Raw genomic sequence first — 278368 nt, forward strand, 5'->3', positions numbered from 1 at the left:
GTTGCAATCCTATACTTCAAGCATGAGAAGCCTTTGAGCCAAATTAGGGCCTCCAGATATGTGAAGTCATTTCCCCCAAAACACACCCATCTACCCTACACCTGACATCATATATGACATCAGGTGGAGGGCGAGTAAAGATACAGGTGCAAAATAACAATTGGGAGCTTAGTGTGCTGCCAATCATTCCTTGGAAAATGGGGCTTGCTTACTTATTCCGGCATAAGCTCTGTTAACTTAGTGGGATTTACTTCCAACTAAACGTGCTTAGAGTTGCACTACATGGCATTAATAGAAGCTGTCACACAATTACCTTGTGAGTAATAATTCTTCCTTACACAGGGATAATACTAGGAGGAACTGGAAGGTCCCTAAATCTAGTTCCTGGTCACATGGGAGGATCTACGTGCCTAATCATTCCTGGCAGATTAGCCCATACAGGGGATGCTTCATATGCAACATTCTTCTTTCCCCTCTGTGCAGGGGGAAATGTACACCATTCTGTATCGAGTTTGGCACAAGAATGTATTTTGCTGTAATGATACAAATCAGGCAGCCAATGCACATATAATTTGGTACCATCATTTTGTGTACTTAAGGACCACCACCTCCCACATCAGCTTGCCTGCTTTCTAAGATCTTATGGAGAGGCCCTTCTCTGTGTTGTGCCTATGGTGAAGGCATGACTGGATGGGAGTCTGCAACAAGAGAAAGGAATTTTTCAGTGAACACACCCAAATTATGAAGCACTTTCCTCTGTGACGCTTGGTCAGGCCCCTCCCTTGCTGTCTTCAACCAGTTGGTGAAGACTTATATTCCAAGAAGGCTTTTACCTTGCTGGGTAGACAATATTTTTTATGTAGTGAATGTTGATTTTATCTGCTACACAGATCCATTCATTGAACCTTTCCTTGCTTAAGGAACAAAGGTTCTTACCATTTTAGGATCACTCTGCCTTATCTAACATTTCACCTTCAGTTCTCTTCAATAACTCTTCTAAATGAAGCCTTCTCTTCATCTTCAAACCAACTTTTTTTTTACCAGCCAAGACTGACAAATTGAAAATTGGTTTCTTTGGGAACGCATGCTTTCCTTTGGACTTAATACCTGGCCTCCCCAGATACTGCCTTCCCGTCCTTCCCCATCCACCCACCCCTCCCTTTATTAAGAGCTATCAATTTCAAGATGTAGTTTTGCTGGACTGAATAGACACAATCCTCTAAATTCACCCTGCTCGGAATAGGTTTCCTTCCTGGAACAACTTCTGTTTCTCTCTGCATTGTTCCAGCCTGAATTTGGCTTGTTTGAACATGGGATATGAAAACTGGACACAACAGTCTACAAAAGGCCTCAGCAGCAGTGCCTTGCACAGTAGTATGAGCTTTTCCCTAACCAGACTAGAAATGCCTCCATTAACACATGCAAGGATTACGTTTGTTTCCTCTGTGTATCACAGTAGTGACATATAACCATCTTTTGATCATCCGAGACCTCTAGGTCTCTTTCCTGCTTTGATGCCAGCTGTGAGTTAACAGCAGAAATGTTTATTATTTCCTCCTAAAAGCATGACGTTACTCTTTGTATTATTTCACAGTAATGTTAATTCTGTTAGTCCACTCCATGAGATTGTCTCATTCAGTCAACTTGGTTTAAAATAGTTATTGTACTTAAGAAGGCCTCCTAAAATGGAGGCTAATATGGAGGGTGAGAAAACCTCCTGACCTCTTCCTTCATTCAATCTCCCCCTTGAGTCAAGACCCACCTTTTCTGGGAGGCCTTTGGCTCAACCCCCTTGTTCCTATGCCCTACTGTAACTAAACCTGTAGCAACGCTTAAGCACATGCAAGTCAAACAATTGCATATCCTTTCCCTGTTTACCTGTCTCCATTTCTCTCATTCCTTTGTTTTCTGGGTGTCAAATTTTGATGTGTGTGTTGTTGATGCATATGCTTGTGTGTGTATATATATATGCATATATGCAGTGGCGTACCTAGCGTATTTGACACCTGGAGCGGATCATTTTTTACCACCACCCTACACAAAAAAATTATTTACAGTACAGTAATAATCATGAAATGAAACAAATAATAATAATGGCCCCAGCCCCTCCCCCCTGGCCAGATGTGACACAGAAGTAGACTGCCACTGGCTGTGGGGGCTCCACAGAAGCCGAGCAGGAGGCCCTCACGGTATCTGCTGGTAGAGGCAGGCTGCAGGAGGAGCCCTCTGAGGAGCGGCTGCGAGCAGGCAAGGCTAGGGGTGTGCCAAGGAAAAGGTGATCAGGGCAGAGCGGCAAGTGGTGGCCGCGCCGTGGAGGTCGCCCTGCTTGCTTGCGGGGAGCGTGAAAGAGCCCTGCAGCCAGATCAGGCCAGCGGCACCACCTAGCCTGCCCTGCTGTTGTCTCATGGCCAACGAGACACCCGCAGGGACACTCACGCGAGTTGCACACAACGGCCCTCTGAGGGCTGCCTCTCTTGGGGCGGGAAGGGAAGGGGCGAAGGAGGCAGAGGAGGAGGGTGTCAGCAAGCACTGCTGCCGTGTGGCCGACAGAGGGATCGCAGAGCTGCACTTGGTGAGTGGTGCCATGGAGGAGCCTCTGGCGCAGCCCTGCAGGTGCGGAATGTGAGCTGTGCCGCCGGCCCCCTTCCTCGTAGCCAGCCAGCCAGCCAGCCATGGGGCTGCCGCAGAGGCGTTCCCTGCCACTGAAAAGAGCTGCCGGAGCCCTGAGGGAGCAGCTCCGTTGTTTACTGGCACCCCCTTATTGTGTGCACCTGGGGCGGACCTCCTTCCCCGCCCTCCCCTTGGTACGCCACTGCATATATGTCTGTGTATATATTCCTATTTATTATATTTTCCTTTTTAATATTGAATAAAGGGATAATTGAAGAATATTTAGTAATTGCATTTCTGAATCTACTGCTGGGCATTGGATTGATTTTTTATATATATATAAGTTCTTTTTTTTTTTTTTAAGTGGATTTGTTGCACCAGAGTGACAAAGTGCTTTAATTCACTTTAATTGCACAAATTAAAGGTATGTGATTGAATCTCTTCTACAAAATATTGACAGTCAGGAGATGATCTTACTGTTCCTTTGATGGCTGCAGATGTTTTCCTCAATGGACAATTTATCTTCAGGGATGAGGACTCACACCAGAGTTTTTCAGCAAGGAAGAGAAAGAAGGGCAATTGATAGTTTAGAATGGACAGAGGCAGAAAACTGAGTTTTTAGTAGGAGCCAGTGGAAAACTGGAATGCAACACATGCTACTGTCTGGGGACCTGCTACCTCCTGTAGGAGTGCCTATTTATTTCCAATATGCTCTGCTCGTATATTAGAAAATAAAGTAAATGCTGCAAATACAAGAAAGGTTTGAGCTGTCATTCAAAGGGAACTAAATTTACTAGCATTGCCATCCTGGGACTTCTCACTGCTCAGAAGTGAGAGAGGGCATAACTGTTGTATGCCATTCAGCACAAACCTTTAGCCTCATCTTTGAGCAAATTTGGTTTGGCATGGTTAATCCCCTCCCTAATTTTTCAAGTAAAGAGAAATAAATGTTCACCTTCCTTATGTCTTTGGTAGGCACACTTCTGTGGTACTAATTCCAGAAAAAGAGCCATGTTGGTCCACTTCATGCATCTATTGAAGGAAACTGTTGTCCCAAAAAGCTTGTGTCAAAATAGGTGACATGATCCTCTAGGCAACGCCAGCCCAAGATATTTTGTCATCTAACAGACCACTCAAATGGTACTGCCTGCTATTAACACTGGCACTATCCACTGGGAAGTTTTCCTGTACAAGCTCCATTGAAATGAACGTGAGCTGAAGGAGATCACCCACAGGGGAATGTAGATTTGTGCCCTGTATGTGTCACACCCCTCTGTCTCATCCTCTGCCACTCTTAATGCCCCCCCCCAAATCTGCCATCTGAAACAGCTTCCCTCTAAAACAGCCATGGGACATCTGGTCACTTGTTAGTTATATCAGCCACTTCGCTGAAATCCAGATAGATTAAATCAACAGATTAAATCTGATTCAGGAAGCCAGCTCTCAGAACAAAAAGAAAGGTTATTGGATTAGATTGGTATGACCTGTCTTAGTGAAGCTACATTTCGTTGTTCTCCATGTGCTGCGTTCCCCAGAATCAAAACTCTATTTCCTAATGAAGAGAGTCAAAATATATGCAATCATTAAGAATATATGAATTATCTGGTTCACATTGCAGCTGTTGTTCCAAGACCAGTGTTCATCCATTATGTCTCAGTTTGCTGGGTACTACAGATTGAATGGAGAGGATTTTTTTTAAAAAAATGCATGCTTAGAGTGCCTCAATAATTTATTCCCTTACTATATCTAATGTTAAGAAATAGTGTGCAGTAGTTTATTCTTAATGCAGCACAATGTGTGTACCAAAGATAAATTACAGCAAAAGAAGCAATGGGGTGGGAGGAGGAGTGTGCTGTGATAGAGTTAGGTCCTTGAGCAAAGTAGTTGCAAACACTGTGAAGTGGAGGGAGGGAGCTTTCCTTATCATGTGTTCTAGAACCTCTCAAGTGGCAGACGATATAAATACACAATCCCTTAGTTTAAAAAAAGAAGGAACATCCTAGTCTAACAGACACAATTAGCTCTACGTGTGTTGGCACAATAGCTTGAGTGTCCACCCTGCTGTGTGGCCTTTTAATTGCTACCTCATTGAAACCATTAATTATTGCTGGCAACAAGTAGGATTGGCCCAGATGCTATAGGCCTTTAGGAGAATGTACACTGCCCCCGGCTTTCCCCTTTCTCTGTCCATCTCTGTGCTCCACCTAACCGCTCACTCTGCCCCCACTTGTTCCATCTGAGGTGAATAACCAGTACAGTTATCTCTCAATTCATAGAGCTGGCCCAATAGTCCAGAGCAACTACGTGGAACAGCTTGCATCACTCACTCCAGGAGCTCATGTGTGGCAGTGGAAGAGTCAATGCACCCAATTCTACATTCGTATCTGAAGGCACAACAGTTCATAAGATTGGATTGCATGACGATGTAATTTAAGGTTTAAAAATATTACAAACAATTTAAATGGATTTTTTTTAAAAAAAACTTAATAAACAGATATCAGAAAGGAAGAAAAGTATTCTAGTAAGAGTATCCTAGCAAGTAGCTCCATTTTCAAAGTACAATGAGACAGCAAACTTAAACAAAATAAAAAACAGTTTTGCAAAGTGAGGTCATTGTTTTTATGACCAATGATTTGTCTGATTTATGTGAGATACTCTTGACAAGAAATCATGGATGTCATATTTCAGTTTTTGGTGAAGACAGCCAGCAATGGAAGCAGCTGTATGAATGGGGGTGGGGACTCTGGCCGAATTTAAACCAGCAGTTGAAAACAATCTGTCTCTATCAAACTCAAAACACTGAGATTTGCATTTGTAAAAGATGTAAAAAGGAAATAAAAAAGAAACATATTAAAAGGGTATGCCCCTATGGGGGAAAAGATTTAAATCTGCTTTAAAATTAGCTAATCACATAGCTGACTTTGGGTCAAAGCAACCTAATTCAGCTTATAAACTTTAATATCAATAGCTAGCCTTAAGCTGTTTGAAAATTGCCAGACTCATTTCTACTGTTTTTATACATTTGAATGCTGCATCATAGGGCAGATTCAGATGTTTATTGTGCAATATGTGATGTCTAGCCTTTTTAAAACAAACAACTGATTTACACTGCTTGACAGAGTGTGACTACACACACACACATACACACACACACACACAATTTCTGGCAGTATGAATAAGGCTGCAATCTTACTCTTTTTTATCCGGGAGGAAGCAAAGTTCAGCTCAATGGAACTTACTTTGGATAGACATGTAAGGATTGCACTGTAAAAACCTAACTGGAGTGGAGAGGTATATGTTCCTTGTTATTGCCTCTCTAGATAATATGGAGCACCACAGAAAGAAAGCACATTCAGTTAGACAATTTCCATATCAGCTTTATCAAACACATAGTCACATGCAGAATGGTTTTGGGAGCCAAAAATTGCTATTACACTGTGGGGCATATGAATGTATGTTTAACATTGGGTTATGGCACCTTGGTCAACAATTACTTTCCCCAGAAGTCACTTTGATGTGTATCTGTCTGGGGGTGGGTGGGGAGTAGGACAATGCCACTGCCATGCTCCACCTCTCTAAATGCCTGCTTACTAAGTCCCATCATCAAAGGTCCTTTTTATTTCATTCCTATCCCTCTTTAGGCTCTCGGACTGGCACTTGGAAGGGGCAGAAGATACCACTGTATTTGACACAGAGGTTGCCAGTTCTTGATCTCTGTTCTGATAAAATTATATAAAATTTCACTCAGTGCGGTGTTTATTAGTTTATAAAACCAATAATAACCAAAATAACCAACCTTGCAGCCCCAACAAGAGCCTCCTAATAAATAAGAATTTGAGAATTTAGAAAAAATGCTAAAATGAGAATAAATGTAAAAACCGGCATATTTAGCAATGATACTGCCATGTTCCACCCGAACAGGGCCTGTCAGAACAAAAAGCAATGATTACAGAAATATTGTAAATGCATTCATTTTTAAAATTAAAGAATCATCTCCTTCATGGGTATCAGGGGCAAGGGGGCACTTGTCTCCCCTGGATGAATCATATTTCCCAGATTCCAGCTTTCTTTTTCTTTTTTTAAAAAAGGAGTGATTTACTTTGCCCCCACACACACAGAAAACTTCCTGTGGACACCCATGGTCTCCTCTCGTAACAGTGAGAAGCTCTCCCTCCAGTCCTCCAAATCCACCTGTTCTCCTGAGGTCATGAGGTTGGTGATCAAAGATAGGGGCTTCTTAGTAGTAGCATTCACCATCCATATTGAACTCCCTCCCCAGTGATGCCAGTCTGCCACCAAACCTGATGTCTTTCCAGCACTAGATGAAGACCCTTTTATTTGCCAGGCATATCATCTGCTGGTTTTAACCAACGTTTTTTGGATCTTACTGTATCTAGTGATGTTTTATTGTTGGCTTGGATCTAAAGGCGTCTTGCACAAAGACAGACATTTCTGCTTGTGCAACCTGATCCTGCAGAATGTTTCTGAGTTCTCCATCTCACTGAAACCCTCCCCTATGCCTTCACATACCATTCCAGAGGATCCCTTGATTCTCAGGAGCAGTTGGGGGGGGATTAGGGAAACTCTGCTGCACAAGCACTTCTCTGGATCCAACCCAGTGGTTTTTTATACATTATTTATATTTTATTGTTAGCCACTGTGTGGCTTTTGCAAACTGAAGCATATTACAATTGATAAATGTCAACACACATTTTTTCACAAACTAATTGGAAAAAAATTCTGAAGCAATATCTTTGAATGTAACTGATTTATCTAGGCCTTGGGTTTCTGAGGGCAGCTGCCTATTTCATCATACATTATCAGTAGCACGTGAAAATAATGGCATAGTAATGAATATGGAAGAGGGTCAGCATGGCCTAGTGGTTAGAGTGCTGGACTATGACCTGGGAGACCAGGGTTCGAATCCCCACACAGCCATGAAGCTCCCTGGGTGACCTTGGGCCAGTCACTGCCTCTCAGCCTCAGAGGGAGGCAATGGTAAACCCCCTCTGAATACCGCTTACCATGAAAACCCTATTCATAGAGTTGCCATGAGTCAGGATCGACTTGAAGGCAGTCCATTTCCATCTTCTATGAGTATGGAGACTTGAGAATGAAATCTCATGCTTAAATCTAATTTCAAATATTCTACAGCCTGGAGTATCTTCTTTGCTCTTAATTCAGTTTACCACCCCAAAATATGGCCACTGTCACATAAGGATGGTCAAATCTGTCAATTTAATTTTCTCTCCATTTCTCATTTTTCCACTCTTAAGTTCATTTCTCCACATTTCCACATGAGTTTGCATTTTTTTAATTCCTCACGAAAATTCATCAGCATTTCAGTGCACATTTCTCCTAGCATGCGTGCTTGTGTATGTAATTTTGCCTAATATACACATTTTTGCAAGCAATTTTCCCTAACATAATTCATTTTTGTATGTTATTTTATGTTAAAGATTAGAGAAATTAAAAGAAAATTTAAACCAAGAGTAGGGATGCTGAATAATCAACAAGGGAACACACTGACTGACTGAGATTAAATAAAAGGAAGATGGAAGCAATACACTGAAGACCTCTATAAAAGAGATGCCAGGATGACAGATTCATTCACGGAGGAACCATATGATGAAGAACCAGAAATTTTAGAATGTGAGGTGAAGCTGCTCTTTAAATACGTGGAAGAAACAATTCCCCAGGAACAGATGGCATACCAATAGACTTGCTACAAGTTATTGAGACTGAATCTGTCCAAATTTTGACAAACATTTGTCAACAAATATGGAAAACTAAACAATGGATCACAGACTGGAAGCGTTCAATATATATCCCAATTCCAAAGAAAGGGGATCCCAAAGAATGCAGTAATTATCAAACAATTGCCTTAATATCCCGTGCAAGTAAAGTAATGCTCAAGATTCTACAACAATGGCTCTTACCATATATGGAGCGAGAAATGCCAGATGTCCATGCTGGATTTAGAAAAGGAAGAGGTACCAGAGATCATATCGCAAACATACGTTGGATAATGGAACGGACCAAGGAATTTCAGAAGAAAATCGCCCTGTGCTTTATAGACTACAGCAAAGCCTTTGACTGTGTAGATCATAAAAAAATATGGAATGCTTTAAAAGAAATGGAGGTGCCACAGCATCTGATTGTCCTGATGCTCAACCTATACTCTGGACAAGAGGCTACTGTAAGGACAGAACATGGAGAAACCAATTGGTTCCCAATAGAAAAGGGTGTGAGACAGGGGTGTATTTTATCACCCTATTTGTTTAATCTGTACGCAGAACATATCATACGGAAAGTGGGATTGGACCAAGATGAAGGAGGTGTGAAAATTGGAGGGAGAAATATCAATAATTTAAGATATGCAGACAATACCATACTACTAGCAGAAACCAGTAATGATTTGAAATGAATAAAAGGAATGAACAAAAGCAGGACTGCAGCTGAACGTCAAGAAGACTAAAGTAATAACAACAGAAGATTTATGTAAATTTAAAGTGGACAATGACATTGAACTTGTCAAGGATTATCAATACCTTGGCACAGTCATTAACCAAAATGCGGACAATACTCAAGAAATTAGAAGGCTAGGACTGGGGAGGGCAGCTACGAGAGAACTAGAAAAGATCCTCAAATGCAAAGATGTATCACTGAACACTAAAGTCAGGATCATTCAGACCATGGTATTCCTGATCTCTATGTATGGATGTGAAAGTTGGACAGTGAAAAAAGCGGATAGGAGAAAAATCAGCTCATTTGAAATGTGGTGTTGGAGGAGAGCTTTGCACATACCATGGACTGTGAAAGAGACAAATAATTGGGTGTTAGAACAAATTCAACCAGAACCGTCACTAGAAGCTAAAATGATGAAACTGAGGTTATCATACTTTGGACACATAATGATAAGACCTGATTCACTAGAAAAGACAATAGTGCTGGGGAAAACAGAAGGGAGTAAAAAAAGAGGAAGACCAAAGAAGAGATGGATTCATAAAGGAAGTCACAGACCTGAACTTACAAGTTCTGAACAGGGTGGTTTACAACAGATGCTATTGGAGGTCACTAATTCATAGGGTCGCCATAAGTTATAATCAATTTGAAGGCACATAACATCAACAACATATTATTTTCACTAATACATGCAATTATACGCACATTTTACCCTAATGCATGCACATTTGTTCACATTACTTGGCAGAAAACTACACTGCAAAATGTGGAGAAGAGTGAATTTCAAAGGATGGCAATGTTTTGGTTCACATAGAATCATACAATCATACAATAGTAGAGTTGGAAAGGGCCTGTAAGGCCATCAAGTCCAACCCCCTGCACAATGCAGGAATCCAAATCAAAGCATACCCGACAGGTGGCTGTCCAGCTGCCTCTTGAATGCCTTCAGTGTCAGAGAGCCCACTACCTCTCTAGGTAATTGATTCCATTGTCATATGGCTCTAACAGTTAGGAAGTTTTTCCTGATGTCCAGTCGAAATCTGGCTTCCTGCAACTTGAGCAGGAAATGCAAATTGAGTAGGTTCTCCTTAAAATGCAAACTGAATTGAATTTCTTCCCCATCCCTACTGCCAGGGCTGAACTGGCCATTCTGATGTATAAGGAGAAAGCCAGGATTGTGGGGAGATGTCGTATATATCCACCCTACCTCTGAATGTTATTCTGTTTTATCCAAACAACAAACCAGCGGAGAGAGAATGAGAGGCAGGGGCCAAAACTGGCCAGTGGAGATTTTTTTGAACCCAGTTCCAGAGCTTGGAAGGTTACTTTTAAAAACGAATAAATTACAATTACTGTTAATGGCCCCAAAAAGGAATAAATTATCATTACAATTACAATTGTTCTGAAAGAAATTGATTACTTTACCGTTACTCAGTAGCTGGTATAGCACAGTGGGGAGGAGAGCGTGGCTGGGAGTCCAGAGTCTGTGAGTTCAAATCCCCGCTTGTGTCTCCTGGGCGTAAAGGGCCAGCTAAAGATCACTCCCACAGTGGGTGGCTCAGGGGTTACATGCCCTGCCACCTGTGCAGCCGTGGGCAAGCTGCATAGTCCCAAGCAGCCCAGTTGCCTCCCAGCTGGCAGTTGCGGACAAGGAAGGGGCTGGCTTGTGCAGCTGTGGCAAGCTGAGCAGGCCCTAGCCACCTGGGGGGGACTAGTCTCAGAGGGAGGCAATGGAAACCCCCTCTGAATACTGCTTACCATGAAAACGCTATTCATAGGGTAGCCATAAGTCGGGATCGACTTGAAGGCAGTCCATTTCCATTTCCACTGTTACTCAAAAGTGAACACTACAATTACACCTAAGTTACTTAAAAAAAAAACACTAGAGTGCCTACCAGGTGCTAGCCTTGGCTGCTTCACACCTACATCGCCTAAAACCACATTCAAAATAAACACACACACACAAGGGGTAGTAGAATAATTCTTTTTATCCATAAGAAAGCAGGGATAGTCTCTCTACTGGTAAGGGAGGCAGGAAAGGAGGCAGAGGCCACCGCTTAGATCATTGCACATCACACCAAGTGCAACCCACGCATACACACACTCTCAGCCAGCAAGCATGATCTCTCTCACTTAACCATCTCAAGGACCGTGCCCTGCCACCGAGGGACACCCACCCAAGCAAAAGTTTTCCCCTGAGACGCAAAAAAGTTAAAACACTGCAAATGCAGCAAAGTAGCCAGGGAGGGCGGCAGAGGCTGCTTTGTGTGCAAAGTGCAAACACAGTATTCTCACCCCCCCACACACACACACACGTTGTCATCTTTCACCTCCACAGTTCTTTATCTCTACTCTGCTGCTGCCTCTTTCTCGTCCTTTATCTATGTTCTTGCCCTCCAGCTCCTTTCTCCCTCCACTCCATTCTTCTCCACCACCATCTATTTTTTTAAACAACTGTTTTCTCCACTCCACCCCTGTCTCGCTCTCCACCTTCTCCCTCATTGCCTCCTACCCACCCACAGAGCATGAGGGAAGAGCAACGCTGCACAGAAGCCTAGTTTGAGGCACATGATTGTCATCCACAAATCAGAGGAGCAGAAAACTTCCCCTGCTTCCCCCCCCCGGTAATGCCCAAAAGAATGCTGGGAACATTCCAATTACTCCACAAAAGTAATAAAATCACTCCTCGTTCTATTTCAATCAAAATGTGAAGGAAGTACCCACTTGTTCCTCAAAAAAGTAATGAATTACAAGTAATTCGTTTTTTGTAACTAATTACTTCAAAGCTCTGCCCAGTTTTCCCAAGTTAGTTGGTAGCAATACTTTTTTGTGCGTGTTGTCTGAAATTTGAATTTGTATTGATCTTTGTGGGCTCCCTCAAGAGACTTTTTGACTGAAAAGTGGCACAGAAACAAACTATAACATAAGTGTAACCGTCTGCCATCTACACTACCTTAGCTCTCCAGTGAAAATAAGCAGGCAACACAGATTTATTTTATTTATTTATTTATTTATTTCATTTATAAACCGCCCATAGCTAATAGCTCTCTGGGCGGTGTACAAGGTTAAAATACAATATTACAATAAAATCAATAACAAATAGCAGCAAGATTTTAAAACTAGAACATTAAACATTAAACATTAAACATTAACATTAAACATTAAAATGCCTGGGAGCATAGCCAGGTCTTAACCTGGCGCCTGAAAGAAAGTACCGTAGGCGCCAGGCATATCTCCTCTGGTAAGCTGTTCCACAATTCGGGGGCCACTACAGAAAAGGCCCTGGATCTAGTAATAATCCTCCGGGCATCTTGATGATTTGGTACCCGGAGGAGGACCTTAGATACTGAACGAAGTGGACGGGTAGGTTCATAGCGGGAGAGGCGTTCCACAAGGTATTGCGGTCCCACTCCGTGTAAGGCTTTATAGGTCAAAACCAACACCTTGAATCTGGCTCGGAAACAAATAGGTAGCCAGTGCAAGCGGGCCAGGACAGGTGTTATACGCGCGGACCGATTGGTCCTCGTCAGCAACCTGGCTGCCGCGTTTTGCACTAGCTGAAGTTTCCGAAATGTCTTCAAGGGCAGCCCTACGTAGAGCGCATTACAGTAATCCAATCTAGAAGTTACCAGAGCGTGAACAACTGAGACGAGATCGTCACTGTCCAGATAGGGGCGTAGTTGGGCTACTAAGCGAAGATAGTAAAACGCATTCCGTGCCACCGAGGCCACTTGAGCCTCTAGCGACAAGGAAGGATCAAAAAGGACACCCAAACTCCGAACCTGTTCCTTCAAGGGGAGTGTAACCCCATCTAGAACAGGATGAGCATCCACCATCTGGGCAGAGAGAGAGCTCACCAACAGTGTCTCAGTCTTGTCAGGATTGAGTTTCAGTTTATTAGCTCTCATCCAGTCCATTATCGCGGTCAGGCAACAGTTCAGCACATCAACAGCCTCACCTGAAGAAGGTGAAAAGGAGAAGTAGAGTTGCGTGTCATCAGTGTACTGATGGCAATGCACTCCAAAACTCCTGATGACCGCACCCAGAGGCTGTATGTAGATGTTAAAAAGCATGGGGGACAGAACCGATCCCTGAGGGACTCCACAATGGAGAGTCCAGGGAATTGAGCAATGTTCCCCAAGCACTACCTTCTGGCGACGATCCGCTAAGTAGGAGCAGAGCCACTGCCAAGCAGTGCCCCCAACTCCTAACTCCGCGAGCCTCCCCAGAAGGATACCATGGTCGATGGTATCAAACGCCGCTGAGAGATCAAGGAGAACCAACAGGGTCACACTCCCCCTGTCCCTCTCCCGACAAAGGTCATCATACAGGGCGACCAAGGCTGTTTCAGTGCCAAAACCGGACCTAAAACAGGATTGAAACGGATCCAGATAATCGGTTTCATCCAAAAGCGCCTGGAGCTGGCCAGCGACCACCCGCTCCAAAACCTTGCCCAAAAAAGGGACATTCGCCACCGGTCTGTAGTTGTTCAAAACATCTGGGTCCAAAGAAGGTTTCTTTAGAAGAGGTCTTATTACTGCCTCCTTGAGACTACCAGGGACTACTCCCTCTCTCTTTTTTTTTTTTTATAATTTTTATTCAAATTTTTCCAAAAACAAACAAAACAAAGTCAAAAAAACATAACAATACAACAACAAAAAATGAAAATAAAATAGTTGACTTCCGATTTGTCACAGATCAGCTATAAGTATATAATATACATCAAACCTGTCCCTTAATATATACATACAGAATCCCTTTTCTCCATAGGCTGTCTTAATTAATCGTCAAATCCCAGTATCATCATTTTATTTTGATCTTTCAACAAAAAGTCCAAGAGAGGCTTCCATTCCTTAAGAAATGTATCCGTCGATTTTCTCTAAGTAAACATGTCAATTTACCCATTTCTTCTAAGTCCATTAATTTCAATAGCCATTCTTCCATTGTTGGTGTTGATTCCATTTTCCACTACTCCCTACTACTCCCTCTCTCAAGGAGGCATTTATCACCTCTTTGGCCCAGCCAGTGGTTACAGCCCTGCCAGCCTTTACCAGCCAAGATGGGCAAGGGTCCAGAGCAGACGTGGTCGCCCGCACCATTCCAAGCACCTTGTCCACTTCCTCGAGCTGCACCAACTGAAATTCATCCAATAATACAGGACAAGGCCGTGTTCTGGACACTTCAATGGATTCATCTGTCATAATGTCAGAGTCTAAGTCCCGACGGATGCATACAATCTTATCCCGGAAGTGCTCTGCAAATTCGTTGCAGCGGGCTTCCGATGTTTCCTTAGTCTCATGAGGGCCAGAATGTAAAAGCCCTCGTACCACCTTAAAAAGCTCCGCTGGGCGGCAAAGAGATGATCTAATGGTGGCAGCAAAATAAGATTTTTTCGCCGCCCTAACTGCTTTTACGTACAACTTAGTGGAAGCACTTACCAAAGAATGATTACATCCGTCAGGAGTTCGCCTCCACCTGCACTCTAGCCTCCTTCTCTCTTGCTTCATCACTCTCAGCTCCAGGGTATACCACAGAGCTGTATGAGTTCTGCACCGAAGGGGGCGCACGGGAGCGATCATGTCAATGGCCCGGGTCATCTCCGTATTCCACAGGTCGACCAGCGCCTCGACAGGTGCGCCAGTGCTATCAGCCGGAAAAACTCCCAGAGCCCTCTGGAAAACTACAGGATCCATGAGCCTCCGGGAGCGGACCAACTTAATAGGTCCCCCACCTCTGCAGAGGGAAAGGGCTGTCGTGAGCCTAAAACTCAGCAAGCGGTGATCTGTCCATGACAATGGAGTAGACGAAAAATACCCCACCCTCAGATCACCATCTCCATGATCAGTGGCGAAGATCAAATCAAGAGTATGTCCTGATACATGCGTCGGGCCAGTAACAATTTGAGACAGCCCCATGGTTGTCATGGAGGCCATGAAGTCCTGAGCCGCCCCGAACAAGACAGTCTCAGCATGAATGTTGAAATCCCCCAGTACCACAAGTCTGGGGGACCTCAACAATACCTCCGAGACTATCTCCGTCAGCTCAGCTAGGGAAGCCGTTGGGCAGCAAAGTGGGCGGTACACCAACAGTATTCCCAGTCTGTCTCCTTGGCCCAGCACAATATGAAGACACTCCAGACCAGTCGCCATCTGGACAGGGTGCTTGGTGAGAGAGAAAGAACTCCTATAGACCACAGCAGCCCCACCTCCCCGGCCCTCAGATCTACCACAGTGCTGCACTGAATACCCAGGTGGGCAAAGCTGGGAAAGCGCAATTCCTCCCTGCTCACCCACCCAGGTCTCGGTAATGCACGCAAGATCGGCGCCCTTCTCCACAATCAAATCGTGGATAAGGGGGGTTTTATTAGCAACCGACCTGGCATTTAAAAGCAGCACCTGGAGATCCGAGAGCTGGCTGACAGTACGACCAACAGTCCTGTGGGTATGAGGAGAACCGGAACAAGGCACAGACACAACTTGTCTGGGACGAGTTCCCCTTACCTGGCACGTTTCACCTAGACATTTAACTCCAGTAGCATGGCCAAAGGAGAAAGTAAGAAGGCATATCTTGAAGTGGTAAATAATTTGCAGCCACACCTAGTTATGAATCCTGAACTTTTCATGAAGCCCAAGACTGCACAGATTGTGAATTCCTAATCTAAACAAATCTGGTCATGCACAGTAGTCCACTAGAGGCACACACAAAAAGAATCTGCCTGCTGTTTGTCTTGGAAGGTCTAAATTATGCCAGACGCTGCAGATCCTGATTAGCACACTTTACCTTGCCCTTAGCCCAGTTTTGCTGCAGAGTTATCGTAGTCAACTTTCATTAGGGAAAAGTACACATTGCAATGGTCTAGAAAAGCCTGTGACAGAACTCCTCATCAGGTTTCTCCCAGTAATCTGAAATCATTTTAGCCCAGACAGTACTTTTATTTGGATTTTTTAAAAACAAACAAACAACCATCTCTCCATCCCAGCAGAAATACAAGGATTTTTGAGGAACTTTAAAATGGATATGAAGCAGCACAGTCCTGTATAGCAGGAATGAGGAATCTGTGGCCCCCCAAAGGTTGTTAGACTACAACTTCCATCTTCCCTGAACACTAACCATACTAGCTGGGGCTAATCAGTTCCGCATAGGTTCCCCATTTCTTGCCTGAGGTTCACTAATTAGGCCTAGAACCAGGTACAGCCAATAAATGGACTATAGGATATTAGTTTAATCAGTGCTTTTTATTATTTATTGTTTACTTTTATTACTACTACAACTGACTCCCAACAGAAGTGCCACTATTATAGGTGCCATTTATTATAGGCAAGGTTGGGGAACCTGTGGCTGTCCAGTTGATCGGATCCGGAGTCCAACAATATATGAAGGACCACAACTCCTCCACCTAACTGTAAAGTGAATGCTTATAAATGTATCCCTGGAATGTAGATGTGAGGACTCTGGCTCCACCATAACATGGCCCAAGTTCCCTAGATCACTGCTGGAGTTTCTCAAATCTCTAGTGTTCAAATATAAAAGAATCAAGATGAAAATATGGCTTAACACAGAGATGGGGAACCTGTAGCACTCCAGATGTTGTTGAACCATTGGGCCATTGGGCCATGCTGGTTGGGGCTGATGGGAGTTGGAGTCCAACACCATCTGGAGGGCCACAGGTTCCCCACCCCTAGCCTAACACATTTCACATAAATGAGATGAAGTAAAGCAACCTTACTACATTATAGTGATGTATATGTGGATCCACTGATATTTTGATTTTTGAGACCCAGTATAGTATAGTGGCTATGAACTAGAAAATCTGGTTCAAATCTCACCTGAAGCCATGAACATACTTCTCTCAATCTCAGCTGCCCCATCTGTGCCCCCCCCACAATTACTGAGAAGGTAAGCTTGCATTGACATGGTGATCACATGGTATGTCTGTATTCAACCCTCTGGCTGAAGATTTCTTTAAATTTTAAAGCATGGTATGATTCCAGGATGTCATTCATGTGTTTGTTTGTTTTATCATTAATTTTTATTCAAATTTTCAAAAACATAACAAAACAAAAATAATTAAACAATAAAATAAAATGTTGACTTCCGATTTGTCGCAGATCAGTTATAGGTCTACAATATATAACAATCCTGTCTCTTAAATTATATTACAAAATCACTTGCCTCCAGTAGTTATCTTAATCATCAAATCTCATAAACATTACTTTATTCTTTCCACAAAAAGTCAAAGAGAGGTTTCACTTCCTTGAGAGATATATCTATCAATTTTTCTCCAAATAAACATATCGATTAATCCATCTCATCAAATTTGTTAGGTCCAATAATTTCAATAGCCATTCTTCCATTATCAATGTTAATTCCATCTTCCATCTTCCATAATCCTGTTAAGTCCAATAATTTCAGTAGCCATTCTTCCATTATCAGTATCCCATAATAATCTTGCTGTCATAGCCATAGTCATATAATAAGAGTCTAATGGGAATTTCCTTTCTCACAAATATTTAATCCATCTCATCAAATCTGTTAAATCCAATAGTTTCAATAGCCATTCTTCCATTATCAATGTTAATTCCATCTTCCATCTTCAATAATCCTGTTAAATCTAGTAATTTCAGTAGCCATTCTTCCATTGTCAGTATCCCATAATAATCTTGCTGTCATAGCCATAGTCATATAATAAGAGTCTAATGGGAATTTCCTTTCTCACAAATATTTCCTTGCCATCAATTCTGAATATGTTGCTGAAATATTGTTGTAAAGTCATATCTCTGTTCTTTTTTTTTACATAATGCACTGGCACATCTCTTGAGAGTTTGTCCATTGTCACATGTCTGTAGTTAATTCCATAGATTTTTTCTATGTCAAGCTCCATCACATCATTCCAGTCCAAAAATTTATCCAAGACATTAATATATCTAATATCTTCATTAATTTCTTCAGAGACAACGTTGAATTCCAAACAGTAAACTTTATCTCTAATATCCATAAAATCCAGGTCTTTTTCCGATTCCACATTTGTTCCAATCTCCAGGGCTTGCATCTTCTCTTTAATTTTTCTTTTCTCATCTCTGATCTCATCAATCTCCTCTCTCACAAGATCCCCTATTTCTTTAAGCTCCTGGTTCATTTTGCCAAATTCAATTTTCATCTCCATTCTACCCTGTCTCAGGGTTTGTTTCGTTATCTCAATCTCATCCATTATTTTCTGAAACATAATTACTTCCAGATTCTCAGCCACTTTCTTGATTGCCATTCTTAAAACCACGAAGAAAAAAGAAAAACCACTTCTTATTTCAGCAACAATTGGGTTAATATTTCAGGCCTGATGACATCACAGTGTAGACAACACAGCCTGCCTTATCTCTTATATGTTCAGGAATGCAAAACAAATTTAGTTCACAGCTTCAGAACAGTTAGTGGCATCGTGAACAAGCAGATTCGTCAAAATGAAATAGACCAAAAAAAAAATAGTCCCAGACATATAATACTCCAAAGTTCATAAATCAAATTTATTTATTTATCTCCTCGGAATAGAAATCCCTCATCCATTAGTATCTTTAAAATTCACAATTCCAGGTCAGCTTTTTGCAATCAAAACAAAGATAAGCTTTTTCAATTTCTTTCCTCCTTAATTTCGTGAATGAAAGAGAAGAGTTATAACTCACCCAGAAAGTCTTTATAGCTGATTCATTGACAAATCTCTATTTGCTGCAACAATTTAAACCAGATGAAAAAAATAGAAAGAAGAGTGCTTGCCTGTTAGAATCCGTTTTTCTTTGAAGAAAAGATAATCGTGTTGCTTAATCAGTTAGAGCTTGTTTGAAAATCCGTCCAGCATTGCTGGCTGAACCTTCTCTCATAAATTAATGAAATCCAGTCCTCCCAACTAACACAGGCTTTTGTGGTTAATCTCTACGTTTCTCCCTGCCCGGGAGAAAATCTTTACCAGTCAAAAAGAACGTTCTGACTGATTTTAAAACTGAAAAAGCTTCTTCTGAGACGAGAGCTCGTCTCAAAAGCAGGCACAGGCGAAGTCACCCTTCCCGGAAGTCAATGTCATTCATGTGTTTGCAACGATGTAGCCATGGCAAAGTATACATTCACACAAGGTGCCTGCACAGTTTTGCAATGTTAAGCAATATGAGTAGAAGTGCCATTTGGACAGTCTTAGATAATGTGCCTGAGTTTTTTGCCTAGGGTTGTTGTTTTTCCCTTCAAGAAGGTCCACCACGATATTAATTAATGGGCATCTTTTCTTTTCTTTTTAAAAAAAGGTATTTAAGTGTACAGAATATGCAAATGTTCAGCGATACATGCACACCCTATGCTCCAATCCAGGAGAAGAGTAGGCTACTAAGTATGGATGCCTTCCCATGTCTATAATATGTAGCATGAATAGATTATCATTATTATTATTTATTTATTAGATTTGATTAGATGCCCATCTGGCAGAGGTTAGTCTGCCACTCTGGGCGACATACAGCAAAACACAAATACAGTTCATATAAAAACATAAACACAGAGCATTAAACATTAAAGGTTAAAACCTTTAGCAGTTTGTTGTTGTTGTTATGCGCCTCCAAGTCAACTGCGACTTATGGCGACCCTATGAAACGTTGGTTATATTGTGAAACGTTTTGGGATGCCTCATGGGGAAGCAACTCATCATGAAATAAATAATAATAAAGTCAAACAGACAAGTGGACAAATGCATCATCCCATTATGTAGAAATGGCATCCTGGTTCTTCATGTCTCCCTCTCAGCTCTGCCTTTCTCATCACCTCCTTTACAAAATGTTGCCACCCGTTGCTAGGAAAGGAGGCCAGAGGCTATCAATGTGATTTTCTTATAAATCAGCTAAACCTTTTGTACTCTGCAGGCTCCCCCATAGAAATGTTCTTAGTCAATGCTAGCACATGCCTAGCTGGAAGGCGCAGTGATACCGCTACAGCACACTTTACAGCAAAGATGAGGAACCCACAACCATCCAGATGCCACCATTGTACAACTCCCATCATTCCTGACCATTACCCATCTGTAACATAAGGGTAATACAGGTGTGCACTACAGAGCTATTATAAAGATTACTGAGATTCTACAATATGTGAAGCACCTTGAACATATAAAAAGTGCTTTATAAGTACTATTTTTATTGTTTTACAATGAATAACTGCATGTTTGTTTTCATTATCTAGCTAGTTTTGCACTGAGCTGGTCATGACAGCAGCTGCTGTTAGGTGTGTCTTGGTCTGCATTGAGATTTTTCTCTCTCTCTTGCCTGGAGGTTGTTTATTCGTGCCTGGGCATTGCTCCATGGGCGTGTCTTCTCATGCCTCACTTGGCCAGCCAGCAAGTGGCTGTCCATGGGTGTGTCCCTTGATTTGGCACTGCATGACATACTGCCCTTTGAGCAGGCTAGAACTGGATGCAGGGCTCTTTCAGGCCACACTAGCAAGGGGGTCACAGCAGCTAGGGTTTTTTTCTTCTCCTCCTCTGCCTCAGGAAGTGTCTCCAGCCTGAACTGGTCAGTGCCACTGCATACGCAAGTTAATTTAAAATGAATGAATTACTTGTTAACATGCAATAGACACTGTAATGCCTGTGTAATGACAGGTGATATAGCACAGTGGCTAAGAGACTGAGCTGCAGATCAGGAAGTCTCCGGCTCAAATTTTGCATCTGCCTGAACTCACTAAAGCTCCAGTTCTCTATACACACTTATCTGGGAGTAAGTTCAATTGAATTTAATGGGACCTACTTCTGAGCAGACAATGCACTGGATTTACTGCAAGTGATGTTAGGCAAGCCACTCTATCTCAGCCTCAGTCCCTTCACAACAGCAATACTGAGGAAAAATAATACTGATTTACTTCACAGGGTTGTAGTAAGGAGCATATCTAGCTAATGCATGTGAAGAGCATGCTTGAAAGCACTATGCAAATGTTAAGTCGTCTATGATCATGGCAGTTAAACATTGGTAGAAGTGTGAATTTCTGTCTCACATACTAAGTGTATTCTAACACTATTTATTGATTCAGACCCCCTTTCCCCCCCGCAAACAAAAAAGAACTAGGAGGTAGCCAGTATCTAGATTAGTTAATTCAGAATAAAGTACAGTATATCCTGTATATTATTAGTGCATGAATACAGAAATGAACAGAATTCAAATATCTCTCCTTGACTGCTGCAGTCTTCTTTTCTCTGGTCTTCTGTTGTCTCACCCTTATCCACTCATGTCTATCCAATACTCTGCTGCCAAAATTATTCGCCATTCTCATCACTCTGACCATGGTGCCACTCCTTGAATCCCTACACTAGTTTCATGTCCCCTCCTAGATCCTGCACAAGCTGTTCCATAGCCCTGTAAAATAAAACTAAAGAAAGGCCTGTCTAGCCTAGAATCCTGTTCTCACAGTGGCAAACCAATGCCCGTGGGGAGCCCACAAGCAGGACCTGAGTACAACAGCACTTACGATTCCTAGCAACTAATATTCAGAGGTATACTGCTTCCAACAGTAGAGGTACAACGTAGCCATCATGGCTAGTAGCCACTGGTAGCCTTAAGCTCCATGAATTTGTCTAATCCTCTTTTAAAGCCATCCAAGTTGGTGGCTGTCACTAAATCATGTGGGAGCAAATGCTATACTTTAATTATGCACTCTGCAGTGATGAAGTACCTTCATGAACCTTTCAACATTCAGCTGCATTGGATGGCCCTAAGTTCTAATATTGTGAAAGAAGGAAGAAAACTTCTGTCTTTTTTCTCCACACCATGCGTAATCTTAGACACCTTCTGTCACGTCCTCCACTTACTTTTTTCTTAACTAAAAAGCCTCAAATGTTGCAGTCTTTCCTCATAGGGGATTTGCTCGCACCACTTGATTGTTTTGGTTGCCTGCTTCTGAACCTTTTCTAGTTCTACAATATACTTGTTGAGATGTGATGACCAGAACTGTACACAGTATTCCAAGTGTGATCACACCATGGATTTGCATAATGCATTATGATATTGGCAATTTTATCTTCAGTTCCTTTCCTGATGATCCCTAACAAGGATTTCACTTTCCCCCCACAACTACCACACACTGGGTCAACATCATATCTAAACAATATTAGTACGAATAGTTTATCAGGCAGAAGCCCAGGGCCACACTTAGCAAAATGAGGACGGTTCCTAAATACAGCAGGGCTGGCTTTTTACATTTTTAAGAGAGTGCCATAATACACATTGCCATCTAAAGATCCCCTCTCCCGGCTCCCTCAAGATCATGAAGTCCAGAGCCTAAAGTTAGCTAACTGCACCACTTAATTGCGTGTGTGTGTTAGATTTGCTAATTGGCTTGCCCTGGTTTATGCTCCATTGCTCAGTTCAAACCTTTCCTCTTAATCCCTGCGGTGCTGATCGTTTTGGCGGAAAAATAACTCTACACATACTCAAAGGAGCTCTCGTCTGGATTGTTACTTTGCTTGTCCCAAGACCCAGAGGGTTGGTTTGGAGGAGAGGAACGAGGAAGGCGCGGCTTTTTTCTTCTTGCGCACAAAACTCCGTTTGAATGGAGATAGGCGGGAGCAGGCTACTGTTGCTTTTGCAGCAGCGGCAGCAGAAGAAGGCGAGGCGGAGGAGGAGTGAGGCGCCGTGAGGCAGGCGAGGCCTGCGCGCCGGAAGTGAGCGCGGTCTGAGCTGACTGAGGGGAGAGACAGGGAAAGCCCAGCCGGCTGGAGCTGCTTGCCGACGTTTGTGGTGGCTGCGGCTGGCTAAGTCGAGTTCAGGGTGTGTGAGGCGGAGAAGAAGGAAGGGGAAAAGAAATCTCCTCAGCCAGCGAGAAAAGCCTCCTCTGGCTTAAGGGCTTCTACGGCACGGCGGGCGGAGGCAGCGGCAGTAGCAGGGAAAGGAAGCCGCTAGCCTAGCCACTCAAGCCCCCGACCACCGGCAGTAGCAAGGGCGTTGAGAGAGCAGGAGGAGGAGACGCCGCCGGGTGTCCAGCAGCAACAGCCGCCGCCGTCATAGTGAGCGCTGCTTTTTCTCTTTCTCTCTCTTTCCTTTTCAATCTCAGGAAAAAGGAAGGGAGGGCAGCCAAAACCACCACACCTTCTCCCACCATTTTCCCTGGACTCCCGCCCCTTGGGCTCCCTAGGGTTACTGGGGTGGGGTGGGGTGGGGTGGGGTCGGTTCTGCCGTCCCTTTCCCTACGAGAGTAAAGGAAGCTTGAGACTCGGGGCGGGATGTGGGGGAGCCGGGCAGAGGGGGCCCCGCCCTTGTCGCCTACTTTCTCCTTCTCGCTGCCTCTTTTCAGCTGCTTTTTCTTACTGGGGAGTCTGCCCGGGAATTCTGTTTAACGCGAAATGGTTGCTGGTTCCCAGGCAAAGTGTCTGATTTGTGTGCTGGGTGGGAAAATCAGAAAGACGAGGGTGGATGTGGGGAATGCTCCCCCCATTTTTATTGGCCCTTATTCTGGGACACGCAGAACCAACACCAGTGGGAATTATAGGCACAAATGCTGGGGGGGGCCCGCCAAGTGGTGGGAGGGAAGAGGAAATGATGTTTTGGGACATACCCCACCCTGCATCGCCTCACCTCACCCCAGGGATGAGCTTCTTAAAATGTATTTATGCATAAATCTGTATCTGTTGGAGGTTGGTGCTAGGTCTTTTCTGTATTTTGGGGTGTGGGGAGGGGGAGAGTTGGATTGTTCATCTACAGTACGTTTCTCTTTGCACTGAGAATCTCCACGGACCCATAGGAGAAATGCTGGGAGCCAGTTATCATTCCTCCAGCCTGCATGAGAGGGAAGGGATGGGCTTGCGACAGAAAGCAGCATTACATCCCTTTTAGTTTGTGGATCCACCCTATCCCTGTCTGTCCTTCATTCTGGAATCAGTTAAGCATAGGCTTGTGAGAGGGGTTGGTCTAGTAGTACTCTGGTTAGCTCCCTGCCCCCATCTGAAATCTCTCCTAGTGGCATTCCCCAGGATTGCTGTCAAATATGCAGAAATTTGAACATAACAATTGGAAAGCAATATCACTTAGCGGAGCTCTCAGAATGGACTTGAAGACTGAGAGAGAGGATTGTACAGTACTGAGCCATTCAGACAGTTCCAGTGGGACTCCACCCTGTGGAGCTAGAACCACTGGTAGTCGGAGTCCCTTTCTTACAAGCATATGCAAATTATTGTGTGGAATTATGAAACCTTCACAGATTAAGAACTTGAATGTTAAGGGCTAGTAAGTGTTGATTGGTGTGAAATAAATGTTTCACTTCAGAATGTGTTCACATAGCTGTTCAGAGAATAGTGGGTTGGCTCATTACTGAAGAATCCTGCAAGCACAGCTGGTGACTTCCATTAAAATGAATAGAGATTTCTAGTGCTTGGTGAAAATTATTGGTGGGATGGGAAGGATAAAGTATGAGAACTATAGGTATCCAATAACCTATATTTTGTTGTAGAAGACTGTCTGCTAATATTTGTTCCTGGCAATTACCGTTTTTCAGTAATTTATTAATATTGGCCCCATGTGCAAAAAGAAACTTAAGAAAATGCAGAAATTGCATTTAAAATTAATCTACACCTGTGCTTTTTGAACCTACCTGTGTAACTTTGAATTAGCATATACTGTTTGCAATAAACAATGACATTTCTATAAAGCCATCTGATGTATCTGAAAGTTCATTCATTCCATTTCTTGACTGTCCATCAAACAAAATCCTCTGAAGTAACGTGAATTCTGGGAAGGACACTGAATGCTGGAAAAGGATAACATATAAGGGAGACAGAGGAATAATAGTGAAAATATGTATGTGTTCCAAGAAAGGAATACAGCAAGAAAAAAATGTGGGCAGTAGAGATGTGAAAATAAATAAATAACAGGAGTCAGTGACACAAGAAGAGGTTGTGTTTAGATTACTGAAGTTCTCCAAAAGCAACTATTTTACGTGGGTTCTGCTTTTTACAAGAAGTGTGAGCTATTGTTATAATGACAGTGCAAAGTAATCCAAAATAAAATACATTTACATCTCAGAGGTTACTGTTTGCTTAATTATCACAATCTCATTTGGTTTAATTTTTATGGTTACAGTTTAAAAAAAATATCTTTCTTCCTCTCTCAATTCACTGAAACCAAATATGTATATAGAAATAGAGAGACATATCCTATTTGAACAGTTTTGTCTTGTGTAGCCTGTTAAATTATAGCCCTCTGCTTGCTGAAGAATCCCATGTAAGTGAAGAGGGAGGAGAAGTATAAGAATCTGGAAAAATGCTGAATCAGAATCCAGTTTCTCAGTGTTTTTTCTCCAGTGACTAAATTTGACAGTTTGGCTGTTAATGTTCCAGTTTCTCTTATGGTTACGTGTGCAGAATATAGAGCTAATTGATTTGCCATGCTTCACTTAGTATGTAGTTCTTCTCTGTATGTTACACTAGTTCCAAATGGATATTCTAAGAACAAGTAATTTTAAGGAGATAGTTGTGGGGAAGTGTTCCACTCTTTGTGGGGGGGTTTGTACATGACTAGGAAGTATTGCTAAGAGTGATTAAGACTGCAGTCTTATGTATACTATAAATCTCACTGAACACATTGAGGACCTGGCTGCAAATACAGTAATCTTATGGAATCTAACATATTCTTACGAGCTTGCAAATACTTATTAATTTCATCTGTTGGAAAATTTATTAGAATACTAATGTACTTTATGACAGTTCTATTTTATATGTTAAAAACACATACAACTACTGGGATCAGCTCCAGCACTAGGTCCCAGGGGTGCTCACACTTATGAAAGGAAAGACTACTACTGCTAGGTATTCTTAAATGAGAGAGTTTAAACTGATATTCCTTCCTGGTGTCTCCTGGGGAGGTGATGCTGGACAAATGAAGGATCTGGGCTGGTATGGTAGACTTGGAGACATGAAAGCCAATCTGCTCTTGACGTTGTTTCATGGCTGGGAATGTCTTTCTCCAGCCATTTTCCAAGTCTCTGCCTTCTACTGCTGGTGTCATCACTCTCCCGCTTGTCCTCCTCTCTACTGTAGAAAATGAAAGGTTTTTTATTTCATGCACAACTAGAACTCACCCCCTCATTGGCCCAAATCTCTAGCCCTTGTCTGGGGGCTGCTATCTTCCATTCAGGTGGGGTTGCCAGCAGGGCTGTGGAGTTGGTATGCCAAACCTTCAACTCCTCTATTTTTCTACTGTCCGACTCCGACTCCGATTCCACCCAAAATTGCTTCCAACTCCACAGCCCTGAAAAGGGCTGTAAATGTCTTTTTAAATTAGAAGCTCTCATAGGAGCATTTTTATCGCTGCCTGAATATGCGCTGATCTTGGCATCACAGCATTTGTCTTCATCTGGGTCCTGTGTCATACACTGACACACAAAATGTTTTCCATCTTGAGTTATGGTGAAATGCTCAACTACAGCTGACTTCATGGAAAGCTTCTTTGACATTTTGAATTTATATTTTTTAAAAAATGTCAATCAAAGCTTATTTTGAAGTCGGAGTCGGTACATTTCTTCCGACTCCACCCAGAATTGCTTCCGACTCCAAGACTCCGACTCCACAGCCCTGGTTGCTAGGCACTGCAGCCTCTGTGAGAAGGTCAGGACCTTGTTCCCATTCAGGATTGGGTCCTGGTGTGAAGTGTATTCTTTTCTTGAGGAAGATAAAGTTCAGAGCAGGAATGTGGGGTGGAGGCAGGACAAGCTGGATTCAGGTATATATAAACAAGATTGAGACAATTCTGCTTCAAAGAACAAGACCAATAACTGGGATCTGTATCAGATAAATATAAAATCTCTTCCCTGCTCCCCTTCCTTGGAACATTTGTACAGTAGGTTTACACTAGACTTGATAAAGTTTGATAAAATTTTATCAATGCTCAGATCAGCAATGTATCTTCCATTCTCTTCCCCTTCTCTTTCCACATTCTTTTCACTGTATGTAAAATACTTTTAAATGAAATACCTGTGCTTGCTTTATTGTTTTTTAACATTCCAGAGTATGCCACCATTGAATTTTAGGGACTCATAGCCCATTGATGTGCTAGACATAGCCTGTGGATAACACATTCAGCTCATACCTCATGTTTATCTTTCCATTTTTCATGCTAAGCCAAAACCTTTTTAATGATCCATTTGTGTTATTTTCAGTAAGCATTTTCATCAGCAGCTCTGCATAACCTCAATTTTAGTTTCCTATTCTGCCTTCAGACCATAATTTGGTTTGCTATTTCATTTTAATATCTTAAGGGTATGACATGATTAATGTATTTAGATTAACCATACTAATATCCTCAGGATGATTATTCTTCATTAGGGAACAAGAATCTGATTGGATCATGGTTTGGGAACAATATTTAGGATGCTTGTCAATTTCTGCACACATCATATTTTCAATTGTTTTAATTCCCTCAAAACTGTCAGTAGGATATCAGCATTAGGGGAAATTGACAAGTTCCTTATCGTTTTCCTGCCCACCAGCATAATTGCTGCTTGTGCCACACTATGTATAGGCCTTACTGCTGTCGCTGTCGATGGGAGGACCTTGAAATAGGAGGTTAATAACTTTTCTTTAGATTGCTGTAATCCAGATGACATCCCCTTCACCCTCGTGACACACAGAGGCATGGTGCATGCTTTTTCACTGCCTCAAAGAATGCTCATTGTGGTGATTTCACAGGGAGATATCGAGTGAAGCAGCCATCTTGGTTCAGCATTGGTACACCCCCCCACATGTCACATTTTCAAAGTGCTATTCTTCATGCTTTTGTTTGTACAGATTAGAGATGTGAAGGCCTGCAAAAAAACCCCAGAAAAATGGGGAGGGGAGAATAGGGGAGTTCTGTTTTTTTCTGGGCCTTCGTATCTCTAATGTAGATACATTTGTTTACATCTGTGGAGACCTAGAAAATGTTGTAGTGGCTTGTTTTTATGACATTCCCTTCTTGTGGGCCTTGGGTGATAAGCCAGTACTTGATGACAAGCAGCCCCCTAACCTAAAACAGTTACCAACAACAACAGGACACATAAAGATATTAATGCAGGGACCAGACACTGCAAAAACTGAGATAATGTTAGATCTTGGATTCATTTACCTGCTCCTCTTCCTATGTTTGATATTGTTTGGTTTTTTATATACCACTTAGGTATATTAAGTGGCTTATAAATGCCTGTAAATAAATGCCATTATCTACCAGCAATGCCCTTTTGCATTCTACATAGGACAAATGGATCAATCTCTAGAATGGAAAATGGAAATAGACTGCCATCAAGTCGATTCCGACTTATGGGCGAGCCTATGAATAGGGTTTTCATGGTAAGTGGTATTCAGAGGTGGTTTTACCATTCCCTTCCTCTGAGGCTCACCCAGGTCACCCAGTGAGCTTCATGGCTGTGTGGAGATTCGAACTCTGGTCTCCCAGGTCGTAGTCCAACACCTTAACCACTATACCACACTGGCTCTCTAAGTAAACAGGCACAAATCTGTCATTAGAAATGGCATATCCAGACACAAGTACAAAAACATTTTAAACTAATGGAACCCTGACTTTAAGGTGGCCATCCTTGAACAAAAAACTTCAAATGGAAGCTCAAGTGGAATCACAATTTATCAGGCAATTCAATTATGTAACCTGTTTGAATTGAAATTACAGATTTTAACCCTCCAAATGTATTAATTTGCCAATGCCAGGATGTCTATTGGTCATTGTTCTTTTGCATTACACTTCCGTATATCTCTACTCCTATTCATGTGCATATGTGCTTGCCAATTTAGGGTTGCACTCCATGCATCTAATGAAGTGGACTGTGGTCCACAAAAGCTTATGGCATAATACACTGGCTAATCTCTAAGGTGCCACAAGATTCTTTATTTGTTTTCAAGTAGCATTTTAAAGCCATTTGTTCTATTTTGTGCAACTAAATTTATTTGTAGAGAAACTTACTCTTTCATTGAAAATCTGTTTCATTGTCTTTATCTTGTGAAGCTAGCTTGATTTCCTCATAAATTGCGCTCTCATTCAGTGTATGTATGAGGGAGACCAAATTTCTGTAGTCTTCATCTTTGTCTTTTTGTACTACATTTTCACTTTACTTATCCCATTTACAGCTCTTCTCCCAGCCTTTCTACATATGGACTTTCCCCCCCAAAGTGCTATTCACAATTTTCATGTAGATGATAGATTTGTCTGTCAATATCAAAATATGTAACTGTTGCTGATAAACAGGTAGTAGCTTCAAGCTGCTCTTGGGCACTGTTTTGTGGTAAACCTGTGCAGGGCAGCTTTGTCCTGTTATCCCAGTTCTGTTCATCTCTTGTTGCAGAGGATCTTCACTTGAAATGGTCCTAAAATGCATTGTCAAATATTTTGCAGTTTTATTATTCTCCAGACGATTCATTATTCTCCAGACGATTCCCTGTCATTTCCATTACACAAACATTCATGTGCAAATGAGCTATGTAGCTAGAGTTCATTTATGGAAAACATGTTAGCAAACAGGGCGTATTTAAACCAGCAACATGTGACCCTGGGGCCATCTTGTGTGTACCACTCCCTTACCAAGCATTGCTTTAATAGCTTTTTTCTTTCCAAGCCACACTTCACCCTTCTCTTGTTCTACAGTTTGTTCACTGCTTATATTGAGGCCACGTGTTTACAGGGCCTCTCGTCTGAAAAGAAAAAAAGGCTAGGCTGTCATTTATGAGTGTGTGCATTTATTTAGTACATGGTTTGCTTTATGGCTATGGGCTTGTATAACTGGTACTACCATTTCTTTTCTTTTTTGATCATGCTTGCTCGTCCAGAGAAACAAATTGGCTTAATTATAATTCCAATAATATCATCCAGCAGGAAAACCATTGCTTGTATCCTGTCAGTGATAAATTGGCTATGCTGGCATGGATATATTTCCATATAGTAACAGTATACAGACATTTGTAACTAAGTCCTGTTGGTCTTCTTTTGGGTACTGTTTTACCAATTGTCATAAGTTGATCTTGGGTGAACGTTCTCAAGCATTATAATAGTTTGCTTCTACAGTTTATAATAAGTTTAGTGATAGTTTGCTGCTATTGGCCTGGTTCACACACAACTCTGTATGAACATAACATAGTAGCATTATCTAGTAATCTCTTGGCATTCTGACATGGTGTAGTTTTCTCTCTCACATTAAAAAAAAAAGTAGGCTGCTGTCTTTGAAAAAATGTATCAAACAGGGACACCATTAGAAACCTAGAACTAACCGTATGTATTTTTAAAATGATGGATGAGAACTACAGAACCATTAAATTATTTGGGTAACATTTTTCAAATTTTCTTTCATTTAAAAATTGTTTTAATATGCTTATTAACATACAAAAATGTTCATACTCCAAGTCTGCCTCTGAATTGTTACATTTTTCAAATTTTAGCTTTCTTTACCTGTTATGATCCTGGGCCTGAGCTACAAAAGGGAGTCATCGGGAGTTGTGAGCCCTCCCCGTCCCTCAAAGCATTAAAGATAGTGTCAACTGATAACTGAGCACACTTGTTAGCCATATTGCGGGGGAGGGACCTCCAGTTTGGGGCCAAAAGTGGCCCTCCAAGCCTCTCTGGTTCTTGAGACTCTCTTCAAGCCAAGCTCCCTCCCTAGCCACTAGCCCTCCTTCAAACCCTCTGAGTGTTTTGCCGGGGTAGAATGTGTCCTTGAACTCGGAAGCATCTCTTGCTTTCCTATATAGTGCCTTGCAAAAGTATTCAGACCCCTGAGCAATGCTCTCATATTACTTAATTACAAATGGTACATTGTAATTTCGTTCTGTATGATTTTATTTTGAAACACAAACTCAAAATCAATTATTGTAAGGTGACATTGGTCTTATGTCGGGAAACATTTGTAAGAAACATAAAAAACTGAAACATTTTGCTTGCATGAGCATTCAACGCCCACACATTAATATTTAGTAGAGCCACCTTTCGCTGCAATAACAGCATTAAGTCTTTGGGGGCAGGTATGTACCAGCTTTGCACACAGCGTCAGAGGGATTTTGGCCCATTCTTGGCAGATTCACTCCAGGTCGTTCAGGTTGGTTGGATGTCGCTTGTGGACCACAATTTTCAAAGAGTGCCATAGATTCTCAATGGGATTGAGATCAGGACTTTAACTGGGCCACTGTAGGACATTCACCTTTTTGTTCTTGAGCCACTCCAATGTTGCTTTGGCCTTGTGCTTGGGATCATTGTTCTGCTGAAAAGTGAATTTCCTTCCTAGCTTCCATTTTTTAGTGAACTGAAACAGGTTCTCTTGCAGTATTTCCCTGTATTTTGCTCCATCCATTCTTCCTTCAATTTTAACAAATGCCCAGTCCCTGCTGAGAAGCGTCCCCACAGCGTGATGTTGCCACCATCATACACCATACTTCACTGTAGGGATGGTATGTTTTGAGGCATGGGCAGTGTTATTTTTGTGCCACACATAGTGCTTTGAGTTTTGGCCAAAAAGCTCTACTTTGGTCTCATCTGACCATGAAACCTCTTCGCGCATCGCAGCTGAGGCACTCTCATGCTTTCTGGCAAACTCCAGATGCGCTTTCAGATGGTACTTTTTGAGTAATGGTTTCTTTCTTGCCACCCTCCTGTACAGGCCAGTCTTATGCAGAACTCTTGATATGGTTGACTGATGCACCATTACTCCACTCCCAGCCACAGAACTCTGTAGCTCCTTCAAAGTGATTGTTGGCCTCTCTGTGGCTTCTCTCACAAGTCTCCTTGTTCGAGCACTGAGTTTTAAGGGACAGCCTTTTCTTGGCAGTGCCTGGGTGATGTGATGCAGCTTCCACTTCCTGATTATTGATCCAACTGTGCTCACTGGGATATCCAAACACTTGGATATTATTTTATACCCTTTTCCTAATCTATGCACTTGTATTACATTATCTCTCACTTCTGTATAATGCTTTTTTGCCTTCATTTTCCTTCAGTTCCACAGCCTGACCAATGATCCTTCAACAGTGGGTTTTTATCCTGATAATATGATAGCAGCTTTAACAGTTCACAGGTAGAGGCCAATGATAAGGTAATTGTGTCCTCAGTAGGGCAGTTTCTTTCCTCTGTGTAAACTGGGAGCTTCCAGAGCACAGGGGCTGAATACTTATGCAAGCAACATGTTTCAGATTTTAATGTTTCTTACAAGCATTTCCCAACATAAAACCAATGTCACTTTACAATAATTGATTTTGGGTTTCAGTGACATTCTATTTAATCATCGTTTTTGGTAGAAGTCCGTTATTGTTTAATATAACCTTAATACATATTCAGAGATGTAGGTTTCATTAGAAGGTAAATCCACACTAAGCAATTATTCCAAATTGTTTTCAGATTAATTTTCATCAAAAATAGGATGATAACTTGGTCGTGTTAGTACTAAAGCAGAATGAACTTGTGAAGTCATTCAGGAGATGGATCGGCTCCAACTGTTCAATTAGCCATGATATTTTTGTTATGATGTGCCAGAATCACCACCAGTCAGGGTTTTAAATTGTACTAATTGTTTATTCTTATAGTTTGTTTTCTTCTTCAACAAACAACAACATTAACAAAACATGCACATGGATTTTTGAATGGGTAACTTTCAGTTTTTAGATAAATGTGAAGTTCTTTATAAAACAAAGTTTAGGCAATTTTAACCAAATCAACATGAGAAACTTAAAATATTGGGTGGTAGAGTTAACTCAGTCTTCTTCTTCACCTTTGTCTTCCTTGTTCGTTGTCTGGAAAAGAAACACAAGCTTTCTGCTTTTTCAGTTCCCAAATGCCCTATGCAGCTTGGGGTCAGGATACCTGAAATCACTGTGCTCTGCAGGTGAGGGCCTCCTTCAAATACCATCTTATCAGGAGGTCCATTCTGCAAACTATAGGAAGCAGACCTTCAGTGTTCTGGCTCCTCCCCTTTGGAATCCCCTCCCCTTAAATATTAGACAGGCACCATCTCTGTTATCTTTTCAGTATCTACTGAAGACCTTCCTCTTTCAACAAGCTTTTTAAATAGAGACCTTATCCCAATCTACATCTGTGTTGGAATTGCTTTTTAAACATGTTTTTAGAGCTGTTTTTTCTTTTTAAAGATCTTTTTAAAGCTGTTTTGTTTTAATATGTTTTTAATATGTTTTAGAGTGTTTTTAGTGTTTTTGTTTGCTGCCCTGGGCTCTTTCTGGAAGGAAGGGTGGGATATAAATTAAAAAATAAACTTATTTCTCAATTTAGAATGAGTTAGTCCAGAGGAAGAAAAAAAATCTCTTTACACCTGCAGAAGAGGCTACTGCTGTAAAAAGCTGGATTACCACTTCAGTTGTCTCCTCCTTGTTCAGATCTGCTCCATCTCCCCACATTCTCTATTCATTCACCTTCTCTGTCTTTGCACTCAGAGGGAGACAAGGTCAAGAGTGAGTGAGAGTGTGTACTTCATGTACATAATCTGATCAGTACTATTCTGCATGTGGTCTCCCATCTCCAAAAATTGTTGTTAACATATTCATAGAATATAGTTGTATAAATAGTATTCCTAATGATATCTTTGACCTAGGCTCTTTTTTAGTAAATGTTTTAAGAAAAATTTGAAATCTGATTTAAATAAAAAAAAATGTTTTACATTAAATCTTCAGTGTATAGACGCCCATCCTCCCTGGGACTTTGTAGAAAATGCCCTCATCCCCATGGGAGTTCGTATGCAGCATAGCATTCAGGCAGGCAAGAGGAGAAGTGCCACTTCGGATCTCTTTCAAGCCTTCTTTCTGGATAACCTGAAGGATCTCCTTATGGCTCATAGGTGTGTTCGGATTTTTCTCTTGGACCGTCCTGGCGGCCTCTGCCCAGGTCCTGCCCTTCTTCTTGCGGCCCTTCTCCCTCATGGCGGCCGGGCAGCGGCGGGAGCGAGCGAGGAAATGAATGAAGGCGCGAGGGGAGGGGGCGTGCCCGAGGACGAATGTCTCTCTCGCGGGAGGGAGAGGAAGGAGAGGAAGGGCGGGCCTCGGCCTCCGCAGTGGCGACTGCTCAAGTCCTGCGGCTCGCGGCTCCCCCAGTCGCCATGTTGGGAAATCCTTTAGCTGTCACGTGACAACGCCTTCCTTTTCCCCCTCCCCTCCACCGCCGCTCCGCCTCCTCAGCCTGCCCGCCAACTGACCCACATTAAATCTGTTTTTTTATGTTTAAAAAAATAAATCATTGATTTTTATCAACCCTGGGAGGGTGAGTATGTGTGAAAACTAGCCTATTGTACAAAGGTAATATTAGTTTTGATTGCTGTACTAATTTCTGTCTCTAGCCCTGGCCACCAGTGACATGTGGCACCTGAAAGGCTCCCAGAGAGGAATTCAGCCCTTGGACTGTACAAGGTTTCCCATCCTAGCTACACCGTGTCTGTGATAAACACAGTGCAGTAGTACATGGTAGATATTCACATGGCTTTGCTGGTTCAGGGACAAGGTTAAATTCCATTTGCTACTCGGATGCTCATCAAGGAAAACTGCAGATGGCAAATTGCCATTATAGGGAAAAATGCAAGTGGTAGGTATAATAGGAGAACTTGACCATTTCTAAAATTGATCCTCTGGCTTTTTTCCCTTTTAAGTGGGTCATTTCTTAAAGAATATTCATGAAATGTAGGAGATCAGCATTAATGGTTATGCAGAGAAAAGTGAAGCAGCACAACAGCTGCATCTCTTTCTTAATCTGATGTTGTCTGACAAAAAAACTCCCTCAAGAAGTTGCTTTGTTGTTGCTGAGTTTTCAAGTTTGAGAGAAGGACCTTACCTGGCTGGCATGGAATTGCTCAAAAGTCCCTATTTTCTGCGACGTTGTTTAGGTTGTTTTTAACTGTTTTTAATTATATGTTTTTAAATTGTTGTAACCCGCCTGGGACCTTTGGGTGAAGAGCAGGCAATAAATTATAATAATAATAATAATCCCAGTGTGCAGGACACAGACTAAGGGGTTCAAGTTACAGGAAGCCAGATTTTGGCTGAATATCAGGAAAGAATTCCTAACTGTTAGAGCAGCAGGATAAAATGGGCCCTGCAGCACTGGAGGCATTCAAGAGCAGCTGGACAGCCACCTATTGGATATGCTTTAACTTGGACTCAGTGGCCTTATAGGCCCCTTCTTACTATTCTATGAAAGAGAACTTCAGCATTATGTCAATAATTGTGAAATTTTCATTTCTCTGATTTTTATTTCACATATTGTACTTGCCAAATTGTTTTATTATTTTGTTGCTCACATTTGAAAATTGCACGTTTTTGTTTTTTTGTTTTTTTACATAACTAATGTTGGGGGGGGGGTTGATGAAAGCCACTCATTACCAATGACCAATGTAGCTGATAGCCTATAACCCTAATAAAATTAAGTTTTTATATTTGACTGTATCCCCTCTTGCTTTGTAGTTTGCAATCTTTCACGCAATACACGTATTGTTGCCAAAGAAACCCTGATTTAGCTATAAAAAAGGTGAAGGTGTCCCTGCACTTATAGTGCGAGTTGTTTCCGACTCTTAGGGTGACGTCTTGTGACGTTTACTAGGCAGATCGTATATATGGGGTGGGATTGCCAGTTCCTTCCCCGGCCTTTCGCTATAACTTCATATAAAAATCCAAGGCATTTGCACAGGGAGGGAGGGATGCATAACCATCAAAGAGATATCTTGTCTGTCTTGTCCTTTTAATAGTGTTCGACCATAATATGTAGCAACTCTTCAAAATAAATATGAAATTCAAACTTTCTTGATGGAATGAAGCAAAGTAGGGGGAAGGGCACTCTGCTGCTCTCAGGATTTATGCTATAGAAAAGTGCTTCTCAATAGTGAGTGGCTTTGCCAGAGTATGGATACTTGTTCTGTCTTGCCATTAAAAATAGTTGAGATACAAGGATCTAATTATTCCTCTTCACCTTCCATGTTTTCTAAAAATATTGCAATATAAGCCATTAATCCTACATCCCAGTTGATTGATCAATGCATAACACAATCCTCCTTTCTTTCCTCTGGCTTATATAATTAAATTTTATATAATATTTTTTATCATACAGATATTTCATTGGTTTAGGGTGTTTTCTTCTCCTTGGCACTTGCATGCAAGATGCATTTTCCATACCTTTTTTCTTTGAGAGTGGATAAAGTACTACTGAGCAGCTGATTGTTTCACAAGGGAAACTGTTTGGCAGGGGTATCCCTCTGTCATCTGGATAGATGCCTATTTTTATCCTTGCTTCATAAAACCGTCCAGCTGTCTTTAATTTAAATAAAATGTGGATATGCTGGCTTTTCCAAAGTGAGAAATTTATGTCAAGATCTACCTTTTGATGGAATACTCGTCTCTAAGCCATTCATTCTAAGGAAAAACTACATTAGTTCTAGTTATGGCAGAGAGTACATACTGTAATTATGTCAGTAGTAGCTGGATTCACACAACACAGTGGTATATTTTATTAGGTTGTCTAAATTGCATACTCTTCACAAATAGAGACTTTTCTTGACTGTCATCCACAGCTCAGTATACTTTAAGGAAGTTTAAAATGTGAGGCAACCACCAAAAGTGGCTCAGTGTAGTTCTTTGTATGCATTTGGCACACAGATGACCTTGTCAGTCAGGAGGGTGTTCTTCTCTGTCAGTCTTAGAGACCACAGAGGCACGTAATGAGGAAGGTAATCTTTTAGTGTGTGGCGTACAAGCCATTTACTTACTTACATTTCTTAATACATTTCTGTACTGCCCAGTAACCATTTTATTCTGTTTTAGATTTCATGTTTATGTCTTACTTTTATGTTTTATAGTTTTAATTCTTACTGTACACCTCCTTGAGAACCTTTGTTACTGGACAGTATATAGATGTTGTAAGTAAATAAATCCTCCCCAGTATAAGGGAAGGCTGTACCACAACTTCTTTTGCTATTCATGTTAGGAAGGAGTGCCACAAGAACATTTTGTATATTTGGTTGTGCAGGCATCAGTAAGTGGCTGGAGCTGTTGTTATTTACTGTCTAGTCTATGTTCAGTTAATGGCATATGTAAATCAGTTGCCAACCATGGATGCAAAATATTTGCCTTGCAACCTTTTAGTAGCAGATCACTGGGTTTTCATTACCAGGTACCATTTCTTCCTGTGGTACAAGATGAATGCATACCTGGATTATTATCTTTTAAAGAGAGTTCTAGCTATACCCAACATTTTCTTATGGCTGAATAAATATCCAGAAAAAGCATCTCCCGCCCCCCCCGACTGGTTGCTGTCATGCGCCTTCTGCATTGGTAGGTGGCACAAACTGAAACTGACCCACAGAAGGCAAGACTGATCCAAGACTTCAAACACTTCATTTATTTTTGTGGCTGCCAAATCAACCAGAAACGACCGGTAATTTGGTCTTGCAAAGTAAATGGCAAACCTCAGTGATCACTGAGTGTATTCAGCTTCTTGGTGGAGAGCTTGTGTTCACCAGGCCATTTACCATGTGAAATGGTAACAGCATTTTATAAGTGAAGAGGTATTTGGGAAAAGATCTGTGCTGCAATTGTTCTGTTTGATGCAGCTTAAGTACTGCCTTTTTCAGATCCTCTGTCAACCAATAGTAGAAAGGAGGGCAGACAGTTATAATGGTTGATGTCAGCTGTTTCCTTTGAAATTGCCTTGTTTTTGAAGATGTACCATGGTGTCTTGTCATCTTTTATGTTGACCATTGCATATAGTCGAGACAATGACATTCTGTTTGGTAAATTATGGAGATAGTACTAATAGAAGAACACTCCTAAAAATAGTAGTATATCAGTGGCCAGAATCAGTTGGAGTTCTCAAATCCTTTTCAGTATGTCTTCATGAGCAAACCTTCCTGTCTTATTAGAGATATAGAAAGGCAGTGCTATATGCCCTCAGAAGATGGTTTTGTATGCCTTGACTGGATTGAAGCTTTAATTCTCCTGTAGATTTATGTACAAAAGAATACTATTCAGGCATTCAAGATCTTATTTCCGTTTCTAATATTGGGGAGAGGGCAATCAATGGAGAAGCCATAGCACAATGATAGACTTTACATGTGCAAGTCCCAGTTTTAGTCCCTAGATAGAAAGTTTGGATAGTTTTTCAAAATTGCATGTTTATTGCAATAGTAGAGACATGCAGTTATCTCTAAAAGTGAAGGAGAAAGGAACACTTCCCACGCTCTCCTTCCATGTAAAGATAAGGCCAGAGATGAAGTAGTGCAACAGCCAACAGTTGCATTCATGCTTCTTAGCTACCAACTTTAATTTTATATTTATGCATGAATACAAATATGAACAAACTAACTAAAAACATTGGCCCTCACCCAGTGTAAATAGAGCATTTGTACTGTTGTGGTTTCAATGATTCTGAAATACTTCCAGGGCATGTCAGGAAAGGTCTCCATATTTCAAAAAAGTTCATATGTATTTATTTATTAGTAAAATTCTGTTCCACCCTTCCTTCCAGAAGGAGCTCGGGGCAGCAAACAAAAACACCAAAAGAACTCTAAAACATCTTAAAAACAAAATACTTTAAAATAGAACACCTTAAAAACATTTTAAAAATTTGAAAAAGCTTTAAAAACATCTTAAAAAGCAATTCCGATGCAAAGGACAACGTCTAAATGGCCCATATCTTCCCTCCCAATGCATGTGGGTTTTTTGTACTCTGTATTAATTAATCCAAAGTAACAAACACACAACTTTCTGAATTCAAAGAACCAAAGCTGGGGCCCTTGCCGTGGCACAAATTTACTTTTTTCATTCTTTTGCTCATGATGTTTCGTATGCAGCCTCCTAGATCTGTACCCTAATGACACAGGCCAGGTAGGAGGACAAAAATGACAACTCTTCCTGTCTTCCTGCAAGGTTTGGATCTTTGGGGTGACTTTCTTGCCCACTTAAGGCAATGTCCTGGGTCTTGAAGAACCATAGTGAGCTTGAAGGAAAAGTCGCTTGGTTCCATTCTGATGCAATGGCCAGTCTTTTGTTTGGGCAGCAGTAGTTGTCTGTATTTAACATATGTTCTCCTCAAACTTTGGAGTTGCACCAGGAGTGTCCCTTAACAATATTGAGTATTGCAGACCAAAAGTTTAACTGACATTAGGCCATTAAGAGTTTCCTAGTTCTGATGGTTTATCATTTAAATGATTGTTCTGAATGCAGTCTATGGGCCTGTTGGCACCCATCATTTACGACTACATGGATGAGCCTCAACAAGCTGCACAGCCAAAGGTGGAGTTTTACTTCGTTCCACTGTTAAAGAATCTCAGGCTTAGCATTAAGTATGAACTAAGAATCCTGGTTTAAAACCAATGCTGGTCAGTTACATAGGAAATCAACTTAACTATGGGTTATGAAACTGGCTAATTAAACTAACCATATTCATTAAAAGTTAAACTTGTCAGAAATTCTCCTCTTGGCACATTTGGGAGGAAAAAGGGATTAGGGAACATGTGCATCTGAACCTTTGTTCTGGGCTTGTTGAGGATTGTCAACATAGTTTAACACTGTGTGAACATGGCTTATGGATGGGATCCAGTTGGTACTCCTTGCACTGTTGCTTCAGCAGAGGCAGATGCTGATCTGGTAATGAGGAGGAGGGGAGGAGATTTTGCCAGTTTCCCTTCCCCCAGGGACCCGTAAATCTGTTCTCAAGAGGAACCCTCAAACAGATTTGTGGGAGGCATTGGGGGCTACAGAGAGAAGGAAGAATTGGCAAAAATAGCTTCCCCTCCTCTTCCATTAGTAGATGCTGTTGCTAGATAGAATGCCCTTCTGCTTATGGAAGGGCACCACTGGGACACAACTTTATGTGTCTCTCACTTAAGATTGACAGACTGGTATAAGTAGTGACTCCGTTACATAAAAGTGTTGTTGATATTGAATAAATATATATATATATATATTTAAAAACTTGACAGACTGATCAACTGACTGATCAGATCTCATCTAGCTTGTAATTCTGATTTTATTCTGAGGCCCTCATCCAGGTCTCCCCCTCTGAGGGACGCTCAGAGGATGGTGACAAGAGAGAGGGCCTTCAGTTGTAGGTCCCCATCTGTGGAATGCGCTCCCCAGTGAGGTTTGCCTGGCACCTTCATTGACATATTTTCGATGCCAGGTAAAGAGCCTTTTCCCCCAGGCTTTTGATAGATTAGGATCATACTGTTTGTTATTAATGTGCTGGCAAAGCTTCCTGTGACTGTGTGGACGTTATTGCTGCTGTTTTATTGTATGATATTTGTATTTTTAACAATGCTGTAAGTTGTTTGGATACCTTAGGGTAGCAAGCGACTAACTGATCTAACAAATAATAATAATAATTTGGAGGGCTTAATCAAACAATACATTGTTGGTTGGGGCACACACATACAAACTATGTTTTAATATATTCCTGCTTTACAACACCATATAAGGGGAGGGGGGAGTGCATGACCACAAAGTTTGTTTCCCAGAAAGATTGTAATTGACAACTAAGCAAGAGAAAATAACTCTTTTCCAAACCAGCATATGCCCAGTCAATGGAGTTAAATAAACCAGTCCAATTAAATTCCCAGCCCCCATACAATAAAGACTAAGTACAGTTGAAATATATATTCCACTCAGTTCTACTCAAGAACACTCTTACATAATCAACACCCTCACCACAGAAACTCATAAATGCTGTGAACCAATATACTCAAACTTCACTCAGTACATTTGCAGTATCTGCAGTCAGCAATCATTCTCATCGTTCAATCTCAGATCCTCAATCAACAACCCACTTGCATGTCTACACCATGAGACCCAGACAAACCTGGGCAAATACTGACCTGCAAAGCAAGCAACAATACACAGAACCCCTCTCCGCCAATAAACATTCATAGCAAGCCTATCATTCGTGGTGCTGGTGGTCGGAATCTATCCCCACCGGGCTGTCATCCCTAGGGAGTATAGAAACCACTTTCTCCAACTTTCGAACATCCAAGTTATAACATTTCACCTATTGTTCCCACCCCCACTACAAGGAGAAGAAAACTATTATAAGATTGAGTGCCTCATATAAATACCACCTACTTATCTCTCGCTTGTGGAACTAAAAACTACCCCAATATTAGGGAGGTGTAGGAATCAATACCTCCAAATTAATATACAGCCTGGCCATAGAATCTCACACTTCTCCCCACAAAAACAAAAAACCTTAATTGGCAAGAGCCAGCAAAAATACAATATTAGGTGACGTCCTTGTGGTGAGCCCAAGGGAGTGCTTGCTGTTGGCCCACCAGCAGGTCTGGCTAAAAAGCTCCAGTCCTAGAAGGAGCAGCAATAGTCAGATTGCTGCCCAGCTGATTGCAATAAGCCAGGTAACAAGGCTCTCAATCACAGCCTGTTGGCTTGCTTACATCTCTCCAGTGCGAGGTGCAACAATGATTTCTCCTGGGAGGGACTGGACAAAATGCTTTTCAGTGCCCCCTCTGCTCCAGGGTGATCTTTCTTCCTTGCTTCACACACACTTGTACAGTTTTGCCCAGAATCTAATAAATTGAATGCTTTAAAAATATTTGACTGGTATTTCACATTATTTGACCAGTCAGCTGAGCAATTCTTTTTGACCAGTCAAATGCTCAACCCTACTTGTGTTTATTTTATGCCTGAGCATGTAGAAGTTTTAGGGTAACTGTGATAGAATGATTATAATAGGCTAGGCCAGTAGATGCCATCCTATCAGATGCCATTCATTTCTGTTCTGTTTTGTCTGCTTCTGATTGTTTATGGGACCAGATAGCACAACTTTTATCTATAGGAAATGAGGCTAGTTGATACAGATTGGTACAACTGTAAGACGTTAATATCCAAATTTTAATTACTTCAACCTTTTTTGGCCACATTTCTATGCTAGATCATTCTTATTAATGCTTTTTAAGGCTTCACTTGATTAATCAGTGCAACTGAATAATTGCTTTAGTTGCACATTAAATCTGATTTTTCCAAATGGTTGGTACTCAACAGCAATGATTATGGGCTTTCTATATATTCTCTAGTTCTGCCCTGCCATATGCAAATTCCACCAGCCCTTCCCTTGCTGGCCTTAACTAATTGGTGTTACATCAGCACATATGTTAACTATAGTTTATAGTGATCATGAACTGTCAACTAGGGTTTGCTAATCAGCTCTAAATACTAGTTTTAGATTCTATTTTTACCTGCACAAACTATTTTTCTCTTTTCTTTATTTCAAGTATGAAAACCACTGTAAAGTATTTCCAGATTGACCCTTTACTCAGTGGCTTCGTTCTGATTATCATATATCAACATAATAATGTGAGCCATGAATTCACCCTTACACATAGTACGGTCTTTTTGTCTGCCTCTCTCTTTGTAGCACAAGCAACAAAGCAACTTAAAACCCTTGTATAATATCCTATATTGTTCTGAAGCTGGTAACCATAGTTTCCTGGTTGGGCAAAATGGGAAACTGTGGTTAATTGGAGGCTTCCTGGTTTAATTGTGGCTTGTGCCAACAGTAGAGTTGTGTGTGCAGTCAAAAGTCTTATTCATATCTTGACTTGCAAAACCAAGATATGACTATCCAAACTGGGATAGTGAAGTGAATTTGATAGGGCAGTTTTTCAAGTTTAAAGGCAATCTGAATTTCTGTGTCTGATGTACTGGAATTGGCTTATGCAATTCTCTGTAGACACATGTCTTTGTGCCAAGGAGGATATTTTTGAGGAAAGGAAAATAATTGTTCTTTTGGGATATTATTCACACACACAAATCTGCCTGAACCACACCAATATATTGTACAGCTGTTAAAATGACATAATATTGTTTTTTATTGTTTAAGGGCATAAATAAGAGCATCTTTCCTCTCCATTCATACTTGCTTTAACTTGATGTAGAATTGTGATTTGGTGAAGAATTATCATGAAGTTACTGTCCCTTGTAAAACAATCCATTAGAATGTTTTAGTCTAAGATCCTTTTTTTACATATAGGTGCTTGATCTACGTGGAAGCTGGAAGCAGCATGGTTCTGCATTTTCACTTTCAGTGAGTTGATTAGAGGCTGGCTGGCTGGCTGGGCTGAGCACCTTGCTGCTCATAATTACCAGAAGACTTTAAAAATACTAATAAAGATCTAAATGGAGCAATTAAGGAGGTCAGCCCTGTTCATGGTAACACATAGTTTAAATTAATAATCCAAATTTGATTGTTGCAGTGGCTCTCTTCCATTCTGAAGAGTTTGCAGAAGCTTTGGTTAGTTTAGAATGCATCAGCAAGGATGTTGGTGGAAGCTCATCCATGGGACTATATTGCACTTATCCTGCATTGGTTGTTGGTGATTAAAGACCCAAATGACGCAGGTACTGGCAGAGGGCAGTCAGGTCAGGCCCTGGCTGAGGGCCCCTGAAGAGCCCCTGCTTAGGGTGGGAGGGTAGTGCTCCCGTCCCACAATCCGCTGTAGCATTGGCTCCCGACTCTGCCGCGGATCGCAAAGGAGGCTCCCAGGCGCCCCCCATACAACCGCACAGGCCTGCAACGCCTGCCTGAATACCCCACCTACCTCTCCATTGTGGTGAATGCTGTGTGCACATATCTACCATCAACCAAGATGGCCGCTGAGGCTTCCTTAAGGGGCTGATGCCCCTACTGCCATCTTGGTTAATTGCAGGCATGTGTGTGTGCATAGTGCGCATGCGTGCCATCAACCAAGACGGCTGCCAAGGCATTGACCCCTTAGGGAAGCCCCTACTGCCATCTTGGTTGATGGTAGGCTTGTGTGCGCAGCGTAGCCAGAATTCACTGCATTGGAAGAGGTAGATGGCACATGCAGGCAGGCTGCAAGCCTGGGGCAAGTTGGTGCTGGCCCTGGGTACAGGATTCTTCATCTCTCATCTATGGTGAAAGCCGTGTTGTTTGGGACAAGACAATAGGCCTTCTCAGTGGCCCTGTGAGGTTTGTTTAAAAAATTGTTAAAAAGTAAAATTTATTACGGATGGACAGATCAGTCTGTCTTCACTTCATTTTTATTTTGCACATATTCATAAGTATTCTGGCTTGTTTGTGCACTAATGTAAATGTACTGCCTTCAAGTCAATTCCGACTTATGGCAACCCTATGAACAGGGTTTTCATGAGGCTGAGAGGCAGTGACTGGCCCAAGGTCACCCAGTGAGCTTCATGGCCATGTGGGGATTCAAACCCTGGTGTCCCAGGTCATAGTCCAACACCTTAACCACTACACCACACTGGCTCTCGTGTTTGTGCACTAATCTATGATTTTAACAGAATCTGTATGGAAATTCATATTTAAATATGCATTTTATTCAATATAGATAGATAGATAGATAGATAGATAGATAGATAGATAGATAGATAGATAGATAGATAGATAGATAATATGTATTCACATTTCTGAATATATTTTATCCTAAAAGAGGCATATTTTATGCATTTTGGTATATTTTTAACAGATCTGTAACACAAAATTTGTAAAACTATAAAATCCAAAGTATAGTTATGTTCCGTTCCATCTGTTGGGTCAGAGGGTGTGAATTCGGTTGGTTTGCTTAAAAATGCAGGCTGAACAAAATTTTCCTTCATCCCCAACATTTATCTGGGTCATATGCTCTTTCTGCCCACCAGTAGCAGCACCAGAAGAAAAATTCAGGGTGGGGGTGAAACAGAAGGGCAAAGTATATTTCTAGGTGGGCAAAATATAGTAGGTGGGGGGGAGTTCCTTGTTTGGGGAGGCCTTGCCTCCCCTTGGTGCTGCCCCTGCTGCCCACTGAAGTTCAGTCCCCTCAGATGGTCATCTATCCTGAATATATGGAACCCATGCTAATGAGGCTGGCTTGCCCAACCCAAGATGACTGATAGGTGGAGTCATTGGTAGGGGTCAGGTGGACTAGGTGAGTTAGGATCTACAGAGGAGAGGGAAGGAGTGAAAAGAATAACACCATTCTCACTAATATAGTAGAAACTGAGGTGCTGGAGACCTGCAGCCTTGGAAAAGGGTGGAAAGGAAATGGGAATAGGGGAGAACAAAAGCAGGAGAACCAGATCTTAGTTCTGTGCCATATTTGTAGTATGACTGCCTATACTGACCAAGTTGTTTGCCATTGGCTTAGGGAATAAGTATCTCCTGATAAAAAGGATACTGCTATAACTCTGCCAGCCAACCTGTATGTATGCATTTTGTTTTTTTGTTTTTAATAATTCAGAGACCAAGCAGAATGACAACTATCCTTAGGGCTATGTTTTATTAAACTGAATAAAAAAGAATTCAATTTGCCTCAAGCTACAAAGTTCAACTATTGTGACACTGTCATTGCTTAATAATTACCTAGGTAATTATGCAGGAAGGATGGTTCACTTAGACTATTGCAGGTAAGAATTCAAAATTACGGGTGTTGTCTTCTGGCATCCTGGTGTTTTTACTTAAACAGTCATATTTTTGAATCTGCAGATAGTGTATGCAATGTGTTTTTTTCAGATCTCTTTGGTGTGTGCTAAATTCTATAACTTCAACAAAAAGAAACAAATGTTTTATGGGCAGTGACAGAAGAGTAAGGTTGGCTGGCTTTGACAGCATGCCACATTATCTTGATACCTAAAAGTTGCTAGTGAATAAGGCTTAGTATGTAGACAGCAACAAATCTGCTACTGGCCTTCCTCTATCTGCTATAGAGTAGGGATTGGGCAGTGTCTGAGGAGAAAAGATGGCAATTATGGCTGCAACTGTCAGTGTAAGAGCTCTCTCTCTCTTCCCCCCTTCCCCCGTATAGTAGCTGCATGCGAACTAATTCTGCACATGCACTAAGAAGAAAATTACATACACGCATGCATAGATGTGAGTTAAAATCTGTTTGCAATATGTTGGTGCAAAAAGGAATGTATCCAGACTATTCAGCCAGTGGTTTATGTTGGACTTTTTGCAGTATAGGCAGTAGGAAAAACTTGCCTTTTTCAGGGGGTTTTCTTGAAAATAATGCTAGTGCTTTACATCTTCAGTAATGATGCAGTTTACATGAGTTTGTGTTGAGTGACATTTGTCATGTGGTTAGTGTTCAGTACTACTTTTCATCTTGCACAAAAGATTTGGGAATGTGGTGAGACCTGAATCCTGACTTTCAATCCTACATATACAGAGTTGGGACTAAATTTCATTGAACTCATTTGGGTTTACTTTCAAATAAACCATATCCCAAGATTGGGCTATTAGTTTCCCAAGAAATGCATGTACAGTTGATACGCATTAGTTGTAAAAATGCTTTTTCCCGTGGATTCCCATGTAGGAAACAGCAAAGAAATTGCTCCCTGTCCATTCTTGGGGAAAGTGCTTCATCTGTCTCCTAAGAAAAGGAAGGGTGCAATTATCATACCTTTTTATAAAGGAATAAAATAAACACTCTTTGGCTATATTAAACTTATGTTGAAGGAATGTGTATATATAATCCAGTTTACATTCAACTCTGATGCAGGGTTCTTTTTATCAAAATGAGAGAACTGTTCCCTGGGACTTTGGGCTTGTTTGACTTTTAAATATGGTTTGGCAATTGTGTCTAAGCCTTGGCTTGTGCAGTTCTTCCCTTCACACTTTAATTTCTTCCTTGGCTTCTTGGTTTTGGCAAACCATAGCTTGCCATTATATCTGAATTGGCAAACTATGGTTTGTACTTGTTTTTCAAACCAGAATTGGTTTGGACTATGGTTTCCCATTCTGGTTTGAAGAACAAGAGCAAACCAGACGTTTGCCACAACCAGGACATTAAAGAGGTAATTGATGTGTCAGAGGATGAAGAAGTACTGAATCTGTAGCTTAGACCCAGTCATCAGACCAGCCCCTGTTCTGTGCTTGCCTGTTCTGATATGAGTATAGTGTTGAGGCATACAAACATCATCTGTTAGTCATTTTAGAATGTAGATGTTTACAATTAAAGGTTTAATATTGCTGGCAAGCAAAACATTGGGTAATTCATCATTACAGTTAAAGGCTTATAAGAATAGGCACTGAATAATATTGAAGATTGCAGAACCCAGCCCAAGCAGCTCTTGTCACCAGTGCCTGAGTTTTTCTTGTTGGGGCTGACTATCTCTACTTTCTGAAGGCCTACGTAAAGATTTTTTTGGCCCTTGGGTGATTACCCTCACATGGCTAACTAACTATGGTATTTTAGGGGGGCATTTGTGGGTAGTTTGGAGGCTGCAGGAATGGGAATAGAGAAGATCCTTGAACAATTCTTACCTTTTGTTAATATTGCCAATTGTGTATTTGGCTTAGGAAAATGATAGAGAAGGGTATAGGCATGCTATGCTATCCTCCTCTGGTGTGAGTTCTGTAGTATGGGGTGGCTTTGATACTCTTCTGACAGTGTAGGGTTGGCCTGCACAACTCATGACCTATCAAGCTAAATTCACCCCACCAGCCATGTACTGTGTTTTATCACACTTTTTTGCAAGTCACATGCTGGCAAGAAAACAAGGTTTATTGACCTCATGGCTCATCAGACACGATTGTCCACTTTGTTGGGTTACAAGTTCTGCAAACCTTTTGCAGGAGTTGGCATGTTAAGAATTGGGGAAAGGGTTAATTGAGGCAGTGGTTACACATGTAAGAGAGGATACATGATTGGGAAATATCGTGTTGTGAAGTTTATACAGTTGAGAATCAGTGGGAAGAGAACTTGGGAATGTAGAATGGGAACAAAAATGGTAGGGCAATCATGGATTGATAAGAGTTAGAAGGGACCTTAGAGGCACCAGGGGGAAGTTTAGTATTGTTCAGATTTGTTGAAATGTGATTGATTAGAGGAGTATCTGGATTGGACAAGGGAAAGTGGTCCCGCACTGAGAAGAATGTGAGCAGGTATCATTGGTGATTAAGTGTTCTTTACTGTAATTGGTTAAAAATTCAGTTGTAGGCTTACACAAATGCAAATGGGGAAGGCATGGACGCACTATTCTGTTTTAATGGTTCTTTGAAGTATTTGTTTTTTCTAGACATGCAAGAGCCATAACTCAGCAAAAACTGTTAAGAGTAACAAGAATTCTTAATTGCAAACTTGAATTGGATTGCAATTGGGTTTAGTGGTAGTGGACTATAATTATATATAGCATATAAACTGTGTGCAGGAAAAGTTGTTCTTATTGTAGCGTTAGAAGACTGTCCATCTTTTATAAAAACAAAAACAAACCACAGTTGAAATGCTGATACTGAGTCCTTGTTGAAAGGAATTTGGCAACTCCTCTGGAGTTTTACTGGATAAGTACCCACATTGTACAAGCCAACAATGTCTCACATGCCAAGGAATCTAAAAAAACGGAACATTCACATAATTGCCACTTAAATCCTTATATAAAGGATCCCTTTAGCAAGAATAAGAGGGTGTTTATTATTGATGGCTTTTTAGAAAGCTAAATCTTTATAAGCTGGCTGTTTATAGGCCAAAAACTTCTAAAACAGATAATTCCCCCTAAAATAGAAATCATCCAAAATTTCATTTTAAACTGACAGTTATTAAATTACAATATATTTTACTTGATTTATTGAAACTAAATGTAAATGATGTCAGAATTTTAACAGGTGGAATCTTGTTTATGAGGTGGTTTAATGCATCAGTTCCACTTTCTGCTGTATCTCACAGAGTTCTGTTAAGGAAAACAGTACAATAAGTTGAGTGCTGTAGTCACAGGCTGACGAAAACGTCCGTACCACATATTGGCTGCTAATTTCATGGCTAAACTTTCTAATTATATAAAGAGGATATCATATACGTGCACGCACACATATATATCTGTTTTATGCTGGGTTACGGATGCTAAATTTATCTGCTTTTAAGTAAGCCCCATTTCAGCTGAACTTTCTTCCAAGTTAACTGTTCTTAAACTGTTGCAGTCATTCCTTTGTTGCAGAGTGTGCAAATATAGCTCCCCTCTTTTTCTTTCAAGATGTGAATCATGTGGGCTTAGCTCAGTAACTTCTGTTTTCTGATTGGGTATTGTCAGCTTAATATCAGCCTGCATTTATAATATGATTGTGCTTACTTAGATTTCAGTTAATGGTAAAATAGAAGAGCTAGCAATAGACAGAACATAAGCAATGGGGTACAGTATTTATATTAACAGAAAGAAGAACGTGCAGTGATATAAGGAGCACTTTCATCTCCTTTTAAGGCCTCCTGTGTTGCTCACAGAGGAGCAATTTGTTAATCAGGGTTGCTAGATGTTTGATCTAAGAAGCCTTTCGGGACATCATCATATATAACAGTACGTTCATCTGTGCTGATACAACCAGTGTCTCTTAAAATGCTGTCATAGCTGAGTGCAATATAATTTTCAAAATAGCTAAACTTGAAATGTACTTGCTTTATATGCTTTTGATATTCTGTGTACTGTATTTTTGCAGGCTATATTCAGAAATATACATTTAAGAAAAATAATCCAGATATGCAGGGCACTTAGATGAATAAAAGTGATCTGTAATGGGTTTACTTCCACATTTTAAAATTTATCTTTACATGTTCAAACAATGGTGATGCTACTAATGTTTGAAAAGAATTTTGGCAAAGCCAACAATATTGCATCACATTATGTTTGGCAAGGTATGCTTAAGCAGTCATACAGTTCGGTTGTTGAGCCCCTGAACATTAAGACTAGATGCAGTGTAAAACTGCATAGACCAGTCTAAAGCCTGAAATGAGAAAGGTAGCGATTCAGAACTCATAGACTGATATGGGTGTAATACTGCATGCCTCTAAGAAATTTAACAGGCTTTTGAACAACAGTCAGTAGTTTGTTTAGAGGAACATTATGAAGTGGTTGATATTTTGTTCAGAAGGTGCTGTCTCTTCTGAGCTAACAATGGGTGTACTTATGGGGCAGTTGCTCTTATCTTATGGAGAGCAGCTATAAAGATAATATTTATGGGGATAAGGGAAACAAGACTGGCAAAGAAAAAGTGGTGGTAGTGATGGAAATTATTGGAAGGAAAGTATATGATGCATGCTCCAGCATTTATCAGAATATGCTGTATGAAAAATGTTTGAGTAGGTGAAAGTTTCTTAACATTTTTTGCCACATTAACGAAAAACAATGGGCACTTGCATCATTGGTATCTGCCTCTTTATGTAGTGGCAAACAGAAAGAGGGCATAGGGATAGAATAACTTAAATAGTAAAAACTAGGGTAATCTGAAATTTCGATCATCCCAGATAAGCTTAGGTGTGGCAACCTGAGGCAATAAAAGGGACTGTAACCTCTGCTAAGCTAGGGGGCCACCCATCCAACAAACATTGGGAGGAGGGAAGATGTGAAAATAAGGTGCATATACTTAATTCAGCTAAAATAATTTGTAGTGGGGTTTACTTCCAAATTATAGCTTCATTTAATTGTGCTACGGGGGAAGAACAAAGGACAAGTACGAGTAACGCAGCTGGGTCAAAGCCGAAAGGAAGCCTAGAGGCTGATGCACACAGATGCGAAAGGAGAGTCCGGAGTTGTACTGAACCAGAAAAAGTTAGAAATTGTCAAGCAAGAAATGGAACGTATCAACATTACAATACTTGGCGTGAGTGAATTAAAATGGACGGGAATGGGACATTTTCAATCAGGCAACTACAAAATATTTTATGCAGGAAATGAGAAATTAAGAAGAAATGGGGTTGCTTTAATAGTGAGAAGTGATGTAGCAAAAGCAATTAGGAGCTACAACGCAAGGTCTGAGCGAGCGATATCAATGAGATTAAACAGGAAACCTATTAGCATAAACATCATCCAAGTCTATAATCCAGTGGCAAACACAGAAGAAGAGGAATTGGAGAGTTTTTACGCAGAAGTATAGGAGGAAATTGATCACACACCAAAACAAGGTGCTCATAAAGGGGACTGGAATGCAAAAGTAGGGAACAGAGAAGAATTAGGAATTGTGGGAAAATGGGGCTTAGGAGACAGAAATGAAGCAGGAGAAAGACTTACTGAATTCTGTGAAGCCAATAATTTGTTACTTGTGAACACAATTTTTGAGCAACCGAAAAGATAACGTTACACGTGGACATCACCAAATGGTCAATATAGGAATCAAATTGATTATATAATTGCTAGCAGAAGATGGAGAAGCTCCATACTTTCTGCAAAAACAAAGACCAGGAGCAGACTGCGGTACAGATAATGAACTGGCCGTATTGAAAATCAGAGTAAAGCTAAGGAAGAACAACAAAGCAATTATAATGCCAAAATACAATTTAAATAACATCTCAGAAGGATATAAAGATCAAATAAGGAACAGGTTGGAGGCTTTAAACTTAGTTGACAGAGAACCAGAAGAACTACAGAGTGAAGTCAGAGACATTATCAGGGAAAAATGCAAGAAGACAATACCTCTAGTTAAAAAGAGAGAAAGACCTCAATGGATGACTGAAGAAAATCTTAAAATGGTTAAAGAGAGAAGGAAAGTGAAAGCAAAAGGAGATAGAAACACAGTCAGAACCCTAAATGCAACAATACAGCGACTAGTACATAGGAACAGAGCTATTACAATAGTTACTGTATAGATATAGAAGAGGACAACAAAAAGGGTAGAACAAGAGCCCTGTTCCAAAAGATTTAAAGAAATGAACAGGAAATTGAGTAGGGATGTTGAATTATCAACAGGGGAACAAACACAATGACTGACCGAGATGAAATAAAAGAAAGATGGAAACAATACACTGAAGAACTCTATAAAAGAGATGCCAGGATGACAGATTCATTCACAGAGGAACCATATGACGAAGAACCAGAAATTTTAGAGTGTGAGGTGAAAGCTGCTCTTAAAATACTTGGAAGAAACAAATCACCAGGAACAGATGGCATACCAATAGAGTTGCTACAAGTTACTGAGACTGAATATGTCCAAATTTTGACAAAAATCTGTCAAGAAATATGGAAAGCTAAATGGCCCACAGACTGGAAGCGTTCAATATACACCCCAATTCCAAAGAAAGGGGATCCCAGAGAATGCAGTAAATATTGAACTATTGCCTTAATATTCCATGCAAGTAAGGTAATGCTCAAGATTCTACAACAAAGGCTCTTGCCATATATGGAGTGAGAAATGCAAGATGTCCAAGCTGGATTTAGAAAGGGAAGAGGCACCAGAGATCATATCACGAACATATGTAGGATAAGAAGAAAATAACCCTGTGCTTTATAGATTACTGCAAAGCCTTTGACTGTTAGATCATGAAAAACTATGGAATGCTTTAAAAGAAATGGGGATGCCACAACATCTGATTGTCCTGATGCTCAACCTATACTCTGGACAAGAGGCTACTGTAAGGACAATATGGAGAAACCAATTGGTTCCACGTCGGAAAGTGTGTGAGACGGGTGTATTTTATCACCCTGTTTGTTTAATCTATACAGTAGGGCCCCACTTGTCGGTGCCCCGCTTGTCGGCATTCCGCTAATATGGCGGTGCCAGTGGGGCGATCCGCTGTAGTGTGGGGAGCTCCAGCTACCGCACTCCAGGTGACAGCTATCAGCTGGAGTATGCCAGCTCCCCGCGCTACAGCTGATCACCTGGAGCGCGGGAAGCTCACACGTTCCAGCTGATTTCATGCTACAGTTGATCAGCTGGAGCACGGGGAGCTCGCATGCTACAGCTGGAGCGTGCTGCATTACAGCTGATCAGCTGGAGTGCAGTTGGCTGGAAGGCGGGGAGCTTGCGTGCTACAGCTGAGTAGGGCCCCACTTTCTGGCGGTTTTTGCTTTTTGGCAGGGGCCTGGAACGGAACCTGCCGTATGAGTGGGGCCCTACTGTATGCAGAATATATCAAATGGAAAGAGGGATTGGACCAAAATGAAGGAGGACTGCGAAAAAGACAAATAATTTGGTGTCAGAACAAATTAAACCAGAACTGTCACTAGAAGCTTAAATGATGAAACTGAGATTATCATACTTTGGACACATCATGAGAAGACATGATTCACTAGAAAAGACAACAATGCTGGGAAGAACAGAAGGGAGTAGAAAAAGAGGAAGGCCAAACGAGATGGATTGATTCCATCAAGGAAGCCACAAACCTGAACTTACAAGATCTGAACAGGGTGGTTCATGACAGATGCTATTGGAGGTCATCTAGCACTCCTGTAAATGACGTGTGTGCTATGTGTGCATGCCTGCCATCAACCAAGGTGGCGGCAGGGGCATCAGCCCCTTAGGGAAGCCTCCACTGCCATCTTGGTTGATGGCAGGCATGTGTGTGCAGCATGCACATCATCCACAGGAGCACTTAGAGGTAGGTGGGGCATGCATGGCCCACGCTAACTATATGGGAGCTCCCTCTCCGCAATCCATGGCAGCATCAGGAGCTGCCACTGCCGTGGATCACAGAATGGAAGCACTACCCTCCCACTCTAGGGAGGGTCCCTCGGGGGCCTCAGCCAGGGGCCGACCTTGTCGCCCCCTTGCCCCAGCCTTGTCTACTCCAATTTCTTCTTTCCCTATGCTGCTTAATGTGTACATGAAATTGTTGGGGAGGCAATCCGGAGATCTGGGTGGAGGCATCAGTAGAATGTGGATGACACCCAACTTCATCTGTCTTTTCATTTAGATGCCAGTTTGCATGCACAAATCGAAATGTAGTTGTGGTTTTTATTATAGTGCTGGTCTATAAACAGTGGATGTGCATCCCTCTGTGTGTGGGAGGGCAGGGAAAAAAGAGGGGGGAAAGCCAGAAAGCCAGGAAACAATACTTAATTCTGTCCTTGGCTAACACAGTTAAGGGGCTATCTCACAAGATCATGTGTAGTGTCATAGAATATTTTACTGCAGATCTGTTTTACTGCTGACAAATCCATCTCTATTATGGACAGTGCTAGAGAAAGCCCTCTCCGTGTGTCTACTGCAGGTTTGGTGGGGGGCCCGTTTTCCCTTTTTTTTCCCCTCGCCTTCACATGTCTAGGAAGAGTACATGGCCTACAATCTAAGCTTGTGTGTTGTGTTTGGCTACAAACACTTCAGCAGTCCATAATATTCTCAGTGGCAGAGCACATACCTTGAACCTGGGACTCTTCTATATGCAATCCTTGGCATCTCCAGGCTGGGCTGAGAAAGATTCCGGTCTGAAGCCCTGGAGAAATGTTGCCACTCAGTGTAAACCAGGGATGGGAAACTGGATCTGATTCTTGGCAGAGGGCTGAATCCAGAAGTACCAGCTATCTGTGGGCTACTTTGACCGGTGGGTGGTACTGCTCACGTGTCAATCACGTGTCAGGCATTGGAAAGTTTGAGCTGCAGCCGTGAAGGAAGAATCTTCGTTTGCTGCCCCAGCTTGAACAGTTTGAATTCATGCCAAATCTGCAAAGGAAGAATCAGGAGTGTACTTCAAGTGCATTCCCAATTCCAGCCAGCATTTTTCAATATGGTGTCTTTTTGTGTTGCCCTATAGGATGACAGAAGAACGTGCTTCAAAAAGTGTCAGATTTTGGCTGCAAGGGATGAATTGGAAATGTACTTAGTGTGCTCCCAATACTTTCTTTCCAGCTACAGTTTGAGCTGTGGTTCACCCAAAACAACTGGGTGGGCCAACCTCCAAAGCCTATTGGGCCTAATTAGACTTGTGGACTGGAGGTTCCCCAACTCTTGTACACATAATACTGGGTTAGATGGACAAAAGCCTGACTAGGTATAAGGCAGTATCTGATGTTCCAATTACTGTTGTTCCCCTCGATGTTGTCAATAATGGGTGATGTGAAGGAGAGACCTGAGGTTGGCAGGGAAAGGAAGACTTCTTGTCTTGCCAGTGCAGCCAGTTATTTGTGTCCTTTTTTGCCCAGTTTTTTCCAGAGGGAAGCTTGGCAGGAAGGGTAAGACTGAAATGTTCAAATCTGTCTTAGCCCTTTCTCCAAAGTGCTTTCCAAGATGTTGACATCTGGGGATAGGGAGCTGGCTGCTAGATTTCTATGACCTTTGAAACGGTTTAGCAAACCTTGAGACTAAGGTTTTGGCCATGTTAAGTGGCGCTGTTAGAAAATCTGTCTTCACTGTTATTTGGTTGTTTGGCTGCCCCAGAATATATGCCTCATCCTGAACTAATTTCTGTCCTTATTTATGTAACAGGAAGTCTTCTACACCACACAAAAATAGCCTTAGTGTTAGGTCAACATTTTGCCTAGACCTGAATCCTGATTACTGTCTTGTTCGGTACATAACTTGGCCTCCCTCTAGAAATCTGTTTCTTGTGTAGATATGTGAGGCAATCAATTTCCTAATTGTTTTTCACAGCTACTGACCGTCATGCCTCCATTAGCCTTCTAGGTTAGCCTATTCTATGATTTCTTTCTCAGTGGTTTTCCAGCTCCACACTTCAGTAATTTTGATTCCCTATTTCCTCCCAGGTGGTGTCTTCAGATAGTAACTCTGGAAGTATTGGTTTTATTTTTGTGTATTGGCTAATCTGCAAGTGTTTAACAAATAGTAATATGGCCGACCTGTGCTGCTTTAACCTCTTGTATATTTTAAAGAGAGATAGTGTGGTGTAGTGGTTACAGTGTTGGACTACAACCTGGGAGATCAGGGTTCGAATCTCCACACAGCCATGAAGCTCACTGGGTGACCTTGGACCAGTCACTGCCTCTCACCCTTGGAGGAAGGCAATGGTAAACCACCTCTGAATACCGCTTACCGTGAAAACCCTATTCATAGAGTCGCCAGAAGTCGAGATTGACTTGAAGGCAATCTATTTCCATTTTGTATATTTTAAATCTCCTGTCTGGTTTTCACTCATGTTTTTCAGCCCCAAAGTTCAGTTTGGCTTAATAGAAAATTTTAGAATTTACAATAATTGAGTAGTTGTCATGCATAACGTCTTTAAAAATCATTAAATAGCAGATAGCAGCATGTGTTACCTGGGAAAATGTATGTGTGTACATCTGTTCCATAGTCCAATTCATGAAACCCTCCTTCCTTTTTTTTTTTTTTTTAAGGGAGAGGGCTGTAGGAATTTGGCCGGTGAGGGTATACACTCATAGGTGTAGAGGGCATGGATGTGCCGTGCTGATCCCTGAACTGATTCAAAGACAGTGAGAAAGTTCTACGCAGGTCATTATAAATGAAAAGTTATAGGGAGTATCTCAACCCAGAGTAAGAAAATTAGATATACATTGAACTCCTAAAATCCTGCTACACATACACCTCAATTGTCTTTGACTAATTTATTCTATCCATTTATATTCTACTATTCAGCTCCAAAGGGGTGACCAGGACAGCTAGTTTGAAGGAAAAGCTGTTTGTTTGGTAATTTTACAAAGTTGCATTTCAAAAAAACTAAAAACGTGACAGTTTGCTTGTACTTTATTCTCACTCAGGTTAGACTACTGCAATGCATAGTACATGTGGCTGCCTTTGAGGACAGCTCAGAAACTAGTGTAGAATGCAGCACATTGATTGTTAACTGGGACAAAAAGGCCATGGCCATATAATACCAGTTCTGTCCTGACTGCACTGGCTGCCAACTTGTTTCTGGTGCCAATTTGAACTACTGGTTTTGACTTTTAAAACCTTATATGGCTCAGGACTCATATACCTAAAGGGGCACCCTTCCCATCTGAACCTGTCCAGACGCTGATATTGTCATCTGAGGCCCTTCTCTGTGTGTCACCTCCAAGGGAAGTCTGGAGGGTGGGGATGAGAGATCAGGCTTTTTCTGTAGTAGCTCACTCTCTATTGAATGCTCTTCCCAGGAGGCCCCACCTGGCATCAACTTTGTCATCATTTCAGTGTGAGGCAAAAATGTTTGTTTTCCAGATATCTGGGCAGCACCAATGATTTATTCTGATTATGTTTTGAATATATTTTTTACCTGAACCACTTAATTTTATTCTTTTATATTCTTGTAAGTTGCTTCAAGGCCTTCTGTTGTGGGAAGCAATTTATAAATTCAGTGAACTAAATCATGCTGAAGCAGCACAAAGCATATCTGAAAATGGAGAGAGAATAAATGCTCTGCTTCTGCACCCACCATTTGCAGAGTCTGTTTCCATAACTTCTTTTTTGCACTTAGGCAGAGGCATAGTAAGAGTTTCTGCATTGTCTTCTGCTCTTAACATCTGAAACTGCTTAGGTTTTCAATAATGTCTCAGTTGAATGTGTTTCCATTCCATATAAGTTTATTATTGGGCAGGGGATGTCTTCTGCACGAAGAGTTTATTTTCCAAATCACATTTGTTTTATATAGAGAATTACTTTGTTGACCAAAATTAACAAGTGTTCTGGAAGTGAGTAAAGTTTGGTGTGAGCATGAATTTTCAACATATTTTTTCAATGAAGGAATTTTCCAAAGTTTGGCAACTTCCTGTTTTTTTGCCATAGGTTGCTGTTTCCTTAATAAATCGCTCTGACAGTTTGAAAAAAAAAATGGCACACAGGTTCAGGGATGGGAAAATTGGTTTTTAATTAGTCCATTCTTGAAAAATGCAATTATTGCCCAAAATGGTAAGTATAATTGTAATTAAATCATGAATGTGGGCCCTAGTGTTGGAGACTTAAGGGAAACATGCCATCATTATGGAAGCCTCCCTTGCCCCCTGTCAATTGTTGTAGTTTAAATACTCAGAATAGATATGTTGTTATGATGGTAACTGGGCTTTTAAGCTGAAAGGCAAATCATACCAAGCCAATGTACTACTATTATAGAATGCAAAGATTCTATAATAGTAATAGTGTATAAAGATATTTCCTTTTTCTTTAGGCAGCTTTTAGAGAAGTGAAGATTTCATGATTATTAGCTGTCTGGCAGCTGCTTTCAGTGAGGACAAGAGGTTACAGAGACAATTTTACTTTGGGTAGAGGTCAACACATTTTGGATGAGTTTGGAGGAGCAGTCATTGGTTCTTTTAACCAGTGAGGCTTGACTTTCTCTTTTTCTGCTCCATAGACATAAAGTAACTGCATCCCTTTTGTACCTGCGGTTAAGTGAAAGGGTTTACAGGAAATGAGTAATGTACTGTGTGTTGGGTGCATGGCAACTAGGGATGTGCTAGAATTCCTCCCAATTCAGATTTGGTACAAAAATTTTCCATTAACTTGCTCATTCACTAGCGTTGCAGATTGGATTTTTATGTAGTGATTTTCTGTAGCTATTTTTGGAAATAGTTTTTTGGAAACAGTTTTTTTAAAAAAATGTGTCAGATACTGACATTAATATTGATACGTTATCAGTATTTCCTTTAATTTATTGATGTTTGCTTTAAAAATATCAAGGTTAATAACAATATTTTTCCGCAGTGGGTGGGAAATGGATTGGTAAAAGCAGCAGCTGGCAAACAAAGAACAAACTCAAATTGATAACAGCCTGTTTGATTGAGAAATTGCTTTTGAAACAGCACTGGCCAGTGGATCCTGTGTCTAATGACAACCTTTCCCCTGTATCTTAGGACAGTGATGGTGTATCATGGTGCAAAATGCAGCATGGCGCCATTTTGAACGAGGTTCTGTCTACTCCTTGTATTGCTATCTCCTTTAAAAAAAATATTCCTCTAGTGGAGTGTACTAGATGCTGTCTCTTGTTGGTTATCAGAATTAAACTTATAAGTACCTCTGGTAAATCTGTGAACCGCTGACCTTAAGGGAAATGGAACATAGATAAATGGTTAGGGATTATTAGCTTCACAATACCTGTCAGTATTACCAGTGTGTTTTCCTGCTCCAGATTTTAAATCTAAGTGCACCAAAAAGCTAGAACAAAGGTTTTGTTTAGTGATGTTTCCTTTGAGGAAACCTGTAGAGCAGTGATATCCTTCCCCAATTATTATAAGCTGGTTTTCCAATATTAACTTGACTATTGCCTACATTTTGGGTGTAGTGAGTTGAGTTTCTCCCTTTCATGAACACGACACTACTGATTAAGAAGAAACTACTTGCTTGGGTTTAAAAATATTTTCCACAAGACAATAATCAGACTCTTCTGACTAGGTAACAGCTGTCTCTCACTTGAAACAGAATGAAGTACTCACTACATACACATCCTGCCTGAACTTCCTCTTTTGTGCACCAGAAATAGCTCTGTGGTAGCAAGAGGCTTGTAAAATACCAATTTATGGAAGAAAGTCACCAGTATTGCTGTAGGAAGAACTGCAATGCAAAATTCCTTGCCAGCATACTAGTAGAGTAATTGTTGCTGATCTAGCCACTACTTGGATTACTACTTGGATTATTCGGTTGATGTCCTTGTCCAGAAAACTAAATGATTAAACTGTTCCTTTTCATCAGTTTGGCATGCAGCTGCATTAAGATTTGGAAGATGCAGGGATGAATAAAGATTTTACTGTGTGCATTTTTTACTATGCATCTTCAGATGTGCTTCTTGCTGGTCTTTCTGCTACCGTTTTAGAAATTTTAAGGTTCTCTGTTCACCTAAAGATAATCTACACAGTAATTGGTCCTCTCAGATTTTTGGAAAATTGTTAATGTTATTCCTAAACTTTCCCACAAGAGCTAAAAGAGAATGTAGTGAATCTTAACGTTAAATCGGGCAGACTTGAATGATGGGCAAATTCAAGTAAACTCCCCACTGGCAGAATTCAGCTCAGGAGATAAGTAGTCCCAGGTCCCCCTGACACACTTCACCAGATGACAACATTGGGTAGCTGGGACTCATCCCAGGCCTCCAGTGACAACCGCACCCCTCACCAGTCACCTCAGGCTGATGCCATATCACCTGCTTGGCGGAAGAGGTACCAGGCATCACAGACGGGAAGGAAGAACCATAATTAATCCCATCCATCCCAGCAGTTATGACAAGTGGAGGAGGGGGGAATTATGGCTTGTGGAGGAGGAGCTTCATGTCTGGTACTTCCCTCAGTGAAGGGGAACAAGCAAACACTAGCGCAACTCCACTGGCTATCTTGGCCTCTGCTTTGGGCACCATGTTGGATTCCAGGGGCAGGGAGGACATAGTTTCCCACCAAAAAAGGAGGAAACCTCATCCCACCTTCCTCCAAGAGGCTTTGCTCAAAGGCAGAGGAACTTCTCTCAACCATGATAGCTTTGCTTAATAAGGAAGTTGTGCACAAGGCTGATGCTTCTCTCACAAGATGCCTGTCCTGTTCCTGCCACTACAAATGGCCACAGCTTGTTGTGGGTCAAGTATTGAGAAGCCCCCACTGTTGTGTGATGTGCATATGTGAATGGGAAGTCTACATTGGTTCATATGGTGTGGCATAACACATATGGAATAAGTTCTTTTTCTTTATTATTCCTACCTGCCTGGAATTGCTTCTTTAGTTTAACAAATCTGTATATGTCAGTGTCAGATCCCCACCTGCGGTCTGGTCTCATAATGGATCTTTCACACTGGCCCCAGCACAGGTCTCTCACAATCCCACTACTAGGTGCCACCACTTGACACTCTGTAATGCAATACTGCCCTGAGACTGTGCCGTAGTCTCCTCCACAGATTGCTACGTAGTGTCTGGGTGCACTTAAAGGCCACAACCCCCCTGTATCTTTCTGCCTTTAAAGATTACTGCTCGGGGTTGCTTTGGATACCTGCTGGTGTTACACTATCCCTTCACCGCTGCCACCATTGATACTGTTCCCAGCTTTGGTATTTGTTCTGTCCACCCTTCTGGTCTGTAATATCCCAGCCAAGGATCAGGAGTGTTGTTAAACCAAAACTATTTATTTATTAACACAAGGAATAAACAAGATTACTTTAAGTTCAGTCAACATGCATATAATAGTTTTCTCTTTATATATCTTAATCCTAAAACCTTCCTCACTACCTGCCTAAACACAAATCCACCTCTCCAAAACCCAGAACCAATAACAACCCTCCAACTGTCATTCTCTCATTTATACCTTCAACCACCCAGACGCTCAGCCAATCACAACTCAGCATTCCTCAACATTCCAACCCATGTACTCCCCCCTCTCACTCACTCTACTTACCACATTTTCCCTACAAAACTGACACTTACCATAATTACTGTACAACATTTACAGGGGCATCACAGTCCATTCCATCCAAGTATAATTTATTTGATTTTTCTTTTACTCCTTTTTCTTATTGTTTCATTTAATCTTTTTGTTATATTATGTATATTGCATGGTGTGTTACTCCCTTGTATACTTTTGTATTGTTAAAATTATAATAAAACTATTCTTTTTTTTTAAAAAAGGACTGAGAAGCCCAGGAAAGAATGCTTGGAAAACATTCAGCATAAGGCCACATTCACACCATACACTTATTCCACTTTATACAGTCATGGCTTCCCCCAAAGAATCCAGGGAAGTATACCGAAGCATGCTGAGAGTGGTTAGGAGACCACCCTATTCCCCTCACAGAGCTACAATTCTCAGAGTTCTCTGGGAAGAGGGACTTGATTGTTAAACCACTCTGGGAATTGTAGCTTTTGTGACGGAATAGGAGTCTGTGAACAACTCTCAGCACCCTTCACAAACTACACTTCCCAAGATTCTCTGGTGAAAGCCATGGCTGTTTCAAGTGGAATAATAGTGGAATAAATGTATGGTTTCAAGCGGAATAATAGTGGAATAAATGTATGTAATAGTGGAATAAATGTAGTGGAACAAATGTATTATTCCACTTGAAACAGTATGGCCTTACTGTTGAATAACAAAGTATTTCCTAGGTTGTAAGGATAGCACCATGTGAACTATATCATAATACTTAGCTGTCCTTCCTGTTGATTAGTCACCATAACTAAGTTAAAATCTTGAATAAAAGCAGATGGTGAAAAGTATCCCCAGCTCTAACTTTCTCTGGTCTCTTCTAGGAGAGGGTTTTTGCTTTTTATATTTCATGTAAATAGCAGGCAGGGTACAGCATTGCTGAAGGAGTCTGGACAATGTCTTCTAACCATTCTCTGTGTCCTATCTAAGCAGCATTTCTAGGAGTAGAAGCAGAGCTTGGAAAAGTTACCTTTTTTGAACTACAATTCCCATCAGCCCAATCCAGTGGCCATGCTGGCTGGGGCTGATGGGAGTTGTAGTTCAAAAAAGTAACTTTTCCAAGCTCTGAGTAGAAGTATATTGTGCTGTTTGACGGCATGTATTTCTTTTTGAGTGATACTGCACAACTTGTGGCCAGCTTGAATTCCCTAGACTTTTCCAGTGCAAAATTTGTTGCTGGCACTCTCAAGAACTGTCAGCCAAATGCATGCTGAGGATTGTGAGGGATTTTTGCTTATTATCAATGGGGAAAGGCAACCTCATTTTAAGTGCACAACTTCTTAAATCATCAAAGAAAGCTATTGCTTCTTTTTCCTGAAAACCAGGCAAACAAATGTGGACCTGTTATTAAGAACTCTCTTGGAAGCTACCATTATGCCATTAGCTTCAAACTCAAATATAGAAATCCTTTTACACTTCCTTTTTTATACCAAACACCTTGTGCTTCAAGGGAAAGCTTCGCTATCAGCTGTCCTCTACCTGGGTCAATTCATTTAGTTGATTCATAATAGAAAGTATGCGTGCCATCAACCAAGATGGCGGCAGAGGTTTCATCCCCTTAGGGAAACCTCAGCCGCCATCTTGATTGATGGCAAACCGCAAAAAAAAGTGGAGAAAAAGGTAAGTGAAGTGGGGGGATGGTGGGCAGTTCGGAAGCTCTTGTCCTGCGATCTGAGGCTCCTGTTCTGCTTCCACGGATTGCGGTCCCCCAAGAGCTCCGTGCCCCTAGGCTTCAGCCTACTAAGCCTAATGGATAATCCGGCCCTGGGCACTGTAAGTTCTTCATTATACATGTGGTAAAACTGTATGTATCTATAAATTTATCTATCTTAAATTTCTAAACCCATGATCAGCACTTAGATTTTTTTTTACCAGTAGCCATATTTTTGACTGAACAAGAGCTGAAGAGCCAGCAATATTGGCTCTGCCTACTGATTCACTCCTGTTCTTCCTGATGCAAAGCAAAGGTAGGTCTCTGGAAGCCCTACTCTCCTGCAACAGACTTTGGTAGAGTTATAGAATCATAGAGTTGGGCCTATAAGACCATCAAATCGAACCCCTGCTCAGCAGGGCTGTGGAGTCGAAGTTGTGGAGTCGGAGTCAGAAGCAATTTTGGGTGGAGTCGGAGTCGGTAGAAATGTACCGACTCCGGCTTCAAAATAAATTTTGATTGACAATTTTTTTTCAATATAAATTCAAAATGTGAAAGAAGCTTCGTAAAGTGTGGTGTCCACAACTGGACACAGTACTCAAGATGAGGCCTAACCAGTACTGAATAGAGGGAAACTAGTACTTCACATGATTCCCTCTGAATAGGGGGAAACTAGTACTTCTGTTAATGCAACCTAAAAAAGCATTTGCTTTTTTGCAGCCACATCGCACTGTTGGCTCATATTCAGTTTGTGATCAACAACAATCCCAACATCTTTCTTGCATGTAGTATTGCTGAGCCAAGTATTCCCCATCTTATAACTGTGCATTTGGTTTCTTTTTCTTAGGTGTAGAACGTTGCACATATCCCTGTTAAATTTCATTTTATTGTTTTCAGCCCAATGCTCTAGCTTATCAAGATTGCTTTGAATTTTGTTTCTGTCTTGCAAAGTATTAGCTATCCCTCCCAATTTTGTATCATCTACAAATTTGATAAGCATTCCCTGCACCTCCTCATCCAAGTCATTAATAAAAATGTTGAAGAGCACTGGGTCCAGGACCGAGCCCTGTGGTACCCTGCTCATTACCTCCCCCCAGTTTGAGAAGGAACCATTGATAAGCACTCTTTGAGTACAATTCTGTAGCCAACTGTAGATCCACCTGATGGTTGTTCCATCTAGCCCACATTTAGCTAGCTTGCTAAATGACGTATTCTTGTAAAACAACGTATTGTAAACGACGAATACATGGAGTAGGCTTTGCTATTAAAAATAATCTTGTGAAGCTCTTGTCAGAAGATCCTATTGGTATTAATGAACAACTCTCAACTCTCCGGTTAAAACTTGCCAACAACCAGCAGGCAACTATTCTAAGTGCTTATGCACCAACATTAGATGCTGATGAAGACATCAAGGAAAATTTTTATAACCAGCTGGACACCATCTTATCATGATAAAATTATCCTCTTGGGCGATTTCAGTGCAAGAGTTGGGTGTGATTTTGATTTATGGCCAGAAACCATTGGGAAAGAAGGAGTTGGCAGTAGCAACCTGAATGGAATTCTACTTCTGACTAAATGTGCAGAGCATAATCTTGTTATTACAAACACACTCTTTCGCTAGAAAAATAAATCTAAAACATCATGGAAGCACCCTTGGTCAAAACACTGGCATCTCCTGGATTACACAATTGTCCAAGCCAGAGATAGTTGTGATGTACTCCTCACTGGGGCCACGACAAGTGCTGATGACTGCTGGATAGATCACCGATTAATTCGATCCATTATAGCCATTAATATTGTTCCAAAGGTATAGGCTCCAAGGAAGAAAACCAAGGCGTAAAATGAACCTTCATGCTCTTCAAGATCCTATTAAGCGAGCCTGCTTTCAAACAAATCTTGAGAAACATCTACTGACGGAAATCCCTGATTATGATTATAAACTGAAGACATCCATTATTGCAGCATGTGAACAAACTACTGGATACCAAACTAAGAAACATCAGGATTGGTTTGATGAGAATGATAGTGAGATTGAACATATAATCGAGAAGAAAAGGAAAGCCTTCCAGATATGTCAGAAAGACATTAACTGTGCTGCTAAGAAAAAAAATCAGTGCAAAAGCTGAGGTCCAAAGAACTAGAGAACTTAAGAATGCCTGGTGGGTAAAGAAAGCTCAAGAAATCCAGCACTTTGCAGATGCTCACAATGCACAGAGCTTTTTTAATGCCACAAAGGCCATCTATGGACCAGTAAATTATGGTACAAATCCCTTACGTTCAATGGATAGTACCAAACTTCTTAAGGATAAAGAGTCTACTGCACTGCACTGGAAAGAGCATTACCATGACCTCCTTAATCGTAACTCTATTGTGGCTGGTGAGGTCTTCTCGCAAATTCCACAACAACAAGCTAGAGATGAGCTCGCAGCATCCCCTAATTTGGATGATCTTTGGCCAAAGGCATTTCCACATGGCATTTTACTGGGGGTTTGTTGCTGCTCATGTGTGCAGGGTTTTTTTCCCCCAGCATCCACCCAACATTATTGTCATCAGAATGTTATTTCAGATTTCCCTCTCAACCCATTTCATCTGGATTTAACATTTCAATTTTTTTAAATTGGATTTTCTGTGGAAACTGTAAATCCTGATTAAAGGGGGAAATAATATGGAAAGGCATTTTGATGAGGATGGTGTCATATGGATGCTGTGCAAAACTTGCATTAATGAGCAGCACTAAGTCCACAACAAACTGTTATGTGGAAATGCCCCAAGTGGTCAAGTTGTATAAAAGTGGGTGGGAGAGAGGAAGTCCATGGGATTAGGGTTGTAATAGAAGTCCCAAGGGAAAGTCTTTGGCTGGATAGGATCCTCAGGGCCCCCAATTTCCTGTTCATGTTTTTAGCCCATTCTTTTGTAAATCATTATTTATTCTTTTTATTAGATTTGAATTTTTTTATGTTCAAAAAGAAGAGAGACAAAATACAAGAGAAAATGTGTACACACACAAAAAATGCAATGAACAATGATTAAGGAAATAAAGAAATTTACAATATACAGTCGTTATGTACCTTAGGAGGAGGGGGATTGATTATCAGCCCAGACTTGTCCAGGGTCCATTGTTTATGCAAACAAGTGTGTGTAAGGTGGGGGTGGTGTATATCTGAGAATTTCCCATTCTTTTTCCATTTATGAAAGGTAACTTTCTCATAAGTAGCTAATTGGATCATGCCTTCCATCTGTTGTATAATTGGGGGAGAGGATCTGTCCTTCCAATATCGAAGTGTTAAGCATTTATAGCCACCACGAGTGTCCCCAATAGATAATCATGTTGCCCCTTGTTCAAGTTGTTGCTATGTCCAGGGCAGCAAACAAGTGATAAAACAATAAAAGTATCTTTAAAACAATTCCAATATGGATGCAGACTGGGATAATGGTCTCTACTTAAAAGATTTATTGACATAGGAAAGTGTTCAGTAGGCATTGAAAGGACAACAGAGATGATACCTGTCTAATATTTAAGGGGAAGGGATTAGGTGCTACAACACTACAGGCCTGATGTGTGGAATGGACCTCCTGATGCGATGGTATCCGCAGGAGACCCTCACCAAGTTCCAAATGATTGGCACATAATTCAACAATGTATTGACATCTTTGGATGTGTGTAAAACCGTATTTATGTGGCTGGTTGCCTCTGACCAATACATTGCAACTTTTGGACTAGACCACATCGTGTGACACAGTGTTGGCGGGGGGGGGGGTACCACAGCGCCATCACATATCTGTGTTTGGTATGCTTTTCCAGATGAGATGCTGTGGGGTCCTATGTACCCTAAATATGGTTTTTGTTGTATTAGACATGGCCAAATACCCATGGAAGCCAATCTGATAGAGTCCAATAATGTTTTCCACTGCCTAACATGCACTGGACACTCACCGCTCCTCTCTATTCTCAGACCGTCACGATCTAGTTTAGTCCTGTCCTTTAAGGATTTGGATTAGAGATATTGTTAGGAAGGTGTTCTACCGTTATTAGATACTCCAGCAAAACTGGGGTTTCTAAGACGCTTAATGCCTCAGGTCCAAAGAAATAAGCTAACGGGTGTTTTAGCTGTATATATACTCAGTTTGTGGATGTTGGGAGGGTATGGGTTTCCATTAATTTAGAAAAGGGAAGGAATTCATTGTTTGTGCCAATCAACTGGTTTAGTTAAGGACATACACACCCCTTTCCATTCATTATTTCCGCAGGAAGATTTGTCCCTCGTATTTTTAGCCTGGGGTTACATCATAGAGTGTTTCTCATGCATGTAAGACTCAAACCCAAATGTTTCTACCATTCTCTGCCATGTTTCATGTGCAGCTGCCATAGTCAGTATATTGACCTTACCCTTCAAGTGCTTAAACCAAAGTATAGTCTATCCACACAATGTGGCGACATAATGGGATTCCAAGATAGACCTCACAGAGGCATTTGATGGTATGGGCTGCTGCCATTTGTGACTACTGGTTAATCAGTGGGCTTTGTGGTACATTTCCAGATCAGGGAAGACCAATCCACCTTCAGCAGTTGACAGTTGTACTCTCTTGAAGGCAAATCTTGGTGGACTAGGGCCCCATAAGAATTTGTAGAAGAAAATATTGATATGTTTAAAGTATTATTTTGGAATATATAAGGGCAGGCTTTGGATGATACAAATGAGGCAGGGTAGGACATTTATTTTAAGTGTGTTGATCCAGTCCCATAAGTCTAGAGGTAGGTGTGACTATCTATCCAAATCTGTGAAGGCTTGCTCAGAATTCCATCTATGTTTAGTTGTATTAGTTTACTTACATCCCAGGGATTTTGAACTCCCAAGTATCTAAATGATTCAGAGCACCTGCAGAATTGTAAGGCGTTGTATCGTATTGGAGAAGGGTAGTCTATGAGAGGATGAATCTTAGACTTGGACCATTTAATGCTATAACCTGATAGACCAAAATAGGTGGCTATCTACTCCATAAGCACTGGAATAGTGTTTACAGGGTTTGTAACAAAGAGTCTTCCATGTTGCATACCCTGGATCTTGGAATTATAGCAAATTCCAGGGTCTCCAAACAGAGGTTAAAATAAAAGTGGGAAGAGGAGACATCACTGCTGGTTCCCCTCTGCATAGGGGACAAAGGTGGCTGTTTGTCATTTGCCCGTATCCTGGGCTAGGGTGTTGGTTATAGGGTGTTGGTTATAGGGTGTTCACCCAGTGTACATATTCCTGGAGTATATCAAATGCAATGAGCATAGCAAAGAGAAAGGGCCAGTGAACTTGATCAAATACCTTCTCTGTATCCAAGGAGAGAAGGGCTGATGGTGATGTGCTATGGCTATTGAGCAGCTCTTAACCCATTCTTAAAGCAGCATATATCTTTCCACACACTTCAAAAGACAGACATACTGGCATTGTTCAGAATCACATTCCTGAGCCTCCAAACCATAATTTGAAGGACCAAAGGCTAACAGTGAGCTTGTGTGACTTGATCCTGGTTTGGAGAGATCACTTAAACCACAGTTTGGTGGTTCAGGTGTCCTGGCAAACTGGTCTGATGAATCCAGGAAGTCTTCTGTTTAGGGACACCACATGAAAAGGAACGAGTGCTTTAGGTTGCTGAGCACTTGAATGTGTCTAAAGCACTGGGCTATGAAGCAAAACCCCTGTTTCTGAAATTAAGTGAACATATGCTGAATTTTCAAACATAACTGCTTACCTTTGTCACACTGGTTACTACTCAGGCTCCCACAAACAGGGTTTATTTTTATACAAAAACAATGTTTTACAATATATGTGATTCCCCTTGGAATGCATGGTGTTCTTCTGGTTCTGAAATATGAAAATGAACATGAAATACCTAGTGGTATCTATACAAGGAACTGAACGCCAGTATATTGGACCTTATATTTATGTAATACATTGTGGATTGGTGGGTTAGTCTGTATTTGTTTATATGAAGAATATATTTATTTCAAAATAAGATCTGTGTTCTTTTACCAGCATAATTAAGCATAATTGATTGTGGTGGCCAGCCACTTATAAAGAAATGTTAGAAAGGTAGGCAAGCATAAGTGTTCTTCTGCAGCAACTTAATATAATCTGCAAAACAAATACAAAGTAGTCACCTTTAAAATGCCTATTTCTTGTCTTTTTTAGATGGAACAGCTATCAGATGAAGAACTTGATCATGGCGCAGAAGAAGATAGTGATAAAGAAGATCAAGATTTGGACAAGATGTTTGGGGCTTGGCTTGGGGAGTTAGACAAACTTACACAGGTTAAAATCACTTTTATAATACTTTCTGCATTCCATAGTGAGGGAGATACTGGTTGTTTACTCTGTGGGCCATTTCAGCAGGGGAGAGGTAGCACTAGAGGAAGGTTGCAATGTGGTGATAGTTCCTCACTGAACTATTAGACAGGTAGCAGACCTGTCAATTGATCCGTCAGATGCAAAGCCAGTTTTTGCTGTATAATGCAGTGATATTGCCATGTGATTAAGGATTTGATTCAGAGGATAGATTATGTGCTTGAAAGTTCAGATTCGCTTGGAAAATTTGTGGTGTTAGAACTTGGTGATTGCATATAAGTTCCTTGATTGCCTCTGAAGAATGGCAGAAACTGAAGGTCATGTAAAAAGACAGCTAAAATACTTTAAAATGCTTAACACTTAGAATCATAGTATCATAGAATAGTAGAGTTGGAAGAGGCCTATAAGGCTATCAAGTCCAACCCCCTGCTCAACGCAGGAATCCAAATCAAAGCATTCCACTTAAATTAAGGCATTTAAAAATGTGATCTACTAAGTTCTACATAGAAAAACCCATCAGCCTGACTTGTGTTGTTGTTCTGCTGAGTTGGTAGTAAAGAGATTTTGTTTTTCTTCATCTTCTATTTCATTAAAAATCTGAGTGTATGATAATGACAACATTGGCAGAACCCAAAATTTGTAAGCATGCAAGCATGCTTATAATTTTTTGAGTGCATAGTTAGTTTTGGGACATTGTCTTACATTGAATGTCTCTCTTCCATGTCCATGCAGATTATTATGATTTATTGCTTGCCCTTCACCCTAAGATCCCAGCTTGCAACATACAACATTAAAAATAGTTTAAAACAAATTGCAATCACAAGAATAGAGTGGGTCCTAAAAATAGACATCTTAGGTGTCAAAGTCCAGCATATGACGAAACCTGTATAGTGAAGATATCAGACACTCCTCTGTGAGGAGGGAGTTCCACAATTTAGAAGCTGTCACAGAGAATGCCCTGTCGTAGGTCACCACTGTCTTGAAATTCTGAGGACAGTAGAGCTACCAAGAGGAACCCCTCTGCTGATCTTAACACCTGAGAGGAACTATAGGGAAAGAAATGGTCTTTCAGATATTTGGAACCTAAGTTGTTAGGACTTTATACACACAAATGTAAACACCTTAAATTGGTCCCAGAAATGCACTGCCAACCAGTGCGGATGTTTTAAAACAGTGGTTATATGAATTGTGAATGGCCAGGTATAAAGTTGCATAAACACCCTATGGGCTAAAGTTTTTATATTGCCATGTGGATGGTACATACACTGTTGAGTACCTGATAATTACTATGTAGTGGATTAGATCTCAGTGGTAGCAAATAACGATGGTCTGTTCTAGGTAGCTCTGAAAATGTTGGTAGCCATTAAACTTTTTTTTTTTACTGTCAAACACATAACAGAAAAAAGAAATCTCTTAAAAATGGCATGGGCACAAAAGCAAAACATTTACCCGTGTTTGAAGATGTTAATTTATGCTTTATAATGTTGTAGCTTATTTTACTCCAAATTGCTCATTTTTTTTAGAGTCTGGATACAGACAAGTCCATGGAGCCAGTAAAAAGATCACCTCTTCGCCAGGAGACTAATATTGCCAACTTCTCCTATCGCTTTTCGATGTACAATTTGAATGGTAAGATGCATTATTAAATCACTTTCACCTAGGGGACAGGGGGAAGACTTGCAACAAGAATTCTTCTAATACAGAGAGCATTTTGTGTGTGTAGAAATGGGATCTGTTTATAAAATACACTTAAAGTGAACTTTAATTAGTACAAATTCCATTGTGGGAGGAGATCCTGCTATTGAATGATGTGCTGGACTTGGAATGAACAGACTTATTTGGAATTCACTCACACATGAGCTAGTGATGGACACCAGTTTGTATAGTTTTTAAAAATACATAGAGGATAAAGGTATCAGTGACAACTAGCCATGATGGCCATGTTCTGCCTCAGCTGTCGGAAGCAGTAAGCCTTTGAATACCAGTTGCTGGTAATCACAGGTGGGAGAGTGCAGTTGCACTTAAGTCCTGCTTTCAGGCTTCCCATAGACATCTGATTACCCATTGTGAGAACAGGATGCCAGACTAGATGGGCAATTGGCCTGATCCAGCAAGTTGTTATATTCTTATGAATAGTGGCTCTGACTCAAGACCTTGTCCCAAAATTTATAAAATGCAAATAGTAATATAACTATAGTAAGAATGAATGGGACAACAAAATGATATATAAGCTAATCTTTAGATAGAAGGTAGGATATAAATTTAAATATAATTTTGAATTACACATGAAGAGCCATGTACAACTTTTTTCTTGTGCTTTAATTATTCAAATGTATTTATTGGTTGCAATTTATCTCACCCTTAGGATGCAAATACTTCCAAGGCAGTTTACAATAAACATTCAATTTCATTTTTTGAAAATCCACAGTAAACTATATCAACCCAATAAGTCATCGGGATCCCTCCCACAGTTGGTGGTAGAATAGCCCTGCCCGGTTGGAGTAGCTGTAAGGTGGCTTTCACCTGTTTCCCTCTCCTGGAATTCTTCCCACGAACATTTAATCACACCTAATTATTTAAATCTTATATTGTATAGAAAGTAAGATGAAAGACATTAAACAAAGCATTAGAGCCCTAGGCTTCTACTGGGAGGAAAGGTGGGATATAAATTTAATTAAATAAATAAATAGTAGTCTTCAAAATCAAACTTTCAGGATGTATTCTGATCAGACAATATCACTGACATTTATATACTTTGTCTACTTGTGTAGCTTTCAAACTGAATTCTGGACACTTGGAGTTTCTCAGACATATATCGGGCTGCTCAGTGACAAGATTAGAAGTGGTGAAAGAGGCAGATTGTCTACCACCACAGCCACTGGGTAGCCACAGAGGAGAACTGGATGCGGTATAAGGCCCACACTGTTTATGTGAGCCATTAATGAGAGACAGCAGACACTGCTATTGCCCCACATGCTTGTGCAGTCTAGAACTGGGGGAGCCACCATGGTGTCCTTCAGGTGCTATGGGCTATAGCACATGGCCAATGGTCAGGGATGATGGAAGTTGTACGCAACATCTGGTGGGAAGCACATTGGCTATCTCTGCCCTCAAGTATTCCCCCTCCCAGTACACAGTGCTCAGCAGCTTCTATGGCAGACTTTTATTTATTTATTTATTTATTTATTTATTAAATTTATATACCGCCCGACTAGCAATAGCTCTCTGGGCGGTGAACATAAAATAGCATAAAAATACAATAAATAACAAAATAATACTAAAATACAATCAACAATCCAATACAATAAACATTTTTAAAATTAAATCAGTGTAACTTAAAATGCTTCAGAGAATAGGAAGGTTTTGACCTGGCGCCGGAAGGAGAGCAGAGTCGGCGCCAGGCGTACTTCCTCAGGGAGACTGTTCCATAGTTCGGGGGCCACCACTGAGAAGGCCCTAGATCTTGTCATCACCCTCCGGGCCTCCCTGTGAGTTGGAACCCGGAGGAGGGCCTTCGTAGCAGAACGTAGTGCACGGGCCGGTTCATATCGGAAGAGGCGTTCCGCAAGGTACTTTCCGTTTCTTAGCAAATAAGTCAATCTGGAAAGAAAATTTGAAAATCATTGCTGTAGACTGGCCAAATAAGATATCAGAACAGTTAACATAGCGGAGCATTGTGACAGATCTGGATTCTCGATCATATTCTTGTTATTCATTGCAGAAGCCCTGAATCAGGGAGAAACTGTGGATCTTGATGCCCTCATGGCAGATCTTTGTTCCATAGAACAGGAATTGAGCAGCATTGGATCACAGTCTGCAAACAGTATGTCAATGAAACGCTTCGCCATGGAAGGGAAAATGGCTCAGAAACCACCTGGTGGTGGCCGACTTCCTGCCAAACACAGTAGTATGAAAGCATTGTCGTCTTCATCATCTAGTAGGGTAACAAAGCCTTCACATGCTGTCTTTTCTTTGGATGACATTACTGCACAGTTAGAGAAGGCATCTCTGAGTATGGATGAAGCAGCTCAGCAACCTATAATGGAAGATAGCAAGCCTATAGTTGCTACCCAGCATAGGAGGACAGCCTCAGCAGGTACTGTGAGTGATGCTGAAGTCCGTTCTATCAGCAATTCCTCCCGTTCCAGTATAACATCTGCAGCCTCCAGTATGGACTCACTGGATATTGATAAGGTGACAAGACCTCAAGAACTAGATTTGATTCAACAAGGGCAGCCAGTTAGTGAGGTACAGTATGATTCATTCTTCAGTTATTAAAGTTTTTAAAATATAACTAATTAGTCTGCTAGTGCCTTTTTAAAATGTGTTTTAATTTACATATGAAGAACTAAGTGAAAATTACTCATTTTAAACATTTCCTAGAGACAATTGCTGTCTTCCTGTGTTTTCTAGCATTTTGCTTTCACACTGCGTATTCTGCACTGAAATACTAAACCACTTGTTCAATTGCTCAGAGGTTTACAGTATAATGACAAGGTGACAGAATTTGCATTGATTCCCTAAGCAAAACTAGTGCTTTTAATGCTAAACAATAATCTTATAACCACGCCACTTACTTACTTACATACGAAGGGACCCAGAGAAAGGACTTAGATAAGAGAGCATATGCATCCAAACCTTTATGCTATAAAACTTCACTGATATAGGAACACATTAGACATACTCATAGCTCTGAAATTGAGAAGTGCTCTTGTGTTGTGTTAGTGTACTCTACATTGCATCATCCTCTGGCGTTCACTGATCTGGTGTGATGGCATGGGATTTTCCAACTTTTGCTGTTGGCAAGAAAGGGTTCACAGTGCATTCTGAAGATTAATAGTGATGAATTTAGCTGGAATTAAAACCTTATTCAAACCCTATGGAAGGAGGAGCCATGTTAGGCAGACAAAGGATGAGAGAGCTGTGAGGAGCTTCTGTAAGGTAGGGAGGCCAGAGGCAGGCTGGTTAAACCTTGATATATTTGGGATATTCATTGGCTGCCCAATCAAAAAGATCCTCTAGGCAATTCACATCATCAAAAGCAAAGGGAAAGGCAAGCAGAGAGTAAGCGCATAGTTAAACTATGGAATTTGCTCCCACAACATGCAGTAATGGCCACCAGCTTGGATGGCTTTAAAAGAAGATTAGACAAATTCATGGAGGACAGGGCTATCAGTGGCTACTAGCCATGATGGCTGTGCTCTGCCACCCTAGTCAGAGGCAGCATGCTTCTGAAAACCAGTTGCCAGAAGCCTCAGGAGGGGAGAGTGTTCTTGCACTTGGGTCCTGCTTGCGGGCTTCCCCCAGGCACCTGTTTGGCCACTGTGAGAACAGGATGCTGGACTAGATGGGCCACTGGCCTGATCCAGCAGGCTCTTCTTATGTTCTTATGTTCTTAATGGGGTCTGAGGGCAAATTGAAAAGATGGAAGCCTGAGGAAAAGGGTGTAGGACACAGGATTGCTACTTCTAGAGTGTGAGAGGGCTTATCTGTCTTTTATGAGATTTCATAGGAGAATTATGCTAGCTGTTGCTTCTAACATTATGGACCTCACAGTCTTAAGGAGGGGACAATGAAGGCTGAAAGGTAGTGAGTTTGTGTGTGCTACATTTTACTCATTAAATTAACCAGCCAGTTTTATGGCTGCAAGCTTCTAGTAGAGAAATGAGTGCTTCTGTGTGTTAGGAGAGGGGGTGGGTTTCCAGGGCTGACTACTGCATTACTACCAAGCTCCTGAAGTCACGCTTCTAATAGTCACTGTAGCACTTCAGGCTAGAGTTTATCTAATATGCCTGATCAGAATCAAAACCTGGCTTATGTCATAGAGAATCCCACCATAGCGTGGCTTTTATAATGCAATTTTGATTGAAGCTCACATTTTAGAGTGTATGTAATATAGGTAGTTTTCATTGTGCTTTTTTTTTAAGGTTGACTTGCAATCTTGAAGTCTAAATTATCTGTGAGGGTACATCTGCAGAAATTCCAATTACTGAGCTACTGCAAAACATGTTTTAACTTGGCCAGAATACATTTCAATAGTTGCCTGACTCGTGCTATATCAAGATTACAATTTGAGATATAGTTAATATAAATTAATAACTCTTGTATTAGAAAAATCTACTGGAGACTGAAATCTGCCCTGTTTTGAGTGTTTCCCCCCTGCCTCATACCACATGAAAGTGAGATGAGAGGGTTGTTACCAGAGATGACAGAATCTGAAATCAGTTTGGAGAATTCATTTAAAATACATTAACGGATGACCAGTCACTGCATTTCAGATGTAAGCGTAATCCATAAAGAATATCAAAGACAAATAATAATAATAAAAAAACCTAAAATTATCTCGAGGATGGGAAAATACAAGAAACAGTGTGTGCATGCAAAAATAAAATATTTTATTTCCCTATGTAATCACTGTATGAAACACGCTGTATTAAAACATTGGGTAAAGTGCCAATTACATGCAAGGATTACAGAATGCAAGATTAAAATTAACTACAATTTAACCATTGTTAAGCCTTCCATTGGCTGTCACCTAAACTCAATCAGCCACCTAGTTAAAGTTTAGTGCATCCCACCTGACCTAACTATAACATTTGAACATAGATACCACTCTAGAGGTGAAATCTAGGAAACAGGTTCCTGTAGTCTTAGATGCAGATGTAGTCTGGTGTTAGCATATAGGATCCAAAAAATCTAGAGAAAATTGGTTCAAGTAAAAATTAATGGAAAATGTTTGAAAACAAAAGTAGAGCCTTACTTTAAAAAATGAACAGGATACAAATAAATAAATAAGTGGTCTTGTCAAGGGAAAGAAACTCAACAAAATGAAGAATAGCTGGAAAAACCTTTTATGAGATTAAGCAGGTAAACTCAGGAAAAATTGCCCAAGTTACCTTTAACCATGAAGTAAGATTGAGTGAAAAATGAGTGATTTTTAGCACAGAGGTTTAGTTCTTAAGATCCTTTGCCTTCTAATTGGTTCTTTCCTCTCCCCATTTCTTTGCATCCTATTTCCCAACTAAAATTCAATTATATATTGGTGAATGGCAGGTCAGGAGGCAGATGCCTACAAAAACAATTTTCCACCCCCCCCCAAAAAAAAAATATGACCTGAGCATATGATCAGGAGCCCTGAACCCAAGGCTGTTTTGGTGGTTGCCATTTTTTGGTGATTGGGGGGGGGGGAGGGAAAAGGAAATTTCCTTCCATGAACTTCCTTAAATTAATCTAGGATCCAAGCCAGTGATTCTAATTTGTGAACTCCTTTCTTCTTTATTTCCCACCCAAAATGATCAAGAGACTGGAGCAACTTCTATGTGTGCAACATTTCCAATAGAAAAATGGCGACTAAGGTGGACATGATAAAGGTGTATGAAATTATGCTTGCTGTGAAGAAAGTGGATAGAGACGTTTTAATCCCTCTTAATAACATATCAGCTATGTTAGCTTAGATGACTTTAAAAGAAGATTAGATACATTCATAGAGGATAAGGCTATCAGGGGCTACTAGTCGTGATGGTTATATTCTACCTCCAGTATCGGCAGGCCTGGCCCCAAACATGCCAGGGCCCTTGGACACAAGCCTGTCCCAGGCCCCGGCGCTCCCCTTCTGCAATTCACAGCAGGATCACTGCCGCAGATCTCTCAGTGAGAGCTTTGGAGCCCCCGCCATTTCCTTGCTTAACCTACCTTTCTCAACTGTTCTGCGGTTGCACGTGCAGTGCTGCCCTTAACCAAGATAGTGGCCAAGGTTTCCCTAAGGGACTGAAGCCTCTGCCGCCACCTTGGCTCATGGCAGGGATGCACGCGTGTAGCATGCATGTGTGCCATCAGCCAAGATGGCAGCAGAGGCTTCAGCCCCTTAGGGAAACCTTGGCTGCCATCTTGGTTAAGGGCAGCGCTGCGTGTGCAACCGCACAACTGCCGAGAAAGGTAGATTAAGCAAGGGAATGGCAGGGCTCTGAAGCTTTCACCGTGCAATCTGCAGCAGCGATCCTGCCACGAATCTCGGAAAGGGAGCAGAGGGGGCCCTGTAGCCCCAGGGGCCCTCGGCCAGGGCCCCACCTGGCCGCCTTTTGGAACCGGATCTGAATATCAGAGACAGTATGCTTCTGAATTCCATTTGCTGAAGAACACGAGTGTGTGTGTGGGGGGGTGCTGTTGTGCTCATGTCCTGCTTCTGGGCTTCCCATAGGCACCTTGGTGGACCACTGTGGGAGGAGAATGTTGGAACCTTTGGTCTGATTCAGCAGGGCTATTCTTATGTTCACAAACCATGACTGGTCTGATGGTGCATGAACTCCACATAATGTAGCATTTTCATTCCATCTCTCTTTGTTCATAGAGATGGAGATACCTAGAGCACAGTTTGAGGAAAAATGTAAGAGCTATCAATATCACCTGTAATTACAAGACTGACTAACTGGTGAACTGTCATACTTGTTTGTTCTTTTATCTGTGTTGTTTTGAAATTAGGCAATAATATAAGGTAGGAGGTGGCTGAATAGAACATCATTCATGCTTGACTAGAACATTCAGCCTCATGCTTGGTAAGATGGCAATCGTAACTGAGTCTCAAATGTTCCCATTTCTCCCTTTGGTTTTGATACCTCAGTGTTACCTGCTATACTTTTCATTGTCTATCCGATGGAAGTCATGGTCTGAGGAAATCTACATTTGAAGATATAAATACAGGCTGCAAAAGGAAATTGCATATTTAAGAGATTTCCAAATTACCATGAAAAGTTACTACTGAGTTCAAGAATTAGCTGAACTAAATACAAAGAGCCACATTAAATTATATTATGCTTAGTCAGAAACTATCATCCTATCTTAGGTTAGTAATAATTGTCCAGCATTTTAGTTGTATCATTGTTTAGATACACTACTTAGAGATAATTGTAGTTAAGTGTAAAATAAATTGCTAAAATAAATAATAGACATCTACAGGTGTCATGTCGAGCAAAGCTGCTTATGTGTTCCCTATTCTTCCTCCAAAGGGCCAGAGTAGCAGAAACCAAAGCCCTGTGCCTTGAAATTAAAAGCTGAATCCTTTTCTTTCCTTTCTCTAGTAACCTGGAGAAATAAAATAATATTAGTGTGTCTGCTTTAGGAATAATTCCCATAGGAATAGCTATAGTGCCTTGCAAAAGTAATCAGACCCCTGACCATATTACGGAATTACAAATGGTATGTTGTAATTTTGTTCTGTATGATACTTTATATTGAAACACTGAAACTCAAAATCAATTATCAATTATTGTAAGGTGACATTGGTTTTATGTTGGAAAATGATTGTAAGAAACATAAAAAATTGAAACATGTTGCTTGCATAAGTATTCAGCCCCTGTGCTGTGGAAGCTCCCAGTTTACACAGAGGAAAGTAATTGCCCTGCTGAGGACACAATTACCTTACCATTGGCCTCCACCTGTGAACCATTAAAGTTGCTGTCACATTGTCTGGATAAAACCCCACTGTTGAAGGATCATTGGTCAGGCTGTGGATCTGAAGGAAAATGAAGACCAAAGACCATTCTACAGAAGTGAAAGAAAATGTAATACAAGTGCATAGATTAGGAAAAGGGTATAAAATATCCAAGTGTTTTGATATCCCAGTGAGCACAGTTGGATCAATAATCAGGAAGTGGAAGCTGCATCACACCACCCAGACACTGCCAAGAAAAGGCTGTCGCTCAAAACTCAGTGCTCGAACAAGGAGGAGACTTGTGAGAGAAGCCACAGAGAGGCCAACAATCACTTTGAAGGAGCTACAGAGTTCAGTGGCTGGGAGTGGAGTTAGTGGTGCACCAGTCAACTATATCAAGAGCTCTGCATAAGACTGGCCTGTACGGGAGGGTGGCAAGAAAGAAACTGTTACTCAAAATGTACCATCTGAAAGCACATCTGGAGTTTGCCAGAAAGCATGAGAGTGCCCCAGCTGTGATGTGGGAAGAGGTTTCATGGTCAGATGAGACCAAGATAGAGCTTTTTGGCCAAAACTCAAAGCACTATGTGTGGTGCAAACCTAACACTGCCCATGCCTCAAAACACACTATCCCTACAGTGAAGTATGGTATATGGTGGTAGCAACAACACTCTGTGGGGATGTTTCTCCTCAGCAGGGACTGGGCATCTTGTTAAAATTGAAGGAAGAATGGATGGAGCAAAATACCGGGAAATACTGCAAGAGAACCTGTTTCCGTTCACTAGCTTGGAAGGAAATTCACTTTTCAGCAGAACAATGATCCCAAGCACAAGGCCAAAGCAACACTGGAGTGGCTCAAGTACAAAAAGATGAATGTCCTACAGTGGCCCAGTCGAAGTCCTGATCTCTATCCCATTGAGAATCTGTGGCACTCTTTGAAAATTGTGGTCCACAAGCGACATCCAATCAACTTGAACAACCTGGAGCAAATCTGCCAAGAAAAATGGGCCAAAATCCCTCCAACACTGTGTGCAAAGCTGGTACATACCTATCCCAAAAGACTTAAAGCTGTTGTTGCAGTGAAAGGTGGCTCTACCAAATATTAATGTGTGGGGGTTGAATACTTATGCAAGCAACATGTTTTGCTTTTGTATGTTTCTTACACAATTTCCCAACATAAAACCAATGTCACCTTACAATAATTGATTTTGAGTTTCAGGGTTTCAAAATAAAATATCATACAGAACAAAATTACAATGTACCATTTGTAATTCAGTAATATGAGAGCATTGGTCAGGGGTCTGATTACTTTTGCAAGGCACTGTATGTTAGTGTATTACAGCAGAAACAACAGGATCTTATGGTAAGAGGCTTTGCAGGCTAGAGACCACTTTCTCAGAAGCATATTGGTGTATCTGACGAAGCGACTCTAGTTCTAGTTCACAAAATATATTTGTTAGTCTTCCCATAAGACTCTGCTGTTTCTGCTGTAGGAGTAACTCTTTCTATCATATATATGCAAAGTCATTTTTAAACTACTCAGAGTCATGACGTTAGGCCAGTCTGGTTCTGAGTTTGTCATGGACATACAGCTTACTAAAAGTCATTGGCAATTTGCTTTGGGAGAACATACTTTGAAAATGATGCTGATTTACATTATATGAAAAGATATGCCAAGCCATCCTCTGCTCAAAGCACTGGGATCTACTTCAGTGTATCATCAACTCAGTACTGCCTTGTTCAGTATTAGTGTTCTCCAGAGTCCAATACAATGAGGAAAAGCATGGGAAGGATACAGCAGAACAGGGCTGGGAAACTCCCAACTCCCATCCTTCCCAGCCAACATATCCAGGGATCAGGGATGATGCGAGTTGTGGCCCTTTATCATTTCCACCATCCCTGCTCCAGAAAGACCAGTCAAGAAATTGGTTGCAGCTGCTCAGGGCAAATGCTTGACATGCAGAAGATCCAGATAAGATTCCTATTATCTCCAGGTAGGGCTAAGCAACACTCCAGTCTGAAATTCTGGAGCCATAGCCAGGGAATGTAGATGATGTGAACAAGATTGATCAGTGGTCTAACACGGTATAAGGTAACTTCTTATGTTCCTACGATAAAAATGGCCTCTGTTGAATTTCTTCATAACTTTAGCTGTAGAGAAATACATTCTTCATCACCAAGAACAAAGCTCCCTTGTTCTGCAGGCCTTTTTTGCTCTCCTTTGCTATTCCTTTTTGTTCTTCTTTTGACTTAAATACCTTTTAGCTGCTGCTACTTCATATCACTTGATGCAAAGTTCTGTTTTTTCCCCACCACCACCAGATCCCATTAACTTTGGCAGAGTTCTCCAAAGCCAAACATACACATATGGCGCTCAAAATTATTCTGTGCAAATCTGCTGACTCTACATATGTTTATGCAATTTGTATGCTGCATTCTGAATCAGATATTTGAGGCTTTGAAGAAATTGTAACTTTTCTGGCATTTTGTAGTGTGACATCTATTTGTGGAATAGGGGTTAGAAGGCAAGGAACTGTTGGCAGAGAGAGAGAGAGACCCCTGTAAGGGGAATATGGGGGCAGAGAACGCCCCATCCTTTTTGCTGATGCATTGGGAAGATGACGGCAGGTCAAGCAACTTTGACGAATTCACATTCCATTTTAGTCAACAGTGTTGGAAAAGACAAGCAGTTTTGTCTATTAGTGGTCTTCCACTTACCTATACAGTGATAAAAAGGCTGATCTGCAAAATATTGTTTCAGCCATAGTCTTCATAGGTGCATAATCATTAGCTAAAGTCCTACTGGCACAGAGTCAAAAAGCAAGAGAATCACATTTGCTTTACAGCATGATGGTAGTTGGCATTTAAGCCAAAATGTGTTCTGGGGGGACTGGGGCATTCCTTTACATTTTAAAATACTACATTTTGAAAATATATGAAGTTTTAAAACTGTATCTTCATTATTGTCCATCATAAGCTGCAATTTATTTATTTATCATTAGTTTAGAAACAATTAATTTGTTAATTTGGAGAGAAATTTTGATCAGCAGTGAGCTTGAAATATTACTTCAGCCTGCAGCTTTATTGGCAGCATAAACATCAGCAGTTTAGTATCTGTTATTTTTGGAACAAAAATAAAAGCAAAGCTTCACTTCTATTGGAACAGCTCCAGTGGAATTATTCAACATAACCTATCAGTTTAGCCTTAATATATGCACTACAGATTTCAGATGAAGGATATGTTCATCATAAATATGTTACACAGAAGACCCAGCCCAACATTCCTTTTACATAATGTACCACAGCTGTAATATTACTAGACAAACTCTTATTTGGAGAGAAATTGATGTGATTTGATTTGATTATTTTTATTCTCAAGAACAAGACAGTTTATTTAAAATGTGTGATTTTGTTAATATATACAAGTCTAAGATTGTGTATTCCAGATTAAAATGGCTTCCCCTACCCTTCAAAAGAATGGCTGATGAAGAGTGTTGAGAACAGATGTGATCTACTTTGATAGTTCATAATTTGCTCCTATTAAAAAAAATTCAAGAACAGTGGTGACGAAAACAAAAAGAAAGAGGTTTTATATAAGGAATAACATTACTCAGTGTGTTGGCCCTTATTTGTAATTGAGTCTAGTCAACAGGGGTTCTCAAACTGCAGTCCGTGGATCACCAGTAGATTGTAAGCTTCGTTCAGGTTGTCCTTAGCATGTCTGTAAACATACAATTAATAATAATAATAATAATAAATTTAATTTTTGTGTCACCTATCTGGCCGAAGCCACTCTAGGCGACGTACAAACTAAAATTCAGTAAATTACAATACAATACAGATAAAATACAATAAAATCAGTACAATCATTAATCACAGCAGCATGAAATCAGTTAGGGCGGTCAATAGATAATAAAATATCCCAAAAAAGTTAGCCCTACCCGGAATTCCTGAAGGCCTGTCCAAAAAGCCAAGTTTTTAATGCCCGGCGAAATATATCCAGGGAAGGGGCATGGCGAAGATCGAATGGGAGGGAGTTCCAGAGAGTGGGGGCCGCCACTGAAAATGCCCTCTCTCTAGTCCCTACCAACCTAGCTGTTTTCGTTGGTGGGACTGAGAGAAGGCCCTGTGTGGCTGATCTGGTTGGGCGGCTTAATTTGTGGTACTGGAGGCGCTCCTTCAGATAAACTGGGCCGAGACCGTATAGGGATTTAAAGGTTAATACCAACACCTTGAATTGGGCCCGGAAAACAACTGGCAGCCAATGTAGGTGAAATAATACTGGCGTGATGTGATCACAGCAGCGGCTGTTTGTAAGCAACCGAGCTGCCGCATTCTGCACCAGTTGTAGTTTCCGGACCGTTTTCAAGGGTAACCCCACGTAGAGCGCATTGCAGTAGTCTAATCGAGAGGTGACCAGGGCGTGTACCACCAGTGGGAGCTGATGAATAGGGAGGTAGGGTTGCAGCCTCCGTATGAGATGTAATTGGTACCAAGCTGCCCGGCTCACTGCTGAAATCTGAGCCTCCATGGACAGCTTGGAATCAAGAACCACCCCGAGGCTGCGGAGCTGATCTTTCAGGGGTAAACTCACCCCATTAAACTGTAGGTCAACAGCACCCAACCTCCCCCTGTCACCCACAAGTAGCACCTTGGTCTTATCAGGATTGAGCTTCAGTCTGTTCCTTCCCATCCATCCACTCACGGATTCCAGGCACTTGGACAAGGTCTCCACAGCCATCTCTGGTGAAGATTTAAAGGAGAGATAGAGCTGCGTGTCATCTGCATATTGATGACATCGCAGCCCAAAACTCCTGATGATAGCTCCCAGCGGCTTTACATAGATGTTAAATAGCATGGGAGAGAGGATAGAACCCTGTGGCACTCCGCATGTGAGGAGCCAAGGGTCTGAAACCTCATCTCCCAATGCTACCTGTTGATGCCTGTCAGAGAGAAAGGAACGGAACCACTGCAAAACAGTGCCTCCTATTCCCAATCCTTCCAGGCGATCCAACAAGATACCGTGGTCGACGGTATCAAAAGCCGCCGAGAGATCCAGGAGGACAAGAAAGGTGGATTCTCCCCCATCTAATGCCCTCCTCATATCATCCACCAGAGCGACCAAGGCTGTTTCAGTACTATGTCCAGTCCTGAAACCCGATTGGTATGGATCCAAATAATCCGTTTCATCCAAGTGTGCTGCCAACTGGCCAGCCACCACTTGCTCAATGATCTTCCCCAAAAATGGCAGATATATAATCAATATAGCGCCTAACATGGTGTGTTACAATTGCTACAAGAGGCAGAAAGTGGTCTACCAAGACCCTTAGCAATTTTCAAGTGTTTGGTGGGGAAAGAAGTTTGGGGACCACTGTTGTGGAAGGTGCACAGTTTTGTTATGGGTTAAACTGTCTTCCACAGCAGGTCACTAGGGAGCAGCTTCAGAAATACTAGGGCCTTGCAAAAATAGCAAATTACTATTGATATTCTTCCTTATTTTCCTCCACCCATATTTATCTGTAATGGCTCATAGACCAAATTCACACAAGTATCACTTCCCTCCCCCCCCCCTTATGTGGCAGCACCTACTCTTTGGAACTCCCTGCCTATTAACATCAGGCAGGCGCCTTTGCAGACACATAAGATGTTGATCTGTTTTAATCTTTTTAGTTAGTAGCTGTTTTAATTGTTTTAAATATCATAGAATAGTACAGTTGGAAGGGGTCTATAAGGCCATCGAGTCCAACCTCCTGCTCAATGCAAGAATCCAACTTAAAGCACATTCCAGACAAGCAAAATCACTCAAGGAATAGGGTTGCCAGATCTCCGGCAAACGGCCAGACTCTCCGGCCCCGCCCTTGCTTTTCTCACCTCCGGCCAGAATTGCCTCCAAGTTGTGTAATCTCCGGTTTTTGGCTGGAGTCTCTAGTTTGGGGGGGGGGCTCTGGCTCTCTGGCTAGCACCCCTTAATCTCCGGACTCTCAGCTTCAATTTTTTTAAAAAAGTAAGTTTCTAGGTGGTCTAGTTCCCGAGATATACACCAAAACGTCAACCCCCCCCGCTCGACTTTTTTTTTTACAGATCCTTGCTCTAGCTACAACTCCCATCAGCCCAATCCAGTGGCCATACTGGCTGGGGCTGATGGGAGTTGTAGTTTAAAAAAGTAACTTTTCAAAGCTCTGGCTGTAACCCCACCCTTTCAGGATTGTAGCCAATGAAGCCAGAGTTGTGATTTGTTGATCCAGGCATGCCTAGGCTGAACGTCAGAAAATGGTGGTTTCAAGATTTTTGCAGTTTGCGTAAGTAATATGGCTTAACGTTTTTTTTCCTCTTCTGTCCAAGAGTCAGACTCTGGGCTATGAAATATGAAAGTATTTAATCCAATATCTGCTTTTCTGGGAGTAAAGCAATTTCTGGGAGTAAAGCATGTACCTGGAGTAAACCCCATTGAACGCCATTAGGACTTACTTTTGAGTAGACATGGTTAGGATTGTGCTGTAAATTAATGGGACTTTTGAGTAAACATAGCGGAGACTTGTGTTTGTGTTGTAAATCTTTCTCCCTCCAACCCTATTTTTAAAGAAATTAGGCAGGGTTTATCACAGTTTTTATTATGTAGGAAACTAATACTGATTTTTTTTAAAAATGAATGAAGTTTATTTATTTATTTATATTTATTTATTATTTGATTTATATCCCGCCCTTCCTCCCAGTAGGAGAGCAGGGTGGCAAACAAAAGCACTAAAAACACTTTAAAAATAATAAAAATGGACTTTAAAATATATTAAAACAAAACATCTTTCAAAACATTTTTTAAAGCTTTAAAAACATTTTTTTAAGAAAAGGTTTAAAAACATATTAAAAAGCAATTCCAACACAGACGCAGACTGGGATAAGGTCTCAACTTAAGACTTGTTAAAAGAACAAGTTCCTTATCACTTCAGGGTACAGTTTTCCCTGGTTGATTAAGCCCCATTGAATACATTGGGACTTGCTTCTCAGTAAACAAACATAGGATTGCACTATAAATATCTTTACAGGTTGTATAAATAATAAACATATTTGATAGTCATGCTTATATAAATATTTTCATAGAATCATAGAATAGTAGAGTTGGAAGGGGCCTATAAGGCCATCAACTCCAACCCCCTGCTCAATGCAGGAATCCAAATCAAAGCATTTCCAACAGATGGCTATCCAGCTGCCTCTTGAATGCCTCCAGTGTTGGAGAGCCCACTGCCTCTCTAGTAATTGGTTCCATTGTCGTATGGCTCTAACAGCTAGGAAGCTTTTCCTGATGTTCAGTCGAAATCTGGCTTCTTGCAACTTGAGCCCATTATTCTGTGTCCTGCACTCTGGGACCATTGAGAAGAGATCCCGGCCCTCCTCTGTGTGGCAACCTTTCAAGTACTTGAAGAGTGCTCTCATATCTCCCCTCAGTCTTCTCTTCTCCAGGCTAAACATGCCCAGTTCCTTCAGTCTCTCCTCATAGGGCTTTGTTTCCAGTCCCCTGATCATCGTTGCCCTCCTCTGAACCTGTTCCAGTTTGTCTGCATCCTTCTTGAAGTGTGTAGACCAGAACTGGATGCAGCACTCAAGATGAGGCCTAACCAGTGCTGAATAGAAGGGAACTAATGCTTGACATGATTTGGAAACTATACTGTTAATGCAGCCTGATATAGCATTTGCCTTTTTTGCAGCCACATCACACTGTTGGCTCATATTCAGCTTGTGATCAACGACAATTCCAAGATCCTTCTCGCATGTCGTACTGCTGAGCCAAGTATCTCCCATCTTATAACTGTGCATTTGGTTTCTTTTTCCTAAGTGTAGAACTTTGCATTTATCCCTGTTGAATTTCATTCTGTTGTTTTCAGCCCAATGCTCCAGCCTATCAAGGTCCCTTTGAATTTTCTTTCTGTCTTCCACGGTATTAGCTATGCCCCCCAATTTTGTATCATCTACAAATTTGATAAGCATGCTCTGTACCTCCTCATCCAAGTAGTTAATAAAAATGTTGAAGAGCACTGGGCCCAGGACTGAGCCCTGTGGTACCCCACTCGTTACTTCCACCCAGTTTTGTCATGCTGTGTCCCTATAAGTATCCGATTTCATACTATGGTTGTACAATACTTCCTTTACATTTTAAGTATGCCTTGGGGTAGTCATGGTTCTCCATTGTTTTCATCCTGAGGGGCAGATAGGCTGAGAGATGGTGAGTAGCCCATGGTCACCCACTACAGTTTATAGCTCATTTCCATTTTGAAAAATTAATTAAAACAATTTACATGCAGGCAAAATTTATTAAGTGGATTCGCACAATATGTGTAAAGCACATCCAACTCGCATTTAAAGCGCATGACTTCCCCTAAAGAATTCTGGGAAGTGTCATTTCCCCCTCACAGTTATAGTTCTCACCACTCTTAACAAACTGCAGTTCCCATGATTCTGTGGTGGGATTCATGTGCTTCAAATGGGTGTTGAATGTGCTTTAAATGAATGGTGTGGATCTGCCCTAGGTATGATGTTCATTCAAGAGTGAATTGAAAAGAACAATTTTAAAAGATACTTCTTACTCTTACTCATTTTTCAGACCTCTTTCTGAAGTAAAGGGTCAAATCTGTAAAAACGTTTGGAGCAGCCACGTTAAAAGATAAGGGCAGGGTATTCCAGGCAGGGGGTTGCCAACCCTGCTTGGATATGGTTGTCTTTGCAGAAGAACGCTAGTCAAGGTTTACCAACAGCACAGTCCAAACTATATCTACTTAGAAGTCAGTCCTGTTGAGTTCTATGGGGCTTAATCCCTTAGTAAGTGTGTTTAGAATTGCAGCCTTCAGGAGCCTCCATCTTTACGCCCCAAAGCTCCCATCTAACATCTCCACAACACTAGGCTCCTTTGTCTCTGCAGTGGCCGTCTGGTGACTGCCCTGGCCTGAAGGCACTTAACCCTTCTTGCTGAAAGCAAGTAGGCTAGATTAAATGTTCCCTACCCAGGCTCCATCTTTTAGCTAAGATTTCTATCTTAATTTCCAATCAGATATTTTTTTTAATTGTATGCTCCAAGCAACTGTGAATGATGCTTAATGTATCATGCTTAATGATATCACTGGGGCCCGCCCCGTGACATCACTAGGGCCCGCCCCTCAAATCTCAGGTTTTGGGATGCTTCTGACCTGGCAACCCTATCAAGGAATGTGCAAAGCAAGTGCGGGATATGATTGGGGGACAGAGGGAATGACTGGGGAGAGTTCCAAGGGCCAGACAGAGAGAGACCTGGGGATGCATTTGGCCTACAGGCCTAAGGTCCCTCCACCCTGTTCTGGATGGTAGTGCAGATTGGGCCCAGAAAGGATGAGCAAGTGGATCAGCAACAACAGTGAGGTGGAGATATGCAGGGAGAGGGGGCCACTCTATTGGCAAGTATCAAAATGGCAATTATATCCCAAAATATGTTTTCCATTTATTTGTTTTTCACTGTTTTATTTAATGTTTTTTGTAAACCGCTTAGAGGCCTGTACATTCAAGCAGTATATACAATTTGTTAAATCAATAAAATAAACAAATTTTCCTTCTGCACAAGTAGGAGGAGGATCTGGAGTGTGTTTAGTTTTGCTTTCGAATAATCTCAGCTTAGTTTTGTGAGTGAAACAGGGATCTTGAATTAAAGCAAACGGACTCGATTTCTAAAGAAGTTAAATTCAAGCTGTGGATAATGTAGCTGGCTTATTTAACTAAACGTTTTTTGTTTTAAACCAGGATCTCTGGTTTGTACAAACGTTAAGCCAAGATTATTTGAAAGCAAAACTAAACTCTGCAAAAGTCCTCCACTTGGCCAGGTGGGGGAAGGAGAGCTTAGTGTGTAAACAGATGCCGTTTTGCATTGCATGTGAACATGGCCATAACCCTGTGGTAGTGAGGATGAAATATAGTGATACTGTGTCAGAAAAACACCATACATGCTGTAATTACACTCTCTTCTCCTTTAGTTACTTGTTCAGAATTGCTAATTGTCAGTCTGTGGCTTGGCTTGGTAAACAATAAACTGTAGTTTGAAGGCGCACACACTAATGTGATAAACATTTATCTGCTGATCCCTGAGGAGTCAGTAGAATAATTTTTAACAATTAGTAATCCGTGTGGTGGAGCAGAGCTGCCCTTCCTACACCAGCATCACTGCAGCCCCCTGGGACAGGACAGGGCGGAAGTGAGGTCAGGGCTGTGAAGGTGCACCAGTGGAAGCATCAGATAGACTCTGCTGATACACCCAGCCCTGTCCAGGTAATCTCCAGTGAAGCCAGTGAAGAGGGTGACTCCATGGCTCCGTCCAACCATACAGCAACTACTGCTTTTAACTGATTAGTTTCCAGAACATAACTAGAAACTGACAGTTCTTTCTCAAAATAAAATTTGCATATGGGGCATTCTGCAGCCATATAAACCCTGTTAGTGCAAATCTATTTATTTTTAAAAAATTTATGTCCCATCTTTCTACACAGTGGCACCTAAGGCAGTAGATTAAGATAAAATATATTTAAAAACTTATTAAAAAAATTAAGTGGTATATAAAACAAGCAGGTAAAAGTGGATCAATAAATCAACCAGTTTTAAAAAAAACCCAGCAGCAACAGGTAAAACAGAACAGCTTGACAGTCGAAAAACCTGACTAAATAAAAAGATGCTTATCTGACATCAGAAGGTCATCAGAGGGAGAGCTAAGAAGAGAGGTTCAAAGCTAATTTATGTGGGTTTGGGATAAGCTCTTTGTTGCTTATCTTGCCTTTTTCTGCAGAACCAGATGTAAGGGAGTTTCCACATACATATAAAAGCAAATATGGCAATAAATTCAGAATCCAATACAGAAGCAGCATAACACAATAAAAACGACAGAAATAAGCTATAGGATAAAATGTTTGCAAATTAACTGAAACATTCCAGCTCATGATACATTTCTGGTGCATCTTAATACTAAACAAATTGCCCAACACAGTGGTGAGACATGTTCTTCACACCTCAAAGCAAAATATTTTAATTGAAATTCCTATGTGCAATCCAATCCTATAAATGTTGACTCAGAAAGAAATCTCACTGAGTGTAATGTGGCTCACTCTCATCTAGGATTTTAGCAATGTAGTAGCAACATTCTGTCTTAATAAAATTGAAAGGTGTCATAAGAAACAGCACCAACTTATCTCAGTCAGATAATGTTCTCCTCTACTATGGCTATTTTGTCGTCTTATAGAATGTAACTACAAGCTTATTAGTAGAAAGGGAGCAAAAAACATATTTTCCCTACAATTGCAATGTTCACAGGGTCTGCAAAGATAGTAAATGTTGCTCAATATATCTGAATTCATATTGCCGCTCCTTGCCCCCATCCTGCATGATAATAAATAGTTCCTTCCACCATCCCTTTTTCCTTTCCCCTTTCCCATCCTTTTCCTCTGACATTTTCACAGCATATTGTTTCTGTTGAACATTCCGGCAAGCCAGCCAGACGCTGCATTGACTTTTCTGAAGAAGAGACTGAATTGGCTCCTGTAAGTTATTAGTGGGGTATTTTGTGTGTGTGTGTGTGTGTGTGTGTGTGTGTGTGTGTGTGTGTGTGTGTGTGAGAGAGAGAGAGAGAGAGAGAGAGAGAGAGAGAGAGAGTCCTCAGTGTACATACAAGAAAAGAAGTCTGAAATGCTACGTCCCACCATTACAAGTTGGATTTACAAAATAGTAATGTAGAAGATGCAACATTCTACGTTAATTCTTAGAGTTGGATCATGCTAATTCTATTCATTTATTTAATGTATTTATGCCCTACCTCGTCAACATTTTAAAAAATTAATTTGCAAATTAAAAAAAGAATAGACATTTAAACAATCAAAATAAAACAATAAATTAAATTTTTACAAATAGCATAAAACCAGCAGGGAACATTAAAACTAAATTAAAATCCTAGACAGCAGTAAAAATAACTCCAGAGATGCAGTCAGTGGAACAGAAAACTGAACTAAAAGATCCGGACGATTTTTTTTTAACTGGCACCTAAAACTTCTAAGTGCAGGTACAAGGCACAGGGACTTAGAGAGAGCATTGCAGACCTGGGGTGCTCTCCTTGAAAAGCTCAATCTTGAATAACTACCTCCCTGACTTCAATAAATGGGGCAGTCTGTGAAGGGGTGTCCTTGATGATCTTAGATCACCGGCAGGTACATAGTGGTACAAGCAGCCCTTGAGAGAATCTATGAAGTGTTATATGGCTCCTGGGTACAATAACACTAGCAGTGCTAGTCTCGGTTAGTCACTGGTTTGAATAAAAACTACTTACCTGGTTAAAAACTTACAGGGCAACATCCAATTAGATCAAACTGTAATTACAGTTCATGCTTCAATTTCTGAGTTTTCACAGTTGTAACTCAAAGTAAAACTGTATTTTAGTGAATTAACACAATAGAAACTTAGTGCAATATCTCTGTCTTAGAATCAAAGAAAGGGCAAATCTGGACAATCATCTTAGCCTAATAAGCTGAGATATGAACAGGCCTTTGGCTGCATATGCAGCCCCTTTACGTAAGTGAACAAACAAGCCTGGAAGTCTTTTAACTATAGTTTGCCTGTTATGAAAAGGGAAACTATGGTTAATGGCTTTGGAACATGTAAAGCCACCTTTGGAACATGTGCACCACCTTGAGCTCCTTGGATATAATATAAAAAATAATAAATTAAAATAAATAATGATGAAGCCATGGTCTGAAGCTGTTGTCATATCTTAGCTTGTTCTGAACCTGGTAAGCAGAGTTTCCTACTTTGGACAAAACAGGAGGCTATCATTCATTGGTTTCTGATTGTTTGCTCATGCTGTAAGGGTGCAAAAGTCCTGTGTGCGCCCCCATAAGGGTTGTTTATATCTCAGTGAGGATATGATAATCCAAACCAAGCCCATAGATGCACCTTCCTTGAATTGCAAGTCACTGCAAACCTATTGCGTGGAACAGAGCGTAAAGAATTACAGTGTTCACTAACTCTCTTCTTGCACAAGATTGGTCTATAAGAGTATTCCATTAGTGCTTTAGGAGTGTGGCATGGTTTCAAGACAAGTTTTCCAATTCAGTAGTGTGTTTTCATTTTCAACCCAAATGTTTTGTGATAATGTAACTGTCTTAAAGAGCAGCTTCTGACATTGACATCCTTCCCATTTCAATCAAAAGTACATCTAGTCTAGGAGCAGGTTGCGTATTCAGGATTTGAATAGAGTTGCAGCTAACTTCTTATTTGTCACAATCTGAATTATAATTTATACTTATTATTGCTTGGCCTTTAATTTTAATTTTTTGTTTCAAGCTCAGTGTTATTTCGTATCTACTCTGTGTGAACATTTTGTAATGCAGGATTAAATAAAGCAACTGTGTGATGCAGTTCATTAATTATCCACTGCACAATATTACCATCTGCTGCACAGAGTAGGCATAAAGTTTATTATCTAAATGTACTGCATTTAAAAATGGCTAGAGTGCCTTAAAATATTTTTACATAAGTTTGTTTTGATATAAAAGCTAGTTGCATACTAAGATATTAAAGAGATGTTATGGTAGGAAATTCTTATTTTCAGCTATTGATATTTCACCAGTGATATTTATTATTTATTATTTATTAAATTTATATCCTGCCCTTCCTCCCTGTAGGAGCCCAGGGCGGCAAATAAAAACACTCTAAAACATCATAAAAACAGACTTTAAAATATATTAAAACAAAACATCTTTAAAAGCAATTCCAACACAGATACAGACTGGGATAAGGTCTCTACTTAAAAGACTTGTTGAAAGAGGAAGATCTTCAGTAGGCCCGTAAAGATAACAGAGATGGTGCCTGTCTAATATTTCAGGGGAAGGAATTCCAAAGGGTAGGTGTCACTACACTTAAATGTCTGCTTCCTATGTTGTGTGGAATAGACCTCCAGATAAGATGGTATCTGCAGGGGGCCCTCACCTGCAGAACGCAGTGATCACCTGGGTATATAAGGAGAAGACGATCTTTCAGGTATCCTGGTCCCAAGCCGTATAGGGCTTTGTATACCAAAACCAGAACCTTGAACATCACTCTTTTGCTGTATTATGTTTTGATGGCTATATGGTAGACTTACGGTTGCATATAGGAGGAGGTTCTTCATGGAAAAGAAAAGCATGTCCTGTCCTAGTGCGATTAGAGGTGGGATGATAGCAGAATCCATCCTCATGCCCTCTTATAGATGGCAAAAGCAGGTTGTTAACTGCTATAGCAATGTTATATACTGTCTTGAGAGTGTTTGGGTTGAAGGCCGGTTTTAAAATGTAATAAATAATTTCAGATTGGTTTTGGTGATTTCTGAAAAAATTTGTAACTGTGAAGACCAGAAACTCACTTTAAGCTTTGAAAAGCTACTCTGTCTTGTTACTCCCTGGCTGAAGATAGTTTTGGTTTTATAGAAGGGCTACCTCTTATTGTTAAATATAAGAGTCTGTGTGTTTTTAATCTGAATTCTGTACTTCCAGCTGTACATACATAAATATCAACCATTTGAGTGGTTGTTAATGTCACTTTAACATAACTATTCCTCTAGGATGCCTTTTCCACCTAGGTATATTTTATTTTCTTCTAGTTAATGATATTTTATATTACTTACTTACTACTTACATGCCAAAATGATTTCTAAGCAGTTTACATAAAGCCTTGTTGTTGACTGTCTCATGGATTTCCAGGTGTCCGTCTATGAATTCCTTTTTGAATGTGATTTCATGCCACATACATAGTCCTACTTCACTCTCTGTCTCATAAATGGTTATCTTTTTGTGTACTACAATATCATTCAGTAATTTCTACAAGAGGAGAATCCATGGAAAACAGATTCATTGGTCAGGTCATCTGTAGTACAAAATACTGCTATGATGGTTGGTCTTTCTTATGTACTGTGAAAATGGGTAAAATCTGTTGTACAGAGACAGTGTCTGAGAACACAGTAGGAACCCACAACACACCAAATAATTTTTCAAAGCTGAATTGTGTAGCATTTGTATAAAGCTGAGTAGCAATTTCTATTTTTAAAAAATTCAGTAGTTGACACTAAGCCACAAACTACTATTAGTTTTTGAAGCTGGCCTGTTTAATTAACATTGTTAACCACAGTTCTTGTTGAAGATAATATGGCAAGCTGTGGTTAAATGAAAATGGAACCTTCTGAATTACTCCTGGTTATGTACACAAGCCTGACACTCAAATCTCACTCCTGCTCGTGCACATTGCACTAAGCCATTGTTTAGTGCAACATGCGAACACAACCATTGCCATTTTTGTTTTTCTTCTGTTTTCTGTCTTTCCTTCCCACTTGCAGTGCTGTAGTTCAGTGTTACCCAACCTTTTTTGACCCAACGCCCCTTTGCAAAATCTTTTTGTGCTCAACGCCCCCCTCAGATTAAGTATATGTCAATGCTTCCTATTATACTTAATATACTTAACAACAAACTCATTCAGTTTACCGGCATTGTTTCGTTAAACAAGTTCATTTAAACATCACAGAAACAACGGGTAGCAAGTGTGTCCCATTCCTGAAGAAAACCAGTGTATAACTGACTGTCTGCGTCACCCATTTGCACACAGCACTCATCCGTGGAAGAATGCGCCCTCCACCAATACACCGAGCTTATCAAACACTCTCTCGTGATTGGTTCCAACATCCCTCAAGACGGCATTGGAACATTACCTAGTGCCGGGGTGTGGCTAATATCCCTATTCCTTGATATGACACTGGCTGCTATTCAAAATTTCTTTACTAAAGAGCACACACTATTTATAGTGTTATTTCCATGAATTGAGACTATTAAATACATTCTAACTGGGGACAAAACAGTTTAAAAATTAATGATTTGTGTATTAAATAAAATTAAACTTAAATGCTTCAACTGTTGCATCAGACCGCTCAATGTCAAGGCCCCCCTAATGAACCCAAATGCCCCCCTAAAGTTTATAGTCACGCTAACGCCCCCCTGAAAGGCTGTAACGCCCCCTAGGGGGGCGCTGTCGCCCACGTTGGGAATCGCTGCTGTAGCTGAATAGGGAATAGCAACATAGTGTTAATTGCACTGGCCTGCTAGTTCTCCAGATATACTCACCCTTTTTCTGGTAAGGAAGGAAACATCTTGTTCTAGCCATTCCAGATTTCCAGTGGAGCACAGAAGACCAAACCTCCCTCTATCCAAAACTTCTTAGTATGCTTCAGAATTCAAATTAAACCAGAGATAGTCATATGGTTAAAAATGGCAACATTTGAGACTACACATAACTGTAAAATCATGCTCAAAGCCCTACAATGAACAAATGGCTATATACTATGATTTTAAATCAGGAGTGGAGAATCTTTAGCTCTCCTGAGTTGTTGAACTCAGACGTTGCTGAACGTCAACTCCCATCAATCCCAGCAAATGTTAGTGTCTAGGAATGATGGAAATCGTAGTTCAGCAACATCTGGAGGGCCAAAGGTTCTTCACACCTATTTTAAATAGTGGTAAGCCACCTTGAATAGTTCATGGTTACTAGAACATTGGGATGAACTTTTTTATATAAATAAAATAAACTTTTGTCTTCGTTCCTTTCTGTGAATTGAAATAGTGTAACTGGTTTTATGAAACAGATTATAAACCTTTGAACTGCCAATGCTGTTTCATGGGTTGCCTTGTGTAGTGCATCAGACACTTGAGAAGTCTGGTGTGTTGACACACCTGGAAATTGTGTAAAAATGTGTTGCTTTTAATTTAAAGCAACTTTGAAAGGGAGATACAGCTATCAGCCTCAGTTCTACACTATTAATATTTTTAGTTGATAGTCCCTAAATAAGAGCACAGGATGCATTGATAGCAAGAAGTTGCCTACTTGCTCAGTAGTTAATTCTGTAATACTCTTGTAGAATTGCTAACAAGTAGTGCACACAATTTCGATATTGGCAAAAAAAGTTGACAGAATAAAAACATCAGTTGCACAAACATACAAAAAGTATACTGTACCCCGATTGCTCACTTGTCTGTTTTCAGTTTAAAATACATCTCTTTGTGGTGCTTCAGCTGTAAAGTAAAGCTGCATCTGTCTGCTGCTAATCATACACTATAAAATTACTGCACTGACTTCTTTTTGACTTAATTTCTTTCTTTTCTTTTCTGCACAAGCATTCCTATTTGGACAGGGAAACCTCCCTTCTTCTGAGAAACATTGCAGGAAAGCCTTCTCACTTGCTGACCAAGGTGATACTACTACTTCCCACCTGCATGTGCCTGTTTCCTGGTAGATAGAATGGCATTCCTAGAATGACATTCCTGGATGGTGCTTGTGTGTGTGTAAATTTGGACTTTGCTTCCAGGAGCTTGTGGTGTTTGAGAGAATGACTTTTCCTCTGGTCAGAGGGGAGACAGGCTTTATTTTAAAATTTTAATTTTGGATGGGTAAGGCTAGAAGTTGTTCATATGCCCTTTCCTAAAATCAGTCTATTACAAACGTAAGATATTTCAAAGGATACCCTCAGAGCGGTAGGACATGTTTGGATGCTCATTGTCCTTGTTGCCCGAAATCAGTAACTTGAAAATTTAAGAAAATATAAAAAATACCAAATTCATTTTCTGCTACAATAAAAAAATCTGTTTGCTACTTTTGATTTCTCTCTGTGTATTAATCTTGAAAAGAGTATTTGTAGAAGCTGGCCTCCACATAGTCTATGGATTCCCACCACCACCAAATTGCAACCTGTACCATTTCCATCCCAAGAAAAAAATTACAGAAATCAGTACATTTCAGGATTGGGTAGTAGTATGTATTTGCTCCATTTATGTGCTGCTTTCTAAACCCAGATAGGGAAGCCACAAGATAGGGAATGAATCCAGTCTCCACTCACTAAAAAAAGTTTTCTAACATTCACTGTATTCTCCTTTTGAAAATTGAATCCACAATTACACCAGAAAATGCTTAGTTGATTAAAGCCAATTCTGATATTATCCAGAATCCATATATAACATCACATGCCAGATTCAATGCAGCAAGTGCATGTGGAATATCATATGGCACATAACTTTGGATTAGGGTCTATGTTCCTAAAACTTTGTTTAAGAAAATGCATTCCTTTTGTAAATATGATACTAACCTGTTTCTCCAGTCTTCATTTCTTTTTGTTTTTATTATTATTAGCCGTAATTCCTAAATTGCTCTTGATAAACAGGTGAAAACTGATTATAGAAGTATGGCACAAATCAGTTAAGTATCAGAACAATAGAAGTTCATCATTAATTAGATGAAAACATTTTATTTTAGTTCTTCTGGAGCAGTCTTTGTCAGCCTTGAGTCCACAGATGTTGGACTACAACCAAACTCATACCTGACCTTTGGCCATGTTGGCCTGGGATGATGGGGATTGTAGTCCAACAGCATCTGGGAACCCAAGACCCAGGTAAAACTGTTCTAGAGAGAAGCTCTTTTCCCTTGGCTTGGTGGCAAAAACAACAGGACGTAAGTGATTATTATTGGTGATTTTAAAAAGTTTTTGATACTTCCTAGAAAGTTGGAAAAATGAAATTATATACAGAGAGAGAGAGTAATGAATTTGCAAAAAGTGGGAGACTCAACTTACAGTAATTTGAAACAACGGGAACCTCAACTTCTGTGTTGCTACCTTAATGCTCTCAAACTGAAAGGCCCAGTTCAGATATAATGGGGAAGCATAGTTTTCTGCCACATGAACAAACCATAGCCTAACATGCTCTCTTGCCTCTTTGGCAGGAGCAGGAAATTGGAAGCTTCTGTTTGCCACAGTTCTCTGTGACATCCAAATTGTAGGAACTGTGGTTTGTAGGAACTAAATGGGATTAAACTCTGGTTTCCTTTCTTGTTCTTAATTACTATAGTTTAAACAAATTGCATTTCCCTTGGTTTGGACATCACAGGGAACTATAGTTGGTTTAAAACAGGAAGTGAAAGCTGTCTCATTCCCCTAGTGGGAAACCATGATTTCCTGTTACTTCTGAATCAGCCCAAAGTGAGCTTGTGATTTTGTAGGTTACATTTATATTCTTTCCTCCAAGGAGCTAAAGGTGGCATACCTTGGTTCTCCCCCTCCCCATTTAGTCCTCACAGCATCCCTGTGAAGTAGGTTACACTGAGAGGGAGGCAGTCAACTTTCCAAGCCCTACCTAGAGATGATCAGAATTGAACCTAGGACCTTCTGCATGCAAAGCAGACACTTTACCATATTGCAAGTTAGCTAAGTAAACAAAGAAGTTGAAGCCTCAAATCTAGAAATGTTGCTTGTGTTTGATACATTCTCTGTGATCTAGATCCCTGTTATTTGATCTGGCTGGCTAGAGTACAGTTCCAGCAGAATGGTTTAATCAGTTCTGGTTAGATATGCTTCATTGCTCCCATCTTGCCATCGTAGACAAGAGGTTGGCTGCGGCTTTCTACAAGAGTTGCAGCTTCCAGATAGCCTTAAAGATAGCACCACATAGAACATGTTGCAAGAATCTGTTCTAGAGGGCACAAAAGCATGAATGATCCATACTTAACAGGAGAGGGCTCAACTATTACATAGTTGTTAAATGACACTCCAGTTCATGGCCACCACCTGTTTTAGGGAGAACCCCGAGGTTGCACAGACCACTTCACATAAGCAGATCCACTCCACCAGAGCACCTGGCTTGCCCACAAATATTGCCCATCTTGTTAAGATTCTGCTTTAGCTTGAAGATACACTATATATATCTTTGCATTCTATTTACTCACACTATTCTTAAAAGTTTAGTCTCTGAATTTGCTATTTTTTGCAATCACAGTCTGAATACATTACTAAAGCTCACTTGAAATATATTAAACTGCACCATGATAAGTATTGAAAAAGTCTTAAAATCTGAAGTGTTCATATTTTGGAGAGGAACTAATTAGTTTTTTCCTCGAGAGGTGAAAATTGCCCCCAGGAAATACAATGCCTGCCCAGGTTTTTCAACCAGTTTAGTAAAATATCACAGGCTATCATAGATGTACAGAGTTGATTGTATAGTCAGTTGGCCAGTAAGTTATTGTTCTTCTTTGCAATGAGGAATTAAATATCATTACAACAGTTAGCAAAGATCATCAGCACTATTGCTTCATAGCAAATCAACCAGCACTCCAGAACAAAAGTCATTTTCTGCTACTTCACAATCTCTGGTTTGAAAATATGTTTATTTTGAGCCAATGCAACATGAACAGTGGCATAGTTTTATCCTCTTTTAATCATTTTAACTCTTTTGGGGGGGAGTTGTGGTATAATGAATTTAGATGCTTGTTCCAATGCATGCTTATGGAGTAAAAAAATTAAATATCAATAATAATGTTTATTTACAAAGCTAATGGTTTGCTTTCAAAGCTTGCTGTATTTTAGAGGGAATTTCTGTTTTAAAAATTTGCTTAGGAGCAATTCTATAGGGTATATATTTTAACAATGTTGTATATTACACAAATCAGAAAATACATTTTGTTTCAGTGATGAAATTTTGTCTCATTTGTTTTCTGAATTGGTAAAAAGGTTCTCTTTGAAAGTTACTTGTAACCATGTACCCCAAAGAGTCACGTGTGCTTCAAGGAAAAATACTCTATAGTGACAAGGAAGAAGCTTTTTGGAGCAGCAGAACGACAGTTCATTGTAAAATTAACTACTTTGAAATAAGCATCAAACCTCTCAGATTATCAGCCATTTATAGTTAACAGCCATCCAGAGAACTACTTAAGTTATACCAAAGGGTTTCTGCAAAACCAGTAAAAGTTTTGAATTTTTTTGCTTTGTTTTAAAGAGCTGATTCTCTAGGCCAGGGCTAGCCAACCTGCTGTTCTCCAGACATTGAGACTACAGATTCCCATCATGCCTGACCAGTGGCCATGTTAGCTGGAGCTGATGAGAGTTGGGGTCCAACAACATCTGAGCGGCACTGCGTTGGCTTCCCTGCCCAAAGCCATATCACAGATTGACTGTGAAAATCCCTTAAATTTCACAAGCAGTTTTGCCATGTCTCATGGCAAATAAAATGAGTCTTAAGCCCATTTGGATTCATGGAACTAGTTTCATAGTTCCTTTGATTTTGGCGCTGTTTAGTAAAGACATTGCTAATTAAAAGAACTTGGAAAAGCAAACCTGCTTAGTATTAATTAGACAGTATTCTTCTTACATTGCTCATTCACTATGTCTAAGATATACCTGGCCAAAGGATAAAAGGGATCTTTGGCCATATTTAATTGGTTTTGGTCCAACCACGTTGCAACCATAATTCTGGAGGTGGATGTTTTTTATTAGCTTAGCTAGGGGAGAATACTGCAAAACAGTGTATTTTTTAGTAGGGGTGGTCCTGGGCCCCAAGATTCTCCTTGTATCTGCACTTTAAATATTATATGTTTTTGAGTTACTCTGTGCTCTCTCCACTTTGATCTGTGATTCAGGTTCTGAGCCCCTCTGTATAAAATGAAGCTCTGTGTTCTCTGTTTAAAACGGCCTGCAGAGTTCTGAAGAGCTTTGGGGTGTGATGGTGGTGGTTTGTTAAAAGCAGAGCAATGTACAGGTTTTTTAAAACATTAAATTAAGGGTTTTTTTATTATATATGTAAAAATCTAGTGTTCTTCTGCCCTCCACAGACAACATTTTGGGCAGACTCACTTCATACAAAACTTACAGACCTAAAAAAACATACAAATAAAGAAAACCAGAGCCATAAAGTACAGAAAAATACAAAAGTAGAGTGACATGAGGCTTGGTCGGGGCCCTGATTCTACTGGATCACATGTGAATCACCCCAATTTGCCATGTTATTTGGCCCACACACAGAGCCAATGAACACCTCTACTTGTTAGGGGCAAATACTTGCACTTTGGTTTAACTTCTATTCTCTTTCAACACACTTGTTTTGACCCTAAACCCTAAAATGCCTCTCTGAGATGCAGAATTTTAAAAAAAACAGTGGATGGTGTTAGGAATGTGACCTGTATGCATGCATCTACCCACCCATCCTGTTAATTGGTGTGGAGACTGATTTTAGCAAAAGGCCGGAAGTTATGCCAGTACGTGGGTCCTAAAAAGGGAGTATATGACTGCATCAATCTTTGTGCCTTCGCTTCTTCAAACAATCACTGAGCCTAACAGCCCTATTAGGCAGAATAGATATACTATCCCAGGGTCAGCTCCAGGCATGCTGGGGCCCTTGGGCATCAGCTTGCCCTGGGCCCCGGCATGTGTGCACATTCGCATTTGCGCATGTGCATCGCCCCCCCACCTACATGTCTCCTGTCTTTTACTATTGCCATTAACCAAGATTGTGGCTGCGGTTTCCCTAAGGGGATGAAGCCTCTGCCGCCATCTTGGTTGATGGCACACGTGTGTGCTACGTGCGTGCATCTCTGCCATCAACTAAGATGGCGGCAGGGGCTTCAGTACTTTGGGGAAACCGCAGCCGCCATCTTCATTAAGGGCAATACTAAAAGGCAGGAGACAGGTAAGCAGGGGGTGTGGGGGGCGCGGATCGCAGAGGGGCCGCTGAGGGCCTCCCTGTAGTTACAAGGGCCCTCGGGCCAGTGCCCCACCTGGCCGCCCTTTAGAACCGGCCCTGTGCTATCCAATCCTTTTAACAATAACCAGAACTCTCCTATTTCAGCTTGCACCATTTTAGGAAGGGCCTTACTTGACTCACCTAGGCCTCTGGCAATCCACTCATGACAGTTTCTTTTTGAATGTGATTGCCTTCCTATGGCCTTCTGTGGGTTCCGTTTAGTGTTGTAAACTAGAATTGGGAGGCAGTTTTCGTGGCATGCTATGCTTATTGCTATATGCCATGTTTGCTTTTCTTGCAGCAATCCATTATGGGATTCAGTAAACTTTCTCAAGATAGAGGGCTTGGTTTTGCATCATTGCAACTGTTTTTAAAGATTAAGCATAGATGAATTTTTTATTTATTTATTAAATTTGTATCCTGTGCTCCCTCCCAGAAGGAGCCCAGAGTGGCAGACAAATGACAAAACACTAAAAACATCTATAAAACATCTTAAAAACAAAGCATCTTAAAATGGGAGATAAGGGCTCTACACTTCAACTGGAGCTCTTTCCTTGCTTGCCACTTTTCCCAACTGCCTGCTGGCCTCCTGAAATCATCAAGCAGAATAGTAACTAACCCTTTAAGTATGCAGTTTAGTCTGCTGTATGTACAGGTCGAGTATGCATACGTTCCTTCATATGCTGCAAATCGTATAAGAGACTATGTTCTTCTTTGCTAAGAAAATTGCAGCCTAGTTTAACTCATTTCAAGTGGTGTGTGCCTGCTGGCAGTCAGCTTAGAATTTGAGCCTGTGTCTCTATTTTACTGTAAGGCCTGAGGGGACAGCTCAGTTTCTTTCCAGACCAAACTGGCTAACGTTCCTTGTCTCACTGAGCTTTGTATTCGCAGCATGTGTGTTTAGTGCATACCTTGAGAAGTGGCTTATGGGGCTATTTTTAATGCAAAGCTGAAAATAAGAATAGTCTTTTTGTAAGTTCTCTCTGTCTTGTCAGAACTGCCAACCTTTTACAATTAACCTTCTGTATTCATTTCCATTTATAGTCTTCACTGTCCTAAGGGTTCTGGTTGACATCAGTTGTATTAATGCCTTATGTGAAATGTTGTGTATTTCTGTTAGCATATGTAAGTAGCAAAGCAACATTGGTGTTTATTAGAGAACATGAGAATGCAAAGCTGTATTGGTATTATGAAATCTTACCTAAGCAGACTTGCATTTTACTTTCCAAATATACATGAGGAGAAAGAGGCTGCACCAGTATGCATTTGAAATTATTTGTGATTCTTCAAAGACTTATTATTGATAAGTTCATTTTAAGAGAGTTCACAATCTGGCAGTAAGTTCCCAGCTCTCCCCATGCACACTGTTTCAATTAGTTACTTCCTGGTTTGATCTAATCATAGTGTGCAGCTATATCTAAAATGGCAAATTAGGGTTTGCTTGATGCCCTGCAACCCATAGTTTTGAAGCTGGTTTGCAATTCTGGTTTGGAGGAGAAATATAACAACTTGAATGTAACAGCAAATATGGTAGGAGCAAACCAGGAAATAGCTAATTACAGGACAGTGTGTGAGCAGACGGAGTGCACAAGCATAAGATTCATTCCTACTGTAGCAAACTATGGTTTGGCATTGCATGTGAACTCTCAATGTCAGAAGCGTAGCTGGAAGAATAATTTAAATGCACTCTTAAATAAAGCTAATTACTATTACAGTAGGGCCCCGCTTTTAGGCGTTCCACGAATACGGCGCCAGCGGGGTGATCAGCTGAAGAGGGGCTGGAGCTGATCTCCTCCTCTTCTGGCACTATCAGACTCCCGCGCTCGATCTGATCGCGCCGGAGCAGGGAATGATCAGCTGTTGTGCGCTACAGCTGATCTTCTCCTCGGAGTGATAAGACTCCCGCACTCCAGCTGATCGCACCGGAGGAGGGGAAGATCAGTGGGTTAGGTTCCAGACCCTCTCGCACTACAGCTGATCTGCTTTTTGGCGGTTTTTGCTTTTCGGCGGGGGTCTGGAACCTAACCTGTCGTATGAGTGGGGCCCTACTGTATCACATTATTCATAAAGTACTTTATACTTTTCTGTGTGTTTCCTAAGTATTAAAAAACTAGGGGCTGCTGCCCCTGCTGACTTTGCTCACCAACCCTGCCTACCATCACCAAAGCCCCCCTCCTCTCATGGGTCACCAAAGCTCCCCACCCCCAGTACACACCCCAGGCACCCACAAACACACATGGGTGCACAAACAGAGACTCTCTGTCTCACACATGCACACTCACACAGAAACATCCTACTCCCTCACTGCCCTTGCCGCTGCCCCCCCCCCGGCACTGACACTCCCCACTTCAACCCACTTTCCTCAGCTGTTGGGCCACTTCTGCTTCTGCCAGCCTACCCGCTCAGGCCACAGCTCTCCCATCTGCCATGCCCAACTGGGAATACCCCAGACAATGGCCACTGCCATGGCCTGCACAGCCACCGCCATCAGAGAGCCTGCCTGCTTGCCCTGCGGTCGTTGTTGCTGTGCTTGGCCCCACCGCGTGATGGCATGAGGGCTTACAGTTTTATATATATAAAAGACAACATGGGTATTTGCCTGTAAACGTACAATCTAATAGAGACAAAACAAAAGGAACAAAGAGAGGGAGGCCTTTTGGGGGGCAGCATGCACATGGAGCAATATAGCCATTGCTAGAGCAAACTCCTCTCCTGGTGCCTAGATGTAATTTATGTCTGAATTAATTGCTTGTGCCAAACGTATCAGATACACATCTGTTATACATGATATGCAGAATAAGAAGGTAGAACAAGTCCTTCAGAAAGACCCATTAGATTCAGTAAATGTGCCCTCTTCAGTTCTAAAAGCCAATATTTAGCAGTAATGGAAATTGTAAGAAAAGAGAGGCAATAGTTAGATTTTTCATTCTCTACAACCCTTGCCACTTAACAGCCCAGGATGACTAAAAAGGAGGACAGTTGGCCAGCTCCTGTTCTGATTGCCTTCCTCTGGTAGTATCTTTCTTCAGTTCAATACTAGAATAATCAAATGAGTTTTTCTTCTGCAGTGGTTGATCAGTGGGCACCCTGATCACGCTTCAAGTTCAAAGTGTATTTTCTTTATAAAGTAACTGGTCTTTCTAATGGCTCTTTTTGGCCATGTAATTAGTAGATATAAGAGAAGGAAGTATGCAGCAGTAGACATTTCTAATCTGACCATAAGTCAGAGTTTCTTGAAATAGTTTCTGGCCCTTTCTGGTGTGAAAGCATACTTTTACCAATAACTTGTGGCATACAAGAGCCTATTTGTATTTCCTAGATAAGACTGGCAATAGCCATACAGTTTGAGACCAAATTAAACTTGACACTACAACCTTCAGAAAGGTACCAGTGTGGGCCATGACAATTAAGGAATTTTAGTTAAATAATTAGGGCTCATTTCTCCCTGACACTAGGTATTTGGCAGGAATCAACTTCCAGAGGCATCCTTCCCTCCTTTGCTAAAATGGCTGTCCAAGGAGGAAGGTACTCCTGGGCAGTTGAACTGACAGCAGCTAGTAACTCTCCAGCTGAGCTGCAGGACGGTTTAACCCATCCACCAGTCTACTTCTTGTGCCTTGTTGTTTTCACTGGACCATCCCCTTAGTAGGTCTGGCCTCTGAGAGATGTCAATCCCTGCCAACCTTTAGTGCTGGCTGTGCAGCTACTCTTCTAGATACAGAAACAGGGGAACCAGTTTGCAGATACATCACAAGTGCTTATAATTTACCCCAAATCCTTTAATGAAGATGTTCATTAAAATAGCTGAAATTAAGTAATTGTTCCTTAGTGTAAGATTTGGACAATCATTGTTCTTGCCGAGTGGGACCAGGTACACTATACTATGGTATAGCGTTTTTGATTAGGGAGAATCTTCTTTAGAACAAACAAAAATCAATGGCAAAAACCTTTATTTGGTTCTGAGGATAGTTGAGAGTCAAGAACAGTTGTTCTGTAATGTTTAAATTCCCTATACTGTTAGAAGAGTTAATTGCGCCCCCCCAAAGCCCAACAACATTTAATTGCTTGTAAGAGTTGTGCTACAAAATTACAACTCCAATTTTACTTCTCAAGCTACATGAAACCATCTTCATGATGAATAAGGAAGAGTCCTTACACCAGCTTAATAACATTCTTTGTTTCTTGCCTAATTGACTATTCGGATTATGTTTCAGGTTCATTTATTATTGCTGTTATCCTTTTACCCATTACTTTCATTGAAGATGGTTATATTTCTCATGAACAAGGCCGTTGTTATCAGCAGCTGTTGCCTTTTTCACTACTCATTTTAGTGAATAGGTTGAGGCAGAAAGTAGCTGCATGGAGAGGAAAATCTATATAGGAAAGAGCTCTTCAGGAGGGAAAAAATGAGCAGCATGAAAGCCGCTGTGTTGAAAAATATATGTACTTGTTTAGGTCAGGTAAAACCCTTAAACTTGAATAGCACATGCCTTTTTATTTCAACAAGTGATATTTTAAAAAAAGAGGGAATAGGGCTTGCTGTAAATGATGAGAAAAGAAATTTTAAAGCAAGAAGACTCTTAATAGGACTCCCTGTTCTTTACACCTGGATTTTCCGAAGGAACCATTTAAGAACTTGTAACTGAGCATTGCTGGGGAGGCGGTTGTTGGGAGGAGAACAAGATACATAAGAAATTAATGGGGAAATGGTCCGTTGAGTAAAGGAAATGACAAATAGTATTTTGCTTTAAGTGCTTCACTCTGTTTTAGTCCAGTGACTGTTGCCTGTAGGTAACTAGTGTTCAAAAGCTTTTCTGTGTTTAAGACATTGCCTGGTGTTGGTTAAACAAAGTTTTCTCTTCCAATAGGAGGAACAGGCTGCTAAACTAAAGGCTGAAAAGATCAGGGTTGCTTTAGAGAAGATTAAAGAAGCACAAGTCAAAAAGGTAAACTATAGGTCTGTTTTTGCATTGTTCAAAGTCAGCCTTGATAGGTGGTCAAGGTCTGTTTTGAAATATTAGTTCCCTATTGAGTAATGCGTACATATGGCACTAATATTCTCCTTACCTATCTTTCTTGGATTATATTCCCAGTTGGCGGTGCAGTTTGCATTTGCGTCATATCCTGGTTCATTAGACTTCTTAAATGCCTCTCATTTAATTTTAGGTGCAGTTAAAGGTTAAATTATAACACATACCCTTGCTTGCAGCCTAGTACCATGGTGGTATGTCCATGGTATTAAAACTAAATAGTTACTTACTCTATTTTTACTGAGAGAGCTTTAATAAATGCATGCAATTTTATTTATAATTGGGGGCCTCTGTTAGTTTGCAGTTACTTAACATGCTCTTAAATTCCACTGGAATTCACAGGAGATTTGGCACGTAAGTCAAAATTGTTGGCTAATTGCAAGGTTAATTTTAAGTGTCATTTTATAGCTTGTTAAAGGTACTTGACAGTTAACATGAACATGACAGCATATACTTCTTTGTTTTCAAGTTTCATTTGGCTGATTTTAACTGTCTCCCTTTTCTCTACATGAAGCTCGTGATAAGAGTCCACATGTCTGATGACAGCTCCAAGACGATGATGGTAGATGAACGGCAGACAGTAAGACAAGTGCTGGACAACTTGATGGACAAGTCTCACTGTGGCTTTAGCTTAGACTGGTCTTTAGTAGAAACCATCTCAGAATTACAAATGGGTTAGTAAAGCATGAAATACAGGCTTTTTCTTGTCTGTTGTTCCAAACTGATGCAGAATTTTACTGATACATGGATTTACTGATATGTGATAGCTTCAAATTCTTTGCTACCTTACTCTGTATTCATACGTAAGTTTACGGAAACTCTGAGGTATTTGAGTTTTCAGTTTCCAAAATAAATTTTGTAACATCTCAGGGATATAAGACTCTTAGTATGGGGCTGGACATAGTACTTTATTATTATTAAAATCCTGAGGAATTACTAGATGTGTTTAATGTGGCTATTCTTCATGGTTGCAGATAGAAAATGCTATGACAAAAGGGAAGCCTAGTAAACAAACCCTGTTCTGTTGTTCTTTCCAATTAATTCTACATCAGTATATCACATCTTCCTTCCCCATCCCTTTTGGGTTGTATTTTTTAGATTATAGGCCTGAGGGCAGGGACTGACTTGCTACTGATTTTTGTAAGCCACACCAGGAGTCTTGTCAGCTAAAGAGAGGGGTAAATATGTTTTAAATAAACAATAAATGTACCACAGTTCTCAAAAGGTGGCTCAGTTTGGCCACCAGTTGTAGAATAAAAATACACATAGAATCATAGAATGATAGAGTTGGAAGGGTCCTTGTAGGCCATCGAGTCCAACCCCCTGCTCACAGCAGGAAATCCACAGCTAGAGCATCTCCCGCAGATAGCTGTCCAGCCTCTGCTTGAAGACATCCAGCGAAGGGGATTCCACCACCTCCCTAGGCAGTCGGTTCCATTGCCAAACCGCCCTTACTGTCCAGAAGTTCCTTCTAATATCCAATCTGAATCTACGCTCCTGCAACTTAAAACCATTAGACCTAGTCCTACCCTCTGGGGCAGCAGAGAACAAATCTGTACCCTCCTCTATGTGACAGCCCTTCAGGTACTTAAAGAGTGCAATCATGTCACCCCTCAGCCTTCTCTTCACCAGACTGAACATGCCAAGTTCCTTCAACCTTTCCTCATAAGACTTGTTCTCCATACTGGCTATCATCCTTGTTGCCCTCTTCTGAACCCGCTCCAACTTGTCTATATCTTTCTTAAAATGAGGCGCCCAGACCTGAACGCAGTATTCCAGATGAGGCCTGACTAATGCAGAATATAGTGGGACTATTACTTCCCTCGACCTGGAAACTATAGCTCTGTTTATGCAGCCCAAAACCGCGTTTGCCTTTTTTGCCGCAGCATCACACTGCTGGGTCATGTTCAACTTGCGATCCACTACAATTCCAAGGTCCTTCTCACACGCACTACTGCTAAGCCGGGTATTTCCCATCCTGTACCCGTGCATTTTGTTTTTGTGACCTAAATGCAGAATCTTGCATTTGTCTTTATTGAATTTCATTTTATTAATTTCAGCCCAATTTTCTAGTCTATCCAGGTCCCTTTGGATTTTATTCCTGTCTTCCATTGTGTTAGCTATCCCTCCCAGTTTCGTATAATCTGCAGACTTCATAAGGCTTCCCTCCACCCTGATAAAAATGTTGAAGAGTATCGGCCCCAGGATAGAACCCTGTGGCACTCCACTGGAAACCTCCTTTCAGTCCAAAGCAGAGCCACCGACGACCACTCTTTGAGTACGGTTTTCCAACCAGTTGTGAATCCACCTGACAGTATTTCCATGTAGTCCACATTTGACCAGTTTGCTAATCAAAAGGTCGTGGGGGACTTTATCAAATGCTTTGCTGAAATCTAGATAGATGACATCTACAGCATTTCCACCATCTACTAAGCTAGTGACCCGATTAAAAAAAAGAGATGAGATTAGTTTGACAGGATTTTTTCTTGACAAACCCATGCTGGCTCCTACTAATCACAGCATTGTCATCTAGATAGTTGCCAATGGACTCTTTTATTATCTGTTCTAATATCTTTCCCGGTATTGAAGTCAAGATAAAAAGTGCGAAGCATTCACTGGAAGCACAAAAAGGAGGTCAAAAACCAGAATGCTGGAAAGATGTGGCTTTATTCTGTGCACAGTGGCACCAATAATTTCTTGTATATAAAAAAGAGAAATTTCTGTATAAAATATGTAAAAGCCCAACGTGTTTCAGCCTGTGTAGTCAAGCCTTCATCAGGGGAAAATTAAACTCTTCAGTAAAGTATTAAGACAACCTTTTTCTGGTATTTTCCTTATTGCTGTTGTCATGTAAAGCAAACTGAAACCCAAATTCAAAGACTATCTCCTTATCAATCTTGAACTGCAATCCCGACCCGTTACTGAGATTGCTACCGATGCAAGGTTGCACACTCTTCCCTTTTGGTGAGAAAACGGAGGCAAGATAGGTGTTGAGCAGTTCTGCCTTTTCCTTGTTATCTGTCAACATTTTGCCATCCTCACTGAGCAGCAGTCCCACCGTTTCCTTGGTCTTTCTCTTGCTTCGAACAAGCAACATGTCTGCCAGCTTCAGCAAAAAGTTACATGAATTATAAATAGTAGACAAACCGGATGAGGCCTGGCTCCCTATGGACTTGCATTCTGGATAAATTTCCCATGGGGATATAGTATATTCAGTAGAGACCAATCTGTTGGGGCTACTGCTGTACAGCCCTCCCAATAAGAATGTCAAGATTTTTTTTAACTCCCTCAAATCTCAATGCTACACACTTTTTCTTCTTCCACACACATTTGATACTTGTTTGAACTCTGAGAAGCTCAGCAAACCTTTATGTCATTCTACTGTTCTCTGGCCAATCAGCTCTCTGCACCATTCAGCAATCCTAACCTAAAAGTGTAGCTATGGCAAAGAGAGCCCTTCCCTTGGTTTGCCGGATTCTCAGCCCTATTAGAAAGCTTCTACTTCATCTCTTGTTAAGACGCCCATCTTACACAGGCACTATAGCAAATTAGGGCGGGGTCAGGGAGGAGTCTAGACTGCTTCAAGAGCAGCCCACTTGGTAGTCTTAGCCTATGTCAGAATCACATATTGGATCTGGGCATGCTCAGACATATCTAGACACATCAGTAAAAGAAATGGTGGAAAACTACTCTAAAAGCAGAGTTTGGTTTCTTCATAGGCCGGGCTGGACCCCATTTATTGTGGGGGTTAGGAAGAGAGGAGATTCATCTTGGTGGCAAACTGCCCCCAAAATGTTTGGCTGGTAACATAAGGTGGTGTGGAGGGAGAATCTGGGTCTTCATGGGCCAGACTGGACCTTTTTATTGTCGGGGTGGGAGAAGGTGGAAATTCTTGGTGGTAATCTGCCCCCCCTCCAGTGTTTGGTTGGCATCATAAGTGTGTGTGTGCGTGGAGAGAATCTATTTTATTTTTCATGGATGGGACCTGAACCAGACCTTTTTATTGTCAGGATGAGAGGGAGAGAAGATTCTTGGTGGCAAATATTATTTATTTATTTAAAGTATCTAAAAATTTGATATGGGTTTATGCAACATAATTAATCGCCATGGGGATGAGAGCAAGAACTTAATATCATTTTAATTAAAACAAAAACCCTAGGAGTACTTTGAAGGAGACCAGATGTTTCTTTTCTTTCTGAACCCAGGACTGTGTCTTTCATGATGGGGGCTGGGGGAGAACAGAGCAGGAGAGTAGTTGACAACACAGATATCCTGGCATTGGTAATCCAATAAGTAGGGCATGTGTGGGGTTGTTGCACACTTCCAGCCCCCGTTTTACTTTAAATGGAGGGGTGGAACCTGCATAAATGATCAAAAGGAGAAGGAATTTTGAGTTAAGCAAATCCCTGCTTTTATAAAAACCAAGAGACTTAAAAATGCTTTGTGTGAATGTCTTGCATCCCCACACCAGTGGAATACTGGAAGAACTTGTAGAATGTCCTGCTGCAGTATTCAGAACTGATCATATGGTGTGAACGACTCCTTTTTCTAACATTTTGGCTTCTTGTTTTTCCCCCACCTGCCATATCTTTTTCTCTGAGTGACAGGAACTTAACAGTTTACAGGATCTTCAGGCAATAACTATTATCTGTGATACTGCTGTGACAACAGCCAGAATCCTTTCTGAGCCAAAGCAAGGCACTTTACAGTTTAGTTTGGTGCTGTATGCAAAACTGGAATGCTTCAGTATCCACAGTATGTTTGCAAGGGAGGAGGATGGAGAGAAAACCAAAACTTGGCCACTCCCCCATGGCCTTGTTGGCCACACTTCCATAGCAGCCCTACCAAGTCTAGTGGGCACCAGCTGCCATTAGCGTATTGGAATATGAGTTCAGGTTAAAGTGGATTTGAAGGTGTTCATAGTGACATACACATACATTTCTGTGTTGCCTTCACTTTTCTGTGGAAATTTGCATTTGTAAGTATTCAGAATTGTATAGTTGGTTTCTGTACTCCAGTGGTGGCTATCTTTGGCCCTCTAGATGTTGCAAGACTACAGCTCCCATCTTTCCTGACTATTGGCCGTGGTGGCTCGGACTGATGGGAGTTGAAATCCAGTGACACCTGGAGAACCACAGGTTAGCTAACCCAGTTGCATCTGTTATGCACAGGTAGTTTTGAATTTTCTGAACATTCATCTTTTTATGGAAAGTCATTTCTATATCTGTGGTAGTAATGAAACAATAGTTTTCATTTTTTTGTGGGGTGGTCTTCACCTCAGCAGGCAATACCTTCCATCATATACTAAGTAATGCTGCCACCAGGACCTTTACTTCAGGTCCAATACTTGTTCTTTTTAGGATATGAGGATGCGAGGATATGTATTAATCTTATTATTTCATAAGTATTACTTTCCCTCTTGATTGTAATCGAGCAGTAGGCATGAGATAATGAAGACAACAGTATATTTATTATTTCACATTTGAAAGGTATTACACAATAAGTCACTTTGTCCTCCTCCAGCACATAGATTTAAGTTACTAGGTTTTATTAATTATATTAACTACTCATTATTGCTTCTTACATTCATACTGTCTCTCCTTAGACCCCCTCAAATCCTAGACCCTATATCCTTTTATCTAAATTTTCAACCACCACAGATCTAACTAAAGATAAATCCTATCCCTTTTTCTTCTGACCCCTCCAATATCACTCACCTCTAAACATATCACACTTCTTCCCATCCCACTCTTTCAGCCGATACTGACTCCCCGTCACTCATTTTACTCACTCTCAAGCAGTATTTACCATGAATAATATACATATTATTGTACCTACGGTGACAAGTGACAGATGACTAAATCCAGGGTGCATAAAGAGAGAGTGCCATGCAATGCAATTTATTTCTGCCTTGAAAAAAAGTCTTCCTTCAGAAAATGGAAGTCTTGTCCGAATGAAGAAAATAAAAAAGAACACAAACTCTGGCAAAAGAAATGCAAGAAGACAGTAAGGGATGCTAAAAAAGAATTTGAGGAGCACATTGCTAAGAACATAAAAACCAACAACAAAAAATTCTATAAATACATTCAAAGCAGGAGACCATCTAGGGAGACAATTGGACCCTTGGATGATAAGGGAGTCAAAGGTGTACTAAAGAACGATAAGGAGATTGCAGAGAAGCTAAATGAATTCTTTGCATCTGTCTTCACAGTGGAAGATATAGGGCAGATCCCTGAACCTGAACTAACATTTGCAGGAAGGGATTCTGAGGAACTGAGACAAATAGTGGTAACGAGAGAGGAAGTTCTAAGCTTAATGGACAATATAAAACCTGACAAATCACCGGGCCCGGATGGCATCCACCCGAGAGTTCTCAAAGAACTCAAAGGTGAAATTGCTGATCTGCTAACTAAAATATGTAACTTGTCCCTCGGGTCCTCCTCCGTGCCTGAGGACTGGAAAGTGGCAAATGTAATGCCAATCTTCAAAAAGGGATCCAGAGGGGATCCCGGAAATTACAGGCCAGTTAGCTTAACTTCTGTCCCTGGAAAACTGGCAGAAAGTATAATTAAAGCTAGATTAACTAAGCACATAGAAGAACAAGCCTTGCTGAAGCAGAGCCAGCATGGCTTCTGCAAGGGAAAGTCCTGTCTCAGTAACCTAGTAGAATTCTTTGAGAGTGTCAACAAGCATATAGATAGAGGTGATCCAGTGGACATAGTGTACTTAGACTTTCAAAAATCGTTTGACAAGGTACCTCACCAAAGGCTTCTGTGGAAGCTTAGCAGTCATGGAATAAGAGGAGAGGTCCTCTTGTGGATAAGGAATTGGTTAAGAAGCAGAAAGCAGAGAGTAGGAATAAATGGACAGTTCTCCCAATGGAGGGCTGTCGAAAGTGGAGTCCCTCAAGGATCGGTATTGGGACCTGTACTTTTCAACTTGTTCATTAATGACCTAGAATTAGGAGTGAGCAGTGAAGTGGCCAAGTTTGCTGACGACACTAAATTGTTCAGGGTTGTTAAAACAAAAAGGGATTGCGAAGAGCTCCAAAAAGACCTCTCCAAACTGAGTGAATGGGCGGAAAAATGGCAAATGCAATTCAATATAAACAAGTGTAAAATTATGCATATTGGAGCAAAAAATCTGAATTTCACATATACGTTCATGGGGTCTGAACTGGCGGTGACCGACCAGGAGAGAGACCTCAGGGTTGTGGTGGACAGCACGATGAAAATGTCGACCCAGTGTGCGGCAGCTGTGAAAAAGGCAAATTCCATGCTAGCAATAATTAGGAAAGGTATTGAAAATAAAACAGCCGATATCATAATGCCGTTGTATAAATCTATGGTGCGGCCGCATTTGGAATACTGTGTACAGTTCTGGTCGCCTCATCTCAAAAAGGATATTATAGAGTTGGAAAAGGTTCAGAAGAGGGCAACCAGAATGATCAAGGGGATGGAGCGACTCCCTTACGAGGAAAGGTTGCAGCATTTGGGGCTTTTTAGTTTAGAGAAAAGGCGGGTCAGAGGAGACATGATAGAAGTGTATAAAATTATGCATGGCCTTGAGAAAGTGGATAGAGAAAAGTTCTTCTCCCTCTCTCATAATACTAGAACTCGTGGACATTCAAAGAAGCTGAATGTTGGAAGATTCAGGACAGACAAAAGGAAGTACTTCTTTACTGAGCGCATAGTTAAACTATGGAATTTGCTCCCACAAGATGCAGTAATGGCCACCAGCTTGGATGGCTTTAAAAGAAGATTAGACAAATTCATGGAGGACAGGGCTATCAATGGCTACTAGCCATGATGGCTGTGCTCTGCCACCCTAGTCAGAGGCAGCATGCTTCTGAAAACCAGTTGCCGGAAGCCTCAGGAGGGGAGAGTGTTCTTGCACTCGGGTCCTGCTTGCGGGCTTCCCCCAGGCACCTGGTTGGCCACTGTGAGAACAGGATGCTGGACTAGATGGGCCACTGGCCTGATCCAGCAGGCTCTTCTTATGTTCTTATGAAATGGTAGCCCTCTCATTCCGCACAGTTAATTAACTGAAAATTGGTTTGGGTGAACACAAGCTCAGGTCTGTGTACAACTAGACCTTTTAGGATTATGACTATCATTTGTTTACCTTGGCCACATTTGCACAACCTAATAAGCAGGATTCATGGTTAAGGGTGTCGTGTGCGCCCCCTTTGCTTCACTTGAGTGGTAAAACTAAACAGGAAGGACTATCTTATTGTGACATGCACATCTGGAATCTGGGTTGTAGCTCCCAGACAAGCCAGGCTGGTAAATCAGGGTATGGCTTTCGAATCCTGGCTTGTTTTAGTGCAACAAACCCTTTCTGATTGGTTTTACTTGCTTGCGAGAAGGGACGAGTGAAGTGAGAGCAAATGAGCTGCATGCATTAGCACACTACACATTCCTGATTTACCTTGGGGTGTGCAAATACAGCAGTTGTGTAGCCCACATGCCAATGGGAATAACAGATATACGTGCTTGTGCATTATACTAACCATGTAGTGGAAAATATACTTTGTCCATTTGTCTTTCTGTCCAATTCAATTCGGGCTCAATTCAAAGTGCTGGTTTTGACTTATAAAGCCTTACACGGCTTGGGACCACAATACCTGATGGAGTGCCTCTCCCGATATGAACCTACCCGTACACTACGTTCAACATCAAAGGCCCTCCTTCGGGGGCCTACCCAGAGAGAAGCCCGGAAGGTGACAACAAGGAAACGGGCTTTCTCTGTGGTGGCCCCCGAATTATGGAACTCTCTCCCTGATGAGGTACGCCTGGCGCCAACATTGTTATCTTTTCGGCACCAGGTAAAAACCTTTTTATGCTCCCAGGCATTTTAAGCACTTTAACATCTACTTTTAACAACTACATTTAACACTACAATCTTAATATTTTAGTAATTTTAACTTTTTAACATCTTTACATCTTAATACTTTAAACTGATTTAATATGTTTTTATATTTAATTTTTAGGATTGTGTTGTAGTTGTTTATCTGTTTAATTATATTTAGCTACTTTTGATACATTGTTTAAGTCGTGATATATGTTTTAATTGTATACTGGATGTTTTTATGTTGTAAACCGCCCAGAGAGCTTCGGCTATTGGGTGGTATAGAAATATAATTAATTAATTAATAAATAAAATATAAGATATATATAAGATATATGTAAGATATATTTTACTGTGCCTTCATGTGTTTTGTCATGAGTCAATAAGGCATTGCTACCGCCCCCCCCAAAAAAAATTAAGTGCTGGGTTTCAAGCTTAGAATATTTAACATCTTCCCTGTTGTTATGCAGAGAGAATCTTTGAAGACCATGAAAACTTGGTTGAAAACCTCCTCAACTGGACAAGAGACAGTCAAAATAAACTTATGTTTGTAGAACGTATAGAAAAATATGCACTTTTCAAAAATCCCCAGGTCAGTATATTGGGTTTTTTCTGCACCTGAGCACCATTTCTGCCACTTGATCTATATTTTTAAAGCAGTAAACACAAAACATATACAATGAGGGAAGTGATATAATTATATAAAACAAATTAACGGCTGAACTAAGGCAGAGACAGCTTTTCATGTGAGCTTTTGCCAGTTGGCAAAAAAATCTCCCTTTTGGCAGTTTTTCGGGATGCTGCAAAAGCGTAGTCAGCATGAAGACAGTCTGGCCTAAGTCTGAATTAGCATCATCATTGCCTCTTGATTATTTTTAATACTGACTCCATGATCCCATTTGGGTGTCACCAGAAAGAGGTATGGAGACCAGTATCTGTGTGTGTTGTAGTTTTGCATATAGACTCAGTTATCTGAATCTATCAGGGGGGGAAATACTTTTTTGGTTGTTAAGATCAAATATTACCTTTCTGACTTTATAGCTTTTTAGGAGGAAGTCTGGATAAGTTTTTGCTCACAAACAGCACTTTATCAGCATGGGAATATCATGATGATTTAATTTCTGAATTATTCAAAATGCTTCAGCCGAAGTCTCAATTCCTCTTTTACAGAATTATCTTCTAGGGAAAAGAGAAACCTCTGAAATGGCAGACAGGAACAAGGAAGTACTACTGGAGGTAACACTTTCCAGAATATTTATGAGGTGGTGCATTTTACTGCTGCTTCTATTCATTTATTGCCATGCAAGAATGGGGAAGGAATCTAAGTCCTGCCCCTCAAGCTCATAATCTAAATCCGTTGGGCAAGTCAGTAATAAGGGATGGGGTAGAACTTGATAAGCTTTAATAAAAACCATTAACACCCAGTGAAAGATTTTTGAAATTCAGTGGCATGATACTACTGGCCGTTGACTCTAACGGACAGAAAATCTGATGATTCAAGGGTAGATAATGTGTATGAGAAGAAATGTTCCTGTGAATACATAATGTTGTCTTCAAATTTGTGTTAACCTTCTATTCTAGGAGTGTTTTTGTGGAAGCTCAGTAACAGTGCCAGAAATTGAGGGAGTGTTGTGGCTGAAGGATGATGGCAAAAAATCCTGGAAGAAGCGTTACTTTCTTCTTCGAGCTTCTGGGATCTACTATGTTCCAAAAGGAAAAGCAAAGGTGAATTTTCTCTTTCTAAAACTGATTTTAGTCTTGTTTTGCTGTCACCTTTTCAAAACGCAAGCACATCCAGTCATTTCATTGTTGACTTTGTTCCATTAAAATTATACAATTACTAGGAAAAAATACAGAGGGTTTTTCCTCTCCCTGCATTCCCTCACCAAATCTGCTCTGGAGGATTGCGGGGAAACCCAGAACAGACTTAGGGGGCACGCAAGGACAAGAGAGGGAGGGGAAGTTCCACTGCTCAGCCATTAACCGAACTACTTTGTTGGTACTAGCCTTGCACATTATCCATAACATAAGAATGGATCACCGTCAAGATTTTATGTCTGGCTTGGATTTCATTATCATCTTATTCCTACATCTAACAGAGTACTTGGTCATCATGTGCTTATCAGCAGGCCCATAAAATGGGGACACCCAGAGGCAAATTAATGGTTCTTCAAAAATATTCAGAAAAAAATGTTGTAATTAGTTTTTAAAAGAGAGGACCTCAAAAGTGGTCTGATGAAGCTTATCTAAATCTCCTTCAGCCAACTTGTTCAGCATTCCACAGTTCCTGTAGGGCTGTAACCATTGTTTCTTTCTCATCTTTGTTGTAATAAACACAAAGCTAGTTACTTTCTTTTGTGATAGTTTCAGTGTAAAATTACATCTCAGTGGGGGCTTTGAAATTATATTAAACATATGGCCACCTATAAAGGGAGTTAACCAAAACATAGTTTTTGATGACTCCTCTTCCCACGTTTTGATTGACCCTTTGAAATACTGGTCTCCATGCTGGACCATTGTGAATGAAAACCCTCCAATAATGATGAAAATCCCTATTTAATATTCACTACCAGCTCATAAAAAACCTTCATGTCCCCTATCTGTCATGCTTTCCTTCATTTCCTGTTGATTTCTATTAGCACATCATAGTCGAAATATATATTTATTTTTTAATAGCTTCTATATTGATTTACTGTGTCCCATGAAGGCATTCCTTTTACATCAGAGGGAGTGTTTTCATAAGAAACACTGGCATTTTAATCTAACTTGAAATTCTTTTCATATTTGAGAAATCCTAGAACATTATTTGACACTGGTCTTGTAATATGTCTGCTGCTTATATAATGCTAATGTTTTTGCCCCCGTCCTGGACCTATGGGTTAATAGTTCACTTTTAGTAGTAGGAGAGCAGCAGATTACCTGTTTTGATTCTAGTTGTCTTCTGATACTAGTTTCTTGAAACGAATGCACTGGTATTTGGCAAGATGTATTTCTTGTATTTACATTAACTTGGAAGCATACACAGGATATAACGTTGAAAGAGTTATGGTAAAATGATTTGTAAATTTCTTTTCATGACCAAGTATGTGTTTCTTTATAGGTCTCTCGGGATCTTGTATGCTTTCTTCAGTTGGACCATGTAAATGTTTACTATGGGCAAGACTACCGGAATAAGTATAAAGCCCCTACAGACTATTGCTTAGTACTGAAGGTAAATGTTGAATAGTAGCTGTCAATATGAAAAATGAAAAGGTGAACGGAAGTTGGCATGCATCTTGTATCTTACATGCTGCAAACACAAAAAATAATCTTTTGTATCATCCAATGTTGATTAGAAAGCTTTATGTCCCCCTGATCAGTCTGCGCCTAAGGCCATACTATCCTGAACACACCGGATCTTGTCTGATTTTGGAAGCTAAACAGGGTCAGGCCTGGTTAGTACTTGGATGGGAAACCACCTAGGAATACCGGGTGCCGTAGGCTTACCGGAAGGCATTGGTAAACTACCTCTGAATACCTCTTACCATGAAAACTCTATGAATATATCCAAAAAAGATTCATAAGGACGCCATAAGTCAGAATCGACTTGAAGGCATATAACAACAAACAGTCTGCATACAGATCCCATTTTTCATTTGCCTATGAGGGAAGAGAACAAGTTCTTAATCATATTTTGCTGCAATTTCTTTCAATAGTTTTAATGAAGTATGAATCATAACATTCAAAGCTGGCGTTCCTTACTTTTGAACCTAGTGCTATCACACATTGCAATAACATTGAGCATGGTTATTCTGCTCCCCTAGGAGTAGTCTTAACTGCTGGTTCTGTAAGGTTGGTTTAAAAAAAAAATCAGTTCAACCTGATCATATAAAATATTCCTCTTGCAGCATCCTCAGATTCAGAAGAAATCTCAATATATTAAATATCTGTGTTGTGATGATATCAGAACCCTACATCAGTGGGTAAATGGCATCCGCATTGCTAAGGTATGTTTTGCTTTTCTGTTCTTTTCACAAGACTTCATGATTTATTTACTGTAGTCTAAGAGTTGGAAAGTATCAATACAGAGTGGTGTTGCTAATGTTTACCTGAAACCAGCCCCACAAATAAGGATTGATGGAGCAAGTCACCAGCCTACCCTCATCCAGGAGAGAGGAAAGGCAACTACAGAACTTTACTATGTCTTGGAGTGCTGTGGTTGCTGTATCTGTACAGGCAGTCATCCTTTCTTCTGTCAGAAAATAGATGGCTCCTGCATTCTGTGTTTGTGTGTGTGGTCTCTTGGAAATTATTATTTCCACCTATGGACAACCAAGCATGTATCCAGTTAAAATAACAATTGAAATACCATTTTTGCGGGTCCCACCCCTGTCAAGATCTTGAGGAGGATAATACTGAATAAAGCAAGCCAGTAGCACTGGTGGAAATTTTTCTAAAAGTTAAACTACTGAGGGAGAAAATGGGCAAGGAGCCAACATACAGATTTTTCCTGAGTGGGGAGACATTTAAAGTTCACTGTCAAGTCAAGACCCCCACTTTAGGCTGTGTTTCTCCACTCCATTGCATGGGCAGTGGATATACATTTGCAATTGCACAGTTAAAACTAGTGCACCAACTGCGCCCATTCCTGAAGATGTCTGATCTGGCCACAGTGACACATGCCTTAGTCACATCCCGTTTGCATTATGGTAACGTGCTCTGCTTGGGGCTACATTTGAAGAAGGTTCAGAAACCTCAGTTGGTCCAAAGTTGTTAACTGGGGCTGGTTACAGGGAGCACACAACCCCACTGTTACAGGAGCTCCACTGGTTACCGGTTTGTTTCTGAGCACAATTCGAAGTGCTGGTTATGATCTATAAAGCCCTATACAACTCGGGTCCCAATTATCTAAAGTTAAGTAAGTAAATAAGTAAAATCTTTATTACGGTCCAAGACGAGCAATAATTATCTAAAGGACCATATCTTTCTATATGAGCCTGTTCACTGAGCACTGATACCATCGGGAGAGGCCCTTCTTTCGGTCTCGTCTCCCTCACAGGCATGTCTGGCGGGAACACGGGCAAGAGCCTTTTCGGTGAGTGCCTTCTGGGTCTCGAACTCCCTTCCTAGGGTGGTTAGACTGGCTCCCTCCCTGCTGTTCTTCTGTCAGCAGGTAAAGACTTCTTGGTTGCGAAAGGCTTTTGGGAACTGACTGCAAGGGCTATTAAATAGGGTGCTGTTTTTACTGATTTGTATTTGGTGGGGGTTTTCTAATCACACTGTTTTAAATGGTTTTTGTAGTTGGTTTGATTGCATTTTAATTATAACTTTGTATGTTTTATTTATGTGTTTTTAACTGTATTGTTTTAATTTTTGTAAGCCTCCTTGAGTCCCAGTTCTGGGGGAAAGGTGGGATATAAATGAATAAAATAATAAATGGTCACACACATAATTCAGAGCATTGGTGATGAATATGAACTGATTCACACAAGCTTAACATTTGTTCTATGTATTTGTAGTAGTTGCTGGCAGTTTTATCTGCAAAAAGGATATGGCAGATTATCCCTGAATCTGAATGAGTGGAGATGGCTGGCAGTCACCTGACTAGGCCTCCTGGTTGAGTTGTGCACATTGGCCCACACCTCTTGTACAGCCTAGTTTGCTTAACCATGGATTTATGGCTTGGCATTAGGTCCAAATGTGGCTACAGTTTTCCATGGCAGGAACACTGGAACTTTAAAATTCAGATTTAAATAAAAGTTTTTTTACTAATATTGAGTAAATAAAAATTGATATTTAAAAATTTTTAAATCATCCATTTTTATTTACTCTTGACTGGTCATCAGAGCATGTATTTCTAGGCTTGTCCAGCACATTAAATCTAAAGTATGTTCAAATTAATAGGTAGTATCCAATTTTAGTCCCCCTTAGAGGACTTCAAATCAATGGACTTGGGCCGCCTGGAGGGAATGGGAATTGGAGGCACTGTTCTATGGTGGTTCCGTTCCTATCTCTCTGACAGGCACCAACGGGTAGCATTGGGAGAGGAGGTTTCGGACCCTTGGCCTCTTAATTGTGGTGTGCCACAGGGCTCTATCCTCTTTCCCATGCTATTTAACATCTATGTAAAGCCGCTGGGAGCTATCATCAGGAGATTTGGGTTGCAGTGCCACCAATATGCGGATGACACTCAGCTCTATCTCTCATTTAAGTCCTCACCGGAGTTGGCTGTGGGTACCATTTCCAAGTGCCTGGAGTCCGTAAGTGAATGGATGGGAGGAAACAGGCTGAAACTGAACCCCGACAAGACCGAGATACTGCTTGTGGGAGACAAGAGAAGATTGGGAGATATCGACCTGGTGTTGAATGGGGTAAGATTGCCCCTAAAGGACCAGGTCCACAGCCTCGGGGTCGTTCTTGACTCCAAGCTGTCCATGGAGGCTCAGGTGTTAGCAGTGAGCCGGGCAGCTTGGTATCAGTTACACCTGATACAGAGGCTGCGACCCTATCTTCCGGTTTATCTGCTCCCGCGAGTAGTGCATGCCCTGGTCTCCTCTCGCTTAGACTACTTTAATGCGCTCTACGTTGGGCTACCCATGAAGATGGTTCAGAAATTACAACTGGTACAAAATGCGGCGGCACGGCTGATTAAGAATGGCCGCCGCTGGAATCACATCACTCCAGTGTTAGAAGACCTACACTGGTTACCAGTTGTCTACCGAGCCCAATTCAAGGTGTTGGTGTTAACCTTTAAAGCCCTACACGGTTTCGGTCCAGTTTATCTAAAGGAGCGCCTCCAGCATCACCAAATGTGCCGCCTTACAAGATCAGCCTCACAAGACCTTCTCTCGGTCCCGCCAGTGAAAACAACCAGGCTGGTGCGGACTAGAGAGAGGGCATTCTCGATTGTGGCCCCCACCTTCTGGAACTCTCTCCCATATGATCTTCGCCATGCCCCCTCCTTGGTAGGCTTTCGCCAAGGATTAAAAACATGGCTATTTCAGCAGGCATACAGGATCCCTAGCAAATTTTAGTATATAACGTACAGATGTGGGTGGGTTGATTAGTTGAAGACTGTATTTATATGTCGTATTTATATTGTATTTATATGCTGTATTTTAATTTATGTGCGCCGTCTAGAGTGGCCGTTACTCGGCCAGATAGGCAGCATAAAAATAAATTTTTATTATTATTTATTATTATTGGTGCGACTTATTTGGGTATCATCCAGTCTGCTTGCTGTGTCCACTTATTTTCACACTGAAGCATTTCCAGATTACAAATACTTCACTCATAGGCAAAAAAACTTGCGGTTTAAGAACATACCTATAGCCCACAGCTATTTCTATCAAACTTTAAAAAGCAGGGAAATTGGGCAGCTATAGTGAATGCACCAGGGGAGCAGCAGACCTGACCTCCTCTCTGAGATATTGTACTGCCCTACAAAGTTGTCAAAATGCAAACACCATTTGGGTTGGTCTTTCACAGTCCAATCCACTTCCTGTGTAGCTTGGAAGAATTTGGTAACGTGCCTCTGAGCATATGGTGAGTGGTGGCAACACCTGCCATCTCCAAAGATGGAGAATTATATTGTTGTATGTTTGTTGGTGTTCTTCTTACTTTGCTTCTTTCCTGTGTTACTAATGTTTCTACAGAGAATCTACACTAGAAAATTTTATTTCCCTCATTATTCATCCCAGAAATCTGTGTCAAATTTATTTTTATTAATTTCAAAGCCTTTTTATTGGTCAGTGTCATATGATGGTGAAGACAGCCTTTTGTGTTTCAAATTGGAGGTTATGTTCTATTTCTATTTTGGGCACATTAACAGTGGAATCTGAAACTGCAGTTTGATGAAAAATCAGACTGATTCCAATATGTTGCTACTTCAGCAATGACTCTAGCTGTTGGAAAAAAGAGGATGCGTATTTTCAGCCTGCTATGTTTAAACCACTTTATTTAAGGCAAGGTGGGCACAGTCAATTAAAAACATAGAGCACACCTAGCATTTTGCTAGAATATATTTCACCTACCACTATTTTATCTTGTGCAAATTGAGACACTCCTGAGGTCGACTGGAGACTATTCTGCAGAAGTCAGTGCCATTATTCCACAATTATGTTTGGAGTTTTTTTAGTCTAAATTTTGGAAAGAGTTGCTGTACTTCACATATTCACAGAAATAGAAAGAAAAGAAAATGATTTCCTGTAGGAAACTTCATTAAAATTGCAAAGGAAATCAGACATATTCAAAGTGACCATCTGAACTATATCAACTGTCTTAATAATGTTGCTTCCTCCCTGCTAAAACAAGATCAGCGCAGCACGTCTTGTTTCTCTTATTTGGGCTGATTGCAGGTGTTGCCACCACTCACCATATGCTCAGAGGCACATGTTACCAAATTCTTCCAAGCTACACAGCAAGTGGATTGGACTGTGAAAGACCAACCCAAATGGTGTTTGCATTTTGACCAATTTGTAGGGCAGTCCAATATCTCAGAGAGGAGTTCAGGTCTCCTGCTCCCCTGGTGCATTCACTATAGCTGCCCAATTTCCCTGCTTTTTAAAGTTTGATAGAAATAGCTGTGGGCTATAGGTACATTCTTAAACCGCAAGGTTTTTTTTACTATGAGTGAATTTCCCTGCTTTTTAATCCAGCAGGTAAGAAATGGGATCCTGTCTAAGTTTGCTGAGAATGGATTGATCATTTGCATGCTTATTGAGTTCAATGGGATTTATTCCCCTGCAATCATGCTTAGGATAGGTGAAACTGACCACAGAGGATGGGGAGGGGAGGAAATGCAATGCAGAGGGGAGGACTGGGAGGGAGCAGGCAGGAGGGGGAGGGGTGCAGAAGGACAGATTTGATCATTTGCATGCTTATTGAATTTACTCCTGTGCAATCATGTTTAGGGTAAAACTGACTAGGGGGAGGAAGGGAGGGCTGGAGTGGGCAGGGGAGGAGGGAGAGGGGAAGGAGGGGGAAAGCAGGTCTGATCATTTGCATGCTTATTGAGTTCAATGGGATTTACTCCTATGTAATCTTGGTTAGGATAGGAAAAACTGACCATGGGGGAGGAGGAGGGGAAGGGGAAGGAACGTATTGGAGGGGGGCAAAGGAAGGGGGAGGGCAGATTGATTGATTGATTGCACTTGTATACCGCCCCATAGCCGAGGCTCTCTGGGAGGTTTACAGCAATCAAAAACATTAAAACAAATATACAATTTAAAACACAATTTTAAAATTTAAAACAATATACAAACAATTTAAAACACATGCTAAAATGCCTGGGAGAAGAGGAGAGTCTTGATCATTTCCATGCTTATTAGAGTTCAGTGGTATTCACTTCCGTGCAATCATGCTTAAGATAGGTAAAACTGACCATGGGGAGGAGGAAGGGGAGGGGAGGAGGGGATTGGAAGGAGATGGGGATGGGGAGGGAGGGGCAAAGGAAGGGGGAGGGGAGGGGCAAGAGGGAGGGATAGGAGGGAGGAGATGGGAGGGTGGGTTTGATCATTTGCATACTTTTTGAGTTCAATGGGATTTATTTCTGTGCAATCATGTTTGAAAATGGAAATGGACTGCCTTCAAGTCAATCCCCACCTATGGCGACCCTTTGAACAGAAGTGGTTTCACCATTGCCTTCCTCTGAGACTGAGAGGCAGTGACCAGCCCAAGGTCACCCAGTCAGCTTCATGGCTGTGTGGGGATTCGAACCCTGCTCTTCCAGGTCATAGTCCAAAACTGACCCAGGGAAGAGGCAGGGAGGAGAGGAGGAGGGCGAGGAGATTGGGTGTGTGGGCACTGAGCAGAAGGGAAGCCCCGTCCCTTTCCAAAAGGAAAACATTGCAAACAGTATCATTCTTATTCAGGCTTTCCCCCACCTTTTTATTCTACCGCAGGCACATGTAGCCTCCCACCAACATTTAAACCAAAGCCACATCCACACCAGGCCTTTATTTCGCTTTGGACAGGCATGGCTTCTCTCAAAGAATCCTGGGAAGTGTAGTTAGTGAAGCGTGCTGAGAGTTGCTAGGAGATGTCCTGTTCACCTCACAGACTTCAATCAGAGTGGCTGACTGTTAAACCAGTCTGGTCTGTGGAGCTCTCTCAGTGGAACAGGAGTCTCATGTCAGCACCCTTCATAAACTACACTTCCCAGGATTCTTTGAGGGAAGCCATGACTGTCTCACATGAAATCAAAGTCTGGTGTGGGTGTGGCCCTCTGATTAGCCAAGCCCAGCAGCTGTGAGGCTTTTAGAACACTGACAGTTGGTCCTTACTGAGCATGCCCCGCATTAGCATAGGGCCCCAGCCAAAATTTCTTAAATTAATTAAAAATCAGCTAGGCATTTTTTCAACTTTTAAACTGCAGTAGATGAAGGTCAGAGTATGGGGCAACATCAGTATTAGGATTACAGGTACTCTGTGAATGTGACTGATTTTTAATGAATTTCAACAGATTATGAGAACAGAGAAAAAAGTCCAAAAGGGCTCTGAGGTTTTTCTCTCTCTTTTTACACTTTGAACTGTCTATTCTCTCTGACTGTTTTGTGTATCGCCATGAAAATTGACAGCGTTGTTAAGCAAGCGTTTCTGAGTTCAGGACTATAAGTTTTGTAAGGTTTTGTTTTGAAATGAGCTTATAGGAAGCCTCAGAATGGCAGGGGGGGTATTTTCCATTTAACATTGCAGAATGTGAAAAATCCCTGCTGGCTATAGTATACAGCCACTCTTGTGGCTGTATAATATTTTTAATTTTATTATTCCTCTTTTGAGATGTCAGCCAATCTGCATGTAACCATCCCTCTTCCTAAGATTCCATGTCATAATGAACTTGGGACTACATCTGTCGGTTCTTTTTTTCAAGATATGTTAACATAGATCTAATAAAGGTAGCTGTCTGGAGAATTGTAATTCAGTGATTAGAAAAACTATTGTTTGGAACTACCAATTTAACCCTTATGGCACTTTCCATATATCTGCCCAGAAACTGTAATATTATTCCATGAGGCAATCCGCTGTTTCTAGCTTTCTGGGTAGATTAGTAGTAAGAATCCAAGAAACAAAGACACCAATACTTCGACATGAAACAAAGTTTCAACTAATATTACAGTGTGGGTTTTGACAGAAATAAGCCTGCTAGTCTAAAATGAAAGGTTGTGCAGTGGGGATAGGTTGGATAAGCTTGGAATGTAAATCATGCAGATTGGAAAGATACGTTCTACAAGTGTTCACAATTCCTCTTTTATTTTGTTCAGTACGGGAAACAATTGTATGTGAACTATCAAGAAGCTCTGAAAAGGACAGAATCCGCATATGACTGGACGTCCCTCTCCAGCTCTAGTATTAAGTCAGGATCCAGCTCCTCTAGTTTGCCAGGTAAGTTCCAATATGCCTTAAAAATACACTTCATTCTCCCTCCATAAAATGTTTTAAAAGTTTTCATTTAGTGTTAAAAAAAATACACTTCTATCTTTACATCTCTGTGGTAACATGTATACCTACGATTTAATTCAGAAACAAGCAGCTTTTAAAACTGAAAGGAAGTGGATTAAAGAATAATTACAGTGAGACCGTGTTTATATGACTTAAAACTAGTCGTCAAACCATCAAGATGAGACAAGTTTCTGCTGACTCAGTCTATTTTTCCAGCTTGCTTAAAATGCTGTCTTGAACATTTTAGGGGAAGCATTTGATTCTATTGCATATCTTTGAGTTCGTACATGGTGTCAAGGTGTAGATTGTACATACAGCACAGTGTAGGACTGATCCATCCAAATCAATATGTTCTATTTATGTGGGAGTTGTTTGTTGTTAACAAAGCAGCCAAATGTGTGTTCTACATTCCTTTCAACAGAATCACAGTCCAATCATTCTAATCAATCTGACAGTGGAGTTTCAGACACCCAAACAAGTCATGTCCGTTCTCAAAGTATCGTCAGCTCTATCTTCTCAGAGGCTTGGAAACGGGGTACTCAAATGGAAGAGTCCAGCAAGATTAGTGTAAGTATTTTACCATTGGAGGTACTAGATTATCATCATAGGACATGAATTTTACCATTGTAGAACCTTGGCCTTGCTTGTAAGTCATGATTCCTATGCCAAAGAAGCAGCCAGAATTCTCCATTAAATGTGAAACAGCAAAACTTCATACATTCTGAGAATATGCCATTACGGTAACAGTTGCTTCATGTCACACCTTGGTCCCTGTGTTTTATGCTGTGTTTTGTTTTGTTTTCCTGTTGCCTCGCAGTCTCATTTGGCAAATGCAAAACCCGGAACAGCTCAGAGCTCCACTGCAGTGATGACTTAAGCAGGGGTAGAGTTAAGGTCAGGGGCCTTGTTTGAACTATTAACCTGGGTGAATGATGCAACCAAAATCGTACAGACTAACTTTTTTCAAGATATCTAATCTTTTAAACACATTGATTAGCTCACAACTGCCTGAGTCTTTAGTGCGCTAATTTGACGATGTCATGCACCCCACCCCACATTTATTATTAAATTGTCATGGTTCTGGTTTAGCACAGATTGCTAAGAAAGTCTTCACAGAATGAAGAATTTTAGAACAGTTGTACAGCTTACTGAATTTCAGATATGTATTCTTTGCAATAGTGTGCATAAATCTAAATCACAGAAATCCATAGATCCACAGTGCTTAGCTCAAATAATCACAAAGAAAAACATTCATAAAATGCAGAATTGTTCATTTTGTGGTAAGTTATCTATTAATATAGGTCACAAAGTAAATCAGCTTAATAATTTGACCAGAACTCTTGGTACCTTCTGTCTGTTCTTCTGTTTGACCTCTTGCTCTGCTCCCCCCCCCGTATAATAATCCCTGCATGCTTTGACAGCCCTTCCTACACTATGAAATGTTAGTCCTGATGGTTTTCACTCCATCCCCTCTCTGTTGATTAGGTTGTTAACATGCATTTCCACACCACCCCAAATTTGGTTCTTATGCACCGGGGGTGGCATTATGCGTTAAAAAAACAAGGGAGATCTCTCTCTGCATAATGGAATTGGGAACCGTGCAAAAGCCCTCTGCACATGGCACACCACCCTTATCTGTCAGTTGTATGACCTTATTCAATCTTTCATAATTCACGGTAGCTAGGTGTGGTTAGCAAGCATTTTCATAATTATAAGTCTCTCTTTTCATAAATATGTTTTTGAATGTTGATATTTTCCTTTTCCTCTTCAATTTCTCTTCTAGGCCAGAATTGACTCAATAAATCGACCCTTTACTTCACTTCCACCACCTTTATCTCCACAAACTAAAACAGCTGCCCCATATACAGCTTCCCAGCCATCACCTCCCCTTCCACCACCCCCTCCTCCACCTCCCCCCCCTCCTCCGCCTCCCCCCCCTCCTCCCCCCCCTCTGCCCAGCCAGTCTGGATCATCTGGAGGTGGCTCAGCAACAGTGTTTGTAAAGTACAGCACTATAACAAGATTGCAGAATGCCTCTCAGCACGGAGGGCTTCTCTTCAAGTCTCCACTTTTGGTGCAGCAACCCTCACCAATCCCACCACCGGCAAAACCGCAGAACCCAGTGCCCCCTAATGGTGTGGTACCCCCACCCCCACCCCCGCCACCTCCCCCTACACCTGGCTCAGCCATGGCACAGCTCATGAAACCAGTGCCCTCCAACCCATCAGTACCACAATTCACACCACCCCCTCCTCCTCTCAAAATCCATCAGGTTCATCAGAACATTCCTCCGGCAGCGGTAACAGCTGCTGTTGCTGGGCCACCACCACCACCTCCTATGCCTGCCCCTCCACCGCCACAAGCTCTTCCGAAACCTGCCATGACTCTGCCTACACAGAACGGTGCAAAAGCTGTCTCACCTGTACTGACACACCCCACAGCACCTGTACCTGCGCCAGTTCCTTCAACAATGAAGAAACAGCCAAGTTTCACTGCTCCACAAGTTCCATTATCTCCTGTCCCACTAGGTCCTATTCCCCCACCCACTTTACCCAAGCAGCAGAGCTACTCTAGTAAACTTCCCCCTTCCCCACAATCCCCTGTGCCATCAGTTGTGAAGCAAATAGCCAGTCACTTTCCTCCTCCACCCATACCAACTTCAGAGTCCCAACCTTTAAAACCTACACCTCTGAATGTACCACCACCCCAGTCTCCTCCAGCAGTGAAAGCCAAGCCAAAATGGCAGCCAACCTCTGTCCCATCTCCTGACTTTCCTCCTCCACCACCCGAAAGTAGCCTAGCATTTCCTCCTCCGCCTTCCCCTGCTCCAGCAGTAGTCTCTCCTACACCAGATAAGACAGGGGGGTCTCCAGTCAAAAAGGCTAATAAGACGTCCAGCCCTGGAGGAAAGAAACCACCCCCAACTCCTCAGCGCAACTCCAGCATAAAGTCTAACAGCTCAGCAGAGTACCATGAATCTAAGAGACCTTCAGTGGACAGCCTGGTCAGCAAATTTGCACATCCGCCAGAGCCTTCGGGGTCTCCTGTAAAGGAGACTCCAATTCCCCCTGCAGCTCCCCCAAAGCCAGGAAAGCTCAATCTGCCTATAGTCCTTCAGCAAGCAGGAATTTCAGCAAAGACATCTGCCATAGTAGCACCTGGGAAAGGTACTATAGACGAGTTTCCTTCTCCTCCATCAGATTCAGACTTTCCCCCTCCACCACCTGAAATAGAACTTCCTCTACCACCAATAGAGATTCCTGCTGTATTTTCTGGCAATACCTCTCCAAAAGTTGCAGTTGTCAATCCTCAGCCGTGGTCTAAGTCATCTGGGAAGAAAGCTCCTCCTCCTACGCGTCCTAAACGCAATGACAGCACCCGTCTCACACAGGCAGAAATGGCAGAATCACAGGTTACTGTCAATCCACAAGTGCCCACCTCGCCCAAGGCTGGCCTTAGTGTCCAGCCTGGATTCCTGGCCGACCTGAACAGGACCCTCCAACGCAAGTCTATTACTCGGCATGGCTCCCTCTCCTCTGCCCGGATATCCAGAGCAGAGCCAACTGCTACAATGGATGATATGGCTTTGCCCCCACCCCCACCAGAACTTCTTTCAGATAAGCAGAAGACCAGCAATTTTGGAGGTAGTCATATATTGGGCTATGCAACGTTACGGAGAGGTCCACCTCCAGCACCTCCAAAGAGGGATCAAAACACCAAACTATCTAGAGACTGGTGATAGTTCGTGTACAGTATTTGCATTGACTGCCAGTGAACTCTACAAATGACATGTCTGATAACACTTGTGATGAGACTCCTTGTCTTAATAGCTGTGGTCAAATTAGATATATATGCGCGCGCTAACAGTAGCTATGGACGGTGATTACATTCACGTTCACAATCAGTCCAAAATAGTTTGCTGTTTGCAGTTGGTTTATTGGGGAGAGGGACGGGCTAGCTGTTTTAAATTTTAAATTCCGTCATATGGATTGGACCAAATTCTTTAACACTTGTTTTTTCCTGCAGTCCAAGAAAACAACTGTTGTCTGTCACGTGAGACATGTTGGTGCATGTATTATAAATGTAGGTATATAATATATTTGTGAAGTATTTTGTTGCAATTATAGAGGCTAACCAGAATGTTTTTGTACATCTGTATTTATTGTTTCAGTCAACCTAAATATATATATTACTAGAAATTGGATTGTGCATCTTAACCAGAAAAGTCATTTTACCTTTTTAAAAATGAAGTTGTTAGGGGGCACTTTAAATTGGAAAAAAAAACTTTTTGCCAGTTGGTGACGGGTCTACAGTGCTGACAAATTCTCTCAGTATTTATACATTGTCAATTGATTGAAAAATACAGACACAATCTACCAAAACATTCTGGTTGTAATACTACTGAGATTAAGTCCATACATAGGAAAATAAAAGTGTTGTACAGTGGGGCTGCAGTTAAATGTATTTGGTCTTCAAAATACAGGCATTCCCTTCTAGAACTGCTAAGCAAGGGATTTATAAAATTAAAATACTCAAGAATTCACTGCCCCTTAGTACACCTATGTGCACTTAGGTGTAAGCCCCATTGAACTCAGTGGGACTTCTGAGTCGTTATGTGTAGCATCTGGCTGTTAAGGCTGCAATCCTATTCACACTTATCAGGGAGTAACTTGTAATGAATTCAGTGGGGTTTTCTTTGGAGGGATCATACTCTAATTAGAATAAATACACAATGTTCTAGTCCATTACTTACTTTTACTTAGAGATCTTCTTTGCATTTAAGCACAAGTGGTGTACGTACAAGCTCCATTCAGAAGCATTCTGGATATGCCACTCGTGTCCAAATTAAGTTTACTAGATACTTGGTGCTGCTTATCAAATTGCCAATTTGCCATCTTACATATGACCCAGTGCACATCTCCTACTTCAGATTAACGCTTTATACAAACCTTCAGCTGTTCAAAATGTGTATCCGTGGAGAGGGCACAGGACCATGCAAGCTAGGCCCACCTCAGACTTCCTGTGTGGGATCACTCAGGCTTCCTGCTCATGGGGAGGACTACAGGAGTGTTCAGCTAAATATGCTCGCAATCCCCCTTCAACCTTTCTGCTCAACATTGGAAGGTTCAGGGTGGAGGGACAAGGACCGTCTCACACTCTCTCCATTGATACAAATTCTGCATGCCTGAAGAGAAATACAACCCTCGTTTCCACAAACACCTAACGGAGGAAGCATTGTTTAAGTACCGTATATTCCGGCGTATAAGACGACTGGGCGTATAAGACGACCCCCAACTTTTCCAGTTAAAATATAGAGTTTGGGATATACTCGCCGCGACGGTCTCTCTGGACGGCGGCTGTGACTGCTTCTACTCCCGCTGCAGCTTTTTTGTTTACTTAATTTTCCCGCTCTTTTCAGCACCCGGCGTATAAGACGACCCCCGACTTTGGAGAAGATTTTCCGGGGTTAAAAAGTCGTCTTATACGCCGGAATATACGGTAGTTGGAATGCTTCACAGGGCAGACAGCATGGCAGATGACCCCTCTGGGGGAGATGGCTTGTTAACAGTGCAAACGTTTGAGCACTTGGGAAATGACTAGAATAATAGTGCAATTCTCACGTGCAGATTTGATGGTGGGTGAGATAGTAAGAGAAGTCTTGACACGTCATCTGTGATGTTTGGTTTAAATGTAAAAAAGCTCTTCGCACTAAAAATCTGTAGTGTAAGTCAAGTGATAAATTTCAGAAACATTTTTACCAGAAATATCACTGGATGAGGAATTCCTAATTCTGAAACGGTGGTCTAGCTCGCATGTCACATTAAACCAGTTTAAACTATGGCTTCATATGACCGACCATCATGCTAGTGCTTGATAGACTGCACTTCACTCCTTCCCTGCACCAGACAGAAAACATACCAGAGGCTGCCTTGCCACTATGTGCAAACCGTGGTGTTTGTTTCTTTTCTAACAAATCAAGATGGCAAGTTAAGGTTTGTACTTGGCTTTATCAACATAGTTTTTCTTAGGAGAGAAGCAAATCATGAATGTTGGTTCTCACGTGACAGCAAAGCAGCTTCTGTTTTGGTTCCTCACTAGTGTGTTGAAGAAAGGAGCAGGTGAGGAATGCTGTGGAGACTTTTGAGCAGCAGCAGCAGCACGTTGCTCATTCAGTTTAAACTATTAAAGCAAAGTGCAAATCACAATATGGTGATGCAGTACAATACATGGATTATAAAACTTTTGTAGTAGCCAATGTTACAATTTACATTTTACCATGGATTACATATCATGAGTGCAGTGTGTGTATCAGAGGGAGGACAACGCTATTTGTTCTGGACTTTTAAGATAGTTTTGGTTTAAAGGGACTTGTCAAAACTGAAGTGATGACTTTTGTTTTAAACCTTGTTTTAAAAGACGGTTGTCCACAGTGAATCCTGTTTGTATTAAGAAAGGTATTCAAATCAGAGTCATTTTGAAGACTTAACATGTTGCCCTAGGAAAAAAATGGTTCAAATCATTTTTGCTTTTGTATAACTTGGCCTGAAAGGATCTTAAATGCAGAAAAGTAGTGGTATTGTGTCATCTGATGCTGAATCTGCTTGTTTTCCCTTCCCCAAATGTGTCCTGGACATAGTTTTCCTATTTTAGAATAGTTTACTTGAGCAATAATATACCATTGTGTGCATTTTTAAAGCACTGCTGTTAGACAGCACTTTTTTGTAACTTTCAAAGTGTTCAGAGTTTCATTTCTTCTATTTTTTGTGCTTATAAAGTGTCCTTAACCATTTACATTACTGCAGTTTAGCTTGTTTGGTATATCTGGCTAAAATCTTACAACAAACTATGATTATTTTTTACTTATTATGCATTGGTGCTCAGCTTGGTTCCTGCTACTGTTTGGACCATTTGCTGGCCTAAACAGAAAAAAAATCATTTGGGTGGTGACAGGAATATGCCAGATTTGTTCCAGCCTCACAGCCAGGGATATAGGCTGGGTGAGAAAGATGTATTCATTCAGTCACGGCCCCTGCCCACTTTGTTTATTGAGAACTGGTACCTTTGAGGCACTGCATTTCTTCTCTAACTTTGGCAAACCAATGTCTTAAGTGCAAAAACTGACCAGCATCTGCTTGGGACAGAAATCCATGTGGATATATTTGGACCATGAATTTCTGTGCTTAAAAGCCACTAAGTAGTGTGTCTCAAAAAATTTGCCCCAACAAGCAAGCAACAGCAAGAGCAAGAAAGTACCATTTTAACTACCCATTGATGTCTTTAGAGAAATGTTACATGTATAACTTCTGGTTTCTCAAATTTTGCAGAGGAGTTTACAACTTTATGCTTATCGAATATGGTATGTATATTTTACGGACATATTTAAGATTGCAATCCAACACCCTTACCTGGGATTAAATCCCATTTAACTCAGTGGGGCTTACTTCTGTGTAGACATTTATAGGATTGCACTATTGGGGCTGTAGTCAACTAAGTCCTACTCAGATTAAACCTACTGAAATTAATGAACCTAAATTAGTCATGTCTAAGCTCAGTAGGACTAACATTGAATACCACTCTACATCTTTCTCAAAATCATGCTCATTTTGAGGTCAGCTAAGCCTGCTTCACCATTCTTGCCATCATTGTTCCTATCTGTTAACCTTATTCCAGGGATTAAAATTGCCGACATTAGATGCGAGGATCACAGAAACAGAAAAGAGCAACATATATTAAGCATGATCTTTTCAAATCTTGAACAGAAAGGGCAATTACCCATTTCTTACTCTTTGTCCCAGATATGTCCTAACCTTAGTTGTGGTAACTGTCATTTATTCTTGAATACCTCACTTCCATGGTTTTATAAAACTATTTCAACATGGGAGTGGGGAAACTGTGACCCTCCAGATGATGTTAGTCTATAAGCCACCTCATCCCTGGCCATTGGCCATGCTGACTAGGAATGATGGAGGTTGGAAGCCCAACCACATGTGGAAGGCCAGAGGTTCCCCACTAGTGCTTTAAGCATTCATACTGATTCCCAACTGAGGTGTCAGCTGTACTGAAATGCTATGTCTCCAGGCTGCAGTTTTCTTCACACATCTCCTTCAAGGGTGTGTGGTACATGGAAAATCCTGCAAGTTTTGAGAGGAGTTCAAAAATAGGAATAGTTAATGCGCACAACAGAGCAATACATACAGATAGAACTCCGAGAGTTTTCTGAGTAACTTCATCTGAATTCATGGCTATTTAAATTACATTGCTGTGAAATGCCAATGTTATTTTTTCATTTCTACTTGCATTTCATTTTCTTGTTCATGTTGATGAAACTAAAAACTTGAGATTTTATAAGCCACATTGCTTTTGAATGCAACCAGTTGGCCTTAAGTATCTTCAGTCTTTAATGGTTTCAATCAGGTTTTATCTTTAAAAACGGTTACAAGCTAGAGTACTAAAGTTAGATCAGTTCATAGTATATTTATACACTAATACCATAAGCCCAGCTTTCTGAAACAAGTGTTAAATAGCTATTTGTTCTTATAGAAGTAACTCACTATGGAATACATTCCATGGCCTGGTTAAGAAAAGTATCCTGTATTTGTAATGGTTTTGAAAAACAATACTTGAAAATGTACTGTTTAATCTCAAAAACTGACAAGGTTTCCAGGGCCAAATTACACCCTAAATTAATCAGAGAATTAGCAACTGTGCTTGTTTCTCTTTGCTAAATAGTGGAGTGCTGGAGAATCAGCGTTATACTCACACCTGCCTAATGCTTCTAGCAGCAGAGGGGGCAGCAAGATCCTGGTTCCCCACTCTGGCTATGTAACAGTTTTGTACTCTTTTTTTTTTTGGCGCTAATGTGACATGCTTAACTTGTAGTTTGGCCTTTAGCTGTACTGGAGCTGATTTAGGCTTCAGTGTTCCATTCTGCCCATGAAATCCAACCACTGAAAAGCGAATATTTAAAGCACTACAGTCACTGTTAATCTTGTTAATCTATGTAATGCCCACATCTCTCTGATGCTTTGCTTCCCCCCCCCAATCTATAGGGTAACAAATATCTCCATATAATTCAAAATTCACCTTTACCAAACAAATATGCGCAACAAGATGGGGAGAGGGGTGTTTATGAGACAGATACTATCAGTCAAATTGTGAATGCCCTCCCAGTGGATCTCCTCACTACAGCACTATCCCTTGGGGAGTATGGGCATTAGCAATTTAGCTATTGCCAGGGAACTCCTGGCTCATGTGTTGTTTTTCCTTACTCTGCTGTAGCAACAAAGCTACTCTGCATGGTGACTTTAAATATATGAACATTGCAGTACTGTACCAGTAAGAAACTAGTACTAGTTGCAGTGGCTATACAAGTTGATCTTGGGCTTGGCGGGGCATCTAGGCAGTCGCTTTATAGACATGCCCTTAATAACCAATATTTGGGATTCTCTGTCTACCAAAGAAATAGATGAGAGGTTGTGGTAGTTTTCTCAAAATGCCTATGTCTAGAATCTTTATTACAGGGCCCAGTACAAAAACTTTGGGAAACGTAACTCTGACCAGAACATGCTTTGCCTTTTGCAGTAGGGGGTATCTTGTAAGTACCTGTGCTACAGCTTATTATATTTCTCACAAGGTATGTATTTGAAAATGGGATAGGATCATTTGCTTTTTCCTGCTTTACATACTGTGTGATTGTAAATTGTTGGGAAACATTAGCTTTGTTTTGCAGCCACTGGTAGCAGTCAATGGTGGTGGTCCTAATTGATTATGCACTTGTAAAACAGCAATGTTGCAGCAATTATTTTGTCTGTGCAGATTTGTGCGAAGTGCTGTAAATACATTCATATGTTTACTGCTTTACATAAAAAATTGCACATTTTATCTTTTGAGAGGGACTGCCTCCCAATCTCCTTTCCCTTTAAGAAAGCAAAGCTCGTTGAAAGTGGTAATTTACAGTTAAGAAGAGCTTTGACCTATATAAATATTCTATAAATATGTATAAATATACTTTTTTTAAGCATGGGAGAAGAAAACAAAATGCATTCATGACAAAGTACTCAGAAATCATTATACAATGGAATATGCACAACTCAATAAAGATATAGTTAAATTTGTCTGGTGTTCTCATGAGATGAATTGTTGCATTACTTTAGAAGACAGCAACCTGCAAAATCTAGGAGTTTTGTTTTTACGGACAAAATCCCTCTAATCAAAGATCCAGATGTTTCCTTTTTGTAGGTGAATTATTGTTTTAGTAGGGGGGGGAATTGCCCCAAGTTATTCCAAATATATCTGGAGGACAGGTAGTCTAGCTTATGTAGCAAGCTAAATAAGAAGTTAAATGGTCAAATGACTTACTACACTGGTACCTGAAAAACATAATTTAGGCCAGAGATTAAGATTTCATCTGAGCTTACTTCTGAGGATAATAATACAGTTTTCTAAGCAATAAATGATACTGGGTAAAAAATAATGTGAAGAAGACTCCAGCTGCAGGCATGTTTATTGAGCCCAATGTGTTTTGAATACAACTCCTTCAGGTGGCACAACCACCTTGAACCTTTGGGGTCGTATTCAGCTAAGGCCTCCACAGAGTCAACCCATTGAAATTAATGAACCTAAATTGGCCATGTTTATTAATTTCAGTGATTCTACTCTTAGGACTAGCCCTGAATACCACCACCCCTGGGCTCTCTTGCAAAGAAATCCTGGAGGCTTCATCCCCTTTCCTACCTGTGGTTCCTTTGTGTTTGAGTGGGGAAAAAAAACCCTGACTTTTCATCTAAGTAATGAAATGTACTTCTTGAAGCACCTGGCGCTAGAAAGCTTGCATGTGGTCATGTACGTAAGAGCATAAGAAGGTGCTTTACTTACAGTCAGACTATTTGCATCCCTAACCCAGTATTGTCTAGCAGTAGCCCTCCACAGTCTCAAGATGGAGATCTTTCACAACACTTTAATTGAATCTAGGACTGTCTGCAAGCAAAACTGAGCTATAGTCCTCCAGTTATGTGGAAAGTAGTGAAATTAATAGGCAGAAAAGGAATCTGCAAGCATACTTTATATATAGCCTGCTCATGAAAGGGCTGCTTTTGGGGATAGCTTTGTATACGAAAATGTTATCTTGTACTTTGTGAGGAAGAGATTATTAGATCACTTATTCAGCCATGTTACTGTTTCTTTATAGACAAACACACAACTCAAATATTTTGAGTGGCTTTTGCTTTAAGTCCATGTATACCCAAATACCAATAGCAAGCATTAATATTTAATGCCATCTTCATTAATAGTGTGTTTCTCAAATAGGAGGATATGAACTTGCCCGTTTCTCAGGTTGCCTCACATCAGACCAGAAATCTGTATGTATTACAGACAATGCCCTTCCCACTCTTGTCTAACCGTATCCAAATGTTTAGACATATCCAGGGGCAAAAGCAGTAAATAAAATAGTGCCTAGAACAAGCCCCTCTTTCAAGAGCTCATGGCCTCACTAGTGCTGAACAATGCTGTCCATCATCATGCCTTGTGCAAGCAGATGAAGAATATGGTTACAAACTAACACAAACCTATCCTAAGCACAGTAGATTGATTTAGCTCCCTAAGGTCGTGTGCAAGCAGTTAACTATCAAAGATGAATACTTACCCACTTTATTTGTAAATATTTAGTTACTGCACATCAGCCAACTAGTTCAAGTAGTAACACAGTAGAACACGCAAGTCTACCCACTAACAACCCTTAAAGGGAATGTGCCTTTATTATATTAGTGCCCAATATTATTGATTTTCTCCCTTCCAACCTCCCTCTAAGGTTACCAGAACCATTCAAAATTAGGAGTTTACTTCACATACTTTTTGTACTCATGGCAGCTTATAGCTTTCATCTTGGTTTTTATCCAGGACTACTACAAAAAGACACAACAGTTATCCCAGAAACCATGTAAGTTTAGTCTCAGCCCACAAAGCATTTCAATTAATGCCACATATTTTGGCAAGCATGGAACAAGCTCAAGACGCTTGAAGGGGGTTGGAGTGTGCTTTTTTTTATTCAGGACTTGTAACAAGAGGGTTTAGTACACAGCAACAGTAAATTTCAAATACAGTTTAAAAACTTTTAAAAATTTATGTTCCACTCGCTGGAAAGTGGTTTAATGGCACACACAGTAAAACAAAATCAGCAACAAGGCTTTCTTTAGAATCCTGCAGTTATCATCGATGAGGTCATCACAAGAGCTCAGAAAAAACACACACTGCCACTGCTAGCAGCTCACGGTTGACCCAATTAGAGTTGGTTGTTTTATTTGATAGGTCATTGAAACCCATCCATATATACAATGATACAGTTGAGAAATAAAAACACCTGATCTCTATAAAAACTCAGCGATGAGCATTCAAAAAAATACTAATGGAAATCAGTCTGTGCTCTTATCCATCTATCAGTACTTGGTGAACATGATAGCATAATCAGTAAGTACTGGATTACTGTACTGCATACATTCCATTCTGCTACAAGACTGGTCAGAAAAATTTCTGTTCAGCACAAGGCATACTGACTTGCTGCCTTTAGCGAACTACACTAGGAAAAAAGGCAGGCAGATGCTACCCTTTGATAATATGCATGTTAACACTACAAATGAAGGTATGGTAATGTATACACATAACAGAAGCAGCTGAAGAAGGTGGTGCATCTAATACTCTTCATCTGTAAAAATGACAGTCCCTCCAAATTCTATATGGAAGTTCATTTGTCTACTTCAAGGCCATCAGCAAAAACCCAAAATCTTTTAAAAAATCAATGCATCATCTTCAGATCTAGGTTTAGGCAACATCAGCTAGCTTCATCTTTTATTTAAATGCTGCAATGCCAATCATTTACAAAAAGTGACAGTGTTTAATACTGCATGTTCAGAAAGCATGTGCATCATTAGTAAGAAATCATTTATCCTAAACAAGGACTTTCCCCATCTTCATTTGATGCATCAGCTGTACACCATTTTTTTGGTCATCTATACCTACCTCCTGGACTCCCAAATACTAAACACCCAATGGCTAATTCAACTTCACAGAGAAGTCACCCATTGCTATCATGTCTTAAGTCATATTCCTCTCGTTAATCTAGTGACACTTTCAAACACTGCTATATAGGCAAAGGCTGCCTCTGCAACTAGAAACTGGAAGATGCCCTATTGCCATTTACCTCCCACATTCCATTCCAGCTCTGAGAAAGCACAAACAGCATCCAAGCCTAGCCATGCCCCTTGTTCTGTTACCCCTAGGAGGATTTGCCCACAAGAACTGTATATCAAGAATTCATTTTGCATTAGCTCCACTTTCCTATTGGACAAAGTGTAATACTTTGCTTTTGGCTCAAAGCAGAGATCAATGGGTTAACACTGAGAAAAATGGAACATTTAGGCTTAAACCCAGCAGAATCCATAAAGACTGGAAAACACTCCAAGAAAGCCCTATTTATTGAAGATGCCACTTCAAAAACAATAGCAGCAGCCCAGGTAATAAGTTGTTCCATTATAAAGAGAATAGATTGGCAATCATTCTTCTCTTAGGGTGGGGAGGGGAGAGAGAGAAGCACCACACACTTCTCCATGTTTTTGTGTAAACTCAACAGCTGCCAAGATTCATTCACCTCCAAAGAATTGTGAAAAGCAACCAGCTTACCCGAGGTCCTCAAGCAACGCTCTGTGATGAGGATCTACCATCAGGTTATGTTACATTAACTGACAGGCCTGTGTTTTCCAAAAGTTTGCATGCAAGATTATAGAAAAGAGTCAGAAAGAGACAAGGGGACTTCTGAACACTCTTTAAGACGTGATCCAAAATGGAGGAAAGGGGCACACAAAGCCACATTAAAAGCAGACCTTCCATTCACATGTGCAACTGACAGCACTGAAACTGAACCTTAGAAACACAAATCATTCACAAACTGGCAATAAACCTTTTGTGAGCCTCTTATTGAACTCTCTTCTCCCCCATCTTATAAATGTTGCTAGTATGATCAAAGGTAACAAGACTAAACTCATTAGCAATACTTCAGATCAAGAGCATCTTCTGTGCCATGCTTGTGTGCCATGTAGGGCTATGGAATATGCTCTTTGTCCGTCTGCCTATTTAAATATGACCCTCACATGAGGAAAAAAGAGAGGGACAGTGGTGATTAATACAAAAGTGGGGCAGAGGTAGCCCTTGGAAATAACAAAAAACCCTCAGGCCTGACATACAGACAGCACCAGAGATACACCATTCCTACTCTAGATTGACAATTCTTTTAGCTCAGAAAGATTTGTTCCTGGTGCTGTTGGAACAAAACTTTTGCCCTTCTGCAGGAAGCCAACATGGGTAGTGGAAAAATACAGTTTGGATCCATGTGCCATTATTGCATGGTTGGAAAAAAGAAAAGCAGAGGAAATGAAAGCCATTTTACATAGAAATAAATACTAAGAAGTTTGACAATGGGTCATAAATGGAATTCTTACACTGTTGGTCTCCCCTCATGAGACTGAAAGCAAGATACTGAATACTCATTAACACCTTCACTTGGTTTTTGAAAGCAGGACTCTGTGGGGAGAAAATAATTTTATTTCTAATTTCCTAGGCCCTTCCTCATCTCCATCCCCTTTTTTTAAAAAAGTAGTAAACATTAAATTAAAAGAGGGAACATAGGAGGGAAAATACAACCTATTGGAATACCCATCCTCACTGACTTGAAATAGCATGCAGTCTATGCAACATTACATACAAAATCAGATGACTTTGGGCCTTGTACATAATCCCTAAACATCCTACAGAATTCAAAACTGTACAAAATAAAAAAGAATAAAATCCAAAGAATTTCTTTATAACATTAGTACTGCAGAATAGAAAGCATAAAACCAGCAAGAGGCAAGCAATCTGGTAACACCCTCTGCAGCAGCTCCATGAGAAGATGATCTTGGCCTGTGAGGTGTGCAGGAAGCAGCCACAGAATCCAGAAGCTACAAGCCTTCCAGGGCAACACTTGGCATTGCCCATCATAGGAGCTGAACAGTCTTCCAAGTCTCTTCCCATACAACCAAGGAAACATATTCATTTTAAAAAAACAGCACAGAGAAGCGCCTTATAAAACATTTCTATAATGAAAGCACTTTTTAAAAAATCAGATACAGTCTCAGAAGCCTTTCCAAACAACTTCTTTGTGTGAGGAATCTATCGGGATTCAATCTACATTGCACCATGGAATCATGACCTGACTTCACTTGATCCAGAAAGCATTTGCTCTTGGAATAAAAAACCAAGCTCTGATATTTGGGACCTTGCAATAGACAAGATTGTGATTTTTCAGCATTAGAACTCCAGGGGTACTGTGGCATTTTCCACAAGGGTAGAGACCAATTCTCTTAAAATGTTAAAATCCAGCACTAAGGCAACCTGTTTTTTTGGAGGATATGAGGTGGGGTTGAGTTGAAAAAGCAGTCTCCTCAAGATATTAAGGACCCAGTACCAGACTTAAAGTGCATCAATAATGAGAACAATAAAGGTAGGTCTCTGTAAAGGATGGTGGGAGATGCTCCCTTCCCAGAGCAAAGATTAGAAGAGGAAAGAAACTCTAATTAAAGCCTCTTCGTTATGCTATGTTTACACTTTGCCTGGTTCCCTTCCCTCAGATCAGAAGCTCTTGCAGCAAAGTTGCTTCCTTGCAGGTACATTGTGTGCTTTGAGTAGAAGTGGACAGAAGGGATAATGGCCACAACAGAACTCCATCTCCTCTCGTGGTAGATAGGGCACATACAAATGTAGATATGTAGGAGTCTCACTATGCACATCCTTTGCAGCGAGTAGGAGTGATCATGCCAGATTTGCTCTAATGTTCCAGTGTTTGTAGAACTACTATGTGAAGACTTTCCCACCTAGCCAAATAAAACCTTGACTCCTCTGAAGAAGCCAATCCTGAAAGTGATCTCATTCTGCACAATTTAATCAACGTAGCACAGCTAGCATGACGCTTTGATACTGTGATCTTCATGGGTATTCTGATCACCCACATCGCCAGGTTTATAATTGTGGGTGCCAAACAATCTCTGCTAAAATAATGACTCTTGATAGCACCTGAATTTTGTTCATGATTCAAGCAAAACATAACGCAGGAAAATCTCCAAAACCCTCAAGTCATGGAGGTTAAGCCAATATAGTCTGCACAGACAGAGGAAGCAGATACTTGCAAATCTTTTTGCATACTTTTGCTATGTTAGTGAACTTTTGGCTAGCTGAGAAAGGCTGGCTAGCACAAACTGCTGTTCCAGGTTCATTACTTTTCAAACGCTATTCAAGTGTCCATTCAACAGGTCAGCGTAGCCTAACTAAGGGCCAAAGTAAAGGGGACGTGTGGTGCATTTTACATACCTGTGGTTCTTTTGGTTGTTATATAGGAGAGGAGGTAAGAATTGGGACTGTGGCATGCAGGCAGGAAGACTTAACCCTTTCCCTCCACAATACAGTTCCAACAAAATTCACAGGAACTGCCTTCAAAGCTATTTACATGGGAGGGAACCTGCTGTTGGCATCAACAGTAACTTCCTTCTGTAGCAAACAGCTTAAAAAGGCCTTTTTGGTAGGACGATGATGCAGGGGGAAATGGTTATTCCCCCCACTCCCTCATGCCAGATTCAAAATGGGACCCTCCTCCATGGCTGCAATTTAACCAAAAGCAAAGCAAAGACATTTCAGGTATTATCAATCTTGGCATTAAAAAGTAAGAAGGCATTATAGCAGGCTTCCATTCACATTTAGAAAAAGCATCCACCTCTTGACTGATAGGGGAAAAAGCATCTCAAGCTCTCATCAGTTTCTAATTTGCCTTTAAAGAAAAGCAAACAGATAGCAGCCCTTTGAATTCCAAACAAGATTAGCCAACTGACTGGAGCAATATTTGTCTGCCTGTCTGCACAAGCCTTTTGTGATATATACTGAAATTTAGGCAAGAGCCAATTTGTACCATTTGATTGATATCATTATGCTTGATATCTGAGATGAACAGTTCAAACTTTTATTTGAAATGTGAATAAATTCAAACTTTCCCCATCTCTAGAGATACCCAGTTCTTCCCTGTTCTAGTTTCCCAAACTATAAAACATGAGGTAATTTCAGAAGATTGCAGCCAGCCTTGGTGAGTAGAACCAGGGCTGAAGCCTGGATATTTTGCAAATAGAGATGCAGCCCAAATCTTACCTTCAAGCTTTATTTTCCTTCAGGACCCTTCCTACCAACTTCTGAACAATAATTTAACATTATGAGAGAGGCTGAACTTGCAGCTTTCAAGGATCTATATGATAGGAGGCCAACTGTGAAGCTACATCTTCCTACGTTACCAAAAGTAAGAGCCATGTGATTCAAAACCAGCTCCATAAGTACCCAGATCAGATCGTGTGCTGAACAGCTGCAGAAGTGTTTGGGTTAGAGATGCAAGGAACCAACCTGAGATCCAGTTGGTATCTGAACCCAAAGTGTTTGCCAGTACAATAACACTCTTCCAATAGAAAGAGTGCATGGAATAGGGAGCTGGGGAAAGGCAAAGAGGGAGGGGTGGATGGCTTATTGAAGCCAATCCTTCAGCACTGGCATCTAGGATGTCCCAATACCAGGGCTTACATTATTCCTGAGAAAAATCCCATGTCACAATTTGAGCAATGGATCAGTTAAATGGCAAGTTCATTACATCTCCTATATCTACACCTGAATCAGTCAGCTTATTAAAATATGTCATTCAGCTCAGTCCAGCTGCTGCTGGCAAATGGAAGAGCCATTTCTTTAAAACAACTCAAATCACTATTTTATAAAATGGGGGAGAAAGCAAAACAAGAGTGGTTTTGTTACAATGATCCTTCTTTCCTTCAGTTCACTTGCCAGGGTCCCCAAATGCTGGAGAAGATCTTGGGGAGCCCAACAATCTCTTGGCAAGCAAGGTGCGATTCTGCCTCTTGTCATGGTGGTCTTCACTCAGAGTAGTGCATGATGGACTCCACGTAGTTCCCTGGGAAGAGTCCTGTTACTCCATTCATGACACCCTCATACCATCCATCATCGTTTTTCTTAATGACATAGATGATGGCACCTTCCTGAAAGGAGAGTTCGTCCTCCTTGTCTTTAGTGTAGTCATAGATCGCCACAACTAGGAACAAACATAAAAATAAAAATAGCAAGATCTCAAAGCAATAGTTGCTTGAACTGAAGGCAACTTCAAAATAACCTAGCTTCCAATTAAGTAGTCCCTTGTTTCCCAAACAATAGACATTTCTCTTTAGCGGTAGTTAAATGTATTTTCTCTCTATTAACATTAAGCAGGGGTGTAGAACCTTTGGCCCTCCATATTTTGCTGAACTTCAACTCTCACGTGCAGCAAGCATGGCTAATGGCCAGCAATGATGGGAGTTGTAGTTCAGCAGCATCTGGAGGGACAAAGGTTCCCCACATCTCGCCAAAAAGCCAAAAACCTTTTATGATTTGAAAATATCTTACATGCAAATACTGCAGTTCTAAAAATAAAATTGGGAAAAATTTTGTTCTACTCTGTTCCTCTCATTGTACCATATGAAAGATGTAATTGCTACTGCTGAAAAACAGGAAGCCTATTTAGGGCTTCTAAGATGAGTGATACAGAAAACTATTTTGTGAGAAGTCACTACAGCACAACTCTCCCTCTCCATTTTCATATTATTAAAAAAAGGGGGAGGGATCATGGTAAAAATGGCCCCAATGTAGTAAGATGATGGTTACTGCATCCTGGGAAAAATATTGACAGCTTTCCTGAGTAGTAGTAGAAGGCAGGCACATCAAAGAATTCTAACTGCCTGTTTCCTTTCTCACATCTTTGCATTGACAGAAGACAGAAACTAATTCCATTTCCAGATACCAGCAGAAAGCTGGACAGGCAAGGGTTGCAGGAGAGAAAGTAAAACAAAACAGGCACTCTGTTCAAAGAGACCTCCAACTTATACAGGATTGTTTCAACCACGATTCCCCAAACTACCTATCATTGATTTTTCCAGTATGCCCAAACTGCTAACACCTTTTAGCAGTCATGCATAATTCTATTTTACTGTGGCCCACAAAAGCAGGTGTCTGGCTACCACATGGAATTACTTTTCATCAGCTACAATTCACAAAGTTATTATACTAAATCATGTGATCACTAGCTGCATTCCTTCACACACAAAAGCATTCATTTTTTTCCTCTCCAAGAATGTGAATCATTGATGGCTTACATGTGGAATAAGAAACATGAATTAAGTTACTATTCAGTATGCTTTTTCATGTTATTATCTGTTATAGTTACCACTGGGTATAAGGTGACTAACAATTATTATTATTATTATTATTAATGTGACATAGCAAAGAATACTAGAGAATATTTTTCTAATAGCTAAATGTAACATGATTCAATAGGCATGGGAGAACCTCCAGCCTGTGGGCCAACTTAAGCCCACCAGGTGTCCTAATTTGACCCTCGAGGCCATTTTCCCATAGCCATACCTACCAGCCCCACATCTGAAGTCAGGTGTGGGGCAGGTAAAGCTGCAGCTCCAAAGGAACAATTGGGAGAGTTAGAGTGCAGCCTGATTATTCCTCTTCAAGTGGGGCCTGCATTCAGTCCCAAAAGCCTGCTGGGATGAGCTCATTCAGGAGCTTCCGATCAGAGCACCCAAAGAGTCTATCCCTCCTGCAAGCAGGGCTTGCAACCGGCGCTAAATTTAAATTAAATGCCAAATGCAAGCCCACTTGTAGGAGGAATTAGCTCCACTTAGGATCTCCAATCAGACAAGAGGAACCGATCTCAGCAAGTTTGCATTTGGCATAGAACAGAAGCCCCACCGGCAGAGGAACAACTAGAGCTCCTGAGCGCAGCCAATCCCTGCCACAAGCAGGGCTTGCATTCTTCCACCGCAGGCACAGCTGGATTCAAGCTGTGACTGGAAAGGAAGAAAAGAGGGAATTAGGAGTGCACTCTAAGCACATGCTCCCAGTTCTTGCCCCTGAAGTTACATCACCTGGTGTCATGGTGATGTCAAGTGATTGACTGCTGGGTAGCCCCACACACCAGTAAAAGTGGCCGGGGGGTGGAGTTCAGGATCCAGCACATGAGCTGGGTCCTATTTCCCATCTCTGTGATGGAAGCTTGAGAGAATGAGAGTCAGCAGTTGTTCATGGGAGGATACAGAAAACAGGTTTTTCTTACTAAACAAGATTTGAGAGAGCTGATTGACTTATTAAAAAAGGAGGAAATACAGATCCAAACCCTCACCTGCTTGTTTTGGAATCCCAGGGAAGGGAGCAAAAGTGCATGCTACCAGGATCCAGCAGCTTCACAGCCTGGCTATTTTTGGTTTTGTCTTGCCTCACGTTGAAGAGGAAGATTAAGTACACAGACCAGGCTTTGAGACACACCATCAATTGGTAAAACATTCCTTTTATATTGTGCCATCACTTGGCAAAATTTGGCAACATCTGAAGGATCTCAAGGATGAGATGTCACCAGTAAAATATACTGAACTGAATTCATGTCAAATGGCTGGAACAGACTTTTGCTTCAGCTTTAACTCTGTATCAAACCTTCCGGCAAACTTACCTTTCTCCAAGTAGCTCCTTGGTGCCCATGGTGGATCCTCTTCAGCATAAGGGTCACTGTATTCTACCACAGCTGCTTCTTCCTCTTCATAATCTTCTGGCGGAGGCGGTGGTGGTGGGGATTCATCAAAGACCGGTTCATCTACAGGGGGTGGAGGTGGAGGAGTGTCTGAAACTAAAGAGGAGCAGAACTCTTTAAAGTTCCAAGAGTTAAAAGATTATACAACATGCCCAATGAATGAACTGCTTAATAATTCTTATTGTTTCCCTACCCCATCTGTCCAGTGACCGGTGGGATGGGTTATTCTTATTTTACAGGTAAGTTCTAAGGCTGAGAAATGGTTCTGGAGTCTATGGTCAAGGTTCAAATGTTTTCCCCCATCTTCCAGCTCTCTCAGGCTCAACTCTAACATTCAGAGAACACCAAATGTTTCAGCTGAGGTGGCTAACCTGTGGCCCTCCAGATGTCGCTGGACTACAGATCCCATCATGCCATATGTTTTCATCTTTTTATTCTGCTGTATTTTAATCGTTTTAAAATGTTTTTAATTACTTGTTTTAACTGTTTTATCAATAATTTTAGTACTCTTTTGTAACCTCCTTAGGAGGTTTTTTTTTTACAATCAACCAGTATATACATTTTTGTTAAATAAAAATAAAATAAATCCCTGACCATTGGCCATGCTGGCTGGGGCTGATGAGAGGTGGAGACCAACAGCATCTGGAGCACTAGCCCTGCGTTAGAGATTTATGCTTCATGTTACCTGCTATCAGTACTTCCATCTGAAATAAGCCAGAATCAGAGGCCGTATGCTTCTGAATATCAACTGCTAGTAAACACGAACAAAAAAGTGCTATTGCACTCATGATTTTCTTGTGGTTTTCCATGAACATCTGGTTGGCCACAAAATGCTGGACTAGATCGGCCTTGGTCTGATCCTGCAGGACTCTTTGTATGTTCTTAATCCCAAATGTTTACAGTGAATGACAATTCATGGTTAACTTGTTTTCTTTTGCCTTTTAGTAGAGTGCACACTCAAGAACTACAAGTATGCCCCTCTAATTGTAAAGCAGGAACTTAGAAAATAATCCCCATGCAGTTGGCAGCACACTGGAGCAAGAAGGTAAAGCATATCATCCAGCTCCCACATGCAAATCAGTGTCCCCCATCCCCCAGAGTAGAAGACCACAACAGCACACATTGCAAAATGCACTGTCTTTGCTGCTAACTAGAACCTGCGCAGATTTTACTAAACAGTTTATGAACAACAGACCTAAGCATGGAACCTCTGCTAGATTAGGAGTGGGCAGAGAGATACAGCAATACAAGGTTGCCTGTGACCAAGAGAAATTATATCACTCACACTTAGCATATAGAGGTGAGTTTAAGCTTAAAGATCCAAAAACTAAAGTATCTCTACCTAAATCATAGGACAATAAAAAGATGTACTTACTATTTTCCTGAACTCTGGCCACAAATCCCATGAGTGGCAACTGAGGAGTCACCTGTAGGATAGAAGGAGGAGGAGGCGCAAGAGACACTACAGCAAAGGAACAATGAAAAGAAAGCCTGTGATTAGAAACATTGAACCAAAACATGAAAGATCATGCAGGCACTGTGGTTTCCTTAAAAATGCCAGAAAAAAAGGAACTATCCAAAGGAGGAAAAATTGTAACTGGTCAACTTAAAACTAGCTGCCAAGGACAACAATGAAACCTGCTTTAGCTAATATTAATCATCCAGCTTGTTTCTTTAACAGAAATAAATCCTGTTTAAGTGACACATCTCCTGTAGTCACCACAGTACCATAGTCTTGAAACAACATCATCAGAAGCAGAGACATCCTTGGCTATTAGGAAGATCAATCTTCATGTAGATAGTGGAAACATTCTCTAGCCCACATGGTCTTTCCAGGGTTTCATTTTTACACTATCTGTATTAATTAGTATTACCAAGGACAAACTTCTACAGCTTCATATTTCTTTGTGAAATCCAGTATTTGGAGGCAAATCAGAATAGAGTTTCTTAGCTTGATCAGAAAACGTTTAGGACTGGGACTCAGAGTGAAGTTATTCTGAGTACATAGAACACTATGAATAGAAATGAACAGTGTAATCTCACTGCTTAAAATGGGATTTTGGAAGAGCACTTATTTAGCCAGTTCTGTATGTGGCTTTGAGAGAGCTATAGCTGAAATAATTCACTTTCTCCTACAGAAGTCAATGGGAGTCTTTTACCTATGGGAGTATAAAGCAGCTGCACTTAATCCCAGCTCCAGAGGTTGGTGACCTGAGAGTCAGGGCAGAATGTAGGTCTTGCCCGCATCTCAGCAATGTCATAGATCCCAGTTCTTCTCCTTTCTGCTGAGGAGTCAATGGCTGCCATTCACTTCCAAACAAGACTATTCAGCAAGTGAAACTTTTTGGAAACTGAGGTACCTATATACAGCCCCTTAGGTCATGGCTACTGCTGATCACATACTGCAGTTAATGAAGTAGATGTGTTCCCGGACATTACTTCTTTCACAGAAACTTTGGTACTAGAGCAGTAGTCTAGTGGCAAATTCAGAAGTGCAGGGTCCCTTCATGATTGTCACAGCCACGCCCCCTCATAGCGATGCCCCTTCTCAGATTACATAATAAACTGGCCAGGTTTGAATGCTGCTTTCTGCTTTCTATCCTTGTTAATGTCTTTCCTCACAACACCAGACTTCCCTAGGAGCTAATCAGCATGAAATGGAGTGTGCTAGCTACTGAAAGGAGTCTTCTCAGTGGCTGACCCACCTCCTTTCACTCTGATTGGCTCCAATCAGCAGGAAAGGACAAGGAAGCATGTTAGACTCCTTTCAGTGGCCAATACACTCCCCTTTCACGCTGATTGGTTCATAGGACGCTGGAGACATAGGGACCCTGCTGGGGACCAATTCCCAAAAAAGGAAGGGGTCTAAGACCCCCGAGACCCTGGCCAACTACGCCCCTGTACCAGAGGTAGGAATAACAAGGAAATAATAGGGATAGGTTCCTTCACCACAAAAAAGAAGACCAGCTCAACGTATTTCAGCAAACCTTTTATTCAAAACTAATAATATGCATGTCTGAAATGCAACAACCAGGCCAGGTATGCCATGCATACAGACCGCTTGAAGGCTCTGTACACTTGAGCAGGCAAGCAAGGGGCAGCCACTACTACCACCCTGTGACTGGCCTCTCTCTCTTTCTCTGCCCTCCTCCTCTATATTCGAGCTGATGCATCTGCAGTAGACAGTGCTTCAATGGCATCCAAAACACTGTTTACTGTGGAAGTGTGTGTGCAAGGAGCACCATTCCAGCCACGTGTGCGACACCTGCCTGCAGCAGCCACAATCCAGCATATGAGCCACATTCTGACTATGTCAGAGTGTGCACCCCCACACACACCCAAAACAGATTTGGAGGATTTGTTAACTGAGGTATTACTGTAATTTAAAAAATCCAGTAGTCATGTGCAGATTCTCATCTCATTACTTATGTGAAGAACTTACTTTCGTTTTTCATGTGTAGAGTGTGCCTATAAAATGGCAAAGACTATGTAGCAAGTACATTTCAATCCACGAGTTCGGAAGCACGCGTTTACATTTTTGCAGCCATTCACACATTATACAGGCTTTCATACATAACGAAAATATTTCTTGCTCCCCTATTATCCTGCCAGTTTTTTCTTCTTACAGTTCTAAAAAAATATGGTTGTCCTCACCAGTCCTCATCCCTCACCACAAGGGGTCTTTGTTAAGAGTCCTGCTGCCTCTACTCTGGAAGAAGCCCATCTATGGACTTGTACCCTGTCTTCTATAGCTAAAATTCTACATTTGCAAACCTCTCATTATTTGCCACACAGGGAAAACACTCTTTGTACATCTACAATCCAAGCAAGCAACTCTTTTAAATCATTACTTTCTGCTTGGCTAAACAGATTGAATAAGGATTATATAACCTTTATTGGCTATTTGGCATCTTCTGTGAAGTCACAACCAGGAAACTGACAACTGCTGAAGGCCCATCCATTTAAAACTCATACCACAACAAGGATTCAATCAAATATGCTGAATATCAAGAAAACCTCTTTGCATAACAACAAATCTTCAAAGGTTTGTCTTTCTATAAAAGTGTTTGAATAAGTATAGGTTCTCTCCTTCAGCAAGCAAGCAGTCATGCTTATTCTTAACACCTTATCACACTCACAAGTACAAGATTTTGCTATACTTAGGACCATTTCCCACAGCACATTTTGAACGTGTACACCCAAAATGCACTTGCATACATGTATCAAGCAACCAGTACATGCAAATACATGCATCTTTGTGCCTGCAGGCATCATATAGGTTACATGCACTGAGTGAGGAGCCATTGTTAACATACTTGTATATGCTTCTGTATAGTATGTCAAGAGGCACTTTGGTCCAGCGCTGGGTTAAGAAGGAACAGCCAGACTTCAGCCCCAGCTTAGTAATGAAACTTAACCAGTAGCCCCTGTCAAGTTGCTGGTTCTCAGATTAACCAATATACCGACCTGTTTGTAGCTGCACACTACTTTAGACAGTCATAGCAGTGGCAATAAGTCTACATCTGCCTAGACTGCAGCACTTTACCCATTTGGGAGTGACCTAGCGCCCACTGGAGAAGCTTGCGCTGAACTAAGAACAGAGAAATAGAACTTCCAGTTTGCTTGATCAAAGCAAACCATCTCGTTCAGCACGATTTGGCTGCTACTTTGGCATGGTTCTGGTGTGTTAGTTTCTTTTTGGCAGCTTTATTAGTACTGGCTTCCTGACTTAAGACCAATTTCTTTCCAAAAATGTACGCCATCTCTACTGTTAGCAATTTGCCCTTCTTATGAATTCATAACTGCTAAGGAAAACAAAATGTCACCAAAGGGGTAGCCATGTTAGTCTGTTGCAGAAGACACAGAGGCTCGTGGCACCTTAAAAGACGAACACATAGTCTGGGGGATTGTAAACAGACTGGCTGGAGAGAAACGAAATGTAGAAAGTACAAGCGCAATGATGTGGGGCTTTATAAGCAGGGGGAAAAACCCTCCCCACAACCAGAGATTCCTATAAACAACATTTAGAACATCCTGACGACGGATAAAATCCTTTCTCAATTGAAAAGGCCATCGAACCTAAATCACCTGACAGTTTCACAGAAATATGGCTCCCGTTCTTAAGCAAAATGGATTCTTTGAAGACTTTGTGAATGGTCTAAAATGAATTGCTTATTTTTGTATTAAGCATTTGAGGTCTATTTACCTAACAGATCATACCTAGCTATATGGTACAGATAATATCTAACATTTTCGCTACCATTGTCAAATGTAAACAAGAATTTGACAACCATGTTAAATCTGTATCTTTCATTTTATAATTGTTTCTTCCCTCTTCTGTAAATGTATTATAAGACCAAAATAAAACAACTTTGAAAAATGGAGCAAGTTAGGCCTCAACTAACAGGAGTTACAGGAGATGGAAGGTTGCCAGCAACACACAATAGCCTCCACCCAATGTCTTGTCCATAATATTTGGATTAAAAAAAGAAGACATTATGTATGGCACTTCTCTGTCCCAATTCTCCAACTGCCATTTGGAGCAACCACAAAAACAGTGGACACAAATGTATTTTCAGGTGTGTTGTTAGCTGGTTTAAGCAAGCATTGCCAGGGAGAAGGGGCCACAGGGCATGTGGGCCAAGATCAGCTAAATATCCCCCATAACCAGTCGTAAGGCCCTTACAGACACCACAGCAGTGGCATTTTTGTTGGTGGGTTAGAGTACTGACTTTCACTGTAGTTCATCTTACCTGGGTTCTGGCTATAAAATGGTCCTCCATTCACCTGGATTTGAAGGCTGTTCTGTGAAGTGATGGAGGGAGGACGCCTGTATGGCAATGAGCCCCCTATTGTTGGAGGGGTGTGCCGAGCTGCAGGCCTGTTCATGCTGTAGAATTGAACAGGATGACCTGTTTGGGAAGAAGGAAAATTGTAAACAAGGGAACAAAAACTAGGGAAGTCTGCATTTTCACATACATATTTCAGATTTACCTCAAAAGAATTTTGAAAGCAAAGCGTGGAACCCAATGTTACGCAGGCAGACTTCAGCTCATAAAGTGGGTCTTCACCTTCCCCTCCTCTTCCCTGCAGCTTCTTGCATGCCTCCCACACTGGTCCAACGAGTCCCCCAATCTTCCAGAGCAAATTTTGGGTGTGTGAGAGAGGTTGCAGTGGAGAAGAGAGGAAGGTGAAGTCCTCTTGTGGGCAGACAGCTTTGGATGCAACCCACTGTTATTTGCAAGTATTTAAACCTACTCAGCTGATTCAGTGGTTCAGCATTAATACAGAACCTACCATTTTATGCATTTAAAAATGAAGTAATTCAACTGACATAGTAGGCAAATGAGGCAGGACATCTTAAATTACATTTCAAAGGAAACTTGTTAAGATGAATATTAGAGTATGTATGTATGTATGTATGTATTAATCGCAAGGCCGAAGGCCATCAGCATTAAAATAAAAAAGAAAAGTAACATGGAAAGTTAAGCATAACCATCCTGTTTACAAATACAATCAAATAATTTTACAACAACTTGAACAGAGTACAACAGTCATTAAGATCATTAAAATCAATGAGGTCCTGATAAAATGATTTAAAATTATAGAGATAGAGAAAGATGAATATTAATATATGTATATCAGGGAGAAAATAGTCATATTTTTACCCAGCATTTTTAAAAGGGGATGGGGTCTCTGAGCTGATTCTGTTAGCTCTGAAAGAAGCTGATAAAAACTTAAAACATGTACACAACCACAATGTGCTATGCCTGATTTTCCAGAAGAACTCATCTCAGGTTAAGTTCACATATGCATGTTCATCACTTGATGATCAATATGTTGGAATTAGCCACCACAAAGAAATCACCACCTCATCCATAATACTTTTGAATGGAAAAGGTTCTCATGTTTAATAGAGAGTTATAAATTGCAAAATGATCAAGTAGCAGACACCCATGTGAGAGTCAACATTCTCCAAGTCTGAATAAGTTTCACCAGTCACAAAACACTCAATTTTTCACACATGACCTTAGCTCAGCTGCCAATTCATTTCTGAAGATGGGTTGTCTCTTGTCTCCTCCCCCCAACTTCATAGTAATATTTTTTTCCAAATATCAGTGAAAAAAACATGAAAAATTAATGTTGCTACTTGTAAATCAGTTTCTCCTTCTAAATATTTAAGTGCCTTAGACACTGTCATCACTTAAGATTCATCACCATGCTTCAGAATCATGAATTTCTGATACAATCTACCAAACAATGTTGCATATAGATTTTTGAAAGTAACCTGTAAATAAGTCAGTAGAATTAATGTACAGCTGTTGAAATAATACCTGAATTTAAAGGACTGAGACAGACTATAGCATATATATAACAGAGCGGTTTTAAAACAGTCCATACACAGAACTACAATTCACTAATAGACAAAAAACCTTGCAGTTGAAGACTATACCTATAGCCAACAGATATTTCTATCCATCTTTAAAAAGCAGGGAAATTGGGCAGCTATAGTGAATGTACCAGGGGAGCAGGAGACCTGGTCTCCTCTCTGAGATATTGGACTGCCCTAAAAATGTGTCAAAATGCAAACACAATTTGGGTTGGTCTTTCACTTTGGACTGTGAAAGACCAATCCAAATTGTGTTTGCATTTTTACACATTTGTAGGGTAGCACAATATCTCAGAGAGGAGGTCAGGTCTCCTGCTCCCTTGGTACATTCACTATAGCTGCCCAATTTCCCTGCTTTTTAAAGATGGATAGAAATATCTGTTGGCTATAGGTATATTCTTCAGCTGCAAGGTTTTTTGCCTATTAGTGAATTTTTTTGGTTTTTAATCCGAGAGGTAAGAAATGGGATCCTGTGCAAGTTTGCTGAGAAAGGATTGATCATTTGCATGCTTATTCAGTTCAGTGGGATTTACTCTCCTGCAATCATGCCTAGGATAGGTGAAACTGACCACAGGGGATGAGGAGGGGGGATGGGAGGAGGGGGAGAACAGGTTGCATCATTCGCATGTTTATTGAGTTCAGTGGGACTTACTCCCATGCAATCATGCTTAGGAAAGGTAAAACAGACCATGGGAAGGGAGGCCTGGAGTGGGCAACGAAGAAGGAAGAAGGAAAAGGGGAGGAGAGGAAGAAGGAAAAGGGGAGGAGAGGAAGAAGGGAGGAGGAAGGAAGAAGAGAGGGGAAGGAGGGAAAAGGCAGGTCTGACCATTTGCATGCTTATTGAGTTCAGTGGGATTTACTCCCATGCAATCATGGCTAGGATAGGTAAAACTGGCCATGCGGGAAGGAGGGGGAGAGCGAGGAAGAGGAAGGGGGGATTGGAAGGGGATGAGGAAGAGGAAGGGGGGATTGGAAGGGGATGAGGGAGGGGAAGGGGGAGGGAAGGGGCAAGAGGGAGGGGATAGGGGGATGAGGAGGGGAGAGCAGGTTTGATCATTTAGATGCTTTTTGAGTTCAGTGTACAATCATGCTTAGGATAGGTGAAACTGACCTGGGGGAGGGGCGGGGAGGGGGGGAAGAGGAGGGTAGGAAGGGGGAAGAGGAGGGCAGGAGGAGATTGGATGGGTGAGCTCTGGGCAGAGAGGAAGCCCCTTTCCTTTCCAAAAGGAAAACATTGTGAACGGTATCATTGTTTTTCAGGATTTTCTCCACATTTTTATTCTACAGCAGGCACATGTAGCCTCCCACCCAAATTAAACTAAAGCTGTTCCTGGCCACATCCACACATACACTAGACCTTTATTTCACTGTATGTATTAATTAATTAATTAATTATAATTAATTATAATATTTCTATCCCATCCTTCTACCTTACAATAGGGCACTCAGGGTGGCTTACAATAAAATCACATACAAACATAATAAAATTATACACAATAAAAACACAGAAAATTACAATGAATTTATACATAAAGTATAATTAAAACACATAAAATACAATATGCATATATATATACACATATACAGGCATACCCCGCTTTAACATACGCAATGGGACCAGAGCATGTATGTAAAGTGAAAATGTACTTAAAGTGAAGCAATTGTCTATGCATGTACTGCACTGCAATCGCCACTAGATGGCAGCGGCGTCATGCCATTAAGTGTCCGTAATTGCGAAGCACGCATACGTTAAGCGGGGTATGGTGGCGTATGGAGCATGTACATTATAGCGAGGCGACGTTAAGCGAAGCGACGTTAAGCGAGGTATGCCTGTATACAGACTTACATACATGTATACACATGCATACATATATGGGAAAGTGACACTAAAAGGTGTCAAAAGATAATTAAAAATAAAGAGCGTAAAAACAGTGTCAGGCTCATCCATCAGTCTCTTCCAAAGGCCCTCCGGAATAAGTTTTCACAAGTTTCTGGAAAACCATCAGGGAGGGAGCAGAGCAGGCTTCTTTAGGCAGGGAATTCCAAAGCCTGGGAGCCACAACTGAAAAGGCTCTCTCCCGCATGCCTGTCAGACATATTTCATTCCAGGCATGCAAAGGAGACCAGAAGCAGATGATTTTAAATTGAGGGTAGGTACACATGGGCATAAGCGGTTCCTCAGGTACACTGGTCCAAGGCCGTTTAGGGCTTTAAAGATCAAAACCAGCACTTTGAATTGGGCCCGGAAACAAATTGGGAGCCAGTGGAGTCGATAAAGCACAGGGGTGATATGCTCCCTGTCTCGTGCTCCAGTTAACATTCTGGCTGCTGCACTTTGGACCAACTGTAGTTTCTGAACTGTTTTCAAAGGCGAGTGTGTTACATTAGTCAAGCCTTGACACCAATGCATGTTCCAAAAACGGACACAGCTGGTAGACCATTTTGAGTTGGCCAAAAGCACTCCTGCCTATCGCAGCCACCTGATATTCAAGCAGCAGGGCAGGATCCAAGAGAACTCCCAAACTGCAAACCTGCTCCTTCAAGGGCAGTGCAACCCCATCCGGAATAGGTTGCAACCCTATCCCTGGCACAGTTTTCCCCTTGGCCAGCAGCACTTCTGCCTTTTCTGGAGTATGTTTTAATTTATTAGCCCACATCCAGCCCTTCACAGCCTCCAGGCACCAGTTTAAGACAAACCCTCCCTGCAATCAGATAATAGGGAGATAGAGTTGAGTGTCATCAGCATATTGATGACATTGTACTCCAAATCTCCGGATGACCTTTCCTAGCAGTTTCATTTAGATGTTGAAGAGCATGGGAGACAGAATGGAACCCTGCGGGACCCCGTCCGCCAGTAGCCAGGAGGCCGAGCAGTAGTCTCCTAGCACCACTTTCTGGGTCCTGGCCATAAGGTAGTATCGAAGCCACCATAAAACAGTGCTTCCCAAACCCATCCCAGCTAGACAGCCCAGAAGGATACCATGGGTCAATGGTATCGAAGGCCACTGAGAGGTCCAGCAGCACCAACAGGGATGCACTCCCCCTGTCTGATGCCCGGCATAGGTCATCAAACAGGGTGACCAGGGCAGTCTCTGTCCCATGACCAGGCATGAAGCCTGATTGAAAAGGGTCTAGATAATCCAATTCATCCAGGAGCCACCACCCTCTCAATCACCTTGTCAAGAAAGGGGAGATTAGAGACTGGGTGGAAGTTGTTAAGATCTGCAGCATCTAACGAAAGCTTTTTTAACAAAGGTCTTATCACAGCCTCCTTCAACAGCGTTGGCACAGAACCTTCCCTTAGGGTCATGGCTTCACATTGTCATGGCTTCTTCCAAAGAATCCTGGGAAATGCAGTTAGTGAAGGGTGCTGAGAGTTGCTAAGAGATGCCCTGTTCCTCTCACAGAGCTTCAATCAGAGCGGTTAAACCACTCTGGCCACTGGAGCTCTCTCAGGGGAATAGGAGTTTCAGCACCCTTCGCAAACTACATTTCCCAGGATTCTTTGGGGGAAGCCATGACTGTCTCAAGTGAAATAAAAGTCTGGCATGGGTGTGGCTCCCTGATTAGGCAAGCCCAGCAGCTGGGAGTCTGACTTTTAGAACACTGACAGTTGGTTCTTACTGAGCATGCCCAGCCTTATCATTGAGTTCAAGGCAAAAGTTCTTAAATTAATTAAAAATCAGCCAGGAATATTTTTTTTTACTTTTAAACTGCAGAAGATGAAGGTCAGAGTATGGGGCAAGGTCACTAATTGGATTACAGGTACTCTGTGAACATGGCTGATTTTTAATGAATTTCAACACATTATGAGAACTCTGGCAGAAAAAAGTCCAAAAGGGGTCTGGTTTTTTTCTCTTTCTTTTTACACTTTGAATTCTCGATTCTCTCTGACTGTTTTGTGTATCGCCATGAAAATTTAGAGGGTTGTTAAGCAAATGTTTCTGAGTTCAGGACTATATGTTTTGTAAGGTTTTGTTTTGAAATGTGCTTATGGGAAGCATCAGAATGGCAGAGGGCATATTTTCAATTTAATATTGAGGAATGCGAAAAATTCATGCTGGCTATAGTATATAACCACTCTTGTGGCTGTATAATAACCCAAACAATTCAGTATCACAAGCTGTACTGTCAGCAGCTGAGAAAGAAAAAAGCAGATCAATATCAGTGTTTACCACGCTAACCTCTAACCTAGAGCAGATACCAGGGTTTGTCTATTTACAGGATTAATCTGACAAAATGCCACTTGACAGTTTGGCTTGCTTTAGCTTCCATTTCACTAGGTGCTGCATCAAAAATGAATACTCTTATTCTTGCAGACGCTACCCACCCAAGACATCATATTGACCCTGATGTGTCAGACACAGAACTACAGAAGTGTACAACTGGATAACCCGTAAAAAAAAAGCTACATACACCTTTTTCTTGCAAATTGCATCATTCAATTTATTTATACACACAGAGTATTTATAAAGCTTAAATTCTGGGAAACAAAATATCACTCTTTCCCAAAGAAAACCACATAAACATAGAACATGTATCTAAAGAGCTCAGCAAAATCAGTCTTAGGCAGCAATTATTTCTTGGCTGAGCTGCCTCAAAAGAAGGCCTGAAACTCACCTGCAGAAGGAGTGGAAGAAGCAGCAGGGGGAGTTGGAGATGTGAAGCCATCAGCAAGGGGCTGAGCCCCTGCAGCAGCGGCAGCAGCATCTGGAGCAGCAGAGGAGGGGGCAGTAGCAGGAGTGAGAGGAGTGGGAGCAGGGGCAGAAGTAGCAGGAAGGGGAGAAGTGCCAGCTGAACTGGCAGGGACTACACAAAAAGAGGAGGAAAAGGAGGAGTTAATCAGGAGTGCAGGTTAGCAAAGATTAGAAACGCTTCCAGTATTTTGTGCTGAATGCTCCATAAATGCTTAAAATTCTAGCCAAGAAAGGGGTGGGGAGGGTTAGAAGAATGATGTTTATGTGAGGAAAGGCATTATTCCTTAGGTATGCAGCAAAAAAGGGAAAACAGGAGCAGGAATACAACTTATTCAATGTAAAATACCACTTTATTATAGTTATTTCATGTCCTACACCAGCAGTTTTCAAACTCCCCTCCTCCCCAGCACATGGACCTCTTGAAAATTGTTAGGGATCCCAGCGGACCACTTTTATTTTGTTCTATAAATCAAAACGCATACATAACCTTTTCTCTTCAGTGAAAAACACGGGCTCTAGGCTAAGCCACTAAGGAAGCCCCCTAACTGGTAATTCTTTTAGGGGAAAATTAGGAGATTGCACCAGGACTGTTTTATTAAAATAATGGACCTAGGAGAGGGTCCTAACCCTGATCAATACGGCCTTAATCTGTTATCAGGAAAAAAAAGAAAATTGAGTGCAGGGCCAAGTACAGATATTCTTGATGGTTGGGCAACTTTTCTACAGACAACCTGAACGGAGCTTGCAGGCGGAGCTTGCAGGCCAGCACTGGTTCACAGATTACAGTCTGAAAAACTACTGTAAGTCAGGGGTAGGCGACCTGTAGTCCTCTAGATGTTGTTGGACTATAATTTCCATCATTTCTGACCATTGGCTATGCACACTGGTGCTGAAACAAGTTGGAGTCCAACAACATCTGGAGGGCCAGAGGTTAGCAACCCTTGCTATAGATGATTTTGATTTTTTTTTAAGCTAACGTCTTCATTTGGCATACCATACATTACATCCATTCAACAATATTTGATTTACAGCAAAAGAAAAATGCTATTTGCCCCTTGCTACTTGTCCCCAAAACAACTGCCTTTCTACCCCAAATTGTCAAGTTTTCTTATTTTGTTCACAGCACACACAAAAAAGCAGGCTACAATACAAAAAATATGCTGAAACAAAAGAGAAACAATATCCTGAAGGACTGTACAATCAAGGTATTGACCTAAGGACCCAAACAAATACATATTTTCAAACAAACAATAAAAGTCCTTTGTTCTGTATGATACTGTTTGTATAGAGCAGGGGTGGGCAATCTTTTTGGCCCCGACAGCCATATGCAGCAATGGGCCAGGGATGATATGATGAAAGTGGGCAGGGCCTGGGCTTTCCCTTCTCATGTACACCCATCTCAGCACACAGGGATGGATGGGGAGGTTTAAGCCTCTCCTCCCAGTACAGTTGAGATCCTGTCACATATACCCCTGCCACCACTGACTGGCGCTGCAATCAGCTAAAGCCCACACAAATCACTGCATTCCTCAGCTGTTTCCAGTACCAATCATCTGAGGACTGAGCAGGGAAAGGTAAGCAATAATGGCTCTAAGGACAACATGCAGCCAGCATGCTCATATGTGATTTAGATAACTTAATTTTTAAAATAACTGAGGGATAATCATAACCCAAAGTAGTAACACTGTTTAGCATCATAGTAACTTTATGTTGATGCAGTGCTCTGGCTATGATTTGAAGGCTTGCAATGCTCATTTTTCCTGCATGCTTTCAGTAGGTTATGAGTTGACACAAGTATGAATCAATCAGAATGTGGATCTTTGAGACCCTTTACCGCAATTATACTCCCTATGCTTACAATCTAGCAGTTACATTATACTAAACTGAAAATGGTTGACTGGGATGCCAAGTTATTACAAAGAGATTCTGGGACACAAAATGGGTATCACGTATATATTACCTGCCTTTTCCTCCCTGCTAATAATTTTCAATTATTAAAGTTGGGGAAGAGGTGCTGCTCCATGGTAAATGCACATGCCTGGTATGCAAAGGGTCCCAGGTTCAATCCCTGGCATGTTCCAGTAGGACTAAAACAAACCCTCCTGTCTAAAGTCCTAGAGAGTCACTGCTAGTCAGGGTACTGTAGACAACACTCAGCTAGACAGTGTGAATCTGTATGAGGCAGAAGCCTGTGATCCTCCAGAGGCACCGCGCTCTCTGCACAGGGAAAGAATAAGACCTCCACTAAGTCACCCAGCACAAGAGCTGCCATCTATTGATGTTAATTATGAAGAATTACATCTGTTCTATTAAAATCATATCGTTGAAGGCCATCATCCAAAAATCAGCATGCAGTCTTCCACATGTGCACAGGGTTTTTGCTTCATCCTGTTCTTACCACAGTGTCCCCACCCATAAGCCCCTGAAGGCTGGTGCTCCGTTAGGCACAAGGGGTTGCCATAGAAGAGGGGGGAATGGCAGCTCACCCGTAGTGCCTATCCAGAGGCACAGCTCTCTTGGGATCCCAACCCAAATATATTTCATACCGTTTTTCTTCCTACCTGAGATCCAACCCCACCTCAACCCATTATCTCATTAGTATGGAGACTTTTTTCCCTCCCAACTACTGCAAGGTTAAAAAAAATAAGCTTCCACATATGTACATACTTTCTATTTTTCTCAAGAGATCACCACCAATGACAGACAGCATGCATTAAAGTGAATAAAAACACACACAGGAAGGACACAGATCATCTTAGCAGAATCCAAAATCTTCTAAGTAGTAGTTGACACAGCAGTGAGTGCGCTGTTGGTAATCCTGGCATGCAGCCCCATGGTTCAGCACAGCAACCTAGGAACTGTAGACCAGGAATCACAGCTTTTGCTCAGAAACCAAACAGATGTTTTATGCAAGCATCTTTCCATCTCCTTAAAAAGTATCTCCCATATGTCACCAAAGGTCACGCATAAAAGTAGTAAAAATAAGACATTTTTAACAAGCTTTAAGAGCATTTCATAGTCATGCAAAGCATCACTTTGTCTTCCAAATTCACACAGTGCTGGAAAAGGATGACAAAATATCCATATTTACATGACAACACCTAATTTCTATTGCGAATGAAGTGAATCACCAAACACAGCGAGGAGTTCCCCCTGAGACTTCTATTTACCTGGATACACACTGGGAGGGGATGGAGTGGGGACAGCAATTGGGACTCCGACACTTCCACTTCCACTGTTCTCTCGACTGCTGCTCCTACTACTGGGGTGGCTCCCTCCACTGCTCCCACTGCTGCTAAAAGAAATCAAAAGCCACAAAGGCATCCATATTCCATTTCATGCGGGATGAACAACATAACGGCAGCTGGTTACACTTGCAAGTTTAGGGACAAAGAAAGACGTGCTGTTGTTTTTCTGCCTATTTCCAAGCTAAAATTGGTGTTCATTATTGAAGGGTAACAGCTGCCTGCCATATTACAGGAAATGGCCACCAGGAAGCTGCTCAAGGCCCCTAGCAATATCAACCCTCGATGGACAAAGGACCAATATCTGTAGAAGGCTGGCTTTATCTGCGTAGCTTAACACTCTTCAAGTAAAAACACTTAGGCCTAAAACAGGTTTTGGCAGAGTACCATTAAAGCTCACCAACATACTATTACTCTTTTTGCTGGCTTGGGCTGATCAGATCAATTTCCACAGTACAGACTATTTTACCAAGGCCTTTTTCCAGCTAATATGTGCCTTCTGGAAATCCACAAAAAGAAATTAAATTAGCAATACTCCCTATATACAATGTATCCGTTTTAATATTACCGAAGTTTTCATAGGCATCTCAGGTTTCAGAACTTATTGGGAAGTAAATACAAAACCTCATAACTGCATTACTCTCGTTTGCAGGCACCAGATCTTAGAAACAGTGTACAGCCTTGAGTGTCTGGTGGTGGACAGGCAAATAATAAAGGTAATAAATAAATAAGATACAGTAGCATTCAAGACCTCATGTGTTCCTATACACAATTTGGCTAGTAAATTGCGTACCTTTTTTTAAAAAAAATTAACTCTTCCTAGATAAGCCACATTGTACAACACGTAGTATAAGCAGCATGGTTTCCCTCTAATTCCCAATGGATTTCCCAAGAAATCACACGAATTTATTAAGTTCTAAGTGAAGGGTTGGGGGGGATTAAAAACAGGACTATAACGCTGTGTTATGTGTCTTAAATTACTGTTAATATTTTGTGCAGGATCAGACTGAATACCTGTAAGTGCGATTCCTCTGATTCACAGAAGCTGTTCTAACAGGGCTCTGTTGCGAGGGAGCCATATTACGGGTAGGGCTAGGTACATAGTCATTTGGTACCACTGGAGGACGCACTGGCTCCAGTGTGCGATAGGGAGAGTGACGCCTACACAAGAAAAACATATGTATGGAAGCAATTTCAGACAACAAAATAACCAAAAACCTTTGGGCAAGGCAGTGTAGAACTCCTGCTTACTGTTCAGACTGAAAATGCACAGGGCAGGATGCAGACCACGGCAGGTGCAGCACCTGTGGAGGATTTCCTTAGGTGCAACAGTGTCCAATTTTCCTATTCCCCTGCATGATGCACAGGCAGGCAGTGCACAAAGAGGTCTTTGCATGCTTCCCATATCCCCATCCAGTCTCCCTCTCACCTCAAAATAAATGACTTGTTCTCTGGAGCATAAGTAACTTGCACTGAGAGGAGAGGGTAGAATGGATCAGGATGTGGGAAGCATGCAGAGAGCTCCCTTTCCACTGGATGGTCTATCATGCTAACTGTGACATGCCTCTGCACTCATACAAGCTGGTCAGAGGACTCTGCTGAACCCATAAGAATACTCCACATACTGGTGCTGTGCCTTTCAGTGGACCTAGCTGGGCCCATGGAATTTTTCTATTCATGTAACTACAGGCTATTCAGGCTGATTATTTATTCTAGCTATGTAAAATAGTGTAGAGCTACTCTATAAACAAAAGCCCAAAAGGCTCCTGCAGAAAGAAACTATTTAACCATTATTTCCAATGGCTTATCACCACCTCCTGGCGATACTAAGAATATATCTGCCTGCAAAGTGGAAAGACAAAACACCTTCAAAACCTCCAAAACCCACAATACAATTTTTCGGTACTAATGAACCATGCGGCAATAGTACAAGCAAGAAAAGATTTTTACTTTCCCTTTGCACCCTAACCCCCGCCCCCTTTTTGATGAGTATAAAGTTGTACTTACCCAACAGTTCCTTTCCCTGACATTGGTGGGCTAGGTGGCTTCTGGGTGGGAGGTGTGGTACGAGGCAGGCCACCCATTTTCATATTCTGTGTACTAACCTGCATGAGAGGTAATGGGAAGAAAAACAAACCTTGCTGAACTCTTCAGGAAAACAAGAATAAATTAAGATTCCTTTGAGAACTGATCTGCAACATTAAAGAAGCAGGGAAATCTGTACTTTAAAAAAGCCTTAGTGGCCACGCACTTGCTGAACTCATGGGACCTGTGGTTGTATGGTGTGTTTAAGAGTTGTTCTGACTCCATTTGCCTTTACACCATCACATCTAACTTCAGTTCACTGGTAATGGGGAAAGCATGTCTATCTCAAGGAAAGCTTTGCGTGCCAGGCTCAACTTAGGACCATTTCCCATGTTACATTCCTAGCTATGCAGTCCTACACAGGTCTACTGAGAACCAAGCCCCACTGTGTTCAATGGGATTTACTCCCAGATAAGTGAGTTTAGAACTGCAGACTATGTGTTCAAGTGACACACTTAACTGAAATGTAGTGTGTGCGTGCAAGACAAATGGCTTTTTCAACCTAATGTATCATATAGATCAGGGTGGCTAGCTTGTGGCCCTCCAGATATTCAACTCCCCTCGTTCCTGGCCATTGGGCCATGCTGGCTGGTGCTCAAGGACGTTGTGGTGCAAACACATCTGCAGGGCAACAAATTAGCCAACATCTGATATAAATACATGCAACCAAGTAGCTGGGTTTTGCTATAACTCATCACTACACATTCTAATGGTAGCAAATGCAAATTTGCGACAGCATAACAGATGAAGTGTCTCTCAATGCAATTATATATCTTTCAAGAAAGCAGATATTTCTTGTTGACTTAGTGGGGAACCTGTGGTCCTCCAGATGTTATTTGACCACTGGCCATGCTAGCTGGGGCCGATGGGAGCTGAAGTCCAGAAACATCTGGAAGGCCATCATTTGCCCATCACTGACTTACGCTTTCCATGGAATTTTACTAGATGTGCCTGTAACAGAGAATGAGTATAATAAAGCCCTTAACACTACATATTACAAAAACACTAGAAAGAGTCACAAAAGCTATTATTTAAGAAATGATCTTGTGTCCTCACTTTCTAAGAAGGACGCAAAGGCCCGGTCAAGTCTGAGTATCTCATTCTGCTGAAAAAAGAGTCTGCTCTAAGGTAACAGAAGCTGGTATTACGGTGGGTACATTGGTGGTGCTGCATCAACAGCTGCCCTTGTCCTTGCCATGCAAGGGTGGTTGCGTTGCTCTGGTAGAGTTCCTTAGAGGGCTTATAGGAACTACAACATCTGGCATAAATTCACATTACCCAGAGAACAGCTAGGGATGGTTGTTTTCTGGTGCAGAGGGTAGAAGAACGTGCCCTACTTGCCAAATACCAGATTTAATGAGAGCTGCAATTATACAGGCCATGGTTTGTATTGTGAGAGTTAAAAATGGAATAAAACTAGGCTGCATCACTTGATCGCATAGAGCCAAAGCTCAGTTAAAAGCTACGGCAAACAGCTCCTAAAGGGGCCCATACAGTCTTTCAACTCTGCAATGTTGCCAATAGAACAACATTCAAAATACTCATTTTGATACTTTCTGCATTAAATATTTTCATAAATCAACTTCATACTTAACATGAAAGTTTTATTTACAACACCCTGGTAAAATACGACCTTTTTTAATGAGGTGATCTCGTGTGTATTTACTGTCATAAAAGAAGGATTAAATCACCAGGAATTATTTATTTCATGCATCATCCCATTTTTAGGATTGGTAGCCATTTTATTATGTCATTTTTATGACAGATTACATTTAAGATGCAGTAACTGCAAGGTATGAATAATTTAATGTCATCTTCATCCCAGTGGATTGATCCAAGAAAAAAACACTGTGATTTGTTTCCATATAAATCACAAACATAAGAAAACTAATGCTTGCATTTGTATATGGAAACAGCATTGTCATCGCTTTTGACCATACTTACTGCACTGGATAGTGAGGTGACTTGGGTTCAAATCACAGATCAGTAGGGTGCCATTGGAAAAGCTATGCATCCATAGAAGCAGCCAAAGTAGTAACTCACAGCATCTATGACTTTTATGGGATTACCCTGGACTATGAATTTAAAGCTTATTTTAAAAACACTTTTACAAGAATGTGTCAGAATCACCCCTTGTGTGATGGGTGATTCTGACACATTCTTATAAAAAGACACACAACTGTGACCAACCTTTGAATCCAGAAAATCTAAGTTCTCAAGTTCAAAGTCTGATTACAGACTTTGCTTTTTCAATAATATCATGCACTTCAGCTGGACTGTCTCAATACTACAAGATCATTGTATAGAAGCAGCTAAAAAACATGGCTTCACTTTTTCTTCTGGTTAAATTTTTGAGAAAACCACTCCATTGTATTTTGTACATACAATATCCAAACATTCACTGCTAGACATGAGAATATTTATCTGGTTTGATATACACCCTAAAAGGCAAGCTAGAAATGTATTTTTTTAAATAACATACTCCGTGTTTTTTCCACTAGGACTGTGCATGATCCCACATCCTACCATCACTGGACCTTTCTTTTCCAACAAAGGTACAATGAGAATTTCTGTGATCTTTGTGGGGTTTCCAAACAAAAATAATAAAACTTTTACATAGGGGAGGTTCTACAATTTGACACGGTGGCCAGGCAGATTTGAGGGTGGCTTTCCTCCTTTGTTTAACCTTAAACAAAAGAAATCAGCTATTCTCAGTATCTAGTTGATGGTCAGTTAAAAACTGCTTCAGAATGACACTGGAAGCATCAATACATTAAGATGTAGCATTGTTCCCAGCAACACTTTAAAATAACCTATTTGAAAGCCAAGTTAATATTAATTTGCTATTTATATAGTACACATAGTAGAGGAGTGACTATATCTGCTTCAAAGATGGTATCTGCCTGAGGTTTCAATGGCTCCATCTTTGATTGCCTATCACCAACTTGTGGTGACTTCTTTTTTATTCTGGCAGGCTTTTAATTTGGTTTTTATACTGAAAATAAATAATAATAAATCACAATAAATAAATAATAAATAAAACAAAATAATCCCAATATAAGTGACAGTTCTTTTCTAACAGCCCAGAAAAGTCTTTTATATCATATAAAGACCTTGAGAATAAAAATTAATCTTAAAATAGCATGATAGCTGCTTCAGGCAGATAAAGTATGTGTGTCATCTTTGAAACAGACAGTCACTCTTCTACCATGTGTACATATGGCAGAAAGCCATGATTGGCCACAGATCCACATCCAGAGGAAAAACTCATGTAACCACTTTAAGCACGACTATGACATGTTAAGCAATCCTAACAAACCTACATTAATTACAAAATGTAAACAATATCACGTGTGACGTTTTAGGATACAAATGTAAAAGAAGAAAATCTACCATATCACTATTTAATTTCAACTGCATGGCCACAATCCAGAGAACCATGCAGCCACTTCTATTTGCCCCATGGGGTTTGAGGCTTGGATTTGGCTGTACAGTAGCCCCAGCCCACAACATTCAAACTGATTTTGACACTCACGAGATTTGCAAAACCAGTTTCTTATATGACATAATGACTGAGACTTTGAAGAAGTTAAATCAAATGTTTCTCTGGGGATGACCAAACCTTTGGTATGCCTGAAACGTTTGCAGGATTATGGTGACTGACACTAAAAGTTAAGCAACTATAATTTTACATGGCTGTTTTAGAACTCAGAAACTACTAAAATGTTTGCTATTTTCTTTACAGAGCTTTGATTTAACAGTCTCCAGATCTGCAAGAAATTGGGGTAAAAGGGGAAAAAATTGTCCAAATGAAAAGATTAAAAAAGGTTTTGCCACCCTCAAGCCAAGATGCAAAAAGATTAATCTTCTGCAAAACATGCATTGCCCCATTTCTTGTACTCAGTGCTACTACTTAGTTCAGAAAATTAAGAGCCTTCAGAGGAGTAACAAGCATTGAAACAAAAAAAGTTACAAAAATGGTTAACTGGGGGGGGGGGAGGAGAGATAGATAGAAAGGTTTTTAATTTATCTTCAGTTTGGACAGTGACACTTCAGCAGTCTTTTTGGCATCAATCATGTGTTCTATAGCTTCCTCAATTAAATTCAGAACATCATCTCTGCTCCTCCTAACTGCTTTAGGAGAGAGCTGTGGAGTAATCTAATATTGCTTGCAAGTCATTCAGAATTATAGAAGAAAGCACTGCCAAAACGACGCAAATAGTATTTCCTCACTAAATGGTTTATGATGGTGGACCACAACATATACCAACTACAGTTGCTTGTGCAATAGCTCTCAAAGTGGTCTTCAAGCATAACCATAAGTTGGTGTTTTATATTATTGCAGCTGGAAGCAGGGATGGGAAGGGACAAGCATTCCCATCCCCAGAACAGTTTATCTTCCTCCTCTTCCATCCAAGTCCATAAACGGACCCAATTATGTGGAATAGGCAGAAAGGTGTGCAAAACTGTTGAGAGAAACATTCCTACTTCACCAAAAGAGGGCCTGGCAAAGGGAACTAAGCATCTACAAATTGGGCTGTTTCCATTGCAAAACCTCCATACAAGGGAATGTGCTCTGCTGAGAACTACACACAAAAAAACACTCAGTGGCTGCATTTAGGAAGCTATTCCCTAGGCCACGGGTAGCCGACATGGTGGATCCGGAAGTAGATTTTGAGGCAGACTTTGATGATGCTGGAAATTCAGAATTTGTATACTTCTGCAGAAAACACTGAATGAAAGACAACGTAATAGTGGGATATTGTACTGATCTATAAACAGATTTAAATAAATACATAAATATATTAACACAAAATACCTTTCCATACTCTATCCATTTTCTCAAAATTTGCACTAGTTAAGGGAATAGTCACATCAATAGATTTACCATTTTCAGCTCAAAAGAAATTTGAAAAAATTAAGGTAAGAGTGACATACTCGCTTTGAGGGCTGAGAACTCCTTACTATGGTCAGCCATATAAGGTATCTTCTACCATAATCAATTATTATCTCACATTTGTGTCTCACCTATTCAGGAGCTCAAGGAAGCATATATAGGGATACAATCCTGTGAAGTAAATTAAGATGAAAAAGTGTGACTGGTCCAAGGACACTCAATAGGTTTTGTGGCTCAGTGAAGACTTGTACTGGGATCCATGTTCAAAATTTTATCCACTATACCACACTTTCTCTAACTATGTTCAGTTAATTACATTGCAGAGACAATGGCATAAACATGCATAGTTTGCACAACATGTTACTTAGTAGTAAGTCCCACTAAATCCAATGGCACTTACTCCCAAGTAAATGTGCATAAGACTATAGCCTTAGAAATTCTCTTTCCTGACTCCTAACTGAGCACAGCAGAGGCAGCTGTCTCAGTTGGTCCACAGGTGAGGAGATATAAGCAAGCCAGCTTTCAGAGAGTGAGCGAGCGAACAGGGAGAGCAAACAGGAGTTTGACAAAGGAGTTCAACAGGGGAGGTCCCTAAAAAAATAAAAATAAAAATTACTAATTCTCTTTGTACAGCACACCACATACCAGTGGGACTCTCAAGTTTACCCTGAAGTAGGATAGGACACAAAGCACAGGCCACTCCAAAACAAGTAATTCAAAAGAAACAAAAGGTAGAAGAGGGTATGAACGGAAAGGATATTCCAGTGGTTGTGACCTGCAAGGTGTGTGCCATGTTTTATGTTCACCGCCCAGAGAGCTATCGCTAGTCGGGCGGTATATAAATTTAATAAATAAATAATAATAATAAATAATGTTTGTTTTCTTGTCTGAGAACAACATAGCGTACACATGCAACAAGTGCAAGCTCGTGGCACTGTTGGAAGAAAAAGTGAGAGGCCTGTAATGGTGAGTGGTCACACTGAGGACTATAAGAGAAGATGAAGAGTTCTTAGACAGAACTCTGGAACAGCAGCAACAAAGAGAAGTGGAGGTGGAAGAGCATCAGCATGTGGTAGCAGAAGAGGAGACTGCTTTGGAGAGGAACAACGAAGTGGAGGAAACTCCGTGGGAAAGAGTGACAGTTAGGAGCAGAAGAGCTAGAAGACACCCTTCACCAGTGGAACTATGGAACTGCTTTCAACCAGTCGAGGATGACACTGGAGGGCAGCCTGTGGTGGAAGAATTACAAGAGACCCTGTGTGACAACGAGCAAGAGGCTGAAGCTCAATCAAGCAGGGCCAATGAAACCTCACCCCCCAAGAACAAGAAGAGTACTAGGTGGGAGACTCCCTACGGCGAGGGATCGAAACCCAAGTATGCCGAGAAGATCCGTGGACTCGCCAGGTATGCTGTCTACCAGGAGGACATATTAGAGATGCGATGGAAGGGTTGCCATCACTCATCAATTTGGTGGGATGACTCCCATGACTGGAATACAGCAATTGAAGGATATAACTTGTTCAAAAAGAACAGAAGGAATAAAAAGGGAGGTGGTGTCGTGCTATATGTTAAAAATACATATCCCTGCACAGAAATACAGGATGATGAGCTTGGTAGTTCCACCAAGAGTATCTGGATTAAAATTAATGGGGCAAGTAATAAAAGGAATGTGGTGCTTGAAGTCTACTACCAACCACCCAATCAAGGAGAAGATGAGAATGTAACTTTTGAAAAGCAAACTGCCAATGTTTCGAGGAGGCATGATGTAGTAGTAACGGGGGACTTCAATTATCCCGATATCTGTTGGGAGACAAATTCTGCCAAACATTGCCCCTCAAAGAAATTTCTGACTTGCGCTGAAGATAACTTTCTCCTACAGAAAGTGGAGGAAGCAACCAGAGGATCAGCTATCCTGGACTTGATTCTCACCAATAGAGATGATTTGGTGGATGAAGTGGCAGTTACAGGAACTCTGGGGGAAAGTGACCACACCATACTTGAATTCTTGATTTTAACATAAGCAAAAGCTGAGAGTAGCCATACGCACACCCTGGACTTCAGGAAAGCTGATTTTAATAAACTCAGAAAATTGTAAGTGCAGTTCCATGGCAAGTGACCCTAAGGAAAAAAGGAGTCCAAGATGGGTGGGAGTTTCTAAAAAAGGAAATTCTAAAAGCGCAATGGCAAGCAATTCCAACAAGGAAAAAAGGGGGGAAACAGCAGAAGAAGCCAATGTGGCTTCACAAAAAGCTTAGAGATGACCTGAAAACGAAAAAGGACACAGGAAGTGGAAAGAAGGCCAGGCCACAAATGAAGAGTACAGGCAGATATCACGGAATTGCAGGGATGGCGTCAGGAAGGCTAAAGCTGAGAATGAGCTGAGGTTAGCGAGGGATGCTAAAAGCAACAAAAAAGCTTTCTTCAGATACTTCCATAGTAAAAGACAGAGAAAAGAAATGGTGGCACAGCTACTCAATGAGGAAGGCAAAATGATAACAGATGATAAAGAAAAAGCAGAAGTGCTCAATTCCTACTTTGGCTCAGTCTTCTCCCAAAATAGAGTACATGAACCTCCCAGGAAACATGAAGTGGAAGGGGCAGGATTGGAGCTTGAGACTGGTAGACAAACGGTCAAGGAATACCTAATCACTTTGAATGAGTTCAAATCGGCAGGGCCTGATAAACTGCATCATAGAGTATTGAAGGAACTGGCTGAAGAACTCTCAGAACCACTGTCTATTTTCTTTGCGAAATCATGGAGGACTGGTGAAGTGCCAGAGGACTGGAGGAGAGCTAATGTTGTCCCTATCTTCAAAAAGGACAAAAAGGAGGAACCAGATAACTACAGACCAGTCAACCTAACATCAATCCCTGGAAAAACTCAGGAGCAGATTATAAAGGAGTCAATCTGTAAGCACCTTGAAAACAATGCAGTGATTACTAGGAGCCAACATGGATTTATGATGAAGAAATCCTGCCAAACTAATCTTATCTCATTTTTTGATCGGGTAACCTCCCTTGTAGACTGTGGGAATGCTGTGGACACAATATATCTTGACTCCTGCAAAGCTTTTGACAAAGTGCCCCATGATATTCTGATTAGCAAGCTAGCTAAATGTGGGCTGGATGGAACAACTATCAGGTGGATCCACAGTTGGCTCCAGAATCGTACTCAAAGAGTGCTTATCAACGGTTCCTTCTCAAACTGGGTGGAAGTAATGAGTGGGGTACCACAGGGCTCGGTCCTGGGCTCAGTGCTCTTCAACATTTTTATTAACAACTTGGATGAGGTACAGAGCATGCTTATTAAATTTGCAGATGATACAAAATTGGGGGGCACAGCTAATATTGTGAAAGACAGAAAGAAAATTCAAATGGACCTTGATAGGCTGGAGCATTGGGCTGAAAACAACAGAATGAGATTCAACAGGGATAAATGCAAAGTTCTACACCTAGGAAAAAGAAACCAAATGCACAGTCATAAGATGGGGGATACTTGGCTCAGTAATACGACATGTGAGAAGGATCTTGGAATTGTCGTTGACCACAAGCTGAATATGAGCCAACAGTGTGATGTGGCTGCAAAAAAGGCAAATGCTATTTTAGGCTGCATTAACAGAAGTATGGTTTCAAAATCGCGTGAAGTATTAGTTCCCCTCTATTCTGCACTGGTTAGGCTTCATTTTGAGTACCGAGTCCAGTTCTGGTCTCCGCACTTCAAGAAGAATGCAGACAAACTGGAACAGGTTCAGAGGAGGACAACAAGGATGATCAGGAGACTGGAAACAAAGCCCTATGAGGAAAGACTGAAAGAACTGGGCATGTTTAGCTTGGAGAAGAGAAGACTGAGGGGAGATATGATAGCGCTCTTCAAGTACATGAAAGGTTGTCACACAGAAGAGGGCCGGGATCTCTTTTCGATCATCCCAGAGTGCAGGACATGGAATAATGGGCTCAAGTTGCAGGAAGCCAGATTTCGACTGATCATCAGGAAAAACGTCCTAACTGTTAGAGTCATACAACAATGGAACCAATTACCTAGAGAGGTAGTGGGCTGTCCGACCCTGGAGGCATTCAAGAGGCAGCTGGACAGCCATCTGTCGGGAATGCTTTGATTTGGATTCCTGCACTGAGCAGGGGGTTGGACTTGATGGCCTTATAGGCCCCTTCCAACTCTACTATGCTATGATTATATGAAATTCTTCAATCTACCCTAAATGAAAACAGAATCTTTACAGTTAGCTATAACACATTTTTAAAAGTATCCTCCACAGACCAATCCATGACTCCTACCTAGCTTCTGGGGACCCTTTCTGAAGCCTGATTTTAGTCATGATTATAAAGTTATTTATTTTAAACTGCCTGCAAACATAAATACCTGCCTATAACTTACAAAAGTAGGCTGATAACCCTAGATTATGGGTTGGTTAATTAATAAACATGGGTGTTAAATACTTCTAACACCAGATTCATATGAGTAATCACACTCCTCAGTCTACCTCAGCTCTTCACAATATAAAAGGGAGATTTATTCTTCATAGCATTCTTAGAACTATTATGAATACCAATGATGAGAGACATCCTTCAGATAAAGGGATAACATATGCAGTTGCATTCATCTTCACAGTAGATCCAAAAGGCCATCTCTACTCATTAGGCTGTAGATCAGCCCCTTCAACTTATGTTTGACAGTGGTAAGCACAAGTACACATACATACACACAAGTATTGAGAATGGAGGAGCTATGGGATGTTGCTCAATTTTTATTAAAAGCTATTATTTCTCATCCTCAAAAGAATCTCTCATCTAAGCTGAGTTATAAAACTTCTGAAAATAATTCAAGTGTGAGAGCCAATTAAGACAAATGTCAGTTCCTAAACCCAAGTTTGATTTAATTCTCTCTCATCACAGTTGTTTCTCATAGCGCTAGGGAAAGACACGGTCCACATTTCCAAGCTTCAAGTAAACTGTCTTGTGTTAAATTACATTTTAATTAATAGTATAAATAAATGTAGTGAATAATAAATAATTGATCTTTACATTTATAATTAGTGTCAACCAGATTTCAAAATCTTCTGCCATTTTTCCAGTGGGAGCTACGTAATTAGATCCATGTGCTCAAGGAAACTCGTATCTCCAGTGTGCATTTCCAAGCCAGACAGACAGACAAACAGATATGTTGCACAACAACTAATCTCTGAGAAATCAGGGGGTGGAAAGGGGTGCGAGGAAAGAATGTGCTGTTCCAAGAAAAAGAAGCCCCACTGGATGCTGCAAGCCCTTGAGCACACTTAAAATAACTCTATTAATTGTTACTGCTTTTGAACGCAATTCCAATAGTCAGGCGTGCCTAAAATTAATACTGTTAAGCATTTAAGTCAGATTGAGTTCCAATGGAATTTAGCCATGCCCATCTTTTCCTGTATTGTACTTTTTGACTGCAAAGACCCTGACATGAATGAATGTATTCAAGCATGATAGCACTGAGAACAATGCAAGCCCTACTTAATATACAGTAGTTGATTATAGCATGTGAAGGAATCTATCTAAATAAGTACAGTTTCACAAAAACAGTTTAATTGCCAAAATTTGAACAACACAGCTATTTGTGCCAGTGCACTGACCTGCAACACCAGCCTAACATAAGGACTGTAAATGTTATTAAGCTGGTGCTGCTGTCCAAGTACTGGACTGTAAACAGCTAAGTGATAAATATCACTTTTTCATAAAAAGAGAATCATCCCCCAAGTTACTTTTGATTTTAAGACAAATATCTTGCAAATTCAAGCACTATTCATAAATGTAATCAAATCACACCATATATAGGATAAAAAGGTTATTACACAGGAGGAGCTCAGAAGTTATAAATATACATCTTATATTTTATCATGAAAACTATTGATTCCAAGGGTCTTGCTACTTATCCAGATCCTTATGGTCACTTCATTATAATTTTTAAAGACATTTTAAGAACTAAGAAAGGTGTATAAGAATGTAATCGCACCTCCCTTACCCTAAGAAATAAGCACTCTCCCCATATGTAATAATCTGAAGAATAAGAATGAAATTCAGCCCTGGCGTTTCTTACCTTAAATCTAAGCAACCACTTAATGCATAAATGAAGCAAATAAAAGAGGTAAGGAAGAAAAGCATTGAAAGGTTAGTTGAAACTTCAGGATATGAAGAGAGAAGGGGGGAAAAGAAAGAAGTTAAGCATTTAGCATCAACAAAACAATGTATCAGTAGATCATAGAAAGGGTGATTAAAGCAGATGTGTCATGAACAAAGGGTTTTCAAGATGAATCTTATAAAGTCACGATTAGAACCATCTTAAGACACGGTTAACTCCAAAGGGTAACACTCAATGTTTCAAACACTATTCCATGAGAGACAGTTAGAGCCACTATAAACCCTCCCATGAAATAACTTCTGGCACCAATAACTTATTTCTAAGTGGACTATGTTTAAAAAATTAATTAGAGCAGAATCAAGCAGATCTTATTGCACATACAAATGCTTGCCAGATTGATCAATGGCTATTTTTAATTCTAGGTTTTAAAAAAATGCATGTATAGCCTATTTCACAACTCTCATGCAATACCAGAGACAGTGAGTGTGACCAAACTGAACCCAATATAGATGATCTCTCAAGTATTCTGCTATTTAACCTATAATTATTAAATGAAGTTTCATGGAATTGCATACTTTGCAATTTTACTTGATCAATTATACACACTACTATTTCTGATTTTGTAAATTAAAACCTACCATTTAAAATTCTGCAAACAACTTTGCTAGATGATGATGATGATGATGATAATAATAATAATAATAATAATAATAATAATAATAATAATAATAATAATAATAATAAAATTTTATTTTTAGGCCGCCTATCTGGCCGAATGAACGGCCACTCTTGATAAGCAAGTCAGTCATGGATCCAGCTTATATTCTATACGTGTAAGATGCAGCTAACAAAAATACCTTTTGCAAAAGATTCTCACACCCATGGTATATATAATTGCTTTAGATTTCAACCTGAAGAACATTTATTTCAAAACAGATATTAAAAATCAGATTGTGAACAAAGCAATTCCAATTTATTTTTATTTCTAATGGATTTTTTTATCCTGCCTTTCTGCTAAAAATACTCGATGCAGCTAATTCAGAGTGGAACTAATCTAAAATCTATATGCACACACATCAGAGTTAGATTTTATTTAGTCATGTAAAGAACTCCACTACTAATTATGACATTTTTAAAAAGCTTTATGATTAAACATGGTATAACACTGTCACTATCAACTATGTATTATTCTTTCTTCTTCAAAACTAAATTCAATATTCAAGCATTCCCTTTCAGATAATACAGTATGCATTATTAATATTATGGACTATTTGTCTCCTCGATATTTACATTGCTGAAAAGAGACTAACTCCATAAATCAAAGAGTCAATGCTGTTGCTACATTCCAGTGGTAAACATGAATGTAACTGGTACAGCAATTTTAGCTGTATCCATTTTATAAAATTCAGAAAACTGATAATTGTACTGTTTCATAGTTACAATAGGGCTCTCATATACATGCATTTTAACAGGTACCAGAATAGGTTTCAAATTCATCAATATTTAAGCCTGGTATTTGTTCGAAAATTATGCATTTTCTGTGTAATTCCCTGATCTAATTAAACTGGCATATAAAGGATACCAGAGTAAATTTGTGTTATACAAGTATACTTAAATTTAATATGTCTTCACTGATTTACCTTTACTTTTCTGAAACGTGAACTGGATGTGAGGCCTTGTAAATCATTCCTATTCACATTACCCTTCCTTTCTCAGTGGTATTTTCACAATTTGTTAGGCATATTTCAATAATATTTTAGAAGACATGCAAAAATGTGAAAAAAATTTAAACATGCTATTAGATGCTATTAGATCTGCACAAACAAGTAGACAAATTGCACATGTAACTCAATTTACAATTAGGAATATGTTAAACTGTACTACAACCTTTGTTAGAGCTACATGCACAATGAACCTAGACATTTTTTCGACTTACTTTAATATTATGTTTTAAAGATTTCTAATACACACACGCACAGGTAGTCCCTTGATTTTGCCTGTCATGCAAGTCTAGAAATCATGAGTTTGATCTTGGAGAAGGCCAATGACACACTAGTAGTGGCTTTATATCTGGGTCACGATAAAATTTGGGACATGCAGACAGAAGGGAGACAGTACATACCCAGGTGTCACAGAAGTATATTGTTTGACAACAAAACCAGAATGAGGGAAATGACACTAAATGCTTTTCCAAGTTGAAAGCCTTCTACCAGTTTCTCAAAATGCAGATAACACAAGCAGCCAAAAAAGCAGGGGTGGGTGAGGTTTGTTTTATTTTTTAAAGACACAGATACAGAAGGAATACTATGGGCTCGGTAAGGATTATCGTAACACAGGAGAATCCATGCTGTTATTAGAGAGAAGAAAGGAGGTCTGCACACAAATCTTTGCATTCTAAAAACATACAGGGAGATTCACAAATCAAAATTATTCCACATTACCACTTACCTTCACTCCATGCCCAGTATCATCTAGAATTGTATAATCAATAGGTTTTCTAATATAGCGAACTGGTCGCTCCAGATTGGCTGGTGCAATTATTTTGTGAGTTCTTGAAGTGTTTTTGTTTGTAGTCAAGATGCCAATTTCTCTTCTAGCCACTTTTTCTTTGTGTATGTCAACTGTCTGCAAGCATAAAGAACTTACAATAGTAGTGATTAACTAAACATTTTAGCAAACATTCAGACACACATTAAGCAAGCTAGTCATTATTACTACTAAATCTATAATTTCAGATATGTTTATAATCCCCTTAGTTCCAATATAATTAATATTTATTGTCATTTAATATCAGAACTGGTTTATACTGATATATGGTATTTTCACATTTATGTAAATGACATGGGGAATATCCAAAATGCCTGAATTAAATGGAAATATTACCTATAAAAGTATAATATTAATGCCATATAACTAAGCAACCAATGTAAGACCTAAAAGTTAGTCTGCATGACAATTGATAGTGGCATACATTTTTATGGCCATTACCATATGTTTTTCCCCAAATATGGGCATTCATATTCTTGTCAGAAAAATTAACTTGAGAAGCTGTCCTGGAGGGCATGTCACTTCCAGATACGTGAGCCACACACACTGATCATGCCTCAATGCTCTCACAGGCAGAAACTGCAAACCATCAGCTATATAGTATACCACTACAGATGCCTTCTGCACATCTATCTCCCTTTATGTTATATAAATGCCTACAATTATGTTGCTCCCATCAAAGATCATTCTAAACATTTAGTATTCATTAAGACTTCAGCAAGTCCACTGCCACAACTTTGTTATGAAACAGGCTGCTGGAGTGGGGGAGAGGAGAGAGGAAGAAAAAGGTGTCACCTGGTCACATTGCCCTGACTTTATTCTGCAACATAGCATCATGCAAACACCTGGATGAAGTTTAATCACCAGAATCTTACTTGAAAAGCTTTTGCTGACTTTGCTTCCTGCAGAAATCAATAACTCAACTTTCACTAGAACTTCAAATTTTACCTGAGATCTTTTAAAAGACAGTATACAGGAAAGCCACTGCCACAATAGATCATTTAGGAAGCTGATAATTCAGATTAAAATATGATGTAAAATAAAGTGCAATTATGACATTGCCATATAACTGGGGAGGGAAGGAAAAACAATCCTGTGTTTGTTCAATTGTTTTCAAACTTCTACTTTGATAACCTTATCAGAAGAGTAAAAAAATCATCAAGGAAAATAAATAATTCTCTATCCAAGGGCTTTGAAAATATTTTTTAATGTTTCAAATGTGAAAAACTGCATTTTAAAATATTTTTGAAGTTATATTTGCTTGCTTTTAACTATTAATTCATACCACTAAATTTTATACACATAACTCTCCTCTGCAAAACCCGGACCACTTCAGTATTTACGACATTTTGCATAAAGGAAATGGCTATAGTTTAGATGGCCAGAATTACTGTTTTAAATTTTTCATAGAGAGTTATCAACAAAAACAAAAACAAATCTCATTCTGAAAATAGGGGTCTACATTGCAAATCAAAAATGATATTCAACTCTTTAACTTCCACTTCATAAAACTGTATATTAATATCATACTGGAAATCTTAATATAGCTCAACTAGGATCCATAATGAGTCATATTCCATCAAGTGTATGCTCCTTTACTACAGAGGCTGCAGAATATCAGGCACAGCAAGGTGGTTCTCTGTATGACCTTTACATCATAACGCCAGTGTGATGTAGTGGTTAGCAGACCTGTAGTTGGGGGGGGGAATGGGGACGCACGCCCCCAGAGCTGTGCTTTGCCCCACCCCTAGGATTTTTGGAGAAATTGTCTTCTTTTTCATTTGTGACATGACAGACAACAACAGCCTGCATTTAAACAATGAGAGCTTGTTTTAAGAACAGGAGCAATTTAAGAATAGGACCCTCTGAAAAATTCAGTGAATACGGGAGGGCGAACGCACAACTAAAGCCTCATCTGAATCGAACGTCTACTCACTAAAGATTTTCCTGAGGGTGGATTTTTCATGATCACAATCACCCTATAATTACTTAAGTCATCCTGAAAAAAAAGCATGTATAGCAACCGAAGAGTTAAATATTAGAACTTTGTATTATGGGCTAGAGTTAGACTTCATCCCTTAGACTTTCCTTTGCTTTGCTTTTCATTTTCATTTGTGTTTTCTACCCAGCCAGCAATAAAGAAGCATGTTTGTTTGCCTGCAGTAAAAAGTAAGAGTTTGTTTATTCAGCAGTTATCATAATGAATAGAGCAGGATTGCATGCTTATTGTTAAATGGTGAAATAAAATAATAACTTAGTTGTCTGAAAAAATGGCTACCCTTTGCTCCTTTACAGGACTCACTGTACTCACAATCATAGTGGCTATTTTTCTTCTTTTTCTTGAGTACTTTATGGCAAAGGATGAAAACAGACATAGAGGAATAGAAATATTGAAGGGTATGCTACAGTTAGCTGGCTGGCTGGCCACCTAGCCTGTAACTCATTCCTAATTTCTGATTTGCCCAGTATGTGCAGCTCAGCATGAGGCCTTTTCAGTGTTTATGGACAGAAATATGAACCCAGCAGCCAGTAAAACAAAATGCCAATTGATTTCCACAGTTAGGTTCCAATTGCTTAGTTAGTTCTTTAAGTAGCATCCAGTTTAAAAGCGTTCCCGAATTGTCCAACAGAAAGGAAAATCTAAAGGTCAGAAACAAGACTACAAGGAGAGAATCTCAAGGAGGAAATCTCAAGGAGGATTCAACAAACACACCCTAAAATATTTATTTCATCTCTGCCCTTCCCTGAATTTGTAGTATGGACAAGTTTGTTTTTCAGGTAGAATCTAAAACTGCATCTAAAACTGCATCAAAGCCAAGCTCAGAAGCTCACTGTCATTACCAAAGTAGTTCAGTCCATGAACACTGGGATAGACCACAGGTGAAAGGGAACTGTAGCTGTTACGTGGAGGCAAGCTTTTGAGTCTGGTATTCCTAAATGAGACAGTTCAACCGATTAAACTTCATTAATGTAAGTTAGCACACTCTCTGGACAGAGGAGGAGTGAGGGGGAAGGTCACTGCCTTTCCCTTCCCCTGGCCCGTCCCTCATGTTCTCTCCACCAGTGGGGGGGGACTGGTACTGCACACCTCTCTCTCCCTGCCCAAATGCCCCACTTAGAAATATGGCTGCCTCCCTAACAAGGAAGGCTGGTGGGTCAAGTGTAAGACTGGGACCTGGGAGACCAAGGTTCAAATCTCTGCTCAACCATGACTCCTGCTGGGCGACCTTGGGTCAGTCACTGTCTCTGAGCCTAACCTACCTCACCAAGTTAAAATTGGGAGGGAGAGAACCATGTTTCTATGCCAGCTTGAGCTCCTTGGAGGAAAGGCTGGATATAAATGTAATAACAACAAAGACATTTTCTGTTCAGTATGAAGCTAATGGACTTGAGACTTCATCTTGAAATTTTAATTAGTTTATCATATTTAAAATGAATGAATAATTAATTTCCTGGCACAAAGACATTCATTCTCCATAATACCTTTGCCTACATTAATACAGGCATACCCCGCTTAACGTCGCTTCACTTAACGTCGCCTCGCTATAACGTACATGCTCCATACGCCACTATACTCCGCTTAACGTACGCGTGCTTCACAATTACGGACACTTAATGGCATGACACTGCTGCCATCTAGTGGCGATTACAGTGCAGTACATGCATAGATAATTGCTTCACTTTAAGTACATTTTCACTTTACATACATGCTCCAGTCCCACTGCGTATGTTAAAGCGGGGTATGCCTGTAGTACATAAAGAAGTTACATATTTTACACAGAACAGCAAGATTTAAAATGAAAAAAATCAAGGTAATAGAAGAAAACAGGGAAAATATATGGAGACCGAGAAGACAAGGCAACCCAAGCTGACCAGATATCACAAACCAATAGAATATTTCAAATCCCTGGGCAACCAGACAGCTGGATTTTTTCCCCAATCTATCAGCCTCAATCATAAAAAGTTCTTAATTATAAATTCCATTTTAAGGCAAAAAAGCCACTAAATCCAGAGTCATCTAATTTTTAGATAAAATGTGCCCTGCTACTGCAGACTATAGCCAAGTAGCTTTTTCTAGATCATACTGATAAGCTAAATTTTCTTCAAGTTCTATTTGACATCTCTATCATTAGTCTCCTAGCCTTCCTCCAAGAAATTTAGACTGGCATACATGAAGGTTATACCCTTTTATCCTCCATCATATAATGAGGTAGGTTAGGCAGGGCCGGATTATCCATTAGGCTTAGTAGGCTGAAGCCTAGGGGCCCGGAGCACTTGGGGGCCCGTGCATAAGCTAAAAAAGATTATCACGGGACAAGAGCTTCCGTACCGCCCGCCATCCCCCGGCTTCACTTACCTTTTTCTCCGCTGTTTTTTGCGGTTTGCCATCAATCAAGATGGTGGCTGAGGTTTCCCTAAGGGACTGAAGCCTCTGCCGCCATCTTGGTTAATGGCATGCATGCGTGCTATATGAGCGCATTGCTGCCATCAACCAAGATGGCGGCAGAGGCTTCAGCCCCTTAGGGAAACCTCAGCCGCCATCTTGATTGATGGCAAACCTGCGCGAAAAAAAGCAGAAAGGTAGGGAGAAGGGCCCCCCAAACACCAATCAGCCTAGGGGCCCTCCTCAGCTTAATCCGGCCCTGAGGTTAGGTGGAGACTGGCCCAAGGTCATCAAATTAGCTGAGTGGACTTTTGAATTCAGATCCCCCAGATGATCCAAGTCCAATACTACCCACTGCACCATACTGGATGTTCATACAAATTAAATAAACATAAAGAACAAGTTCTCTCACTTGTGAAATATGGTTGATTGAAGATTCCATACGCCTAAGCTGGGATGCCTGGATATCCAGCATCTGTAGAACATTGTTAGCCAAGGTATTGATCAAATAGGCTACGCTAGCTAAAGACTGAGTTGTGTACGCTTTGGTTTCTTCTAGGGCCCGCTGTTTATCTGTTGACTAAAAAAGAAAAAGAAAATAATCAGAAGTTATCATTTTCATATAATAATATAATAATAATAATATTTAATTTGTTTGTCGCCTATCTGGCAATTAGCCACTCTAGGCGACGTACATTAAAATGAGATAAAATACAAAAATTTCAAATGCAATCACATAATAACAATAAATAAAATATTGGACAGTCATCGATACATATAAAAACAGTTATATTAGCAGCATACGACAGATGACAAATCATGGAGATTTAACCGTCCCAAGGACCTCATAGGCCTGTTGGAATAGCCACGTCTTCAGGGCCATGCGGAATACGTCTAGGGAAGGGGCATGTCGGAGATCACATGGGAGGGAGATCCAGAGAGTGGGGGCCACCACAGAAAAGGCTCTCTTCCTAGTACCCACCAACCTAACTGTTTTGGTTGGTGGGATTGAGAGAAAGCCTTGTGTGGCTGATCTAGTTGGGCGGCATAGTTGGTGGCGGTGGAGGCGCTCTTTCAGGTAAGCAGGGCCGAAACCGTTTAGGGTTTTAAAGGTTAATACCAACACCTTGAATCGGGCTCGGAAGACAACCGGCAGCCATTGTAGATCAAGTAATACTGGCGTGATGTGGTCCCGGCGGCGGCTGTTGGTAAGTAAGCGTGCCACTGCATTCTGTATAAGTTGTAATTTCCGGGTCGTTTTCAAGGGTAACCCCACATAAAGCGCATTACAGTAGTCTAATCGAGAGGTGACCAGGGCATGTACCACGAGCGAGAGCTGTTGAACAGGGAGGTAGGGTTGCAGCTTACATATAAGATGTAATTGATACCAAGCTGCCCGGCTCACAGCCGAAATCTGAGCCTCCATGGACAGCCTGGAATCAAGAACAACTCCGAGGCTGCGGACCTGGTCCTGTAGGGGCAACTTCACCCCATCAAACACCAGGTCAACATCTCCTAACCCTCCCTTGTCTCCCACAAGTAGTACCTCGGTCTTATCAGGGTTCAGCTTCAACCTGTTCCTGTCCATCCATCCACTCACGGATCCCAGGCACTTGGACATGGTCTCCACAGCCCTCTCCGGTGAAGATTTAAATGAGAGATAGAGCTGAGTGTCATCTGCATATTGGTGACACTGCAGCCCAAATCTCCTGATGATCTCTCCCAATGGCTTTACATAGATGTTAAATAGCATGGGAGAGAGGATAGAGCCCTGTGGCACACCACAATTGAGAGGCCAAGGGTCTGAAACCTCCTCACCCAATGCTACCTGTTGGCGCCTATCAGAGAGAAAGGAATGGAACCACTGTAAGAACTATTTTGAGGCAACAAAAAACATTCCCCCTTTGAACCTTCCCACACCTTGAGGCAAAGCGCACAGTACAGTCACCTCTGGCAGCTCTCTCACTCCACAGCAAGACAGGTTAATGGTACGGAAAAAGTCACCAAGAGACATTGGAGAGAGCCATATTTGCATATGAATGGAATTTAAATAAGGATATAAGCTAGCCAGACTGAACAGCAAGGTGAAAATCAGTACTGCTCAAGTGAGGCAGGAAAAACAATCTAGCACTCCGTGGGAGGGGCTGAGGTGACAGTCCGCTGGAGTGTTAACTCTTCCCTGCCTCAAGCAATAGCAGAGGAAGACAATACCCACTTGGGGGTGTCCTGGTGCCCACTGGAGAAATACAAACTTCTCAACCCATAATGACATGGAACACCAATCTGCAGACCCACTGAAGTTAATAACGGCATAAGAGCATAAAAAGAGCCTACTGGATCAGGCCAATGGCCCATCTAGTTCAGCATCCTGTTCACATAGTGGCCAGCCAGGTGCCTATGGGAAGCCTCCTATCAGGATGAGTGCAAGAGCCCTCCCCTGCAGTTTCCAGCAATTGGTATTTAGAAGCATACTGCCTCCGACTGTGGAGGCGGAGCACAGGCATAATGTCTAGTAGCCACTGATAGCCTTATCCTCCATAAATTCGTCTAATCCTCTTTTAAAGCCATCCAAGTTATTGTTGTTGTTGTTGTCGTTGTTTATTTCTACCCCGCCTTTTGGCCAAAAGGCCCTCAAGGTGGCTTACAAAAAAACACAAATATAAAAATACATCAATATAAAAATCAGAGCTTGGAAAAGTTACTTTTTTGAACTACAACTCCCATCAGCCCAATCCAGTGGCCATGTTGGCTTGGGCTGATGGGAGTTGTAGTTCAAAAAAGTAACTTTTCCAAGCTCTGATAAAAATACATCAATAAGAAGAATAGAATTTACAATAGGCAATACATAAATAAATAAACGTGGGTGAGAAGAAGGATGGGCACAGGAGAAGTCCAAAGGAATGGATCTTGAGGGGAAAGACCTGGAGGAGAGATCCTTTCTCTATGACGACCATGGAAAATATCACAAAGCTGAGGGCATCTAGGGGACAAGCTTTTTGCAGCTTCAGTCCAGATCCCAGAGTGTCTCTGAATGGTTTCACGACTCCCTCCAGAAAGGGGTTTATATCGCAGAAATCCCAGATCCTCCACTTCAGGAAGAAAAGCTGCAGGACTCTGAAACTTCTCCTTTGCCAGAGACCTCTGTAAAAAGCTCCCAATATCCTGCAGGAGCTCACTGGCTGGTTTCTGGTGCTTCTCCTCCATCTTCTGGATGGTGCTTTCGAGAGAGGAGAGTTCTTTGGAGAGTCTGGCCAGATGCTCATCCCTTTTCCTTGCAATCTCCTTCGCCACCTCTTCCATCTGGTCCAGTAGAAGCTTATCTTGTTCTTCCAGAAACTGGTACAGCTGTCTGAACTCAGCCACTGTCTTTCCCCTCTCTGCATCAGTTTGCTCAAGCAGGTTTTGGCTTTCCTTTTCAGTATCTGCTTTGAATGTCAGGATTTTCTCTCTCCCCTACCTCAGATTGTCTAGGCAGCTGCTGATCCGATCCTTGTACTCCTGGGAAGCCTCTTCCAGAGGAATCACCTGGTAATTTTCATGTTCCTTGGATTTGTCACAAACCACGCAGATTGGGATTTTGTGGTCTTTACAGAAGAGTTTCAGAGGCTCCTGGTGCTTCTCACATATTCTTCCTTTTCCTTCCACCCCTTTCTCCTCTTGAAAACTGAGTTTCTTCTTGGCTGTAAGTATTTCTACAACATTTGCCAGCAGCCGATTCCAGATGAGATTCCTGTGCGGAACCCTTTCCCTGCACTGAGGGCAAGAAGCCTCTGCCTCGGATTTCTCCCAGCACCAGCTCAGGCAGGCTCAGCAGAAGTTGTGCCCGCACTCGGGTATGATCACTGGATCCTGGAAATACTCCAGGCAGATGAAACAAGTGGCTTCATCACAGAGATCCTGGATGGGACCCCCAGTAGCAGCCATGCCGGTCTTATCAGGAAGAGTGAGTTACTTTCGTCTTCTCTCTTCTCCATCAGCAACTGGGCGTTTCCTTTGAAGGAATTTCAAAGGAGGCGACTTAGGGTCTCTGCTGTTGTGGAGATCGCTGGACCACGCCTCTTTCATATAGGATTTTTTAAAAAATTAATGGGCATAATTCGTGACTGCTAATGTAAAGAACTATTTTCCTATAAGAACTGGAGGTAAGCAAGTTGGTGGTCATCACTGCCTCTTGTGGGAGCAATTTCCAAAGTTTAACTATACGCTGTGTGAAGTACTTTCTTTGTGTGTCTTGAATCTTCCAACATTAAGCTTCATTGGATTCCACAAATTCTAGTGGTATGAGAAAAACTGTTCTCTATCCACTTTGTCCATGCAATGCATGATTTCATAAGCTTCTGTCATGTCACCTTTGACTTGTCTTTTCTCTAATCTAACAGACATGACTAACAGGTTCAATAATTTCAATGAAACTACTCTCAGTAGGATGTAGTTGAATACAAACCATACTCTCCAATCTTCTAAACTTATTTAGGAAATTGTTGAATACACCATGGCAGCTATCCTGGGTTATCTAAAAATGTGCTGTGGGCAGATGTCTTGGATTTTTCTAGTCTCCTTTGTCGACACATTCTTTTACCCCAAAATTAACCAATATAAATGAAATGCTACACCTTGGCTTTAGTCTAATACAGATTACCATGACCATTCCAAATATACATGCATGTATATGCATGCATATACCCCTCTAGGATGCACACCTTAACGTGGTGAAGGTGTTTGAGTGTGTTGAAGAAGCTAAGAGCAATGCCGTCGGGAGTCTAGACCAAGAGGCTAGACTCCTAGCAGGGGCACCCAAGGAGGAATGGTCAAAGCTGAGACACCAGACTAAGATGCATCCAAACTCAGAGGAAGGCAATGGTAAACCACCTCTGAATATCTCTTACCACAAAAACCCTATGAACAGAGTATCCAAAATGCAACACGAGATAGTGCTGGAAGATGAGACCCCCAGGTCAGAAGGCATTCACCGAGCTACTGGGGAAGAACAAAGGACAAGTACGAGTAGTGCTGTGACTAATGACGCCGCTGGGTCAAAGCCGAAAAGAAACCCAGAGGCTGATGTGCACAGATGCGAAAGGAGAGTCTAGAGTTGTACAACACACACAATAGGAACATGGAATGTGAGAAGCATGAGCCAGGGAAAGTTAGAAATTGTCAAGCAAGAAATGGAACGTATCAACATTACAATACTTGGTGTGAGCGAACTAAAATGGACAGGACTGGGACTGGGACATTTTCAATCAGGCAACTACAAAATATTTTATGCAGGGAATGAGAAATTAAGAAGAAATGGGGTTGCTTTAATAGTGAGAAGTGATGTAGCAAAAGCAACTAGGAGCTACAACGCAAGGTCTGCGCGAGTGATATCAATGAGATTAAATGGGAAACTTATTAACATAACCATCATCCAAGTCTATGCTCCGACGTCAAACACAGAAGAGGAATTGGAGATATTTTACGCAGAAGTACAAGAAGAAATTGATCACACACCAAAACAAGATGTGCTGATAACCATGGGGGATTGGAATGCAAAAGTAGGGAACAGAGAAGAATTAGGAATTGTGGGGAAACGGGGCTTCGGAGACAGAAATGAAGCAGGAGACTTACTGAATTCTGTGAAGCCAATAATTTGTTTCTTGTGAACACATTTTTTGAGCAACCGAAAAGACAACTGTACACGTGGTCATCACCAAATGGTCAATATAGGAATCAAATTGATTATATAATTGGTAGCAGAAGATGGATAAGTTCCATACTTTCTGTGAAAACAAGACCAGGAGCAGACTGTGGTACAGATCATGAACTGGTCATATCGAAAATCAGAGTAAAGCTAAAGAAGAACAACAAAGCAGTCATAATGCCAAAATACAATTTAAATAACATCCCAGAAGCATATAAAGATCAAATAAGGAACGGGTTTGCGGTTTTAAACTTAGCTTACAGACATTATCAGGGAAGAATGCAAAAAGACAATACATCTAGTTAAAAAGAGAGAAAGACCTCAATGGATGACTGAAGAAACTCTTAAAATGGTTAAAGAGAGAAGGAAAGCAAAAGCAAAAGGAGATAGAAACACAGTCAGAACCCTAAATGCAACAATACGGTGACTAGTACATAGGGACAAGGATAGCTATTACAATAGTTACTGTATAGATATAGAAGAGGACAACAAAAAGGGTAGAACAAGAGCCCTGTTCCAAAAGATTAGAGAAATGAAAGGGAAATTTAAACCAAGAGTAGGGATGTTGAATAATCAACAGGGGAACGCACTGACTGACCGAGATGAAATAAAAGGAAGATGGAAGCAATACACTGAAGAACTCTACAAAAGAGATGCCAGGATGACAGATTCATTCAGGAAGGAACCGTATGATGAAGAACCAGAAATTTTAGAAAGTGAGGTGAAAGCTGCTCTCAAAATACTGGGAAGAAACAAATCACCAGGAATAGATGGCATACCAATAGAGTTGCTACGAGCTACTGAGACCGAATCTGTCCAAATTCTGACTAAAATCTGTCAAGAAATATGGAAAACTAAACAATGGCCCACAGACTGGAAGCGTTCCATATACATCCCAATTCCAAAGAAAGGGGATCCCAGGGAATGCAGTAATTATCGAACGATTGCCTTAATACCCCATGCAAGTAAAGTAATGCTCAAGATCCTACAACAACGGCTCTTACCATATATGGAGTGAGAAATACCAGATGTCCAAGCTGGATTTAGAAAGGGAAGAGGTACCAGAGATCACGCCGCAAACATACGTTGGATAATGGAATGGACCAAGGAATTTCAGAAGAAAATCACCCTGTGCTTTATAGATTACAGCAAAGCCTTTGACTGTGTAGATCATGAAAAACTATGGAATGCTTTAAAAGAAATGGGTGTGTCACAGCATCTGATTGTCCTGATGCGCAACCTATACTCTGCACAAGAGGCTACTGTAAGGACGGAATATGGAGAAACTGACTGGTTTCCCAACGGAAAGGGTGTGAGACAGGGATGTATTTTACCACCCTATTTATTTAATCTATACGCAGAACATACCAGACGGAAAGCAGGATTGGACCAAGATGAAGGAGGTGTGAAAATTGGAGGGAGAAATATCAATATAATTTAAGATATGCAGACGATACCATACTACTAGCAGAAACCAGTAATGATTTGAAACAAACGCTGATGAAAGTTAAAGAGGAAAGCACAAAAGCAGGACTACAGCTGAACGTCAAGAAGACTAAAGTAATGACAACAGAAGATTTATGTAACTTTACAGTTGACAATGAGGACACAACTTGTCAAGGATACCTTGGCACAGTCATTAACCAAAATGGAGACAATAGTCAAGAAATCAGAAGAAGGCTAGGACTAGGGAGAGCAGCTGTGAGAGAACTAGAAAAGGTCCTCAAATGCAAAGATGTATCACTGAACACCAAAGTCAGGATCATTCAGACCATGGTATTCCCAATCTCTATGTATGGATGTGAAAGTTGGACAGTGAAAAAAGCAGGTAAGAGCAAAATCAACTCATTTGAAAAGTGGTGTTGGAGGAGAGCTTTGCAGATACCATGGACTGCAAAAAAGAGCAATGATTGGGTGTTAGAACAAATTAAACCAGAACTATCACTAAAATGATGAAACTAAAATGATGAAACTGAGGTTATCATACTTTGGACACATCATGAGAAGACATGATTCACTAGAAAAGACCATAATGCTGGGAAAAACAGGAGGGAGTAGAAAAAGAGGAAGGCCAAACAAGAGATGGATTGATTCCATAAAGGAAGCCACAGACCTGAACTTACAAGATCTGAACAGGGTGGTTCGTGACAGATGCTCTTGGAGGTCGCTGATTCATAGGGTCGCCATAAGTCGCAGTCAACTTGGAGGCACATAACAACAACATACAAGTAGGAGAATCCACCCATTTACCATTCTTACCTTCTTAATTGAGTAAACTCAACAGTGGTTTCTTACTTCACACTTAATCTGCAATTCCAGTATAATATTTACAAAATACTGACTTTGATTACACATAACGGACCTTTAGTGTGGCAGCACCTACCCTGTGGAATTCCCTCCCCATGATTATTAGGCAGACGCCATCTCTGCTATCTTTTCGTCGCGCCTTTTGAAGACTTTCCTCTTTCAACAAGCCTTTTAATTTGAGACATATCCCAGTCTACATCTGTGTTAGAATTGCTTGTTAATATGTTTTTTAAATATGTTTTAACCCTTTTTTTAAAGATGTTTTTAAAAATGTTTTAATGTTGTTTTGTTTTAATGTATTTTAAGGTCTTTTTTATGATGTTTTAAAGTGTTTCTGTTTGCTGCCCTGGGTTCCTGCTAGGAGGAACGGCAGGATATAAATCAAATAAAAAATTAATAAAAAATAAGGCAAACTATGGCTTAATGTGAACAAACGTCCAGATCTCCAGAGGGAAGATCATGTCCACTGAGCTCCTACCCCGATTGTCCTGTTGTCACACTACCCTTACCAACCCATGGTTTGGCTTACATGCAAGCCCAGACTCATAGTTTATCTCCCCCTAGATAAGACAAACCAAAAGCCCAAGTTCAGATGTAATGCTAAGTCAAACCGTGGCTTAGAGTTAGGTAGCACAGCAGTAGGACAACGGGGGAAGGAGGAGAGAATAGCAGCTGCAGTCTTTCCTCTGGGATCCTGGACACTTGCCCATTTGCACAAAGTCATGGATTGGCATTACATATGAACCAGCTTGCTATGTACCAACTGAACTATTGAACAGATGCAATAGCATGTTTGCTGCATCTAGTTAAATCACCCCTGTATCTTGGAATAGCTATTCAAATCAGGTAATACTTCTCCAAGATGGCCTGCAAATGTTCAAATACCAATTAATACATACAAAGTGTTTTGGCCATGCTGGCTGAGGCTGATGGGAGCTGGAGTCCAAAAACATTGAGAGGGCCACAGGTTCCTCATCCTGGTATTGCTGGTAGAACTTCCTCTCTTCGTACCATGTACCTTATGACCAACCATGTACCTGATGACATGGTTTGTTTTGCTTCAAGTAGTAAAAAAAAAAAAAGTATGAAGGAAATGAAGCAGTAAGCTTTTCATGACTTAATTTAAGGAAGCACCAGCTAAGAAAGATGTAATCTTCAAAACTAGCAAAGGTTACATCCTTCCTTCCCATATCCAACCAGTGCCAAGTGAATACAGTCAATAAATCAGCACTCCAACATATTTAGCAAGAGCAGCATTTCTAAAGTCCGTTGCAAGCCAACAGTGTAGTCATCTTTCAACTCAAAGGTAGTAATTTGCTTTTTAAAGTAACCAGTGAAATAAATTTTGGCAAGCAAAAAAAATTGTTTCAGCATAAAAACAGCCAGAGTCCATTTTAATAAAAACTGAAAAGCTGACCATCTGGTCATCTGTTCCTAAAGCACTGAGTTCATCAGATGCAACTAAGAGTGTATTCTACCACCATGTTTATGCAGACATGATTTGAAACTCTAAGGGGCTATGGCCCATCTTCCTTCATGCCCTACTTCAGCCAGAGAACTCTGTCAAAGGGCTCATCCAAACGGAGCGGGATAATCCACATTTTCTATATCCGGTTCATCATCTGACAGTCCTCAATTTGCCTGTTTGTTCGCTCTTTCCCAATTAAAAAACCCGCTTTTTTTGCGCCCACACGCAGCGAGAGGACCCATACTTCTCGCTTTTTCCCAGCTCCATCCATAACATTCCCCCCTATCAGCCAATTGGTCCACAAAAATAAGACGTATGCTCCTCTCCCCCTTTGCAACAAAGCACAAAAAGGCGCATGCGCTTGAAAGTACGAGCGCGAAAGTTTGAATTTCCTGATGGTTTGGTAGTAGTGGTTGTAATGGAGTTCCTTGTCGCTCATCACTCTTGTCGCTCATCACTCTGGAGCAGCGCCGGCCAAGGGGGTGCCCCTGACCATCCAGGGGGATTGTGGACAGTGCAAGGGATCAGCGCTTGTAATTGCTGGGCAAATCCCCCCATAACCCTTGGGCTCATTCACTGCAGGGTTCAGCCCCGGACCATTATGCGGCTCGGCAGCAGGAATGCTGCCTCTGAGGGAAGCAAACAGCCCCCCCACGGGTGGCCACTCTTGGCTCGGGCAGGGAATGTGGGCAAACAGCCCCGCGTGCTGCTGTGTCAATCTGCACTGAAGCGATCAGCACAGGCTTTGCGGTGTTCCCTCTGATAAAAGAAACATGCAAACCACTTATATGCCTATAATTCCTGTATTTTTGTTTGTTTGTATTTGCGATATTTCGCAAAACCGACTGTATGCTTTTCTACCTTTAACGTTTCTGGAGATACACATGATTGCAATTCCACTTATTTCTCCAGAACAGCAAGTAACAATGTGTCAATTCTAGGAAGGTAGACCACCAATCTCTACGGTTGCGGGTGGCTGAGACGCTCTAGCAAACCACTTATATGCCAATAATTCCTGTGGGTTTTTTGCTTGTATTTGCGATATTTTGCAAAAGCGACTGTATGCTTTTCAGCTCAGCTGGGCTGAGGAGAACCTGCAGGCTGTGGTTGAAATTGACAAGACTCAAAGAGTCTTGCAGGCAGGAAAGCGAAATTGACTAAGGCTGCATGAGTGTCTGTAATCCAAGAGGAAAGCCTCTATTTCTCTTCTCCCCCACCCCTCTCCCTCAACTCTGGATGCCTGGAAGCAAAGACCAATACGTTCAAGAAGGGCATTTGATGCGGGGGTGAGGGGTGGGAGGTGGAGGTTAGGCAACGATAAATATTTTCTCCCTTGAAAAAGTTTACAAACAACCACAATTGCAGATCTCACCCTGAGCGGCTGCCCAGTTTGCAGGCTGGCTAAAAATTAACCGCTGTTGCTGCTTCTGCACAAATGCGTTTTTGCATCTGCGCAGTAGAAGTTCCAGGGGGGCCCCCCAACACCACACCATTGTTCTGATAGGTTCCTTTTTCCCGGGCTTTCCCTGGACATTCGCGCACATGCGCAACAGTGAAAATACGTGATTGGCTGAGAATGAGGGAAGGGATATGAGGAACCACCCAAGAACCGCCCATCAAATGCCCACAGCTGTAAAGTCCACGGTATTGCATCCGAGCGCCTGAAGGTACAGCAGATGGTTCCCGGTTTAAAAAAGCAAACTGCATGATTTGCGGTATTGCAGGAGCGGATTTAACCGTGCAAAAATGTGCAAAAGTGCAAGGCATCATATGGACGACCAAAAAATAATGAAAACACAAAGCGATCATGTCACACATTTTACAGTCGTCTGGATGAGCCCAAAGTCAGGCAAATAATTGCAATCCCATCTTTCTACAAATTTGTTATTGACTCTTGAAAGCTCTGTGGGATTTTCTGATTGGCAAGGCTTATGATCCTGTCATGGCCCTGGTGCAATAGTGAGATGTGGAGGGCCATTGACATAATCACTCCTAAGTGCCCTCTCTAGCACTGCAAAGCCTTAGCAGCTCCCTGGTTTTCAGAGGAGCTGCAGGCTATAAGCAGACCAGATAGCTGCTAGAGCACAGTTGTTGTGAGGATGACCAGACATTTACAAACATGTGATCATGCTTGCAACATGGTGGCAAAGGCAACAAAGAGTGTTCACGTTGCTAAACAGCTATATGAAGATGCAACTGAGGTGGAAGAGTTGTTCCAAGTGATAAGGGGCCTAGAGCAATCAAGCCACAATATTGTGGTTTTAGAGTTCTTAGACACTTGCTGCGACAAGTTTGCAAGACATTTAGAGAGTTAAGTCACTTAGATTTATGCCAATCTTCACACTTCGATTGGTACCAATAAAAAGGGAATCAGTATAAGAAATGCACTACAAATTCCACATTCAAAAAATGCTACTACTACAATAAATGATTCCATATTTAAGTAACATAATTAATACTTCTAAACAAGGTACAAAACAAAGTCAAAACTCAAGTACAAATATAAATTATTGGGTCATTTATGCACCATCAATATGCAAGCCTCTTTCCTAAAATGAAGAACAGGCACATCCCCTATCCTGAGAAATAGCATCATTCTATCTAAGAACAAGCTCAGGTGACTGAGTTCCTATTAGTCTAGAATAAAAATGAGGCTACCCAAAACTAAGGAAGTGGTTACTACATACTTCCTAGGTACACAGAAGCATATATATTGGTATACAGTTTTAAAAAATACAATGTAAAGAAAAGAAAAAAATTAAAACCACAAAAGGGTCTGGCAAACACCTGTGATGTCTCAGGACTTACAGAATGTTAATGGCAGTTGATCAGAGAAAGAACTGACACAGAAGTAGGACATCTCTGGCCTGCAAGCCAAATGCACCTATGAATCCAAGCTATTAGACTCTCCCTCTCATCAGTATCACTCCACACCCTTGAATGCCCTGCTGTCATCCTTTAGCGAATGACAGTACTGGCAGCTGTACTTCCTTGTCAGCCTTTAAGAACATCTTCCGGGTCTCACAGTTGCACTCTGAAGAGCCTGGTCACCATTGGCTCAACTTGGTTTCAGGGTTTCATGCTTCCTGTGAAGTGCTTGGTTATTTCCATAAGGCAGATAAAGGATGAGAGCAGCCAAGCAGAGCAGATAGTGACCGAGCGATTGAGCTCCAATGACTCTGCTTGGCTGCTCTTAGAAGTGCTCTTGCAAGCACTCCACCCACCTCTCCTTTCTATGAAAGAGTCCTTTCTGTCGTGTCTAGACATCAAATAGAAAGCGCCCAAAGGTAAAAACAGTCAGAAGCCAGGCAAGGGAAAGGGTGGCTATCTCTGGTGGGGCAGGAGATGCAAACGGTATTTTTCCCCTTGTTGTATTTCCATTCTGTGGTGGTGGTGGTAGTGGTAGGAAACCTGAATGAAGGATTTATTGATAAGGCTGAACATTATATGCTTTGCGGGGTAGGTAGTGCTGAAGAAGTTCAGAAATCAAATTTTCTATCTTTCCCCGATTGAAATGAGCAAAAACCATATTAATTTTGCATTACTGGGATATTTTCTTTACAAGTCACATCGATTGGAGGGGTCAGGGCACTGAATTTATAAGGGAAGTGCCAAAAGAAAGCCACTTGTCTTTCCATGGCTGAAATGTGTCCTTGAGCTGCAATAAAAAGCCTGTGATAAAAACTGAGCAGACAGCCAGTGTGGTGTAGCGGTTAAGGTGTTGGACTACGACCTGGGAGACCAGGGTTTGACTCCTCACACAGCCATGAAGCTCATTAGGTGACCTTGGGCCAGTCACTGCCTCTCGGCCTCAGAGGGTTGCCATAAGTTGGAATCAACTTGAAGGCAGTCCATTTCCATTTCCAAAAGCTGAGCAAATTGGAAAAGGTAAGAATCACATCTGCTCCTCCACCCTCCACCGATATGCAGCCCCCATCAAAGGAATGTGACCTTCAAACTGAAATGTTTTCTCACCTCTTGTCTGAAAGAACCAGAAGTCTACACAAGTCACCTCAAATAGTAGAGGGACCTGGAAAAGAGCACTGACAAATGGCCTTAACTTTCAGGCAGACTGATGTGGAGTTAAACATTTCTTTAGGTACCTGGGCAACGAACTGGGCTTGCTAATGAAGTTATTTTAATACTGGTGAGATATGTTCCCAGCAAGCTGTTTCAGTTAATTGTCGTGCAGTCGCATTCTGTTTGAGCTGAACCTTCTGAATCCTCATCACAAGCAGCCCCACATTCAAAGCATTGCAGTAGTACAACCAAGAGTAATGTCAGTTAAGGAGGAGAAAAAGGGACACAGAGGAGAGAAGGGGGAAATGGCCTGCTCAATCCCATAACAAAGGTGTGGGGAACCTCTGGCCTCCAGACAAATCATGATCCCCCAATGGGTCCAATTTGGCCCCTGAGGCCATTTTCCCAAAACCACACCCATCCACCCACCAGATGATGTGAGGGTGGGCATTTGAAGGTGCACTCCCATCCACCCTTCAATTGATGAGTCGATCGGAGCGCACCTTCAGGTTCACTTTGAAGTCCCCAAAATCAAAGCTTCAAAGGGAAGCATCACATAATGCCCCACCCACCTGTCAATTGTGGCCCACCAGGGGTTGGGGAGATGAAGATCTGGCCCTCTGTGCAGAAAAGGTTCCACACCCCTGTCCTAACAGTTTATGGTGTGCATCCTGAAGGGAGGAATTAGGATGGAGGGGTATCATGAGGTCAAAAACCTGCCACCTCCATTAGAGAGGGATATTTCAGGAGGCAAGAAAAGAAAAAAGAATCATCCCACTTTCCAGAAACCCCACCCCCTACTATATAGCTATAAAACAGGTTTGAGGCTGGAAGCCCTCTCTAGCACCATAGCATACAGACGGGGAAGGCCTTAAGAAGAAGAAATATATTTCCTTTGAACCTTCTCCCCCTCCCCATGAGGCATGAACAGGACTACAACCGCAACAGTAGTGCTTCTCTTAGGGCAGGAGTCACCAACCTTTTGAGGCCTATAGGCACATTTACAAACTATAAACCTATTTGCACATATCAATCTATTCTAGTGGCCACAATAGAATGCTTATTTCAAGTATAATCTTTTTGGGGGGGAGAGCCCAAAATATGCACATTTGTGCCTGCAGGCACCCAGCCTCGGGGAGTGGGGATACTTTGTTTCAGGCCCCATTTGTTTCCTCTACTAGCAATATGGGTAGTCTCATGCAATTGGTTTGGAAGCAAAATGGGGCCACACTCAAAACGAAAACAGAAGTTTCTCTATACCAGGGAAAGCAAGATATGCAGAACTTCACAACTTTTAAACTTTGGCTCCCCAAAGGGGACAATAATAAATGAAATGTCCTCATAGTGCTGTGGAAGCTATAGTTCCTGCCATGCAAGCCCTCTGAGGCAGGGTGGCAGTTCAAACAGAGTTCTTCCCTCCTCCACTGGATCAGAGGAAAGGCAGGGAAATCTCCCACACTAGCACCCAAGATACAACAGCCATGCAATACAAGAACTCTGCCCCTTGCCCTTTAAGTCTGCCAGAGGCTAGACATCAGGTTAGGAACATTTAGCTGATGTTAGTATAAGGTAGTACTTCACCCCAATTCCCTCCCCTACAATAAATGTTATGTGACAGAGACTGCTTACTTAGTCCATGCCTCAGGGCAATAGGTCGTTTTCGCTTTAGGCTGTAGCAATGAGCATAAGGGACTTGAGCAACTATCCTACCAGTGAAGCACAGAGCTGCAACCCTATAGGGAAACTGTGCTATAGCTCTGGTGTTATGGTTAAATAACATCAGTTCATCTCACCTCGTCACTGAGCTTCACTCCCACCATAACACACACAGTCATACAGAGAGAGAGAGGTGGATGATACACTGGGTGAAACAAGCATCAATGAATGGAAAGCCTAAAGGAGCACAGAAATGGGCAATTAGCCATTAGGGACAATTGTAACATGTCAGCATTTCAAAACATCTATTTTTTAAAAGTCTAATTAATTAGAGAAGTGCGAGCAATGTGTATGTCACACAGTAGAACATCCAGCCTCAGTGCATGCAAGACTGACAGAAGTTTAAAGTGTTTTTTTTTAAATTAAAGGTTCTGAATGGTTTTAACTGTTACAGAGAAACCAGTAACATAACAAGCTATAATAACTGAAGAAAAAACCCACACACCCACACTAGTACCCAAGATACAACAGCCACGCAATGCAGGAACTCAGCCCCTTGCCTTGTAAGTCTGTCAGAGCCTAGACTTCAGGTCAGGAACATTCAGCTGATGTTAGGAAAATGTAATAGCTTATCCCCCAATTCCCTCCCCTACTTCATGTAAATTGTGCCTCTGTACTGTCTACTACAGATATAATTTAAAATACTGTGCAACATTTGCTGTGGGTCCTCACTTGTCCATCTTAAGAACTTGAAGATTCATCCATTAGTCAGAGATTATTGATGCCAGGTTAGTAAGTTCCACCTATGGGTTGTTCTCTTCATAGCAAAGCTCAAACAATGGGAGTGGAGGTAAAAACAAGGGCCATAGTCAAAGGACATCTGTTATATTTCAGGATTGGCATTGTTTCCACCCAATAGAAAGTATACCCATACAAATCACTATATCTAGGCTTGAAGCAAGTTTTTCCAAGTGATGATTAGTATTTCTCCCATTTGAAGTTAAAAGGTTTGCCTCGTTTCAACGATAATGTGGCCCAAATCACCCCTTAAGAGAAGGAGCTTCTGCATTCTATTTTCACATCCCTCTCTAGCAAGGCATACCACTTGTCAGCTGCATTTAGTTCATTTATTCATTTTTGCTCACTCCACTCACCCTGCCAGCAGTAAAGCAGAATAGTGCCCTGATTGCTGCATCTAATACAGTACAAGGTCAATAGAGGCCAAAACACTCCTAATTTTTAATTCCCTACTCAAATGAAAAGTGAACATATAAAGAATTAAGAAAATCCTATATGCAAATATTTACTCCCAAAACCAAGTCTTTGATCACCCTGTGTAAGCAAAGTGTTCAACATGTTAAATTCTCATCTTCAATAAATAATAAAAAAGCAAGCATCTTGCCATTAAGTAAAAAAAAGTGAAAAGGAATAACTCAAACAGGTAATCAGCACCCAGAATAGAAGGCAGGTACATTTTGTCACTCAGCTGCTCATACAGGAGCGACTGTAGCTATTTGCAGATAGTGGCAAACTGTATGATTGGCAGGTCAAAATTCTTGTGAGAGTGTAAGCCTCCTATAAAATAACTGGAGGGGTGTGTGAAGAGTTCTTTAAAAAGAGAGAGAGAGAGAAACTAGCACTGGATTTGTGTTAACTAAGTATCTTGTCTGTAATAATCTGCTGTTTGACATGTAAAATTGATACATAAATTATTTTAACACATCAATTTGCAAATAAAAATCCCATCCCAAAAAATCCCAAAGGAAAAAGAAAGAATCCCTAAACATTTGTGTATATTCTACTTTTAATGTAGTACAGAAATAAACAACATATGAAACACACTTTCTGATATCATAGCCGCCATAAAAGCCATTACCTGGGATGCTGTGGGTTGTATTCAACTAAGTCCTACTGAAAGGAGACCCACTGAAATTAATGAACTTAAGTTTGTCATGTCCATTAACTATCCATCTGATAGCTCAACAATAGTTAACATATATATGGCCTTTTTGTTTACAGGCCAGGAAAAGTTAAAGGGTCATACCAAATTTGATTTTATTTTATTATATATATCTTACATGCACAACACCTTTTTATTAATATATAAAAATCACCATATCAATGCTTTTCCCACATAACCTCTGCATATACAGCCCTTTCTGTCACTAAACCCTGTTCAAGATTTTAAATACAGCCTCTTTTGCCTCAACCACTCACCTTGGGAACTTTCTTCTCAATCACTACCTACCATGCACCCTTCCTTGAGCCATCTGCCCTTTGCCCACCCAATCTCTGATCTTAGTTTCTCTACTTTCTACACTCCCATTTAAGTCAAGTTTTCAGTCTTCTGACTACTATGTTTCTGTCTCTTTTTCTGAAAAGTTTCTAAACGCTGTGCGACTTTCCCCAACCAAACTGACCTTTTATGTCCCTTAAAGAAGTTAACCCATTTCCAAACACCAACTTGCACAACAGATATACAAAGAAGCTGTCCTAAATTTTAACTATTGCATATTTAAACATCAATCAAATAGAAACACTTAGCAACTGCATTTTCTGAGAATACCAATATAAACAAAAACAGCCCAGCATAGAATTTAAGAATAAAAGCAGGTAATGGTCAAATTTGGGCAAGAACCATTTTACATGGCAAGACATTCTTCCATGATTAGAAATAATTTCATTGTTCTCAAATTGTCTACCAGGGTATTTTAAATCTGTGTTTACAATCTGTGTCTTATTGTGAATGAACAAGATAGCTTTTTAACACTTCAGTTCAATGAAATATCTACAAAATGAGACCTTTTCTATAGCTGAGGATTTGTTTTACCAGCAGCACCATCACTCCATTTATAATACTAGTCAAAAGACCTCCAGCCTAAAACCTGGGAAATGTCATGGTATGTTAGTGGCAGAGTGTATCTGCAGCATTGCAAATAAGATCTGAGGCAATGCTCACCCAACCCCCACTTCACTTGTCTGAGTCCCAACCCCTCCTCTCTCTCTACTTCCACATGCATCTTTCACAAGCATGAAGTGAGCGCAGCTGGGCTGTCAAGGCACTTCACACTGCCTAATCCTTTCCCCCATCACCACCACCTTTGTCGTTTAGCCTGAAAAGGCATGGAAAGAGACCCAGGCCCTGCAGGAGAAAGAAAGCATCGCCCCAAGGGAAGGAGAGAGCTCTGCCCACCGGGGTACCTGGTCCAGCATCATGGTAGATCTGAGGGTCGGGGAGGTGGGGTTGCTGTCGTCTATAAGAGTTCCATCTCACTCACCAAGCACCATGTTCATTCAGTTACTGGCCTGGAGTGTTTGCACCTTGTGTTGGGCCAGAGGGACAGGCTGGGAATCCTTTTGGTGTACCGCCCACCTTGCTGCCCAATGGCTTCCCTAACTGAGCTGGCGGAAGTGGTCTCGGATATATTGTTGAGGTCCCCCAGACTAATAGTACTGGGGGATTTCAACATTCATGCCGAGACCACTTTGTCTGGCGCGGCTCAGGACTTCATGGCTTCCATGACAGCCATGGGGCTGTCTCAATATGTTAGTGGTCCAACACATGTATCGGGGCACACTCTAGACCTTGTTTTTGCTACTGAGCATGGGGAAAGTGATCTGGATATGGGGAGTTTTACAACACTCCCTTTGTCATGGACAGACCACTGCTTGCTGAAGTTTAGACTTTCAGTAACCTCTTCCCTCTGCAAGGGTGGGGGACTTATTAAAATGGTCCGCCCCCGGAGACTAATGGATCCTGAAGGTTTTCAAAGGGCTCTGGGGGATTTTCCGGCTGATAGGACTGGCGCTCCTGCTGAAGCCCTGGTCGCTCTGTGGAATACGGAGATGACCCGGGCTGTAAACACGATCGCTCCTGCACGCCCTCTCCTGTGTAGAGCTCATACAGCTCCATGGTATACTCCGGAGCTGAGAGCGATGAAGCAAGATAGGAGGAGGCTTGAGCGGAAATGGAGACGAACTCCCGACGGATACAATTATGCGCTGGTTAGTGCTTCGACTAAGCTCTATGTAGGAGCAGTGAAGGCAGCTAAAAAACATCATTTTGCTGCCACTATTAAATCATCTCTTTGCCGCCCAGCGGAGCTCTTTCGAGTTGTCCGGGGGCTTCTCCATTCAAACCCTCCGGACACGGTGGAATCATCGGAGGCCCGCTGTAATCAGTTTGCCGATCACTTCCAGAATAAGATCTCATGTATCTGCCGGGCCCTAGACTCTCAAGTTATAGCAGTAGATCCTAGTGAGGTGTCCGGAGCACAGTCTTGTCCTGTTTTGTTGGATGAGCTTCAGTTGGTTCAACTCGAGGACGTGGACAAGGTGCTTGGACAGGTACGTGCAACCACTTCGGTACTGGATCCTTGCCCCTCCTGGCTGATAAAAACTAGCAGGAATGGAACAGGTAGCTGGGCCAAGGAAGTGATAAATGCCTCTTTACGAGAGGGAGTGGTCCCGGGCTGTCTGAAAGAGGCAGTGGTGAGACCACTCCTGAAAAAGCCTTCCTTGGACCCAGACAATTTTAACAGCTACAGGCCAGTGGCGAATGTTCCATTCCTGGGCAAGGTCTTGGAACGGGTGGTTGCTGGCCAGCTCCAGGCGCTATTGGATGAAACTGATTATCTAGATCCATTTCAATCGGGTTTTAGGCCCGGTTTTGGCACTGAGACAGCCTTGGTCGCCCTGTACGATGACCTATGTCGGGAAAGAGACAGAGGGAGTGTAACTCTGTTGATTCTCCTTGATCTCTCAGCGGCTTTTGATACCATCGACCATGGTATCCTTCTGGAGAGGCTCGCGGAGTTGGAGGTACTGCTTGGCAGTGGTTCCGCTCCTACTTGGCGGGTCGTCTCCAGAAGGTAGTGCTTGGGGAACATTGCTCGACACCGCGGGCTCTCCAATATGGGGTCCCGCAGGGGTCAGTTTTGTCCCCCCTGCTTTTTAATATCTACATGAAGCCGTTGGGAGAGGTCATCAGGAGTTTTGGAGTGCGTTGTCATCAGTATGCTGATGACACGCAGCTCTACTTCTCCTTTTCATCTTCTTCAGGTGAGGCTGTCGATTTGCTGAACCGTTGCCTGGCCTCGACAATGGACTGGATGAGAGTTAACAAACTGAAGCTCAATCCAGACAAGACTGAGATGCTGTTGGTGGACGGGTTCTCTGATCGGATGGTGGATATATACCCTGTCCTGGATGGGGTTACACTCCCCCTAAAGGACCAGGTTCGTAGTCTGGGAGTCTTTTTAGACTCTTCCCTCTCACTTGAGGCTCAAGTAGCCTCGGTGGTTAGGAATGCGTTTTACCAACTTCGGTTGGTAGCCCAGCTACGTCCCTATTTGAGTAAAGAGGACCTTACATCAGTGGTACATGCTCTGGTAACCTCACGTTTGGATTACTGTAATGCGCTTTACGTAGGGCTACCTTTGAAGACAGTTCGGAAGCTACAACTAGTGCAAAATGCGGCGGCCAGATTGCTGACAAGGACCAAGCGGTCCGAGCATATAACACCTGTTCTGGCCAGCTTGCACTGGTTGCCGATATGTTTCCGGGCTAGATTCAAAGTGTTGGTGTTAACCTATAAAGCCTTATACGGTGCGGGACCACGATACCTTGCGGAACGCCTCTTCCGATATGAACCGGCCCATGCACTACGTTCTGCTACGAAGGCCCTCCTCCGGGTTCCAACTCACAGGGAGGCCCGGAGGGTGATGACAAGATCTAGGGCCTTCTCAGTGGTGGCCCCCGAACTATGGAACAGTCTCCCTGAGGAAGTACGCCTGGCGCCGACTCTGCTTTCCTTCCGGCGCCAGGTCAAAACCTTCCTATTCTCTGAAGCATTTTAAGTTACATTGATCTAATTTTAAAAATGTTTATTGTATTGTTGATTGTATTTTAATATTATTTTGTTATTCATTGTATTTTTATACTATTTTATGTTCACCGCCCAGAGAGCTATCGCTAGTCGGGCGGTATATAAATTTAATAAATAAATAAAATAAATAAACTCTCACATGCCTGTTTGTACTTTCAAGTTAAGGCCAGAAGGCTCAGAAAGATCTAGGTAGGGCTGCCTTAACCTTCTCCATCAGCTGCATAGTCATGCCCATCCATCCTGCCGGAATCATCTTGCTTTAATATGAAAGCTATTATTGAACTTGTCAAGGATTATCAATACCTCAGCACAGTTGTTAACCAAAATGGAGACAATAGTCAAGAAATCAGAAGAAGGCTAGGACTGGGGAGGGCAGCTGTGAATGAACTAGAAAAGGTCCTCAAATGCAATGATGTGTCACTGAACACCAAAGGCAGGATCATTCAGACCATGGTATTCCCAATCTCTATGTATGAATGTGAAAGTTGGACAGTGAAAAAAGCGGATAAGAGAAAAATCAGCTCATTTGAAATGTGGAGCTGGAGGAGAGCTTTGTGCATACCATGGACTGCGAAAAAGACCAATAGTTGGGTGTTAGAACAAATTAAACCAGAACTGTCACTAAAAGCTAAAATGATGAAACTGAGGTTATCATACTTTGGACACATCATGAGAAGACAGGATTCACTAGAAAAGACAATAATGCTGGGAAAAACAGAAGAGAGTAGAAAAAGAGGAAGGCCAAACAAGAGATGGATTGATTCCATCAAGGAAGCCACAGACCTGAGCTTACGAGATCTGAACAGGGCAGTTCGTGACAGATGCTCTTGGAGGTCACTGATTCATAGGGTCACCATTAGTCGTAATCGACTTGAAGGCACATAACAACAACAACAAACTGGAAAGCACCCATGAGGGTGAATTTGCCATCTTGACTATGCTAAAAACATATTTTACTTTTTACTTTTTTAAGAAAAATCCATTTACAGTACCATTTTGAGGAGCTGACTTTTTTTCCTCTTGCACTTCTGGAAGGCTATTGTCTCCACTGTTGACTGCCCACATCATGCTCCCTAGGGCTGTGACTACCAAGGTGTCATTTGGAGAAGGGATTTGAGTGGCTCAAACTTGGTGCTGAGGCCTGGAGCCAAGCCAACTTCCTTCCTTGGGTTCTCAAGTAATGTAGTTGGCTACAACTGAAGTACAGGTTTCAACTCAAGAAACTTATTGTTGCCCCAGCCTTCCCACAGCTCTTGTCACCGGTCTTTCAGTTTGAACTTGAAAAAGTGAGGGAGGTGTAAAAAGTCACTTGGTGGTACTTTTGTATGATTTTAAAGTAAGGCAGATTCCCATCCTGGCAGCCTGGTCAGTTAGTTCATTGGCCTGGATGCCTACATGTCCAGGTATGTAACAAAACCTAACACAATAGTTGAACCACTAAAAGGTAAGTGAGTTGAGAGAATCCCCCAACTGCTAAATAACAGAAACTAGGGGCCCTCAATTGACTGCAAGTCTGAACAGGTCATTGATTTTTTCCAAACCAAATTTCTTAACACAGGTAGTATGAATGAGGTCTCTGACTCTGCATCCTCGGGGAAAAGACCATGGACATACTGGACTAGGAGAACCCTCAGAACCAGTCTTTGATGTCCCTGCCTCTTCTAGAGTTGTAGCACTGGAGGAACCCATGATGCGTTGCCTTTCTGGGCTCAGAAGGTCTCACTGTCTTCCTCAGACTGCTGCGAATGCCAGCTCAGACAGCATAGTAGAACCTCTGCCTACATTGCATCACTGGAGTCAATGGGTCCCAAAACAGACTGTGCTCCATTAAGAACAGAGGTTCCACTCATTATGGGTGGGGCCAGCTACTCACAGAAAGCTGCAGCCTCATTAAAAGACTCTGTTACAGTTAGGTTTTGCTGGTTTGTTGGAGCCTGCCTGGTCTGACTTGGAGCTATCCATGGTGCTGTCATATTTGCCTATTTGTCTTTTGGACCTTGACCACTATTTTGCCTGACCTCACTTATCTGGACCTCTCCTCTGCTCTATCTGACCTTGACTTGCTAGAACCTGGCCTTCTAGATCTTTATTTACTGGATCCTGAACTGGGACTAGCAGTACATGACCATGAGTCCCTGGAATCTGTGCCCAGCATACAACCTACTCAGGCTAAAGCTGGGACCACTGCATGGGACAAAACAGCAGGGAAAGCCAATGTGGTCCCCTCCATGTTATTCAAACTATGACTCTGATCATCACTGACAATGCTGGCTGGGGCTGATGAGAGTTACAGTCCAACAACATCTGGAGTGCATCATAAAGACTATCTCTGTCTTACTGTAATTCAGTGCCAGGAAGATTGCAAAAAGCTCTGCAGAGAAAAAAAGATGATTCAGCATTGAGCCAAGTTCATTTTTTTAATGGAAACATCTGCACACTCCCTATGTGAAAGCAGGATGATGGGGACAGTATTACTGAAGGAGCCACAAGGTGCCATTCTGCTGCTTCCCAAAAGCTCATTTCAAAACAAAACCTTACGAAACTTATAGTCCTGAACTCAGAAACGCTTGCTTAACAACACTCTAGTTTTCATGGTGAAACACAAAACACTCAGACAGATTTTAGAGTTCATCGTGTAAAACAAGGGAAAAAATCCAGACCCTTGTTGGACTTTTTCCTGCCAGTGGTCTCAATTTGTTGAAAATAATTAAAAATATTTTCACAGAGTACCTGTAATCCAATTACTGATCTTGCCCCATACTCTGACCTTCATCTTCTGCAGTTTAAGAGTTAAAAAAATGCTTGGCTGATTTTTAATTAGTTTAAGAAATTTAACATTGGACTCTACGATAGCACAACCATACTCTGTAAGAACCAAATGTCAGCGTTCTAAAAGCCAGACTCACAGCTGTTTGGCTTGGCTAATCAGGGGGCCACACTCACACCAGACATTTATTCCACTTAAATAGTTTGTTAGGAGACTCCTAGTCCCCTGACAGAGCTCCAGTGGCCATAATGGTTTAACAGTCAGCCCCTCTTCTGAGAATTATAGCTCTGTGAGGGCAATAGGGTGTCTCCTAACAACTCACAGCACCCTTCACAAACTACATTTCCCAGGATTCTTTGGGGGAAGCCATGACTGTTTAAAGTGGAATAAATGTCTGGTGTGGATGTGGTGAGAGATAACTTTGGTTTAAATTTGGGTGGGAGACTACAGGTGTCTGCTGTAGAATAAAAAGATGGGGAAAACAAAAAAAATTATGATGCTGTTAACAATGGAAAGGAAAGGGCTTTCCCTCTGCCCAGTGCCCACCCAATCTCCTTCCCTCCCTCCCCCCTCCCGCATTTCAGTTTCACCCATTCTAAGCATGATTGCACAGGAGTAAATCCCACTGAACTTAATTACCATGCAAATGGTCAAACCTACTCTCCTCCTCTCTCCTGTCCCTCCACTCCCTCATGGTCAGTTTCACCTATCCTAAGCATGATTGCAGGGGAGTAAATCCTGCTGAACTCAATAAGCCTGCAAATGGTCAGACCTGCCTTTCCCCTCAAGCAAGGGTTTTTTTCCTATTGGTGAATTATTTTATTTATTTTATTAGATTTATATCCCGCCTTTCCTCCCAGTAGGAGCCCTATTAAGTGATATTATGAATTATTGCAGAGTAAGTTTGAATCCAAATGCAGAGTTTGTAATGGAAGAACCTCAGATGGCAAACATTATCCCCCACTGGGACATAAACACACAGTTCCAGGTGGGATGGCTCAGGCAGAACCCACAGCTTAGCTGCTGTGTATCAGAGAGAGGTGTGCACAATGCAAACTCAGCAGCAATTTAAAGGCTTCTGCAGAAAGACTACACACAAGTGTGGTACAATAACACTCCAATACACAGTCCGAGTCCCACTAATGGTGAATAGTGTCTGATTTTCTTCAGACTTGATGGTCTTTGAGGAAGAGAAAGAATATACAGCTCATAACTCTTTATAGATAGAAGAAATTCAAACTTGTCTAGTCATCTAGGGACAAATTTCATTTGCCACAATCAGGCATGCTCTACCAGATTACAAACTTGCTCTAGCAAATTAAGACTCTCCAAATTAATACTCTCTCTTCTCCAAAGCACATTAAATTACATCATCTAAAGTAATACCTTTGTGAAATATGGAAAAGCCACTCTCGGTGTAGCAGCCTAGGGTTATTAACAACCAACCAAGAGGCATCCAAAAATTTGAGGGTTCGGATGATTCCTACCTTTTTAATGTTATTTTAATGTTTAAGTGTTATATAATAAGTATATGAAAATAATGCCTTGTGATGGCACAAATTCTTATTATTTAAATGGTAAATAAATGCATCTTAAATCAAGACTGCAATTCAAAACAACTGCTTGAATTGGTAATGTACATAAGCAGCAATTATGGCCAATGGATTGCCGGGAGTTACGGAGGAAGGGGTGGGAATGTAGGGGCCCCAATCTACATAAGAGTGCACTGGAACCAGGAAATCCCATTGGCACCCCTGCCCGTTGCACGAGGACTAATGGCAAGACAACAAGAATTAATGTTACATGCCCTTATGGTAGCTAAGAGATTTAGACTTTGGGCCTGGAAGGATAAATATCCACCATTTATTAAGCAATGGTCTGAAGACCTTAATGTCCTTGCTGCATTTTAACATACTTTCTATAAACACCAACTTTGCTTGGATAAACCTTCAAATATTTGGATGGCATATACTGATCAATTTGTGTAAACTAAGATGGATACATTGATGTTTAATGTTTTGTTAATGTGAGCTTATAGGGGGGGTTGTTTTGCTTTTTTCTCTTTCCTTCCCCCCCTTTCTTCCTTCTTGAAGTTGCAATTTAAAAAATCAACTGCTTTGTGGGAAGGATCCTGATGATTTCTTATGTGTTATACTGATGTATTTTTAAAACTCAAAACAAGTAATATATTGCTGTTAAATGTATGCCACCATAGAAGGCTTTGTATCCAGAAAGGCAGGACATAAGTAACTGTAATAAATAATAAATGATGTTTTAACATGAAGTCTGAATGCAGTCACAAAAAAATTATTAAGCACAAAGTATTTAGAATAGGAGCAGAGAACCTGCGGCACACAGCCTTCAAATCTGGCCCATAGCTCCCCCCCTCATCACCATCCCCTATGCACAATTAGGTTTAGGGGGAAGATCCCAACTGCGCAAATGGGTCCTTTGTTCCTAAGCCTATTTGCTGGGGATGAGGGAGGAGAAGAAACAACCCCCTCTGAATATCACTTACCATGAAAACCCTATTCATAGGGTCGAAATAAGTCAGAATCGACTTGAAGGCAGTCCATTTCCATTTCCATAAATGACTCTGTGAATGTGGAATTGTGTGGGTAGGAGTCCCCACCCACTTTTGGCTTCATCTATGCTGACCACCAGTTTCCAGCCTCTGGCCACTTTCCATCAAAGGAATACTTTATTTTTATTTAACAAAATTTATATATTGCTTGATTGTAAAATATCTCTAAGCGGTTTACAAAAAAGTTAAAAATTATCAATGATCATCTTTAATCGTTTCCCCACTTAGAGAAACCATGGTAAATATATGAATAGACTGAACTGTCAGCATGGTCTGCACAGCTAGTAAACAGGTCTGCTAAGGTCTGCGCTTTCAGTTGAACTTGCTCTTGAGGAACATTTGAGTCTGTCATCTAACTAGTCTAGGCGCAAGCTGTTACTAAACATTCACCACAGTGGTGAGCCACTTCCTCTTTTAAAACCAAAAGAAATTAGCCACAGAGATTAATGTTCTCAAAAGCACAACCCCTAAAACATAAGCAACTGAACAGAATTCAGAGTAGTGACACTCCAATAATAAGTTCTTATCTACATAATTATTTTGATATTAATAGCAAATCAGAGTATTAAACAGCTGTGCAAAACTATTAATAGAATAGTTTGAGAATGAACACAAGAACATAAGGAGAGCCTGCTGGATCAGACCAATGGCCCATCTAGTCCAGCATCCTGTTCTCACAGAGGCCAACCAGTTGCCCATGGAAAGCTCATAAGCAGGACCTGAGTGCAAGAGCATTCTCCCCTCCTGTGGTTTCCAGCAACTGGTATTCAGAATAAACATGTTATATTTCCAACAGCAACTAGAACAGTCAGAGATCTTTATTTATATAAAATGTAAATACAAGCACCAACTGAGACAGATGCCTACCCTGCTCATTCCATTTCCAAATGCAAAAGGGCAACGTTTTTGTAATTTAATATTCAGAAGCCTGCTAAGTGTTCTGGGTTCATTTGAAAATGCATAGCAAAAGGCAGTACACAAAAGCATAGGTCAAGTTGCAGTTATTCTTATAGAAGTATGTATTTATATCCCTTTGTCTTATATTCATATTATATTTTATCTTAAAAGTTTATCTCCTGTTAAAAGCCAGGGATTTTACTTGTCTTCCTTGATGAAAGGCTTACAGGATGAAGGAAGTTTCTTTCAAGCATGCAGGATCTATTGCTTGTAATCAATGTTTACTATACTGGAGATTACATCTGGTACGCAAGATCTTACTACCCAGTGGAGAAATTATTTTAGCTGTTCTTGCCACAGCTCTTATCCTATTTAGACTACTGGCTAAGAAGGTAGAATGTTCTAGACTTCTGAACTGTTCTTCAATTAGTTAATGCTGTCTTGCTCAAGAGTTTGCTAACCATGAGCATCTGGTATTCTGCAGTGCAATTTTAATATGTAACCTGAAATCTGATTCACATACTTGAAAGCAGGATATCAATTTTAAATTACATTTATTTATATGCCACTTTTCCACAGGGAACTGATGCTTGTGAGACACTTTGGGCACAAGTAATTATCAGCATATTTGAAAAAACTGTTGCAAAACATACCAATAACTTCAAATAAGACAAAAGCAATTCAACATAGATCAATTCAATATAACAAATGAATAGTACGTAAGGACAGAGCAAAAGCAAAGTTAACAGACCAAAAAACTTAAATAAAAATAAAATTAATCCACAATACAAATGCTAGTCTTGCAGTATTCCAAGGGGCCCAGAGGCCTGACTTAAATACAGTTCAGAAACAGTTGGCTTTTCCTGCCAGGCTAGATTGTTCATAGATGGCTTCCTCATCTCTCCTCCAGAGGCGGCTGACAACAGCAAATGGGAAGTGCTGGAGAGGACAATGATGGTAAGCCCACTTTCCTCAGCCTCCCAGATGTTCCAGTGGCTAGTGCTGGTGGGGAAACATGTATATCCTCCTTCACAGTGTTACCTTAAATACAGCCAATCAAGTTTCATTTGTCCCATCTGAATCAAGCCTGTCTCCATCTGTGCCTCTATGAAAAGGAATCATGCTGAGTCAAGCAGCCTTGGGCCTTATGACTGTGAGAGAATGTATATCCCTTGTATATACCTTTTCTGACAAAGCAAATTTAGCCTAACTACTAAAAAAATGAAATCATAGTTCCCTGATCCAGGTTATCTATAAAGCATTGATTCTAGCCTCCAGATGTACAGTATTATCGACTTGATAATAAGGAACTGTAGTATTTAGATTAAAATCTAAGGACTCTAACTCAAAAAATTTGCACATCAGAGATTTTTATACACATACCTTTTACACAGCAATATTATACATCAGAGTACCTTTAATCTGGGCACACACAGATTTTTGCTGTACACAAATATTTGACATTAGCAAGTATTTTTAAAGAAAGAACCAGGAATATTAGTTTAAAAGCATCCCAATTAGACTACTAATGCCTTTTAAATCTGCCCAGTATATACTTAAAGCATTAGATGGTTGAAGTGTTTATATGTCTTAAATCCGTTTCAATCTCATTTCTTCTCTGCATCCTTAAATCTCCTTAATGATAATGCGTCACCTCCCCACTCCCCAGGCTGTTTCTCACAAGACGACATTTCCTAGACGGAAGTCACTTATATAGAATGGTGTAAACACTCTGCATAATTCATCAGTTGTGGGATTTGTAAGCTCACAAGATGTAAATGTGGTAGGCAACTAACAAATGCAACTTCCCATGCAGAGAAATAAAGACATCTGTATTTCTCATACATGGCAAACTATGTGACAAAGTTATACAATTTTCTGCATAGAAGGAAGTTCTACCCATGAGGCTTTTTTCTGCGGCAGCACAGCCCAAGCATTCTGCTCATCACTTAAGTTAGAACACCCTCTCTTTAGACCAGGGATGGGGAACCTGTGGCCTTCCAGATATTGTTGGACTCCCAACTCCCACCAGCCCCAGCCAACATGGTCAATGGCCAGGGATGATGGGAACTGTTGTCCAACAACATCTGAAGGGCCACAGGTTCCCCACCTCTTCCAATGTAGAAAATACAAGTTCATCACAACACAAGTATTGCCAGTGATGAAAAGACAGCCCAAATTCCTGAAAACAGCAATCCCTGGCCTTAACAGTTGCAATGAGTTTGGTTGTCTAAGTGTGGGAAAGATGGTTAATGATATAAGTGTCTATTGGATAGCTTCTGTAACATCATTATGTTATATCCTCTCTTCAATACCATTTTAAGTTATTAAAACAAAGAACAAACAACCTCTGAATTAGAAACTCACCTTCTAAAGTTCTTGGATGCAGTTCTTTTCCCTTCCTTTCTTAAAGGATTTTTCCACCCAGTAAGACTATTCCACAGGCAAGGATAGATCTGTTCCCCTCCATAATGTTGAGTCAAGAGTCTTTATGGTGGACTAGCTCCTAAAGATCAACTTAAGCCCTGTTGCATTCCAAGAATTAGGTATCCCATCAATGGATTCCTTTTTAACTTGGAGAAAGAGTGAAAACGTTGAATCCATTACAAGAGAACAAATAAAGGCATTGTGAAAATCAATGGCAAAGAGCACTGAAGTCACACTGTTTATTTCAGATCAACACTATGTTTTTGCAAGAATACTGACAGCCAAGGTAGTTACATTGTTTTGTAATCAGCTATGGAGGCAATCATAATGAAGAGAAAGTTGTGCTTCTTTTCCAGTTTAGATTTTTTTAAAAATCTCTTTATTTAGGTGAAAAAATAATAAGCCATTCCCACATGTGTGTGAGTGTGAGAGTGTGTGTGTGAGAGAGAATATGTGTGATGATCAGGGGACTGGAGACAAAGCTTATGAGGAGAGATGTAGGCCCCTTCCAATTCTGTGATTCTATGTGCATTAATGCCCTGCCCACTACTAGAAAAAAATATTGCTGACCCCCTTCCTATACCCCCTGACCCCCATCCTATAGAGAGCTTCAGCTATGGGGCAGTATATAAATGTAATAAAATAAATATACAATCTATCCCCCCCTCCCTGTTGCCAACAAAGAACTGGGTATGAGACCACATGGAGTATAAATCAGGCTATACATAAATACCCTCGTCAATGTAAGTTAGACCATATTTAAGCACCATTGGTTGAATAAGGTCACCCACATTCACAATGTTTCTCCATGAAAATCCAAGAATAGTCATGAGTGATTGTACAGAGAAAAAGTTACCACTTGCATACATGAATCAAAACCAAATGCTCTGCACATTCCACATCTTTCACTTTGCCAATGTCCTAACTCTTGTCAGGAAGATTTATTTAATGTGCATCCCTTTGCATTCCTGAGATATTGCCTGCAAAATTACCATGTACATTTCCAAAACACTGCAAATAGATGCTGCATAGAAAAAAACATTTAAAAGTGTATTTTGATCTGCTTCGTTCCACAATATTAGCTTACTCTTTTAAAACAGAACAGCCAATTACCTTTTTGCTTAAGTTTTATCAAGAGATTCTCTCGCTACCTCTGTGCAATCCAACTGTCTTACTGTTTTGAACTGAACAACAGTACAGCTATGACATAGTCAATTTTAGCAAACTGTATTTTTAAATAAATGCTAATTGTAAAACGTATCCGCATGATCAGAATTAAATTTGAAATATAAATTAGCTTCATTGGTTTACTGCAAACAGAAAGGGGTTTTTTTCTTTTTAAATTGAAGCTGTTATATGCTGAACGGCTTTCAGCCACTCACAAATACCATCATATTCATGAATACCACTACAAGAAATAATAAGACTAAATCCTGCATCTTGTTGTGTACATACAATTATAATCGATATGTACACATACAAACATACATTTTCACTTCTATATACCCAAAATGCTATGTAAAGGTCCACCAATGTGGTTGCCAGCAACGAGCATAAATCTTGTCCTGGACACCATGGACAGCTGCAAGCCCAGCATGAAATAAAAGAACCCTCCCTTTTGCTGTATTCTCTACACATCACAGATAACTCAGTAGTAGGAAGGGTCTTGCACTTTTTGCTAGGCATGATGAACTCTGCCCATTTCCAAGTTCTTGAGCACACACAGGGAAATTCGAGAAAACACAGGCTAGCCTTCATTTCACACCAGGCTTTGGAAACAATCAAAAGTAACAAGAGAATTTTCCACTGCATCCAACTGTCTCCAAATCAGGATGGCTATTTTTTTTTTTTAAAAAGATCTTTATTTAAATTAAAGGTTCTTGTACTAGTTTACAAAGCCCTGAACAACTGAGGTCCAGGATATGTTAAAGACTGGCTTACCCTGTACGGCTCAAGTCCATCACTGACATCATCTGGGGAAGCACTATGAATGGTCCTGCATGGGCTAGAAGCATGATCCTTGTCAACGAGGAGTCATGCCTTCAATATTGTGGGCCTAACTCTATGGAACGCCCTCCCACTAGAAGTTAGACAGGCAATATCCCTGCTGTGTTTCAGATGCATGGTTAAAACAATTTTATTTCATGTGTCTTACATTTTTTTTGAGATTTTAAATTTCTGAGGTTGTAAATCTGTATATTGTATATTTTTGTAAGCTGCTTTGAGACTTTGATGGTGAAAATTGTGGTATTTTTATCAATAAATCAATCAATAAGTAAATAAACAAACACATTTAAATGGAAAATCCTTTTTTGAAGGACTCGCCAGGTATGCTTTCTCCCTGGAGGATGGATTAGAGATGTGACTGAAGGGTTGCCATCATTCATAAAATCCTCTGACATGTATCCCTTTCTTCTCATCCATATGGGAACAAATGATACTGCCAAGCGAAGCTACAATGAAATCATGTCAGATTTTCTGGGAAGGAAACCCAAAGACTTTGAGGCCCAGATAGTCTTCTCATCCATCCTTCCGGTATTTAGGAGTAGAAAGGGAGAGAAAAATAGGTGGTCACAAGGTGAAATATTTGAATTCTGGGACCACAAGCTAGAGGGGCAGGATTACAGCTTGAGGTTGATAGACAAATGGTCAAGGAATATCTAATCACTTTGACTGAGTTCAAATCTCCAGGGCCGGATGAACTGCATCCTAGAGTATTGTAGGAACTGGCTGAAGAACTTTCAGAACCACTATTATCTTTGCAAAATTGCAAAATTGGGTAAAGTGCCAGATTTGGAGGAGGGCTAATGTTGTCCTTATCTTCAAAAAAAGCAAAAAAGAGGAACCTGGGAACTGCACATCAGTCAGCCTGACATCAATCCTTGGGAAAATTCTAGAGCAGAATATAAAGCAATCAATCTGTAAGCACCCTAAAACAACGCAATGATTACCAGAAGCCAATATTAATTTGTCAAAAACAAATCCTGCCAGACTAATCTCAGTTTTGATTGGGTACCCTCCCTTGTAGACTGTGGGAATGCCATGGACATTATATATCTTGACTTCTGCAAAGCTTTTGACAAAGTGCCCCATGATATTCTGATTAGCAAGCTTGCTTAATGTGGGCTGGATGGAACAGCTATCAGGTGGATCCACAATTAGCTACAGAATCATACTCAGAGTGCTTATCAATAGTTCCTTCTCAAACCATGGGGAGGCTCAGTCCTGGGCCCAATGCTCAACATTTTTATTAATGACTTGGATGAGGAGGTGCAGAGAATGCTTCCAGAGATCTGTGTACAATGAAAAAAGAGGGTCAGCGGCTGGAGTGCAGGTGGCGCAAATCTCTCTGACGGAACATGGGTAAGGCTGCACTATCGTGCCTACCATGTGGCAGTGGCGGCGGCGAAGAAAGCTTACTTCTCTGCCACCATTGTGTCTGCAATAGAGATGTGAAGGCCCAGAAAAAAAACGGAAAACATTTTCCGAAGCCTTTTTTGTTTTTTTTCTGGAAAATTGGAAAAAATGAAAAAAATGAAGAAAAATGGATTATGAAATGTTTTATTTTAGCATGATGAATAAAATGTTTCACTGAATCTTGGTTCCCCCCTTTTCCTCAGTTCTTTTTATGGGAATGGATGCTTTATGTCTGCTTGACACTGTGGAGGGCTAGCGGAGACATAAATAATTTTCTTTGTTATTAATGTTGATGGTTTCTTCTGTTTTTTTGTTTTTTGCCTGCTCCTCATAAACTGGCAAAACAAAAGAGGTTCCTTACAGCTCAGGTGTTCCTTACAGTTCAGGATTTTGATCTTGTAGATCCATTTGTTACAAAAAAAAGTAAAAATTTAAAAAAGTAAATTAATTTATAATAATTGTTTGAATAAAATGTACTTTTAATATATCAAATGTGATAACTTTATGCCAATCCAAGTTGTACATAATGCATTTTTTCAATTTTTCCAAAAATATTTTTTTTTCTGGAAAAAAACAGAAAAATTGTTTTTTCCATGGCTTCAAAATTTCTGGAAATTTTACATCTCTAGTCTGCAAGTAGCTAGCCGGCAGAGCTTTTCCGAGTGGTAAATGAATTTTTGTCATCTGGCCTAGAGTGCTGCTCTGACACCCTTGCAGGCACTTTAGGGACAAAGTCGATCAGATTTGGACAGAGTTGGATGGCAATGTTGGATGCCACAGATAGAGCAAGTCCAATAGAGCTGTCCAGAGTACTGTCTGTTCCAACTGCATTGGATCCGTTTCAATTATTGCGACCTGAGGATGTGGACAAGCTCCTTGATGTGCAGCCCACCATCTGCCCCCTTGACCCTTGCCCATCCTGGCTGCTGAGAACTAGCTGTAGGGGGCTGATTGGGTGGGTCCAGGGAGGGATTAATGCTTCACTGGAAGAGAAGATACCATTTGCTCTGAAACAGGCAGTGGTGCATCTCTTCCTTAAGAAGATCTCCATGGACCCAGAAGTGTTAAAACTATCGCCCAGTGGCAAATATCTCTTTTTGGGGCAAGGTACTTGAGAAGGTGGTGACAGTCCAGCTTCAAGCAGGCTTGGAGGAAACTGATTACTTGGATCCATTCCAGTCTGGCTTCAGGCCTAACCGTGGCATTGAAACTGCCTTGGTCGCCCTGGTTGATGACATCTGTCGGGAGACAGATAGGGGGAATGCGACCCTGCTCATTCCCCTTGATCTCTCAGCAGCTTTTGATATTGCTGACCACAGTGTTCATCGAGAACGTCTCAAGGGGTGAGGGATGGGGGCACTGTGCTTCAGTAGTTCCACTCATTTATTTATTTATTTATTTATTTATTTTATTATACTTGTATACCGCCCCGCAGCCGAAGCTCTCTGGGAGGTTTACATTAAAAACATTAAAACAAATACAATTTAAAACAGATCTTATAAAAACAATTTAAAACACAATTTAAAAATTTAAACAGTATAAAACACATGCTAAAATGCCTGGGAGAAAAGGAAAGTCTTGACCTGGCGCCGAAAAGATAACAGTGTTAGCGCCAGGCGCACCTTGTCAACAGGATCATTACATAATTTGGGGGCCACCACTGAGAAGGCCCTCTCCCTTGTTGCCACCCTCCGAGCTTCCCTTGGAGTAGGCACCCGGAGGAGGGCCTTTGATCTTGAATGTAGTGTACAGGTGGGTTCATATCGGGAGAGACATTCCATCAGGTATTGTGGTCCCAAGCCGTGTAAGGCTTTATAGGTCAAAACCAGCACCCTGAATCGAGCTCGGAAACATACAGGCAGCCAGTGCAAGTGGGCCAGATTCGGTTTTATATGTTCGGACAGTCTGGTCCCTGTTACCAATCTGGCCACTGCATTCTGCACAAGCTGCAGTTTCCGAACCGTCTTCAAAGGCAGCCCCACGTAGAGTGCATTGCAGTAATCTAATTTGGAGGTTACCAGAGCATGGACAACTGAAGCCAGGTTATCCCTGTCCAGATAGGGATGTAGTTGGGCCACCAACCAAAGCTGGTAGAAGGCACTCCGTGCCACTGAGGCTACCTGAGCCTCAAGTGACAGAGATGATTCTAGGAGAACCCCCAAGCTATGAACCTGCTCTTTCAGGGGGACAGCAGCCCCATCCAGGATAGGTTGGACATCCACCATCTGGTCAGAATAACCACCCACTAGCAGCATCTCAGTCTTGTCTGGACTGAGCCTCAGTTTATTAGCCCTCATCCAGTCCATTGTCGCAGCCAGGCACCGGTTCAGCACATTGACAGCCTCACCTGAAGAGGATGAAAAGGAGAAACAGAGCTGCGTGTCATCAGCATACTGATGGCAACGCACTCCAAAGCTCCGGATGACCACACCCAACGGTTTCATGTAGATGTTGAACAGCATACCTACAGAGCCACTTCCAAAAAGTAGTTATGGGAGGCTACTGTTCAGCACCATGGGAATTATCGTGAGGTGTTCCGCAAGGTTCCATCTTGTCCCCTATACTATTTAACATCTATATGAAGCCACTGGGAGCTGTCATCAGGAGATTTAGAATGAGGTGCCATCAATATGCAGATGACACCCAACTCTAGCTCTCTATTCCATCTGAACCAGGAGAGACAATTGAGGTGTTGAATCGGTGCTTAGAGGTAGTGATGGACTGGATGTGGGTCAATAAATTGAGGCTGAATCCTGAAAAGACAGAGATGTTAAGTGTCTGGAGTTCTCATGTCTAGGAGGTGCGAAGATGGCCGTTCTGGATGGGGGTGCTCTTTCTCTGAAGGAACAGGTCCACAGCCTGGGGGTACTCCTTGATCCAATACTGTCACTGGAGGTTCAGGTGGCCTCAGTGGCTAGGAGTGCCTTTTTCCAGCTCCAGCTGGTTTGCCAGCTTCAGTCCCTTTTGGACAGAGAAGACTTGGCCACAGTGCTCCATGCTCTGGTAACATCCAGACTGGATTATTGCAATGCACTCAATGTGTGGCTGTCCTTGAAGGCGACTCGGAAACGTCAACTGGTACAAAATGCAGCAGCCAGATTACTGGTGGGGATTCCTTTTAGAACTTATATAACCCCCATTTTAAAACAGTGGCATTGGTTGCCAGTTCATTTCCGGGCCCAGTTCAAGGTGCTCACATCAGTGTTTAAAACCCTAAACTATGTAGGTCCCAAATATCTGAAAGACCGCCTCCTTCCCTACAACGTTCTCAGTGTTTAGATCAGCAGAGGGGGCCCTTTTGGTAGTTCCAACACTCTCAGAAGCTCAGGGGTGGCCTTGGGGAGGGCATTCTCTGTGGCAGACCCTAAGCTGTGGAACTCACTCCCCACCAAGGTGCAACTGGCAACTTCACTGTACAACTTTCAGCGAATGCTGAAGACACACCTCTCTATCCTGGCCTTCAACACCCGAGATGTATATTTTTAGGACCCACCCTATTTTCCACGAAGTTGTTTAGGTTGTTTTTAACTATTTTCATTATGTGTTTAACATAACCTGCCTTAGTATAGCTGTAACCTGCCCTGGGACCTCTGGGTGAAGGGCAGGTAATAAATTCTAATAATAATTATATCAAATTTGCAGATAATACAAAATTGGAAGGGATAGCTTGTTGTTGATCACAAGCTGAATATGAGCCAAAAGTGCAATGTGGCTGCAAAAAAGCAAATGCTATTTTAGACTGCATTAACAGATGTATAGTTTTCAAATTGCTTGAAGTACTAGTTCTCCTCTATTTGGCATTGGTTAGGCCTCATCTGGAGAAGTGCATCTAGTTCTGGACACCGCACTTTAAGAAGGAGGCAGACAAACTGGAACAGATTCAGAGGAGGGCAATGAGGATGATCAGGGGATTAGAAACAAAGGCATATGAGGAGAGACTGAAAGAACTGGACATGTTCAGCCTGGAGAAGACTGAAGGGAGCACTCTTCAAGTACATGAAAGGTTGTCACACAGAGGAGGCCCTCAAGTTACAGGAAACCAAATTTCGACTAAACATCAGAAAAAACTTCCTGACTATTAGAGCAGTATGACAATGGAACCAATTACCTAGGGAGGTGGGGGGCTCTCCAATACTTGGAGGCATTCAAGAGGCAACTGGACAGCAACATGTCGGGTATGGTTTAAGTTGGATTCCTGAATTGAGCAGGGGGTTGGACTCAATGGCCTTCTAGGCCCCTTCCAACTCCACTATTCTACGATTCTAAGGATATCCAACTGAGACTAACAGAAGAGCCACTGAAATCAGCAGACTTAAGTTACTTGGAGTATAGCTAATTTTGAATATTATACTTTACAATACTTAGTATTTATCTTGAACAATTAGGTTAATAATAATATTAGTCCTACAGTTAATCTCTAACCTGAATCAATGCATCTACCAGATACACAGAATTAAAGAAAGGTTTCCTATGTAAATTAAGAACCAATCTAATTATTCCTCAAATGAATATTTACACTCTGCCTCCCATATATAGGCATTTCATTTTCACCTGACAAAAATAAATGGCTCTAGTCTGCATGACTAGTCAGACCTTACTTCTACCTATAAACCATGGATATTTATTTTTGCTTTTGTAAGGGTGAGGATAGGCAAAGGCAAGTGAAGAAACACTGGAAAGACAGGAAGACAAAATTGTTCAGTACACAGGTTCCTATACTCCCATAATTTCACAAACTGTCACGGCTACTGATCATATAAAAGATCCTATATGGGAATGTAGACTTCTTCTATACATAAGATATGTATACAGTACAATAAAGAGATCCAAGGCCTGGTTGGAAACAAAATTATGTAGACAGCTCTATTTTTTTGTAAATTAACATGATTTAGTAGTCAGATTTGCACCATTATTTAAGAAATATATGAAGTATCATATGAAATAAGAAACTAACCCCTCGCCTCTTCCATGTCCAGAGAATTCAGGGATGGGCAGGAAACATAGGTGACCACGTACAATGGCTTGCTACTACAAGCAGGGTGGATTTAAATTAAGGCAAACCCTTGATTTAATCAAGTTTGTCACTTATAGTGTTTCACATATTTCTTAAACAATGGTGCAAATCTGATTACTAAAACATGTTAATTTACAACTCAACATAGCATTTTACGAGGAGAGTACACTTTGTATAATTTGGATAACTTTCTTTTTATTAATTTAGGAAATAGTACATTATATTGCCTGTGACAAGCTGCAGATGCTTGTTTTTTGAGAAACAAATATAGAATGGAGTTCCCTAGGGAAGCTGAGTTACACTGAAGTCAAACAAGGAATAGACTTATGGCATCAGCATTATGGTTTGCCATGATGTTCCACATTAAGAAGCATGTTATGTAATAGAAGAAAATGAGACCCAGTGGCAACTCTTAACTGTATATTTCTGTACCATAAACGTGGGTTATAGATTTTAAACCTACTTAACTGATTAAGCAAGCCATAAGGAGATAAGCTTTTTTTCCTATTAACATCCAACATAGCAAACAGATAGTTGAAAAACACTAATACTAAAAGCCATAGAGAGTCTTGATGTGAGATGCATTCCTATAATGCATTACAAAGTGAACTATTCAATTTACTAACCAATTGGTCCACATTGTTCTTTAGACATTTCCAAATCATTTTCTCCCAATAAGCAGGTTTCATTATGATGGTTCATCATTCTTGCAACTAGACTCCGCATCACCTTCTTGCGCTATTTACACTTTGCACGTTTTCCTTTTTTTGCTCAGGGAAGGAATTTCTTCAAAATATTCCCAGATAGGGTCTCTCTTATGCCTAGAAGCCCTGACAGTTCTTCTGTTGCAAAAGTATGGGGGAATATAGGAACCGGAAGCTGTGTCTGTACTGTAATATCTTCCCTTTTCTCTTTCCAGTCCTCTCCACTATTTCTTTCTATTCTACCTGACAAGAAACAATGAAACTGACCAAAGAAAACCCATCCCCTTCTCCCTTAGCTTTAGGGATACTCTGGAGGAAGTAAACATCCTTCCCTCTTTCTCTCTCTAGTGTGTGTATGTGTGTGCGTGCATGCCCGCACACGTGTGCACTGAGCTCCGTGCCTTGGCAGACTGCAGCCCCCAACCAAGCAACCAGGGATGGGGGAGTCACCTCCAGAACAAAGCAGCAGCAATAGCAGCAACCTTTGCTTTAAAGCGTCTGCAGCTTCCGCCCACTTTCCTCCTCCTCTGGCCTGCCCAGCAAGTTGGAGGTATGGTTTCCCTTCTTCTCCTCTTCCCTCCCCTCTGCCTGATTTGAGCTCCTCACTCTTCCCAGGAGGCTGGTGGTGGTAAGAAAGTCTCTCTTTGTGTCTTGGGTGAAGGCAGCCTTTGGAAGCACGGGAGAGTGGAAATTGGCCAGCTCAGACCTGTAAACGGATCACCTGTTGTCTGCAGGTCTTGCTGTCTTTGAAATTGCGGGTGCGGGTGCGAGAGAGAGAGAAAGGCCTTGCCTCCTAAGTCTCTTCTCTACTAACCTGGATCTGATGTTCACCACCAGTTTGACCAAGACCTCAAGACATTGTCCCTGCATATATATTTTTCAAAGTGGATTTCAGATGGGAATCTTATATTTATATATTGGGCTTTTTCAAAGCTACAGCTGAGAAGTGCCCACTAAGATTTTTGAGTGGTACTTTCAGAAACTAAGTTGCAAATGCCACCTATGTATCTGTGGGTCAAGCGTCACTGAGGATTCAACACACTATATAAACGGCTGGATCCAGACATGCTTCTCTACAAATGAAGAGGCATCCAGTGGAGGTGTCCTGCTAGATGAAGCAGGTGGGGTGGTAATTTTCACTGATTCCTCCTTCCCCCTGCAGCTCTGAGAGTAACCTCCCATACTGTTCTGGAGGGTACACCAACTAAAACCAGAGGTTTCCACACTTCCTCTCTCAGCCACTCAGGTGGAGGGAGCACTGTAGCTTGTTTATGAACCACTACACCCGGGGTCACCAAAGTGGTGTCTGTGGGCACAATGCCATCCTTGAGGTCTTGCCCTGGTGCATGTGAAGTCTCTGAGCCCTCCCTCCAATCATGAGGTGGTGAGGATGGTTACTTCTTTTCAGTTCTTGAAAAATACATAAAGCTGAAGAAGGGAGTTCAAAGACAGATGAAGTAGGAGAGATTGCCTTTCAGGTCTATGCACTTTTGCAGAAAAAAGAACAAGAGGACAGGAGGGAAGGGGAAAAAATGGACTGATCAGGAAAGAGGCAGGGAGAGATAGTGGGGTGCCACATAGATCAGAGAGAAGATACTTACACAAACACACACATAGTGAATCTAGATAAACAGATCCCTGTGAAATTATACTTTTTTCACACAAGCACATCTGCTCTATATATGTTAGGGAGTCTGAACCATGGGGAAAGACGCGACAAGATAGGGTGGTGCCCATAACACTCTTTCAAAATTACAAATGTGCCCACAGACCCAAAAGGGCTGGTGATCCCCATGTTAAACCATGACTTGGCAATATGTTGAAACATGTCCTATGACTGTATAAAGAAATTAAACTGTTTATGGGTTGTGTAAATACGAAATAAGGTTCTGGGAGAAATTCTGATGAGCTTAATTTAATATTGGACACTCAACACCAACATGTTTATAAAAAAAATTTAAGTCATAAAATATTTGCAACTGAGAAACATTATTCAGATTGCTACTTGACAATGTAGTACTATCCACAATGTCATATTCAGAATTTTAGTATTCCTATATGCTTTGCAAGCGTCACCAGTGGATCAGGCCTCTAGTCTGTCTTTTGCAAAACACTTCCTCATACAGTCTGCTTTCCCATCCCACTCACTTCTTCACCAATCTATGTTAATTAATGGATGCTTCATTGTGACATTCTGTAAAAATACATGCATCACACATCAGATATAAAGGGTGCACACAAGTATAAATCGCTGGCTTTTCCTTTAAAATATGCAGTAGAGAGCAGAAAGGACCATGTTTCTACTTATATAGATGGCAAATGAGAAAGCAATGCATGTGTATACTTATGTGGGAGTATAAAATGTCATTTAGAAACAGCATGCTCACTTTAGCACATAGATTAACTCTTCAAAAATAGTGCAGGTGGTTTTTGCCTTTACTAATGCTGACGCAGCATTCACTAACACTGTAATCCTATGCATGCTTACCGAGAAGCAATCCCCAATAAACACTGTGGCCCTTACTTCTGAGTAAGCACACACAGAATTGAGCCACATATTTGAGTACAGTCTGCACAACAGAGTGAATTTATGCTAAGTAAACTGAGAGCTCATTTCTTCATTCCTTTATTTGCTTAGTTAGGTTGCATTTCTAATAGTTTAGGTGGGCTAAGACTCTACCCAGGTTCAGGTTTTTTTCATCTTGCTTGCTTTAATTTAAAATCAGGCCCATATCATTGCAAAACTATTACCAAGCTGTAAAATATTTTTTCAGTAATTCTGATTAGTATATGAAAAATTTAGTTCTCATTTCCCCAGAAAACCTCAGGAAACCCCAATTTTAACTCATTTTCTGCAGGAAACTGCCATCCTAAAGTAAGTTTTATTCTGACAACAAGCATATTCTTGATCATTTGCCAGCTTCACAATGACCTGGTTCACATGTAACACTAAGGCTGCAATCCAATACACACTTACTTGGGAGTAGGTCCCACTGAACCCAATGGAGCTTACTTCTGAGTAGGCATGTACTGGATTGCAGCCTAAAACTGTAAAATAAGCCATGGTTTGGCTTAGCATGTTATGTTGTCCAAACCTGGATTTGGGGTTGTCTTGTTCCAGACAGATCACCAGCTGTAACCCAGGGTTGTTCTTTTTTTACAGCTTGTGGTTTGTCTGGAGGAGACAATCCATAAGCCTGGCCAAACCACGACTTAGCTCACAGCAGCAGGAGGACCAGAGGAGGAGCAAAGAAGCCACAATCCCCTCTCCATGGTTTGCCTCAGCTTTGCATGCAAACTGAATCAGGTATCTCTTCCATTCTGGTTCCTATTAGCTAACTAGCTTACATTATATGATATAACAATAAGTCCCTAAATTCTGGCAGAAAAATCACTTAGCCCAAAAATATTTACACAAAAACTATTTGGAGGGAAAGCCTTAATCTGCATAGCTGGCTAAAATTTGTATTGTTATCTGAGACTCTATGTTCCTTCACAAACAATACTTCCTCAACTTTCTGCAAACCTCAGTGAAATTCTCCAAGGCTATTATATCAAAGGGGGATGATAACAGCTCTTGCTACATCACACCATCATCTCAGCAAGGTCTGGTCAAAAATTCAATCATCTCCAGGTCAAATGCCAGAACACATTTTCAATAGTTATGATTAAAAATAAAAACAAACAAATCTTGGAAGGCTATCATCTCCCAACAACAAGAACATGGAAAAAAGAATCTCATTCAGCCTCTGCTACGAAGGAAAATCTTTTGCTCAGTTCACACCATTAGCTATTGTATATAAAGGACACCATGGTGAAGCTATGGTAGTTGCATCAAGGCAGATTAACTACAAAAGCTCTCTGAACACACAAAGATTTAATACCCATTTGATAGGTCTGGTCATTCATAATATAAATTTATCACAGTGCATATTCTCATTGTGCCATTTTAAATGCTCCACCCTTTCCCTGTTCTTCAAATCTTTAAACTACAATAACTTCTTACTATTAAGAAAAAAATAATATGCTATACGATACAGACAAACTGGTTCTATACATTTCTTTTACTGTTTCTATGACTCTCCTTGAGAACCTCCTATATTTTACACTATGGATACACCTATAGAGGAACAAACTTCAAGATTTCAGAACCCCTATCTATACCACAAACCATCTTCACATCAGAAACAGGTTGCAGAATTGATTTGTTGGAAAGTGGAAAGACTACACTTATGTTGTAAGAGAAAATAAAAGTTGTCCTTTACCTCACATGATATCCAAAAAGCTTAGATTCATTAATATGAGTTGGAAGACAGTCTGGGCTTCAAGTATAAGATCATAGATATGTATCAAAGCAACAGATGCAGCTTCAGAATGCCCATTTGAAGTAAAATAATCTACAGTCGATTGTTAGCTACATCCTATTTCTGTTTTAGTCAGCATGGAAATCAATTTATTTATTTATTTATTTATTTATTAAATTTCTATACCGCCCCATAGCCGAAGCTCTCTGGGCGGTGTACAACACAAACATCAATACAACTAAAACCACGTATAAACAGTTTAAACATGTTAAAAATACCGAAATACAAAATGCTAAAAATACAGAATACTAAAAAGCTGAAATACTAAAAGACTAAAATGACTAAAATGCCTGGGAGAAGAGGAAGGTTTTAACCTGGAGCCGAAAGGATAATAGTGTTGGCGCCAGGCGTACCTCATCAGGGAGTCATCCTTATGTCATTATTTGTAACTTCCAACCAACCCTGTGCCTTTGGAGATCTACCACTAATTTGCCTTGTCTTTTCTCTGACATCTTCTCACTGTTCAGTAACTGACATTGTACCTTGTCATATCAGCTTCACTGAAAAATCTTTGAAAGACAAAATGTCAGTCAGCAGGCAGAAAGCTACTGAATTGTATCAACACAATATTTTAATGAGACTGCATACCATGTAATAATACAAGAATTAACCGTATCACCTCTCTTCTACAAGTATGCATGAAAGGCTGGGATGAGGAAGATACAATCTAAGCTCTAGGCGGAATGCCTTTTCAAATACCCAAGTATCCTTTCAGCACACAGCATGTTTATTCAGAAGGAACCCTTTTTTCTTCTTTCCCCACAGTAGAAATATGAAAATGCTAACCACCCAACCAGCCACAGTCACTTCAACTCCCTCATCACAGGAGAAGCCCTGAAGGTGTATTTTGACATCACCTCCAGAACCATGTTGCCAGATCAAGATTTCAGCAATAACAGTTTAGTAGCTTGGCGTTTGAACGATATGGTCAATTTAATATCTTCTGATTGGGAGCATACTGTGACATTCTTAGTAGACTGAGAAGAAACACGGCAATCCTGTATGAATGCAGATCTGGCAACCATCTACAAGGAGCAACATACAAACACGCAGACGTAGAGGGAAAAGATTTGTTCTCAAATCCTCGTACAGTAATATCAGTTAAGAAGCGTGCGCGCGCACACACACTTCGCGACCATAGCAGACACACAAATCACACCACACAACAGCGCAGTCCCAGTCAGAGTGAGAAGCGTTTCGTGTACCTTAACATCACATACAGTATTCACTTCTGGGGCCGCAGGTATCAATACAGCAACTGAGAGGGCGAAAGGACCAAAACCCACGTGCCCGCGGTTGGTCCATTGTTGTTAAACTCCTGCAGTGAGGGTGCCCAGGAGAGAGACTGCAACTTGGGGCATCTCTCGGCGCCCACTTTCCCAAATACAAGCCCGCGGGCCCTTTGCACGGATATTAAGCGAGCGTGTCTCTCTCTTTCGCCACCCACATCCATCCGAGCACCCTCCAGGCCTCAAAAACCATCTGAGGTTTTTTTGATAGACATAAAGGAGGAGGAAAGTGGGGGAAATCATAAAGGTATAATAAATAATATTACATACATGCGCGCGCGCACTCACACATACACCCCGAATCTTCCCTTCGCCCAGTAAGAGGAGTGGCGGGGGGGGGAGGAGAAGAGAGGAGAGGAAGGACGGGAACGGGGTGGAGGCGGCCCTACTGTACCTGTATGTAGTTGGTCTCGCAGTATTCGGCGACCCGCTCGAGGTTGGTGTAGCTGTCGAAGAGGGCCCGGCGCCCCCCCGGGATCTCCTCCTCCAGCAGCATCTGCAGCTCCGCCATCTTCACATCCTCGCGCTCGCGCGCTCAGCCCCGCCCCTCCCCCCTTTTTCTCTCTCCCCCTCCGCCCCCCGTGCAGGCAGCCAGCCGCCCCTTCCCTTCCCCTCCCCTCTGCCTCTGTGCCAGCACTCTCCCTCTTCTCTCCCCCACCTCCCTCAGCGACTGTCCTTGTCCTCCCCCAAGACCTGACCGCGGAGTTCGCTGTGAGAGAAACATCCACCAACCAGTCCTCGGTGGGGGCGCGGCGCAACCGACCAACAGCAGCTACTGCCACTGCGCAGGCGCCAAAGACTTCCACAAAGATTCCTCTCTCTTCACGATCCACTTTTCACGGTCCCCTCATACTGTTCACACTTCCGGCGCCTGCATCCCCCAGGGCCGCACGTCAGGGATGGACCGCGCGGTAGTTGCTGAAGTGCCCCGCCCTGTCCCTTGTCTTGCCCCTCTGTAGAGGGAAAGGCTTGAGGTGGGCTGGCTAGCCTAGTAGGGGGGAGGCCCCGTGCATGGGGAGAAAGTAGGATGAAAGCAAACGGAACGTCTCCGCCCGCCCGCCCGCCCAAAAAATAACCCCCCCAAAAAATTAAGCCTCCAGAATTTTTGCCCTCAGCACAATTTTACATAACCTATAATCATTCCAGTCTTCTGAATCCCATCTATTGTTTAATAAACTCATTTATTCAGACTTTGCACCATCTATAATCGGACCTAGTTTTAGAAGTTTAAGGCATCTTTTTTTAAAAAATCAAAGTTTTATGGCACAATAAAAGACTAACATATTTGTGTAATACTCTTTTGCAGACTAGAGCTCATGTCAGAATTTGTGGGCAGTCTTGTCTGGAGTCATGAGGAAGTGAGTTCTAATCCACAAAAAGCTTTTGCCACAATATATTAAATTTCTGAAGTTCACATTCTGGTATTGTTGTCCAGGACCAGGGGGCCGGGTGTGTGTGTCTTAGAACTCTTACTTTTTTGGGGAGCCAGGTACCACAACGGTCCCTATGCTTTCAGTGTCCTATGAGCCAATCAGCATGAAAGGGAAGTGTGTTAGCCACTGAGAAGAGTCTTCTAAAGCAGTATTCAAGTCTGGCCAAATTATTCTAAAATCTTAGAAGGCTGTATCATTTTAGAAGGGGGTGTGGCTGTAAGGGGGCATGGGTTTGACCTCATGTAAGGCCCTGCACTTCTGAATTTGCTACTATATTACTGCTCACAATACTTCTTTATGTATTTATAAATATATTTGTATTCCACTATTTCATTTTTTTAAAAAATCAAAGCATCTGCGACAAATGCAAAAACCATACAGTAAAAACCATTAAAATACTGTAAAAACAAAGGTCAACTTTTATAAAAAGACATCTTAATTGCCTGCACAAGCCTGGCAGAACAGAAAGGTTTTCAGCAAGTGTTTAAAGGTTAAAACAGAAGGTGCCTGCTAAATCTCTGTTGGCAGCTGGGACAATGACACTGAAGGCTCCATTTCATGTTGATGTTAAATGAGCCTCACCAACTTGAGAGATGACCAATGCTGCTCCTGCCGATGATCTCACTGATTGAGCTGGAATATAAAAGTTCAGGTGGTCTGTAAGGTACCCTGGACTAAATTGTTCAGGGCTTTGTAATTAATCCAAGGATCTTGAACCTGGCTCAGTATGTGCAGATTTTTTCCAACTGCAGGATATTTCCAAGAGTCCTGGAATAAACGAGACAGTACTGTTCTGGTTATATCTGTCTTGCTGGTAAAGATTCATCACTGGTTGTCATGGAAGTTAGATACAACCGGAATGCAACTAAGTATTTATAAGAATAGGAAACTAGACAGGACAAAATTAGATGCCACTGGTTAGTGCTCAGCTGTAAATTCACAGCTGTCAAAGCTGTATTATATCAGAGTGGCACCTTTGTGAAAATTTCAAGTGTTAAGTCAAGAATCAATTACATAAAAAAGGATGCAGTTTTCAAATAGCTTTTTGTGAAATAGTCTTGTCCTAATTTAAACTGCTCTGGGATAAGGCAACATCCAGATAGCATTTTCCTCTATGGCTGGTTTACCAATGTAGCACTAAACCAGAAGTAAAGGAAAAGGTGCTTCAAGAAATAAGTACCTGCTAGCACAAGAGGTCTGCATTCTTTTGCAGAACTCTTTTGAAATTATTCTGTTGGACTGAGATGCCCATAGTGGTTCTGTTAGTCCTCAGTCTGTCATTAATGGCTGGCAATCAACACAATAGATGATAGAGTACCCACATGGCTTACAGGTATCAAGCACAGTGAACAGTACACCTAACAGTTAAAAAAAACTTTATCTACAATGCAAACATATATTAGTTTTAGTTTTCCCCAGGCAGAAATAGCAGAGGGCTGCTTGGAAAGTCAACCCCATCATCACCACCTCCAGCAAAAAATGCACCTAAGAAACAGAAAAGGGTTTATGTGTGAATGGAGAGACACTAACCTTATAAATCATTTGGAAGAAACAACTGGAAGAACTCATTCAAGAAGATACGCTCTTTTCAAAACAAAAAAGCTGCTTAGTCAGGTTGTCTTCACAGCAATCAAGAAAAATTGAACTGAGAATGAAGAGGTTATTACCAAAGAACACACAGTCACTTACAAAGTATGATGCCTAGTCTGAATGGAATCACTGAGTACAAGGCGTGGGGGAAAACAGTGCTTGAGTGATCATACTCTAGTGAGCATTATAGGATGGACAGATTTGCATTTTGTTGTTGTTATGTGCCTTCAAGTCGATTACGACTTGTGGCGATCCTATGAATCAGCGACCTCCAATAGCATCTGTCGCGAACCACCCTGTTCAGATTTGGTACTAAACCAGTTAACTGTTACAGAATTCACCAATATTACTAAGAGGACTTATACCATTTTCACAACCAAAGAATGGTAGTAGCTAAATAATTGTAATTTGCTGAACTAAGGAGAAGTCTCTGTTGCAGATTCCTAAACTACCCTCACAGGATTCACTGAGAAGAAGGAATTACGACAGTTAAACCAGTTTGTAGTAGGGATATGCCCCATGTCTCAAAACATCCCAGTTGGGTTTTCTTTTCCATGTGGTGACCTGATCAATCAAGCAGGTCTAGTGTCTCCCCCTAGTACACTAATCTAGCTGGAGGAGGTTTGCTGTAGTTTCCAGAAAATATCGGAAGAACTTCTAATCACTGTGACCAATTTAAATAGGACGTAGCGGCTTGATTCCTGCAAATATCCAGATCTTCAATCCCTGCTTCTTGGATTGATTTCACTGATCATTACTGCTAGATAAAAACATGCAGCGTTGTTTACTTTCCCATCATGTTGACCAGTCTCCAGAGCCTGCTGTGTCAGGAATTTGTGTGATACAGGGGGAGGTCCTGCTGATGTACGATATGCAAACTGATCTGGACTCTGTTGGTGAAACATACAAACAACAAAAGTGTCACATCGAGTTTGGCTTCCTTTCACTGAGATACAAACCTGTGCCTGAGCTCCCATGACTGAATGCTCCTTTTTTCAAAAAGTTTTCTCACAAGAAATCTAGATGTCAAGGAGAATGGTTATACCACAGCGTTTTCTGACTTGCTAGTTTTCTGTGAACAGAGGAATATTATGCATTCAACTGAGGTACAGCCCAGAACAGATTTACCACCTCACTAAAACTTAACTTCATATGTAGTCTCAGGCAAATCACTCAGCCAGGGGTGTAGTCGTCCAAGGTCTCGGGATCTCTTACTTTTTTGGGAGCCAGGTTCCAGCAGGGTCCCTATGTCTCCTTTACCCTATGAGCCAATCAGCATGAAAGGGGAGTGTGTTAGCCACTGAGAAGAGTCTTCTCTCATGCTTCTTGTCCTTTCTTGCTGATTAGAGCCAATCAGAATGAAAGGAGGCAAGTCAGCCACTGAGAAGACTTTTCAGTAATTCAAGCAATATCCTGATAGTGGGAAAGGAAGGTCAAATGGCAACAGTGACAGAGAAACAGAAAGCAGTATTCAAGCCTGGCCAGATTATTCTATAACCTTAGAAGGGGGCGTGGCTCTGAGGGGGCACAGCTGTGACTCTCATGAAGGGACCCTGCACTTCTGAATTTGCCACAACACTACTGCACTCAAAATTTCTACACTTGAATTGATTAGGCTAATTTGGAGTCTTCTTTCCCATTTGTCCCTCTGCCTATAGCAGCAAATGTACATAATTTCACACAACATACTGTAATTCTTCCTGTAGGAGTGGAACCTTTTAAAAATATTGTGCAATTGTTGTTGTTGTTAGGAACATAGGAAGCTGCCTTACACTGAATGAGACCATTGGTCCATCTAGCATGGTATTATCTCCCAGCCCTTTGTGGAGATGCCAGGGATTGAACCTGCAACCTTCTGCATGCAAGGCAGATGCTCTACCACTGAGCTACAGCCCTTCTCCATATAATAATACTAATGCTAATAATAATAATGCATTTAAATTGCAATTGTGGAGGGACTAAAGTGGGCTGGCTGTGCAGGGGGACTGAAGGAGACATTGTTGTAAATCAGAAGAATTTGTGGAAAACTTCAGAATGTAGAATTTCCATAAGCACAACAGGCTTCCAGGTAACATCTTACTGAAACAAGCTGTCATGGTACTAAAGGCAGTGACAGCTCAGTCCATTTACTTGTACTTTCTAAATACTTCCATTGATTTAACTAGAACACATTTCTATGGAAGTATCTTTCGATTAATCCACAAGGATTAATGTGGATTAAATTAACCTGTGATCCTCCAGATGTTGTTGGATTTCAGCTCCCATCAGCCCCAGCCAGCTTGGCCAACATTCAAGGATGAAGGGAGTTGGAGTTGGCCACACATTTCCCCATCCCTGCTATAAAGGATAGGCTTATAAAATGTATTTAGCCATGACAGCTACATAGACCCTCCATGTTCAGCAGCAGCATAACTGTGAACAGCCAACATCTTCATCCTTTGCTTGTGTGAGTTTTCTTCTTTCTTTTCATATATTTCTATATTACATACTAAGAGAGTTGCTAAGTGGTTTACAAAATAACAGATATAATATGTATATATAACAAACAATGAAGCAGAACCACTACAATATAATACGATGCAATATAATGGAAAACAAAACTACAGTACAATGCAATGCAATATAAAACAATAAAATCCCCTGAAAGCAAAATCATAGCAGCACATTTTGAAAAAAACTTAAATAGTCAGGGATCCCTTCCCCCTTCAACCTCCTCCTTGACAAGGCACATTCTGACTTTCTGGTTGGTTACTGTTAGAAACAGAATGTTGGATTAGATGGCCCATAGTCTGATGAAGAAAGACTGACATTCTTAAAAACTCCAGCACCTCGATCACTATCCTCCCTTGTCTGTTTCCATGACAAGAGCATATTTCTTGGGGCATCCCTTGTTTTGAAACCATCTCAGGCGGATTTCAAGTTATTTGAAAAGTAACCATGGAGATGGCACAAAATATAAGGATTGCTGCGTAGATGGTTTGGCTACTCTGGATATCCCTGAATTATCTCAGTCTTAAAGAATAAACAGTTTGTCGGTCATACCTCCAGATACTGGATGACCTTCAATCTATTACAGATCCAAGGAAACAATTTGAAACAAATTTTTGTCAAGAAACACTTCTAGAAGTGTCTTTCTCTTTACCCCTGCTCTGTAACTTTTTCCACCTGGGGTTCTCAGCACTTGTAAAATGTTTCATTATCCAAACTGTTAGGATAATACAGAAAACATCTGGAATCTAAGCTCCTTGCTAATCTTGTTTATTTTATCCTCTTTGTTTTACTGAGTTAAGACTCCATAAACCTAATCTATATTTTATAAGCCACTTTGTTCAACATACCTATGCAGGACCAATTAAATAATGCATATTCTACTAGGGAAAGATACATAGCTTTACATTTAACATGGGCAACTGTTATCCAAAGTGTTACATCTGATTTTTTTAGCTTTGTGAATTGACATAAAAGGTTTTCATTTTATCCCTTCCATGTGTCTTGAGCTTTCACCTGCTTGTGCAGTGCAATGCTAAGCATAGTTACACAGAAGTAAGTCCTACTGAGGTCAATGGAGCTTACTCCATAGTAAGTAATATGCTTTGGATTGCAGTTGTTGGGTCTGTTGATTTCACCTTTTTTTCCCAGGAAGATACATGGGGGAAACTGGTGCGTTTTGCACCATATCTTGGGTAGTTGTCATCAAAGCACTTCATTTATTGATTTGGTTTCAGCAAAGAAAAGGAGTTATTAAAGAGAAGCTTGCTACTGCATGATGTCTAAACAGACATGAGGAACATTGTATCTGGGCCACATGAAGCAGGTGCAGCAGATTTACTGGATAGGAGGGAAGTACTCCAACTTGCCATTTCAAGCCACAGGTTAAAATCTTCCTCCAACTGATGCTTCACACAGCAAGCTGGGATTCTTATAAATAATTCTTCCATTTCTTAAACTGCCAAAGAAGGTAATTTTGAAAGGAAGAAGCGCAAGGAGGAGTATTAATTGTGGATTTGCACTGCACCATCTTCACATCATTCCACTTTATTAGTTGTTCTGCAATGCTTCTCCAATGTTACAACATTATTGCTGTCTGGAGGGGCACTCTTGTGCTATAGTGCAACAAAAGTGGGAACAAAAAAACACAAATCCCAGACTATTTGTAGTACAAAAAGTTATAGGATTTCATCAGGAAGTTATGGGACATGAACCTATTGGATATGAAGTAGCATGTCCACCCTGAAACCTTTGCAGTAAAGAGCATTAAAAGCAGGATTGTGTATAACCCCCCTGATACCATCATGAGCACAAATAATCATGAATGCGCAATAAAAAAAATGTCTCAGGGATAGGGTTGCCAGGTTCATGGCCTGAGACTGATCCTATATCTTTAGGAGAAGAGAAAGTCAGCCAAGTGCAGGTGTTCTTGCAACTCTGTAATGGGAAAACCACAAGGTGGAATTCTCCCTTCCCCCTGCACAACTTTCAAAGATACAGAAGACCTCTTGTATCTCTTTAGACCTCTCAGCCTAATCTGCCCTTCAGGGTGAAAATAACAGCTGGGGACCATGACAACCCCAAGGAAGAAGGGCACACTTAAAAAGTAGAGGAAATAATAACTTACAACCATAGTGTGAAATCAGATACATATCAAGACACGATGAAGAAATATTTATATAAGCATGAATGTCAAAGATGTTTATTATTTACACAACCTGTAAAGATATTTATAGTGCAATCCTATGCATGTTTACTCAGAAGCAAGTCCCAATGTATTCAATGGGGCTTACTCAGACAGGGAAGCATGCACAGGACTGCAATTCAATGATAAGGAACTGCACTCACCCAATCCAAAATTTAAAATCATGCTACTTTAAGCTGTTGTGCAACTGTTTTATACTTGCTTTAGGGTTATTGGATTTTAAATGGCTTTATTTCTTGTTGTGAGCTGCCTTGGTTTCCAACCCTACCTCACAGGGTTGTTGGAAATATTCCATATACACACACTGGAGATGTAAAAATGCACACACCCCATATAATATTCACTAATAGGCAAAAAACCTTGCAGTTTAAGAATGTGCCTATAGCCCACAGATATTTCTATCAAACTTTAAAAAGCAGGGAAATTGGGCAGCTATAGTGATGTCCCGTCCAGAGCCGAAAGAATGAGGCTGGAGTGTGTGTGCAAGTAAATCTCGTTTTATTAGAGTAATGGATACATCAAAGGCATTGCGCTTCATAGGAATCCCTACGCTAACTCACTAGAGTCCCTAACTATACTCTAGACATGCTCTGCAGCGTATGAAGGAAGTTGACTCAACGACCCCCCACTGGGAGCGGCAGGCTTATATAGGAAAAGTTTTCGAACGTAATCTCTGACTCCTTCGTAATTCCTGTCTTTGCCCTGTCCATTTCTCACGGCGACGGGAACAAGGAGACAGGGGATGCGCATCTAACAGCTCATCTGAAGACACCTGCTCCCGAGCAACGGGCTCGAGGTCAAGGGGCGGTGCCACACTGGAATCCTCCTGGGAACTGCTTGGTAAAGGAGGAGCTGGCACTGACTCTGAAGCTTCCCCCCACAAGTCCTCTGCATCAACTGGGGGCGGTGCGCTCGGCTCCTCAGAAAGGGCGTTACTCGTGGGAACTGGCTGGAGAGCAGGCTGCCCCCCTTCCTCATGATCCTGTTCAGACACAACAATCCCCAACTCTGCTTCTTCTGGCTGCGGAGGTGCCTGAAACTCATGCCTCCCCCCTTTCTGTCCCTCCTGAGTTGGCTGCAGAGCAACAAGTGACTGCACCAGGGGAGCAAGAGACCTGACCTCCTCTCTGAGATATTGTACTGCCCTACAAATTTGTCATAATGCAAACACAATTTCTGTTGGTCTTTCACAGTCCAATCCACTTCCTGTGTAGCTTGGAAGAATTTGGTAATATGTGCCTCTGAGCATATGATGAGTGGTGGCAAATTATATTTTTGTATGTTTGCTGGTGTTTTTCTTACTTTGCTTCTTTCTTGTGTTACTAATGTTTCTACAGAGAATCTAATCTAGAAAATTTTATTTCCCTCATTATTCATCCTAGAAATCTGTGTCAAATTTATTTGTATTAATCTCAAAGCCTTTTTATTGGTCAATGTCATATGATGCTGAAGATAGCCTTTTGTGTTTCAAATTGGAGGTTATCTTCTATTTCTATTTTGGGTGCATTAACAGTTGAATCTGAAACTGTAGGAGGGAGAAGGGGAAGGAGCAGATTGGAGGGGGACAAAAGGAAGGGGGAGGGCAGGGCAGGTTTAACCATTTGCATGCTTATAGAGTTCAATGGTATTTACTCCCGTGCAATCATGCTTAAGATAGGTAAAACTGACCATGGGGAGGAGGAAGGGGGGGAGAGGAAAGGGAAGGGGAAGGAGGGGATTGGAAGGGGAAGGGGATAGGGAGGGAGGGGCAAAGGAAGGGGGAGGGAAAGGGCAAAAGGGGATAGGAGAAGGGAGGGTGGGTTTGATCAGTTGCATACTTTTTGATCAGTTGCACACTACTAGGCTCCAGGGTCATGACCATGGCAAGCATGGGCAAGCCTAGAATCCTGACCTTTGGGCACAAACATGTCAGTCTTCCTCTATGCATTCTGTCTGGAAGGCTGCAACGCCTTATTTTGAATTTAAGACTGAAAAACCCACTTGTCATGACAGTGGCTTCCCTATAATCAACATCCTGACTACTCACGATGATGAAATATATCACTTGAATCCAGCAGGCTATAATTGAATTTCATTTAATTTCACTAATTCCAACAAATTCGTCTCCCTCTGTCAAATTTAATGATGTGGTAAAGTGGATAAAATTTTACTCTCTCGGTCTTCATTATAATAAACACCTTCTTTTGAAGAGCATTTATCCATTATTATAATGTTTTCTGCATAACAGGGATGCATGATCAGGAGGAAAAAACATGTGATCTAAAAATAACCCTAGAAAGACTAATTAGAAACTAAGGTGTTTATCAGAGGCTGATTTGGATAATATTTGTCAGTTGTGTAGTATGTCAGTATGTGCGCACAGAGAGAGAACACCATTGATTAATGGGCTCATTTTGAATTTCCCTCTGTGAACCAATTTCATTACATCCTCTCAAGTCCAAAGCATATTTTTCCTTATTACATGACATCCATCCATTTCTTTCTTTTTATTGCTATTTTTCAATAGAGTTCATCGACTGGATTCTAGAAGTGGCACAAAGATGAGTCACTGATTAGTAAGGGAGGTTCTTTCTGCCCAAGACAATGTACATGCATCCTATGGAGATAAAGAGAACATTTTTATCTGCCAAAGAGGATGCTGACAAGAAACCTAAACTCACCAGAAGACAGGCTAAAAGAAGCCTTTTTCTTCTAACATTATAACCTCATAATACATGAGCTACGGGACAGACAGATGTTTCAAAGGATTCTGCCCCAAAATTGTGTGTGTGTGTGTGTGTGTGTGTGGCTCAGTGCTAACAAGCATCTGACACAGGGATAAGTTTTACAATGGTGTTACAGTAGTATTAAAATTAAAATTGTTTTTAAATTACTTCTGTCGTAAGGAGGAAGTGATTCCCGCACCCCCCTGGACAGAATGTGTGGCTTTCAAAAGAGCTGTGTCATCATCTCTTCCCAGCCAAGCCTGTGTAGCCAAGGGCTGTTAGTAGCACCTAAAATCCTAGTCAGCAATTCATTTTATAAGAGTTCTACTGTGCTGAGGAATAACAGGCCAAGCTCTGTCTTCAAACATATACACCCCAGTCTTGTTGCCACTGTTAAGGATTAATTTCTTCTGTTATATAGTACCGCCTTCAAGGTGGCATCTGTTCTGTTATGACTTAGCACCTCCATTCCATAACGGATGTCCTGCATCCACCATCTTAGAATTATAAGCTGATCATGCACTGTGGCCGGAAGCATGACTCAGGGAATACTCTGGGAGAGCCAGTTTAAATGTAACACACTGAAGTATTACCTTATTTGGAGTTCCTACTGTAAGCTTCCTGTACGTTCACTGAAGGGTATAAAAATCAGGGAATGAAGTTACTTGTGGTCGACCCACCCACACTGCTTGCCGTTTGTGTGTTTTTTTTAATAAATATTTTTATATTTTTCTTATAAACTGCTATCTGACTCCTTCGTAAAGACCAGAACGAGACACGGACTCCTGTTTACCATAACACCACCACAACCATCTCTACCTCCACATAGCACTTGCCTTCAGGTTGTCAGGTGTTGGGGGGAATGGAACTGATACTCCCCAGAAGTCTATATTTGGCACTTAGACTTCTACTTGCTGATCCCTAAATCTAAGGCTACATGCAACATCATATTTTTATGGGAGAAAATAGAAATGTACAATTTGGGGGCAATTTGGGCAATTTACTATACATTTTATCAACATTTGCATAAATTGGAATGAGGGTATAGGATGAGCTTCATCAATCATTAAAACACTTTCCCTGAATAGGTAGATAGGTATAGGTAGATCTTCTAAGGCTGCAATCATGGGCAATTAACATAGTGGGACTTACTCAAGAAAACATGGTTAGGATTGTGTTAAAATAAATATTGTTGCACACCACCCCAATCTCCAAGTGGTGAGAGATCTCCAGGGGTCCCTGCTCTTGCCCAGGGTTTGGTTTCTTTGGAAAGAAAGACTGTGGTGTCTTTATGAAATATGGTTTGTTTATTTACACATATTCCAACCTGAGCTTAAGATGGAGGGGTTCAAAGCATCAACAGTCCAATAGATCTTGCATTTTCCATCAGGCTTACAGGAGACACCCTAAAGCCATGGCAGAGCCAGAATCTCTGCTTGCCTCCAGATCCCAGCCTTTCCTCAGACTCAACTAAAAACACAAGTTTCTCTTAGGCCCCAGGAGTGGGGGCTCTCCTGAAGAGTTTCAATAACAATAGGATCTCCCTGGCCCATTCGACAGTTAGTGGGCATTTGATAGACCCATTAACCCATCTGGCCAGTGTATTAGAATAACAAAGGGGACTTATCTGACCAGCAGAGTAGGTTTCTCACCTCCAGGTGCAGGGTTTCAAATCAGAGGCTGGAAGGGGACTCAGAGAAAGCATTTATCTCAACTCCCAAACCCATAACAATATATACTGCCAGACCATATAGCAGCAGCAGACTGGTGTAATTCATGAGGGCTTTAGATAGAAATAAACATAGGATGCTTCAATACATCAAGTCAGACTATTCATCTATCTAGCTTAGTATTGTCTACACAGACTAGCAGTGAGTCTCTCGAGTTTCAGAGAGGGGACATTCCCAGCCCTACCTGGAGATGCTGGGTAAATGAACCTAGGACCTTCTGCATGCAAAGCAGATGCGCCACCACTGAGTTGCAGTTCTTCCATGGGAGAAAACAGAGCCTTTCCTGTTTAGGCAGATTCTGTTTCACTTATTGCTGACTTCCTAGCTTGATGGTGTGGCTGGAAAAATATGTTTGCATTTTCAGAGTGCAGCCAAAGAAGGAGCAACGCCCCCAGAACTGTACTCCAGGGAAGGTTCTGATGAGATTGCTTTTGTGGTACAGTCCTACATTAATTATGATGGCATCAATTCAGGAGCATTTTCATATTAAAATAATATAGGCCAAATTCAACCTGATAGAAGTAAATCATATGCCCTTGTGATTATAAGTGTGCATTTCAAGTGAAATTAGCTGAGTTGTGCCTTTACCCCTTCGCCACAAGCGTGGCACTTCAACCTTGGGTGGCCATTTTGTTAATTCTCTGTGAAAGGCTAAAGCTTTCTGTGGTCGTTGGGAATGACATAGCATGTTCCACAACCACTTTTTAGGTGGCTGCTCCTTATTTGGCACTTGCCTGGAAAAATAGCCATGTAGGAGCCGGGGCTTTGCAAGCAGGAAGATGTCCTGCCCAGAGTGCGAGACATGAGATGGAGGTGAGACTGGAATTAATTCTTGTTTTATTAGAGTAACGGTTACATCAAAAGCAGTGCGCTTCATAAACCTAACTATGCTGGCTCACTACTGACCCTACCTAATCTAACTAGACATTCTCTGCAGCGTGTGGAGTAAGTTGACTCAGCATCCCAATGAGGGGGGCACCACCTTACGTAGGGACGGTCTTTGCCCGTAATCTCTGACTCCTGCGAAGTACCACCTTCTGACCATCCTGCTTCTCGCGTGGGGCAAGAGAGGGCGAGCCTCCAGCTGCTCATCTGAGATCAAAGGCTCGCTAGGTGTCAGCTCAACCTCAGAGGGCGGGAAGCAGGTTGGCGGGGAAGCATTTGAAGTGCCAGGCGGGGAATCGGGGGGGGGTGTGAGTTGGCGCAAGATCACTTGCCAACAGCTCTGTTGGAATGCTTGCAGGTGGAGCAGGAGCCACATCGATAGGAGGACTGTCTGTGGGAAGGGATTCAGAACTGCTGCAACTCACAAACCACTGTCAGCATCTCTCGGCGGACAGCACCTCTGAAGAGCCTCAACAAACTCACCTGCGACAAGAGCCACTGGCTACAAAGGAAGACTCCACACCCCACAAGAAGGAAGCTGATGCAACCACCGCTCGCGGCAAAAAGAGGAGGGTGCTGGTGGTTGGAGACTTGTTGCTCAGGGGGGTAGAGGCACTGGTATGCCAGCTGGACAAAATGAATTGGGAAGTCTGTTGTCTCCCTAGGGCACGCATCCGGGACGTCACTGACAACCTGCCGAGGCTCATCGGGAACGAAGACCAGTACCCCTTTCTCCTCATCCATGTGGGCACAAACGACACGGCCAGAAACACCTTGGAACAGATCACTTCAGACTATGAGGCTCTCGGTAGGAAGGTCAAGGATTTTGGGGCGCAGGTGGTCTTCTCGTCAATTCTTCCCATCAAGGATAGAGGACTACAAAGGGAAAGGAAGATACTGCAGGTCAACGACTGGTTATGCAGATGGTGTCGATGGGAGAGGTTTGGATTCTGGGACCATGGTCTAAGCTTCTTTGAGGGGGGACTGTTGGCAAGAGATGGGCTGCACCTCACGAGGACTGGCAAGAATCTCTTGGGCAGAAGTATGGCAAAACTCATCAAGAGGGCTTTAAACTAAAGCCTCTGGGAGATGGAGATGATAGCTCAAATACCGATCCAAAGACAGCAGGCTGTAAACGCAAGGATTTGAAGGGTACACGTGACACTGGGAGAGAGAAAGGGATGCACGGCAAAGCTCACGGTATATAAACGGAGGAATCCAATCAGGACAAAAGAGACTTCTGCTGTCTGTATACCAACGCGCGGAGCTTGGGTAACAAGCAAGAGGAGCTTGAAGTCTTAGTGCATCAAGGCAAATATGACTTCATAGGGATAACAGAGACTTGGTGGGATGACTCCCATGATTGGAATATAGCCATTCAAGGATATAAACTCTACAGAAAGAATAGAAGCAACAGAAAAGGAGGGGGAGTAGCGTTATACGTCAAAGACAAATACACCTCTATGGAAATCAAAGAGAACAAACGAAGTGGTCCGGTAGAGACCATTTGGGTAAAAATAAATGGAGAAACAAATAAAACCAACATGGTAGTAGGTGTCTACTACAGACCCCCTGGCCAAGAAGAGGTGGCAGATGAAGCCTTTCTCAAACAAATCTCTGAAATCTCAAGGAGGCAAGAAGTAGTAGTGATGGGGGACTTCAACTACCCGGATATCTGCTGGGAGACAAACTGTGTGAAGCACAAAGCCTCCAACAAATTCCTGATGAGCCTTGCTGATAATTTCCTCTTTCAAAAAGTAGAAGAAGGAACAAGGGGATCGGCAATCCTGGACCTGATCTTAACTAACAGGGACGAATTGGTCACGGGAATTAAAGCAGTCGGTACCCTGAGGGAAAGTGACCATGTAATGCTGGAATTTGTGATTCTGGGGAAAGCCAAAGAAGAATATAGTCAAATATGGACCTTGGATTTCAGCAAAGCCGATTTTAGCAAGCTCAGGGAAATGATGGGTAGGATCCCGTGGCTAGATAGACTAAAGAAAAAAGGAGCCCAAGAAGCGTGGGAGTTCATGAAGAACGTATTACAAAAAGCACAATCGCAAACAATTCCAAAGAGGAAGAAAAACGGAAGACATCGGAAAAAGCCAATGTGGCTACACGGAAGACTGGTGGAGGAGGTCAAAATAAAAAAGAGTATGTATAAAGAATGGAAGGAAGGACGCATCACCAAGGAAGAGTACTGACAAACGGCTCGGGCTTGCAGGAATAGCGTAAGGAAAGCTAAAACCCAGAATGAGCTGAGGCTGGCGAGGGAAGTGAGGAACAACAAAAAGGGGTTTTTCAGATATGTTCGAAGCAAGAGAAAGACCAAGGAAATGGTGGGTCTGCTGCTCAATGAGGATGGCAAAATGTTGACAGATAACAAGGAAAAGGAAGAACTGCTCAACGCCTATTTTGCCTCCGTTTTCTCCCAAAAAGGGAACAGTATGCAACTTTGCATCGGTAGCAATCTCAGTAAGGGGTCGGGATTGCAGTTCAAGATTGATAAGGAGATAGTCAGGAAATACCTAGTTAACCTAAATGAGTTCAAATCTCCATCCAGGGCCTGATGAACTGCATCCCAGAGTATCGAAGGAACTTGCGGATGTACTCTTGGAACCTCTTGCCATCATCTTTGAGAAATCCTGGAGAACGGGAGAGGTGCCGGAGGATTGGAGACAGGCAAACGTCATCCCGCTCTTTAAAAAGGGTAAAAAAGAAGATCCGGGGAATTACAGGCCGGTCAGTCTGACTTCAATACTGGGAAAGATATTAGAACAGATAATAAAAGAGTCCATTGGCAACTATCTAGATGACAATGCTGTGATTGGTAGGAGCCAGCATGGGTTTGTCAAGAAAAAATCCTGTCAAACTAATCTCATCTCTTTTTTTGATTGGGTCACTAGCTTAGTAGATGGTGGAAATGCTGTAGATGTCAGCAAAGCGTTTGATAAAGTCCCCCACGACCTTTTGATTAGCAAACTTGTCAAATGCGGACTAGATGGAAATACTGTCAGGTGGATTCACAACTGGTTGGAAAACCGTACTCAAAGAGTGGTCGTCGGTGGCTCTGCTTCGGACTGGAAGGAGGTTTCCAGTGGAGTGCCACAGGGTTCTGTCCTGGGGCCGATACTCTTCAACATTTTTATCAATGACTTAGATGATGGGGTGGAGGGAATCCTTATTAAGTTTGCGGATGACACGAAACTGGGAGGGATAGCTAACACAATGGAAGACAGGAATAAAATCCAAAGGGACCTGGATAGACTAGAAAATTGGGCTGAAATTAATAAAATGACATTCAATAAAGACAAATGCAAGATTCTGCACTTAGGCCACAAAAACAAAATGCATGGGTATAGGCTGGGAAACACCCGGCTTAGCAGTAGTGCGTGTGAGAAGGACCTTGGAATTGTAGTGGATCGCAAGTTGAACATGACCCAGCAGTGTGATGCTGTGGCAAAAAAGGCAAATGCGGTTTTGGGCTGCATAAACAGAGCTATAGTTTCCAGGTCGAGGGAAGTAATAGTCCCACTATATTCTGCATTAGTCAGGCCTCATCTGGAATACTGCGTTCAGTTCTGGGCGCCTCATTTTAAGAAGGATATAGACAAGTTAGAGTGGGTTCAGAAGAGGGCAACGAGGATGATAGCCGGTATGGAGAACAAGTCTTATGAGGAAAGGTTGAAGGAACTTGGCATGTTCAGTCTGGTGAAGAGAAGGCTGAGGGGTGACATGATTGCACTCTTTAAGTACCTGAAGGGTTGTCACATAGAGGAGGGTACAGATTTGTTCTCTGCTGCCCCAGAGGGTAGGACTAGGTCTAATGGTTTCAAGTTGCAGGAGCATAGATTCAGACTGGACATTAGAAGGAACTTCTTGACAGTAAGGGCGGTTCGGCAATTGAACCGACTGCCTAGGGAGGTGGTGGGATCCCCTTCGCTGGATGTCTTCAAGCAGAGGCTGGACAGCTATCTGCGGGAGATGCTCTAGCTGTGGATTTCCTGCTGTGAGCAGGGGGTTGGACTCGATGGCCTACAAGGCCCCTTCCAACTCTATGATTCTATGATTCTAACTTGCGGACTGTCAGCATCTCCCCCTCCCTCAGTGTCCTCAAAAGCCTCATCCTCCTCTGACACCTCCCCCGGTCCACCTGAGGGAACTGGGCTCAACAGAAGAGGAGGGAGGAAGCAATGGACACTTCCCAGAGATAAAGAGGGAAGGTGCTAGAATAAATGATGGGCCTGCAAGTGAGGGAGAGATCTAGTCAGAGTGGGAAGAAATTAGGAAAGAAGCTGTGCAGGCCTACCTGTTTCCATTTCAGATAATACAAAGCAGGGCTGGGGAGCTTGTGGCCCTTCAGGTGTTATTGGATTCCACCTCCCATCTGTCCCAGGCAGCATGGCCAGTGGCCAAAGGAGATGGGAGTTGTAGTCCAACATCTGGAGGGCCACAGGCTCCCCATCCCTGGCCTGTAGGATAACAAAAGCTGTCATTTGATAAATATCGAAATCAGTCCAGTGCCCTGCTCTTGTCATCTGTTGGCTTTTTAAAAAAATCTTGTTTGGAAAAGTGATCTCTTTGGCAATGGGATGTCCATGCATTTTTAAACAAGGCCTCTTGTATTAGGCTGAGCAGTAATGCCTTTATATCAGTCATAACAGCAACTACTCAGATTTCTTTGCCTTTTGCAAGCAGAATCAACAGATCCTCTTTCTTCTCCTGTACGCAATCAAAAAGCATACTGACAGCATGCACGCGCACACACAATGTCCTCTTATTGTCATCTGACTTTGATATTAGAGGCATGGAAACATTTGGTTGATGAGTCATCAGAGAGAAAGCCCCCCCCCACTCACTCACATGTGTGATAGGATTCCCTCTGTTTCCAGAAGACAGCTCAACTTTACATCAGTCAGTGTCATTGCTACAGTTATTTAGCAAGAGCACAAAGGTCTGCTAAAGCCTGGTAAAAAAGGAGCTCAAAGGAGTCTGGATTGAGAACAAAGATCAGAAGTCATTTTAACAGATGGTGCCTTGTGAAAGCTGGGCCCTTAGGACTTGTTCACATGACAAAACATAACATTGGTTTTGGCTGCAAGACAAGTAAGACGTTCATTACAGCTGGCTGTGTGGCCAAGTGGTTTTCTGATTGGTATGTGAAACAATAACTCACTGCACTGGGGGCTCAGCTGAAAAAACAATCTGGTCAGATAGGGGGAGGCTGCTTCAGAATGGCAGGTTAGTATTTCCCCTCCTCCCCGGGGTGTTTTAGGCTACATGATTCCTCACAAAATCATCAATACCTCTAGAGCAGGGTTGGGGAACCTGTGGAAGGCCAGATGTTGTTCGACTCTAGATCTCATCAGCCCCAGCAAACATGGCCAATGGTCAAGGGATGATGGGATAGTCCAACAACATCTGGAGGGCCACAGGCTCACCACCCCTAATCTAGATAATGCACTGGCTTTAGTCTTAAGCACTTCACACCAGCTATTTCAAAAAGAAGCAATTGAGTGTGCAGTCCTATAAGGAACATCTGTCAGCAGAGGGGATTCAGTGTGAGCCCTGCTATGCCAGTGGTACTCCAAATATGTCATAGTGACAGGTATACTTAGCCGACTGAGGCGTTCCACCAGCAAAGAGGCGCAAGAGGAATGACTGATATGGGAAGGAATTGTGAGCAGCACAGGGGAGGAACATAGCCCACTGGTACTGTATTTTATGCCCCTTTGATCCACAGTGAGGGTTCTTCCTCTGCTCCTGGAGTCTGGAGCTGGTGTGGGGCTGACAAATGAGTCTCAATCTGCCTGTCTCCTGTGGCTGAGTGGTTAGGTAACTGCTCTGTGGATAGAGAAAAGTTTTTCTCCCTCTCTCATAATACTAGAACTCATGGACATTCAAAGAAGCTGAATGTTGGAAGATTCAGGACAGACAAAAGGAAGTACTTCTTTACTCAGCGCATAGTTAAACTATGGAATTTGCTTCCACAAGAAGCAGTAATGGCCACCAGCTTGGATGGCTTTAAAAGAAGATTAGACAAATTCATGGAGGACAGGGCTATCAATGGCTACTAGCCGTGATGGCTGTGCTCTGCCACCCTAGTCAGAGGCAGTATGTTTCTGAAAACCAGTTGCCGGAAGCCTCAGGAGGGGAGAGTGTTCTTGCACTCGGGTCCTGCTTGCGGGCTTCCCCCAGGCACCTGGTTGGCCACTGTGAGAACAGGATGCTGGACTAGATGGGCCACTGGCCTGATCCAGCAGGCTCTTCTTATGTTCTATGTGGAGCTTGTTGCATGGGTTTGAGCCCCAGGGGCTCCCTCTCTCTTGCTCCAAAATAACATTTGTTTTTTCCAGGCATGCAAACATTGAGTGGGTTCCTTTTCTCCTGCTTTCCTATGGAGTGAACTACTGAAGGCAGCTGTTGTTAGGTGGTGCCAGTGGCCTGCCCTTGTTGCCTGCCCTTGCCCCTCCTCTTGATGGATCAGCAAAATATATTTCCCACCCTTCACCCTTGTTGGTTCTTGAACCCTTGTCCCCAAGAGGTCCATGTGTGCTCTGCACAGCCAGCTTTATGGGTGATGATGTGCTATGTGTCTACCTCCTCTCCTTTGTGTGTGTTGTGCTCACAAAAAATGGTTGTGTTGGAAGTGTTGAGATGCAACTTAGCTTGATGGATGTTTGCACAGGGTTAAAGTAGATAGAGAGAGCAACCTCCATGCTTCCTAGACTGTCTTTCTGACCTAACCGGTGCTGACCTTCTGGTGCTAGACTGATACTCTTAGGTGTTGCTGACCTCATTTCCTGCTCCTCCCTTTCTTCATCCCACTTTGGTTTTATTTATTTATTTTATTATTTTATTTATATCCTGCCCTTCCTCCCAGCAGGAGTCTAGGGTGGTAGAGGAGACATCCTCTCTCTCTCTCCTGTGGACAGCAAAGAGCAAGCCTGGCTCTTTACATCTCCAACTTTAGTTAGCTAGCACTAGGATCTTTCTATCCAGTATGTATTTCCTACAATAAATGTAAGCTTTCTTGTTTTCCTAAACCTAGAGTCTCAGTGTGATTATGTCCAGGGTACAGTGTACTCCTTCAACAGGATTCCTGTTACAATTCAGCTTATGTCAGCATTCAATGCTAATAACTCCTGCCGAGGGATTTGTGGGGACTTGCAGTACAGAGGTCATTGCTACCTGTGCCACTGGGGCTGATGGAGTGGGGGCACTGTGGTGTTGCCTTGCATGCTGCATGTCTGGGGCTGTAAGGATGTGTGCTGGGGGGAGGGGTGTCCCCATAGCCATGAGTTCATTTGCTCCCTTCCATGTGTGGGTGGGCACTATTGCCAGCACAGTCTCTGATTGGTGGGCAGTGACTCTGTGTGCCAGAGATGCTTGGGTCAACTGCCACTTTAATGCCATTTTTGTATTTTCTAGCAGTGGCAGGTGGTGGCTGCATGTCGATGGGGCAGTGGAATCTACTGAAGCATCTTGGACAGCTCCTTGGAAGTTCAGACAAAAGAGGATTCCACTGCCCCACTGACACTGAGCCACCAGCTACCACAGTTTCCTAGCTATGTTTTTCCCTCCTCTGCCGGGCTGAGCACACATTAGATAAGGTAGCTGTTCCGCCAGCAAAACTGCAGCATTTCATATGCCAGGTATGCTTGCCAAAGACATGAATCCATTTGCTTTAAAAAAAGGAGAGGTGGGGAGGCATTAACTTGAGATGATAATATTGCTATATATTTAAGAGGTTGCAGTCTGAAAATAAACTATTTGGGACTTCCTGGCTTGAATGAGGAAGTGTGTGGGGCCTTCTGTTCAGACAATATATCTGCATAGAATGAATGTTTGAAAGGGAGGGGGGAGTCAGGATCATGGCCCCTAGCCCTGCATCTAAACCCCACGAGTTCATTGTAACTCCTGAATAGAGCCCACGCATGGACAAACTGGAGAGATACAGTGTTGTGTTATTTTGCTTTGCAGCTTCAACACCCATCCCTCATCTATGAGCATCGATGGTGCCCCCACAATGGAAACAGCCCCCCTGATGAACCATAATACCCAGATACCCGTCTTTCATGAAAAAAGAGAGTAAATTTCTAACATTTGTAGAATCTGAGATATAAGGCAAAATATGCAGATATTATTCTCCTCTTTTGTTTTGTGAGAAACTACATTTTCTTTCTTTCTACTATTTACTTTACCCCCCTCTGGAAAATTCCTGCAGATGCCCATGCCCTCATCACTGCCTTCCCTCCTCCCTATCTAGATATGTAATTTTACACAGACATTTCTAAACTCAAGTTGTATAAAATAAAAGAGGTAAAATACTGCAGTCCTCCTTTCCTATTGCTGAGCTGCATGTTTTTTATTGGCATCATCCCACATCTGGAGGTCTTAGGAAAATCACTCCCTTCCCCCTCCACAATTCATTGTTCTCTCCAGAGAACTCTTATAATGAGGACATTAATTATTTTAGTTACTTTCTAGGTACCTGTGACTCATTCTAAATCAGTTTCAGCCACACTTGGTTTAATTTCAATCCCCTTTGAAGTTTTCATGAGCATACAGTTTCTGGTTTTTATTTTTAGTCTCTTGTTTACTACCACATAGTGTGGGCATGCTTGAACTATGTGCTGCTAACACAGAGACATCTCAGTTCTGGAACCAAAACAATAACATCATTGTGCAGTTATATAAAATTTATGCTGTATAGAACTTTTTCAGAGTGGTGAAGCTAGTAGGATAATGGCATTGTTGTTGTTAAATTTACTAGCTGCCCTTCACAAGTAGGTCCTAGGGCAGGTTACAACAGTTTAAAATTCATTGTTAAAAACAATTAAAACAGATTACAATCACAGGATGTTGCTCCTATGTGCCTCTTGTCCCTTAGGGGTAGGGACTACAGCTCTCATCATCCCTTACCATTGGCTGTGCTGGCTGGGGCTGATGAGAGTTGAGAGCCCAACAACTGGATGGCCACAGGTTCCCCACCCCATCTTACCTTCACCTGTTGTCCCTTGGGAAAATGTGTGAGGGCACATTTTACCAGGGATCAAGATCTGGACACATTAAATGATTGCATACTCCACAGCATAATCCATGCTGATGAAAGTTAAAGAGGAAAGCATGAAGGCAGGACTACAACTGAACATCAAGAAGACTAAAGTAATGACAACAGAAGATTTATGTAACTTTAAAGTTGACAATGGGGACATTGAACTTGTCAAGGATTATCAATACCTTGACACAGTCTTTAACCAAAATGGAGACAATAAGAAATCAGAAGAAGGCTAGGACTGGGGAGGACAGCTATGAGAGAACTAGAAAATGTCCTCAAATGCAAAGATATATCACTGAACACCAAAGTCAGGATCATTCAGACCATGGTATTCCCAATCTCTATGTATGGATGTGAAAGTCAGACAGTGGAAATGCGGATAAGAGAAAAATCAACTCATTTGAATGGTGGTGTTGGAGGAGAGCTTTGCAGATACCATGGACTGCAAAAAAGACAAATAATTGGATGTTAGAACAAATTAAACCAGAACTTTAACTGTTGGTAAAATGATGAAACTGAGGTTATCACACTTTGGACACATCATGAGAAGACATGATTCACTAGAAAAGACAATAATGCTGAGAAAAACAGAAGTGAGTAGAAAAAGAGGAAGTCCAAACAAGAGATGGAGTCATTCCACAAAGGAAGCCACAGACCTGAACTTACAAGATCTGAACAGGGTGGTTTATAACATATGCTATTGGAGGTCGCTGATTCATAGGGTCGCCATAAGTCATAATCGACTTGAAGGCACATAACAACTACATACTCCACAGGCAATGGCATAGCTGTTATTCCATTGCTAATAAACTGTTATCTCTTTCCCACCTATAAGTGAATTTGTATGAATTTTATTTATGTTATGTATGTCCTGCCTGAAGTCAAGAGATCCAGTCTCAGACGCGGCTGTGATTTTTTCTCTTTTTATTAAGGTTACAGTTACATCAAAAGCAGTGCGCCTTATTAACATAGCTACACTTTCTAGGAATTTTGCCCTGGCTGACTCTAAGCATCACTTCACAGCACTCTGACATTGACTCAGCAATGAACCCCTCCCTGAGTCAACTTAAGTAGGCTTGGCTTTCGTGCGTAACCATTGGCTCCTCCTCAATGTCTGAATCTCCCGCTTCAGCCGTCGTTGCGCACAGGGTGAAGGGGGCTGGCTCTCAGCTTCCCCCTCTGAAAGTTGTGAGTGGTTGACTTGCTTGACCATGAGAAGCTGCAGGGTGCCCGGCTGGGAAACATCAGGTGTGAAGCAGGCAGCACCTCTGAAACGGGCACAGGCACTGGGGGTGTGTCTAACGGAACAGTCTCCAACGGGGCAGTCTCTCACAGTTCTGGTTGCTCTTCAGTAGGGGAGCCAGAATCAGGGGGAGTCAAGCTGTCAGTGACTGAGATCTGCATGCTCTGTGGAATGTCCCTGCTGCTAGTCTCCTCCCCCATCTCATCTTCCCAATCCTCCAAGTCAGAGTCTGGCATCTCAAAGCCTCCCCTCCCAACCTGAGTCACAACAATGTGTTTTGTTTCAAACATGCTTCAAGTGTTTTTCTTCAGAGTTCCGCTTTTTTAGTTTTTGGTCTTGGGTAATTGGACGATCATTTACCATTCATGGATGCAAAAACTAAACACAGGCATCTAGGGATGGGCAAAACTGTCAGCTTCAGTTTCTCTCACTCTCTCACTTTCTCACTTTTCCAATCTGAAGTTTGGTTCTCCATGTTCCCACATCAGTTTAAGTCCTCATGAAAATTCATCAGCATCTTAGTGCAAATTTCTCCTAATATATTTATTTATTTATTTATTCTATTTCTATGCCGCCTTTTAGCCAAAAGGCCCTCAGGGTGACTCACAAAAAAATAAAAATAAACACAAATACAAAATACACATCAAAAAAAGAATACAGTGCACAGGAATTTAAATAACAAAATATTAACATTTTTTTTTAAAAAAAGGTTCTTTACAGGCCTAAAGATAATCTGTCCCAAAATGTAGTACTGCCACTTCAAGAATTTTAGTCCTCAAACATTGAGCAGCTGTTGCAAAGGATTTGCTCACCAACATAATTGGACTCTTCCCCAAAATCATCATCCATAGACTTGAAGTAGAATTTGTAGTTGGACTGGTTGAGGAGTGCCTTGAAGTCACCCAGCATCACCCACTCAGCTGGGATGGGCAGCTTCACCAGGTACCGTGTCTCCTGGTCGTCCAGATGGTAGATGATCTTGGTCTCCACCGCCGCCATGCCTACCGCTGCTCCCCGCAGGGGACTCCCCGGGCAAAGTGCTCCAGGCGCCGCTGGCCGAGCCTGGGGCTGTTTGTACAGAAGTGGCCCATCCACCATCAGTGGCGGCAGCAACGAGGCAGGCCTGCCTGCTTGCCTGCCCACCTTGCTTTCTTCGCTTGCTCAGTACGGCAGCCTCTCAAGCCAGGGGACAGCTCCTGCGGTACATGCAGGCCTCACGCTCCCTGGTCTCGCCCGCCTATACATGTCTACTGAGATGTAAGCCCTACTGGGTTGACTTACTCCATTTTTGTCAGTTCGCCGGAAGATCCGTCCTGCTTCAGCGCCTCCTTCCTTTGCCTCTCTCTCTCTCTCTCTCTCTCGTTTGTATTCAATTTTTCCTAATATACATTGATGCAAACCAATTTTTCTGAATATAATGCATTTTGTATGTTATTTTCACTAATTTATGCAATTATATGCATAGGTTATCCTAGTATACACATATTTGTACACATTACTTGGCTAAAGAATTGCATTGCAAAATTCAGAGAAGTGCAAAGTTTGAAGTATGGTTATGTTTCGGTCTGCATACTGTTTTAGAAAGTGTGAATTAGGTAAGTCTTCCTGCAAATGCAAACTGAACTAAATTTATCCCCCATCCCTATAGACACCCCACTTTCTGCCTTCTTGGAAGTACTACTAACAGCCTATGGTTTCTAAGGCTTGAGGAAACAGTCTGCAATATATAGTTTCCTCTTTATGATTGTGAGGCTAGAAACCTTTTCCTCTTTACGATCCACTGCATCCTGAATACCTACCAGATTCCACACTAAAGATTCAAATCCTACCATTTGGACCAGAGAGATTTTTAAATGCTTGTATATAATAATTGTTGTTGTATGGCATTGGAAGTGAGCAACTTTGTTTTATAATGTGAGTAATTTAGAACAGCTCCCTTGGAATTTGAACTCTAATTATATTAGCTGACCCGCCACGTGTGCATAATCTCAAAGGGCTATTTATTTATTCCATACCAATCTGTTTCTTGTCAGTACTTAACAGCATTTTTAAACAAAAGATTAATTGAGGCACTTGCTAGCTGTTCTCAGTACAGGAGAACAGCAAATAATTTGGAACAGTTCAGGTATATTCTTAACTGACAAAGAGATTATTTAGGGGAACAGTTGGTATTACCAAACAGAAAAAGCTGCACACCCTCAGTATAGCAACTTGAAGAGACTAGAAGCAGATGCATTAGGAATATGCATGTAAACTCGGTAACTGCCACTCTCTTTTAGTCCTTAGTTGCTGTTCTAAAAGGGCAGGGGGAAGCCAGCCAACGACACCCCCCTTATCACCTAAAATGTTAACAGAGCTCCTTGAATTTAGCAGCATCTCTTTTTTACAAAAGCCACAGGAACCTTCCTCCTCCTCCTCCACAGACAGCAGCCGTTATTTCTCACCAATTCCCATTAAACTGCTTATATTATCTAAAATCTCTGCCCACATGAGCAAAACGGAGTGAGTCACATCAGTGAAAGGCTCTCGGTTCAACCGATTTTAGGAGGAGATCGCAATTGTAAAAAGTCCTCTTTATATTTCAGGATGTGATACTTTTCAGCCCCAGGGGAGATGTGGAACAGAGGAAGCAATGCCTGAGTGGTGATCCCCACCCCCGCTCCAGCACAGGGTTTGCTTAGAAAATTATACTGTTTCAATATACGTTACTGTAATTAAGCATTCCATTTATAAAAGGCACAATGATATACTGTACAAAATGCATTGGTATATTCACTTCACATTTCAGAAGGGTTTCCATTCTTTTTCTCTGGCAGAATTCCTAAGTCTTTTAAACAGATGAATGGTAGGGAGGACACTGCCTCTCTGATTGCTGTTGCATTTGCTCGTTGCATTTCTGCCTGTCACCATATAATGGTTCAAGTTACAGGAAAGGAAAAAGAGATGGCAGAGCAGAAGCTCCAGGAGGACGACAGTATTGTTTTTTAAATATCAACAATGCTATAAAGCAGCCTTTCCCAACCTTTGGGTCCCCAGATGTTGCTGGACTACAATTCCCATAATTCCTGACCATTGGCCATACAGGCTAGGGCTTATGGGAGTTGTAGTCCAACAACATCTGGGAACCCAAAGGTTGGGAAAGGCTGCTATAAAGTATGCTAGAATAAGCACCACATTCGTATAACCCAGCCATTCCCAACGTGGGTGGTAGCGCCCCCCTGGGGGGCGTTACAGCCTTTCAGGGGGGCATTGGTGTGACTACAAACTTTAGGGGGGCATTTGGGTTCATTGGGGGGGCCTTGACATTGAGCGGTCTGATGCGACAGTTGAAGCATTTAAGTTTAATTTTATTTAATACACAAATCATTAATTTTTAAACTGTTTTGTCCCCAGTTAGAATGTATTTAATAGTCTCAATTCATAAATAGTGTGTGCTCTTTAGTAAAGAAATTCTGAATAGCGGCCAGTGACATATCAAGGAATGGGGATATTAGCCACGGCCCGGCACCAGGTAATGTTCCGATGCCGTCTTGAGGGATGTTGGAACCAATCACGAGAGAGTGTTTGATAAGCTCGGTGTATTGGTGGAGGGCGCATTCTTCCAACGGATGAGTGCCGTGTGCAAACGGGTGACGCAGACAGTTATACGCTGATTTTCTTCAGGAATGGGACACACTTGCTACCCGTTGTTTCTGTGATGTTTAAATGAACTTGTTTAACAAAACAATGCCAGTAAACTGAATGAGTCTGTTGTTAAGTATATTAAGTATAATAGGAAGCATTGGCATATACTTAATCTAAGGGGGGCGTTGGGCACAAAAAGATTTTGCAAAGGGGCATTGGGTCAAAAAAGGTTGGGTAACGCTATAACCTTAGCTACTTTCATGACTGTTCAGAAAGTACGGGCTTATTATGTTGTACTTGAAGCATACTCAAAACTCAGGTTTTGGCAGACCTCTGGGTTGGGGCCTCTGTAACTGAGGAGCAGCCACTTGGGTAGCTGATACACTCAGTGCAAATGAAATCCATGAAGTGTGCCTTCCAGAGGCTGGCCTTGGCTGACTAAGGAGGTCCCCGTGGATTTCAAAGGAAGAGGCTGCTTGGAAAGGTGCAGAGGGCCTACACTAACAATGGCTGTAAACACTTGTATCCAGAAGGCTACAGGAGGTTGGCATAGACTTTAGCGAACCAACACTTCTGCTCCCTGCATTAATCAACAAGCCTGTCACCTTTATCTGGTACATGTTACCAAATTCTTCCAAGCTACACAGCAAGTGGATTGGACTGTGAAAGACCAATACAAATTGTGTTTGCATTTTGACAAATTTGTAGGGCAGTCCAATATCTCAGAGAGGAGGTCAGGTCTCCTGCTCCCCTGGTGCAGTCACTATAGCTGCCCAATTTCCCTGCTTTTTAAAATTTGATAGAAATATTTGTGGGCTATAGGTACATTCTTAAACCACAAGGTTTTTTGCCTATTAGTGAATTTCTCTGCTTTTTAATCTGGGAGGTAAGAAATAGGGTCCTGTGCAAGCTTGCCAAGAATGGATTGATCATTTGCATGCTTATTGAGTTAAGTGGGATTTCTCCCCTGCAATCATGCTTACGATAGGTGAAACTGATCACAGGGGATGGGGAGGGGGAAGGGCAGAGAGGAAGAGGGGAATGAGAACAGGAAGGAGGGAGAGGGGAGGAGAAGGAGTGGTTTGATCATTTGCATGTTTATTGAGTTCAGTGGGATTTACTCCTGTGCAATCATGCTTAGGATAGGTGAAACTGATCACAGGGGATGGGGAAGGCAGGAGGAGGAGGGAGGGGAGGGAGGGCAGAGGGGAGGAGAGGGATGAGAACAGGAAGGAGGGAGAGAAGGACAGGTTTGATCATTTGCATGTTTATTGAGTTCAGCGGGATTTAATCCCATGCAATCATGATTAAGATATGTAAAACTGACCATGGGGAGGGGGAGGGGATTGGAGGGGGAGGGAAGGGGCAAGAGGGAGGGGATAGGAGGGAGGAGAAGGGAGGGTGGGTTTGATCAGTTGCATACTTTTTGAGTTCAGTAGGATTTATTTCTGTGCAATCATGTTTGAAAATGGAAATGGACGGCATTCAAGTCGATCCCAACTTATGGCAACCCTATGAATAGGGTTTTCATGGTAAACTGTATTCAGAGGTGGTTTTACCATTGCCTTCCTCTGAGGCTGAGAGGCAGTGACTGGCCCTAGGTCACCCAGTGACCTTCATGACTGTGTGGGGATTCAAACCCTGGTCTACCAGGTCGTAGTCCAACACTGTTCTGGAGGAGGGGCAGGGAGGGGAGGAGGAGGGGGAGGGGAGGAGATTGGATGGGTGGGCACTGGGCAGAGGGGAAGCCCCTTTCCTTTCCAAAAGGAAAACATTGTGTACAGTATCATTGCTTTTCAGCGTTTCCCCCACCTTTTTATTCTACAGCAGGCACATGTAGCCTCCCACCCAAATATAAACAAAAGCTGTCCCAGGCCACATCCACAGCAGACCTTTATTTCACTTTAGACAATCATCGCTTCTCACAAAGAATCCTGGGAAGTGTAGTTGGTGAAAGTGCTGAGAGCTGCTAGGAGATGCCCTGTTCCCCTTACACAGTTTCAATCAGAGCGGCTGACTGTTAAATCACTCTGGCCACTGGAGCTCTCTCAGGGGAATAGCAGTCTCTTCTCACCACCCTTCACAAACTACACTTCTCAGGATTCTCTGAGGGAAGCCATGACTGTCTCACGTGAAATCAAAGTATTTTGCGGGTGTGCCCCCCTGATTAGGCAAGGCAAGCAGCTGTGTGTCTGGCTTTTAGAACACTGACAGTTGGTTCTTACTGAGCATGCCCAACATTATCATTCAGTTCAATGAAAAATTTATTACATTAATTAAAAATCAGCCAGGCATTTTTAAAACTTTTAAACTGCAGAAGGTGAAGGTCAGAGTATGGGGCAAGGTCAGTAACAGGATTACAGGTCCTCTGTGAACATGGCTGATTTTTAATTAATTTCAACAGATTATGAGAACTCTGATAGAAAAAAGTCCAAAAGGAGTCTGATTTCTCTCTCTCTTTTTACACTTTGAACTCTTGATTCTCTCTGACTGTTTTGTGTATCGTCATGAAAATTGAGAGGGTTGTTATGCAAGCATTTCTGAGTTCAGGACTATAAGTATTGTAAGGGTTCGTTTTAAAATGAGCTGATGGGAAGCATCAGAATAGCATGGGGAGTATTTTCAATTTAACATCGCGGAATGTGAAAAATCCACGCTGGCTATAATATACAGCCACTCTCATGGCTGTATAATTAAGGCTACAGTATATATGAACAGATGTGTATGTGTGTGTGAATTGATTATTCCCAAATAGTTATGTGAATTTTGGAGGCAGGTTGCCAGATCCTCAGCAATGCTTCCTGAAGATCAATGCAGCTCATAGAATCATAGAATCATAGAGTTGGAAGGGGTCTTGTAGGCCATTGAGTCCAACCCCCTGCTCACAGCAGGAAATCCAGTTAGAGCATCTCCCACAGATAGCTGTCCAGCCTCTGCTTGAAGACATCCAGCGAAGGGGATCCCACCACCTCCCTAGGCAGTCGGTTCCATTGCCGATATTTATGATTTCAATATTTATCAAATGACAGCTTTTGTTATCCTACAGGCCAGGGATGGGGAGCCTGTGGCCCTCCAGATGTTGGACTACAACTCCCATCTCCTTTGGCCACTGGCCATGCTGCCTGGGACAGATGGGAGGTGGAATCCAATAACACCTGAAGGGCCACAAGCTCCCCAGCCCTGCTTTGTATTATCTGAAATGGAAACAGGTAGGCCTGCACAGCTTCTTTCCTAATTTCTTCCCACTCTGACTAGATCTCTCCCTCACTTGCAGGCCCATCATTTATTCTAGCACCTTCCCTCTTTATCTCTGGGAAGTGTCCATTGCTTCCTCCCTCCTCTTCTGTTGAGCCCAGTTCCCTCAGGTGGACCGGGGGAGGTGTCAGAGGAGGATGAGGCTTTTGAGGACACTGAGGGAGGGGGAGATGCTGACAGTCCGCAAGTTAGAATCATAGAATCATAGAGTTGGAAGGGGCCTTGTAGGCCATCGAGTCCAACCCCCTGCTCACAGCAGGAAATCCACAGCTAGAGCATCTCCCGCAGATAGCTGTCCAGCCTCTGCTTGAAGACATCCAGCGAAGGGGATCCCACCACCTCCCTAGGCAGTCGGTTCCATTGCCGAACCGCCCTTACTGTCAAGAAGTTCCTTCTAATGTCCAGTCTGAATCTATGCTCCTGCAACTTGAAACCATTAGACCTAGTCCTACCCTCTGGGGCAGCAGAGAACAAATCTGTACCCTCCTCTATGTGACAGCCCTTCAGGTACTTAAAGAGTGCAATCATGTCACCCCTCAGCCTTCTCTTCACCAGACTGAACATGCCAAGTTCCTTCAACCTTTCCTCATAAGACTTGTTCTCCATACCGGCTATCATCCTCGTTGCCCTCTTCTGAACCCGCTCTAACTTGTCTATATCCTTCTTAAAATGAGGCGCCCAGAACTGAACACAGTATTCCAGATGAGGCCTGACTAATGCAGAATATAGTGGGACTATTACTTCCCTCGACCTGGAAACTATAGCTCTGTTTATGCAGCCCAAAACCGCGTTTGCCTTTTTTGCCACAGCATCACACTGCTGGGTCATGTTCAACTTGCGATCCACTACAATTCCAAGGTCCTTCTCACACGCACTACTGCTAAGCCGGGTATTTCCCAGCCTATACCCATGCATTTTGTTTTTGTGGCCTAAGTGCAGAATCTTGCATTTGTCTTTATTGAATTTCATTTTATTAATTTCAGCCCAATTTTCTAGTCTATCCAGGTCCCTTTGGATTTTATTCCTGTCTTCCATTGTGTTAGCTATCCCTCCCAGTTTCGTGTCATCCGCAAACTTAATAAGGATTCCCTCCACCCCATCATCTAAGTCATTGATAAAAATGTTGAAGAGTATCGGCCCCAGGACAGAACCCTGTGGCACTCCACTGGAAACCTCCTTCCAGTCCGAAGCAGAGCCACCGACGACCACTCTTTGAGTACGGTTTTCCAACCAGTTGTGAATCCACCTGACAGTATTTCCATCTAGTCCGCATTTGACAAGTTTGCTAATCAAAAGGTCGTGGGGGACTTTATCAAATGCTTTGCTGACATCTACAGCATTTCCACCATCTACTAAGCTAGTGACCCAATCAAAAAAAGAGATGAGATTAGTTTGACAGGATTTTTTCTTGACAAACCCATGCTGGCTCCTACCAATCACAGCATTGTCATCTAGATAGTTGCCAATGGACTCTTTTATTATCTGTTCTAATATCTTTCCCAGTATTGAAGTCAGACTGACTGGCCTGTAATTCCCCGGATCTTCTTTTTTACCCTTTTTAAAGAGCGGGACGACATTTGCCCGTCTCCAATCCTCCGGCACCTCTCCCGTTCTCCAGGATTTCTCAAAGATGATGGCAAGAGGTTCCGAGAGTACATCCGCAAGTTCCTTCGATACTCTGGGATGCAGTTCATCAGGCCCTGGATGGAGATTTGAACTCATTTAGGTTAACTAGGTATTTCCTGACTATCTCCTTATCAATCTTGAACTGCAATCCCGACCCCTTACTGAGATTGCTACCGATGCAAAGTTGCACACTGTTCCCTTTTTGGGAGAAAACGGAGGCAAAATAGGCGTTGAGCAGTTCTTCCTTTTCCTTGTTATCTGTCAACATTTTGCCATCCTCATTGAGCAGCAGACCCACCATTTCCTTGGTCTTTCTCTTGCTTCGAACATATCTGAAAAACCCCTTTTTGTTGTTCCTCGCTTCCCTCGCCAGCCTCAGCTCATTCTGGGTTTTAGCTTTCCTTACGCTATTCCTGCAAGCCCGAGCCGCTCGTCGGTACTCTTCCTTGGTGATGCGTCCTTCCTTCCATTCTTTATACATGCTCTTTTTTACTTTTACCTCCTCCACCAGTCTTCCGTGTAGCCACATTGGCTTTTTCCGATGTCTTCCGTTTTTCTTCCTCTTTGGAATTGTTTGCGATTGTGCTTTTTGTAATACGTTCTTCATGAACTCCCACGCTTCTTGGGCTCCTTTTTTCTTTAGTCTATCTAGCCACGGGATCCTACCCATCATTTCCCTGAGCTTGCTAAAATCGGCTTTGCTGAAATCCAAGGTCCATATTTGACTATATTCTTCTTTGGCTTTCCCCAGAATCACAAATTCCAGCATTACATGGTCACTTTCCCCCAGGGTACCGACTGCTTTAATTCCCGTGACCAATTCGTCCCTGTTAGTTAAGATCAGGTCCAGGATTGCCGATCCCCTTGTTCCTTCTTCTACTTTTTGAAAGAGGAAATTATCAGCAAGGCTCATCAGGAATTTGTTGGAGGCTTTGTGCTTCACAGAGTTTGTCTCCCAGCAGATATCCGGGTAGTTGAAGTCCCCCATCACTACTACTTCTTGCCTCCTTGAGATTTCAGAGATTTGTTTGAGAAAGGCTTCATCTGCCACCTCTTCTTGGCCAGGGGGTCTGTAGTAGACACCTACTACCATGTTGGTTTTATTTGTTTCTCCATTTATTTTTACCCAAATGGTCTCTACCGGACCACTTCGTTTGTTCTCTTTGATTTCCATAGAGGTGTATTTGTCTTTGACGTATAACGCTACTCCCCCTCCTTTTCTGTTGCTTCTATTCTTTCTGTAGAGTTTATATCCTTGAATGGCTATATTCCAATCATGGGAGTCATCCCACCAAGTCTCTGTTATCCCTATGAAGTCATATTTGCCTTGATGCACTAAGACTTCAAGCTCCTCTTGCTTGTTACCCAAGCCCCGCGCGTTGGTATACAGACAGCAGAAGTCTCTTTTGTCCTGATTGGATTCCTCCGTTTATATACCGTGAGCTTTGCCGTGCATCCCTTTCTCTCTCCCAGTGTCACGTGTACCCTTCAAATCCTTGCGTTTACAGCCTGCTGTCTTTGGATCGGTATTTGAGCTATCATCTCCATCTCCCAGAGGCTTTAGTTTAAAGCCCTCTTGATGAGTTTTGCCATACTTCTGCCCAAGAGATTCTTGCCAGTCCTCGTGAGGTGCAGCCCATCTCTTGCCAACAGTCCCCCCTCAAAGAAGCTTAGACCATGGTCCCAGAATCCAAACCTCTCCCATCGACACCATCTGCGTAACCAGTCGTTGACCTGCAGTATCTTCCTTTCCCTTTGTAGTCCTCTATCCTTGATGGGAAGAATTGACGAGAAGACCACCTGCGCCCCAAAATCCTTGACCTTCCTACCGAGAGCCTCATAGTCTGAAGTGATCTGTTCCAAGGTGTTTCTGGCCGTGTCGTTTGTGCCCACATGGATGAGGAGAAAGGGGTACTGGTCTTCGTTCCCGATGAGCCTCGGCAGGTTGTCAGTGACGTCCCGGATGCGTGCCCCAGGGAGACAACAGACTTCCCAATTCATTTTGTCCAGCTGGCATACCAGTGCCTCTACCCCGCTGAGCAACGAGTCTCCAACCACCAGCACCCTCCTCACTACTACTTCTTGCCTCCTTGAGATTTCAGAGATTTGTTTGAGAAAGGCCTCGTCTACCACCTCTTCTTGGCCAGGGCATGAGGCATTCAGTTCTGGACTGAAGATGACAGATGATTCTCATGCAAAGAAAAACATTAATTGAGGGCTCCCACCATGCTAACGTTGACTACATTCCATTGAAAATATAATATATGTCAATTTACTATAGTCAACTGAATAATCCCATTAGTGAAAATGGTTGGGAACCAGAAGAATAGCTCTGATAGGATTGCTTCAGCTCTTTATTCCCAATAGAGTACTGAGGAGTAATGTGACCACCTTTCAGATTTTAAATGATTACCGTAGTATGTTATTTTGCCAGGTGATGCCATTAGTAGGACCACTGAATTAATATAAAGCATTAGTAATGTATATTCTTCTTTTAAGTATCTATCTGCAGAAGGGAGAAAATACTCCAAAGGCAAATGATGTAGAAACTTTGGGAACCTCAAAAAGCATAAAAAGTAAAGGGGTCTTTACATAAGATTTTAAAGAACCCTTGTAAATTTTGCTAGCTGAAGTAAAAACTGCTCTGTTCTTCCAAAAAATGTGTGAAAACAAAGCATCACCAATGAAGCACATTTTTTCAATTAGGTGTAAATGGGCCACATTTTTTTCTGAATGCAAGGTGTGGCAGGTATCTAGTGGAATCAAGCTATTCTGGCCTTGCAAGAATAGAATCATATTTGTGCAGAGCTCAGAATGGCAAAATATTGCTAATAAATGATGGAACAAGCTAGCAGCTTTCTCAAAGGTTCTGTGCCAAGGTAATCCATTCATCTTTTGTTTGATGCCTTGACTCTTTTGCAGCCATTATCATCACACAAGGCAACAGTGCAAGCAACCCAAGGATATAGATATGAAAAATATATTAGCATCTTTCTTTGACATCTTTGGTGGCTGAAACCTACTGAGTACTAACTTATGCAGAGGCCTCTCTGTTGCTTGGACATGTTAGAATTCTTGGATGGATATTCAGCTGTAATTTGGATCACAGCAGGGGAGAAGCCACTCTGCAGCAGTTGAGCTGAAAACCTTAAATTACCTTAAAGGATTATCTGGAACAAACAAGATATATGCAATCAGTCCCTTACATCTAATCAAAGTCCTGCATAAGCACAATGATCTACTGTACATTACAGTTAAAGGAAGTACAAATCTGCAGTTTACAGTACATTTCAGTAAGAGGGGAAGCAGGAACGCACTGCTATAGCTTTTTGGCAAATGGGGACAAGAGGAAAATATGATCTGCATATCTGGTTCTAGAAGAATCATAGTTATGGCAACAAACTGTATTTTCTAAACTGAATGAAGCCCCATTTCCCATGTGTGGCAGTAATGTGTAATATTTCCCCATTTGTCCTCTGAAACATTGTAGAAAGTGGTAGTTGGATATTCAGTGGGATAGACACATTTTTCTTGAGCAGCTCTGTTAGATGAGGGCAACTTTCATAGACAAGGTCAACATGATATTTGTGTGTGTGTGTTATGTGCCTTCAAGTCAATTATGACTTATGGTGACCCTATGAATCAGTGACCTCCAATAGCATCTGTCATGAACCACCCTGTTCAGATCTTGTAAGTTCAGGTCTGTGGCTTCCTTTGTGGAATCACTCCATCTCTTGTTTGGGCTTCCTCTTTTTCTACTCACTTCTGTTTTTCTCAGCATTATTGTCTTTTCTAGTGAATCATGTCTTCTCATGATGTGTCCAAAGTGTGATAACTTCAGTTTCATCATTTTATCTTCTAGTGATAGTTCTAAAATGATAGTTAAAGGATTGTAATTCACCAGTTCAAATTGGCAGATCAGCCTGAAGGGGTATAGGATGTGTGGGGAAGAGGCTATTGTGTAGTGCAGTGCTCCATCTGAGGCTTTATCAGTTTCAAATAGATTAAGGTTATTCTTTTCCATGATTTGGATAGGCTGTTGCATTGACTCACTCCTAACAGTGAGATCATGTAATGAGTGGCAATAGGATTGTAGCCAAAATGGGGCCACTGAGCATAAGGGAGATAACAGCATGCTCACAAGACCCCCATCTCAGGTTCTGCTTGTGGGCGTCTCATAGGCATCTGGTTGGCCACTATGAGAACAGGATGCTGGACTAGATGGGCCACTGGCCTGATCTAGCATGTTCTTCTCATATTCTTATATGCCAATATACAGAGAAATAGTTTTCTAAAAAAAATCTATGCAGGCAAAAAAAACAAGCCACCCCAAAACATTCCAAAGAGGACTGGGCATGCTCACTAACAACAGAATGTGGATGGTCCCCTGAAAAAGAAAAATGGAAACCTGGGGCAAGAATTAAATGAATGATTTCCTAGAGGATGTCATAGTTTGTTGGCTGAAACCCTGAACAGGAGCACTCCTATTAGGAGGCGATAATACATTTCAACAGATAGTTGCAGGTCCCTCTTGTACAATCTAATGTACAAAATTGAATGTTACATTGTTATTTCATTAGGACTGGAGAAATGGCCTCCCTGATGTATGCTCTCAAGTGTTTCTACATGTGCCACCACTATTTCCTGATTTCATTTTCTGATCTAATTCCTTGTGTCGCATTGGAGGTTGCTCTTGAAGTTCTCCCAAGTTTTAGAAGGAAGAGAGAAATGGAAAGGAGTCTCTCCAAGGATCTTTGCCATTTATAAGCCTTTCCTTGATACAACAACCACCCATCATAACAATGGGAATCATGCTAGTGGTGTATATTATAGCATGAATTTAAAACATTATGTTTTTTTAAAAAACTGAGACTGCGTCTGAATGTGATATTTTTGCAGTAGAAATAACGTTTGGCCACTGAACTTACCAATATACACATGTTATTTATTTATTATATTTATTATTTCAATTTATATACCGCCCTTAGCAGAATAGCTCTCAGGGCGGTGAACAAACAAGATAAAATACAATATATCATAGTAAAAAATCACAAAAACATGTACAAACAAACAACAGAAAGCACAACAAAAACGAAATACAACACAAATTAAGAAGGATACATGTTAAAAGTAGAAAGATTAAGAAAATTAAAAGATTAAAATGCCTGGGAGCATAAAAAAGTCTTTACCTGGCGCTGGAAAGATAGAAGTGTAGGCGCCAGGCGTACCTCTTCGGGGAGGCTGTTCCACAACTCAGGGGCCACCACAGAAAAGGCCCTAGATCTAGTAACCACCCTCCGGGCTTCCCGATGAGCTGGTACCCGGAGGAGGGCCTTAGATTCTGAACGAAGTGAACGGGTAGGTTCATAGCGAGAGAGGCGTTCCACAAGGTATTGAGGTCCCACGCCGTGGTAAGGCTTTATAGGTCAAAACCAGCACCTTGAATCTCGCCCAGAAGCAAATAGGAAGCCAGTGCAGACGCGCCAGAATAGGTGTTATATGTGAAGACCGACTGGTCCTCGTCAATAGTCTGGCAGCCGCGTTCTGCACCAGCTGAAGCTTCCGAACTGTCTTCAAGGGCAGCCCTACGTAGAGCGCATTATAGTAATCCAATCTATCTGAGCCCTGAGATCATCAACAGAGGTCTTTATCCAAGTGTCCCTACAAGCTGAAATTGGGGGGGGGAGGGGAACAAAAGAAAGAGACTTTTTAGCAGTGGCCCCTCGGAGAGTCCTGCTGGGTCAAGCCAATGGGCTAGCTAGTCCAACACTCTGTTCTCATAGGGTCCTCTAGGAAGCCTGAACCCAGGACCTGAGCGCAACAGCACTCTATCTACTTGTGATCCCCAGCAAGTGGTATTCAGAGAATGGAATGCCCTCTCGAGGCTTGCCTGGTACCTATTTAAATGTCTTTTCAATGCAGACAATTCACTTTTCCAGACCTTTTAAACTCTCTCTCAAATCTCTGATATTATGATGTATTTTAGCATATCTGTTTAATTCTGTGATCTTGGGTTTATTTATTTATTTATTGCACATACCGGCCCATAGCCGAAGCTCTCTGGGCGGTTTACAGCAATCAAAAACATTAAAACAAATATACAATTTAAAACACATATTTTAAAAACAATTTAAAACACAATTTTAAAATTTAAAACAATATAAAAACAATTTAAAACACGTGCTAAAATGCCTGGGAGAAGAGGAAAGTCTTGACCTGGTGCCGAAAAGAACAGTGTTGGCGCCAGGCGCGCCTCGTCAGTAAGATCATACTCTCCCTGTCTCTCTCCCAACAAAGGTCATCATACAGGGCGACCAAGGCTGTTTCTGTGCCAAAACCAGGCCTGAAACCCGACTGAAATGGATCCAGATAATTGGTCTCATCCAAGAGTGTCTGGAGCCGGCCTGCAACCACTCGTTCCAGGACCTTGCCCAGGAATGGAACATTTGCTACTGGCCTATAGTTATTAAGATTTTCTGGGTCCAGGGAGGGTCTCTTCAGGAGTGGTCTCACTACCGCCTCTTTCCGGCAGCCAGGGACCACCCCCTCTCGCAGAGAGGCATTAATCACTTCCCTGGCCCAGCCGGCTGACCCAGCCAGCTGTCACTGTATGACAATGGAACCAATTACTTAGGGAGGTGGTGGGCTCCCCAGCACTGGAGGCATTCAAGAGGCAGCTGGACAGCCACCTGTCGGGTATGCTTTAGGTTGGATTCTTGCATTGACCACAGGGTTGGACTTGATGGCCTTATAGGCCTCCTCCAGCTCTATGATTCTATGTGCTTATGTCCACTATTCATCTTGCTTTGCCACTGTAAACCACTATTTATTCCAAACAATGGCTTCCTATGGTGTGCGAACAAGACCTGTTCGAAGTGGGTCATACCCGTTCTGACTGGACCTTTTACTCCAGGCCTCACTTTGCAATAACATTCGCTCTCCCACTTTCTTCTGTCAGTACACCAAATCTGGAAGTCTTTATATGTAATCTTCTAACTATGGATAACACTTCATGCACCTGATTAAGTAGGCTGCAGTCTACAATAAATGCGGCAATTTCTATGGCTCCACTCAACTCATATTTATGAAAATATAAGAAAGAAATAGTACTCACACGTCTTGTTAGGGTTGATGTGCTGCTTCAAGAGATCAATGGACCCGAGGCTGATTACAAGACGCCGTCCAAACCAGAAAGATACAACAGGACCATATTTCTCATGGAGATTTACCCGGAACTCATGCAAGCTGCCACTAGTTATGATATCTGGTCCTAACCCTACTTACCTGGGACTAAGACCCACTCAATTCAGTAGGACTTACTTCTGAATAAAATGATGTTATTTATTATTCCACGATTTAAAAAATGTATTTTTATTCTATTGTGTTTTAAGTGCTGCTATTTAGAACGTTGTGTATTCTGGAATTTATCGATTTTATTATTATTGCATGCTGTCCAGAGAACTACTGTTATAGGGTGACTGAGGAACAGAATGAATAAATAAAATAACAAATAAAATATAGACTAAATAAAGCCCCAAGTATGGGAAGTAGTCTGGCAGTAAACCCTTTCACACAAGGGAAAAAAATAATAATGAACTTTTAGTCCTGACACTCTCCTATCTAAGCTAAACATAGTAAAATATATGGGCATGAACTTGTGTTTCTAGAATGTATTGGCATTTCAGCCCAGATAATTAGGCTTCTAGGATTGTTGATCCCCCCCCCACCGCCCTTTCTGTAGCTCAGATAAAGAAATGGATCAATATTATGCTTGCTGCAATCTGCGACTCATTGTTGTTGACTTGAGAGGTGTCCGTTGAAAATCCCTTTCTTAGTTAATTAAAAATCAGGCTGCAGAGTCAGATTGGAACTGGGTCTTGCTGTATCTCCAGGCTTCTGTCAGAAGGGGCCTGCTTGGATTCCTCAGGAGAAGGGCAAGGAGACATAAGGAAGGGAACTTGAATGGGGAAATGTCCAGTTCAAAAGCAGCTCCTGGAATCTAAATTCGCCTGTAAAGCTGTTGCCTCTGAGACATTATTTATATGGTTGCGGCAGTGGGTTGAGTCAGGACATTTTATCACCACTGTGTGTGTGCTATGTGCCTTCAAATCGATTGGTCAACACTAATTTTATTGCCAATGATGTTTGATCGATTTTAGGGTAACTTTGTGTCGCTGATTCCGAATATGGCATCGATTTTGCTAGATTGGCTCTAATTTTTGAGATAATGGATGCCCCCATTGAAAAACATAACAAATTCAAAAAATTTAATGGTCAGGCATAGCCTACCCACAAATGACATGGAAACTGTCTCAAATCATACAAAACTAAACACATGAAATACCTAATGGCGTATTCAGTACAATAACATTAAAACAAAGCTGATTCAGATAATCACAATTAATGCATAGAAAAACGCTGTGTGTACGAGGCTCCAACAGTAGTCTGCCATCATGTGTCTGCCCATCTGCCTTGATACCTTTCCTCCATCACCTTTATATCCTGATGGAACCTCTCCCCTTGTTCCTCACTAAAATCACCAAGATTATCCAGAAATCTGTCTAAGTGGCTATGGAGATAGTGTACCTTTATGCTCATATTAGTACCCAAATGTTTAAAGTTAGCGAGCATGTTTTGCACCAATTCTTCATAATTGTCTGCTTTGTGGTTACCCAAGGAGTTCTTGACAACTGAGACATAACTGCACCAGGTAGAAGCTTCAACATCATTCATAAATTTAGTGAAATTCAAATCATTGATGAGTTTATGAATTTTAGGACCATCAAAGATTCCTGCTTTTAGTTTTTCCATAGTCAGTCCAAGGAACGATCTACAAATGTATTTGAAGCAATCACCATCTTTGTCCAAGGCCTTAACAAATTGCTTCATCAGTCCAAGCTTGATATGGAGTGGTGGGATAATGATTTTTTCTCTGTCAACCAATGGCTTGTTAATGATGTTCGCTGCACCTACAGTCATGTGTTCCCTTGAAGGCCATGCCACTTTTCCCCAATGATCTTGCTTTGCCCTACTAACCCAAAAGCAGATGAAACAAGGGTACTTTGTGTATCCACTTTGCTGCCCAAGCAAGAAGTTCACCATCTTTAGATCAACACAAATAGACCACTGGTGCTCATGATAGCAGAGCTTCTGCAAGACCATTTTGATATTTTCATATCTTCTTTAAGTTTTGTTGAGTGAGCAATTGGAAGAGATGCATAGCGGTTACCATTGTGCAATAAAACACATTTCAAGCTTCTGGTGGAGCTGTCTATAAAAAGCCGCCAATCTTCTGGTCGATATTCCGGTAGTCCCATTTGGAGAAGAAGTCCAGGAATGTTATTGCAGTATACAAGTTCTTCATCTTGGCTGAAGTATGGAAGAAGTCCCTCCTCTCTTGTCCAATAAGCTGTTATGTTAGCTTCCGGCTGTAGACAGTTCTTTTCCATAAGCCTGGATGCTAAAAGTTCAGATGCTTGCTTTGACAGACTGAGGTCTTGTATCAGATCATTGAGTTCTTTTTGAGAGAACTGCTCAGGTGTTGAAAAGCTTTCTTCATATCCACTTCCAGGGCTACCACCTGTGCTACACTCCATGTCCAGCATTTCTTCAACATCTGACAATGGAAGGTCAGGCAGTGAGGTAAACACTGGTATGGGAACGTCTTCGCTGTGTGGCACAGGTCGCCTTGCTGAGTCCAAATCAGGATACTCCCACTTATGTTTCTTGCAGCGATTGAAGCCTTTCACAACACAAAAATAACAATCATCGTGATGGTTTTGTGGCTCTCTCCACACCATAGGCACACCAAAGTGTAAACGTTTCCTTTCTCCATTTTCCCACTGTTGTAGGCACTCTACACAGGTTTTGCAAACCTTATGGGGAGCCCAAGACTTATCTTGATCTCCAAGCTTCACTCCAAAATAAGCAAGATATGCTTGTTTTACAAAGTCAGTGATGTTTTTTCTTTGTTTTTGCAGAGTGTATTCGCCACAAATGTACAGTAGGGCCCCGCTTCCCGGCACTCCGCTTCCCGGCGTTCCGCTAATGCCGCGGCTTTCGCTTTCAATTCTAAAGCCGATTTTGCCGCTTTGTGGTCTACACAATCAAAAGCTTTGGTGAAACCTATAAAACACAGGGTGGTTTTCTTCTGAAATTCCTTGGTCGGTTCCATTATCCCACGTATGTTTGCGATATGATCTCTGGTGCCTCTTCCCTTTCTAAATCCAGCTTGGACATCTGGAATTTCTCATTCCATATATGGTAAGACCCATTGTTGTAGAATCTTGAGCATTACTTTACTTGCATGGGATATTAAGGCAATAGTTCGATAATTACTGCATTCCCTGGGATCCCCTTTCTTTGGAATTGGGACGTATATTGAGCTCTTCCAATCTGTGGGCCATTGTTTTATTTTCCATATTTGTTGACAAATTTCTGTCCAAATTTAGACAGATTCCATCTCAGCAACTTGAAGCAACCCTATTGGTATGCCATCTATTCCTGTGATCGGTTTCTTCCACATATTTTAAGTGCAGCTTGCACCTCTCATTCTAAAATTTCTGGCTCTTCTTCATACAGTTCCTCCGTGAATGAATCTGTCATCCTTGCATCTCTTTGATATAATTCTTCAGTGTATTGCTTCCATCTTCCTTTTGATTTTATCTCGGTCAGTGTGTTCCCCTGTTGATTATTCAACATCCCTACTGTTGGTGTAAATTTCCCTTTGATTTCTCTAATCTTTTGGAACAGGACTTTTGTCCTACCTTTTTATTATCCTCTTCTATTTCTGTACAATAATATTTATTTATTTATTATTTGATTTATATCCTGCCCTTCCTCCCAGGAGGAGCCCAGGGCGGCAAACAAAAGCACTAAAAACACTTTAAAAGGTAAAGGTGTCCCCGCACTTGTAGTGCGAGTCGTTTCTGACTCTTAGGGTGACGTCTTGCAACGTTTACTAGGCAGACCGTATATATGGGGTGGGATTGCCAGTTCCTTCCCCGGCCTTTCTTTACCCCCCAGCATATGCCGGGTACTCATTTTACCGACCATGGATGGATGGAAGGCTGAGTGGGCCTCGACCCCTTTTACTGGAGATTCGACTTCCTCCTTCCATTGGAATCAAACTCCGACTGTGAGCAGAGCTTCAGCTGCGTCATTACCAGTGCTTACCACTAAAACATCATAAAAACAGACTTTAAAATACATTAAAACAAAACATCTTGAAAAACATTTTTTTAAAAAGCTTTGAAGACATCTTTAAAAAAAAGTTAAAAACATATTAAGAAAGGTTTAAAAACATATTAAAAAGCAATTCCAGCACAGACGCAGACTGGGATAAGGTCTCAACTAAAAAGGCTTGTTGAAAGAGGAAGGTCTTCAATAGGCACCAAAAATATAACAGCCTGTCTAATATTTAAGAGGAGGGAATTCCATAGGGTAGGTGCCGCCACACTAAAGGTCCATTTTTGTAGTAGTTCTCTTTGTCCCTACGTACTAGTCGCTGCATTATTGCATTTAGGGTTCTGACCATGTTTCTCCTTTTGCTTTTGCTTTCCTTCTATCTTTAACCATTTTAAGAGTTTCATCAGTCATCCATTGAGGTCTTTCTCTCTTTTTAATGAGAGGTATTGTCTTTTTGCATTCTTCCCTGATAATGCCTCTGACTTCAATCCATAGTTCTTCTGGTTCTCTATCTCTATCAGCTAGATTTAAAGCCTCAAATCCATTCCTTATTTGATCTTTAAATTCTTCTGGGATGTTATTTAAATTGTATTTTGGCATTATGATTGCTTTGTTGTTATTCTTTAGCTTTACTCTGATTTTCAATATTACCAGTTCATGTACCTCAGTCTGCTCCTGGTCTTGTTTTTGCAGAAAGTATGGAACTTCTCCATCGTCTGCTTCTAATTATATAATCGATTTAATTCCTATATTGCTCATTTGGTGATACCCACATGTACAGTTGTCTTTTCGGTTGCTTGAAAAATGGGTTTGCAAGAAACAAATTATTGGCTTTACAGAATTAAATAAGTCTCTCTCCTGCTTCATTTCTATCTCCTAAGCCCCATTTCCCCAAACTTTCTAGGTCTTCTCCATTCCCTACTTTTGCATTCTAGTCCCCCATGATTATCAGAGTATCCTCTTTTGGTGTGTAATCAATTTCTTCCTGTACTTCTGCATAAAATCTCTCAATTTCCTCTTCTTCTGTGTTTGCCGTTGGAGCACTTGGATGATGGTTATGTTAATAGGTTTCCCGTTTAATCTCATTGATATCACTCACTCAGACCTTATGTTGTAGCTCCTAATTGCTTTTGCTACATAACTTCTCACTATTAGATTTATTAATTTTTCATTTCCTGCATAAAATATTTTGTAGTTGCCTGACTGAAAATATCCCATACCAGTCCATTTTTAATTCACTCAGACCAAGTATTGTAATATTGGTATGTTCCATTTCTTGCTTGACAATTTCTAACTTTCCCTGGTTCATGCTTCTCACATTCCATGTTCCTATTGTGTACGTCGTATAACTCTGGACTCTCCTTTCGCATCTGTGCACATCAGCCTCTGGGCTTCCTTTCGGCTTTGACCCAGTGGCGTCATGAGTCACAGCCAGAACATGGAAGTAATTCATTACAACTAACGAATTACTTGTAATTCATTACTTTGTTGAGGAACGAGTGGATAATTCCTTTACATTTTGATTGTAACAGAACTAGGAGTAATTTTATTACTTTGTGGAGTAATTGTAATGTTTCCAGCATTACGTTTGGGCATTACTGGGGGGGGGGAAGCAGGGGAAGTCTTCTGCTCCTTTGATTTGTGGATGAAAATAATGTGCCTCAAATTGGGCTTCTGTGCAGCATTGCTCTTCTCTCATGCTCTGTGGGTGGGTAGGAGGCAACGAGGGAGGAGGTGGAGAGTGAGACAGGGTGGAGTGGAGAAAACAATTGTTTAAAAAAATGGATGGTGGTTGTGAAGAATGGAGTGGAGAGAAAAAGGAGCCGGAGGGCAAGAACATGGATAAAGGAAGAGAAGGAGGCAGCAGCAGTATGGAGATAAAGAACTGTGGAGGTAAAAGATGACAACATGTGTATGTGAATACTGTTTGCACTTGGCACACAAAATGGCCTCCATCACCCTCTCTGGCTACTGTGCTGCATTTGCAGTATTTTAACTTTTTTGTATCTCAGGGGAAAATGTTTGCTTGGATGAGTGTCCCTTAGTTGTTGGCATGGCAGGGTCCGGGAGGTGATTATGCTTGCTGGTTAAGGGGGGGAGGGTTGCACTTGGTTTGACGTGCAAAGAACTGAATAGTGGCCTCTGCCTCCCTCCCCACCTCCCTTACCAGTGGAGAGACCACCACTGCTATCTTATGGATAAAAAGAAATATTCTACTACCTCTGTATATGTGTGTTTATTTTAAAGGTTGTTTTAGTGTACTTAGATGTGCAGCAGCCAAAGCCAGCACCTTGTAGGCATTTTTTTTAAAGTAAACGAAACGCAATTGTAGTGATTACTTTTGAGAAAAAGTAAAGTAATCAGCTACTTTCAGAGCAATTGCAATTCTAACAGTAATTACTACTTTTTGGGCCATGTAGTTGTAACTGTAATTTATTACTTTTTTAAAGTAATCTTCTAAGCTCTGGTCACAGCACTACTTGTTCTTGTCCGTTGTTCTTCTCCAGTAGCTTGCTGAGTGCCACCTGACCTGGGGGGTCTCATCTTCCAGCACTATCTCGTGTTGCATTTTGGATAGTCTATTCATAGGGTTTTCATGGTAAAAGGTATTCAGAGGTGATTTACCATTGCCTTCCTCTGAGTCTGGATGCATCTTAGTCTGGTGTCTCAGCTTTGACCATTCCGCCTCGGGTGCCCCTGCTAGGAGTCTAGCCTCTTGGTCTAGACTCCTGACGACATTGCTCTCAGCTTCTTTGATACTCTCAAACCCCCTCATCACTTTACGGTATACATCCTAGAGGGGGTTAGCACCTCTACTTCTAACCAAATGGCTGCCTATTTCTTATTTACAGAGACCCTTGAACCTTCTCTGAAGACTCCTTCAGACATGACTAGATGTGCAGTCAAATGCATGTGCGCGATGATGTCACGCAAGACAATCCACATCATTTTTGTACATAGCCCTTAAGGCCCATCTTCTTTGCCCCTTTGGCCTTTAAGAGAAGCTCTGCTGAAGTTGGGATGGTTGCTGTAAGGGGTGGCTTTTCACAGCTTTTGCACCCTCCTTGTGGAATTCTCTTGGCACACCAGATTCTTTCTCTCTCTCTGGTTTAATTTTACTGCATCTGAATTGTGATATGTGCAACACTGGTTTCCATGGAAGATAAAGCTATCAGTGGCTACTATGCTATTTCCAGGATCGGAGGCAGTATGCTAAGGAAGAACAGCAAAAAAGGACTGTTGCTTCATAAAGTTCTGCTTGTGTGCTTTCCTAAGAGCTTCTGGCTCCCCACTGTAGGAAAAAGGATGAAGAACTATATAGGCCTTTGGTCTGATCCTGCAGGGCTCTTCCTATGGTTTCATAACAGCACAATTTAAGTGTTGGTTGGTGAGTCACCTTGAGGGCCCTGTCAGGATTGTGTCAGGGTGCAAATGTAAGCAGGTATGAAACAGCCTGGAGCTAAATTTTGCTTTGGGTTTGCAGAATGTATGTCAATATAGGGGTGAGGAACCCTGTGGCCCTCTAGATGTTGCTGGACTCCAACTCCCATCATCCCTGACCATTGGCCACACTGGCTGGGACTGATGGGAGTTGGAGTCCATCAACCTCTGGAGGACCCACAGGGTTCCCCACCCCTTTTAATACTGCCATATATGTTAAGAGAATGACTACCTACAAGTAGCATTTATAGTGTTTTGCCTTATTAAGAAATGCAGTTAGTTCCCAGACAATAAGGAAGCTTTGTCAGAGGCTTTGGAACAAGAGAAATGGGAATGTGACAGCCTCTTCTTTACCTTAAAGTTACCTTCAAGCTTTGTTTTAATGGAGGGCAACATTGTGTCCCTTCATTTTAGGAGGAGGAGGATGCTCTTTTTGAGTGCTGTGAAATGGAGGAGAATTTTAACTGCACCCACCAACTCAAAGGAAGAGACAAATGTGTTTGGAATGCTCACACCAAGATAGATTTAAAAATATGTGTCTTGAAAGCAACTATTGCCATGGTAACACTTATCTTTTATCCCTTTCCTATACCCTGCTCCTTATGAGTAAGAAGTGTTTTATGTTTCTCTTTGTGGTGGTTCCTAATCCAGCCTCTCTCCAATCTGACACCTCAGCAGAGCATCTTGTGTTTCAGTCCAAAAGAGAAATTGAGATTTTGGGAATTTACCATGTTCACACATAGTCAATTGGCAATCCTTGTGTTCTTTACCTCAGGGCAGGTGTGATTTGAAGTGCTGCTCACTTATCATGACTGCTATTCTTGTTATGCCTTATTTCTACAGCACTTTCCAATGGGCAAAGTATTATTATTATTATTATTATTATTATTATTATTATCCACCCTTCACCGAAAGGTCCCAGGGCAGTTTACAATTTTAAAACAACCTAAATGCTTATGATTATTCAATTATTTTTAAAGCCCTGCCTGTTTAAGATCAGAATTACAGCTATCTCTTATTGGCTCAAGCTCCACAAACTCTGGAAATTGGAAGCAAAGCTTGATATCTTAACAGAAGTGCCTCATGATTGGCAATGATGTGCACTGTCACAAATTGTGCTTCCCATTCACCCACATTTTTCCTTGGTCTCTCAGGCCCAAATCCAGATGGGGATGATGGATAGTTGGGACCAACAAAGATGTATCATGTTGTCTTGATTCTGTATTGCCTTATAAAGCATCTGAGCCTAACTGTATTGCTAGAAGAATAGTATGAGCTGACCCCAGTGCCTAGTAGGCTCATAAAGGAATCACTTCTAGTTCTTCCTGTCCAAAAAGGAACTAGTTCCAGTTCAAGTTTGTCTTTTTATAAAATGAACTAGTTCAGTCCATGTTTACTTCATAAAAAAAATTATCCTCAGGGGAAGAAAATTCAGCATTCAGAATGCTACAAGCTACTGTGCTGAAGTATAGAATTCAAAAGTATATCAGGGGCCACACACAAGAAATAAGATGTCTGAAAGACAATGTCAACAGGTGAAGATTTCCCAATAATTGTATTTCCATACTAGAAAAGGCTTACCCTATTTAATTTGTGTCAGCCACATAACTGCATGGCTTTGTTCCTATCCTCCTTGCTGTAAGCTACTCCTGTTGGAAGAGAGTGAATCTTTTCAGTACGGAAAATACAGGGGATGCCTCACATGCCTTCCTTCCGATTGCTTAGCAACAGTGATTAAGTGACAATGAGACCTTAGCAACAGCAGTGCTTCCTTATCTGCCTAATAAGCCTTAGTCTGTTGCCTCCACCTTTGGCTTTCTAATATTCTTTATAGAGTCTTATTGAGTTACTTTTTTAAAAAAAAAATAAAGCTAAGAGGCCAGGCTTTTCACTGAGGGGAGATGAAGATGAACTAGAAATTGTTCAAAGTTCTACCACAAAATTAATTCACTTGCAATTCACTTGACAATTATGGGAACTACTTTCAGGTATAGTTCAGAGATTTTTGAACTAGTTCAGCGAACACTATTCATCTGAACTAATTCAATTCCAAGCACTGGTGGACTCATGCCTGTTTGTTGTTTATATTAGCAGCTGACAGGATGGGTTAAAAAGTAGGAGATGGGGGACTCCTCCGATGCAGAAGGGGTGAGACTGGAACTGCTGCCAATGACTTGGTGGTATAGTCCGTGTAGCCCTATTTTCTTAGCACCATGACAATCAATGACTGTACTGCCAGTAATGAAACATTTCAAAGCAAGTTTTTAAACTTAAACACCTGTTTTGTAGATTTTAAAGAGTCAACATGAAAAGGTACATCTTGGGAGTGTGGAGGTGGTGAATATACAGATTTTGAGTAGGAATGGATTGCTTAATTATTTATAGTTCAGTGCATTTGTAAGCCAGTGCCTCTTCTCCTTAAAAAAAGGGGGGTGTCTTACAGAAATTTACATAAACTATCAAGAGATACCCTTGAGCTCACAAATCTTAGCCTACACATCTTTGGTGTTGGCAGGGTACAATTGGAGGCAAAGAAGTAGCATGCTGGAAGAGGGTGCTTAACTATCCACTTACCTCTTCTTTCCACAGATCACCCAGCCCATTTTATCTCCACCAAGCATCTCAGATTCCAAAGCAGCCCTAGTTGTCTTGTAGCACATACCTAACTGGTGTAAATCTCAGTGTGGTAGTGAATGAATAGTTTTCTCTCATTCTGCAGGTTACAATTCAAAATAAGAAATGTGAACTCTCATGTCATTCAGTCTTATTATAGTGCCACATAAAAATCTTTATGACAAGGCAACATAAGGATGGTGCAGGGCACTAGAAGTGGGTACACTGCCACTCTTTATCCCAGGGGTGGGGATGTTGCTGGACTACAGTTCCCATCATATCTGATTAATGGATATGCTGGCAGGGCTGATGGAAGTCCAACAGAATCTGAAGGGCTACAGATTCCCCATTCCTACTTTAATCCATCCTGCCAGGGTCAGTTCTCAGAAGAACGCTTCTAGCAATACAGTAAGGCTCAGATGCTTCATAAGGCAATACAGGACCAGGACAGTGTGGAAGCAGTATGGCTCTAAATTGCTGAGAATCACAAGTGGGGAGAGTGCTATCATGTTCAGGTCCATATAGGCATGTGGTTGGCCATTTTGAAAACAGAATGATAGACTAGATGGGTCATTGGCCTGATCTAGCAGGGCTCTTTTTATGTGCTAATTTTTGTTGGTCCTAGGCCCTCTGTCTCCCCCATCCACCCCCGGGATTTAGGATTGGATTTGGATCTACAACATGGGGTGGGAGGATCAGGGGGTTGCAGTGCCAGGTAAATGCATTGTTGTGGGGTGTGGTCCCCTCTAGTGGTTTGATCATTTGACTACTCAAATACATCATATGTGTCTCACATGGATACATAGCCACAGTCATTATCTCTCCACATGGCTTAACTCACAGGGTTGTTGCGAGATTAAATACTGGAAGAGAATAACTGTGGGCATGATATGTGTGGCTAGGGTGTGATATTTCAAAATTAAAGGAATAGCCATTGTACATAACATCCACTGAGTGGCTCCCTCTGCAGACACTGCACTCCTGTCAACATTTTAGCTTTGTTTTGGCTTCCAGTCATGCATGACACTATTTTGCCAGTGCTTTAATAGGGTAGGAAAACCTTAATAGGTTTTGAACCACTGATCGCAACTTCATCCAACCGATGAAAGCATGGGCTCTGCAATAAGTTTGAATAAAGTCCATCAGTAGTTTTCATCATATGCTTTCTTAATAATTGGGGGGAAAGGGGCTCAAAGTCTTTGTCAGCACTTTTTAATTTGCCAAATCTGTGGCAATTTTTATTAGATCAGTTTGAACACTGGCACTTTTGTAAACCTCATCAGATAACTCATGTATACAATGTTTCAAGTTATGAGCCCACCAGATTCTATTTTTATAAGCTATAAAACTTTGAGGCTTATAATAAAGGAACCTTGTTTTTTCTATTTGCTTGATCTATAATAGGAGCACTCCTCTGCTCCTATAAGTTTGGTGCAGATTTAAAAAGTTTTTGCAGGCTGGGGCTGGGGTAGGGTAGGGTGGGGTGGACTTTCACCACTAAGATTTCCAGAGAGTGTTGCTGACTGTTAGGCTTGCCAGAGCAACCAGATCAATTATTTTTAAAATAAAGAACACCCTGGAATTGTGGTTGGTATTCAGCAGAGAAAAATGGATGCTTACATGGCTAAGCAAACTATCAGTCATAAATTTTAGAAACACTCCATGTGGTGCTATAATAAATTAAATGCTGCCGCTCTGGAGAGACACTTTGCATTTACAACTTCAATTTCTATCAGCTGCTGGCATTTTGCCAGTGGCTTCCAGGGTCAGTTCACTGTTCTGCAGTGGTATCTGAAGCACCTGCCCCAATGTTGAACATGTATGTTTTATCTGGTGGGCCTCATTTGCATCTGCAATACTGAGTCCTTCTAACCTTTTAAGGTGTCAATATACTAGGGTGCCCAATGTTCTGTTGGCCTCCACTCTTGTGTCTTCTGGTCAGCTAAAAGCATTAGCAGGTGATAGGAGTGGCCAGGTGTCCTACATTATAGAGAACAGTCCTCTCTTTGAAGGAGACTTCTGTTTGAAAAGCTATCTGGTCCACATCTGGTTTAAAGATAAAAGAATCATAAGAAGGGAGAGGAGAGGCATAGAAGTTGCCCATCAATAGTAAGCAATCTACGCAACCCTCATCTAACCATTGCACCACACTGTCACATTCCATAACTAAAAGAATAGACACTGCACATAGCATCCCCTCTGCAAACACTTTTGGGAGGAAGGGTGGGATCTAAAATAATAAACAAACATTGCACTCTTGTCAAATGTCAGCTTTGCTTTTGCTTTCAGTTATGCATGGCACTATTTTGTCAGTATTTCTTTTCATAAACTTTTATGGAGTAGGAAAACCTTAATAACTTTTGAACCAAATAAATGAAAGTGTAGGCTCCACAACAAACCTGAAAAACACATCAAGAGTTTTCACCATGATATGCTTCCTTAAAAACT

The 278368-nt window shown here is 41.5% G+C and overlaps 3 protein-coding genes and 1 pseudogene across 12 annotated transcripts; 2 read left to right on the forward strand and 2 right to left on the reverse strand.

Moving 5' to 3' along the window:
* Positions 1-22593: 22593 nt before the first annotated feature.
* Positions 22594-131029, forward strand: RAPH1 (Ras association (RalGDS/AF-6) and pleckstrin homology domains 1). Of its 5 annotated transcripts, none has more exons than XM_061607923.1 (16): positions 22594-23092; positions 68850-68969; positions 70526-70631; positions 72724-73250; positions 89886-89966; positions 95607-95681; positions 105857-105934; positions 106533-106692; positions 115339-115460; positions 116039-116104; positions 116450-116593; positions 117969-118079; positions 118756-118854; positions 126109-126229; positions 126708-126853; positions 128070-131029. In XM_061607923.1, exons 2-16 carry the CDS (start codon positions 68850-68852, stop codon positions 130023-130025), a joined length of 3912 nt encoding a protein of 1303 aa, XP_061463907.1. In that variant the 5' UTR covers positions 22594-23092; the 3' UTR covers positions 130026-131029. The 5 variants fall into 5 exon arrangements, with proteins under 5 accessions (XP_061463907.1, XP_061463908.1, XP_061463909.1 ...); XM_061607927.1 differs by lacking the exon at positions 128070-131029 and adding an exon at positions 127104-127355 and having other exon boundaries at positions 22600-23092; XM_061607924.1 differs by lacking the exon at positions 95607-95681 and having other exon boundaries at positions 22595-23092.
* On the reverse strand, positions 33710-34033 carry LOC133378086 (putative Polycomb group protein ASXL2). Its single transcript, XM_061612875.1, has one exon. It carries the CDS (start codon positions 33965-33967, stop codon positions 33710-33712), a length of 258 nt encoding a protein of 85 aa, XP_061468859.1. The 5' UTR covers positions 33968-34033.
* Positions 118233-118351, forward strand: LOC133378523 (5S ribosomal RNA; annotated as a pseudogene).
* A 13048-nt stretch (positions 131030-144077) lies between the features above and the next one.
* Positions 144078-227387, reverse strand: ABI2 (abl interactor 2). Of its 6 annotated transcripts, none has more exons than XM_061607929.1 (11): positions 227229-227387; positions 182763-182930; positions 177868-178044; positions 164315-164412; positions 163322-163468; positions 162233-162354; positions 158986-159174; positions 152729-152887; positions 148351-148437; positions 146898-147071; positions 144078-144443 (listed from the first exon to the last, which is right to left on the reverse strand). In XM_061607929.1, the coding sequence occupies exons 1-11, from the start codon at positions 227343-227345 to the stop codon at positions 144268-144270; spliced, it is 1614 nt and encodes a 537-aa protein (XP_061463913.1). In that variant the 5' UTR covers positions 227346-227387; the 3' UTR covers positions 144078-144267. The 6 variants fall into 6 exon arrangements, with proteins under 6 accessions (XP_061463913.1, XP_061463912.1, XP_061463914.1 ...); XM_061607928.1 differs by having other exon boundaries at positions 162233-162357; positions 227229-227386; XM_061607930.1 differs by lacking the exon at positions 163322-163468 and having other exon boundaries at positions 162233-162357.
* Positions 227388-278368: the final 50981 nt, after the last annotated feature.

The sequence above is a fragment of the Rhineura floridana genome, chromosome 2 (assembly GCF_030035675.1).
Source record: "Rhineura floridana isolate rRhiFlo1 chromosome 2, rRhiFlo1.hap2, whole genome shotgun sequence".
Classification (NCBI taxonomy): Eukaryota; Metazoa; Chordata; class Lepidosauria; order Squamata; family Rhineuridae; genus Rhineura; species Rhineura floridana.

What these genes read in the sequence shown, in the direction of transcription:
- LOC133378086 (XM_061612875.1), bottom strand. Translation starts at nt 33,967, where the DNA reads ATGAGGGAGAAGGGCCGCAAGAAGAAGGGCAGGACCTGGGCAGAGGCC.
- RAPH1 (XM_061607923.1), top strand. Translation starts at nt 68,850, where the DNA reads ATGGAACAGCTATCAGATGAAGAACTTGATCATGGCGCAGAAGAAGAT. An exon ending in AAGGGCAGCCAGTTAGTGAG is followed by an intron (nt 73,251 to 89,885) that starts GTACAGTATGAT and finishes ACATTTTCACAG; the next exon opens with CATATTGTTTCTGTTGAACA. An exon ending in AAGAGACTGAATTGGCTCCT is followed by an intron (nt 89,967 to 95,606) that starts GTAAGTTATTAG and finishes TTTCTGCACAAG; the next exon opens with CATTCCTATTTGGACAGGGA.
- ABI2 (XM_061607928.1), bottom strand. Translation starts at nt 227,345, where the DNA reads ATGGCGGAGCTGCAGATGCTGCTGGAGGAGGAGATCCCGGGGGGGCGC. An exon ending in GCGAGACCAACTACATACAG is followed by an intron (nt 182,931 to 227,228) that starts GTACAGTAGGGC and finishes TTTCTTTTTTAG; the next exon opens with TCAACAGATAAACAGCGGGC. An exon ending in TTCTTCCACTCCTTCTGCAG is followed by an intron (nt 152,888 to 158,985) that starts GTGAGTTTCAGG and finishes CTTCCCAAACAG; the next exon opens with GTCATCCTGTTCAATTCTAC.